The sequence below is a fragment of the Lissotriton vulgaris genome, chromosome 10, assembly GCF_964263255.1.
Source record: "Lissotriton vulgaris chromosome 10, aLisVul1.2, whole genome shotgun sequence".
Taxonomy (NCBI): Eukaryota; Metazoa; Chordata; class Amphibia; order Caudata; family Salamandridae; genus Lissotriton; species Lissotriton vulgaris.
This window is the reverse complement of record NC_141698.1, coordinates 609,983,248-610,227,040: the sequence shown is the minus strand read 5'-3', so window position 1 is coordinate 610,227,040 and position 243,793 is coordinate 609,983,248. Positions and strand designations below refer to the sequence as shown.

Genomic DNA, 243,793 nt, shown 5'->3' with positions numbered 1-243,793 from the left:
TTCCCTCGGCTCTTGTGTCCGTGTACAAGCAGTTGCACATGTGTTTTTGGGGACTGAAATAAATGTGGAAAAATACTTGCGGTAGCGTCGTCTTTTGCTTGTGGCAAAATAAATGCTGATAAATACAGAAAAAATGCCCCAAAAATAAATATGGATAAATACAGACGGAAATGACAAAAAAATAAATACCATAAAACCGGGAGCCCTAATCATGATCCGTATGGCGAATCGTACCCCAAATAAGTTGTGGAACAACATTCCCAAACAACATGTCTATGTCTGCTAAATTCATGATACACGAACCCACAGTCTGAGTGAGCTCTTTATAATATTCCCGCCAGTTTTTGCGCGGATCAGGCAAAGACTGCTTAATTGCCAAAACTTCAACACGCTTCCAAGGAACATGTACCCATACACGCTGGAAGTGCGCAAGAGTAGGTGGAACAGCATTAGGATCAGCAGGTCTCCAAACTGGAGGAACCTCACGCATCGTATATTGACGCGCCGTTCTCCAAATTGACGAATCAGGCTCAAACAATCGCTCAGAAGGAGTGTCACTACGAAACGACAAGATAGTCGCAAATGCTCTACCAACATAATGAGGACCCACAACGGTCCCTTTCGCAAATTCAGAACGTATTAGGTACAACTTATTAGGAGCTTTACCTACTTCTTCAACCCATTGTTCATGGAGGAACGCACACATCATATCAAAGACATACCGCTGCTTTGGTGCTTCCCATTGAAGGAAAACATCCATAACACCCTCAAGATCATACTGAGTAGCGTACGTTATCCATTTACGCGCCAAATGATCCAGAACTGTACGTTCATCTGTATCAGGCAACTGACTACGTGATTGTCTACGCTCACTAACAGGAGACATACCAAAGGATCCCAACAAAGGAGAAAGGAAACCAGAAACTGCAGCAGTCATTCTTTGTCTAGCAGAAGGAGAAGGTGAAAGAATTAGAGAAGACGGAACGATAGTAGAAGAGTCCAAAGGCGGAACAGAAGGAGTATTATAGATAGGTGTAGGAGTAGCAGACGAAGGGGGAGACAAAGTTGGCGGACCCTGAGGAGGCTGCGCCAAAGGAATAGTAGCCAACGGAAGAGGAGCTGGCTGTGGAGGAATCGCAGGTGGCACAACAACTGGAGGTTGCACAGCTACAACTGGTGGCGGTGGTGCCATAGCATTCTGTGCAAAAGGGGGTGGCAAACTCAATAGATGCGACATTAAAGGATCTTTCGCAAGATCTTTCTTTTCTTCCTGCTCTTTAAGCGGCAAAACTGGGTTGCATCTATCTACCGCTAACTTCCTAACCCTAAGCATCTGTTCGCTCTCTTGCTCTTCCTCATTATCCCTATACGCTATAGCAGCTAGCACCATTGACATACCTCGTTCTCGTTTATTCTTCTTCGCTAATTTAATTTCTTTCTGTTTGGCTTCTTTGCGCCATATGCGAAAAGAGTCAAACATTGCCAGCCGGGCTTTCTTTTGGAGCAGTTTAACTTCGAGGTTATCTAGAATCTCAGTCTCAAAACTACCATAACGGGGCCACTGTAGGACACCGTCTTTTCTCGTATATTTTACCCAGATATCATTATAACTAATAGGGCCCACACCATGTTTCACATAGAGTTCATATGTAGGATTTCCAATTGGAGGAACCGGACATGAATCCTCTAACCGGGAATCCTAGAACAACCACAACCAAATATCTTTCCAAGTCTGCTAAGACCAGGCATCTTCGCTCACTAGTCTAGCTTCAAACTACAAGGGAAATCTCAAAACGATAGTCTCGTGAATACACAAGTCCCTTGGCTTTGGGGCCTGCAGGTACCAAATCAAAGCGATCCACGAAGGGATACCAAAACAAACTAAGGACTGGGAGACGCTCCACTCATACTTAACTGAAATGTCGATGGCGTCACCAGAAGACCCGTCAATCGTCTCGCTCTACAAATCGTCTAAGGCTCCAAGACAGGGCGACAGTCAGGGCAGCAGTCCTTTGTAGCCGTCAGAAAGCGGGAAACCTCGCAGCAAAGACTTTCGGACCACGACGACATACAGGGGTCGATGAAGTGGCAGGCCTTCCTCCAGAATTTCCACACGAAGCTCTCCACGATCTTCGGGCTTGGACCGGTACAGCTGAAGTCGCCCCACATTGGGCGCCAACTGAAGGACCAGGTTTTAGAACCCAGCGGCGCCAGGGAAAACGCCTGATGCCTTCGAGTTCCCCTGCCTTGGCAAACAGAGACACGGGACGCTTCTTGATGACGTCAAAGACCAAAGTTTATTGGCTGCAACCAGGAACAGAGATCTATGAAGCACAACACGGGTGGTTCGCTAGAGACTGCACAAATTCAATGAGCGGAGCATGGTCTTTTATGCCAAAAATCACATTCCAAAGGTGGCATTCGATACATACAAACTAACCAATCAGCTTGTGACATTTCAAACAAAGCGCATGATGACAATCCCATTTTCCGTTGTCCAGCCCACCAGAAATGACCAAGCACATTCCATTTTCTTGTTCGATCAGGCCGTTACAAACCCATCATAAAACCTCAACCCAAATCAGTAATCATGTCGTAAAGGAAGGAGCAGAAACAGATTGGAGCAAGATAGAAAGGTGGGTGCAGTGTACTATAAACTCCGGCATGTCCTGCTCTTTGATCTTTATCTGACCAGCTGCTCAACAAGGAACTGGCTCAGCGAGGTCAGCCTCGGGCAAGGGAGTCAGTTCGGCCAGGTCATTCAGAAGTCAGCTAAGGTGTACGTGTCCCAAGGACTCGTTCGGCCGCACTCATCGGCCTATGTGAGGGCAACCACACAAAATGGCTGCCGTACACAAAATGGAACCCAAGGGTTTAAACGAAATCCCTAAATACGTAGTGTTCTCTTTGATCGATTAATGCGAAAACACTCGTACACACCACACTCGTGATTTGTGGTCCGCTGACACCAAAATCGTCTATTTCCGACGACCTTTACTGAACGGGTTCGGAACCACCGAACCTCAGACCCTCAAACTACGGAACTACAGTATGATAATAAAGCTCCCTAAATATAAAGTAAGTGTCTGTCTTCATTTCATGCAAGACATTACAGCTAGCGACGAGAGTGGGATGATGTGACCTGCCATCCCTGAATGAACAAGGAAAACGTCCTGTCCCGGGCAGCACGAAAAACGTGGTCGCCGTTGCGACATGTGTGCCCCCAAAGAGATCGCCGCCTAAAGACCCAGGCCAGGGGTAATTGTGTCAGCTCCGCGATTCACTGATCATGTGGAGCCCGGCCTGACGAGCCTGATCGAGCGCTGGAAGAATCGCAGCTGAGCGCTACTTCGCGCCAAAGTTGGGAGCTTACCCCAGATGCGTGCAACTCGGCACGGTGTCGGAAATGGCCCGCGAGGGAAGAAGTAAAGTCGGGAGCCCACCCCGATCCTATCTGGAAGGTCCAGCAAGTGAAGGTGTGTGGAGCGCTGCCACCGTTTTGCTGCCTGCAAGACCGGCGATCCGGTGAGTCCCGGTGACTGAATCGGCGTGAGGGGAATGAATGAAGCTGAAATCTCGCGGGAACTGAGATTTCTCTAGCGGCAGCCATCTTGGAACCAGGCAGCCAACAGGACAATCCCTCTGTGCAATTTGGAAGCGGCCATTTTGATGTCAGACAGTACAAGAAATAAGCAAATGAGCATTGGTAAATGCAAAAGAAGCACTGGTAAATGCAAAACAAGCATTGGTAAATGCAACACAAAGAATTGGTAAATGCAAAACAAGCATTAGCAAAAGCAAGAAGCAAGCAAACAAGCGGTGGCAAAGATCAAACAAAGATAAGAGGCAAGCAAACAAACAGTGATAAGTGCAGAACAAGCCTTAGCATATACGAGCAAACAAGCATTGATACATGCAAAACAAGCATTGGTAAATGCAAAGTAAGCATTGACGAAGACAAGAAGCAGGCAAACGAGCATTGGTAAATGCCAAACAAGCATTGACAAAAGCAAGAATCAAGCAAACAAGCAACAGTCAGTGAAAAGGTGTCGGCGACACAGTTGTCAAGAAATGTCGAATCCACCACAACAGAATGGAGACGGTGCAGCAGCTGCACCAACTGCGACTGGAGCTTCAAATCTGCGTCCCCCAGAACCGTTGACTCTGGTTGCTGGAGGAAGCATGGGGCCCAGATGGCAAGAGTGGTTTGAAGATTTTGAGTTAATTGCACTGCGCAATCTAGTGGGAGAGGAAGTTTGCAAAGTGATCAAAGACTTGCCAACGGACGATACAGGAACCTATGATAAAGTGCGAGACGCGTTAAACAAGAAGTTCTTACACAAAAGAAACGTGGATTATGAGCGATACATCTTCCACCAGGCCCGTCAAGAAAAGGAAGAGATGATGCGCACCTTCATATCTAGGCTACACCGACTGTCTTGATATTGCAGCTTCAACGCATTTTCAAAAGAGGATGCTATCCGATTGCGAGTCATTGATGGGTGTCACTCAGAAACACTTCGAAGGCGGTTGCTACGGAAAAGCCACAATCTCAGTGAGATTGAGGAGATGACCAGGGTGCATGACCAAGCGGAAGAGCATGCCAAAAGGATGGAAACAGGGCGTAGTGAAAGAAGAGATCAATCATATTGGGTGCAAGCCCACAGCACTCGCAGAAGATCAAAAGAACGACAGAGAAAGTCCTGATCAGTATTTCGTCATCAATACACAAGACGCAGATGGTATGAGTCTGGCCGGAGAGACAAGAAACCAGATCGCTCATGGAAATGCTATCGATGTGGGTACGACTTCCCGCATATAGATGCATGCCCAGCGATGGGTCAGCAATGCCGAAAGTGTGGACGGAAGAATCACTTTGAGGTGATGTGTGGAGTATACAGCAAAGAAAGAATGAGGGAAGCTACAAGATCGTCTCGCCCGGACACAAGGCGATATCATGCGCAAGCAGTACAGGAGCGAGCCAAGTCATCCTCTGGTTCGTCTCACTCCAGCAGGGAGTCTCACAGGTCCCAATGGATGAGAAGGTCACCGAGAAGATCACCATCGAGAGAATCGAGATCAGCATCTCTGGAATCAGAATACACAGATGAGTACGTCTGCATGGTAGCGGACCCGGATCAACTGAAGAAGTATCCCCCATTGGACATAAGTGTGGCAATGCATGCAACTAAATTTGTGTTGGACAGCAGGGCATCACTGAATTACATCCCCGTAACTGAGTAGAATTACATCCCCGTAACTGAGTATAATAAAATGAAGCAGTCACCCCCCTTGAGTCCGGCACATGTCAGAGTGTTCCCCTGGATGTCTAAAAAACCTCTTCCATGCCTGGGCAAGTTTGCAACGACACTCCGACACAAATCCACCTCTGTGCCGGCATACATTCACGTCATTGAAGGTCCAGAAGCTGATTGCCTCCTCAGTCTGCCTACTGCAGAGTGCCTACGGTTAGTGGAGATCTTATACCGAGTCAGTGATGATCCGAACATTATCCACAAGTTCCCCAAGTTGTTCACAGGGCTTGGGAAAATGAACAAATGTTTGATTCAACTACACATCAATGAGCAAGTGCGTCCTGTTTCACAACACCCTCGGCGAGTGCCTTTTCATCTTCAGCAAGCGGTGGAGGATGAAATTCAGGAGTTATTAAAAGCCGACATCATTGAAAGAACTGACAGCCCCACACCCTGGGTATCACCTGTCGTCATTGTGCCAAAGAAGGGCACCCCTGAGTTTATGCGTGGACATGAGGCTCCCCAACACCGCCAAGGAAAGAGAGCGTCACCCAGGTCCCCACTTGAGTGACATGATATCTGCTCTGAATGGAGCAAGAGTCTTCTCCAAACTTGATTTAAACAAGGGGTACCACCAGCTAGAATTACATGAAAAGTCGCGATACATAACAACGTTCGCCACCCATCTGGGTTTGTTTCGGTATAAACGGCTGAGTTTTGGTGTCTTCTCTGCGGCGGAAATATTTCAAGAAATCATTCGTCAGACCATCAGACACATACCCAATAGGCTGAACTACAGTGATGACATCTTGGTGTATGGGTCAAACACCCAGCAACATGACAAAGCATTAGATCGGGTATGCCATGCTCTCCTGGAAGCCAATTTTACTCTCAATAAGGACAAGTGTGAGTTCCATCAATCCACTCTCAAGTTCTTCGGACATGTGTTCTCTGGAGCCGGGATGAAGCCTGACCCAGAGAAAGTGACAGCACTCAACGACACCAAGAGCCCCCAGGATGTGAGTGACATCCGATCTTTTCTGGGCATGGCCAGCTATTGTGCCAGAAACATAAAAGATTATGCTACCATCAGCCACTCACTACGAGCCCTCACCAAGCAAGGACAACCGTTTGTTTGGACCCCACAGTGTGAGCGGGCATTTCAAGAGATTAAACAAGCTGTAGAATCAGCGGACAATTTGGCTTACTTTAGCTCCAAGAGGAAGACGGAGATAACGGTGGATGCCAATCCAGTGGGACTGGGTGCAATACTGGCTCAGTATGATAATGACACTGATCAACGACACATTGTGGCCTATGCCAGCCGCAGCCTATCAGACACTGAGAAGGCTTATTTCCAACCTGAAAAAGAAAGCCTTGCGGTTGTCTGGGCCTGCGAACATTTTCATGTATTTATCTATAGCAAACATTTTACTATGGTGACTGATCATCAGGTGCTCGTGACCACCTTTAGAAACCCCAGAGCCAAGATGCCACCTCGAATCGAACAGTGGGGTTTGCGCCTACAGGAATACACCTACGCAATAATACACAAACCGGGGAAGTCAGCGAATCCTGCGGATTACATGTCCTGACATCCTCAAACATCACAGGTCTCACCTCCCTCAATCGCGGAAGTGTATATACACTTTGTAGTGGGCATAGCCCGGCCACCGGTGGTTCCTCTAGAAGTGATACAGGAAGCCACTGCACAGGACAACATTCTTCAGAAGGTGGTGCGTCGACTGCGAACACACCGCTGGAGACATGACGTTGAAGAAGAAAGGAATGACCCTCAGGTTCGTCAAGAAATGCAAGCGTTCAGGCACATCAGCGAAGAGTTATCTGCCTCCTCAGAGGGGCTCCTACTGAGAGGTCTATACAAAAAATTATCGTGCTGTTCCTAATGAAAGAAAGAAGTTAATACAGTCAGTGATGCAGATGAATTATGGTAGGGTAGTCAGAAGGTCACCCTGGGAATCCATTTTGTTGGATTTAATGCCCTCACACACCCTTTCAGGTGTCATGCTTCATCATTTGGGCCTGCTCCTCGTTGGGTCGGCGGTGCAATACCCAACGGGCAACACCTCATAGAGGGGCTCTTTAGCGGAGATCTTTTTCCAACTGCTGTATGGATGAAGTGCGGGTATGGGGCCAGAACTAAGAGGTAGACGTGGATGTGGTGGGTTAAAATAAAGCTAGTGGTACCGGGAATACTTTATTCAGAAGGGCCACTGCCTTAGTTAAAAATGATTAACCTGGAGGAGAGTAGTGGAAAATAATGTTTCCAACTCTTATCCAGGAATTATTGTAGTCCGGTCAATATGTTTCTCGCTATAGTGAATTTGTCTAGCGATTCTTCAGGACCAAAAGTGACTAACTAGCAAGTATCTAATGGTGAAGGAAACTGTCTACACTAATTACCTAGAGTGTGGTGTGTGTATGCTCGTATGGCTACCACACTGATGGGTGGAGAGGATAACAATATTATATTACCCTTCTTCAAGTTGTGATTGTCAGTACCTAGCGTTAAAAACAATCAGACAACGACAGTGTCCAGAGGGTAAAGCTTCAGGGAGATCTTCCACCATAAGGTTGGTATTTCCTGAGCTTCGCTTTTAGCACCTACCCATCGCTGCTGGAACCGGGTGGATGAATATTGTTATCCCCTCCACCCATCAGTTTGGTAGCCATACAAGCATACACACACCACACTCTAGGTAATTAGTGTAGACAGTTTCCTTCACCATTAGATACTTGCTAGTTAGTCACTTTTGGTCCTGAAGAATCGCTAGACAAATTCACTATAGCGAGAAACATGTTGACCGGACTACAATAATTCCTGGAGAAGAGTTGGAAACATTATTTTCCACTACTCTCCTCCAGGTTAATCGTTTTTAACTAAGGCAGTGGCCCTTCTGAATAAAGTATTCCCGGTACGACTAGCTTTATTTTAACCCACCACATCCACGTCTACCTCTTAGTTCTGGCCCTATACCCGCACTTCATCCATACGGCAGTTGGAAAAAGATCTCCGCTAAAGAGCCCCTCTATGAGGTGTTGCCCGTTGGGTATTGCACCGCCGACCCAACGAGGAGCAGGCCCAAATGATGAAGCATGACACCTGAAAGGGTGTGTGAGGGCATTAAATCCAACAAAATGGATTCCCAGGGTGACCTTCTGACTACCCTACCATAATACATCTGCATCACTGACTGTATTAACTTCTTTCTTTCATTAGGAACAGCACGATAATTTTTTGTATAGACGTATCGGTAGGGCACGTCGTGACTGGACCTTCTGCTCTACCCAGAACAGTAATAGCCCTTCACTCCTCTTCTTTGATACCAAAAAACCAGCTCCTACTGAGAGATCATCAGATTGTCATCACGAGGCAGTTACGGCAAGGCGTTATCAACTTAGCCCACGAGGGCCACCGTGGAGTGGTCGCGACGAAAAGAGCTCTCTGAGAAAGGGTGTGGTTTCCTCTGCTGGATCAAATGGTGGAGCTCACCTTAAAGGACTGTCCTCAGTGTCAATTGGTCAGCCACGGAGATCCGCCTGCTCCTCTCCAAATGACTAAGCTGCCCAGTGGGGTATGGCAAGAGATTGCCATGGACTTTTATGGACCCCTTCAGTCAGGCAAATATGTCCTGGCAATAAGGGACGAATACTCGAGGTTTCCAATAGCACAGTTCGTATCTTCCACCAATGCCTCCAGCACGATTGCTATGCTAGATGAAGTATTCGCTGCCTGGGGTGTCCCCAAGGATCTCAAGACGGACAATGGTCCTCCATTCAACGGACATGACTTCAGTGAATTTGCGAAGCACCTCAACTTCAGGCATCGCAAGATCAAGCCCCTGTGGCCACAGGCCAATGGCACCATTGAAAGATTCATGGCGGCTTTGAAAAAGACCTTTCAACAAGCTACCATGGACAAAAGGGACTTACAGGTGCTCTCAATGATGTTTTGCGAGCGTATCGGACTACCCCACATGCCACCACAGGAAAGTGTCCTGCCATGCTCATGTTGGGGCGACCCATTCGAACGCGGATCCCGACATGGAAAGTAGCGCTGCGACCCGTGTCTCCAGCACGTGCCCATCAAGAGCTGGTACTGGCTGATCACGCTGGTAAGAGTAAAATGAAAGTTTATGCAGACACTCGGAGGAGGGCCAAATCTCCATCTCTTCATGAAGGAGACTGTGTGGTGGTTGAACAAGATCAACTAAAGAAAAAGGACTGCAAATTCAAAGATGAACCCTTGGTAATCACTCAGCAGAAAGGTACAATGATTACTGCAGAGTCAGAGAAAAGACAGATTACGCGAAATGTCTCGCATTTCCAAAAGTGTACACCTGCCATGAGAGAGGCTTTTGACTGAACACCAGACCAACGAGAATTAGAGGAACCTGGTCAAGTGGTTGCAGTACAGGGACCTGAAAGTCAGACTGAAGTTGCGGCTGGAGATCTTAGTGTGAATCTCCGTCCTAGAAGGAACATTCAAAAGCCCAAGAGGCTAATTGAAGAACTCTAATCAAGTCAGTTATTTCTTTTGTTAACAAAGGGGGAGATGTAATGATGTGAGCAGTCTAGTAGCTGGGTGTGGGTGGAGCTAAGGGGTTGGAGGAAGAGGAGGAGCGAGGACAGGAAAAGGGCAGTTAGAGTAGGGACAGGGACGAGTGAGGAGTATGATAATAAAGCTCCCTAAATATAAAGTAAGTGTCTGTCTTCATTTCATGCAAGACATTACACAGCGCATCCAGAACGCCTCCGCATGACTCGTCCTGGACATTCCCCGACGCAGCAACATCTCAACCCATCTGAGAGACCTACACTGGCTCCCCATCAGCAAGAGGGTCACGTTCAGGCTCCTCACCCACGCACACAAGGAACTCCATGACCTGGGCCCCAAGTACCTCAGCAACCGCCTGATCTCTACGCACCCACCCGCCAGTTACGATCGACCAGCCTCGCCCTCGCCACCGTACCACGCATCCGCAAAGCCACCGCCGGGGGAAGATCCTTCTCTTACCTGGCAGCCAAGACATGGAATTCCCTCCCAATCCACCTCCGGCTGACCCAGGATCATCTCTCCTTCAGGAAGCTCCTCAAACGGACCCCTCCCCCCAGCGCCTTGAAACCCTTCCGGGTGAGTAGCGCGCTATACAAATGCCCATGATTGATTGATTGATTGATTGATATGTGGACATAGTTACACTGAGAACTGATGGTGGTTCTAGTGCTACTCTGCAGTCCTTAGGGCGATGCAATGGTAGATGAGGCAGGAAAGGAAAAGCCAGAGCTGGAATGTTCTGACAACAGTGACGTAGCTAGACCTTGTGCTGTGTGCGTTTGTCACCCGCGGCAGCTGCATGGGGGGGTTGCTGACGATTCCTGTAATGGCTGCAGGTAAGAGATGGGGGGAAAGGCCGTTAACCGCCCGTGCCCGTTGCTATGCCACTGTCTGACAAATCTGATGTGGTTGCCAAAATATCATTTTTTAGTCATTAGTCAGTCACAGGCTTTTCACCATGGTGTTGTGAGTGAATAACTGAGTCGGTGCAATTGGCAGAGATTGAAGTAACAAACGGTCGGTGTTTGCTCAATGTGCACTGAAGGCAGCAATGCTCTGCATGATGCAGCCTCCAGTGGAACATCAAGAGTTCTTGGAAAGCTCTACCTTCTCCACAACTAACAGTCTGGAGTCCAACCTTAAAGGAGTACTAAAACCACTTTGCCCAATATGAGATAAGAGCTCCTTTAATTCAGGAAATAAATAAACCTATATAGTCCTTTTTTTGGCTCCTGCTACAAAATTGTTGAATATACAATCCTGCTGGGAAAGGCTTAACACTGGACACATATGTTCGGACCTACAATACAGTAGTTCCAATTGTTTCTCATCAACTAAAGCCAACAAGACAGGGTGAGATATTTTTTCATAATCTACAATCTAAGTGTTTAGCGGTGTCCTTCAAAGGTTTTCTTCTCAAAATGTACACACGCCCCTCTGCTCTGGAACATGGGCAGGACTAGGTAAGAGGTCACTAAACATATGCTGACAGCACAACAATACATTTCTGCTTTCAAAACTGCTCAGGGAATTCAATTAACATACCTTTGTGTTTGGACCATTGGATCCACTAGAGATGAAGAAGTGATTCCCATGAAGAATGGTGGCAAGACCAAGATTCTAACAATTAGAGACCGATAGTCCAACTCACCACCATTTAACTTGCACTTTGGCCTTAAAGCCCCTCGTTCCACCTCATCAAAAGTAGGAAATCTGGGAATCTTTTTTGTGCTGATCCCGTTGTTGCATGTGTGAACATGATAACTCTCACTCCTTCGAAAATTCATTTCACTTCTCCACAATTATTACACAGCCCTCTTTCGGGCACACATAAATTACTGTAAATTCATCTATTCTTATCTTCTCAATAAACTAAATCGACAGGCTCCAAATACTCAAGAACCAGGCTGACAAAATCATCTTTAACCTTCTCAAGCTGAATCACAAGAAACCGCCCTTAAAAACTCCATCGACTCTGAGTAGTGGCTACGATTACATATAAGGTCTTGTGAAGCGTCCATGAAGTAGTGGAGGCAAAGCCCTTGCATACCTGCAGCAAGTGACACCTCACACGTCTGAAACAGAGCCGATCTCTGCAATGTTTGCAAGTCTGATTAACCACTGATGAGACAAGGAGATGAACCTAGGTGTCATTTGTCTGATTGCATGAACCTAGACTCTGAAACTTGAGATCTGAATCCAGCTACTAGCATTTCAGAAAACCATTGAAAACTGAACTATTGTATCTAACCTTTAATTTATGTCAGAACAAAGAGTGATAGCAGAATATTGAACACGGTCACATACCTTCTCCACTTGGATTCTAACCTTCCTGCCTATCATCATGCTATATTGTTTATTCCTTCTGACCCTAAGCGCTTTACAAACTCCTTAACAAATAAATAAATGCAAACATCCTCTGGTGTACTATAAATACACCATAGAGACTCCTGGCTTCTAGGTGGCACATTTTAAAGCTAAGATTAAACAACATGACATAAACAATTTGAAATGTATGTTTTCACACTTGTACTCCCCAACTCAAGTGATCATTCAAGCTGTCCAGTTTCTTGCTCTCAATGTCTTTTATTGAATTTGTCCACACATGATCACAGAAGATCACTATTCACTTTAATCTATTTATCATAAAAGACAGAGAGTGAACAATTTCTTATTTATTTGTTGACAAAAGCTGTGTTCCTCAGGAGGTTTATTCTTCATACTATACACCATACACCCGAAAGATCTGAAAGAGAAAGAATAACAGAATTCAGTGCTGCACACGCGAATCAAATTTTGATGACCGCGAAGTAAAGTGCACACAGCAGGAAACAGTCTCGACTTGGGACCATTATCTGAATCTTGTGGTGTAATTAGTGCCCAGGCTTACGCTGTCATTTATTTAATGTGGTCCACATTGTAAAGTCAGCTGAGCCTCAGGACAACAGAAAAGGTTTTACCTCGGCAATTGAGCAATGTGTGGGTCACATCCAAAGAGTTGTTTTCAACCATAAGAGGGCTATCAACGGGGTCCACCAGAGCAGTGGCATTCCAAATTTCACTCTAGCCACTTGCTATTTTAATGATTCCTATTAATATAATTTGTACTTGAATTCATCTTGTGTGGCTATTTTGAAAGCAGATAAAATATATTATCTGGAATTTGTCAGTGGTCAACCTTAATTGACCGTGGTTTGATCATATTGTTAATGCAGACTTGATCATGGCCATGGACACATGTTGGGCACCATTAGTTAATACATTGACCACAGAGATGAACAGATTAGTTATTTCCATATATAGTGTATTTGTCCTAGTATACAAATGACAAGTTTTATAAAACACTGTTGGCCTGGTTACGATGAGACTCAGAAAGCCTCCGACCTCAGGAAGGAGGCTTTCCAAGTCTCATCTAGGTTTCAGTAGTGACCACCGCATTACATTCTGGCTGGATTGCGATGGGCTCAAGGAGCCAATTGGCCAGTCGGAGACCGGCAGACAATCCCTATGGATGGCGTTTCCGCTGTAGGGATTAAGATGTCGGGTTCCGATGGGCTTTCCATGCAGGGCTTCTGACATGGAAAGACTGCCGGATAGTGACTTTGTGTGCCCTGAGCAGGGCCCCTACTACCAGCGGCCTCCGGTTGGAGGCCGAGGGGGCAGCTAGGGTGCCCCCATGTGAATCCCTGCACTCTGTGGCAGGCACCGTGAGGTGCTTACCACAGGTTGCAGGGATAGACAAAAACTCCAATTTCTCTATGGGAGCTTGTGTTATGGTCGGTTTACGACCACCCCACAAGCTCCCATAGGGAGAAGGGAGTTTGCAACCACACCATGTAAGGTTGCATTGTAATTAGGTATGCGGAACCATGACCAATGGTCGGGCGGTTCCCATACCGACATGGTGTCAGGTGGACAAAGGTCCACCCAACATCACAATAGGGCCCTGTGTGTTAAAGTAAATAGAGACTTTGTGGCCCGGACATACGAGGAGTCTAAGTATCCCTGTCCCAAAATCAATCAGCCCCAGGCTTTATTTTCTCATTTGACTGTTTCATCTAAATAGCTGACCTTGTGTGCTGATGACAACTAAGGGCCTTACTTACAACAAAATGATACAGCCTGGTGCTGCAAGCCATTTTGCTGTGCCGAGCAGCACATTTTAAAAGCATAGGTATGCATCATATTTACAACAATATGGCGCATCCCTGTGCCTTCCCCTGCGTTGGTGCACAATTGACTGCCATGCACCAATGGAGGCACCCTTGCACCATGGTGCAAGGGGGGCTGCGTCTAAGGGATGATTGTTTTTGTGCCGAAAGGGACACCTTCCTGCACAAAAACAATCACAAGAGGCTTTTTCCTCTTTCAATGTGTGCTGCAGAATGTAACACCCATTGCACGCCCTTTTCATGCAAAGTGTTGTGTGAAAAGGGGCCATATTTACAAGGCCATGAAAAGCCACGAAGGGGCAGCAGACAGTGCCACCAGTGCGTCAAAAAAAGTGATGTACCTGCGGTGCAAGGGGCTTGTAAATAGGCCCCCAAAATGTTTAAATGTAACTGAAGGGTTAGTAGTGTTAGATCAAAGTTTTTATATCTGCTTAGGCCATCTAATAGAACTTTAAAAAAGTTCCAAGCTTTTCACCCTCTTTGTCTCCATTGCAGTTACTATTATGATGTCTGTAAAAGGTCATAAAGGTGAAATGTAGCAAAGCAGGCGGAATATCAGGCAATTTTGGGTAGCTTGCTTTCACATGCGTTTGGAGGCACGATGTTGTACTTTATTTTTGGACCTCGGAACCTAGGTTGAAACCCTGGCCTTAGCATTTCTAAATATCTGAAATGTGATTCAAAGATTTAAGTCTCCTCCTAATCTGCATTATCTTGTTTAAATATTTTGAACAGCCCCCTAAATGTGAAGCACTCTGTTGCTACCAGTGTGTAAAAGTCTGATCATTTCCAGAGGTATTTCATAAATGTATTATTTGGTACAGCCTTACAACATGAACAAGGCAGTAGCCATCACATTAGGAATAAACCCTCCTTGATCTTACCTCGTAAATCCAGTCGGTGAAGGCAGACACCCTGGTGAAAACCGTCGGCTTCTCATAAGTGTTGCAATAAGGCACTACTCCGTAGCTCACAACCCCGTGAACTTGCCACATACCGTTAACAAAGCAGCTCAGAGGTCCGCCTGAATCACCCTGAAGTAAGAAAAGAGAAACTGAAAGCTTATTTTTCTAGTTCAACAAATAAAGAATCAGGAATTCTCACTATGTGACAGGGGAGTGCCAGTAACTTATACGATCGATTCTACACTGAATTGACTGTGTCCACTGCAAGGGCCACAAGATAATACTAATCTCGGATGCCAAAAAGTTATTTGAGGGGTTAGAATACGACATGCACCTGCATAAATGCAGACTACTTTCTGGTGTTGCCCACAGAACCGCTGAGTTTGTGCATGCCACTTTCATGGTTGTCCCGCAATGTCCCCCTTTCCATCTTTTTCTTTGCTGAAAGTTGTCCATATGCTTTTTTGTTGATTGCACATGTGACCTGTAATTGCCTTTGTCCGGGAAACATGTCTGCCAAACCGCTCTAGGTTGCGGTGGCTTTCCAAAGTACCTGGGCCCTTATTTATGAGGCCTTGCGTCAGTTTTGCGCCGCCGGTGTGTCACTTTTTGTGACGCACTAGCGGCGTAAAATATGCGCCTTGTTGCACCATATTTAAAAAGTGACGCATCTAGGTAGATGCGTCACTTTTTAAACCCCTGCGCCACATTATACCTGCGTCAGGTGTAATGTATGCAGAGGGGGCGTTCCCCCGCAAAAAGCCTCGTAATAGTGACGCAGTGAAATCTATGAGATTTCACTGCGTCACTTTTAGGATGCTGTTGCGTCAAAATCTTGCGCCTGCCTTACAGCAGGCGTAAGACTGACGCAGGCCCTTTCACATGGGGCTTTCCCCATGTGAAAGGACGCATTGCTGGAGTTGCGTCACTTTTGTGACACACTCCAGCAATGCGTCACTTTTGCGCTTACAGATACGTCAGAAATACTGACGTATCTGTGAGTCCTTGCGATATGATGCGTCATACATTAAATATGACGCATCATTGGTGTCGCAAGGAGTGCGCAGTGAAAAGTGACGCATCGCTGTTTTCACGCAGCGATGCGTCACTTTTCATAAATGAGGCCCCAGAACTGACTGGTTTGCCCTGCCACTCCAACCACTGGAAACATGTTTGTTTTTGTGTGGTAGCAGTAAACCCTCGTTCTTCTAGCCACGATCCACTAAATTTTGTGTCTGATATCTACTTTTTTCCAATCTGTGTAGTTTGTGGATTGGTTTATCGTAAGGGATTAAAGCATATCTTGGGTGTGCAATGCATTATTCAGACTTCTGTTTTCTTTAATTTCGTGTGACAACTCTGTTAATTTAGTCTGCTGTAGAGTTCATTTTTTATAGTGGTTTTTCTTGCAACTCCGGTATTTGGGCTGGTTATTTCACTAATCCATATTAACATATTTTGCAGTTATTCTCTGTGTACAATTTTCAAGAGCACTTATTTAGTAAGGGGTTTGCGTCTGAGTAGTACAGCAATAAGTTCCTCTTATTCACTAATTTCTTCAGCCTTGCTGGTTATGGCATACCTCGCTGTCGGCAGCTTATCAGACCATTTGCAGAATTCAGAGGATCGGCTTACATACAGTAAAAAATTGCAAAAAAGGTTTATCTAGCCAAACACATCGAGGGCTTGAACCAAAGGAAGAAACTCTTCATCTTCCCAGAAATTTCCAACCATAAATTCTGACAAACACTTTCAGTACCACTGCGAAGACTAGTCTGACTTCTTCAAGGCTAAAATGTTATGTTATACTGATTTATACAGTGCATGGCTGCCCCGTAAGGGCTTCCTAGTGCTACCTGCTTCGCATCGAGGGACATAGATTAGCAGAGAGAAAGGCAAGACTCATGCTGCAATTTGTCTCAGGTTATATTGAGCTGCTATGTTTGTTCTAGTTGATACAATGCCCATTAGATTCCCAATGTTAGACTAATGTTCTGATTTGTTACTTTTGCCTCAAATTGTAAAGCGCTCTGATATCCTTCGGGATCAAGTTCGCGCTATATAAAACTTTATAAATAAATAAATAAATAAGTGTGCCAGCCTAATTCTGGGAACTAGATCTCCAGTGACGTCATACTTTAAATAAAAGCTCACCTGTTAATGCTGCACGTTTCATCCGAAGACCTTAAAGCATCAACACAGAAAAGATTCACACATTTAAATGCAAATTTTTTTTAAGTAAGATTCACCCAATCCTAAATAGGACTAGCCTCTCGCCAGATTTATGTAATTCAAAAATACAAACATTCAAAAAAATTAACACACACTTAGACGGACGAGTTTTTCGTCAGCCTTTATTATCCACTAGTCTGTTCAAGTGCCATTCATATGCCTTTGGCCGCTGGGTCAACCTACTTCAACTATTGGCTGCTTTGCATTCAGCCTTCTCTCATTTCCACATACACAGAAAAATGTCTGTGCTCCAGAACCAGAGCTGCTGGGCCAGGTGCTGCAAATGTTTATGTTTTATTTCTTTGTCTTTTAACACGTTTGCCAGCTTAAACTGCACCATTTATACTTGTATTTACTTCTTTAATTATTATTGCATAGGTCTACAAAGAACTGTGTATGTTATGTTATGTTATGTTATTTATTTTTTGTATAGCGCACGGATGCCGCAGCTAAGAGGCGTCCCGGCGCTTGGAGATCTGAATAACACAACACGTATGAGAAGGCGAAGGCAAGAAGACAAACTAAACTGTGGAAAAGAGGAAGGTCTTCAAGGCCTTCCTAAAAAGAAACAGGTCTGGGATTGAACGGAGTGGAGCTGGTAGAGAGTTCCAGAGGTCAGCCGCCAACACTGAGAACGAGCGTATGATTGCCAAGGCTTTTCCAGTGCTTTTTTTCACAGTGGGATTGTTTTCATAATTCTCAAGTCATTTTGTATCACAAGGCAGTGTTTTTTGGAAATAATGCCCTTTTGCTGTTTGTGTGACAGTGTGTCAGTTTTTACAATGTATTCTTTAAGACTGTCAAGAACTAGATACTCTACTTCCATGGTGATCATTGTGATGCATATTCTGTTTACCTGCAGATTCCTCACCTCTAGAGTCTCTCCCAAGTGCCAGACTGGATCCAGAAAATGTAAATAGCTCTGCTGCACCACCAGGCGATGCCATGGAGCTGACTGAACTCTGGAATCCTTCTGGGCCATGGCATGGTGCTGCCCCGGCAGGATGAGGACAATTTCTTGTTCTATTTTCCAGGCCCTAAGAGACGGAAACGTGGCTTACCAGACTGATAGAAAATGCAAGGGCATATTTACAAGCCCATATCGCCACCACAACGTCACTTTTAGTGATGTTGTGGTGGCGAGAGTAGCTTTGCCCTATTTACAAGGCAGTATTTTAACGAGGTTTAGCGCTGCCTTAAAGGCACCCTTTAACGCTGTATTTAGCGTGAAAGGGCAGGGCAATTGGTGTTCTGGTGGGCGTTCCACCGTAACACTCATTGATTTTGACATTGCACCCTATTTACAAGGGCAGCGTAAATAGGAGGCAGTGCCAAAATTAAGACGAGGGATAACCTGGCCTTACACAGGCGAAGCGAGGAGAAATGCTTAATTTCACCTTGGTTTTGCTGTTTACATGTGTGCTGTGTTATGCAGCACGCATAGAAACAGCAAAAGACCATTGATTTTTGATATGCAGCAAGGTGTCCCTTCCTGCACATAAACAATCCCCCAAAAATTACTTTTTGCAACTTCTATGTGTGCTGCATTAAGCAGCACACATAAAAGTTGCAAAACACCATTTAAATATTCTTTATGTGCAGGAAGGGAGACCTTCCTGCACATAAACAATCTACCCCTCAACGCAGACACCCTTGCACAATGGTGCAAGGGTACCTGCGTTGGGCCTAGGTTGCTAAGTTTAGCGCTTGCTCAGGTTGAAACACAGGGCTGCACCATATTTTAGTAAATATTTTTGTACATATGGTGCTGGCCTGCATTTCTGAAATGGCCAAGGAGGCTAACTCCGTACTCCTCCACTTTGTTATAATTGTGCCCACAGTGTCTAAAAACTAACTTGAGACCTTAATAAAAATCACAAGACTGCTCTTCGAAACAGGTAGGTGTGCAGGTTTCTGAGGAATCCCTCACAAGATAAAATGTCCCTCAAGACAGCCATTACTGAAGCTAGGCAAGTTGGTTTTCTAGTACATTCATTTAACTCCAGATTTCTCACCTCTTGAATCAATACTTGCAATACAGATCTGGCAAAAATGGGGATCACTGAGGGCTTCAAATTTCAGAAAGTAATGCCTGGCGAAGGTATGACCTGCAGCCCATGTTGCAGTTTGGCTGGTGTCCAATAAGGGATTACCAAGAGACAACGCCAAAGAAGCAGCCGTAACCCTGTTGAATTTGGCCCTGAGCGGCTCAGGGGGCTCCTTGTTGGCAAGAACCTAGCAGATCTTGATTCATAGAATGATCCAGAAGGAAAACGTCCCCTTCTGAATCACTTTGCTTTTCTTGGAGTAAGTGTATACAAAAATATTGTTGACTTTATCTGTATATCAAGCTTTTACTCATGGCTGTGGCTGTATCTGTCTATCAAGAATGAACTCATGAGACTTCAATCTCTTTGTTTTGGACAGAATAATTAGTTTTTTGTTTAGTAGTTTGCAAAGTGAAGTATTTCTGTGAATGTAATAGGTTGTTCTCAAGAATACAAAGGAGTTGTTTGAAGGAAGATTACACTTCGGAAAATCTTGTGTAATGAAGAAATTTGTAACTAGTAAAGCTGCATGAATTATCATATGCAGTAAGCATACTGTGGCTCCCCACTAATGTGTGTTTTGGATTTATGTAACTTATCAGTCAGTTGGGTTATTGACTCAATGGGTAGGAGCCAAGCACAGGGATGTACACATCTGTAACCCATAACATAAGACAATCCAAAAAAAGCTGATCATCATCCTGAAATTTGCCGGTCCTGTAGAAATCAAGAGCGCTGTGAGCATTCACACAGTCATGCCTGCCCTCCTCGGTGGATTGAGGAGGCAGATAGGATATCAGCAAATGATGGAATGGGCCACATGATATGGAGTGACCACTTTAAGAAGGAAGGAAGTTTTACTCCACAGGACCAGACTGTCTGGAGAAAACTAAGTGAAAGGAAGGCCCACAGATGATGCTTCAAGCTCACTAACAAACCAAACTGAAGGAATGTTATTCAGAAAAATTGGCTTCAGAGTAGTCAGCCTCAAGGGGCAACAGTGTATAGGCTCAATAGATGAGCTAATCAGAAATTAACAAACGATAGAGGTTCTAATGTGGCATGACAAACTGCAAGGGGGAAAACAAACATGTCAGTCCCTTACAAAGGAATACATTTCAGGATATCAGTAGAAGACTTAAGCAACAACATCTGATAAGGCAAACAAAAGCTCAATGGGACGACAAATCACTCTGAACTGTGATCACAGCAAAGCTTTGAAGTGCAAAGGATAACTTAAAGCTCAACATATTGGAAGTTCTGCACATGAAGCAATGCACCACATCCACAAGCAGACCTGCAAAACACTGAACAGAGGACAATAAGTGTTACCATGAGTGGTGAATAGGTGTGCCCCAGAAAGTGAATATAAACTAAACCATCCATGGTGGGTAATATTACTCTTGATCAGCATGATCATACCAACTGATATCGTCTGTCCAAATATTAAAAAAGTCAACCAGATAAAGTACAACCAGACAGGCATTGTGAGACCGTGCCCAAGACCACAGCTTTATGGCCATCAGACACAGCCCAAGTCAACCTGTTTGTTAATGTACCACGTCACTTTTGTATTTCCTTTCAGGACTGATGAACTACATGACAGGCCTGCCTTGAGGGCCAGCAGCTCACAGAAAATGTTAGCAGGTTAATAAGAAGCAACTGCTATGTGGAAGATCACAAGTCCCTGACCTCAAAGGCTTCAAGATGACCTTCCCAGCTGAGAGTGAAAGAGGTGGTCACCCCTATGACCACTGTCAGAAGGGCCTCCTGCATGTGAGACGTTCCGTTACTATCAAGCAATACAGGTCCTGTGCTGCCTTCGAGTTAATCCAAATGTTGCCTGACTGGCCATTCCAGTGCTGTACCCCCTAAAAATGGAGGCACCAGTGAATTACTCGCATGTGACCTCATGTGTGGGAGACCAGCAAGATACAAAAAGCAAGCACGGCTTTCAGGGTCATAAGTAGAGCTCCATTCTGAAACATCATGATTGTAGCCTCAATGTCCCAAACTCGCAGAGGAGACAGGTAGGGTTTGAGGGAGGACACGTCCACCTTCATTACAATAAAAGGGAGATGTTTAGTGGGCTAGAGGTGGGTCTTGGGTAGGTTAATGGAAATCCTAGGTTTAACAGCAGTAATGTCATGGCTTGAAGATGGTTGACCCAGCTGCAGCAAGCTCACCTTCACCAATCAGCCATCAGCCAAGGTATGGGTATGCAGAAATCCCTGACCTGTGAAGATTTGCAACAGTCACCAGAATTACACTCATGAAGCCACAAGGGAGAGATGCTATCCCAAATTAAAAGAATGTAAAATTGATAGTGGGCAGAGCCCACTATAATACACAGATAACTCTTGAGCAACTGCAGAATCGGTACATGGAGATACGCATGCCTTGAATATTTCCTTACAAAGGAAGGCGTTCAGGATACATAGATCCAGAATAGGACAAAGATCCCCATCTTTTTTTCAGAACAAGAAAATAATGGGTGCAATACCAATGTCAGATCTGGAACAAATTATATAACTCTTTTGCTCAACAGAGAGAGAACCTACTGCTGCAGAATGTCGGTATGGTCTGCAAAGGTAAGTAAGGGAAACAGATAAATGGGCAGAGGCATCCTTGAAAAAGGAGTGCATAACCTTATTGAACAATCTGGAGGACCCAACGATCCATAGAGATGAACTGCAAGCTTTCCCCACAAAAGGATTCCTGGCTCCCTACAGACTACTTGTGCACCACAGAGGGTGATGTAAAGGGGTTTGGTGTGAGGTGCAAAGGGGAAGGAAGAGGGCTGTTGCTGCTGCCCTCAGTGAATTTTAGACCCTCCATGCCTCCTGTGTCTCCCAAAAACTCATTCTACTTAATACATACTACTTCAGAATAATTCTCACGCAGGTGTTCAAAAAGATTTGAAGTCACCAATTGTATCATTGCCCACAGAGCATGGGAATAACAAGCCAGTAGGCACACTGCATTAATAGACCAAAGGGCCAGTATCCTGTAATTCAAGACCTTCTTCCCCATAGCATCAACCTGTTTCAGCTCTTTACAGAAAGGGGAGGAAGGAAAGAGCCTGCACCTTGGTTGAAGAAGGAAGAAGCCTGCAAAGTGGACACATTTTGGTTATTTAATCATGATCATATAATTGCAGGAATTTCTTGTTATGATTATTATGAGAAATGGGTGAGTCTATGCCATTATTCCACATTGCGTCATTGAGATTTCGTTTGGGTAAAAAAGCTCACAGCTGAGGCCCAAAATCACGTTCGCCCAATAACACCAGGGCCTAGGACAATTCCAAGCTGACAAGTACAGAAACGTCCCCCTTGCACAAGACATTGTGGAGGCCCCCGACCATTATTGCCCCAGCTCCTCTGAGCGGTACTGTATTTGGCTACCCCACCATCTTTGTGTGTGAGCTTGGAGGCCTCTCGTTAGTGGAGTGCTGAGCTTTGTGGATTATGGCCCACTGCTGTGAGAGGTATCTCAAGGAACCTCTTGCTTACCCCATTACAATAATGATCCAGGGGAACTGTGTCCCACTCTTCTCCTCCTTAAATTGGATTGGCAGGTCTTGCCTGCCCTGTGGAATAAGACAACCAAGGCCAGGTTGCTGCCCTCCCCTGAAGCTCCCTGGGACTCATGGTGTGTTGGCTCTGGAGCCAGTTGAAAGGGTGCTTTAACCAAGAAGTGTGCAGGGGTGGACATTGATCTGACTTCGACCCACATGGCTGTTTCTGGAGTCTCCTGAACCCCGATAGACATTGCTGGTCACCCCTCCCACCGTGGAATGATTTGGTGCTGCGGTGGATAACACTGATAGCACCTCCTCATCCAGACTAGTAGATTGCTTATCTGCACCAGAGACTCACCTGCGCTCAACCATCTGAGAGCTGCTGGGACTTGCAACAGCTTCTTGTTCCGGCTTGGTGGAGACGCAAGGTTCCCACCAGCGAGTGCCAGGCCAGCTGACCAGACATTGCGCAGTTCCAAGTCATCTGCTTTCCCTTCCCAGTGCCTTGTGCTTTCGCCTCCTGTTACCCACATGTGCAGAAAGTAAAGGTGTCTCTCACCAGACCGGAGACATGCTACGCTTACTGGACATTGACGACTTTATCCCAACACTCCTCTCTATTGGGACACCATCCACAAACCGAGAGGTGGAACCCAATAGAGCTGACTGAATTCTTATCGTCATAGGAAAAACTAGCACTGCACTAGATATTAAAATTGACACAATGGCTCTGGACCTGAACATACTACCTGAGGATCAATGAAAACTACGCAACATAGTGAAGGCACATAGGACAATCAAAAAACGCTTGACAGAGACCGCGGACATTATTAAAGCCAGGCGGGATCTCACTGAGAGAGTAGCGTTCCTTGAGGAGCAGGCTGAAGTTTCAGAAGGATGAGCCAGGCAAAACAATTTCAGAATATTGGGCCTCCTAGAAGACTCTGAAGGTTCAGACACCACACTTTGCATTGAGAAATGGCTCCAGTACAAGGTGTTCCCCCCGCGCCTATCTCCGATGTTTGCAGTTGAGAGTGTGCATCAAGTGCCTATTAGGTAGCCTCCGTCCGGAGTTCCCTTCAGACAGATAGTCGCCAGACTCCCCAACTATCAGGACTGCAACTTTATACTTCAGAGAACTTCTCACAGGTGAACAGGTTCTAGAACTTCTCTATCCTTTGGACAATCTTAAATCAACATCTTTCCAGATCCAACATCGAAGAGCCTCTTTTTAGGGAGTCATGAGGCACTGCAGGGACTGGCCTCAAATATGCTTTCCTCTTCCCAGCCAAACTGAAAATCATGGTTTCTGGTCACAACCATTCTTCACCAGCCCAGAGGATGCCTGGGATTGGATGGAGGAGTATCAAAGCTTGAGCAGCAGGGGCACCACAGCTAAACCTCCACAGAGCACCCAAAGATCCCACCAAAGGGTCACTCATGTGATCGCTTCTACTGATTTGATTCAGGATGGCAGATCTGAGTCATTGGAAATGGCAGCTGCTATTTGGAACCCAACACCACTTCCCCTTTTGGACTGGGGACCAGGGGGATTCAGCCTTGCTGTCGACTCAATGGGACTTCCTCTGGTGATGCATCAGGCAGATGCAGACAAACGTATTTACTGCAGCACAACAAACCTAGTTCTTGGCACTATAAGTGCAACAGCAACTGGTTAGTATACACCAGGGACCTGATAATACCTAGTTGTATTATCCTACTACATGCATGGGGGCTCGGTGCCTGACCTGCTTCTGGCCATGAAGAACGCGCTGCAGGGGGTATAGGTCACTCACCATAGCTCCTCTCCACACAATCCCACACTGATCCTTGGAACATGCTCTGGGCTGCATCCAGAGATGATAAGTTACACCTGGCAGCCTTGGGGTGATTTCCCCTGACTTTTTGCCTCTAATTTCTGCACGTATATCTGTGTGCTGGGTTCGTTTTTGCTGGCTTAGATGCTCTGGGCACTTTGCCACTGCTGATCACTGCCAAAGTGCAAGTGCAAGTGCTCCCTGGATAAATTGTGATTATGATTCGTTATCTATGATTGGCATATTTGATTTACTGCCATCTTGAGGATAACAACATCTTATCAATCAATCAATCAAGCATTTGTATAGTGCGCTACTCACCCGGAGGGTCTCAAGGCGCTTGGGGGGTCCGCTACTGCTCGAACAGCCAGGTCTTCAGTTGCTTCCTGAAGGAGAGGTGGTCTTGGGTCAGGTGGAGGTGGATGGGGAGGGAGTTCCACGTCTTGGCCGCCAGGTAGGAGAAGGATCTTCCTCCCGTTGTGGCTCTTCGGATGCGGGGAACGGCGGCGAGGTAGTGGCTGGTCGATCGTAGCTGGCGGGTGGGAGTGTAGAAGGTCAGGCGGTCGTTGAGATATCTGGGGCCTTGGTTGTGGAGAGCTTTGTGTGCGTGGGTGAGGAGTCGGAACGTGATTCTCTTGCTGATGGGGAGCCAGTGCAGGTCTCAGTTGTCCGGAGATGTGGCTGTGTCGGGATATGTCCAGGATGAGTCGTGCTGAGGCGTTCTGTATGCGCTGGAGTCTTTTCTGATGTTTGGCCGTGGTTCCGGCGTAGAGGGAGTTACCGTAGTGCAGTCGGCTGGTGACGAGTGCCTGGGTGACCGTCTTCCTGGTTTCGGTGGGGATCCACCGGAAGATCTTCCGTAGTATGGGTAGGATGTTGAAGCATGACAAGGAGACGGCGTTGACTTGTCTGGTCATCGAGAGGGAGGAGTCCAGGATGAAGCCCAGGTTGCGTGCGTGGTCCGTTGGTTTGGGAGCGCTGCCCAGGGCAGGGGGCCACCAGGAGTCATCCCGGGCGGAGGGTGATGATCCCAGAATGAGGACTTCCGTCTTATCTGAGTTCAGTTTCAGGCGGCTGTTCATCATCTACTCGGCTACGTCTTTCATCCCTTCGTGTAGGTTGGTTCTGGCGGTTGCGGGGTCGTTGGTGAGGGAGAGGATCAGCTGGGTGTCGTCGGCGTAGGAGATGTTGAACAGCGTGGGGCTGAGCGATGATCCTTGTGGTACGCCGCAGATGACTTTGGTGGCTTCTGATCTGAACGGGGGAGGTGGACTCTCTGGGTTCTTGCAGCGAGGAAGGAGATGATCCACTGGAGTGCCTTCTCCTGGATTCCAATGTTGCTGAGGCGCTGCACTAGGGTGCGGTGGCAGACCGTGTCGAACGCTGCGGAGAGGCCCAGGAGGATGAGTGCCGCTGTTTCCCCGTTGTCGAGCAGGGCTCGGATGTCGCCGGTGGCTGCGATGAGGGCGGTCTCGGTGCTGTGGTTGGCTCTGAAACCGGACTGCGAGTAGTCGAGGGATCCATTCGTCTCAAGGAAGGTGGCCAGCTGTCTGTTGACGGTCTTTTCGATGACTTTGGCAGGAAAAGGAAGGAGCGAGATGGGGCGGTAGTTTTTGAGGTCGGTGGGGTCCGCTGATGGTTTCTTCAGTAGGGCACTGATTTTGGCGTGCTTCCATCTCTCTGGGAAGGTGGCGGTGTTGAAGGAGGCGTTGATGATGTCCCGGAGATGGGGTGCGATGATGAAGTCGGCCTTGTTGAAGACGTGGTGAGGGCAGGGTTCGGTTGGTGATCCGGAGTGGATGGAGTTCATCGTGCGGATGGTGTCTTCGGTGTTGATCGGGGTCCAGGCGTGGAGGGTGGTGGTGGGGGCGTTGGTGTGGTCGTAGGGTGCATCGGCTGTGTGCTGAAACTGTTGTGTATATCTGTGATCTTGCTGTGGAAGAACGAGGCGAGTGAGTTGCAGATGTCTTGCGATGGGGTGATGTCATTTTTTCCGGCGCTAGGGTTCGAGAGCTCTTTGACAATGTTGAAGAGTTCCTTGCTGTTGTGGGCATTGTTGTCTAGTCGTTCCTTGAATGCGGTTTTCTTGGTGGTGTGGATTAGCAGGTGGTGTTTTCAGGTGGCGTGTTTGAGGGTGGTCATGTTGTCTGTTGTCGGGTCTCTGCGCCAGGCTTTCTCGAGGGCTCGGCAGTTCTTCTTAGAGCTCTTGAGTTTGTCTTAGACCCGTCCCAGTCCGGATTCAGAAGAAACTACAGCACCGAGACAGCCCTCATCGCCGCCACAGACGACATCAGGCGCCAACTAGACAACGGCGAAACATCAGCCCTCATCCTTCTGGACCTGTCAGTCGCCTTCGACAAGGTTTGCCACCACACACTAAAGACACGCCTCCAAGAAGCTGGAATCCAAGAGTCTTCAGAACCTTCGAACCTTCGAATAGCGCTGCGCTATTCGAACGTTCTGAAGATAGCATTCCCAGAACCTCCGTGTGAGAAAGAAACAATAAAAGTTCACCACAAGAGAAAGATACCAGGCAATTGTTTTGACGTCGGGGCATGCCACAGGCAATCCAAGCTATGAGGTCCTGATGAGAACTCCCCACTAAATAGGAGTTCGAAACGCGTAGAACGCTATTTCTGCACCATAAAATCTCCAAAACTCATATTACCATTCAAAAAGTTGTTTTGAACAGAAATATTGTTATCAATGGTGATGACTAAATGTACTAATGTAAATTTAATTGCATATAAAGTTTGATAGTTGGGTATGTGTGAGAGTGTGAGAATGTATACTGGATTGTTGATCAACAGAGGATGAAAGTAGAGTGTGAATTCGTGTCAGTTTTTATCACAAATGTATTCTTTTTGTGTGTATTGTTGCAGCTTATCAATGTCTAATTGGTTAAATCAGAACCAACAAATGAATTAAAAATGTATTAATAAAAGGTGATTTATTCAGACTGAACTATAAGTCTTGCTCGCACATTGAGTTTAATTCCAATGCCGAAAAAATAGAGATGATGTACTGAGGTTACAGTATTGGCAATTATTCACTTTTGTTGTTAAACAGAGTCTTGGCCTTACTGTGGGGAGCCCACACCCAGTGTTGTTTTCCACTGGAATCCAAGAGAAGGCCCTCAACTGGACCACGCCCTTTCTCACCGGCAGAACCCAGAGCATCCGCCTCCCACCTTTCCGTTCTGAAACCACTGACATCATCTGCGGCATACCCCAGGGCTCTTGCCTCAGCCCAACACTGTTTAATGTCTACATGGCCCCCCTCGCACAAGTGGCCCGCCAGCACGACCTCAACATCATCTCCTACGCCGACGACACCCAGCTCATCCTCTCCCTCACCAAAGACCCGCACACCGCCAAAACCAACCTTCACAAGGATATGAAGGCCGTCGCCGAATGGATGAGGAGCAGCCGACTGAAGCTGAACTCAGACAAGATGGAGATCCTCATCCTCGGACCAGCCCCATCAGCCTGGGATGACTCCTGGTGGCCAACCACACTAGGAGCAGCACCAACACCCACTGACCACGCATGCAATCTAGGAATCATCTCAACTCCTCCCACTCCATGTCAAAGCAGGTAAGTGCCGTCTCCTCCTCCTGCTACAACACCCTCTGCATGCTCCGCAGGATCTACAAGTGGATCCCCATCGAAACAAGAAGAACAGTGACACAGGCTGTAGTCAGTAGCAGACTAGACTACGGCAATGCACTCTACGCAGGAATCTCATCCAAACTCCTACGACAACTACAACGCATTCAAAACGCCTCCGCCCGTCTGATCTTCAACATCCCTCGCGGCAGCCACATCACCCCCCACCTGAGAGGCCTACACTGGCTCCACATCGACAAAAGGATCACCTTCAGACTCCTCATCCACGCACACAAAGCACTACACAACACCAGACCAACCTACTTTAACAGCAGACTCAGCTTCTACACCCCGCCCGCCAACTCCGCTGTGCCAGCCTCGCCATTGCCGCTGTTCCTCGCACCCAACGAGCGACCTCCGGCGGCAGATCCTTCTCCTTCCTCGCCTCCAAGACTTGGAACACCCTGCCCCCCCCCACCTGCGGCAGACCCAAGACCTACTCACCTTCAGAAGACTCCTCAAGACCTGGCTCTTTGAGAAGTAGCAGCACCCCCCTCCACCCCCTCCCAGAGCATTGAGAGCCTCACAGGTGAGTAGCCCACTCTACAAGTAGACTGATTGATTGATTGATTGATTGGTAAGTCCCTAGTAAATTGCAGTGTGCGTGCCCAGTACTTGTAAATCAAATGCTATTAGTGAACCTGCAGCACTGGTTGTGCCACCCACACAAGTAGCCTTTCAAATGTGTCTCAGACCTGCCATTGCAGTGTCTGTGCACACAGTTTTAGACTGCCATGTTGACCTGGCAAGTGAATCTACGCAACCTTCCCTTTGCAAATAGGAGTCAGAGCAACAGCTCTGTCAGTCAATCAGAAATCGCTGACCAATAACATGAAGCCCTGATGAGAGTTCCAGTACCAGAGGACTGGGTCTGAAACACGTCTGCACTTTTTTTCAACACAAAGGAATTTGAATAAACTTGTTGTGACTTGAGGGATTTACATTGAATCGTATGCCCCACACACACACACTCTAAATATTTTCCCATGTTTGGCACATGTTTGGCCGCAAAAACAAGATAGCGCTAAGAGTATTCTATTTTCTGATGTTATGATGCAAAGGTTCAATGTTGTATATAAATGTGTCTGTATATAAGTATTTCATGCACTGTCTATTGTGAATCATCATAAGTATTTTTCATGTTTTGTATGTTATTTAAAAAATGTGTGTCTCTTCACTTTTCCTACGACTAAATATAAACGATTGCAAAGAAAGGAATAGTTTAATAAAAATTCCATTCAAACCTAAAAAAAATAACAAAAGCATAACGTGAAACGGATCCAGGTTCCTCCTTTTGTATTTACTTTTAGAAAGTGGGCCTTTTCTTTCTCTAACCATCCTGTGTACCGCTGCCTGCTTGTGGGTTCACTGTCTGATTTTAGACTGACAGGGACTGTTTGTGCATTCACTCCAGACATTCACACTACAGGAGCTGAGGTGTGCTCTACATAATCTGATGGGCCATCATGGGCTAGAGTGGTGGGAGGAGTTGTCATTGCCAACTGAATAGGATGTGGCTGCTCTGTACAATGCTGTCTCCACCTCCTGCAGTGAAAATAGAACAGGGAGTGCCAACTGGTTTTACTGAGCAAGAGAGACTTTCTGAACAAAGACTTCAAATGGAAAAAGGGGATAAGTTTTAGACCCAAAAACCTGGAACTTTTGATTACTTCTGGATCAAGAGGACCCTCTGCCAAGGAGAAGGGCTGAAGAGCTGTGAGGAGGAGTAAAGTCACTTTGCTGTTTGTTGCTTTGCTCGGTTGGCGAGCAGTTGCCTGCTTCTACCTGAAAGAGGACAAAGACTCGACTTTGCTGTGAATCCTGCTTGAGAAGATCTCCATGGGCTTGTAGTAGAACTTCACTTGCAGCCCCCCCTGAACTCCACTGCTGGGTGTTCTGACCTGTCTTGTGGTGCCAATCCCAGTTCTGGGTCACTGGTGGTGTTTGCTGGGCTGCAAACCTCAAGAAAATGATTCCAGATGCTGCCTCAATGCCGCTGCCTGCACCGATGCCATGGTCACATTCACTAGGTAAGCGCAGCACCGACTGTGACGAAGCCAGCTGACGCAGTCTCCCCTGCCTGTGCTTGGGCCAAGGGCACCGTTCGTGGAGTGCATGACGCACTGCCCGATGCAGACCGATGCCAGCGCCTCCCGCACACCACCGCTGAGTCGATAACAACGTGGTTGACAGCCTGATGCTGTACTGTCATAGGGAACAGCCGCACAGCCGCTGATGCCACCTCAACTTCCCTGCACAACAAGGAACCAACTCCTCACCTTCCCTGCATAGCAGCAAAGAACCAACACCTCATCTCCCCTGTGGCAGTAAGGCACCAATGCCTCACCTCCCCTGTGGCAATAAGGAACCAATGCCACCCAGCACCAAGCACTGCATCACCTCCTCGACAATTTGCAACACCATGGCTCGGATCATCAGAAAGGGTACTGTTTTTCTGGTGGTCCGTTTTACTCCGTAGCTGGCCCGCGCCCCTCACGTTCGGCCCCATATTTTGGATTTGTACCTGTCACGATGTTGAGATAGACCCAGTTGGAGCTACTGTCCTCTGAGAGCTATATATTTGCAAGAAACCTTTTACAAGTGTTATCTTGATATCTGCATGTTGGCTTTGTGTCATTTTGGACTTGTTTGGTTTAGATAAAGACACTTTATTTTTCTAAACTGGTGTGGTAATCATTTGTGGTATTTTCACTGGGTTACTGTGTGTTATATACAAATTCTTTACACATTGCCTCTGTAGTTTAGCCTGACTGCTCTATGCCAAGACACCAGAGGGTAAACACAGCAAACTTAGGTGTGTACTTCACTCATGCGGACTAGAAGGAAGAGTCCCTACTCGGACAGGAGGTATACCACTGGCAACTAGAGACCCCTATTTCGAACATGATGGCACCCATGTTCAGGTGCTGACCAAGTATCCTTGACTGGGTAACTGCCTCAGCAAACTTTTCTCACAAGCTCGTGGTTTACAAGCTCAAGGGCTTTGCAGTGGATGGTCAATATGCCTGTTGGTACTTTATTGGAGTTTTTTCATTTTTTTTTTTTGTTAACACTCAGGAATTCATGGTCCCAGGCAGACTCGCAGCTCTATCATTTCACTTGGTGTTCTGCACTACAGCATGCCCATCCCTTCACGGCTCATCTTTTCCACTTTGAATGCCACAACATGGGGCCGTAAATCGGCCGGTCCGACTCGTACCGGGACCGAAGTCCGACTGACACCTGCATGCACCGTACGAGCCTTGCAGTACTATGTAAAGCCCGTGATTTACAACCGAGCCGTACGGAAACCTAGCTGTACGACCGAGGCTTACAAAATTCAGCCATCTAGCCGGAAAATGGACACGAGCCGCACCGACCGAACCGAACCCGGAATGAACCCGACCGATACGTATCCGCGACGTCCGAGCCACACAGCACGATGCCAAATGCATGAAATCCGACCAAATCGCATGAAGTCCAAGCCGCACGACCAACCCGGACCGAAAACGTACCTGAAGTGAGAGAGACCACGGCGATAGACTCGCATGCAACACAGAACACAATCAGCGTGAAAGACACGGAGCAGCCCGCACAAGCCAACGTGAGCATCCGACTTGGTCTGAAGAACGTCTCCTATATGCCCACCAAAAACAATGCCAAAAACACAAAAAAAGGACCAGTCAAGCTATGACAAAGTCAATAAACACACAAAAAAAACACAAAGACACACCCACAACTCCACCTATAAAAAGGCAAAACTACACTACCATGATCCTTTGCAAATACAACAGAGCCCCAAGCACAGAACAACTTGAGACACCAACCACAGACACACACACAACTCACCCATCACACAACCTACACACCATCAGCACCTCTCCAAAAGCTCTCACGCATACACCTACAGAAACAGACACCCGTACCACCCACACTTAATTGTACCCACACACCCACCCACCCACATCACTCCTCACCACCACCCATCACCATGCCCCCTAAGAAGAATCCACCGTTCACAAAGACAGAGTTAGAAATATTGGTAGATGAGATCCTCTGAGTGCAGCCACATTTGTTTGGCACATTGGTACAAAGGACCCCCTTGTCAAAGAAAACCAAGATGTGGGACAGGATCGTGGACAAGGTGAACGCACAAGCACCAGCGTATCGCATGAAGACCGACATCCAAATCAGTCTACTTCAGGTCCTGGGAGTAGAAGGTGCGGGACATCCTACCACCAGAGGGCATCCATGGTCTATCTGACATACCAGAGCCTGGTGAGTACACAACCAATATGCCCAATATCGTGTCACAATACACACACAGCACCGTTAAAGAGGACTGTGAAACTGTGCACTGATAGCAAAGGCATAGGAAACAAAAGTCAATCAGCCCAAGAAGTCTATGCTAGTCAGACAAATACAATAATGGCCACATCATAGTGAATTGTAACTGTGTCATGACATGTACAAACCTACCAAAAAATAGGGCAAGGCTGTGGCATTAATATGAGTTAATACTTTCAGACATCCCTGCGCCCACACCGAATATCTCACAGTGAGGCTGACTGACAGGATGGAATAGTGGGTATGCTTGTGAAGTGAGTGTATACCAGAGCATGATGGTGTTGTTGTCACAGATAATGCACCCCCTCACAATTGCACCATCAACACCTATCTGAACAACGTTCACCTCACAGGGGTTGGAAATGGGATGGCAAGTGCTCTGGGAGTGGGCTCTGTTGTGGGGAGAACAAGGCCCTGCTGGGAATTGGCCACCACCAAACAACAGAACTCCACTGTCAGCCATCTTGTCAGCACAGGCATACCCACTCACAGGGAAGCTGAGTCAGAAGGAGGGAAGTGAGGGCATGTTGGGAAGGGGGTGAAGCCAAAAGAGCATGCTGGGACTTGCAGTCACTCACAATACCCACCCACCCAAATGGCCCAGCAAGCTCACACTGAACCATGCTCTCCTCATGAATGTCTGACTAAATATCGAAATCAAAAATATCGACCTACAAAAATATCGGGACAAAAATATCGAAGTCAAAAATATCGGAATCCTATCCCTAACAAGGTAAGTACAAAAATATCGAAAAAATAATATCGTAGTACAAAAATATCGGAATTAAAAATATCGTTTTTTTAAATGTATTAATAATAATGTTAAAATAATTATAAAATACATATAATTTTACAAATATTAAATAAAAATATTAAAACATAATAAAAAAATTAAAACTAATACATATACATTTAAAATAAATTAAAAACGTAATAATTTAATGTAATTTTATATTTTATAATTTCATTTAATTGATTTAATTTAAATTTATTTAATTTTTACCCTGTACGACTGTACCCCAAAAACCCAAAACTGACCCAGAACCCTAAAAATACCCCTTAACCCAAATACTGAAAACTGACACTGAACCCTAAAAATACCCCTTTACCCATGAACTGAAAACTGACCCTGAACCCTAAAAATACCCCTTTACCCATGAACTGAAAACTGACCCTGAACCCTAAAAATACCCCTTTACCCACAAACTGAAAACTGACCCTGAACCCTAAAAATACCCCTTTACCCACAAACTGAAAACTGACCCTGAACCCTAAAAATACCCCTTTACCCATGAACTGAAAACTGACCCAGAACCCTAAAAATACCCCTTTACCCATGAACTGAAAACTGACCCTGAACCCTAAAAATACTCCTTTACCCATGAACTGAAAACTGACCCTGAACCCTAAAAATACCCCTGTACCCATGAACTGAAAACTGACCCTGAACCCTAAAAATAACCCTTTACCCAAAAACTGAAAACTGACCCTGAACCCTAAAAATACCCCTTTACCCATGAACTGAAAACTGACCCTGAACCCTAAAAATACCCCTTTACCCATGAACTGAAAACTGACCCTGAACCCTAAAAATACCCCTTTACCCATGAACTGAAAACTGACCCTGAACCCTAAAAATACCCCTTTACCCATGAACTGAAAACTGACCCTGAACCCTAAAAATACCCCTTTACCCATGAACTGAAAACTGACCCTGAACCCTAAAAATACCCCTGTACCCATGACCTGAAAACTGACCCTGAACCCTAAAAATACCCCTGTACCCACAATTAATTAATATTATTTAATTACCAATTAATTATTAATTAACAATAACAATAAAATAAATATATTAGCACATTTGCTGTAATTAATTTAATTTAATAATTAATATTATTTTGCACAATTAATTAATTAATAACAATAAATAATATATATAAAAATTACTTTAATTAATTTAATTAAATAATTAATAATAATTAATTACCAACTAATTAACAATTATAAATATGATAAAAAATTATAATAATTAAGTAACTAATTAATAGAAATTAATTACCAATTAATTATTTAAAATATGTACAAACATATATCAATTAATTAATTATTATTAAATTACTTCCCACCCTATTCCCCTATAAACCCATAACCCGCTACAGAACATATTTATCAATTAATAAATTAATTAAAATAATTTAAAATTAATTCTCAATTAATTAATTAATAATTCCTAATAATTAATAATTAATTTAACATAATTAAATTACTTCCCACCCTATTCCCCTATAAACCCACAACCCGCTACAGTAGTAAAACACAATATTTAATAAAATAACATTAAAAAAAATATTAAAACATAATTAATACAATATAATATACACTAAATTTATTTAAAAATAGATATTAGTAACATCAAAGTTATTAATTTCGATATTATTAACATCGATATTTACAACTTCGATATTACTGATATCATACCAATATCGATATTTAGACTGGTGATATTACTTACCTTCGATATTTCTGTATATCGATATTAAAACTTCGATATTTTTGCTTATCGATATTAAAAAATCGATATTTTGTCTGTGTACCCTCCTCATGGGGGTGGGGGGGAAGACTGACAAGAACTCTGGGACTGGGTACTGTTGTGGGGAGTACAAAGCTCCACTGGGAATCGGCACCAACAAATACCAGGACTCCACTCTCAGCCATCTTGTTAGCACAGGCACACCGTCTTACAGGGAAGCAGAGTCAGAAGGAGGGAAATGAGGGCAAGCTGGGAAGAGGATGTAGACAAGAGCATTCTGGGACTTGCAGTCACTCACAATACCCACCCACCCAAATGGCCCAGCAAGCTCACACTGAACCATGCTCACCTCACAGGGGTGGGCGAGGGCTGACAAGAACTCTGGGACTGGGCACTGTTGTGGGGAGTACAAAGCTCCACTTGGAATTGGCCACCATCAAACACCAGGACTTCAATGTCACCCATCTTGTCAGCATAGGCACATCCCCTCACAGGGAAGCAGAGTCAATTGTTAATAGGGATCACACTCCTGTATCAGCCACCTGATGGTCCTTGAGTAACAATGACCATGTACATGGAAATCCATACATGAGCTGGGTATGTGCACACATCAACATGCACTTTGAAAGGCTCCATGTTGGCAGGACAATGTGCTACCACAACATCAATCTCTGTCTGTGACAACTGAAGACAATGCAGTGTTCAGGCATGCATCCTGACGTCACGTTGCAAATGTCATGTATATCAAACATTGTTACAAAGATCAAGGAGGGGTGAATGGTCTACTCCTCTTGTGCAACCTGGTTCATAACTGATTGTGTTGCCTCCATTGAAAGCCACAAATATGTACACATGCGTCGTGCGTGACATCATGTTTTTCAGCATCAGTGTACTGTAGCAGCAGCATCATTGGCTCCCCCTTGTTGCAAATATGCTGGGCCTCCACCTGGAGGTAACTTGGCTGGTTCCCCAGTAGTTCCCAGAGGAGAAAACTGAGAGTGTGTGTTTGTGCTCAAGTGCTGTGAGTCAAAAACACACACAACACCCAAAGGCAAATAAAAAATGTTGAACATTGTGATGTATGAAGTTACAAACAAAGGTGTTGTGTTTGGATCCAGCTGCTGATCCACCGCACCAGGGTTGGTCACTGTTGGTCAACATGTAGCAGCCCCATGTGATCCTAGACCTAATATCTCCTCTGGACACTACTGGGAAAGCAGCCAGTCTACCTCCAGGTGGAAGCACATCATATTTGCAGTGAAGGTGAACCAAAGTAAATGCAGCTACAGTACACTGAGGCAGCAATCCAAGTAGCATGGCCCCATTCCTGAATACATATAGGAGGGAATTTACTAAGGAATGAAATCATGTACATATCATGGCTGCACAGGATGAGTGATCCACTGCCCCTCCTTCATTGTTAGTACTACCAATTGCAAGATGAATGTATCAGTACCTCTTCCCCCCTCCCTGTTGCAATATACATAGGTCAACCATTGATGTCTGTAGTAACATAACTGACAATGTCTTTCTCTTCCAAACACAGGTGCCACTGGGGATTCAGCAGCAAGTGAAGATGAGTCCCGGGCTTAGACTCTGGTGGAGGATGAGCTATCTGGTGTCGATCTGGCTCTGTCCCCTTTGGATGAAGACGATCAACCTGGCACCTCCGGTGTGAGTCATCAGACAGCCCCACCATCAGAAACACCTGCGCCGCCTGCAGCCATGTCAACACCATCTGTCCACAGACCTAACACCCCCGCCAACACGGACCGACCTAGGAGACCAAGTTCAAACAGCACAGGGGCCCCGGCCACCCAGGATGCTACCAACAATAACACTAGTGGCAACACCCAAGGGGGCCCGGGTCAACTGTGCCTGCCACCACAGGTACAGCCCGTGTGTCTAGTGGTGGTGGGAGTGGTGTTAGGCAGAGCTCACGGTCTGCAGAGGGGCCTGGACTGCCTGATGACCCCCAACTGGTACGCATCATTGATGCGCACTAGGATAGCACCGGAGGATTCAGCCAGGTAGTGGGGCTCCTCAAGGACATGCAACAGGAGCAGGCTGCACATCATGCCCGCATGGAGGCCAAGTGGGGCAAACTTACTGCGGTGCATATGGACATATTAACCTGTCTCCACCAGATCAGCACAAATATGTCCACACCTCCCTGTGTGCCCACAACATCTCTTGCAACAACATCTGCAAATGCCACAGGGAGGGAGGATGAATCTGGTGGAGAGTCTGATCCACCGTCTGCGCCTGCTCCTGAGGATCCCCCCCCCCCCCCCCCCCCCCCAGAAGAAGAGAAGGGGTCATCCGAAGAAGGACAAGTGAGCCACAGTTGTCCCTGCACATCCCCCAGGAACCCAGAACCTGTTTTGGATGTTGGTCTTTGTGTGCAAAGCGTTCACCTTGTTGCACATGACAGAAGTCCCCAACATGACATGGAGGGTCCATGTTGTACCAATGTAGAAGATGAATGTGGACTGCACTCTGGACATTTCATCTACCAATACTTCAAACTCATGTGTGAATTTGGATTCTAAACCTCAAGTACAGCATTATCTCCACACATGTATGTAAATAAAATCACTATTACACTATACTTGCCTATGTTGTGATTCCAACTTGGTATGTGTCATGGAGATGAAGGAATGCTGAAGCACACAGTGCATGCCAACTACTACAGCAATGTCATTACCGTTATGTGGCTCATGTTGATGTGAAACCTATGAGGGAGACACACCAATTGGGCTACACAACACATACTCACATTGGTCATGTGACACATTGCCTACAAAGAAGGTTGCCAGATATACAGTGGCATGCACAGACACACCTTTCCACAGTCACTACCAACAAGCCCTTAGGTGAGGTAACCAAATGTCAGTTAGATGTGTGAAGACAGACAACACACAAAACTAAGTGAAGCACAGGTTCATTACAAATCAGAAACAAGTTTATTACACAACAATATCAAGATGAATCCATATGACAGTGGGCACATGGTCACCAAGTGTCGTCAAAGGGCGCTTTAAGGGTGGATTCTGGATGTTGGTGTCAGACTTGCCCCAGCAACTGGCAAAGTACCTTGGGAAGGAGAGAAATGATACACAGTCAGAAGCACACCAGAACAGGATGGAAATGCAATAAACATGTCACAAGAAACCTACACACTATCAACTTAGCATGTCAACACCATTGTGGAATACAGACCATCTGACAGGACACATCATTGCACGCTTCGAGTCAAGTATCACAAGACAAACTCTAACAGCAACTGAGCTGCACAAACACATCACAGGCTCACTCAGGACATTGACATGACAACCCTGTGAACTCACATTCAGCTGAAGAAGTTGTTAATGAGCTGGGTGCGGACGTCACCCTCATCATCATCATCACTGGCCTCGTGGCGCAGGCCAGGATCCTCCACAAGTGGTGGATGTTGGTCGTCGTCGTCCTGGATGAGAGGCACCTCCTTCCGTACTGCCATGTTGTGGAGCATGCAGCAGACGATGATGGTTTTACACACCTTTGCATGCTCATATGGGAGGGCCCCTCCGGTCTTGTCCAGGCAGCGGAAGCAGCTTTTCAGGAGACCAAAGGTACGCTCGATGACTCGCTGGTTCTGCCATGTGCCTGATTGTAGCGCATCTGGGATGCTTTCACAGGGTTCCTCAGGGGTGTCAGCAACAATGGCATGTTGGGGTATCCAGAGTCACATACATACAAAGAATCACACATTATTTGAGTATTGTAAGGGGGTGGGAGACAACATTACAAGTCACACACAATGGTAAACAGTACACACCAACAAGCCAGGCACGCTGGTTTGGCATTTGTGACATCATCAACGTTATGCAACTCCTCCTCAAGATGTAGGCATTGTGGGACGAACCAGGGAAACGTACACACACATGTGTAATCACCATGTCCGCCAGGCATACCACAAGAGCATTGATTGAGTGGTAATGTTTGCAGTTGCGGTATGTCTGTTCCTGTGCCCGTGTGTGCCATCGATTAAGCCAATCATGTTTGGCATCCTCCCCAGTACATAGAAGGTATCCTTGATCTCTGCAAGTTCACCCGGTGTAGGAAACTTGATGTAAGAGTCCAGGTGAGTCAACATCCCCTCCAAGACATTTCGTAGCAAACGGCTGAACATAGTTTGTGACATACCACCAACAGTAGCCACAGCGTGTTGGAAGGTACCGGTGGCAAAGAAGTTCAGGGCTGCCATCACCTTCACCTTTGGTGTCAGTGCTGTTGGGTATGTGCGGCCAGGTACCAGATGCTGCGCCAACTGCTCCGCCAACTCATCGATCATGCTCCTGGTGAAGCGGTACTGACGGATGCTGTCGCGTTCCACCATGATCTCGAGGTCAGGGAACGGTCTATGGCCTGCTGGGGCCCTGCATTACAGAGATGAGCAAAGTAACATCATATATTCAGCTACCCATGTGGCACTCACCTTGCAAAAAATCACATTTTAGATCATAGCTATTCACAATTAACTAAGGTGTGTGCGGTTGGTTATGGACACATATGTCATCTTCATGCCCATCATCTCACATATAAATCACACATGTGTACATGAGTTCCTTGGGGTGCAATTGCAAATCATTGGGCTGTGGCACAGTACCCATGGACTGCTGTCACGTTCTAAACACACAACACAGTGACAATGGAGGACTGATGTTTCACAGGCTTCACAACTCCAAGTCAGGGAAATAGCCATCGTCCCTGTATTGCCACATGTGCACTGGAATGACATGTTGTATCATGGACATCACACAACCAATAATGAGTCACACAGTTAGTGGCCCCTGTGGTCCCTGCAGGCCATACATGGATGCCCCTTACACACACACACAGCATGAAATTGCATGCACAAGGCACATGGTGGACCCTGTCTCACATTGGGCACATCGAACCACAAACATCAGAGACACAACATGCCCAAAGACTGTGTGGGTAGATCATTATTGTAGCCATGGGTCTGGCTGTGACGTACATGACATTCAACCCTGTACTCATGGTATATGTGACAGGTCATACACATCTCCAAACTGGTACTGTGTCCATTACTCATGCCCATAAGCCAACACTTTGAAATTACATTTGTGAGGCGCACCACACCAAAACGAACCTGTCCCCATGAACTCCTGCCCAGCCTGGGAGTGGCTTGACCTAAGTGCCATTGAAGAATAGAAATGTTGCCCCCCCTTACACACACATGTGATACAGCCTTACATGCCATGGGATGCAGTGTGGGACATGCTGTGGTGTTGAACGTGTGGCCATGGCACTTAAATCTCTGTTTAAACCGTCTGCAAGTAACTAAGCATGGGCGCAAAATCCGTTCCGCTCGCGAATTTTGCGGATTTTCGGCAAATTCGCGATCCACGAATTCCCGTGAATTTGCCAAAAATCCGCAAATCCGCGAGCGGAACGGACCAGGGGGGCAAAAGTTCAAGCTTCAAGCTTGTCACTATTTTAGAACGGCGCCGGCAAGCTGCCAGCACCATTCTAAATTAGTTACTAAGTTAGCTTGAACAGGAAGCACTAATAGATAAAATGCAGGTGCTCGAGCACCTGCTTTATTTTATCTATTAGTGCTTCCTGATGAAGCTAACTTAGTAACTATTTTAGAATGGCGCTGGCAGCTTGCTGGCGCCATTCTAAAATAAAACAGGAGTGGGGCAGAGGGCAGAAGGTCACAGAGTGGGGCAGAGGGCAGAAGGGCACAGCAACGAGTGGGGCAGAGGGCAGAAGGACACAACAACGAATGGGAATGGGGCTGAGGGCAGAATGGCACAAAAACGAGTGGGGCAGAGGGCAGAAGGGCACAAAAACGAGTGGGGCAGAGGGCAGAAGGGCACAAAAAATGAGAGGGTGGCAGTGATGAACCAGAGGGCGCATCACGGTCTTGCACACAAACCCCCCCCGCGAACACGCCAAGCGCCCCGCGAACACGCCAAGCGCCCCGCGAACACGCAAAATTTAAAACATCTGCAAATTCGCACAAATTTGCAAATTTTGCAGATCGCGAATTCGCAAATCCACAAATTTGCTGATCGCGAATTTGCAAAATTCGCCCATGCTTACAAGTAACACTAATGTGATCTGACGCGGCTGACTTGTATGCAGGCGTGCCATACATGCATGGACCGAGTAGTGCTCACACCTTGTCCATTGACTGCATGATGCGTATGCATTACAGTCACCCGCATCTGATCACATTGATGCCAATGGGCAATGTGTGCGCACGGCTTGGTCCATGCATGTTGGACGCGTATGCAATCTGACCCAACTCGGGTGACTTGTAAGCAGATGCGTCGTACAGGCATGGACCGAGCTGTGCGCACGCATAGCCCATAGAATCGTATCCGGACGGATGCGCTTTGTTAAAAAAATACGCGCCGGATAGTCAGTTTACTGAGCCGTACGCACTCATTGGCAATGGGCTGTCATGGAGACGGACGCGAATTTAAAAAACGTTTGAGTCGTGCGCTGGAAATACAGTTGGATGCGTACAACAATGTTGCAATCCTAGGGCGTCCTGAAGGTGAGTGATTTGAACGATGCAGAAGACGTGTAGGAGTCTTACATTTCCATGGATTGGACAGATTCATAGAATGCAACTGTGTCTGGCCTATCAGTGAGGGGCCCGGGCAATGTCACAGAATCTGCCTCTGGTCTAGATACCATCATTCTCTTCCCGATTCTGAGGCAACTGCACTGGTTACCGGTTGCCCATAGATGCCTATTTAAATTAGGGTGTCTTATTTTTAATTCATTAGCGGGTTTAGCTCCCTCCTATGTAGCATCTAGGCTTATAACCTATACTCTATCTAGAAACCTACGTTCTTCCTCCAAGAACCTCCTGGTTGTTCCACGTTTTGTTAGGAAGAAACATGGGGGGGCTGAGCTTTTCCTTTCAGGCCCCTCAATTTTAGAACTCTCTTCCTGATTATCTTCGATCTTCCCAATCATACTTGGAGTTGCGTAAAGATCTGAAGACCTGGCTTTTCACTAGAGCTTTTGAGGTCTAATTATTGCCCTGTTCTGCTGCCGGTCTGGATTAGTGCCATGAAACCTTTGGGTGTACGTGCACTCTATAAATTCCTCCAACTTCAACTTCTGATTTAAGGCTGGCAGGCCCCCAGGGAGCTCACTTGCCCGCACTACATGCTACAGGACCACTTTCCCAAATCCATTTCTGCTGCTGTCTGCGCTTCCTCTAGATCCTGCAAAGGCACGTACTTTGGAGAGGGCACCAGCATTCACTGAGGAGGAGAACCAGGCCCTGCTGGAAGGGGTCCTCCCAGAGTACAGCAAGCTGTATGGGAAACTAGGGGAGCAGGTGAGTGTGCAGTCCACTGCCTATCATTTTATGCAAGTTGTATGACTAAAAGTAATAGAAGTGTGCACAGCTGTGTGAGGGATATGCACTGAGTACTTTCAGCTACCTTTTAAGTGGATACATATGATGAATACGTGTCCTGCTGCAGTAGTGCAGGAGTGCTAGCCATACATTTCTAGCCAGTGTTGCCATGTCAGACCTACTGCACACATGCACATTCATATGGGCCCACTACCTGTGTACCTCTCTTAGCTTTGTGATGACTGCATGTATACTCAACTGTATGCAGCACAATTATGTGGCATGTGTGGTAATGTCCTCTTCACTTTGTCATCCTCACAGGTTGATGCCCACCAGAAGCAAGAAATCTGGCTGCCCATCGCCCGGGCAGTGCGATCAGTGGGATCTACAAGCGCTGGATCCACAACTGCCAGAAGAGGTGGCAGGACCTATGTGGCTGGAGCCGGAGGATCGCGAGGATCCAGCTGAAGCTTTCGCCTTCTCGCCGTAGGGGCGGACACCAGACCCTGACCCCTCCACATGCTCAGGATCCTGGCGGTGGCCTTCCCGGACATGGATGGGCAACTGATGGCCAGACAGCAGCAGGAGGGGATAAGTCCATGCCTGATCTGTGAACATGTCTGACATGCCATTTTCAATCTTTTGGCCTGGTCATACTCCCACATTACATTGGTCTTGGAGTCCAGGACTCGTGTCCCTCAATTGTGTCAGTCACACTCCTCATCTGATCCACAGTTGTGGCCCCTACAGTCTGTGAGTTTTTTAACGCAGGCACTGTGTCCCTTCATTCAGCTATGCTGAGGGTCCTGCACAGCATATGTTACTGGGATTCTGATGTGTGCATTGTGGGTGGGTCTCTTCTTTGCACTATGCCTGGTCTCTGACATGTGTTCTGTGTGTGCCTTTCATATGTGTTCAAATTGCTGGTCTGGGTCACAACATGTGTGATGGGGTTCTTAAAACATGCACATGCATCAGGTGAGTCCATGTAATGTCTTCAGGAGTATGTTTAGGAAGTATGTCACACTTGCCCAGACACCTGCCTACTGTCCAGGCCAATACACTGTTTTAGGTTTACCTGGTCAGTCATGCCCACTCCACAGCATTGGGAGAGTCTGTACTCACACTCACGTGATTGTGCTTCCTGAAATGTGCCATCAGGTGTCTGATACAATGTCAGTGTGTTGTGGATTCCTTTTTGTGCATCTGGTGTGTTGAGGATTTTAGTGTCAGCAGAACATCTGAGTTGTGACAATGATGATCATACTGTGCAACATATAGGGGTGTGGTCAGTTGAATATGCACAATGCTGTTATGCAAGAGTCACTTTCACCTAGCTGTGTGTCATTGTCAGCAGACTGTGAGGTGATCATATTCATGTAGTTGTGTTTGCTGTCACTCATATGTAAGATTTGAGTGATGTAGGTTCACCATAGTCCAAGAACAGTGTGCGGCAGGGGACAGAGTGGTGCACTTGTCAGCTGCAGAGTTTGGTATGGGCCTGGCCTATGAATGTGACGCAGTGCAGACTGATGTTGTCCAGATGCATTGCCCCATGATAAGTGACAGTGTAGAATGACTTACCATGCATGTCAGTGCCAGGGCATTGACTTGAGAAGAGGGATCCTGCATTGGAGTTAGAGGTGCTCCATGCACCCCATTTTGTCATTAACTTTCAGGACGTAAGGACATCATTGTGTGTTGTGCTGCTAGGCATCACAAGATTGTGAAATGTGAGTCTGGGCATACATTCATTTACAGACCCCTGTACTGAGTGATTGGCATTTGATGAGATGTTTTTCAATAGTACTGTACTTTTACATGGTCATTTGCATGCTCAACAACTGTGTATGTGGTGCATGCGTGCACTTTCGGGTATCATCAGCCAGCATGCAACAGACATATGGGTCCAGGTCCAGGAGGGATTTGTGTGCCATTGTTGATGTTCTGACTGGCTATTGCCCTATGTACACATGTGTGTGCATTTTGAGCACATATCAGTTAAGGATGCCTGTGCATGGCCTGTGATGTGGTGTATTTACAGTGTTATGTGCAGTCAGTGGAGGCAACTAATGTGGTCGTTCTTTTCCTACTTATATGCAGATACATCCACAGGCACAGGAGACAGCGCCACAGAACAGGAGGAGCTGCAGAGCCAGTCTGGGCCAGCGACTGAGGAGTCTGAGAGACCCAGTGGCACAGAGGGTGAGGGGAGCCACACTGAGGAGTCCTCAGCACCATCCACCTCAGCTGAGGACCGCAGCAGCTCTGAGGATGACTTCCTTGTGAAGGCAGGTGTCAGCAGCCAGGAAACAACTGATAATGAGGATCTCCCACCACCGCCACCACCAACACCCTCCACTCGGCTCCCATCCCAGAGGTCCGTGGCAGCTCCTGTGTTCGGGAGCATGTCTCCTTCCTGCCAGGCACCACACCCCCTGCCCCTGTGTCCCCTGCTGCCCTGAGTGTGGAGTCTGTGGACCTACTTAAACAGATACATGTAGGGCGAACATCAATGCTGAGTGTCCTCCATGCACACACCGGTCTGTAGAGTTATAATCTTTTTGTGAAACCTTGATTCAAGGACATTTCTGGATCCTAGAGGACATCTCTCAGTGTTGAGAGTGCAGCCCTTATTTTCAGTACATTACGCCTCCAGGCAGAAGGCGATACTCTGGAGATCCATACAAACTTAAAAACTTATTTAAAAAAAAACGCTGTGCGCCCGGCAAAAAATCCTTCGTTTCACACCGGTCTGTTGACACAACTGGTGTCATTCATGGAGGGCATCTCATCTGGCATGTCTGCCCTACAGAGGACCAATCAGTCCATGGCCTCCTCACTGATGGCAGCATTATCCCTCCTACAGCAGTCCCTGACCCTTTCAGCCTCATCCCAAACAACTACTCCTAGCACCCTACATGTCCCCATCACACACACATCTGCACGGTCACCCAAACACCCAAACTTAAGTCTAAACGTGCACGCAAGCTAAGTCAGGGGACTGATACCACACACACAGGGGATGGGTCGCATACACACACACAGGCATCCACAACCACTCTACAGTCCTTAGATCCCTCTCCCTCTAAGAGACCTTTCCTTGCCTCACCCCTCAGCCCAAACAACTACTCCTAACACCCTACCTGTCCCCAGCACACACGCACCTGCACGGTCAACAAAACACACAGACACAGACAGCACACTTTCACCCAAACATAAGTCTAAACGTGCATGCAAGCTAAGTCAGCGGAGTGATACCACACACCTAGGGGATGGGTCGCATACACAAAATCAGCCATCCACAACTACTCCGCAGTCCTCAGATCCCTCTCCCTCCAAGAGCCCTTCCCTTGCCTCACCTGCAACCCCATCTCCTAAGAAGCTCTTCCTGTGTGACCTAGGCCTCTTCCCCTCAGATCCAGCAGATCCTGACTACAGGGGGAAGAGGAAGATCCCACTCACAGAGAAGAGTGCCCCTCACACCCGGACACCCTCTCACAAGCGCAGACAGACTGAGGCCCCCACGCGCAAGTCATTCCATACCCGGAAGAGCAAGACCCCACCCCCACCCCCCAGCTCCACTACACAGTCTCCTTCCTCCATCCCCCAGGTGAGCACACCACAGGTTCCCTCGACACTCCCTGTCCCAGGTTCCCCCACCCACAGATACATCATACCAAAAATGCTCAGGCCCTCCCCAACTCCCACTTGCTCTTCCACTGACACCACCACCAGTGTCTCTGTTGCTGCCACTTCTGTGGGGAGCGTGTCCCCCCCAGCTGTCCTGCCAACCTCACCTGCACCCCTTTCCACTCCCAGGGTGTTAGGCACTGCAGTGGAGTTCACGCCCACCCAGTCTGACATGGACACTGCAGTGGGGACCATGTCCACTACATCTTACCTGCCCATTGCAGTGGTTCCAGCACCCACCCCATCAGACTTGTGCCCCACAGTTGTGATGGCACAACCCATGTCAGACCCCTCCACTGTAGTTGCCACTGACTCTCCTGCACACAGCACCCCTTCACAACTTCCTTCTGCTTAGCTCTGATCCTGTCCCTGTGGTGCCTGGCCTGCCCCATGTATGCCCCTCAGAGTGGATTTTCCCAGTCCTTATTTATCAGTGCAGGCAAGCAATGGGTGACAGGTGTCACTCACACCATCAATGGACTTTGGATTTTCAAAGGGACATTGGACTACATTTCATTGTTGATTTTCCCTTCCAGATGGCAGATTGTTGATTGAAGCATTTTTTGTTCTCCTTGTGCATTTGATTGAGCTGTAGATTTTGTTCATGCTGTTTAGCCTGACCTTGGTGTGATGATGCAGGATTAACAAATGCCTGCTACTGAGGTGTTGATGTAGTGTACTCAATGTGGCCCATGAGATGTTTTTCATGTTCAGGTTGGTATCCATGTCATCCTATGCAGCTTAGTGGGTGTGTCATGATTAACTAATTTAGCACAGGGATGGTAAGATTTTATTGGCATGGCCACATCTGTAGCTTGCACCCATGCACATATGATGTGCTTCACAATGTCCAATTTGACAGTTTCCCTGACTGTTGTGCCATCTCCACTGGACATGCATGTGTGGGCATCATTGGTGTAAAGTCAATTGTGTCCTCTGTGCAACTTGGTAGACATATGTATTGTCTATGTGCAGATGACGTAAGGGGCAATACCGTACCCAGGCGTATGTAGTGCCTCCATCGGGTGGTAGATGAAGGTTGACTGTACAGGTGTTCTGCTGACAGGCCCAGGAATCATACCTACTGTTTGGCATGTGCTGCTATTTCCACGATGACACCAACCTTGTGGTCACTGTGATGATGGGTAAATTTCACCCTTTGCCACAATGCTCAACTTTAGCTGCAGTTTGTGTCCACACATTTTACATTGGATGTACACACTGATGGGGGTTTTTCACACATTGGCCCAGTGCTATTTCAAAGCTTGACTTGTGTAGCCCACACTCTGGTGTTGTTCACACATGTGATGGTAGTTACTTTGTGTGTCATGAATCAAAATCACTGCTGAGGGCATTTGTCAGGCACTACGCACTGTTGGCATGATTTGTTGTGAAATGTATTTGGCTGACATGCCTGTGGTTGATGTTTGATGATGTGTGTCGCATCATCTTCCCTATGGGTGGGGGTGTCAATATTGTCTTCCACACTGACCCCTATGGGTGGGTGAGCAGTATTGATAGGTATAATGCCCCTATGGGTGGGGGGGGGGCAGTGGGGGTGGGTAACATGCCCCAATGGGTGGGGTGGCAGTGGGGGTAGGTAACATGCCCCAATGGGTAGGGTGGCATCAGTGATAGGCAACATGACACATATGGGTGGGGTGGCCTCAGTGATAGGCAACATGACACATATGGGTGGGGTGGCATGAGTGATAGGCAACATGTCCCTATGGGTGGGGTGGCAGTGGGGGTGGGTAACATGCCCCTATGGGTGGGATGGCAGTGGGGGTGGGTAACATGCCCTGATGGGTGGGATGGCAGTGGGGGTGGGTAACATGCCCCTATGGGTGGGGTATAAAGTGAGGGTTGTACTGCGCAACAACATGACACATATGGGTGGGGTGGCAGTAGTGGTGGCCATGGGTTCCCTTAGGAGGCGTGGTACTGGTGGACAGGGTGTGGCCCCCTGGGTTTGTTTGTAGGGTGGGTGTCCAACTTACCGTCTGCGCCGTCCGTGTCTGTTCCTGATCCGGTCATATATGTACAAGACTGGTATGACCTGCGCGATTGGATTCATGCTCTGTCTCGAGCCGTTGCTGGCTGCTCTGGTTCGAATCTGTGGAATGGGTTAATGGAGCAAAACGGAGTTGATATGCTGCTCTTCCGGTTACTGAGACGTCCTGTACGCGGGGACCCGTCTGGAATGTAGGAACTGCGCATCGTACTTGACCGGCCGAAAGTAGCAGTGTTTATGTTGCCGTGTGGCGCGGATTGGGTGTTTCTGGGTCAGGCTCGGACGGAAATTGATGATGGAGTCGGAGCGTGCGGATCGGTCGGGAATTTGGCACTTTTCCGCATCGTACTTCCTCACCCGGACGGTCCCGCTCTTGGTACGGTTCGGCCGTAAGGTAAGGCTACTAAGACACCTCTGAAGGCTGACCGACCGAGATCGGAATGAATCCCTTAGTGTTGCAACCCAGAAGAAACTACCTTTTTTGCCACATGGAACTTCAAATCTTTGGGCTTACAACAGAAACCATATAAAATGTTGACCCAGCTCAGGTGGCGGGACACCCACTTCTAAGTCTGGCAAGAAAAACATTTGACAGAGTCAGAAAGTAACAAACTACAACACAAATGGAGGGGGTATATGTACAGCACTGCACACTCTGAATTTGTCAGAATCGTTGTTGCTTGATTAAAACCAGCCATACCCTTCGTAGCTGTAAAACACACAGATAGATCTCAATGGATGGTAAGTGCTGCTCAGGAAGTGGCCAGATGCCCATCCCTCCATAATCGTCAGGGTATACTTACCTAATGTCCACCAATATCTGATTCTAAAGGCTATGTCCCATGTTCATACAGACAGGGTGTCCTTCTACTGGATACACATCTTGCTCATTCTCATTTTCTGCTCCTCAGGACCCCTGCTCTGAGCCATATCAGAACCCTAGTTGCAGGGTTGCAGGACTGGGGATTGTGGATCCCTGAGAGGGAAAAGCCAAGGTGTGGTGGAATATTCAGTCTACTCCCCCCGCATTATCTCCATGCCAGGTTCGACCATATTATCTGCTCTGTGTCCCTGAAAGGTATACCACACACTGATTTTGGAAAAACCCTCTCAGATCATAACCTGCTGAATGCTTGGAGTGGACACGGATCCCTACCCCGATCCCAACCTGGAAATTCCAGACAGTTTGGCTGGAGGATCTGGCTACTAAAGAAGAACTTTGGCTGCATCATATCTACTTACTGAATTGAAGGCCTCAAGTGGTAGTCTGGTGTACTTCACTAATGTTACAATTGATGCTCCTTGAATGATAGTTAATTAGCTCAAAAAAGAGAAACATTCCTTAATTGACCTGCAACACAGCACTGGAAGCAATCCAGCAGGGTTAAGCAGGTTTTCTGAAGGACAATAGGCACATGTTGCCTTGTTGGAGCAACTTTCATGTCTCGACCGGACTGCCCATGCAGAAAAATTTCATGCTAAAAGGAATAAAGTAGGTACCTACTGCACCCCCCACCCCACACACAAAACCCCATCACGGCTATTAGAACTTGAGTTAGGACTATGATTCATATGCAGAGCCTTCCAGGAGTACAATGCCTTCTTATATTCTGTACTACCTGATTAGTCACCTACGCTCATAATCTCTTCGTCAATATTCCCATCCCCGAGTACCATGTGAAGTTGTGGAGGGCCTGGTGGCCCTTATATCAGAATAAGAAATCAGACAGGCTATTAGTTCCCTAGCTTAGACAAAATACCTGGTACAGATAGCCCACCACTAAGCTGCATAGGATGACATGGATACCAACCTCAACATGAAAAACATCTCATGGGCCACATTGAGTACACTACATCAACACCTCAGTAGCAGGCATTTGTTAATCCTGCATCATCACACCAAGGTCAGGCTAAACAGCATGAACAAAATCTACAGCTCAATAAAATGCACAAGGAGAACAACAAATGCTTCAATCAACAATCTGCCATCTGGAAGGGAAAATCAACAATGAAATGTAGTCCAATGTCCCTTTGAAAATCCAAAGTCCATTGATGGTGTGAATATTATGCAGTTTATGAAATGCTTTTAGTACCTTGGCAACTTAAGCTCTATAACACGACAAAGGTACTTGGGCAACTACCACCCAAAACTAATGAAGCAGTGGTCACTTCCATTCCTAAACCTGGACGAGACCATTTGAATCTATATTCCCTTTAGACAATTTCCAAACTGAACACTGATTACAAAATTCTCAGTTAAGTACTAATCCTCCCTTTGCTCCTGGTTCTTGTCCATGGGGATCAAAATAGTTCATGGCTATCATCAGGACCAGGTTACGGTTACGTATATTGCAGTGTCAAGACCAGAATTGCGATATAGGGCAAGGTCCAATGTGAATGAGAATAGGACCTGCAGATAAACTTAAATGGATGTCAGATGGGGTCCAAGATTTAGGTGCAAGGTATTGCTCCAAATGCGAAAACCAAGATGCTGTTACTTGAAACAGTCCGCAGAGGTGAGGCACATCAATGTGCCGGCAGAAGTCAGTTCAGATGATCTGAGCCTCACTTTGGACCTTGCCCTATATCCCAATTCTGAATCTTGACACTGCAATATAAGTAACCGTAACCTGGTCTTGATGATGGCCTAATACTTCTACAGGCCGAAACGCCGTTGACTTCCACAGCGTAACTCCTGTCACCCCCTTCTCGGATACCCCATCGATTATTTTTGTATTCTATACCATTAACTGTTAGGGTATCCTAAATATGTAAAGATTTGAATCCAACTTGTTTTGTGTTTCGCTGCACATACTACGTTACGTGTCACTTGTGCCATCACAATCCTTCACAAGCACTTGTGCACAGTATCTTATAGGCTAAATGTCATTCAATATAGCGCAGTGCTACCGTTCCATGTGCTTGTACATATGAAGTTTAATATGTCAAACATTACTTACTGAAATACAATTTATTTCACAAAAGAATGTCTCCCTGGTGTTCTCCCTATTCTTTTTCAGGCACACTCCTGGGACGGAATGTGGGGGGGAGGGACTACGGGGAAGAAGGGAAGATGTACAAAAAGCAACAGTTACTGTCGTTGTTCACAGCGCTTTTGAAACTGACGCTCTACTGTTGTACCTTGACACTATGTGGTTTCATGCGAGCCGTACGGGTGAATAAGAGCCCGACGGGCATGCATGGACCTATTTGAACATTAGTTTTACAAAATTCCTTGGCTTTGCTCAATGTATTAATTACACCACTCATCCAAGAATACATGATCAATAACTAAGGTGATCATGTGCTACATTTTTTTGTGACAATTTAGTTAGCTTGGGTTACCATCTGCCTTATTAGTTGGCTTTTACTTCTATGTGTGGCATCATTTATCTCCTGATCTAAAAGATATAACAATATAATTCACAATTAGTTTTTTAATTACTTCAATTTTGCACTAATTTCATGGTGGTTCCAACATAACCGCAAATTTTCGGGGTTGGATTGCTTTCTGGAATAGATGTTTTATTCTCAGTTCTTGGAATCTCAGTTAACTATTGTTTTGTCCTGATGATGACCCTATATTTCTACAATGGTCGAAATGTCATCAACACATATATGTGGCTGCAACTGAAGAAGGACGCATTGTTTTGCTTTGTGTTGTTTCAGTTTTGTCCTGAACTCCCCATGTCTATATAATTCCTTTCCCCAGCCACCTGTCATGTTACACACTGTATTGTTTATTCAATTTTGTTGTTTGTGTACTATTGTGAGCGTCATTGTCTTACATGTTTTAATACTTTAAAAACTTTGTAAATACATTTTTCATATTTTGTAATTATCTGTACCTGGGTCAATGTTATTGCTTTTCCCCTTTCCTTTCTTCTCCCCCTCCCCCTATTTTTTCTAGTTCCACAAATTTGAAAATTTACTGTCACGATTTAGGATTTGTTGTATCTAGTGTTACCTTGAACCTTTGTTAGGATTCCAGTATCTTGACACTATGTGGTGTATATGCTTTCTAATGTCAATTGCTGACTCTCACAGGTCTGCCATATGTTTGCATGCTATTAAAAATCAATAAACAAGTTAAAAAAAAGTAATTGTATCCAAAGTAGATGCAACTCTTGACTATTCACTAGTAGTAATGCTAATTGTATCTTTGTTAGCTGTACATACTCCCCCCGAAGAGCACAGGAGCATTGTAACGCAATTCTGTAGGTCTTTTAAAGTCTTGTAAATGCCATAAAACTACTTAAAGTTACTGAGCATTATTGTAAAGTATTATTATAAATAAAAGTCGTATGTCCTGTACTTAAAAGAATAACAGTGCTGATACAAGTCCATCCCACATCACTTTCCAAGAATAAGCCAAAATTGATGGACTTGACCACCCTCCAGAAGTCAAAGCGAAGATACTTGGCAATTCAGTGAATTTGCAATAGTACCAGGTTCTTGTGTTTCCATGGATAAGAGCATTACTTGTCAAATTGATTTCCTAACTGTCTATTTGCCCTGCAGGCCTAAGACGAGTGACCTAACACTGTACTGAAAAGCATTCAAGTGGACAGGTGGACTAATTGACTGGACTTCCTGGCAGGCCAGTGCCTCTACTAGGCTTGTAGGTTTATGTCAAGTACGCAGAACTCCGCAAAGTAAAAAAAAAACTCTGCCGCGATATGCAGAGTTTCACAAGGAGTGGAGTACATTATGTTGGATAATTCAAGTTGATTTTTAACGCTGGATGTTTGTCCCGAATGTCACCATGCAGAGTACAAAAAGTGCTGCTTCTTTCTGCCACTCGATTAGAAGTTCTACTGGAGCAGCAGTTTCCTCAACACAAATGGAAAGTTTCTCATCGCGAATGGTAGCAACCATCTGCGACCACCCGCGTTGAAAAATCTCTCTGGGAGCCGGTCTAGCTTTAGAGTTTCCAACTTAACGTTGGCGAATTAGGAAAAGACTCAAGCTGAGTTTTTCGGAATGCTGTGTGTCCGCGGAGGCCAGAAAACTCTGCAAACTCCACAAACAAACTCATAGCTTTATCGTCCTTTCAGATAGACATGCCTTTGGGAGATTGTCTTGATTTTCTTGTAGGCCAGTCGCCTGTGAAAAAACAAAAAACTTCACAATAGGCTAGACCCACTGAAGGTCATAAGGGATGACTGGGACAATCAGATGGGTTCTGCCCTAGTCCTGCTATCCGTTCAGAGGCTCTAGTCTATCAGGAAAGTTCCCTGTGCAGATTTCCCTCCTGGCATCTGGGTGGCAGTGGCACTCCATGCCGTGCCTACCCGCAGAAGCTGCAAGCTCAGTATAATCAAAGGGCTTGCGAGAGGCAGGTCGTGTTTGCATCACCAGTTGTAATATCAGTAGCTCTTACACTGCATCCAGACCTCACACCGTCTCCGCCGGCACACACCATGTTATCCTGGACACTCTGACCCCACCAGTTGGGCTGAGAGCAGATGGAATGTTCAACCACTGGAAGCAAGGCGTCTTGCAGCTTGTCAGGATAGTTGCCGTAGGCTGAAAGAGACAATTAACAGCGGCACTTGACACTTCTGGCCCAAACAAATAACGAGCAACTTCAATGATGCGGCAGGTAAAAGGTATAACTTTGTGTTCAAAGATAAAAGATTTTGTATGTCCAGCACAAATATGTGTAAGAGGGAAATGTGATAAAGGAATAATTTAGAAGAAACAGTGGGGCATATTACCAACAACTAGAAATAATTATCGCTATGTTGGTTTAGCAGCAATATTTTTATTGCGAGCTGGGGCGATTTTTATCGCTTAGGAACCTTGCTATTATCAAGGTTTATCTCCTAAGCGATAAAAATCGGCCGAAATGCATGAATATCGCTGAAAAGTCAGCGATATTCATGCATTACCGAGCTAATGCTCTTAGCCATATTATCCACCTACCATTGGATAACATGGCTAAGAATTGCTCAGGGGCAGGTGTTAGCTTTTGGAGATATTCGCGCTTAGCGCGAATATCTCCAAAAGTTGGTAATAGGAGATAGCGATGTTAGCGACTGTTTCCAATCGCTAACATCTTGGCACGCCCACTTTGCATGCCATTAGTGATAAATATCACTGACATGCAAAGCGGGGCCCAAGATGGTCGCTATCTCCTACTAGCTGTCGCTAACTGGTGTTAGCGACAGCTAGGTAATAGGGAGATCATTTTATCTCCACTTTCTTGGCTTTTAAAGCCCAAAAAGCAGAGATAAACCGCCTTGATAATATGCCACAGTGTTTATAAGAGCTTTGTCGGAACATAAGCCTATGTCTTGTTAAAAGTTGCGATGAGAGAGATACATATTATATAATTCTAATGAAGACAGCTTTTTTCAAAAATACTAAACTGTATTTCTGGTGTGACACAAAAGAGAAAGTGCCGAATGAGTCTTGAGTGGTAGTAGAAATTGTTGGAGCAAGTACTAAAGGGCTTATTTAGGGGTTTGTGGCTGGTCGGAAAGGTCAGGAGAGGGATTACTCTGCTGCCCTTGTGGAAGACTGACTGCCATATTTAGAGATCTCCACCTGTCCTTCTACCTGCATTCCTGGAAGGTACAGAGCCAAGATTGCAGATGGTGTGCAACCTGAATATTGAAAGTACAATATCAGTGAGATAGAATGATGAGGACAAAATATTTAAATAGAAATATTGCCAGCTAAGTATGTATTGCTTTTCTATACCTAACTCCACAGATATGCACCTGTTTGCTACATATTTCTTCAAGATACGTAGATCTGGAGTTAGGAACAGTAAATCTGTACTTCCCTGTGTGCACTTACCATTTGATATGTTGTCCCTCTATATTCTGTACTTGATATTCTCTTATCTCGATATTGTTGGTTTTGATATTTAGTAGTACAGCCATTACAGGGACCAGGAAACTCAGAGGATCACTCATCAGCCACATTTTCTGGGCCTACTGCCCACATGTCCAACTCTTGGGTTACCTCTGTGTCCTGATATTTCCCAGGGAGAGTGTTCCCAGAGATGGCCTTCAACAGGATGCACCCATGCATTGTAAAGCGCTTCAAGTACCAAAGAGGTACTCCTGGTCTCCTCACTCCACATCTGTGAGAATTACTCTCTGGGAACATTCTGGCCTAGGCAGATTTCAGGCATGCCCCTCACCCAGTTGACCCATCATGGGCTCTGTCTATGCTGACTGGCACCCAGGACCTACCAGAGCACTCTGCCAGCCTACCCTCTTAGTGCTAAAGCAGAGCTGTAGTTACTCTCCTCCAAAATGCGGAAATGTCACTATCACATCAAGGGATCCATGGGTGCATGCACAAAATCCCTACCCTCTTAATAGCGAAATTAATTCTTCAGGGACTATACTCATATTCCCATTACATCAATAAGAAGAGACAACTATTTTAGCTAATAACAGATGACAAACAAAAGAGTACAGTTTGGGATGCTGACAGAGAAGTGTGGCATTTGCATTACTGAGGTGCCTGTCACATGGTGCAGAGATGAACAGATTTTCCCATTTCTCTATGGGAGCTTGTGCTACGGCCAGTTTACTGCCACAGCACAAGCTCCCATAGACAAATGGGAGTATGCGACCGCACCATGTGCGGGCGCATTGTAATCGCTGACCGCAGACTTGGGGTTGGTCGTCTCGAGACCGCAATGGTCCACCAGACATTGTAGTTAGGCCCTAAATATTTTGCAGGATTGACAACATACAAGAATATTGTGGACAGCATATCGTGGGACAAACCATCAAAAGGTTAATGCATATAGGAAAGTATAGATTTACTTTTCCGAACTCCACATTTACGTACCTTAAAGATATATAGATCACCAAAATATATATACGTGGTGTTTGCTATACTTAATTACCTTTCAGTATTTGGGCTTTGATATGTTTCCCTATATATTTGCATGCCTTGATATTCTGGATTCAATATTCAGGGTGCACATTGTTTTGCTATCTCTTTGTCACCTCAACACCACCACCTTTTGCTACTAATTGGTCAGGAACTACAAAATCATTCAACCAACTCTGAAAAAAAACATTGAATGTACTGGCCTTCCATCTCTACTTTTTCCAACCCTTGCAGAAGTGTTTATCTTCACCATCAACACCGTATTAAGCTTTCCCAGGGTCACCTTTATTTACAAATAACAACTTCAAACACGCTAGTCCTCAATGGACAAAAGGCCTTTCTGTAAACTCCTTATAATAAAATTAAAGTTCATGAATAGAACTGCCACCTATTAATCTTGCGCAGACTAAAACCAACCCCATCCCTACCCACGCCCTTTACTTCAAACACAACAGAGCCATACAATTTCCATCTCCTCCTGTGCCAACTCACAGTTGAGAGAGTGGTCCTAGACCAATTGGGAATAATTTAGAATATATGAATAAAATTCTTTGACCAAATTAATTATGAAACACTATTGTTTATTCAAATAGTGTAGATACGTTTTTCACTGTATTCTTTCATTTTTAGGGTGTATATACATATAAATAAATAATTCACATCTTAGCAGTGCCCACTGTACAGGGAAGGGGGAGGGGGGTAGTGCAGTGTTGGGAAAGGTGTGGGTAGGTCAAGTGACAATCCAATCGTAAATTGCTTTCAACAATTGAAAATGGCTTCCCAGGGGAGCCTTGCCGGAATTAATCCAAAATCATGTATAACATTAGTATGGCATCATAAATGACAGGTGTACAAAGTCACACTCCGATCAAGTGCTGTGGCTGGTGGTTAACGTTTCAACCCTCGTTGTAGGGATACTACCCCTTCTTCAGGACAGTGAGAGGGGGTGTGTGGGCGGTTCCTATAAGGGAAAGGTATTTACAAACGATTACTAGGTGATCACTTAATGATGACTATTTACACAGGGGTACATTAGATTACATCATACATTGGTTAATCCAATGAATGGTCCAGCAGGACTATAGAATGGAATGACAGGCTAATTTCTGTCCGTGGGGGATCACCGATCAACGATTCGTCGCAGTTGTACATATATCAACACAAGGCTAGTGTGAGTAGTGCCTCGACAATAATTATTCAAAATTTGCGGCATGTAACTGGGAAGAGTCTTGGACACAAGCCACAGGTGACATAGCTTATAGTTCCAATTAAAATACTCACGGCATTATTGTTGAAGATGTGGGGTGTTTAAATCTAAAAATCGGCTGTTGTTACGTGAACAGAAGGCAAGGTTATGTAGAATTACCTTGTGTGCAGATCCTTTTATGTTCTGTAGTTAGGCGAGATACTTGATTGGCAAAACCATTCCTAAAAGGGTGGATAGGCAATTACAATTGCTTGAGATAGATTGTTATGCGGATAATTCCGCTAGAAGGGCTAAGGCACCTTATTATTAGAAATACCTGATTGATAGGCAGGGTGTCTTCAGTTGATAGATTTAGGATTCTTTTGTGGTGCGGATTCCCGATATAGGCACTCTGGAATTAACTATCTACTATCATATAGCAGAAGGTCCTCATTGGGTAGACACTCTAGAAAAGGATAGGATATAATGTGCCTTGTAAGATAAAATAATTGGGTATTCACAAATGAAGGAAAGGAATAATTTAGAAGCCACAGCCGTTACCTGTATCGTAGCGTACCGATCTAGGCACGGGTCCTAGTCCATTTCTGACCCGGTCGCTGTAAACGAAAGGAGGAGCTTGTCAGGCTGCATACGGTACAAAATGTACTAGTGGGCTCGATGGAATTAAAAGGGGGCATCAGTGGAGAAGTGTGGCTCAGGGGTTAGAGGCGGCAGACCTGGAGCTTGAGTTCGGCCCAGGATCAGGGTTCAATTCCCCGCCTCGGCGGATGTTGGGCTCAAAATTCCATTGACTTGTTAATTCTCGCTCCGGTGCCTTCTCGACTCTCGGGTTCACACTCTGCGACTCTGGGAAATAGCTTGCTTAATCTCCACAACGGCCCCTCGCAGTGGGATGCCTGGCTTTCACCTTGTGGATACCCTGCCAGGGTTATCTCACAGGGGAATACCAGGACGGGTTCCCTAAGCAAGCGCTGAGATGCCCCAGGGTAAGTCGTGCGCTATATAAGTCTCATTCATTTCATTCATTTCATTCATCTCTTACCTAAAAGAACGGGTCAGGCTTCTTCGTTCCCGGCATCCTGCACCTCCCGTAACAATTTGGAAGAGTGGCTTTCGAGTTCGACGGGGAGTGTAATGAAAGCGCTTCCGCACCACGTGCCCGCGAGGGCAATGGAAGAAAGCCTATGCTGGTTGTCGTGGTTACCGGGACGCGTTATACGATGTTGTAATTGCATAGAAACCGGCATTTGTAATGCATTAGTTGCACCATTTTAAGTAAAAATTCGATTATGTTGCCAGGGATCAAGGGAATAACTCGAATATAACCGAATATGCAGTAATTATTATTTTCACTGAGAATATGTGGGGTGGTAGATAAATTCCTGTATTACTAGTTAGCCGTGACTTAACCTGCCAGACTCACTACAATTATGCTTAGTAGTGCTTCTGTATACATTATGTTGCAAGCAACCTTAATGTGCAGGGAACATCATTGGGTCTAGTTTGTGACCACGTAATTACTATCACAGGGTATAGGGTGGGATACAGCATTTCCAATATTTTGTGTTGTAACGATAGAGGCATTTAAAAAAAACATTTTTTTTTAAAACCACAATATATAATTAGCCTGTCATTCCATTCTATGGTCCTGTTGGACCATTCATTGGATTAACCAATGTATGATGTAATCTAATGTACCCCTGTGTAAATAGTCATCATTAAGTGATCACCTAGTAATCCTTTGTAAATACCTTTCCCTTATAGGAACCGCCCACACACCCCCCTCTCACTGTCCTGAAGAAGACCCGCCATGTAAGGGGTAGTATCCCTACAACGAGGGTCGAAACGTCGACTACCAGCCACAGCACTTGATCGGAGTGTGACTTTGTACACCTGTCATTTATGATGCCATACTAATGTTATACATGATTTTGGATTAATTCCGGCAAGGCTCCCCTGGGAAGCCATTTTCAATTGTTGAAAGCAATTTACGATTGGATTGTCACTTGACCTACCTACACCTTTCCCATCACTGCACTACCCCCTTCCCCTTCCCTGTACAGTGGGCACTGCTAAGGTGTGAATGTTTTATTTATATGTATATACACCCTAAAAATGAAAAAAATACAGTGAAACATGTATCTACACTATTTGAAAAACAATAGTGTTCCATAATTAATTTGGTCAATGAATTTTATTCATATAATCTAAATTATTCCCAATTGGTCTGGGACCACTCTTTCTATAACACGTAACCACCCAGGTCCCTTTGACTACCGGGTTGACCCTCTTACTGTAATCCTAACTCACAGTTGAGGTCACCTTCCTCCTGGTTCCTCTCTAATGGGCTTCTTTCCCTCTTGAACAGAAATCCCTCCCACCTGAGCACTCTCAATATCCCCCTCAAAAACACATTCCCTTACTTGAGTGCCTCCCTATCACCAGTATGGTCGAAAAACAACTTAATATAGGTAACCTACAGCATGATCAATCAAAGGACTTCCACGAAACAGGTGTATTGTCTCATATTGTTTACTGTCCACTTGCCCCTTATTTTCTGATGTTTGCTACCAAACACTTCATTAATCAACGTATCATATTTGATGTAAACTCAGCAGAGTGTTTCATTTTGAGATACTCACCTACTCTGTGAAAGAGTAAATATTTTATGACACTTACGACTGGTCGCTCCCCATCCACTAACATAGCAGGGAAAACCATTGGGCAACTTGCTGTTCTCAGCCGGTAATCCAGCTAGTGCAACAAAGCCGTTACCATAAGCAGGAGAGCTCATATGCAGCAAGGCAATGTCATACCTGAAAAACAGAGCAGGGCAATCAACAAATTCATGTGGAATGCTGGCAGGTTGTCATCATAACTAGCCAAACATTGTCAAAGCCAATAGGTTAGGCGTTGGCTGCCAGCCTTCTGCCAATTCTTGTTTTGTTTTGTCATGGTTTTTGCAAAACTGTATTGTTTTAGTGTATGCCGGCACTCATCAATGTAAAACAAAAGAATTTGCAACAGGCAAAAAAATCTTTTGATCACAAAAAAACAAAACATTGCCATAATACTCCCTGGTACTGACAGGAACCATTTTGTTTTTGGCTGTGTTCCTTATGAATGCAATAACTCATAATGAAGTCAGCCAATGGCTGATGTGGGCTGATACACTGCCCTTTAATGCATTGTGTAGTGGGTGACATCAAACACAGACTAATGGAAGACATCTGGCTGAAAACCATGTAAGTAACTACATTATACACATACTTTTAGTAAAATCAAATGGTCTTGGCTAACATAGACCTAAAAAAGTCACTCAGCCTGCCATTAGCTGCAAGCCTCTAGAAATAAGGAAGAAAGAAGGAAAGAAAGGAAAGGAGGAAAGAAGGAAGTAAAGAAGAAAGGAAAGGAGGAAAGAAAGAAAGAAAGAAAGAAAGAAAGAAAGAAAGAAAGAAAGAAAGAAAGAAAGAAAGAAAGAAAGAAAGAAAGAAAGAAAGAAAGCTCATATGCTCAAGGAAATACCACACCTGAAAAACAGAGCAGTACAATCAACAAAATTCATTGTGGTATCCTGGCAGATTTTCACCATAACTAGACAAACTTGTCATAGTCAATAGGCCTGGCTTTGGTTGCCATCCTTTGAACATTCCTAATTTGTTTTGTCATGGTCCTTGAGAAAGGGAACACTGCCCCTTAATGCATACGAGAGAGGGTGATGTCAAACACAGATTAATGGATAACATCTGGCTGTCAACTCTGTAAGTACTCTGTAAGTAACTATGTTATATGTAACTATGTTATACACATAATCTTGGCCCAAAGGAAAAGGTCTTGGCTAACATAGACCTAAAAAAGTCAATCAGTCTGGCATTAACTGAAAGCCACTAGAAAAAAGAAGGAAGGAAAGAAAGAGGAAAGAAAGAAAGCGAGAAAGAAAAGAAGGAAAGAAAGAAAGAAAATGAAAGGAAAGAAAGAATAATGAAAGAAAGGGGGAAGAGAAGGAAAGGAAGAGATAGAAAAAAGTAAGAGAAAGAAAAAAGGAATGTTAGTAGGCAAGCATGAAAGAAGGCAAGAGAAAGAAAGAAGGAAAGAGAGAAGGAAAGTGAAGGATAGAAAGGAAGAACAAGAAGGAATCAGAAAAGAGAAAAGGAAAGAAGGAATGGAAGAAGGTAAGAAAGAAAGGAAGAAAGAAAGAAGGAAAGAAAGAACAAAGCAAAGCAGGAAGGAGAGAGGGAGGTACGGGAAAGAACAAAGGAAGAAACTAAGAAAGAAATCAAGTACAAAGGAAGGAGAAGAAAGAAAGACATGAAGGAAACAGGAGGAAAGACAGAAAAGGAAAGAAATAAAAAGAAAGGAAGAGAAGAGAAGAGAAGAGAAGGAAAGAGACAAATCAAGGCAAGAAGGAATGAAAGCAGGCATGTATGAAACAAGGCAAGAAAAATAAAAAAGGGAAAAAGAGGGATGAAGAGGGATAGACGGAAAGAAAGGAAGTAAGAGACGGAAAGAGAGAGAAGAGAGAAGGAGTGAAAGAAGGTAATAAAAAATGGAAGATGGAAAAATAAAATAATAAATGGTTGCATGAAAGAAAGAAAGATAAAGAAAGAAAAAGAATAAAAGAAACAACAAATCAAGTAAAGAAAGAAATGGAAAGAGAAATGAAAAAGTAAGAAAAAAGAAAGGAGAGAAAAGAGGATAATTTGATATAGAAAGCCACTATATGTAAGTGCATTATACATATTTTAGTGAAATGGAAAGGTTTTGGATAACGTCAGATCTTAATAAGGAAAAAGAATGCCAGTAGTAATCTCTGGTCTCTTGGAAAATGTATAACTGATAATAATAGATCAAAGGAACTTCTGATTCAATGATAAGTAGAGCATGGATTAACAAAGCAAATAGGCCTAGTAAATTCAAATTCAAAATTTAGCTTTATTCGATTTTTTGTGTTACAAAATCATAAAAGCAAATATAATAACATACAATTAAAATGTTAAAAACTTTAATAAAATTACAATCACTATTCATTTCATAGTTAAAAAGAATAATTCATATGCTACAACAAACGCTTTTTTGCCCACATATCGAGCTACCTGAAAATCAGATTTAGTGCAGTGGTGGAAGAGAAACAACCAAGACAGATACAAATCACTATTCATGGAATACCCAGATCACATAGTTTTCCTTAAAACAATGAGTATCCTAAGATAAGAGGAAACTGATTTTATCACATATTCCGTTTCCAATTGTTTCAACCTAGAAAAAGCTGCTCTACACCCTCTTATGCCCCATTTCCTTAAGATTGGCATCAAAAACCTTCTCCTGGGGGTAATATAAAATTTACAAAATAAGATGCAATGAATATTAGTTTGAAGGGATGATTTATCACATGGGCACCTCACTAAATATGTGGACCAATCGTTACAGGTCGGAAATGTCACCAAACGAAAGAAGGTATCCCCCCGAAACCTAGTCAGCAGCATTCTTGTGTAGGGCTAGAATCTAGCAATAAATAAGGTTGTATTCCTACATGGAAAATCAGTTCCTGGTTCACCATGGCAGATTGCTTCCCTTTTTCAGTGTGCCACCTTTTTTTATCTAGATGTTCCATGATAGATCTTTTAAGAGTACATTTTGGGATCTTTTCTAAACAGGTTGGGTTGTCAAAAAATTCTTTGTGCCCCAACTCCAATGACATATCCTTAATATAGTTGAGCCATTTGATCTTTACGGCTCCATCTAGCGATAGGCAATCTCGCACCACTTCTCTATTTAGCGAAGTTTCTGGCGTCACCCAGATTTTGTGCCATATGAGAAGTGGAGAAGATTAGATTATATCCTCAATAAACGGTAGCCCCACCTCGCCATGGCTAAAATAAATGGGCATCGGTTTGGGTGCAGCCAGTAGATAGCGAATAAAATTACTTTCGATACGTTGTATCTGCTCGGTTTTAACCATTCCCCAAAGGCCAGCCCCATAGGTACCAGTGGGAACGCACATAGCTTTATAAATCTGAATCAGTTCCCGCACTGGTCTCCCACCCAATTTTCTTGAAAAATTGATCAAAGCACCATTTGCCCTGCTAAGGGCCAATTTTCTTGTGCTCACTGCCTCTTTCCAACTCCCTCTGCTATCGAAGGTAACTCCTTAGTATGAGAAACTGCTGGTGTTTTCAATCTTGTTTGTTCCCAAATAGATAGCTATACTTGTTCTTTTCAGGGTACTACATGTCATGGTATACGTTTTTTAGACGTTTATTATCCACTTGGCTGCTAAGACTATATTTCTTCTTTTATGTAATTTCCATTGAAATCAATGGAAACTCCATGACGAGTTACCCTTGTCATTAGCGGCGAAGAGGTTAATAAACCACGGGCACCCATATAGTCAGAGAATTCAGCTACAGCCCTCTGTAGGCCGATGACAGTGTGTGACATAACGGCAGCGTCATCGGCGTACAAAAGGATGGGGATGGGCCTCCCTCCCACAGCAGGGTAGTCGAACTGAAACTCCTTGAGGTGTTGTCCCACAGTGTTGATGTAAAGCGTAAAGAGGAAAGGCGCTAAAATGCGGCCTTGCCTCACACCTCTTTTGATGTTGAATTTATCTGAGTACACCCCCCATCCCATAGCGTACTCTGGCTCCAGCAACCCAATACAGTTCCCTGATGAATGTTAAAATCTGTTGGTCAATGCCCATGTCATTTAACGTGTTCCACAGCATGGAATGGTCCACACAATCGAACGCAGAGCTTAAATCCACGAATGTAATAAATAAGCTTTCTTTCTTAGCCTCTGTATATTTAGCAGTTAACAGTGCTAGATTTAAGCCTTGTTCGATTGTACCCTTCCCGGTGCGGAAGCCATATTGTAAATGATTCATAAAGTCCTTTTCCTCTGCCCATTCCTGCAGCCTATTAAGAATTATCCTTCCCGCCACCTTCATTAGGGCGTCAAAGAGGGAAATTGGGCGATAACACACAGGGTTATTCCTATTCCCTTTTTAAAAATAGGTATTACCACTGCTTCTGACCAGGTTGTTATAAATCCAGAGCAGTTTGCACGGTTTAGGACATTTGTAAGCAACGGGGACTATAAAGATAATTCAAATTTATAAGGTCAATAGGGACACCATCCCAGTGCTTTCCCCGCAATACTATCCTCAATTGCCTTTATGACCTCCATGTGTTCGAAACAACCCCCAGGGGGAAGGTTTCTGCTCCATCTGTCTCTACCTATAACCCCGCCTGGTCATCAATAATATGGTTTGCCACGGGTATGCATGTGTTATTATATAAGTTAGAAAAGTGCTTGACCCAAATGTCACTAGGAATAGCCATATCAATGGAATCCGTTTCTTTATATTTTAGAAACGGAGCATTCACTGCTCTCCAAAAAGCTGTATTGTCGTTTCTTTGGCATGCCTCATGAAGGTTCTGCCATGTCTCCGCTTTCAACTCTTTTTTTCTTCTAGCTATGGCTGCCCGATAGGCTCTCCGATAAAGTCTTACAAGCTCCATGGATCTAGGATCTTCCTGTAAGGCAGGTTTCAATTTCTGGTGTGCCCTTCTGCAGTTTTTATCAAACCATCCCTTAGTTTTGTTTTTCTGAGTTTTATATTGCCTAGGAAGCTGTTTTATTTCATTTGTAATCTTTACAAAGGCATCTAATACTTGGCGGTTTCCTTCTGTTAAAGAAAGGCAAATTAGTAGTTGATCATACATTTTACTAACTCATTTATGCGTGAACAAGTTAGGATCCACTTTTGCCCATTTAATGGTATAAACCATTTGTGCTTGCTAGGCTAATTGGAGTATGGTATGTAACTTTATAAGTTACTTGAAGTCCCTCTGTTTCTAAAAAAACGAGATTGGATAATGATCGCTCAGGGCGGCATCGAGTGTCTCCCAAGATGCAACCAATGATCCATATCTGGATGATAGGAGAGTAAAGTCAATTGTTGAATTAACCCTTCTACCATTAAAGATCGGTTTGAACCGCTCCTCAGGTGAGCAACTTTCATTGATGAAACGCAGATCGAATTCATATAACAATGCGTTGAGCAAGTCTCCTGATTTAGAGTGGACAAAATGAGTCAATGGATGCTCCCTTTTCCCCATCAAGGGGCATATACCCGTGGCGTGGGAAATGCAGAGAGAGCAATTAAAATCTCCCACCCATAAGATTGGCAAATCCCCGTCCCTTGATTTTTCTAACTCCCTCAATACATTTCTTAGGCTTTTTATAGTTTCCTCCCACATAGAGGGGTGATCATTATTATAGAAGTTTACAATGGCCATACTACTCAGGCCTGGCCAGCTAACTAACAAGATCTGATAGCATTCTGCAGGTATAAATGTAAAAACTGTTAACTCTAAGGTGGTTGCAATATAAGTGCATAAACCCCCTTTGTTTCTTCCGTGCTGAGTTACAGTGGCCGGAGTATTAAAGGTTTGATATCCCATTAGATTGAACTCTTTAGCCATCCAGGTTTTTTGAAAGCACAGGATTTTATGTTGATTTACCATATCTTGCCATTCAGTGTTGTCCACTTTATCCTTTAGCCCGCTGTATTCCAAGAAAAAATCCGGTGGTCTAAATGAATATTAGTGTTATTAATGTCAGTCTCTCCCTTTTCCATCAAGAGGTCGGCTGAAGCTTCTCCCTCAATTATTGCTGAATTAGTACTGTGTATAGGTAGGACATGATCTTTCCCCATCTCTTTTGCCCCAGCTGGGAGTCAGTCAACTCCCTCCAGTCCCGTAAGAGGGTCATATCTATTAAAGGTTGTCACATTAAAGGTAGGGCCTTGCAAACACCGGTTGTTCTGGTAAGGTGGGCTGCAGTGTTATCCTATCAAGGATCGTGGGTAAAAATAACTTAGATCCCTGGTAGATATACCACTCCCATAGCCATCTGGGAACCAGTCTCTGATATGGTTAGTCGCCCTACGGTCCCTGAAGTTAATTATGATGGTAGGCCTAGTATTATGTGCTAATGTGTAAGGTGATGGAATGAAGTTTTCCTTATACGCGATACAAGAATACACATTCATTTCATTTAGGGACATGCAGTTTCTTGGAATTTGTTGAGGCAAATTTGAGGAGTAATGAAATGAACATTCCTTTTTACTTTATGGGCTTTCCATGGAGGATGAGGAGGAACCAGCAAGCTGTTTTTTTTTTATGGTGAATGTGTTCCAGTGTGGTCTCCGTTAGTTATTTCTAAAGGGTGTGGAAGAAGGATGATAGCGGCCAGGAGAGGCAGTTGAAGTATTTGGGGTTTATTTGCCAAGATAAAGGGGGGTGGGTGGGGGTACAACTTAGTAGATGGTTATCATGATATTGGCGGATGCCATAAACAGGACCAAACATGCTGTATCAGACACCTGGCGTTTTCCGGGTGGACCAGAGGGATGGAAGCCGAGTTTGTGCCCCTGGGAGCCGGTATTGTCAATGGGGGCCGGTTTTGCAGCAGTGCTGCAATATCGGCCTCCTATAACAAAAGCGGGAGCAGTGCTTCTCCCTAGCTAACCCCCAACCGCGGTCAGCAGTAGAAGTTCCTGCAGGGCGATGACGTGGGGAGCGGGAGGGGCAGGGTGGGGGGTAGTAATGTATGGATTACTGAGTTTAACAGGTAAGTAAACATATAAATAAATAAAACGAATTTCGTTGCGCGCACTGCATCACCAAATGCAACACAGTGCGCGCAACGAGATTCGTTTTATTTATTTATATGTTTACTTACCTGTTGAACTCCGTAATCCATACATTACTACCCTCCACACTGTCCCTCCCCACGCCACCCTCCTGCAGGAACTCCTACTGGCAACTGCGGCTGCTAACCCCCCACCCGCGGCCGTTCGAGCAGTAATCTGCCAAGGCTGGATGCTGTTCCCAGTCAGGACCTTGCAATAAACCTAGTATTCTTTTCATCAATTTCCAAGAGCTTTCCCACAAGTTCAACGATTTATTTTCAAATGGTCATCCTTGAAGACGCATTGCCAAAAACCAACACATATAACTCCACCAAGCAGCAACCTACACTCATACACCTTTCTCACTGACTCCTATTGCAATCAGAACAACCCGTAGGCCAGGGCCATGGAGAAATGTGTACTACCAGCTTGAAAAATAAGTTTATAGGATGGGGCTTTAAAATTTGTAGCCATAAAGTCCAGTCAAAATGTACAAAAGTTGCTTTGTGGGTCGCAAAAGTGTTTTTAACACACAAACTAGCCTTTGCCCCTCAGTGCAAATCTCAAACAGGAGGGGCACCCCCTTCCTTTTTGCGAGTCGACATGAAATGCATTATGAGATTGACGAGTCATTGATCAGGTATGACTGGCCCCTGAATTGGGCTGGTTACTGATTTACAACGAGAAGCTTGTCAGCATGAGACAGTTCCCCCCTCCCTGGAATTCAAGGGAAAGTGCCTCGGGGGAAGGAGACAATGGCATAGAGGACCACTTCTTGTTCAGCCAGATGCTATTCCTTCAAACAAATTTAATTTGGAAGGAATGTGAATGCAGGAATGTCTACCCTGCCCCGCCTAAACATGCCCACACTGACGAATTATACATGCAGTTGCCAACTCAACACAGATCATATTCGGTTTATAGCATATTCATTCTCATTGTACCAACCATATGGCAGAGCGTTTATAGCACATCTAAGAGTGCTTAACAAAAATTACCCCTCGACCAGTCCATAAACTCCTTCACTGGTGCAGAACACTAACATAAAAGTGCTGAAACTCCCTTTAATCTCAACCATAAATAGGCGATACCTCCAATCCCCAAAATAGAAAATTAAAAACATCATTCTAGAGTTTTACATACTCCTAATCTCCTGATCTAATCAGGATTGTGTTTCAAACCTTAAACAATGTTACTGCTCCTATATTTTCCCTTTTTTTTAGCAAAATGTTTATTGTTATGAATGCAAACAACCCAATGCTGGGCTCAACACAAGAAATTTTATTTCCACTCCTATATTTTCCCTTCATATTTTACAGTATCTCCCCCCCCCCCCCAAAAAAAATTGGTAATTTCACGAGATAAAACCAAAACACTATTGTGTAAATACAAAATGCATTTATAGTATTAATGTAAATAGGTAAAAGTACTTTTTACCAAACAACTAACACGTAAAATCCCAATAAATAGCAAATGAATATAATACAAGAAACCATAAATTTTACAGTTTTATCACACCAACACGTAATTACACCTCATATGCACACTAAGGTAGGACCTAAAACCTATTCCAGATGATTGACTCTCTATTAAAATTTCACATTATTCTATCCTAAAGGGTTAATATCGCATCCTGAAATCTTACCCAGACGAGAGATGTATTCACATATTTATGTGACGTTTGCATCATGCTTGCACCACGCAACCTGGTAGATGTGCGACACAAGCCTCTACAACAGATTTATGAAGCCACGCAAAGCCACTTTGCGTGGCTCTGAGTGGCTTCATAAATCTGCAGTGAGGTAAAGCAGCGTAAATCACTGCGTTGCCTTACACTGCCCTGGGTAGGCATTCCATGGGCATTGCAGTGGATGTCTCACTCAAACTCCCATGGATTTTCATGCATTCTCAGATACAAGGAATGCACCAAAATCTTATGTCATCCCAGGGCAGGCGTAAAAAGGGGAGCTATATTTTTTTCCTCTTTTATGTGCAGCACACAGTTCACTGACAGAATATTGAGGCCACTAACATCATCCTACAAAATTTTTATGGCAAGACCGGAGGCTCCTATTATGCTTTCTAATCTTGCATTTAATTGCACAGCAGCCAAGATAAGCAAAAAACTACAGTTCCCAGAGGGCCAGAGAACAAACTGGGCCATGGGAATGAGAAAAAACGAGAACAGAGTAACCAATCACAGAGGACCTATTAGATAAGACCCTAAACTGACTGCGCAGCTTCCTCTTTTCTTGCTGCTCGCAGTCAGATAAGTGCCTTTATCTATGCTCACAGTGTTATAATTAATGTTTACTGGTTTTTATGCCCGTTTTTTTTCATGTTATTGCTACATATTTAAACAGCGCGACCTCGCGCTAATCCTTTCACGCTCTTCGCGTGTTCTGTTGTGCTCCGGCGCTATTTGCCCTCGCTTCCCCCCCTCCCCTTTGTCAGCGCTTGGTTGCTCCCTTACGCGCGCTGCTTCGCGCGTCTTTTCCGACCTGCTCTCTCGTCAGGAAGCCTTTCCTGTCACCGGCTCCTCAGCGCAACGCTTCTGCTTGGTCTCAGCTTCCGCGTGTGAAGCCGGCTGCCTCTTGTTGCTCGGCCCGCCCCAGTACACGCCCCTGCTCTTTCTATTAACCCTCGCCTACCTCCTGCCTGTTTCTGTTGTTGTTACTGCCACAACCTGATGATGGAACTCGATAGTTCCTCTGAAGAGGTCCCTGCTCAGGACTCTCAGTCATTCAAGAAGGACTTGAGTAAATTTATCAATAATTCAGTTGAAACTGCTGTGGAAGTTTCCATGAAAAGAATGTCTAAGAATATGGAGAACTCCATGTTAAGCATCATGTCCAAAGTATTGGCCCAATCTGCGGGGGAAAGCAGAAAGAGAAAGGTGGACCACTCTGCTCAATTAACTCATGTCTCTAAAAAAGCGTTTGTGACTGGCGAGTCTTCCTCGCTCTTGACTGAGGACTCAGTTCCTCCCAGGCCTCCTACTAAGGAGGGGTTTGTTGGTTCCGAGGGCAAACGCAAACAAAAAGACAAACATGCAGAGTCTCCCAGGAGAAAGTTAGTGATTTCCACCATATTGGACACAGATGATGATGATGATGCTAATTTTGATGACGCTGATCAATTAATTGACCTTTTTGACACAACTGACCCTTCCACCCCCACTCCTAAATCGTCTCATTTGGATTCCTTTTCTTTTGACCCAGTTTTTGACTCCGAAGGTTTTCCCATGTTCGATCCTTCTACTATTCGTCACCCCAATTCTACCGAATGGCTCCCTTCTAACCATGTTGGGGAATACATCTCTTCCAGATTACGCCTTCCTCTGGAGGCCCCGGTAAGAGCCAGGCTCAATCTGAATGCCCTAAACCTGCTCTTCCCGACAAAATCACTTTGGTTCCTTCGATTGACCAACCTCTCCTCACCTTCTTTTCCAAGTTTGGCAAGGACCCCCGCAGAGGGGTAGACAAGGCCTGGTCCACTTGCCAGGACAAGTTGCTGGACATTGTGGGCCCTCTAGCCCGTATTTTTGATTTAGCGGAAACCTCCCGCTTGGATGGTACAGACCTTTCTGCTGAGGAAGTCTCCATGTGGGCCCAACGCGCCTTCTGTCTTTTGGGAAATGCGAATTCCGCAATTACACATGAACGTCGCAAGGGTCTCCTAATCAAGTTGGATCCCAAACTCTCAAATCTGGCACCCATGGATCCTGGCCCCAAGGCGAATGGTCTCCTGTTCGGTGAAAATTTGGTTCGTGACCTCAGTAGATTCGTTTCTACTTTTGCTTCTTTGGACAAAGCCCAGCACACAGTAAAAAAGGTTTTCGCCCCTCGGGTTTTTGGACGGGCTGGCAGAGGCAGGGGCCGCTCTTCCGGCCGTCCCTATAACCAAGGCTCCAGAGGTTCGTCCAGTAACAACCAGGACTACAAGCCTCAGTTTTACCCCCAACGTGGCCGTGGCTTCAGAGGGAAAGGTCAACGAAACTATCGTCAGAACTCCAACCAGCAAGGTAAGCCTTTCTTCTTCCCCTCCTGTGGGGGGTCGTTTAAAACTGTTCCTTCAAAAGTGGTGCACTCTCAGTTCAGACCCTTGGGTTTTAAACACGGTGCAAGGCTACCTAATCGAGTTTATTTCTTCTCCCGTTCAATCTACTCTTCCGCCCCCTCTCGTCTTTTCAACGCTCATGGCATCTCAGATCTCAACAGAAATCGAGGCTCTACTCCAAAAAAGAGCAATTCAGATTTTTCCCTTCGACTCCTCAGGCTTTCTAAGCTCCATTTTTCTTGTTCAAAAGAAAAACAAGAAGCTCCGCACCGTCATCAACTTGAAGTGGTTCAACCAGTTTGTGGTTTACCGCCATTTCAAAATGGAGACCATTTTGCATCTGAGAGACACTCTTCGCCCAAACGACTGGATGGTCCGTTTGGATCTTCAGGATGCTTACCTCACGGTTCCCATTCATCCCTCTCAATGGAAGTTTCTTCAGTTCCAGTGGGCAGGTGTCAACTACTGTTTCACCTCTCTTCCCTTTGGCTTATCATCCGCGCCCTGGTGCTTCACAAAACTCTTAAAACCAGTGGTCGCCTATCTTCGATCTCTTGGCATAAGACTAATTATTTACCTGGACGATATCCTCCTCATGAATTCCGACAAACAGTCTCTCCTCTCCGACCTTCTCTTGACCCAGTCGCTTCTTTTGGATCTGGGATTTCTCATCAATACGGACAAGTCATCTCTGATTCCGTCTCAGAACACGGAATTCTTGGGTTTTTGGGTGGACTCTGCTGCAGCGTCCCTTCGCCTTCCTCTCTCCAAAGTTTCCAAGATCAAAGGGGAAATTATGTCCGTTCTTCAGTCCTCTCTTTTGTCCCTCCGATCCCTAGCGAGGATTGCCGGTCTCCTCTCCTCCTCCATTCAGGCCATCTTCCCCGGCCCTCTCCATTATCGCGCTCTTCAGCGCCTAAAGATTCGACACCTTCGACAAGGCCTCGCTTATTCAGATCTCGTGGCACTAGATCCCGAATCCCGCACCGAGCTTCAATGGTGGATAGACCATTTAGATGCGTGGAACGGGCGCACTATCTTCGCCACTGCCCCAGATCTTGTCTTAGAATCCGATGCAAGCCTGTCGGGCTGGGGCGCCCGATGTGGACCAATCTCGACTGGAGGGTCATGGTCCGCCGAGGAGTCCAAGTTGCACATCAACTGTTTAGAGATGCTTGCAGGTTCCTTTGCGATCAAAAGCCTTTCAAAAAACAGGATTCACTGTTCTATCCTCCTTCGTATGGACAATGTTTCTGCGATCCGCTACATCAACCATCTCGGCGGAACAAGATCCAAACCCTTAGCGGACTTGGCAAAGAGTCTGTGGGAATTCTGTCTTGCCCATCACCTTTCTTTGACAGCAGAGTATCTTCCTGGAGATCTCAACAGCGTGGCGGATTGGCACTCGAGATTTCTTCGAGATTCCAGCGATTGGAAGCTCTGTCCATCCGTCTTCCTTTCACTTTCTCATCTTTGGGGCCCTTTCTCTATCGATCTTTTTGCATCCCGGCTCAATTCCCAATTGCCCCGTTTCTACAGTTGGCGCCCGGATCCTCTGGCCTTGGCGACAGACGCTTTCCTGCAGGATTGGTCTCGTCATCTGCATTATGCCTTCCCGCCTTTTCTGATGATCAACAGGGTTCTTTCTCAGGTTCGCCGCCAGTCTTCGTCTCTGGTTCTTGTAGCCCCTTTCTGGCAAACGCAGGTGTGGTTTACGACTCTTCTCGAGATGGCAGTGGACTTCCCTGTCCTTCTTCCCTCCTTCGGGGATCTTCTACTCAATCCCCAGGGCGAACAACACAGTCTCATTCTCGACTCCTCCCTGCAGCTCTCGGCCTGGAAAGTTTCCGGCCTTCCACTTCTGACGTCCTCATTTCACAAGAGGCTTCGATCTTTATCAGCCAGGCCTGGGCTCCTGGAACATCCAAAGCATACAAATCCGCCTGGTCTCTTTGGACAAGCTGGTGTTTGGAAAGGGACCTCGATCCCATTTCTGCCTCTCTGAATTTCATCATTAACTTCCTTGGTTCGCAAGCCAGTGCCGGTAAGGCTTATCGCACTATCAACCTCTATCGTTCAGCCATTTCTCTCTACCATTCCCAAATTGATGGTAAACCGGTTGGTGCTCACCCTCTGATCTGTCGTCTACTGAAAGGTGTTCGTTGTGCGAAACCACCGTTGGCTAAGTATACCTCTTTATGGGATGTTACTGTGGTTTTTAAATTGTTTACAAATTGGCCAGACAATGCTGTTCTTTCACTCAAAATGCTATCTGCTAAACTTACCATGTTACTGTGTCTGATTTCCATTAAGAGAGTTTCTGATGTTAATGCTCTAGATGTTTCTGCTCGCCAATTCTCTCCTACAGGTGTTCTATTTCAAATACGCAGACGTACTAAAACTCATCTGGATTCAGTGTTTTATCCTTATTTTCCAGCTCATCCCAAATTGTGTGTGGGACAATGTTTACAAGTGTACGAACAACGAACTGCTGATCTCAGAACGCCCTCTCATTCTCAACTCCTTATTTCCTTTCGCAAACCCCATCTTCCTGTCTCTTCTCCTACCCTGGCCCGTTGGGTCCGTTGGGTCATGTCTTTTGCCGGAATTGATGTTTCCGTTTTCGGGGCTCATTCGGCCATGGGAGCCATGGCTTCTACAGCCTTTTGGTCTGGCTCTCGTTTGGAAGACATTCTGAGATCAGCAGATTGGTCAAATGACAGTATATTTCGCATGTTCTATTGCAAACCTGTTCATACTGTGGCTTCTGATGTTGTTAATATGCTTTAAACAAGCATAATAGGAGCCTCCGGTCTTGCCATAAAATGTAGATTTTTCTAGTATTCATGACGGAAAATCTTAATTTTATTAAAGACACGGAGGCGAGTATTATCCCGCCGCAAATTTTTCTAACATTTGTTCTCCCTCCCTACAGCGAATCCAGCCCTGCCACCGGCTTCATCTTAGGAGATCTTCCCTTCAGCTGCTACGGTCCTCACCTCCAAGTTCTCCAACTCCGACGCTCCTGGATCCTCCTCCTGGACTACTGTTTGGTCTTCTTCCTTGGATTCCTCTGATACAAGACTTATGTTCCTGGACTTTGGCTATATCCTTAATTTTATTCATTTTCCCTCTGTTTAATGACTATTCATGATCTGCTCGCCAGCGAAAAGAGGAAGCTGCGCAGTCAGTTTAGGGTCTTATCTAATAGGTCCTCTGTTATTGGTTACTCTGTTCTCGTTTTTTCTCATTCCCATGGCCCAGTTTGTTCTCTGGCCCTCTGGGAACTGTAGTTTTTTGCTTATCTTGGCTGCTGTGCAATTAAATGCAAGATTAGAAAGCATAATACTCGCCTCCGTGTCTTTAATAAAATTAAGATTTTCCGTCATGAATACTAGAAAAATCTACATTATCAACACAAAAATATTGACATCCTATACTTATAATGTAAATGACAAAAATATTGAAACAAAAATATCAATGTCACTAATGTCGTTGTCAAACTTATAAAAAAAATCTATATATACAAATATAAATAATAAACTTTAAATGTATTTAGAAGCAACAGTAATATAATAAAAATACATGTATTTTATTAATTTAAGAATTATTCTAAAAAATGTAAACACATATAGTAATATATAAATGTATTTATATATATTTAATCTTTAAATATTATTAAACTAGTCATTTTTATTTATATGATGATTTAATATTTTATATATATATATATATATATATATATATATATATATATATATATATATATATATATACATATATATATATATATAAATATATATATATATATATATATATATATATATATATATATATATATATATATACACCAGGCACACCGACCGATTATAGCGGCTATCAATAGTGTTGGAGAAAATATTTCTCGCTATATTGATTTCTTTCTGCAGGACATTGTCAAAAACTTACCGAGTTACCTCAAAGATACTGGGGACTTTTTAAACAAACTGGACTCAATTCAATGGCAAAACAATTGGTGTCTGCTGACCCTTGATATAGAGCCGTTGTATACGTCAATAGACCACTCTAAGGGTTTGAATGCTATCAGACATTATCTTGGTTTACGATCATGTGAATACTATACCCACAACAAAATGTTATGTGAACTAGTGCATTGGTGCCTGCATAATAACTATTTCATGTTTGCTAAGGGTGTATGGAGACAGGTCCGGGGTGTGGCAATGGGATCGTGCTTCTCCCCCAGCTACGCGTGTCTACACGTGGGCTGTTGGGAGGAGCGCGGTCTCATTGAAACACCGGGATTTCAACATGTGCAATATTGGAAACGGTTTATTGATGACGTGTTCTGCATATGTGAGGGGGATGAGGAAAGTGCCCATTCCTTTGTTGATGCACTTAATAAGAATAATGAAAATCTTTTCTTTACTGCCAATATCAGCAAAGTGCAGGCAGACTTTTTAGACGTCCATGTAACCATTGAAAATAATGCTGTAACCACATCTTTATTTCGAAAACCAACTGCTGGAAACAGCATATTACATGCCAGCAGCAAACATCCGCAACATGTGATTACCAATATTCCATACGGTGAGTTGCTGCGTGTTAAAAGGATTAGCAGCACCCCTGAAATATTTGAACAGGAAGCCCAGAATACAATTAACAGACTCAAAGCAAGAGGATATAATGATGAAATTTTGAACAGCGCTCTGAGACGTAGCCGTGAAAAATCTAGGGAATCGCTACTTAGATGAGAAATACCAGAGCCAGAAACAGAAAATAATACTCCTCGCTTAATTCTGACCTACAGCAAACAAGAAAGACAAATTAGGTCTATTGTTAAGAAACATTGGTCCATTCTTATGACAGATGGTTTCTTTAGTGACACACTTTCAATCACTCCTACAATAACCTATAAAAAGGCCCAAAGCATGCATAATAGTTTGGTGAAAAATAGTCCAGAGCTGGGTAGTGGCAGTGCCTAGCTGAAACATAAGGGTTTCTTTAAATGCTCCTCATGTAGGGCGTGCAAATTTGGTGTAAATACCACTCATTACAATACACCTTTCAGTTCCATCAGAAAAGCTATCCGGGGTAATTACAATTGTCACAGTGAGTACGCGGTATATGTCCTGACATGCACCTGTGGCCTACGATATGTGGGCAGTACAAAACTACAGGTGCATGTCAGGATCTTGCAGCACTTACGTGCAATAGTAAACAATGACAACACATACCCGGTAGCACGCCATTTCAGGTCAACCCATAACAATGATTTGTCTAAGTTGACATACTTTGTCATAGATGTGGTGGCTCCCCTCAATCGAGGTGGTGACAGAGAAAGACTACTGAGGAAGAAAGAAACAGAATACATAATTGAGCTGGACAGCAAATATCCCAACGGTTTAAATACTACAGAAGATTTACATCATTTGTTGTGATATTTTACATGATCTTCACTCTCTTTGTGTGTATTGCAGAATACTTCTCAAGTTGATATAGAACGAACATTCATGTGGTTTTTTATATCTTATTTCTTTCAAGGTGTTTCAGAACTAAAGAAAATGTACAAATACAGAAAATTCTAACTGCATCGAGTTGCACCCTGGTTGAAACAATTGAGAAATTTGATCCTAACAGACTATGATAACTGATATAAAGCTTTGTAATTGTTAGACTCTCATCCGAACTTTTTGTATATATTGTTGATAGGTTATTTTTTGTTATCAACAAAAAGGTTTTTTGTTTCACTGTTTTAATCACTTAATTATTTTCATCGCAGCAATCACTTAGGGTTTGTTTTAATATTATGGGCACTGGGAGCACGTATTAACATATTCCATTAGAAAGTAAAATTCTCTCATATGAATTCTGAAAATCCAGTTTACATATTATTAGGTACTGGGATACCAAGTCATGAGATTCGAAAGTTGTAAATAGTGATGTATATAGATAGATTATATGTAAATTAGTGTATATGGGAAATTTGTATATATATATATATATATATATATATATATATATATATATATACTACATGTTTATACTTTCTTTCTATTTTTGGTTGGAGTATTGCTCCAATAACGTTATTTGTCATGACTTTAGAAATCTGGAGCCGAACATGTAATAGTAATGGTTTATGCATTCATGCAGTTATATTGTTTTCAGTGCCTTTCAAGTTTGATTTAAATTTTGGTGTGCACTTATTTAAAACATCAATAAGTATGTTTTTTATGTTTATACACCATGTGATTCACAATGAAGGTGGAGCATCACGTAGTAAAAAAAGTGTATAAAAATGTTTGCTGACCAGGTGTATGGTGTGTGATCAAGGGCACTAGTTGCTCGAAACGCGTCGCCTGAGAGGTTGAAATAAATCTCCCTTACTGCAGCCTTTTGGTCCGTGTCTTCATTGCAGGAGTGTGCTGATTGAAGATTTTAGTTTATATTTATATATATATATATATATATATATATATATATATATATATATATATATATATATATATATATATATATATATATATATATATATATATATATATATATATATATATATATATATATATATAGATATCCAAACAATCCTTTCGATAAGAAAGAAGACGGCACACCAGTATCACACCGAGGAGGTTCTAATGTGCAAGAAAAGAACAACGCGTTTCAGCCTGTCTGCCTTTGTTTGTTGATGAAGGCTGACAGGCTGAAATGCGTTGTTCTTTTTTTGCACATTAAAACCTCCTCGGTGTGATACTGGTGTGCCACCTTTTTCTTATCGAAAGGATTGTTTGGATTTTCGTTGATTTTTGCCACCACAGCAGGCACCGGCAGTTACAGGCAGCGTACAGAGCTGGGCAAAACTTTTCAAATAAATATATATATATATATATATCAACTAACATAAAACATTTAAAAATATACCAATTTAATTACAAGTAAACAATAAACAATATTAAAATGTAAATGTACAAACAAAACTACATATTAAAAACATAACTAATTAAAAATATTGTAATTTTGACTAGACAAAAACATAACAATAGAAATTAAATCAATAAAAACTGAACTATAAAAGTCTACAAATAATACTTATAGCATAGCCACTCAAACATTTCAAACAAAATTAAACTCAGGAAAAGGTACAAATGACTATTCCCACTACAATAAATACAACAGTAGGGAAAGTTTTGGATTGCTGAGAGGTAAAATTCACTATTCCACCTCCAGTCGGTGCAACAGTAGGGAAAGTATTGGATTGCGAAGCGGTTACATTTACTATTCCCACTCCAGTCAGTGCAACAGTAGGAAAAGTGTTGGATAGCGGAGGGGTAACATGTACTATTCACACTCCAGTCAGTGCAACAGTAGGGAAAGTGTTGGATTGCAGAAGAGTAAAATGCACTATTCCCACTCCAGTCAGTGCAACCGTAAGGAAAGTGTTGGATTGCGGAGGGGTAAAATGCACTATTCCAACTCCAGTCACTCTTTGCAACATTACAAACAGAACTACACAAAATTTTATTTTTAAAAACATTCAATAAAATAAAAAATGTAAATAGAAATATTATGTAAATAATTCTATTTAACAAATAAACAGATTACATATATATTACATTCTTATTTATTATTATTTATCTCATCTATAAAGTGCTCTATCACCTAACAGGCATACTGGAGCTAACATTAGAAAGTATACGTTAAGAGTAATGCTACACAAGAAACTAACAACAGATTATGCTTTGGGGAAGAGCCAGATTTTCAGTCTCTTCCTGAAAGGGAGAAGATCCATCAGTTGTCTCAGTTCTAGTGGGCGTTTATTCCATAATCTGGCGGCCGAGACACTGAAGGCTCTGCCACCTGATTTAATTTTGTTGAATCTTGGTATTTTAACCAATCTGGCCGAGGAGGAGCGAAGGCTTATCGCAGGTACATACCAGGCAAACTTCCTCTGCATAGATACTGGTCCAAACCCATGCAGGGTCTTAAACACTATGCAGAGGGATTTGAACTGAATTCTTTGTATTATCGGGAGCCAGTGCAGCTCAGCCAAGGCCGATGAGGTGGAGGAACCTCTGAACCTCCCCAGGGTTAACTTGGCTGCTGTTAACTGGATCCTCTGGAGCCTATCTATTAGATATCTCGGGGACTCCAACATCAGCGCATTACAATAATCCAATCTGCTTAATATACTGCTTTGTACTACCAACGCTCTCGCGTGAGTAGGCAGCAGAGGAAATATCTTCCGCAGAATTCTAATGATGGCGAAGCTGCTTCCCACAGTTTTGTTAACCTGTGACTCCAACGTCAGTTTATTATTAAACATAATGCCCAGATTTCGTACCTTCTCAACAGGCCTCAGTACAGTAGATGTAGCTAGGGGCCAAAAATGTACAGGCAACGCAAATGGAACCTTCCCCACTGAGCAATAGAGAACCTCGGTTTTACCGGTGTTAAATTGCAATGAATTCTCCCTCAACCACTGAGCTGTAGCACGCAGACAGTCATGATACACTTCCAGAAATGTTGACTGTTCTCCCTCTAAGGAGAGAATCAGTTGCGTTTCATCCGCATAATTTACGATGTTAATGTTATGCGCCCCTATGACCGCAATCAGGGGTTTCACGTAGATATTAAATAAGATCGGGCTGATTGCAGAGCCCTGAGGCACGCCATGTGTGGTGTTAGTAAAGTAAGACTGGTAAGTCTCCTCTCAGAAAGGGAGAATTGAAACCAGCTCAGGGCCAAGCCTGCCACTCCTACCTCCCTAAGCCCCCTCAGCAAGATAGCGTAATTGACCGTGTCGAACGCGGTAGACAGGTCAAGCAGAATAAGAACTGCTGCTTGACCTCTGTCTGCATGTATCCGAAGCTCTCCATCATGGTCACCAAAGCAATTTCAGTGCCATGAGCAGGCAGAAAACCAATTTGCACATCCTCTAAGATTCTTTAATACAAATCATAAATTAATACAGTAGTAGTAAGTAGTAAGTAAGCTTTATTCGATTTTTCAAATAAAATCATAAAAGCACTACAGAGAAAATTTATATATACAACAATTAAAATCTCATATACGTGATTGATACAAATAGGCGCTTACTTTAAACATTTAAAAACACAATCATTTTGAAAACAGAATAAAACACCATATTTGCAAAAGATTCAATATTAACAGTCAGCAGTGTGTCAAGGGCTGAAATATTTTACCACAAATAGATTGTCTGTACCTTATTACCAATTTTAAAAAACATGAGACGGCAAAAATAACATGGTCATCTTCTAGCTTTAACATTTTTTGGAAAGCTGGTCTGCATTTTCGTATCCCCCATCTTTTTAAAAACGGCTTCAGAAATTGTTGTCTGGGGTTTGTGTAAAATTTGCAGAAAAACATTATGTGTATATTTGATTGCACCGCTATGTTGTCACAAGGGCAGATCAATTTGTTAGATGACCAATCGTTGATGTTAGGTAAGGTAACCATGCGAAAGAAAGTCCCCGGGCGCAGGCGGGTCAAAAGCATTCGGGGTATGGGCTGGGTACCACAGCCAGGTAGGTTTGCAATCCTTCATTGGGGGTAATTGCCTGATAATCTGACAGACCGCACAAATCTGTTTCAGTAGGGGGGCAGATGGTGCAATTAAAGTCCCCCACCCAGACAATCTTTTTTGCCCCCACGAAGTCATCTGCAAATCGGGCCATATGGCTCAACATATTTGACATAGTGGGCTCCATTTCACTATTGGACATATTGTTGTAAAAATTCACTAGTAGAATATTCTCATTAAGTCCCCATTTGAATGATAGTAGTTGGAAATATTGACTAGAGAAAAATTTGTGTACCTTTACATCCGTGGTAGTTGAAACATAAATGCAGAGGCCACCCTTGTTATGTCCCTGTGCTGATGGTATAGCCGGGGAATGAAAGGTCTGATAGCCTAACAGATGTACTTCTTCAAGAAGCCACGTTTCTTGGAAGCAAAGTATACCATGTTTGTGTATGACATCTAACCAAGCGTTAATGGCAACTTTGCTTCCTAGACCCGCCACATTCCACGAGAGCAGAGAATGAAAGTGAGATACCCTACTAGAGTCCCCTTGTATACTACCAACATTCTCTACGGAATTCCGCGGAAGTGGAAGAGGTATAGTTGGTGTGGCCACTGTAGTCGTGGGAGTGACAGAACTACAGTCATTAAAGGTTATTTGGGAATGATAAGGGACAAAAATAGGGTCCGAAGCGTTTCTTGGTAAATTTTTCCCAGCTATCTTGTTATCCCGTTGCTCCTTTAGCGTGTTAGGTAAATCATTTTGGACGGTGGTACATCCACACATCAAATACCCAACTGGCAACTTTTCCCTTGTACCTGTCACATTAAGTCATTCATTCTCATCCATTCGGGAGAAAGGATGGAATAAATTAGACAACGGTATGTTCCAAGAATCCTTGGGATTATAGGTTTGGAAATGGTCCCAAGGATTATAGGCAAAAGGATTGTGATAATTAGGCAAAGGTTGGTTTGGGAACAAAGAAGGGAAACAAAAATCATTAGTTCTGTTGTGAAAGTCATGGACCATCGGGTTCATCACTGAATCTGGTCTATGTGATGCGTGAGGTCTATAGCTCTTAGGTTGGTGAGGAGTGGGCATTGATTGAAAAAAGGGTGAGTCATTTCCATTGTGATATCTTTGAGCTGGGTTCAAGGTTAGAGTGGGTCCATAAGGGCCTTCAGGTCTCCGGTTATTTATAAAGCGATGATTTCTCTTCCTCATTGGTAGGTTATTGGGGGGTGGGGGCTTCATGAGAGCTTCCGGGTAGAAATAGCTCAGGTTATGCGTGGCAATCCCTCCCTCGCCTTTCCCAGGAAACCAATCGCTGATGTATGTGACCAGCCTGTGGTCTTTAAAATTGACAATAATCACATCACCTTCAATATCCTTAGGTCTAGAACCCACCCACTTACATCGCCTAACCGAAACTATGTCACCATTTAGATGTGTTGGAATTGGTCTATTTTTCCGCAGCCAGTAGATAACCTTATTTTTGAGGCTAGAGTGATGTTCTGGGTTACCATCTGGCATAGGCGGAACGCCTGTAAGGACGATGACATAATTTAGGCAATCTGGGGGCAAATCAGCGACATTTCTTGTTCTTGTTTTAAATGCAAGGGTTGATCTACTTAAGGGATCTTTAATGGTGGGGGATCTTTTTTGTGTCCCTGTGTTGGATTGGGGCACTGCTTTATTGATATTGTCAGTGGCTGTGGAGGATTTGTTGAGAGATTTAATATCCAACACTGGTTTAGAACTCCCTGCTGCGGGCTTTATGGTTGATGTAGGAGTACCAGTAGGTTGCTTGGGTGGTTCAATATGTGGTTGTTTAGCAGACTGATTTATGTTTCTTCGTTCATCAGGTTTGTAACTTGATATTACCTTTTGCCCTTGCAGGATCTGGTCAATTTTTCCCCCAACCTTATGACCCTTTCAGTTAGTGGAAGTATCAATGCCTTGATAAGACAGTCGATATCATTTAATAGACCTTCGTAGCTAGGAACAGATATCGATTTAGCAATCAAGTGCCCTGTTGAGTCCGCTTTCCCTACTTCTTGGGGAATCGTGTGCGGGGTATACATGGGGTGGATGGGAGGTCTATTCCCCTTTTTAAGTGCTCCCATCCTTCTTCTCTTCCTCGGTGGAGAACCAGAGGCACTGTTGGAACCCTTATTGGTTTTCTTGGTAGGAGATTTTATAGACTTTCCATCAGGTAGACTTAGGGGATGTTGGTCAGGCCCCAAGGGTGTAAATATAGGGGAAGGTACGTTTATGTCATGGAGAGGGGCTAAGTCGTTATGGGGAGTGCTTAAGTCGATTATCTGATTATCAATAGACTCGGAGGGGGTAGAGTCAAGGATGATTATAGTATCATTTTGGGCAGGATAGTTGGTCTGGAATATGAGTGGGATATCCTCTGTACTAAAAGACTCACTATCAGGTTCTTTGGGTTTAGTTAACTCTATCAGAGTGCCTGTAGCTACATCCTGAGTCGGGAGTGGCCTTTGTTTTAGCAACCTTGATGAAAAGACGTCGCCCGGCTCGCTTCTCAGCGAGTGTAAGCTCCCTATCAACTTCACTCTTAATTTTAGCAAAAAATTTATCCAATGGGCCTAAAATGGGAGACCCAACCGTACCCGACAGGGAGTTCACTTCAAGTGATGACATTTTGGTGATACAAACAGTTCAAGATGCCAAGATAACAGATGCCTTAATCAATGGCAAACAGTGCTAAGGCTGGAGTGATACGAGGCGCGGAGGAAAAAAAGGAAACATAAAAAGTACTAGGCATATAAATCTATAGTCAAAGTCAGAAACACAAGGTATTGTCAGTACCGTAGAACCGTGTTCACGATGAAAGGGAGTAGGCCCAGCCCAGCCTTCTTCGGCCCCGGACGGCCACAGACGATCCCGCCCTTGTCCCAGGCTTCTCCCGGCGCATTCCCGCGCGCCCCTGTGCAGCGATGACGTGACCCACTTAAAAAATTATTCGGACAAATAGAAATGGGTCTTTCAATCACCCGGTGTTCAGGGGGGCGGGGCTAGCAGGGAGAGCGGGCCAGGTGTAGTCAATCGGCCGGCAGGGACTCCTGGAACATTGAGTCCCTGCACTTGCTCACAGCCCTGCTCGGCCCTTTCTGCGCCCTAGTTAGTCCTTGCCGCTTCTCAGAGTCTTTGGGGCGAGGTGTTGGTAAGAAAATCCGGGGTTTAAGGAGCAGAGCACCCGGAGCAATCCAACAGCAGCAAACAGCAAACAGCACGAAGAACAGAGGGTCCCGCTGTGCAGAGGATGAGGTGGGTCTTTAAATCACCCGGTGTTCAGGGGGGCGGGGCAAGCAGGGAGAGCGGGCCAGGTGTAGTCAATCGGCCGGCAGGGACTCCTGGAACATTGAGTCCCTGCACTTGCTCGCAGCCCTGCTTGGCCCTTTCTGCGCCCTAGTTAGTCCTTGCCGCTTCTCAGAGTCTTTGGGGCGAAGCGGGTCCCGCGAAGCGGGAACCGCGAGGTGTTGGTAAGAAAATCTGGGGTTTAAGGAGCAGAGCACCCGGAGCAATCCAACAGCAGCAAACAGCAAACAGCACGAAGAACAGAGGGTCCCGCTGTGCAGAGGATGAGGTGGGTCTTTTAATCACCCGGTGTTCAGGGGGGCGGGGCAAGCAGGGAGAGCGGGCCAGGTGTAGTCAATCGGCCGGCAGGGACTCCTGGAACATTGAGTCCCTGCACTTGCTCGCAGCCCTGCTTGGCCCTTTCTGCGCCCTAGTTAGTCCTTGCCGCTTCTCAGAGTCTTTAAGGCGAAGCGGGTCCCGCGAAGCGGGAACCGCGAGGTGTTGGTAAGAAAATCTGGGGTTTAAGGAGCAGAGCACCCGGAGCAATCCAACAGCAGCAAACAGCAAACAGCACGAAGAACAGAGGGTCCCGCTGTGCAGAGGATGAGGTGGGTCTTTTAATCACCCGGTGTTCAGGGGGGCGGGGCTAGCAGGGAGAGCGGGCCAGGTGTAGTCAATCGGCCGGCAGGGACTCCTGGAACATTGAGTCCCTGCACTTGCTCGCAGCCCTGCTCGGCCCTTTCTGCGCCCTAGTTAGTCCTTGCCGCTTCTCAGAGTCTTTGGGGCGAAGCGGGTCCCGCGAAGTGTTGGTAGGAAAATCCGGGGTTTAAGGAGCAGAGCACCCGGAGCAATCTAACAGCAGCAAACAGCAAACAGCACGAAGAACAGAGGGTCCCTATTAATACAAATATTATAATGATAATCACAATAACAAACTACATTTCCAAAATAATAACAACAAATAAATACAATATAAAAAAAAATCAAAAAGTACAACACAATTGACACATAACATAACAAAAACTCTCAAGTGTTTAAAATATTTAAATATTTGTAAATGTTTTATTACTTAAGTAACCTGCTACCCTATACTATGCAAACTACACAACACACACCTAAAATATATTTATTAAATTATAATATGTACACATATTAAATTATTAATTATCAATTAAAATATAAATAACTTACAGCAAATCAATTATATTTGGTTACCTTCCCACCATTTATCCTTAGAAAACAAACAACCCGCATCGTATATATATATATATATATGTTTACAAAAATGTTATTTTCCTAATTTACATCATTATCAATTAATAATAATTAAGTAACAAATTCTTTATATTCAATTAACTCATCACGTGTGACCCCTACAAATACAACTTACACCTAATATATAACACAAACAATATCTTAATTAGACAATTTACAAAATTATTTATCAATTACATAAAGTTTATATATTAACATTAATTAAATACTTTAGTTAATTTACTGCACATCATTTACCCTTATGAAAACAACAACTATACAAAAACAAATTTAGTGCACAATTTATATAATTATCATTGAAAAAATTAATTATAATAAAAATAATGTCATTATAATTAATTTACTTCCAACCCTATGGCCGTACAAAACCCACAGCCTGCGCCTAAAACATAAATGAACACATTTGTATTTATACAATTAAAATTAATAATTATCAATGAAATAATAATATTCATTAAAAATTAATTATAATGAATTGACTTCACACCCTATACCCCTACAAAACCCAAAAGCCCCACTTAAAACATGAATTAAAAAGCAAATGTAATCATAAAATTTAAATAAATAATTAACAAATAAATAGTTACTATTAATTAAAAATTATACTTAATGCAAAAGTACTAAAAATCCACAAACTGTATTAAAAACATAAAAAATATTTATATATACAATCCTGAACATATATAACTAAAATGTATAGTTAAATACATAAACATAATAAAAAATGTATATTATTAACAACAATATTTTTAAGATCCATATTAACAACTTAGATATTTTTGTAATCAATATTAACACTTTCTGTATTTCTAACATCAATGTTACTTACCTTAAAATCAATATTCTTGTCATCGATATTCTTGCTGATAATATTTCTTCCTGATGATATTTCCAACTCAACAATTCGGTAGGTCGATAACATTTTGGATATGTTGTCTGACTACCGCAGCATGCATAGAAAGAGGGAAAAAAGCCTATCAGGATTGTTTTTGTGCAGGAAGATGGCCCTTCATGCACAAAAACAAACCTGCCTACAACACAGGCACCCTTACACAATCCTGCAAGGGGGCCTCGTTGGCTCTAGGCTGTCAATACGGCACTAGTGCAAGGGGAAAGAACAGGAATACGCTGTATCTGATAAATACGGCATATTTCTGCCCTTTCCCAGTGAAGCGAGGCAGCACAGCAAGGTGACTTGGATATGGATATGGATATGCTCTTATATAGCGCATGGCTACCTGGGGGCATAACAGTGCTGCGGACGTGCGGTGAGGAACCGGTGGAGTTTTATGGGAAGAGCCATGTTGTCAGTTGTTTGCGGAATGAGAGGTGGTTGATTTCCTGGCGGATGGAGAGAAGCAGGGAGATCCAAAGTTTAGAGGCGTTGTAGGAGAAAAGACGTCCTCCGGTGCGAGACTTCCTGATTCTAGGGACCTCGGCCAGATGTAAATCATTGCTGCTCTGTTCTGCGCATCAAGGGTTATAAAAATGGTCCTGTGTCTAAAACCCATTTCAGGGTTGTCACATTAAAATGTAACAGTTCTGCCATGTGTTCCCAGGGTCCTCTGACTTCATTATGAAGCACTTATCCCCCATGGCAGAGGGACTAAACCCCATCAGATATGACATCAGTAATCAGAATATCATCTGACATACATTTTCTGTTGTAAATATCTTTTAGAAATAAAAGCCTTTTTAGAGTTCATAATAGAAAATCTACACCAAACGGAACTATATTTTGTAAACAATATTTAGAACACACTATATATTTCTTTATATTAACTTCTGACAAACAGCTTCTATCGTAGAGCACATTTCCCTAATACAGTGGGCATAATCATCAGGAGAACACTAACATGATCCCAAAGTACCGAAGTCTTATTCAAGAGTGCTGGAAATCCAACACAGATTATGACCTTGTTGTCTGAGGAGAGAGTCTGTGGAACATCACTAGGGTGGGCTTTGAGGGAATGCTCAACATGAGATTGGTGAAGTAAATGGATTTATCAGAGCCTGCACTTAATAGGAGGGCAGAAACGGTTGTTTATAAGTTGTTGGGAATTTTTAAGTCTGCCTCTGACAAAGACTTTTTGTTGTGAACATGAACAGAGAGGTGCTTGGGTCTGCCCTCAATGCCATTGGTTGCTTTGGGTGAGCCAGTGCTTAATTTGAGCCAGTGGTTTCTGGTGCTCGGCACCGGCACTTAATTGTCAACACAGCACTTAGACGTAGATTAGGATGGCGGACAGACTTGCGTCCGTCCGCCACCCAGAGGTGGAGGGACCGTCCGCAGGGGCAGCGGCGTTCCCTCCTTTGAAATTAGGATGTGACCGCCACCCTGGCTGTGACATCCTGTATATTTAACATTGCAGCGGGTGCTGCTTTAAGCAGCATCCGCTGCAAGGTTAAATATGCATGCTTTGCATTTGCATGCACAAAGCGGCAGGCATCGCGTGGTGCCTGCCGCTTTGTACATGCAAATGCAGGGGGGTACCATAGGTACCCCCCATGTGCAACCCCACCCCTGACACCCTGGGGGCCCGCAAGGGCCCCCCAGAAGCTATTGCCCACATGCTTTTCCACAGCGGTAAATCCGCTGCGGAAAAGCATGTTTTCAAACCCATAGTAATTTGGCTGGTGGTGTCTTGCAGACACCACCACCAAATTGCGGCCAACACCCCGCGGATCAGCGGTGGACGGACCTGCCGTCCGCCGCTGATCCCACCGCCATCATAATCTGGCGGTTGGTGTTTTGAAGGTCCGCAGCGGTGATTCCGCATCCTCCGGGCCGGCGGTGGCTTCCACCGGCCCGGAGGATGCGGAATCACCACAATCATAATCGACCCCATGGATCAGGCTGCCAAATGGTGGTGCTGCTCATCTAATTTAGAGAGAAGCAAAACAGTGGTTGTTTATGAATACAATATACATTAAAAATTGCTAATACCTGCCTTCCCAGCCATTCTTTTAGCTTTGGGGACCTGGAATAATCTGAACTGTCACACTCGCAGGCTAGAGAGATGGTCAGTAGCTGTTTTGGCAGTGATAATACGGGCAATGGATGCTGCAAGCCACAGTGGCCTCCTGGTCAGGGCCCTGGCACCTATTATTTTACAAATGAAGCACTGGGGTGAGAAACCTTCATCCATTCCTTATGTGAAATTTCTTTCACATTTCGAACGTCCCACAGTAGTATCGCACATGTTTACATTGTGTGATTGGGAAAGAAGTAGTCCAGCTCCAGAATCACAACTGATTCTTATCGCATGTTTCCAGCACCTGTGCAGCTGCTGGATATTTTTCTTTCCTCAATGGATGGCCTGGATGCCCCAAAAACTCCAAGTCCCATGACACAATGCCAGGAAAATACATCAATGCCCAGTTCCTCCAGAAGACCTCTTAGGAGCACAACTTATGCAGCAGGAAGTCCTGCATGTTCATTCTTTCCCCTTCTACCTCTAAAGCAACTCTACAAAAATGTGGACTCCAGGCTCCATGGCTCCAGGCTCCATGCATTCAGATGCCTGCCCACACAGAGACAAGCACACATGTGTGTGCTGTCTGTGTTGTGCATGATTATCTGTTGTATAGGGGCCTGTGAACCAGTTTCTGTTGTGTGTGCATATGTATGTGCCACTTGTATGATCTCTCTGCACGCATATCTGCCTACAACATTGTCATTCTGTAAATGCACTACAGATAAACAAGACAGTCTGGCTTTAGAAATGCATGTTTAAATTTGCAGAGGATTTTGAGCATCTGTGTCTTAAGTGACCAAAAACTGGAAGAAACGCAGGACTTGGTGGGGAATAGTGTGCCTAAGAGGTGCACTGTGTAAATGAAAGTTTTTGTGACACAATGGAACTTAGGATCAACATTAAGGAGGCTAGAATTTAATAGCAAGACATATAGAAAAGTGAACATCATGAAGGTGTCTTTATATGGCTTCGAATTGAATTAATGTTAAGAGAGTGTGGGCTGAAGAGTCATTGGAAAGTGGGAATGTGGAATGATAATAATGAGATAGATAATACCGTGACTGCTAGGTGAGCTTGGAGAAAGTCAGGTTGGCTTGCAGTTGGTGTGAGTGACTTGGCTGTGGGCACAAGTGAATTTATGGTCAAATGGGAGAGAATCAAATTGGAGTTTTTGAGCTTTGGTACCTTTGAGTAGGTTCAAGTTTCTTTTTGGTGGAATAGGTGTGTTGTGACATGGTGGAGAGATCACTAGGCAGTCTACCTCGTAAAAAAACCCTCACGGGGGGGCCTGGAGATGAAGTAGCATTCTTTCAAAGGAAATTGGGAATATATGGAGATCTAGGGAGGTTGCAGTTAATCAGGTGGGAGGGGCGTGCCCTATCTGCTACAATTAGTTCGAAGAATATACAAATATGCCAGTGTGGTTTTACAACCTACTAGAAGATGAAGCAAGCACACCTCTACGTCTCTTGCCTAAGCTTAAAGAGAAACATCTATTGGGAAAAGGACATCAGATACATGCTTACAAAGGTGACAGTGGCCCCACTGCCCATTTTTAGGCCACATCTCCAACATGTCTAGAAGATTCAACTGCAACATGTCTAGATGATACATCTACAACATGCCTAGAGGATGCATTTACAACATGTCTCGAGGATGCATCTACAACATGCCTAGAGGATGCACCTACAATATGTTTTGAGCATGCATTGGAGCATGCATCTATAATATGTCTAGAGCATGCATCTACATGTCTCGCGGATGCATCTACAACATGTCTGCGGGATGCATCTACAACATACCTAGAGTATGCATCTGCAACATGTCTAGAGGATGCATTTACAACACGTCTAGAGGATGCATCTACAACATGCCTAGAGGATGCATGTACAACATGCCTAGAGCATGCATTAGAGCATGAATCTACAACATGTCTAGCGGTTGCATCTACAACATGTCTGGGGGATGCATCCACAACATGTCTAGAGCATGCATCTATAACATGTCTAGTAGATGCAGTTGTGCCCCCATTGTAGAGAAGCCAAGAAAATGTGGGCATTTTTGGATTTGCCTTCTTGACACATTGCTTTTTTCTTCCTTGCACAACTTCTTTAAGTTCATCCAACCTCATGCGAAGGAATCTGGGCTTCCAGTGTGTAAAATGTTACTTAAAAGAGGTAGGTTTTATGACTCCATCATGAACCACACAAACTGCAAAATAAAATCTAGACATGGTGTCCATGTTTTGGTAATTTTTGAATTACGTTTTTGTTAATAAAAGCATTGGTCATACATTACCCATTTGCAAGGAAGTTGGGATTCCAGCGTGGATGAACAATTATGTTTTTAATTTTGATGAAATATTCTGTGCCATCATTTTGGGAAAGACTATGCTCGCCCAGTGCCACTCGATACATGACTCCTTGGCTGAAAGTGAATGAAGACATCTTTACAATTGTGTTTGACAAATGTGCCTTTAGGAAAATGTCATATGGTGACGTAACATTACCATCTATAATGGCTTTGTTAACATGTAACACGAAGAAACAATTCTTAGATAAATGCACATCATAATTTAAATTTAGATCGACTATAACATGTATTTTTACATTGTCAATTAACTATGGTTAGAGTGTTCTCATTAACTTGACCAGAGTCGGCGTAGGCCTTTGATGATCAGACTCCCTTTTAAATGAAATGTTGTATTTCCTTTTGTTGTGCCAAACCTTTCTGTTCTAGGCTCCAAGAGAGACTGTGATCTTGCTACCGGTGTTATGTTTGCCAGCTTACTGTGTGAAGGAAATTGCAATTGCAATTTATTGAGCTGGATAATGATCCTCAGCAGCTGCATGAAAAAGAAGATAGAGGCAGTGAATACTCCCTTGTGAGATATCGTGAAGGCGATGATGATGGAATGGTCTGACATGCAGTGCTTAATTTGAGCAGGTGGTTTCTGGTGCTCGCCACTGGCACTTAATTGTCAACACCGGTCTTTGCGAAAATCTGCCACAAGGAGGCGCTGTCTGGTTAATTTATAGATAACCACAACAACAGTTCATTATTAATTAAATATACATTATAAACGAGTATTAACTGCAGCCCAAGCCATTCTTTTAGCTTTGAGGGCCTGAAATAGTCTATACTGTTACACTTGCAGGAGTGTGACGGTTAGTAGTTGTGTTGCTACTATTAAGGGCAGCATGGCTGGGGCAAGCAGCAGTGGCCTCATAACGAGAGCCTTGGCTTTACAAATTAAGCACTGCACTAACCATGAGAAAGAGGCTGACACAGGCACATCATAAACTTTGATTTTTGATAGGTTCCTACCTCGGTGAAAACTGTGGGAGTTGAAACTGTCTTGTGAGTCTGATGGTTTAATTGTTTGCTCTGGTATTCGATCGTTAAGATTTGCCTTTTTCACTTTTGCAGGCAGACGTCCCTTTCCCTCTCTTGAGACTCAATGCTCCTTTTTTTCTCCTCATAGAGTTACTTTCTGGAGCATGCACGTTTCGCTTTTTCTTGATTGGATTTGGAACCTCCATCTGTTTCAATTGGAGATTCTATATTCACTGACACCCGGTCAACAAGAGAATCACCTTCCGTCTCCTCACCCACGCACACAAAGCCCTACACAACCAAGGCCCGAGATACCTCAACAGCCGCCTCAACTTCTACACTCCCACACGCCAGCTCCGATCGACCAGCCACGCCCTTGCCGCCGTCCCCAGCATCCGAAGAGCCACAACAGGAGGAAGGTCCTTCTCCTATCTGGCCGCCAAGACTTGCAACTCCCTCCCGACCCACCTCCGCCTGACCCAAGACCACCTCGCCTTCAGGAAGCAGCTCAAGACCTGGCTGTTCGAGCAGTAGCAGACCCCCCCCCCTCCCCAAGGGCCTTGAGACCCTACGGGTGAGTAGTGCGCTATACAAATGTTTTTGATTGATTGATTGATTGACACCTGCTGCTATGAACTCCCCGACTTTGCCCGCCACTATGGATGAGCGGTAGGGAGATTACATTCAGGGGCCCTGAATTTGTGTATGTCTTGTCTATTCTGCCACTAAATAAATTAACTTTGTATTTGCTGTTTGAGTTGCCTGGACTATATCCATCCATGCTGTAACCAGGTGAATATCGATGTATGACTGAATTGAATGATTTGAGTTTGTAAATTTACTAATGTTTTAATAAACCTACTTCTGTCTATTGTTACTGTGGAGCAAAATATACTTCACTGTTATTACAATGTTACTGAAGTATTGACTTTAAGCCTCTGTTCAAACTCAAGATCCATCAGAGTGAGCATAGCGGAGTTTCGAATTTGCATCAAGTTTGGCAGTGCATATGCCATTCTCATCATCTTGCTATCACATATTAATCTACATTTTGTATTCTATTCTAAAAAAACAAAATCAGTACAATGCCTGGAGCAGGAGGCTAAGGGCATGATTAGTGTGTCAGAAAACTCCGAGCTGTGCACAGGGGCCAAAGACCCAAGGGGCATAGTTGTAGGCAGGTTAATGTGATAAACTCCACAATACCTGATACATTTCAGAAGGTGAAACCTGAAGGAACGTAAAACGGGAAAAAGCCCGCTATTTACCAGGACGCTTGGGTGTTGATGCAACAAGCATCAGAAGCTGCATGCCATTCCCCATTTAATTGGAAAAGGCAGAAATTATACAAGCTGATAAATTCCCAACCCTTAGGTATCCAATTTTAATGGATGTGACACATGTCAGCTACCCCTCCAGGGTACTCGTACTCAGGCTCCTTACAGCAGAAATATTTAAGAGTTTTGTGCTCAAGAGGGGAAGAATGGATGTCAGTTCAGAAATTACATTCATGTAGTTTTTTTCTGAAAACGGTTTTATTCCTTGATTTTTCCCAACAAGGACACAATGTATTTTACTTTATTCATTTTATTATTTTGCTTATCAAAAATATACATCTATACATTCCCAATCTTGGTGCTGCATTCAATCTGTTATTACATGTGCTAACATAACGTTAGCAAATTGATATTGCAGCAAATCTGTTACATACAGGCTGAAAAGTGTGAGTGTCTAAAAGCCATGCTAGAACAAAGATAAACAGATGTAATGAAGATTACTGGTATGTAGTAGGGCATTTCCTTGCAAATGTAGCTGTTTAAGCACCTACATTCTTCTGTGTATAACTGTATGTCTCAATGCCCCCCTGCTGCGTCATATAAAAAGTGACTTTGGTGACTATTTGCCTCATAGTAAAGTTAAGAGAGCAGGAGTGTAATATGAAATTGCAAGACGTCACTGAGGAAGGGAGCCCATGACTGTGATGTAATGTCATGGAGCACACCACATGCACCACCGGATACTGCTATTGATACATTACTTTGTGATACCTTGCTGCCCTCTAATACACTAGTTCTTAATCGGGCGTTTGCAGGCCCGTGGGCGGTCAGCAACACCTACTTTGTGGGCCTGCGACTGTTTAGAACATGTAATATTATTAGATTAATACAAAACATATACATAATAAAGCAAAATGTAAAACTGAAAATGTTAAAATGCTCTGTAAATGTGAAATAATTGAAATTGGTGGCTATAAATTAAGGGCCTGAATATGAGTTTGGCGCAGCGGTTTCGGTGCAACGGCACATTCGCTGCACCAAAACTGTGCAAAACCGCCCATGGGCCGCTGACAACTCGTGATACGGTTGGCGGTTCTTTGCTATTCCCATGGCGGTGCCTGGAAAACAGGCACCGCAGTGGGAATGGCAAAAAAGTTGCAGTAAGGCATTGATGTGGACGTCTATGCCGTGCTGATACTTTGTTGGGGTATAGAAGGGAGGGACACATGTTGTGCCTCCCTGAAGGAAAACGACCTTTACATCGCGGTGATTACACTGCGATGCCATTACAACATGGTTGTTGCAACGACCACGTAGTTACCACGCAATGCCATTACTACGCAAGTCCTGACATCGACTTGCAGTAGATGGCGCGTTAACATTAGGAATAGTATAGTTGACTATTCCAACACCTTCCCTACTGTTGCGTAGGTTCTAGTTGGAATAGCAAATGATACATTTCTAATGTCAGAGCGCCATCTGTTGCTAGTCTATGTAATAACTTGCGTAGTAATGGCATTGCGTGGTAACAACGCGGTCGTTGTAACAACGTGTTGTAATGCCACGCGGTGTAATGACTCGTGTAGTAACGAGTTAAATTCCCCCTGAATGTATCCCCATGGCAGGGGCCATGGGGGCCCTGTAGGGCCCCCTTTGTTCCTGCACTGCTAGCCTTTTCATGGCAGGGCTCTGCCATGAAAAGGCTGGCTGTCCAACAACTCGTAATATGCTGAGCGGGACTTCACCAGTTCCCGCTCAGCATATTGTGGTGTGGCACACCTGTTCCCTGGTGCAGCCAATGATCCACCATAGCATCGACTTTAGAAGTCAGAATGCGGCAGATGGTGGACTGCCACTGCTGCACAACCGCAATTCTGGTGGTCAGAAGACCGCCAGACTTGTAATCAGGCCCTACATTGTGTGCAAGCAGCATGAGTCCATCAAACTGAAATTAGCATGGATGATTGTTGGTCTCAATTAAAGCACTGGTATACACCAACAACAAAATGAGCATACATTAGGAGCAAAAAAGGCAAAGTGGTATGCTAGAGTTTAGTATACATTGCTTCACCTTTAAGGAAGAAAACGTCCCATTAAGGCTACATTTGAGATGTTTGTATTTTCTTGTTCGTAATCAAATATTTAATAATTAGTATAATTGTATGGTTTATATTTGTTTGTGTATCTTTGTGTATTATTTTGCAGTTGAAATTGCTTAAGCTTGGGGTCCCGGCTTCCAGTTGAGAATTCAGTGGGCATTTACAGAAGTCAAAAGGTTGGGAACAACTGCTCTATACACTGCAGGGACCATGTGAAGAACAAATCAACTGGTTCAGCACAGAACCTGTTTTCATGCATTTTGTCTAAAGTGCATACCTATAACTCAGAATGTATTAGAATTAATGCATGGAATGCATATAGCACAAGTCGACCCAACGATCAAGGATTGTCCCCATCTGTTCCAGAACTGTGCTGTCTCCAGTTAATCCATTGTCTTAGAGAAAATCCAGGTTATATGAATGCACTTTAGACTTCACACAAGCAAATATGGAGGCATTCTGCTCTGAGACAGTGGAAAAGTTCATGGTGTGGCCACCCATCCCTTACCTTTACCATAGTCAAATATTGATAACTCTGACATAGTTTAGTTACGTGACAAGGATCATATTGCAAAATGTGCTTGATTGTCCGAACACTGCCACAGCCATATCACAGGAGCGTTGTTTGAAAGGTCTTTTCCCATTTTTCCCATTTATATGTACCGTCTGCAGTTATTCGAGAAATATAGAGGACACACTACCACCACCATGCATTGAAAGGATGCTAAAAGTAACTCAGGAGTTCATAACTATGAAGAGTAACAAGGCCAATGGCAGAGTTCCTTGTAGAGTCACAGAACATGGACGTGATTTGCACTAATCCTAAAATACATGGGGGACTGCAATCCCTGTGTAAATCCATCTCTAATTTGCTTATTAAAGGTGACTTGTGACATCTCTAGTTACTTGTAATATTGTAATGAGGTGGCTGCTCAACTGTAATACATTTTTTGAGATGATGTCTGACATCACAATTCTTGCTGCCAGAGCCAGCAGCAGGGCCAGACTGGGAACCAGAACCGGCCCTGGCTAAGTGCTCGGCCAGCCCGCCGGGGGAGGGTTGGGGATGCGGCCGAGCTGTTTGCCGGGGCCGGTGTCGGCCGATTTTGTTACAGGGACCGATATTTCAGCCGTGCTGTAAAAAATGGCCCCCCAGGGGCCCAAATCCGGCCCCACCCTGGCAGCCTACCGGGGAAATGCCTGGTGCACGCTACAGCCAGTCCGGCCTTTGCCAGCAACTAGGGTGAAAAGCAGGTCAGCTCATAAGGAATAAAATGCGGTCTGCCGTCATTACAGCAGCAGTTTAAACAAGTTAACTGGGAAATAAATGTCATTCTTCTGACATCTTTCTCCAAAATTAAATAGTGAACAGCAGAATAAAAAACTTATGGCAACATGTGTTTTTTTCCCATGCTATAGAATATTACAGGAAAGATTGAATCTCTGCATGTTTCCTCATATTCTGAGATGTGGTATTTTAAAAAATCTTACATTAAGCTGATTCATACATCTTTTTGAAAAAATTATTGACTCCTTGTTGGTGTGTTTTATTTCGCACTACAGATTCTGCTTTCATTTTTCTTGTCTGCAATGAACAGAAAAGAGCGAGACATGAGGCGCTAACGATTTACGGAGTTTGAGGGAAGGGAGGCAGAGTGACCATATGTCATGAGGAATAAAATGCCCTCTGCTTTACATTAAAAGGATATTGCAAGTCTTCTTACAATATACTTGTAATGTATGGCAAGTTGTAATATGTCCCATATAATATTCAGAAGATATAGGCAAGTCGTTCCTGCAATAAAAAAGTCCTATCACTGTACCTTACCCAACTAATTTTCATAAGTTTGGTCTCTTGCTCCCTCTGATACTTTTATTCTGCTACCTCTTTTACTATGGTTGCAGATATGTGTGTTGTGTGCTAATTTAATGAAGATGTAAATAAGAAGCTTGCAATTGATGGCAAAATCAATCGTAGAAGTTCAACACGTCACTTTCAAAAGAAAATGCTGTTCAAAAAATGTTTTGTGCAAGCATGTAGATCATGGTTTCGTGTAATGAATTTCAGCCTTGCAATAAATAAGCACACTGCCATATATGTTTCCTTATCATTTAATGACAGTTTGGTTTCAAGAAAAAAATTGCTCAGAAGAACGTGTGGCTATCCCTATATTGCTGTATATACAGATGCAATTCTGCTGGTGAAATTCAGCTCAGTGACCACCTTTTTACATCCACTTGGTCGAAGACCTGGACTTCTGTGCCCCAGCAAGGGAGAAAAAGCTGCTGCAGGGAGCCAGTGGAACCAGCGCCTGACACCATCCTCGGGCCCAAAACAAGCCTTTAAGCTTGGGACCTTGGACCCCATCCCTGGGCACCCCAATGGAGAGAGAAGAAAGAGGAGCACCGTTGTGGCCCCCTCAATGATGTTGGAGTCACCCCTACTTTCCGTGCCCATGGCTGGGGACCGACAATAGAGCAGGCTGGCTGAGGAGCCAGTTGGGGAGGTTGGGAGTGAGCTCCCGGTGTTACCCCCACAGGCACTTTCCTGGGATAAGTAGGGCACCCCGGGCACCCTGCCACTCAGTTAACTTTGCAGAAGAAGAGAAGACCAAAGAAGGATACCCATGCTGCCCTTGAACCATGCAAAAAAAGGCTGCACCATCAAGAGGACTGCATCTGCTGCACTTTTGGGCCAGTGAGACTGGGACTGTGCCTGAGGCTCCTGACCCCAGGAAAAGCTGATTTCCCAGCTTCACTAAGACCAGTGACTGGGGATTAGTCTGCTGATCTCCTGGGGATTAGTCTGCTGATCTCCTGCAACCAGTCCTAGGACAACAAGAGCTGAAAGAGCCCAACTAGACAGGTTGGTAGCCACCACAGATGTTTTGCCACTATCATTTGCTGGGCACAAGAAAGGACATATCCCGAAAAATCAAAACCTGCACCCGACTCTGGAAGACCAGGGAGTGCTGTCCAAGTTTGGATTAGTCATTCACAAGATACACCAACCTCCACCAAAAAGTTTTCATCCATAAGCCGTTCAGCGTGATCCCTAGTGCAGCATCGGCTGTCCGACTATTGCAGAGGTCTTCATGGGACCCCGATCTAAGTGGCCAAAGTTGACCCACATTACCTGTGGTACAATGAACCACCATCAAGACACCCCCATCGACATTGCGATAACCGGAGCATCCTTATAATCATCTTAGGGGCTGCATCTCTAAGCTTCAGGACCTCTCTATTGACTTCTATGGCGGTTGTCATGTAAAGTTTGGAACTTGCTTCAAAAACGCTCTGGTGGCCAGGTAACTGTCTAAAGTATCCTTTCAGACCCCCTAGATCGTATCCCTGCTGGACTGGGTCACCCAAGCAGTGCTGGAGTACTCACAGTAACTTTTTCAAACTTTTCAAAGGTTTTCAAACTCCACGTTTGCCAGTGCTTGTTTGCGGTTGCATTTAAAAGTGATAAAAAGCTTTAAAATTAGTACCTACGGACACTCTCTGGTAGATTTTAATAATGGAGGTCTCTAATAATTCATTAACATTTGCTCTATTTTTATAAATTGTTGTGTCTTTTTATTAATGTGTGATTTTCTTATTCTTTTGTTTGGTGATGTTAAATGCTACACACCTAGAGCCATATTATCCAGAAGGGTGATACATTATCGCCACTTTCCTCAGCAGGAAACTGCAGCTAAAGCAGCGATAATGGGCTTGATAATATGCCCTTGTGAATTCCCATAGAAGCCCAGATTAACACCAGAACCTGGGCTCCTATGGGAATTCATGAGGGCATATTATCAAGCCCATTATCGCCGCTTTAGCGGCAGTTTCCTGCCGATAAAAGCGGCGATAATGTATCGCCCTTTCTTGATAATATGGCCCCAAGTTTCTTTGCCAAGCCTTACTGCTCACAGCCAAAGCTACCCAGGCGTGAGCTAAGGTTAAGTAAGCGACACTAACTGGACTCAAGACAGTTTCCGCAAGTGTGTTCTACGATTAGGCCCCACAGCCCTATCTTAAAGTATACCCACACCCTCACACTTCTTATTCAATATGTCTTACTTTGCTAGCCTCTAATTCTACTGTTGTAAATGTATGTACTATAAAATAAGGTTTCCCCTAACATGACTAACTAGATCTTATAACTTCTCCCCATCGCCACATTTTGCCTCCAAGCACCCCTAAGATCAAGTTATCCAGGAGTAGGGAGAGGGTGGTTGCAGGCTTACCTCCATTTTGGAGAAAAAGCCAAAGAGACGTACTATTTCTCTCCCCTAAAGAAGGTTTGGAGGTTTGGAGGCTGGAGAACAGGTGCAATCGAAATCAGGCCCAATTACAAAAGGCACCTCATCAGATAAAGAGGGCCCAACTATGCATTTGGGGTCTCATATACTACAAAATGACACTGACGCTGAGAAGCGCAATTTTAAAAGTACAGGGATGTGTCGTATTAACAACAATACCAATCAATCAATCAAGAGTATTTGTAAATCGCGCTCCTCACCCGCTAGGGTCTCAAGGCGCTGGGGGGGGGGGCTGCTACTGCTCGAAAAGCCAGGACTTGAGTTGCTTCCTGAAGGAGAGATGGTCCTGTGTGAGTCGTAGGTGGGTGGGGAGGGTGTTCCAGGTCTTGGCCGCCAGGTAGGTGAAGGATCTTCCTCCGGTGGTGGTTCTGCGGATCCGTGGGGCGGTGGCGAGGCTGGCGAAGCGGAGCTGGCGGGTTGGCGTGTAGAACGTGAGGCGGTTGTTGAGGTATTCGGGGCCCAAGTCGTGGAGAGCCTTGTGTGCATGGGTGAGGAGTCTGAGCGTGATCCTTTTGCTGACGGGGAGCCAGTGCAGGTCCCTCAGGTGGGCGGAGATGTGGCTGAGTTGGGGGATGTCCAAGACAAGTCGTGCCGAGGCGTTCTGGATGCGCTGGACACATCCGTGTGCTTTCCTCTGCGCTGGCGCACAATTGACTGCCATGCCACAGCGCAGGCAACTTTGTGTCATGTTGAAAAAGTGCCTGCTTTGCTGGGATGATTTTTTTTGTGTAGTAAAGGACACTTTCTTGCACAAAAGCAATAATTGATGGCATTTTCCTCTTTTTATGCATGCTGCAGAATGCAGCATGCATAGAAAAAGGAAAGAACAAGGAGAAATAAAAGTATTTCTCCTCGTTGTGCAACTCCTACGCCTCTGGCGTAGGATTCTGACTCATTCAGAGGTTTACAAAACTTTGTAAATCTGGGAATGTGTCAGGTTCCATGGATGTTGCGTGCGAACACCCACAGCAACACCCATGCCCTTTTTTACATAGATTAATGCGTGAAAGAGGCCCATATTTATAAGGCCAAGAAAAGTCATGCAGGGTGACTTTAGATGGCCTTGTACATATGGGCAGTTCTTGTGAATGAGGCCCATTGTTTTTTAAGCTTCTTAAAGACAGCATAAGGAACAGAGGATACTAATCTACAACATTAAAAAGCCCATTAGTGATAGAATACATCTTTCAGAACTAAAACCGATCGTCTGGCTCAACCTTTACTAAAGAAAGCAGGAATCGGGTTAGGGAGAGCACAGCAATGTCCAATGATAAATCCAAAAATATTGCTAATGAGGGCACTGGGACAATAAATGGGTGCACTCCTACTGAGGATGAGAGGTGGCTGGAACGAAAGCTCGGGGTGCAGGAAGGTTCTGTGTGCACTCTCCTAGATTTTCTGGTTAGCTTTTAATCAAGCACTGGAGCTCTTCTCAAGAAAGTTCAAGGTACTCGGTGAAACATTGAAAACATGTCACTTGCTATATCCTATTTACTTCACTTCGAACCACATGATTATCCTTCAAGCTCTTCTAAAGATGGGTGTAGACACTGGGGTTAAGGTCAACATGGGATTCGAGTATTAGATGACTCTGCAAGCCTTGATGCGGATGAGGAGAGTTTTGGTGTAGCTGAGTTTGATGCAGTAAGTGGATAGATCAACAAGGTAAGTGGTGTTGCTTGAGTTAGCCACAGAGAAGGCTCAGAAGGAGATATGGGCAGATTATATCCAGATTTGATAAAAATGAGCAACATCAGAAAGAGATCCATGTGGCATATGTGTTCATAGACAAGTATCTGTATGATTTATAACTGAAGGCTCAAAATTTTGAGAAGTAAGCAACTAAGGCACAAACTGAAATGGAAGAGAATGGCCCTAGCAGTTGTAAAACTCCAAGACAATGAGTTGCTACTGATAGAAAGATGCAGGCGCATGGACAACCAGGCATGTCATTTGCACATAGATATGTTCCCTGTGCTTCAGAAGGACTGGATATAAAAACTTCTGTGCTAAAGGTGTTGACAAACTCAATCCCTAAGGACGAGTGTGCGGAATAATGACCAATGTGATTCAGAGAATAGAGACCCATTTATAGGACAGCAACAAACCATGGAAAGCTCTGAGTGTGTCTTTAACCTGGAGAGAGATTCCGGCAGAGGGGTTAAAATTCCTCAGTTTGGTTATGTGAGAAGCTGGCCTGGTATATGATGTCCACTAATGTAAGTGGGCACCTTGCACCAGTCCAGAGAACCCTTATGGTGAATTAAGAGGTCTTAGACAACCACAGAAAGCTCTCTAAGAGGTAGATGTGGACAGCAGCCTTCAGGCTTAGTCTTGAAGGAGTGTAAAGCAGCTTGTTTTACCAGAATGCAATCTTATAGTATAGATTAAATGAAAGAGAACCACACAAAGTATTTATAAAAATATGTATTTATTATATAAACCTATTTAGTACGTTACATTATCCACCACACAGACATAGACACAAAGCACACAATATTTTAGCAAAGAAATCACAGTAAATAGCACTAATATACAGTGGGCCCCAGGAGGGGGGCCAAACCATATACTAAGAAAGAGGTATAAGAACCACGACTCGAGTCATTACAATGTTGAGAGGTTGTAGAATCACTGGAGACCCAAGGAACCACCCAAGGTAGGTCGATGGGGACCCCACGGAGGACGCGTGCAGTGTGAGAACACGACCGTGGGCTCCATACAACTCTACGTGTAAGTCGCGGTTGGATTTTTAAAGGATAAGCATCCTTCCCAGTGGACCCAGAAGAAACCCAGTGAAAGACAGAAGGTTGGAGAGCCACCACACCCATGGATATCCTAGTACCTATGTTACCTACCCCAGGGAAGCCGGGTGCATATGGGTGAAATGGTGTCGGAATCCACCATCTAACCCAATTGATGACTTCAGGAATGTGCCGCTGCTGGAAGAGGAAAAAGGGTTAGTGGGAATCCAAATGTGGATTCTTGAAGAAGAGTACCTGAAAGCAGAGGTGACAGAGTATGGGTCACTTGGAAGTAACCAGAGGCTAGTTAGACGAATACCCACTGATGCCGGGTGCTTCAGGAAAGATGTTGATGTCCTTGACTCTGCAGCTGTGGAGACCAGGTGATGCTAAGGACAACCAGGAGCCAGATACAAGCTGTCCCACAAAGAATGTCAAGTGCTGAGGAGTTGGTGTCCGGGTGGGAGCACCAACAAGCCTTTGTAAACAGAACCTATGCAGGAAGTCAAGAAGTTGCAAGAGGGAGACCACCAAGGTCCAGGAGAGTCAGGGCAAGTCAGGAGTGAATAGGTTAGCCCAAAGAAGATGTAAATGACCCGCCACAGCACCTACAGCACCTACAGCACCTACAGGCCAGAGGAACTGGAGTCATAGGAGGACCTCGGCCAGCTTTACAAAACAGCAGGCCACGGAGCACACAATGCCAGAGGTTGGGTCTACTTGGAGCTCAATGCACTTGCTACAGAATTGCCAACAAGCATTTGCACTTGCAAAAGTACGCCATGCACAGAGGTTTGGGTATTGCAGCCCCCACAAGGGGTACTGGCCTCAAACTCGGTGAGAGGACAGCTCAGGCCTCGAGGGAAGTAGAAACCCACCTCCTGTATTGTTGAACCCTTCGGAGTCCAGTCAGCAGTGTTGCGGTGCCTGCAAATGCAGGGGAGTGACTCCTTCACTCCAAGGGAGATTACTTTGGTTGTCTTTGATGCTTCACCTGCCTTGGAATGTTTCAGTATGATGCACAGGCACAGACAAGGCAGCAGACTGGAAAGGAGACGAAGTCAGCCCAAATGAAGTCCAGCAAAGTCCAGAGTGCCCAGACAGTAGAAGTGCGGCAGTATCTGTTCTGAATCTTATCCAATGATGAATCTAGGGACCTACACTCAGGTAAGCCCTTACATACCCTAGGAAAAGTGTTGGGACGATTCAGGGGACCCTCCTAGGGGAGGGTATGGACAGGGGGGAGTTTACTTCCATGTCCTTTGTCCAGTTTCATGCCAGAGCGGGAGCCAACGGCTCCCAGGACTGGATTGAACTGGACTATGCACAGGGACGCCAAATGTGCCCGTAATGCAGACTTTCATGGCACTGGCAAGGCCACCCACCCAGCCCAAGTACACTAAATCCTATCTTGGAGGTGGTCACACCTCTCTGTGACAGGATGCCTATTGTTCCACTTTCCTCTGTTCGAGCTTGGCTCAGCAGCAGGAGGGCAGAAATGTACCTCTGGTCGGCAGCAATCATTTTGTGCTGTCCGGGTCAAGAAGGCTCGTACCGGGAACACTAAGAGCCTAACGGAGGGATCTTCCAGTGCTTTGAATTATACCTCCCACACTGGTTATAGTGTTGGGGGGTATGATTCCAACATGTTTGATACCAACCATGATAGGATTCTTTGCAGCCAGCTTTGAGATAGTAATCGCGTAATTACGGAGTGCCCCTCTATATTGTATGTGGCTGCTTCACTGACAACCCGGGAGAATGGACTCCGTAGGCTGTAGGGGTGTACTGCTCAGGAGGGGCACCCTCTCACTTAGAACCAAGCACCCTGCCCTCAGGATTGCAAAGTCCTGTTATAGGGGTGACTTATAAGTTTTAAGTGGAGTGACCCTTAGATATAGTAAACCTATATCTTTAGCAAGTGGTGCAAGCACCAACTTACACAGGCTGCAATGGCAGGCCTGTAGTTCCATTTCGAATGGTCCCTCATGGGCGGCATAATACATGCTCTGGGGTACCTATGCCCTGGGTACAGGGGTACCATACACTATGGGCTGACAATGGTACCCCATATCCAATCTGGTATGTACCTAGGGACTAAACACAACAGTTTTGGGAGAAAGCAGGTTGACTTGGGTCCTGGTTAACAGGATCACAATCAGACCAGTCAAAAACAGTGTCACATCAAGCAAAACGTGGGGGTAACTATAAGAAGAAGATCCTACTTTCCTACAGTTGAACCTTCCACATAGCCAAGAAGACAGGAGGTATACATTCAAATAGAGAACGGAGGCAGCAAGAACGCAAGTGGTCAAAATACAGCTGTGATTTATTGAGGTGTTGATGATGATGTGGAGGAAGATTAAAATGATTACAAAAGATGATGAGCTTGGAGTCAGTCAGTCAATGAATATCTGCGGGAGCAGATTTATTGATTTGTAGCACAAGGCAAAGTGGCAACCAAAGTTGCTGCACTTCATTTTGCAAGGGGAAGAAAGCAGCTCAGAGCTATATTTATTAGAAATGACCCAATGGTGCCATCATCTCCTGTACTGGTACTCTAACAGGCTGCCTACTGCTAAACACAGCATTAGCACAATGGTGCAGAGGTGTCTGCTAGATGTTTAACATAGGATTTGTACAGGAAGAGTATCCTTTGACTACCAAATCCTATGCTGAGACAGATTCTAATATCTGACAGGCATTGCATGCGTGCTGTACGGTTATCTAACATAATATCAAGCTGTAGACAGAATATGGTGTCAAAAATATCGAAGACCAAAATATTGAGAAGGTAAGTGCAAAGGGTATGTGCAAATTTACTATTCTTCATACCCCATGCATGTGCTTTGAAAATATATATATATATCACCAAGGAACATATATGTGGAGTTAAGTGGAGTAAAACTTTGCTCAAACATAGAAACTTACTTTCATAATATTTTATTCTCGGTATTCTTGACATGAAAATTTGCCCACAAGATATTTTTCTTCAGTGTTTTGTCCAGACACCCGGGACCTCATTTATGAGGACATCACGCTGCGGAGCACAGCAAGTCACCTTAACACACTGCACTGCGCGACAAAGAAAGGGCAGGAATGCACTGTAATTACAGCAATACAGCATATTCCTGTCCCTTCCCTTGTGCTGGAGCCCTTTTGGCAGGCTGGTGCCATTGCAGGCACCCTTGCACAATGGTGCATGGGTACCTGTGTCACATACAAGATTGTTTTTCTGCAGCAAGTGGCACCTTATTGCACTAAACAAATCCTGGGAGGCATATTAGAAAGAGGAAGAAAAGAGGAGAAATATAGATGTTTCTCTTTGTTACACTCCCCTGGGAAGGTTGAATTTTTTGTTGCATTCCCTGGTTTACAAGTTCTTGTAAATCTGGGGATGCGTCAAAATCCATAGTAGTTGTTTGGGAACACACATGCAATGTCCACGGAACGCCTGCAGAGGGCAGAGTAACACAACTTAACAATTTGCAATGCATTGCTTACTCCAGAGTTTTGAAGCCACTCAGAGCCACGCAAAGTGGCTTTGCGTGGCTTCAAAAATCTGACTTTGAGGTTGCTTAGTGAAAACGTGGTGCAAGCCTCTCATAAATGAGACCCACCCTGTCAGTGCAGCACACATGCAATGTGTGAAAGATCAGGAGGGAAAACAAAATCCAAATTAGTGCATGCTTTAATAAGGCCTAATTTTTTGATTCAAAGCCTGGTCTGATTCTGTTGGTAGATTGGACCTTGCATCAAAAACTAGGGTGTTTGTGGTGAACTGCCCATTTCAGAGCCATAGTGCCCATGCCGCCCTCCTCACCCCACCCGCTCCGACCCATAGTGAAGCAAAGCAGCACAGAGCACTATTGCGGTTGAAAATGGCACCTTTACAGCAAAAACATACCTTTTCCGATGGAAACACATCCATTTCTTAGTAACATAAATCAGCAGCAGCAAGCACAAAGAAAGTTTACTTACAAGCCAACACAGTGGGCAGCGGACAGGACCCAGCTTGCACTAATGAGTGATCCACCACACATGTGAGACCAGTAATCAGGATCACTATAGTGGGCTGTTTGGAGGGAGACCTGTATGCAAAGATAAAAACATGTTTTGGAACACAAAGCAATGTTGCACAGCAGCCACTTGTCAATTTGACAGAATAAATGAGCCCACATTGAAACAGAAAATAATATTTCATACGATCTGTTTACAATAACCTGTCCTACAGGGAACGTCTTGCTGCTTGTGTCACTGTGTGGAAACTTACTTTATAGAGCTTCAGTGTTCATTTAAATGTTCTCGCACTATCATACTGGGGAGGAGATGTAGCATAACGGACATGGCTGCTGAAACCGGTTCAAGGCCCAGCTCTGGCTCAACAGCCAATGATCCTGGGCAAATCATTTAATGTTCCAGTGCATAAAAAACAGAAACATGTAATGCAATCTGGTGCACATATAAAGTGCTCTGAGGCCCTTCTGCCAAATATGAGCTGCATAAAAAGACCCAATGAAGGAAGTAGTCTGCCTAGATCAGCGCATGATGGCCCTCCTCAGCCAAACTGGGCACACATTATGACATCCTGTTTAGATATTCCACGAGTGAACATCTGCCCACCCCTCTCATGCCTTCCATGTGTCTCAGGAATGGTGCCTGCCAACCAGATCTTGAGCAGCCGCAAACCAATGCCTAGAAGCCTTATCGCCAGAACTCATCAACCTTGTGCACCCGGAAGCAATAAAAATGTCCACCACCACACTTCCTTCAAAATACCTCCAGTGTGCTTACCTGCCATTTATAACTGTTCCTCGCGGCTTCATTTCCTCCAATCACACGGTCTGCTTGGATGTCATTGTGGATGTCATGGTTGAGTATGTGACCGGAAATAAGACCTGTTGTGAAGGAAAATACAGGAGATTAACATCTGTCTAGTTTTATTTAGAGAACCTGTCAGAAAACGTGTCTGACTTGTAGGTGGATATGGTAAATAAACATTGTCAGATAAATTATCCTTACCTAGAATTCTGTATGTATTTACTTTATGTTAAATAGCCAGGTTTTAGTTAGAATTTAGACAAATCAAGTAAACCCACTCAGCCATGTATTTACAGTTTACATATCTGGAATGAGCATATGGAGCAACCGAATGGGAGAGTTGAGCTGCTCGTGACCTCTGGGATATGACAAACACCGACAAAAAGATACCCACTGACGGCAGAGGGCCTCTGCACCCCTGACACCCCCTGGAAAATCTCTCTCTATAGCTACTGAGACTGTGATTGGCTGTCAATCCTCTCCCTTGCTTGTAAAGGCCCACATGAATATCTGTGCCTTACCCCCAGGACAGCCACTTTCTGAAGAAGAGAAGATTTGTGGTCAAAAGGGAGCAAGACCACGGATCTCGTGGAACAGCAGCTTGGACCAACGTTTTTAAATAATATTTGTATTCTTAGACTTTGAAATGGCTAGGCAGTAAAACAACACAGTTTACAGTTCAATCAATGAATCAGCAAATAAAGCTATGCTTTCTCAAAAACTCAGAGATGAGGACTCGGGTAGATTTTTTAGGTCTACATCACAGAAATCCATTCAGGTTGTCTTCTAACTTGGAGTCCATTTATATAACTAATGTTCACATTTTGTAAGCCAATAACCATTCACTCAAACCCATAAACCAAAAAAATCATACACAGAGCTTCTAGCCAGCACTCAATGGATTGCAGTACACATTTCGGCCAGTTAAAGATCTAGGGCTTTGACACACAATATGACATATATTTTTATACAGACGGGGGGAATACCAAGCACATACTGCTTAATGTCTAATCAGGCATACTGCCTATAAAACACTCTACTGCTGTTCTACCAGACATTACCAAAAAAGTCAACATTTTGCGCACGTTAAAAACTTAGGTACACAATTTCCTTCATCAGGTCCATATCTTAGGCAGCTTCCTGAGACAGCAGGGACGATGTTATGCAAGATGATGAGTGCGAGTTAAATCTTCTGGAGATATTTAAAGTGCATTTCATTATCTTAAATCATAATTTATCTGAGACTGGCTCACTGTAAGCTCCACCTCCTTTATGATTTAATGGCAAGTTCTCATCTTGGGCAATCTCCACACTGTGGGGCATATGTATCAAGCCCTTTTCCCAGTCGCAAACAGGCCGATTCTCAGAATCTGACCGTTTGCGAATGGGAAAAGGCCTTTTGGGATGTATCATCCCAAAAGGGCATTGCAAATTAGAAAATCGCAAAATTTGCGATTCCCTATTTTGTGATTGCATTTAAGGAATCCCAAAGCACAGAAAAAGTGCAATTTGGCCTTAAGAAATCGCAAATTACCACCAACTTCAAGTTGGTGGTAATTTGCGATTTCTTTGAAAAATGCACTTTTTGTGCCATGTGGCGCACATACATGCCATTAGGGCAGGTATATGTGTGCACACATGTCCATTTCAGGGGTGCAAACAGGCGTCCTTTTCCCACCCTGGCACCCTTGAAATTACATTCTCAATTTGCGATTCTCTAATTGAGAATCGCAAATTAAAAATTTCTTCCCATTCATTCCAAGGGCCTCTAGGCCCATAGGAATGAATGGGGAGGTATTCCTTAATTGTGAATCGCACTTTGCAATTCACAATTAAGGAATATGTAGGATTCGCAAAATTATTTGCAAATCCTACATAAATAGCGCTTTGCGATTCTCAAATAGCGATTCACTAAAAATCGCTATTTGAGAATCGCAAATGTATCCTTTGATACATTTGCCCCTGTGACCTGTAGAGAGATGTCACCGGGCGTCCACCTTAGGTAAAAGAAGGGGTTTCCAAAAGAGACCCAGATTCCAGAGATCTGTTGAGGAAGACCTCCCATGAGTCATGTGAGGCTCCCGACAGTCTGGCACGAAGCAAGAAGTGTTGTATGTGGACCCTCATCTACGGGCTAGCCTTGGACCAAATGTTTATCAGTAATTCCCTAATCCTTTGGAGTGGCTTGGTGAAACCCCGGGCCGAGAAGTATAGGGGGATGAGATGGTGCGATCTGTCATTATCCTTTAGAATGAAAACAAGGGTACATCTGCTCAGAAGAGGGCTTCCTGCTGGTAAATGAATGACCTAAAATGTGTTCATTTCTGTAGCAGAGGGAATGGTTAAAAGGATGTGGTGGCATGGGTTGCACTGACAAGATAAGAAAAATCTTGTTCATTATGGGGTGGAAATGGCATTGTTGTCATTGGATAGGACATGGACCCAGCAACATAGGAGAACTTGGACTGCCCTTGCAACCCGGGGGTCTAGAACTGCCATCCCTGTGAAGGGAGCTGGCTGTGGTGCAAACGAACAGAACAAGAGTGACCACAAACAATTCTAGAGACTGGATTACAGAGACAGTCTATACACCCAGAAGAAGCCTCACAGGAAGGACCAGCGTGCCCACAAATCAGCAGTGGTGCCAGCTGTGGTGTACAGAAGTCAACAAGGTGGGTGCATATAATGCATCCTTTGTGATATGTTTATGGAATCCAAGACAGACATGATAGACGCATCAGAACTGAGATCTGACGATGCCTGGGGGTGCTCCAATCCTGGCCAAGCACAGTCTGTGAAAGAATATAGTGATGCTGCTTTCAGAGATGTTATAATGTATTTGCATTCACATGCCCAGTTCTCTATATGTTCAGTCATGTGCAAAACAATACTAATATAGTGGAGTTCTGACTCTTTATGCATTACCAGCTGTGTGATAGTTAATATACCTTTATCTTTCATGGCATAAGAACGGGGGAAAGGGGCGGGGCTACCTTTTATTGATCACAATGGGCCCAATCAATACAAGTAATTGCAAACTCCAATTTAAATTAGTGTTGCAAATTTCATCAGTTATGATCAAATGTCCATAATCACAAATGTAAGAATAGTGTGGGTACCTGAGAGGTACTACCTTCAAAAGTAGACCAGCATCCACCAACTCCTAACGTTGTGGTCACCAAGTAGCTCTTATAACTAGTTTCCCATCCTGAAACATTTGCAACTTTACTGAAAATGCTTGCAGGTTGGGAACGAGGAAGAAGCATCCTCATATACAATGTGTAGCAGAAAGATTTTTGCCAAGGAGAAAATCTCTTTGCCTGTAGAGAAAAAAAACATTAAGGGGCATATTGTCAAGCAGGGAGATAGGCAATTATCTCTGCTTTATCAGCCGTTTTCGGCCGCCAAGCGGCTATAATTCTATCGCCCTATTAGCAAGCTGTCGCTAACTGATGTTAGCGACAGCTTTTAGGCGATAGCGAGCGGTTTGGGGCCCGCTTTACATGTCAGCGATGGTTATCGCTAATGACATGCAAAGTGGGCGTACCCAACCAGTTAGTGAGTGAAAGTAGTCGCTAACGTCGCTATCGCCTATTAGCAAGGCAGGCGTAGCAATGGAAATATTTGTGCTAAGCGCGAATATCTCCAAATACTAACACCTGCCCAGACCAGTTCTTAGCTATGTTATCCAATGGGAGGTGGATAACATGGCTAGGAGCATTTCGTCGCTAATACGTGAATATCGCTGTATTCTCAGCGATATTCACGCATTTCGCTGCTATCGCTGGATATTTTAGCACAATGGAGAAAAACGTTGCTACAGCATGTTTTCTCCGCTTACATATCCAGCGATAGGCAGTGATAAAAAAAGTGCGCTAAGCTCATTTTGCGATAAATATTGCTATTCCTTGGTAATATGCCCCTAAATACGATGCTGCACATTTGCATCACATTTTTTAAGGCAGAAATTTGTATTTGCAAATGGTATGTATGGAAATACTACCAGATATTTTTGACTTGCATTGATTTCCAGACATTTTTAATCTTTTGTGAATCCCTGAAAAGTCATACATTTGTCTTTGATCTATAAGTAATCTTACAGTTACAAATATTTGAGTTTTCCTGTCCTTTGTAAATCGAGCTTGGTGTGAATGACAACAGGTTAACAAAAGTAGGAGTGATGTAGAACAGCAGGAGAACGTCAGTGGTCAGTTTTACTTCAATGGAGCAGAAGAAAAGGGTCAATGATAGAACTGAGATTATGAAAGAGGTTGAAGAGTGGGGCTCGAACCAACTGCAGGTGGACAAGTGAATGGGTGAAAAGTGGCTGAGAAGAAGGGTGAGAAAATTGTGCATGATGTAACAACACAGCTAAAACATCACTAGACCTTTTCTGACTGAAGAGAAGGGGGTACAACATTCAAAAGTATTTTGTGCAAAATGTAAAAGCCATATATCAGTCTGTAGCTACTAAATCATAGGATTTGTGACTTCTATATGGCTTTTTTATGTACTAAACCCATTTTGTGAGGCAATAAGTGTCTATCAAATGTCAAAATTGGTTTTGAAATGTAAGTCAGTAAAATGTTATAGTATGTGCAATTATCAAGGCTTCTTGGCCCTGGTGTTCCTGAAACAAGATATAATACTCATTTAACTCCAAGGCAGTAAGTGGGAAAATTGACATTAGTTTACCAAGGGATTTTCAGTCCTGCTGTAGTAACTATGCCTAGATTATTGCCACCACAGTGCATAATCATGAGTTCTGGATGTTGGCAATCGACAATGCTTTCAACCAAAGGCAACCATTGATGATGCTTTAACCCTCTCTGGGCAACCCAAGTAATGTCTGCATTAGCTAAATCTAGGTCCATGTCAATGCCACTTTTTCGAGCACTCTCCCTGGCCTGAAATACAAAACTGTGGTCCACAATCCAGCCTTGGAATATTTTGGAGACAAGCATAGTAGCACACAGGAAAAGGCTGCAGCAGAATGAGGCAGTATTGAAGATGAAATGCAGCTTCAATGGAGGACAGCAAGTAAAATATAAAATAATATATTTAATTGGATGGTGGAGATGTGCAGTGAACTAAAATTAGGTATTGACTTTAAGAAAAAAGTAACTAACTACGTGATTGACTTTGGAAACATTTAAAATAAGTTGTGTTGTGTGGGATATGCTTGGAATTGCTAACATATTGTGTAAGCAAAATGTACAAATGTAAGCAATACACAGTACTGAAATGCGTAATGGCAGTAAATAGGGGTAAGGAGAACGTCTACACGAGAAGTAAGACCATATACAACATGATACTAGTATGTTCAGAATGTTTATATACATACATCTTCACAGTTATATTCAAAATAAGTGCGTAGTGTTCCCAAGTAAACATGGAACTCATAAAACAGTGCGTGCCATTTTGTGACATAGAAAAAAGGTTTCCATAATAACAAAGTCGACCATTAATTTAGTACCGGATAGATCCAGTCTTGTAATGTGTTAATAGAAACTGTTAAATGGTTTGCTTTCAGTTTTGTCGATGGTGTTTCAACCCGTTAGAAGTAGGGGGTCTCTCCAGGATCTATCAATGCAGGGACATCTGTAATAAGGCAGCCCAAGTTACATGGTGCACCCCAAAGGAAGTGAAGGTAAGGGAAGGGTACTCACATGGGACCCCAGCTGGGAACCCAGTGAGGGGAAGGGCAGGCTAGAAGTGTGCTAAGTATGATGACCAGCATCTGTTTTCATATAACACGGCAGGATTCCTAAGAGGAGACGGACTCGTGCAGCTCTCTTCCCTGATACGTAGCGGCTGCACGCATCCCTGGTGTAATCCTGAGGTCACTGTTGCTGCAACACGAAACACTGTAAAACGACACACACTGTTGTGTTCTCTCGTGTTCAAACAATTATCCAGTACACAAACTGCCGTGTTATATGGTTATATGGATTTTAAATATGTAAAGTCCCTTGTCTCCCATTACAGGGGACAACCCGAGTACCTCTGTTGTACCCAGTCAGTCTTGGAAAGGCAAAGTATTTGCTCCATTTGATACCTATCCCAACATACGTACCAAACACCTCTAGAATTCACAAGATTCTTTGAACTGATCTCCCCGGGTTTGCCAGGTATAGAAGTTTGTTGTCGGCATATAGCAAAATCACATCCTCCCAGTCCGGGTCCCATCTCAGGCCACGGATCAGTGCACCCCACCACATTATCCACGCCACCAGGTGGCTCTATGGGCAGAGAGAACAGCAAGGAAGAAAAGGGGCACCCCTGCCGTGTGCCCCTACACAGTCTGATTTCCTCAATATCGTGCCATTGACACTTGCTTGGGACAGTGGGTCTCTATATAGTAGAATAAAGTAGACCGACCCAGGCCAGATCAAGTTTCTTTTTCGGTTGAGCTCTGAATGGTTTACAAAAAAAGATACATAGGCTTATAAACCACTGTTAGAACTGGGGGTCTCTAGTTGGCAGAGGTAGGTACCACTGTCCAAATAGGGACCCTTGATTCTAGTCAGGGCAAGGAGGAAACCCTCTGAGATAACCCCTGCTCACCCTCTAGGTAGCTTGGCACGAGCAGTCTAGGCTAACCAGAGGCAATGTGTAAAGTATTTGTACCAACACTCACAGTAACACAGTGAAAGCACCACAAACTGATTCCACAATAGTTTAGGAAAATAAAGGTATTTATTCTAAACTACACAAGACCAAAACAACAAAAATCCAACATACACAGTTCAGGAATATGGTTTCAAAAGAGTTCTTAAGGTTGTAATCAAAGTTCTTTAGGTTGCGATAAAATAATCCACAGATGCGTGAAAAGTTCACAGGTGCGTCACGTTTACTCACAGTACCTTTTAGTTGCGACAAAATTATACAGGCAGAAGCTGGTGCGGTGGAAAACAAGCGATGCGTTGCTCCTGAGACCCTGGGGAGGCGATGCGACAGCCCCGCTGCAGCAGCGGGCGTGTTGCGACGAATCTGGTCTGTATGGGGAGGAAGGCCACGTGTATGGATTCTGGTGCGTAGGTTGAGTAGGAAGTTTGTTCTCGCAAAGGCACAATGCGACGATCTCGTAGGGGCTGCGACGGTCTCCGGGGTGACGATGCGTGGTCCAGCGGGGATCCACTCTCTCACAGCTCCTCGATGCGATGGTTCTGCGACGATGCTCGCAGCGACGTGATGCGGCGATCTCACCCAGCGACGACAGGCTCTGCGACGACACTCGCAGCGATGCTCGGCTTCCCGCACCGATCGGGTGCGTCCCGCAAACGAAGAATGCGACGGCTCTGGCAGCGGCGTCAGGCGCTGTGACGATCTCGACTTTCGTAGCGGCGGGAAACTTCTCGCACTGTCGGGGATGCGCTCCGCAAGCGAGCGATGCAACACTTTTCAATTGCAAAAGTCTCTCGAGCTTAGTTTCAGCTTCCCAGCACAGGTATAACTTCCAGAGACCCCACAACCCGGAAGCTTGTTTCCTTCCCAGTATAAGAATTGGCTTGGTAGTTTGGTTTGCCCTGTTCCCATCATGCACTGGGACAGGAACAGACTAATTTGCATGTAGCCAGGTTCTGAGCTGGGATGGTGCAGTGAGCTAAAAAACGGTGATGGATCAAGCCCTGATCTTTGGACTGGGTAAGAGTGGTCTGCTTAATTCAGACACTCTGTTCATCACCACCCCCTTTTCTGAATCGTTTTTGGCCACTATAGGTGTGGCAGGGTATACTCAGACATGAGTCCCTTGCTCACTGCACCATCAGGATTCAAGCAAGCCGGGCCGACGACGGCTGAAATGCCAGAAACCGGTCCCCGAAGCTTGTTTCCTTCCCAGTATAAGAATTGGCTTGGTAGTTTGGTTTGCCCTGTTCCCATCATGCACTGGGACAGGAACAGACTAATTTGCATGTAGCCAGGTTCTGAGCTGGGATGGTGCAGTGAGCTAAAAAACAGTGATGGATCAAGCCCTGATCTTTGGACTGGGTAAGAGTGGTCTGCTTAATTCAGACACTCTGTTCATCACCACCCCCTTTTCTGAATCGTTTTTGGCCACTATAGGTGTGGCAGGGTATACTCAGACATGAGTCCCTTGCTCACTGCACCATCAGGATTCAAGCAAGCCGGGCCGACAACGGCTGAAATGCCAGAAACCGGTCCCCAGAAGCTTGTTTCCTTCCCAGTATAAGAATTGGCTTGGTAGTTTGGTTTGCCCTGTTGCCATCATGCACTGGGACAGGAACAGACTAATTTGCATGTAGTCAGGTTCTGAGCTGGGATGGTGCAGTGAGCTAAAAAACGGTGATGGATCAAGCCCTGATCTTTGGACTGGGTAAGAGTGGTCTGCTTAATCCAGACACTCTGTTCATCACCACCCCCTTTTCTGAATCGTTTTTGGCCACTATAGGTGTGGCAGGGTATACTCAGACATGAGTCCCTTGCTCACTGCACCATCAGGATTCAAGCAAGCCGGGCCGACGATGGCTGAAATGCCAAAAACCGGTCCCCGGGAGCTTGTTTCCTTCCCAGTATAAGAATTGGCTTGGTAGTTTGGTTTGCCCTGTTCCCATCATGCACTGGGACAGGAACAGACTAATTTGCATGTAGCCAGGTTCTGAGCTGGGATGGTGCAGTGAGCTAAAAAACGGTGATGGATCAAGCCCTGATCTTTGGACTGGGTAAGAGTGGTCTGCTTAATTCAGACACTCTGTTCATCACCACCCCCTTTTCTGAATCGTTTTTGGCCACTATAGGTGTGGCAGGGTATACTCAGACATGAGTCCCTTGCTCACTGCACCATCAGGATTCAGGCAAGCCGGGCCGACGACGGCTGAAATGCCAGAAACCGGTCCCCGTAAGCTTGTTTCCTTCCCAGTATAAGAATTGGCTTGGTAGTTTGGCTTGCCCTGTTCCCATCATGCACTGGGACAGGAACAGACTAATTTGCATGTAGCCAGGTTCTGAGCTGGGATGGTGCAGTGAGCTAAAAAATGGTGATGGATCAAGCCCTGATCTTTGGACTGGGTAAGAGTGGTCTGCTTAATTCAGACACTCTGTTCATCACCACCCCCTTTTCTGAATTGTTTTTGGCCACTATAGGTGTGGCAGGGTATACTCAGACATGAGTCCCTTGCTCACTGCACCATCAGGATTCAAGCAAGCCGGGCCGACGACGGCTGAAATGCCAGAAACTGGTCCCCGGAAGCTTGTTTCCTTCCCAGTATAAGAATTGGCTTGGTAGTTTGGTTTGCCCTGCTCCCATCATGCACTGGGGCAGGAACAGACTAATTTGCATGTAGCCAGGTTCTGAGCTGGGATGGTGCAGTGAGCTAAAAAACGGTGATGGATCAAGCCCTGATCTTTGGACTGGGTAAGAGTGGTCTGCTTAATTCAAACACTCTGTTCATCACCACCCCCTTTTCTGAATCGTTTTTGGCCATTATAGGTGTGGCAGGGTATACTCAGACATGAGTCCCTTGCTCACTGCACCATCAGGATTCAAGCAAGCCGGGCGGACGACGGCTGAAATGCCAGAAACCGGTCCCCGGAAGCTTGTTTCCTTCCCAGTATAAGAATTGGCTTGGTAGTTTGGTTTGCCCTGTTCCCATCATGCACTGGGACAGGAGCAGACTAATTTGCATGTAGCCAGGTTCTGAGCTGGGATGGTGCAGTGAGCTAAAAAACGGTGATGGATCAAGCCCTGATCTTTGGACTGGGTAAGAGTGGTCTGCTTAATTCAGATACTCTGTTCATCACCATCCCCTTTTCTGAATCACCACAACTGGATCAAGCATTGTAGGAAGGACAGAACTCTCTCAGCAGAGTTCAGGGAAGCTGGGGGGTGAAGTCCTTTTGTTCCTGGGACTTCAGAACAGGGAGCCAGCTCTTCTCAGGCCCTTGGAGATTCCTTCAAGACAGGGGACACAGCACAACAGCAAAGTCCTTCCCCTCTCCTTTGCAGCAAAGCAACATGTCAGTCCTGCAGAGCAACAGCAGGGCAGTCTTCCTTCTTCAGATTCAGCTTTCTCCTTGGCAGAGGTTCCTTCTTGATTCCAGGATGATCTACTTTTTTGTTGTCAGGGGTCCTGTACTTATACTCCTAAAAGTCTTTTTTCTCTTTGTGCATGTGGGCCCTGAGGCCGGTCTGAACCAGTTCTGGGTGTCTCCTGAGTACTTTGTTTTCCTGTCTTCTTCTTTCCTTTCAGAGTGAGGGGCAGGGTCGTCAGCCGCCCAGCAGGAGGTGGAGCCAGCACTGTGGCAGGCAGGCACAGCCCTATTCAGGCATAGGTGCTAACTCCTCCCACCACTCAGGTTGCAAATGCAGTCATTCAGCCTAGGGCTGACTCACCCAGCCTCCCGGGGAATCCCCAGCTCCTGTCACTCTCAAACCAGACAGTCAATACACAAACAGGCCATGGCACACAGAAGGGTCAGACAAGAGAACAGCAACTTTCTAAAAGTGCTGTTCTGAAACACAGGATTTAAAAATAACCTTTCCTAAAAGATGTGTTATTAAATTCTGAGTTCAGGGATACTAGATACTTATGTCCTATCTTGTTCCTATAGGAAGAAATGCTGGAAGCCACTGTAGCCAGCATCCCCCATGTTAATCTATGGAGCAAGATAGCCTTACAATAGTGAAAAACGAAAATGGCTGTAATTCACTACCAGAGCATGTCACCTGCACCAGTACATGCTCTACCTTTCACATACACTGCACCCTGCCCAGGGGGGTACCCTGGGGCCTTCCATAGAGGTGACTGATGTGCACAAAAAGGGATGGGTTAGGCCTGGTCAGTGGGGACACTAACCAGGAGGACATGGCAGTTTCTAAACTGCCCATAGGCACTGCGGTGGCAGGCCTGAGTCACCATTTTAGAGCTGCTCCTGTAGGTGGCACAATCAGTGCTGCAGGCCCACTAGTAGCATTTGTCATCACCAGCCCTGGCACACCCAGTGCACTTTACTAGGGACTTCATGGTGATAAAAATATGCCAAACATGTATATCCAATCAGAATAGCAATTTACATAGGGAGCACTTACACTCTGACACTGGTCAGCCGTGGCAGAGTGTCCAAAGCATGTAAACCAGCAAAAACGAAATCCAGCACAGCATCAAAAATACAGCAGGTTTAGGCAAAAAGATAGGGAGAAATCATGCCAAAGATGCCAGGTCTAACAACCACCCATTGCATACCATTGGGTAACTTTCCTGTCACTCTCATTTGCCTGATTCTTAAGCGTATTTCATCTTGTCAATCTTGGCTTCGATACTTCCATTGCTTACTTTTCAAACACTACAATTTTTTTTTTGCTTAAACACTCCGCAAGAGTACATGTATTTTCCAGATCTCTACCTTGTTTATTTGTCTCACCTTGCACTCTGTGATGCTTCTTGTCTCTTGTGTGCATTTTTTTTTTAAGTGGGGCGATGCTAGTGGGGCGAACCTCCTGTGACTAACTGGCAGGGCAACAAAATTGCATTTAATCTTTAGCCCATCACAATATAAAGGGCCTCATTTAAAAGGAAGTAATGCAGCACGGTGCCGCAAGCCATTTGGCTTTGCTGCGTTAATTCCGCAGCACAGGGATGCGTCACATCTACAACAATATGACGGATTCCTTTGCTCTCTCTTGTGCTGGTGTGCAATTTACTGCCATGCGCCGACGCAGGCACCCTTGCACTTCAGTGCAAGGGTGCCTGCAGTGAGGGGAATGATTGTTTATGTGCAGGAAGGTGTCCCTTCCAAACATAAACATTCTGAAATGGCATTTTGAAACTTCTATGTGTCCTGCTTATTGCAGCACACATAGAAGTTGAACAATGTAATTTTTTTATGATTGTTTATGTGCAGGAAGGGAGACCTTCATGCACATGAACAATCACAAGAGGTGATTTCCTCGTTCTAAGTGTGCTGCAGAATGCAGACGCATAGAAAGAGGAAAAAACAAGGAGAAATGAAAGCCTTTCTCCTTGTTGCACCTCCCTACACCGCCCCTGGGAAGGCGTAACATTCTGACGCATTTCCAGGTTTACGATTTCTCGTAAATCTGGAAATTTGTCAGAAGCCATGGGTGTTGCATGGAAACGCCCACAGCAACACCCATGGCACACCCCTTTCACTCAAAGTGTTGCGTGTAAAGGAGCCATATTTACAAAGCCATGAAAAGCCATGCAGAGTGGCTTTAAATGTCCTTGTAAATATGGGGCAGCAGGTTGCACTGCCAGTGCGTCCCAAAAGGTGATGCCCCACCGGGCAAAGTGGCTTATAAATAAGCCCCAAATTGTTTATCACCTGTGAGCTCCTAGAACAGTTTGATATCACCACACTATAGATTGTTAGAATACATATGAGGATCCACAGACTTGTCACATGAATTATATATATATTTTAAGTAATGATCCAGTTCTGGGTGTGCATAAACCACTCAGCCAGTGTGCTTATGATTTTTAAGGCACTGCACTCCTTTCTGACTAGTAACACACTTATAGTAATTTCTTTTTAATCTTTTTTCATATTGCCTGAGAGTTTTGGCGTCAGAAAACGCTAAGAACATGGCGTGACTACTTGCTTGAAATCATCTATTGTATGTAAAAAGTGATGTCAGTGTGCCCTATCCGGCACAGATGGTCCCCTTCTTTCCTCGGAAACTGTGGAGGAAGTCAGTGGTGATGGAACAATTTTCAGAGTGGGGTGCTGCAATGAATGTTATGTTACTGACGTCATAAGGCTTGTGAAAAAGTCAAGCGTCATGCACAGAACAAGTGCAGCAAATGTGGCACATCCATTCATCACTAGAGTGGTAAGGGTGTGGTATGTAGCTGTTGATGTATTTTGGCACAATGGTGTGGTAGTTCACTATCAGTTTACAGACAGCACAGTTTCTGTTGCAATCAGCACTAACGTTGGAAAGACATAAACTTTTATTATTAAAATGATATAGCACACAAATGATAGCGGGTCTCGTTTACAATATTTTGGCACAGGCAGCGCAGCAAGCCTCCTGCTGCACTACTATGTATCAAATAAAAAAGGGCAGAAATCCATGGTATCTACAAAATACAGCACATTCCTGTTTTTTTCCCCTGCGCTTGTGCACAATTAGCCTTGCGCCAATGCAGGCACCTTTGCGCCATGGTGCGTTGTAGGGATGATTGTTTTTGTGCATGAAGGGACACCTTCCTGCACAAAAACAATCACAAGATTTGTTTCATCCTTCTCTGTGTGCTGCAGAATGCAGCACCCATGGAAAAAGGAAAAAAGAGTAGAAATAAAGGTATTTATTCTCGTTGTGCCTCACTAGTGAATTAGTGTGGCTCACTGGTTAGAGGCGGCAGACCCGAGAGCAGAGGACGGCCCGGGACCAGGGTTCGATTCCCGACGCGGCAGGTTTCTGGACCAGGGTCAGCGGACTCGATAATTCTCTCGCCTCGGTGCCCACTCTGATCAGCGATCACACTCGGCAACTCTGGGCATTAGCTTGCCTCATCTTCACTAACGGCCCCACCAGACCGCCGGGGATGCCTGGTCTCACCCTGGAGATACCCATTAAGGGACCATCTCTCAGGGAAACCAGGAAGGGTTTCGCAGCGGTCGAAGCGCGGATGTACCCCTTCGGGAGTGATTCCAGCGCTATATAAGCACACAATTAATTAATTAATTAATTATACCTCTCCTGGAGGGCGTAGGTACCCGCCCTCTTCCCAGGATTATAAAAACGTATAAATATGGGACGGCATGAGGTTCGATGGATGCTGCGTGGGAACACCCCTTTCGTGCAGAGTAATGCATGAAAGGGGACCCATTTACAAGACCATGAAAAGCCACAGAGGGTGGCTTTACATGGCCTTGTGAATATGGACAGGCACACTGCGCTGCTGGTGCATCAAAAAAAGTGATGCACTGGTGACGCAGTGGGCTTGCAATATGCTCCAATGTGTGCAAATCAGGTTTCTTCAAATATTTATGATTTGCACATCACCAAGTGAAGTGTCTTGATTTTTGTTGATCTTGCCAAAATCTTAATTTCCATCACACTTCATAATTACCAAAATTGTGTGTGATTTTGTACTTTACTAATCGCTGATATATTTTGAAATCTATATAGTTAATTTGCAGATATTTAATTTAGTTGCATGTTAGCAAAATATTACATCCTACAGCCTTTCCTTCACTCCTTGCCACCAATGTCATTTTGCAAAAGCTAATCTCTTTGCAGCCAGAAAAGTAAACACCAGTTTCTTTGTTAAAAGAATAAGCTGCATTTTTTGCCAAAAACACAGCCTGACATTTGACCTGTGTTTTTATAGCACCGCAAATGGGACAAGATAAACACCACATTTATTTAAAGGCATCTTTATTGCTCATTCATCTTTTGTAATCCTGCCTGGTTAACACCGCTCCCACCCATGCACCCCTACTTTTAGCGCCAATGGAAGAAGATGTGTGGCAGCCTGAACACACTCTCCTCGCCATAAGTATGAAAATCATGCACCTGTACCTGTTCCAATGCAGAGAGACAGCACTAGGCTGTCTTAGCACCTCCCACCCAGCACTAATTATGAAAGGAAGAGTGTGCTGCATCAGCTCTGTAACTATGGGGCATATTTGCAAAACTGTCACGCAGTGCACCTTGCTGCTCTGCACTGCGTGACAGGGAAAGGGCAGGAATGTGCTGCATTTAGGTGAATACAGCACATTCCTTCCTTTTCCCCTGTTCTGGCATCCTTTTGGCATCCTAGCGCTAATGCAGGCACCCTTGCACCTCTGTTGCACCTCTGTTGCATGCAGGACTGTTATTGAGCAGGAAGGCGCACTTTCCTGCACAAAAAGAATCCCCAGAGGCATCATTCTCCTTGTTACTCCTCCCCTGGCAAGGCATATGTTTTTGGCGCATTCCCAGGTTCACCAATTCTGGTACATCTGGGAATGCATCAAAATCATTTGAAGTTGCATGGGAACACCCAAGCAACACCCAAGGAACGCCCATGGATCGCCTTCTCAGGGCAGAGTAAGGCAATAAAGCGGTTTACTCCAGATTAATGGAGCTACTCAAGGCCACGTAAGGCACACAAAGTGGCCTTGCGGGCTTCATAAATCTCACTTAAGGTTTGCACTGCGCATGTACCATGTTGTGTGGTGCAAACGCGACACAAAACTGGGAATAAAAATGCCCCTATGTATTTCAATAAAGACGCACACCTGTCTTTCTTAGCAGAGATTGTCACATGACAGCCCCAACTCACATGGAGAGACACAAGCAGCAGAAAGTGGAGCTGAACTGCAGCAGCGACATCCCTGTCAATGGGAATGAGGCTTACTCTAAAAATAAACAAAAGAGCCGCAAAGACCCTGGTATTTTGGAATACGTTGTTTTAACACCTTAGGAGCGTCGAACGTTCAGCGCCCAGTGCTGAACGTTCGAATAACGGGTGCGGCCCCGTCGGCCAACGGTCGTGCGCAGCAATGGCAAGGTAGTGCTAGCGACGACCGTTGGCCGGCGGCAGCACTTAAAGGATTAAACAACCATCGATTCTTTTAACACTGAATGAGCACTTTACCCTGGCCAAGACTGATGTGTTCCCAGTTCTTCTCTAACTGCCAAGAGGCATTAAGTTATAAGCTGTATCTACAACCAGTTATGGCTTTTTGCCAACATTATGCTTTGTTCTGAGTCTTGCAATTAGGATTTTTAGATTGATGATTTGGATTTAAAAATTACAGCATCCCAGTGGTTTTGGTTAAAAAGTCAACCTCGCAAAACTATCCAACATGATGCATTCCCATTTGGTCACTACAGCAACCATAAAAGTTAAACAAAACGAGAAGCAAATGAGGCAACAGGACCATAAATAATAATAATTTAAATGATGTTAATCATATATCAAAATAATATTGCAAGTCACTTCAGAGTTGCTGGACTATATAAGAGCATTTAGACTCAAGACTCATGTCTCTAAATGGTCACTGAACACCTCAATACCCTTGTAATATACAGTTAGAGTTAGGTTATCAGATATACCACACGGGAGCCTGCAATACTTATTTAAAAAACCGCCTATAACTTCTTTATTGGAGAAACTTATGACATACCGAATCACCTGTAATAAGAAATGAGGTAGCTGCATACTTGTAATAACTTTCTTCAGTTGAGTTCTGACATCACAGTGCATGCTGCCAGAATTAGAAACCCAGGGGAAAGGTAGGCCACAGAGCATAATTATAGCTGCAATTTCAAAAACAAAAATGGAATGTAGCTTTTTGTTCTCCTGCTTCGTTTTTCTAGGTGGCCAGTGACAAAGATAAAGGAGATATTTAGCAACATGTTTAAGTGTCCACATTTTAGGTAATTATAGGAAAGATAGCTTCTCTCTACATGTTTCTACAAATTCTGAGCCACAGCATTTTGTTTACAAATCTGCCTTGTAGTAAACAGATTCTAATATCTTTCTGTAAAAAATTGGTGTAAAGAAGGGCCCATATAAATATGTATACAGGCAGGTACATTTGCATGAGCTGAAAACAGATATAGGCCTAAGGGCCAGCTGGCGACCGTTTTTAGCAGTCGCAAACGGAAAATTGGCCCGTTAAAAAGGTTGCAGTATGTACAAACCCTATTTTGGGAGTCAGTGAGGAGTTTGAGACTCGCTATTAGGAAGGGGCGTGCCAAGGGTGTCCCTTCCTAATAGCGAGTCGCAAGGGCATGCACAATTGTTTTGTGACCGCATTTGCGGTCGCAGAACACTAGCAGTTTACGACCTACTTAAAGTAGGTGGTAAGCCACTCGCAAACGAGAATGGGTTCCCAGGGGACCCCTTCCCTTTTGTGAATTGTTGTCAAAATATTTTTTAGATGCAGGCAGTGGTCCCACTCCCTGCCCTTAAAAAATGAAATGAGAATGTTACATTTTATTTTTTAAATGCATCCCATTTTCCTTTAAGGAAACGGTCTGCATTTGGAAAAAAAAAGTTGCTTTATTGAAAAAGCAAACTCAGACATGCGGTCTGCTGTATCAAGCAGGCCACCATCCCTGTGTTTGTAGGCCATTCACAATGGGTCGCAAATTTACACCTGCCTCATGAATATTAATGAGGCAGGGCCCTTGCGACCCATTTCAGAATTGTGAACAGTGTCTCAGACACTGTTGTACATTCCATTTTGCGAGTCACAAATTGCGAGTCACAAAACTTCGCAATTTGGGACTCGCAAAATGGAATGGTTGTACATCTGGCCCTAAGTACCACACACTACAACGACAAATCAAATAACAGTTGTAGGAAGCTGATTGTATATACTATACCAAAATGAGGTATAGTGTGCACAAAGTCCAGTGGAACCCCAAAGGTAGGCAGAGGTAAAAGTAGATAGCACCTTACTCTCGATTTGTGGTCGTGTGGGCGAGCAGTACTGCTTTATCAGAGGGTAGTGTTAAGCATTTGTTGTACACACTTAATCAGCAAATGATGTCACACCCTCAAAGACTGAACTCAAACCAATTTTGTTTGCATAAAAATATTGTTTCGTTATTTTATTTCTCGAACCAAGCCAAGCCTGGCAAAGGTAAGTTAAATAAATGCTTTGCTAAATATTCTGCAGTGTTTACAAGTGAATGCAAATTCAAATGCAGTTGTTCAAAATACAGGTAAATCAAGGTATTGAAATTACATTTTAGTTACTTGTTAGTTACTTTTTGGATTTCTTTTTGAGTTAATTTTTCTACTCAGTGTAATATGCCTAGATATCACACTGGGACATTTCCTAGAGAAAAGGTAAGTTAGATCAGTTTGGCACAATTGTTATTTTTCTGGTTATACAAATTAACTCCACACCTAGAACATTTTTCAGAGAAAAATAGTCAATAGGTTCCTACGGAGAGAAAGGAAGTTAACGGTTACCAGGTAAGTATCCATCTTTGGGGCTGAGTTTCTGAAGTTAGAACAAGGGTTACCCCAGGGTCGAATATACACTCTTGTTACACCCTCAGAGGCACTAGGGCGGCCGAGTGCAGAGTGCTGAGGCCCAGTGTTATCCAATGGGGGTTAGGGGGCCTCCGGTTGGTGGCTGCTTATGAGCAGGCCACTGGGTTGTGGGAACAAAGCTCCTAATGTTAGGGTCAGGACAGAGGGGATCTTGTTTAGCACAAAAAGCTCAGCCTCAGCGGCGTATGGGCGGCTGGCTGCAGGGTGTTGATTGGACATTGGTTGCCCTGTTGATTGCAATGGGGATTCTCCAGTTTCAACAAAGACTGCAGGCTTGGGACGAAAATCTTCTGGATGTGAACACCCGTTGGAGAGGTAAGTTGGAAAGCATGGAGATGCTGGGACTCCGTCGGTTGGGTCGGTTGGGTCACCCAAGGTCGTGGGGCTGGGGGTGACCGGTGCACAGAGAGTGGCCGACTCGCGGATTTTGCCGCAGCTGGAGTCTGTGGGTGAACAAATCCGTTGTTCACTGGATACAAAGTCATTTCTTTGGAAGCCAGACAGGTCCATGGGGTTTTTGAGGTTGCTGGCTGCAGGACACACTGTAACTTCGCTTCTGCAGGTTCGAGGTGGGGACAGGCTGGTAGGGCTGGGGCCAAGTAAGTGAGTGTCTCCTCTTCTTAGCTTCGGCACGGCTGATCGGTCCTTCTTCTTCTCTTCTTCGTGGTCTTGTCTGAGGAGGTAAGGTTCGGGGGTTCCCCTAAATACTAAATTTAAGGTAGTAACAGGTAAGGAAAAGATTGGGACCCATGGGTCCCTTCCTTGGGGTGGGTACACCCCTTATTATGCTACCCTCCAGTGGGAGGGGGGGAATATGCCTCACTCTGGTTGGCTGGGTCCCCCCATGTGCAAGATGGTGGGGACTGAGAGTTGTGCTTCACCTCGCCTACCCCACCTGAGGGGTGGGGTTGGCAAAGGTGGGCACACCTCTATTCCTCACTTGGTTTTCCCGCCGGTTCTCCCGCCCAAAGTGGGGGACAGAACTGGTGGGGACCAGTTGCTGGAAGCAGCAAAAGGTGTGGGTAAGCTCACAAAGGTGGCAAGCTTTTGAAGCTTCCCCTTCGTGGACCCTGCCCATCTTGGGGATAGAGGCTTGGCACCTTGTCCCAGGATGTGCATTGTTTAAAACCCCTGAGAGCAGCAGGCTCTCGACCCAGGGGTTCTGAAACATGTCTGGTGGTGGCAGCTGCGGAGCAGCCACTCAGCCTGGACACTGGTGTTCGGTCATTTTTCAGGGGCCATCTCTAAGATGCCCTCTGTGTGCATTTTTCATTAAATCTCACTCTGGCATCAGTGTGGGTTTAATGTGCTGAGAAGTTTGATACCAAACTTCCCAGTTTTCAGTAAAGCGATTATGGTACTGTGGCATTCGTAATTACAAACTCCCAGCATCATATACTCTTAATGGCATTACTACACTTACAATGTCTATGAATTGGCTTAGACACTGTAGGGGCACAGAGCTCATGCACTTGTATCCTAACCACTGGTATAGTGCACCCAGCTAGAGGGGTGGATGGTCTATGCCAGGGCAGTGGGTTGTAGGCATGGCACACAGGGGTGTATGCCATTTCAACTCTTCACTTTGTTCTGCACCAACACACACAGCCTGCAAAGACAGTGTGTGTGTGTAAAGGTACATGATCTCTAAGTGTGGCACAATAAGTGATGCAGCCCTTAGAGACTTTCTCTGGCCACAGTGCCCTGGGTACCTGTGGTACAATTTAACAATGGGCTGACCTGTGGCCAGAGAGTGCCAATTGGGTTTTGTTTTCAACACAGTATTAGGGAAAGAACATAGCCCCTGGGTACCTGATTGGGAGAAGCCAAGGACACACTCAGTCAAAGCACATCAGCAGTTCACCAAAAAGTGGGGGCAACCATCCATGCAAAAAGAGGGCAATTTCTTACAACAGTCTGTTGTTTAATTTTTCGCTAGAGTTTCTAATTGTATTCTTCAGGTTTACATACATCCTATCTCTTTCGTATGAAAGAGTAACACATTAAGGGTGTAAGCATTTTGTGGGAAGGGTGATGGTGTGAACTGTACTATAAGGAAAAAAGTTCATGCTTTGGCTTCATTCCTCTATATGGTCACAGAATTCCTCAGTTACGTGCTTGCCTTATAATGTGTAGCAGGGGATATTGTGTCACATTCATTCTAAAGATGGGTACACGAATTCACCCAACAAATTAATTTCCATCATTCACAGGAATGGCATAATTCTCATAAATGAAGGCTTTCAAACAATAAACAGAACCAGTGAGTAGACAAGAAAACATTTGTTTCCCATACTGAATCATTGGCCACCAGAAAGGGCTAGGCTGATTTTGTGTAATGTCGCCCCCAAATGGAGGGAACTCATAACAGGGCTGTTCAACTGCCAAAGACACTAACAATGGATCTGTTGTTTTTGGTGGATTGCACATATTCGCCCTTTTGTAAAACAGCCTCCAAGTATGACAGTGCCTTTGATTAAGCAAAAGACAAAAAAACACACTCAATCAATGCCCTTTCCTACAACAGAATTCACGCTATGAAAGTCAAACAACAACCTAAACATTTCATGGTTCAATTGGGTGTTCATTGTTGGCTGAACAGTGGATAGAGGAGCTGCAAAAACCTTCACATCTGAAGATAAAATATGCTTCTAAAATCATAAAACATTTATAGGACAACATCACTGATTGACTAACGTAAATAACGTAAATAATTTGTTATTCCTTTTATTACAGACAACCTGCTGTACTTATAATAGTTGAATGGTTGGCTTGACTATGATCTACTTGGTTGTTATACAGTATAGTCTTAGGCCATCTCTTATTTAATCGTACAATACAAATTCTCTAATTCTTGAAAGTATGACCACTGTGTGCATTTGACCTCCAAGCGGTTCCTCTGTTCTACAACTACAACAGGTTAATCATTCAGAAACGGAAGCTTAGCAACTCACCAACGAAGCCCAAAAGAAACAGGCACGGCAACATTTTTGCAAAGGTAGAACTGAGAGTTTGTCAGAAGAGCTTTTATACAGAGGTACTTGATAAGGGTGTCTAACTATAACGGACTAAAAATAAAACTAATCAGCTGATATCAAGGTTAGCCACCCCACTGTTATCAGGATTTTAAAAAAAATACTGTGTGGTAAAGCTGCTGGCACTGCAACTCTCTCATTTTTTACACCTGCTTCTTTCTCATGGGAAGTATGGAACAGACCCTTTATCAAGTATCTGAAAGCAAACAGAACACATAAGACAACACTGTAAAGCCACATAAATGTATATTTTCATTGCTTATTATTGGTTGTGAGGTGCAGCTACTGTCTATCAAGGCAGACACACATTTTATGTTGAATTGCAGTCAGTTAAGGGCAATAGGGAATTGAATATTGTTTTGGGTAGTGTACTGTAATTGATTTGAAAGACTGCATTCTGAATTGACACTGCAACAGTAAATAATATTGGTCGCCTCTTTTGGTATTTTTCTCACTCCGCCGACAATGAAAATTAGTAGGTGTCTAAGTCTTTCGTCCAATGGAAACCGCTCATCCGATGGTGTTGTCAACATCTGTTGCTTCTCCTCCTGATTTCCACGGTAAACATTCACAGCGGTGCATAGTAAAACAGTGTTACAACTATTAGAAACATGGAGGAAAGTTGTCATGGGAACTTTCTTGCCTAAGCTAAGAGCTGTGTTGAATGTCCCTTTGTAAAAACATAAGACTAGTCAGATTCTCTGAAACAAATATATCAATATTATCCTAGTTAAGCATACATAAAATATGGTATAGAGACAAAATATCGACTCCAAAATATCGACTGGACATAATATCGAGTTTTAAATATAGACTGGACAAAATATCGACTGGACATAATATCGACTACAAAAATATCGTTTTTCAGGTAAGTGAAGTAATATCGACTGTATAAAATATAGATAGCAAAAATATCGATTTTTTAATAATATATAATATTTTATAGTGTATTTTTATGTAATAATATGTGTGAATAGTGTGTATTAATGTTATAAAATATTTTATTAAATGAATTTTGTTTTTATAATAATTGCGTAATGTAATTCTGTAGCGGGTTGTGGGTTTATAGGGGAATAGGGTGGGAAGTAATTTAATAATAAATAATTAATTAATATATGTTTGTTAATATTTTCAATTAATAATTAATTGATAATTAATTAATATTAATTAGTTAATTAATTAATATAATTTTGAACATATTTTGTATTAGTAAATAATTGTTAATTAATTAATTGTAATTAAATAATATTGATAAATTTTGGGTAAAGGGGTATTTTTAGGGTTCAGGGTCAGTTTTCAGTTCATGGGTAAAGGGGTATTTTTAGGGTTCAGGGTCAGTTTTCAGTTCATGGGTAAAGGGGTATTTTTAGGGTTCAGGGTCAGTTTTCAGTTCATGGGTAAAGGGGTATTTTTAGGGTTCAGGGTCAGTTTTCAGTTCATGGGTAAAGGGGTATTTTTAGGGTTCAGGGTCAGTTTTCAGTTCATGGGTAAAGGGGTATTTTTAGGGTTCAGGGTCAGTTTTCAGTTCATGGGTAAAGGGGTATTTTTAGGGTTCAGGGTCAGTTTTCAGTTTTTGGGTAAAGGGGCATTTTTAGGGTTCAGGGTCAGTTTTCAGTTTTTGGGTAAAGGGGTATTTTTAGGGTTCAGGGTCAGTTTTGGGTTTTTGGGTAAAGGGGTATTTTTAGAGTTCAGGGTCAGTTTTGGGTTTTTGGGTAAAGGGGTATTTTTAGGGTTCAGGGTCAACAAATAAGATTTAAAAAAAATATTTTTATTATTTTCATTTATTATTTAATTATTATAATTTAATTTAAGTCGTTTTAAGTATATTTTAGTAATTAAAATTTAATATTAATTTAATTTAACACTGTTTTTAATAAAGTCGATATTTTTTACATCTATATTTTTGTTAACGATATTTTGTACTCGATATTTTTGTACTTACCTGTTTGTAGATACAAACTCGATATTTTGACTGTCGATATTTTGTCCACGATATTTTGGCAAGTCGATATTTTGTCAGTCGATATTATTTCAGTGATCCATAAAATATATATAATCATTATTCATTCTTGTAGTCTATTCCTTATGAATTCACAGCAAGGGTCATTGTTATGTTAACAGTGACCTAATATGGTGTGATGAAGCAAAAGAAAATAATCTTGAAGTCAGCCCATTCTTTAGTAACATGCTGGTGCTAGGCAAATTGTCCTAAATAAACATCTATTTAGCTAAAATCAGGAGTCAAAAGAAAAGGATTAGGTCTAGTTTCATTGTTGAATACATTCTTCACACTATTTTCCATATATGATTACATTTTCCTTATGTGTGATTTACTTATGTATTCTTTAAGCAGAATTAAAATGCATTCTAATGGATTCCTACACATTGTAAAACAAGCAAATGTTTCCTATGTGTTATTTTTCTGTGTGAAAACATTTCTGCATGGTTTATACGCATTCTGAAGTGCAATTCTAAAATGGACTGTAAGTCAACATTTGTTTTGAAAATGCATTCCTTACAATAGCCTTATAGCTCTTCTGCCTCGGGCCTGCAGCTTATGCCTATAACTCAGCCTATTTAACAGCCAGTATAGCCCTCTGAAGCGGGCTATAAGGCTATCTAAGAGGTCCACTGGTTCTAGCCTTCCTAGGAGGTTGCCATGACACTAACGGCTCACGGTACCATAGAGTATAAGAACCTTCCAACCGCTCCGCTGGTTCACTTCCTTGAGGAGGAGAAGGATCTGGGGATGGTCTCTTCCACACAACATTTCGGATCTCAGGCTACCAGCTGTGTTCCCAAGAGGCTGTGCGTGCGCGCGCGCACGCAGACTTGCTTCCTACGGTATCCAAACACTCTGTAGGAGCGCGCTCTGCCCTGGAGGAGCAGAATACATAACAAAAGGGCATCGTGACCCAGGCCCAGCACAGCAATTATATGACAACGAGGCTGCTAACAGTTTTTCAAGAGGCCCCTAGCAGGCAGTGTGAAACTAATTATATGTGAATGTGTTGCACACTGCAACGAGAGGGTGTGGATGTGCCATTATGGCCAATGCTGCTGACATTGGAACTGGGGGAACATTGCAGGGCAAGTATATTAAAGTTTAAAAATCACCTGCTGCCTCGTTCCTAGTCACAATAAAAAAGCTAAATATCTCCAGTGATTAATGTTCTTCCTGGGTGAGATCGTAGTTTTGACTCATTGTAAGGTAGTGCATGGGGTTAATATGCCTGATGCAAAGGACGTGTACCATGCGCATCACAGACCTGTATTTATGAAGATAGCTCGATGGGTTACTGCTTTTGATAGAGGGTTCCTTTAGTTACTTGCAGTTTATAAGTTAAAATCCTAAAATAGAACAGCGAGCTATCAACTGTAATCAAAGAGCTGTATGTAAACTGCAAGGTATATATAAGAGTGTTATGGTATTTCTCCCCAGTCTTTCATTTTGTTAGTGTTGCAAAAAAGAATTCTTTGGGTAGAAAACAATTGTTATTCTTGCAGAGAACCCCCAACCATGGTGATATATTTGAAATCCCGTTAAAGGGTGGTAGTAAGGGAATCTGTGGCGGAAGTGGTCATTAGGGGGCGCTAACAAACAGTGTCACACTGGGCACCACCACCGCTAAAGCCTGCCCTGGAAACAGGTTCCAGTCTAAATGCTCAAGTAAAGAGCTCCAATACTTTCCAGTCGAGGTTGCTCAAAAAATACATTAAACATTCATCTTTAAATATAGGCAAATACTTTTAAACCTCTCATCCTTTTTATTTATCATCACAAAGAATACAGCTTCAAATACAGGAATTCAGGCCTTTGCTCTGGACAAAACCCCTGAATTGCATTTTAGTTCACTAATAGCATTGTCTTTTGGGTGGAGGTGGTGGGAAGCTGCAACTATTCTCAGTTCATGTTTGATAAATACTTTGCACATAATCTGATGTACTAAAATGAGGTGCTTCTAACATAATCTGTGCTGCATGATTGACACAACACATGTTTTCAAGGCTTGGCTTGTGTATGGGTTCTTAAGAGCCAGAGCAGACCCTTGACTCGGCTACCCCTGTTAATTTGCTGTCTTGCCCACCTTTGACTTTTGCCACAGTCAGGGTCACTGGAATTATGCGTCAGCAGAAGACGAAATTATGCAGCAGGGTTGAATTTTGCGGCAAGAAATGGCAAGTTATGCAGCGTAATGCTGCATATTATATGATAGTATTACTTTATTATTTCGATATTTTACACATGCTAACACTAACTGGGCAAATGTTCCAGATTAGGACGCCAGAGTAGCGAGAGCGACGCACCCGCATTATTTGAAATTTGCACGCACCCGTGCTTCACCGGATACCCTACTGGTCTCCTTTCTGATACCTCGCTACATAATACGTGAGGCACAGGCAAAATATGTTCACCTGTTCTCGTATGATTCTTGCAATCTGGCATACCGTTTGACTATAGATGATACTGCCTACAGGTTTTTTTTAATTGGGTCTCTACCTATCCTTCATTACCTACCGTTGATACTAAACGTGGTCACCCTTCCGGGTTGGAAGTATCACCGGAACTGGGCCTTTCTTATCTTGGATCCAGCCACTGAGCCCTGAGGAGTTGTAGAAATTGTTTATGTCTACAACGAAACATGTGTCGGCTGGATGTGTATTACCTCTACCTGATGACCTATTAAAAAAGGAGAACACCAACTCCAGAACCGACGTGGGATGTTTTTCTTCATTGCCATAACTTTTACTTAACACATTGTTGTTTTTCTTGTCTTGAGTGCGCAGGACTTTGGCTCGCTAACTGGGCAAATTTTTCACCTCATTAGTACCATTTAACACCCAAATACAACTATAAGCAACGGAAAGGTGACCAGTCAACCTTTGTGAAAAGTCTTCCACTTGACAGCAATACGAGCAGACCCAGTTTTAGTAACATTTTATTTATTCCATCCAGCAACTTTTTGGGGATTAAAATCTGCATATTATACAACAGATGATGAATTATGTGCCACATGTGGCATCATGCACGGATGCAAAATCTTATAGTTCCAGTGCCTGACCCTAGAACAGGGATGTGAGCATTCTGTCAAGCATAGGTTTTTTTACTGGAATGGAAACCTTCCATTACAAAAAATATTCATTAGACATCTCTCACTGTATGTGTACGGTAAAGTGCATCATATTTGCAAAGTTTGAAAAATATGGAGACTTAAAAATTACTCCACTGTCACACCTGCCGTGAGGGGACATCATTTTTTGGCTCAATTTCCCATCTATAAATGTTATTAGATAGGGATTTGCCTCAAAACCCATGGGTGGTTGCTTGGGAATGCCCATGTATCACCTATGGTATGCCCCTCGATGCAAAGTACCACAATTTAGTGCATAGTACTACTTTGTGTTACTGTGGGCAACTTACTTACACAAATCATGATGTGCGTTGGAAAGTAAATCCAACCACAACTCTAGGTGCTGGGTTTGTGTCACTTTTGTTAATAAATCTAGATCATAATCTCTAAACAGGTACTTGTCAATATTATGAGGACGATTTGTGTTCTTACTGCAAGCTAATATAAGGTTACCAAATGACTAATGCAGAGCAAATGTTGCTTTACTTCGCATAACGAGAAGGCAATGAAGATGCCACAGAGAAGGGGCCACTGAAGCATGAGAGAAAAATGATTTGCATTTGGCACTGAGCATGCCAAATGCCTGTAGACAGGTTTCAGATTGAAAGAGAACAGGGATTGGAAAGTAAGAAAAGGTACTGGATAGGAAATTAGAAAAGTATGAAGGACAGAAATAATAGACAGTGGAGAGGAAGGACGATTTAGAAGTGTGAGGAAGAGGGGAGATTTGAGTGTAGAGAGAAAAGGTATCATGTATGGAGAGGATGAGATATGGAAGTGAGATAGCAAGCAAGAAAGGCAGAGGAAAAGAAAGAAAGGGAGTGAAACATAGAAAGTAAAGGGAAAAGGTAGGGAAAGAAAGAAGGAAAGGATGATAAAACAAACTAAAGGGAATAGGTGGACCAAGAGGTGGCATAGAAGGAGGGCGGAGCCAAGGAGAGGAACAAGATGAGAGAGAAGCATAATCAAAATGGAGTTGACAGAGTAAGGGTAGAATGAGTGATAACAGGGAGATTAGAGAGACTTTGTGGGAGAGAGAAGAGTAGGACATAGATTGAAGAGAGGAGACAGAATGAGGGAAAAATGTAGCAGAGCAGAAATAGAGAAGGAAAAGGGGGATAGTAAGGAAGAGCAAGGAGAGAAAAAAAGCTAAAAAAAAAAAAAGGGAGGAGCGTGATGCGGATAATCTAGAAGATCAAGTGGAAGTGGACAGAAATAAGAAAAGGTGCAAGGAGGAGATTATTGTGGCATGGAGATAGCAAATAGAGAGGAATTATAGGTAAAATGATTAGGACACAAGATGCAGTGGCACCTATGCCCAGGTGTGCAAGGTGCCCTCTGCGCTCCATTAATGGGTGACTTTTAATACCAACTCAGAGGAGTGTGTAAGTGTTTGAGGGTGTTCTTTTTTTACTGGTTTGCATTAGGGCCTATGGCACCCTTACTATGACACTGAATTCGGTAGCTTGCATGCCACACAGTTTTGTATATTACTTTTTAGCTTATCTTCAGTGCACACATCCTTGGCTTCAGTGCACGAAGCACGTTTATTGCCACACATAGAGAAAAAAAAATTAGAGGGAACATTGGATACCAGCCCAGTAGAAGTTTCATATTCATTGAGGACACGGTCTCCACAGATTCACCCATGGGTGGTTTTCCCACCCTCACAAGATGGTAATGACTACCAGCAAGACAGCGGATCATTTCCTGACCAGTGAGAACATCTCAGCCTGGTTCCAGCGACTTCTGCACCTTCAACAATACTGCACAGGGGCAATACCCCATGCCAATTCACACTTGAACTTCTTTCAACTCCATCTGGCAAAGAATTGGGACCAGCTGTGAAAGCTTTTTTACAGAAAACCATCTTTGCATCCAGTCTCTGGGTAGGATGATGTCACTTCTTGCCACACGTGTAACTTGCCATCACCACCAGGTCATCAGACTATGGGTGGGGAGCACACTGCAGGGATTAGCTATCAGTGCCTTGTGGAGACAAGTTAGATATGTCCCTGCACATTAATCTGTTGGAATCCAAAGTAGCACTCTTGACATCCAAGTCCTTCAAAGCCAAGAATATTGCCTTTTAGTCAGTGTTCATTTACAGGGTAGTGATAGTCCACACAGACAATTTCACACAGCAATCCCATAAATCAAGTACTCACTACCCACAGCTCTGCTGGCAGACTGTAGCTCTGTGGGAAAGGGCACTACAAGAAGGCATATTCCTGCTAGCCCCTGTCTTTGCAAGGATAGACAACACCAGAGCAGACAGTCTGAGTAGGCATCTGTACTGTTCAGGCTTAAGGGAGATCCTTCAAAACATTGTCTGCCCCGTCTTTGAAACTGCCTTGCTCAATATTTCGGATGACATTCCAAGAAATGGAGATGAAGGTGTTGCTTGCCTCCTAATCCTACTTGGCTTGTCAGCAGCAATCGATACAGTACATCACTGAGCTTTACTTGAAACTCTCAGAAACCACACAGGAGTCAATGGCACAGTCCTGAAATAGTTTATGTCCTATTTGCATCATCACTGTGAGCAAATAAAAATCCATAGCTGCCTCTCCAAACTTGCTCCGGTGATGCAAGGTTACCTCAAGGCTCTATCTTCTCCACAGCCCTTTTTAATGTCTTCATGGAACCCCTGACCTCCATTTTGAACCAAGCAGGCGTCAACCTTCACATATATGCCGACAACATACAACTTTACGTCAAAATCAAATCACCCTGTGACTTCCAACAACTGAATACCACATTTAATAAGATACAATCATGGTTCAAAACCAACGATCTTAAACTTAAACCCCAAAAAGACAGAACTACTTATCTTCTCCCTCAGGAACAATCCTTTACCTATCCAAGAATGGATCAAGAATCTGGACACTCTTTACTGCTTGTACTCTCTTTCTAATTCCATTAAGTCTCTGGGCATCACCAAGGACAAAAACATGTCCATGGAGGAACACATCAACAATTCTGCCAAAGGACCATGCTACATACTCAGGCATCTCGAGAAAGTAAAGCCAATTATTCCCCCAGATGATCTTAAGATGGTAGTACAATGTCTTGTCATCTCAAAACTTGACTACTGCAACTCCCTCCTTACAGAAACTCCAAAATGTCTTGTGGTGCCCCTTAAAGCTGTTCTCAATGCAGCTCCCATACTCCTCACAGGCACCCTTATTTTAGTCACATTTCTTCTGCCCTAAACAGTCTTGAATGGCTTCCCATCGAAGGAAGATGCATCTTTAAGTCAGCCTGCATGACCCACAAAGTGCTTCAGGCAAAAAAAACACGAAATTAGAAGTTCCAGCGCTCTTCTTCTCATTCCTCCCAATGTCAAGAAGAAGAAACAATCTCAGGCTCGCTCGTTCTCAGGTAATACTCCAATGATCTGGAACTCACTACCCAAAGATCTCCGCTGCAACTCCCATTTTCCCTCCTTCAAATGCGACCTCAAATCCATACTCCTCAACAACTACCCCAACATGCGCACAAACCGTTCTACAATTCCCTCGTTAGCTAATGCCTTCTAGATGGCCACATGACTTGTCCAATCACCTTTTTGTCCCGGATGCTGTTCTCCTCCATGTGAGCTGCATTCTACCTTATGACTTTATTTTTTTTGTCAAATCTGTTTTTATTGTTATTTAAAAGTCACTCATTACATTGCAGACTTCACTCATAGAAATTTGATGGCAGATATACAACTTTCGTAGGTACATTAGCACATGACATAGTATGGAACAAGTATACCAGCTTTGTACTGAGTGATACAGCAGATGTTCGTCCAAAGTAGTCTGAACTATTGCTTGCCTGCCTGTGTGTAGACTCCTAGGCCATCCAAGGACCGTAATGTTGGCCACTCAATGGTCCGTACAGTTTAGGGCTGGCCTTTCATCTTGAGCTTGGAAACAGATGTTATATATATGAAACAGTAAACATTAACTTTTGCAGCATAAACTTTGCAAGGACTCTAACTTTCTTTCTTTCCCCCCCTTTCCCACTTCCCTAGCCCCGACCCTCTGCCCCCGCCCATTTACTGTGAACGCTCCCCAACTATGGCTACCCTGGTGTGCCTATCTTTATGTCTCAGAGGAGCAGGAGTTGAACACATCGGACTATCCCATTAGGAGATCGGCTTGTAGCATGCACCCGCTCTCACGTGTGTTTTCCATCCTTCCCATATCTCTCGTGCTCCCCTCCCTGTCTGTTTGTTGCAATGTACCAAGCATTCGCTCCCAATGTGCCGCTATGGGTTCCTTCCTTAGCCCCATTGTTTCCTCTCTGCGTATGGCAGTCCACTCTGCCCTGGCCCACGCCTGAAATGAGGAAGTCCATGCCCGTGCACATTGCGGGTCATGCGCTTTCCACCTCCTTGTGAGGAGGTGCTTTGCCACCACCAGCCCCAGATCTAGAAAGCGGGATGTCACCTTATCTTTGGGGGATCTATTGAAGTGGTGTAGGATATACTTGGGCCAGTCAAAGGGTATGGTTCGACCCGTGCAGTTTTGTAACAGCTCGCTAACTGTTCGCCAATAGGTACCCAGCCCCGGACAGCTCCAAAACATGTGTAGGAAACCTGCCCCCTGCTCATTACACCTGGGACAGAGTGCGTCTGCATGACAGAAGTACTTGCTGATCAACTCGGGCATGAGGTAGGCCCTATGGACAATGAAGAGCTGAATCTGGTGAAATCACATGTTTCCGGGTATTCGGACCAGGCTTTTAAGCACCTTTTCCCATTCCTTATCTGTTAGTGACCGCCCCAGGTCCAGCTCCCACTTGCCCCTATGGGGTCCAAACTAATTGCCACGTGCTCCCGTAGTGACGCCGCAAACCAGCGGACCAAATGTCTGCCCCTCCCCATGAGGTGGAGGTACTGCATTGATAAATGTTGCCGGGGCTCCGTAGCCACATCACCCCATCTGGCCGTCAGCTGCGCTATCAGAGATCTGTGCATCAAGAACCCCCCCAGGGGGAAACCCTTCCTCGGACACCAACTTCTCATATGCCGTGAGCGCCCCTTTCCTATATAAGTCACCGAGTGTGTGAATGTCAGCCTCCGACCTCCGCGAGCATGGAGGACGTGAGCACCCCCTCATCGCTAGGCGAGCCCTCCAAGGGTATTGGGGGCGCATAAGGGACCGTGCCGTGGGTGAGGTATAAGACTTTACGATAGCACTTGTATGCCACCTCCAAGAAGAGCGGGCCCTGATGTTCGACCTTTGCCATGGGATGGAAGAGTTTGGTGATACTCTCTAGGGAGTATGGCGGCATTGTCGTGGCTGTGTCATCTTTACCTCTATCTGCCAGGCAACGAGCAACCCATGCAGCTGCGCGGCTAGATAGTAGTGCTCAAAACAAGGGGCAGCCAAACCCCCCGATCCGTCGGCAAGAACAACTTTGCCAGCACCAGTCTATGCCTAGAGGCGCCCCAAATGAAGTCCCGCAGTTACTTATTGAGCATGGCAAAGAAGGAAGGCAGAACAAATAACGGTAAGTTGACAAAGTAGTACAGGAGGCGGGGAAGTATGACCATTTTAGCAAGTGCCAGTCTGCCCTTGGTGGTCAGCGGGAGTGTGCTCCAGAAGCGTATCTGCGATCTAATGGCCGCAACCGCCCTCCCAAGGTTCCCTCCGAACAAATCGGCCAGGCTATGATATATCTGTATCCCCAAATAACGGAAGGTGTCCTCTTTCCATTGGACTCTTGTACCCCCAAGGTGGTATCCCGAGTCTCCAGGTCCTTCCCTGAAAGCATAAAGGCAGGATTTAACCGAGTTTATCCGGAGCCCCGAGATGGCAGCATATGTGTGTAGTAGCTGTGCCAGCTGCGTGGGTAAGCGTCTCACATCCCGCACAAACACCAACAGGTCGTCAGCGTAGAGTGATACTTGATGGGTTACGTCTCCCATTGGGATACCATCGCCTAGGGACTCACGTATAGCTATAGCCAGGGGCTCGATCGCTAGAGTGAACAGTAGCGGGGACAGAGGGCACCCCTTCCGGGTGCCACGGCCCACCGCCACCGGATCTGAAATGTAGGGACCCAATTGCACCCGAACCACAGGGTTCCTGTATAATAAGCCAACCATGTGCAGGAATCCCACATCCAGGCCCTATCTTGCTAACACCGCCGATAAGTAGCTCCATTCTAGGCATTCAAACGCCTTCTCGAGGTCTAGCATGAGGCAACCTGCCCTAGGCCACTCCTGCCCAGCCTAAACCACCACTCTAAAGTATCTCCGGAGGTTCAATGACGTGGATCTCGCTGGGACAAACCCGTTCTGGTCTGTGTGAATGAAGTGTGGGACCACCTGTGCCAGCCTTTCTGCTAGCACCTTAGCAAAGACATTATAGTCCACGTTGAGCATCGCCAGAGGCCTATATGAACCCAGGGCCGTGGGGTCCCTGTCCGGCTTAGGCAGGGAAACCAGGAACACCTCTAGCATGGAGGCCGGCAGTGACCCTTCCTCCACCGCTGTGGGGAATAACTTATGCAGCAGTGGCGTCAGAGTTTCCCGGTACGCTTTATAATATTCGTCGGGCAGGCCATCCAGCCCCAGGGTCTTCCCAGATGCCATGGACTGGATTGCTTCCCCAACTTCCTCCAGCGAGAAAGGCGCTTTGAGCGTCTTCTTCTGCTCCTCCGAGGCCGTGGGCAGTTGGACAGAGTCCAAGAACCCCTCCAAGATGTGCCTGGGGCCAATACCCTGGGCCCTGTAAAGCTACGCGTAGAGGTCTGTAAGGGCACGATGGATTTTACGCTGTGTATACACCATCTCCCCCCTGCTGTGCGGAGAGGTCCTATTGGGGCATCTCGCCCTTCTTGCTTTATTAACCAGGCCAACAATCGGCCCGCTCTGTCTGCCTTGGCGTTCGTTCTGGCCGTGTGCGCAGCATAGTTGTGGCACCTCAGCTTCTCTAGAAGCTCCGCTTGCCGAGTGCAGAGATCTCCTAGCTTTTGTGCGTGCCTACCCCCATTCCCCTTCCCAGTAGTATTGCAGAAGTTCAGCCTCCAGGCGCGTCAGGGAGGCAGAAAGCGTCTTGCGTATGTCCCATGTGGCTCCCATGCAGTGCCCCCAGACAGCCACTTTGTGTGCATCCCATTCTACCATGGCTTTGCTAGCTGTCCCTTCATTGACATCACAATACGCGAGCATGGCCGTGATCAGAGACAGCCGAAACTCTGAATCCTCTAGTGCGGTAGGCTGTAACCTCCACGTAGGGATAGGGGGTGCTGCACCTCCCAGCTGATTTGGATCCACAGGGGATTATGATCGGAGTGTGTTCTCCCCAAGTACTCCGATTGCGCAATGAGTGGGAGCAGGGATTGGGAACCCACTATCTTATCTAACCGGACATGTAAGTCATGGACTGCGGAGTAATAAGAGTAGAGTCTGTCTTCTGGGTGTAGTGTGCACCACAGGTCCTGCAACGCCCAGTGTGAAAGCCAGTCCCTGAACGCCTGCGCATTAGACGCAACCGATGCAGCGCGGAGGGGGGGGAATGACCTGTCCAGGTGCACGTCTAATACCATGTTGTAGTTCCCCAAAAGAAGCCAAGGGAGCCCGACATAGGGGTGAAGGACCTGGGGCATCTGCGCTAGGAAGGATTGCTGATCTACATTCGGGGCATAAAGGGATCCTAGTAATACCTCCTGACCATTCAGTTTCCCCCGCACTAGGGAGTACCTACCCTCTCGATCCACCTTTGCTTCTTCACATATGAAAGGGATGCCCGCCCTCACCCAGACCAGGGTTCCTCGCGCATGTGCTGAGAAGACTGTGCCATAAATGCGCCCCCTCCAGCTGATGCGGAGTTTGTCAAGCTCTGTCTGTGTCATGTGGGTCTCTTGCAGAAGGGCGATCCCCACAGCGTGGCTCTGCAGGTAGTAGAAGACAGAGTAGCGTTTCGATGGTGTGTGCATGCCACGAATGTTCCAAGTCACGGCATTAGTGTGTGTCATGTGGCTGGGTAAGTCATCGCAGCGCAAAACAATGTGGTCGCTTCAGGTGGGCCGGAGTTGTGGTTCAGGGGGATCGTGTCAGTGTGCTGCAACTAAAACATAGGAACAACCTCAAATAATGCAACTAAGAGGATGAATCCCCGAAAGGGCATACGTCCAAACTTCAAGCGGAACATTTATGATAAAGAGCTATTCCAGTGGAGTGGCTAGTTGGGTGTGTGGTATGTCAGCATTTAGTCTGCTCTACGCCCCTGTCTCAAGCCTCCTGTACTCGTAAGAGGTGTGTGATGAGTCATAGGTTGGTCAATCTGGTTGGTCAATCTTGCAGGAACGGTGTAGGACACTGCGATATAGACCGGCAACCGCAACCCCCGCGCAGGGTGTCCCATCCCCTGACTAGCAAGGCATCTCGCATACGCGCACATAAATTTCATTAGATGACAAAAGCGCCGCTAGCACATAGCACATTTCAATAGCATGCATGCGAACATGTAAGGAGAGAGGGGGGGTTGATGAGAGGAAGGGAGAACAGTGTGCGATATACTCATGCTTGTGAGTCATGGAGAAGTACAACTCAGCATCGTTTAGTCACATGATCTCGTCAGCCGTATGAGGCGTCACCAATTGCGTACTCAGGTCTTCAGAGAACACAGTGGATGGGAATGATGATCCACTGGTTCCCGGGTCACTACGTCCATGAGTCTCCATGCGGCCATGGGTGCTCTCTGTCCCAAGGGTCGCCACCGCCTCCAGAGCCTCCTGACGCTCCAGTCTTATCTTCTCCTGGCTGGGTGCAACTGGTCCTGGCCCGACGGGCCCCTCTCCACCTGCGCCTTCTCTCCTGCCAGCCACCATCCTCTGGGCTGGAGGGCCTTGGCCCTTTCCACTGCCCGTCTCTTCTAGCCAGTCCCAGAAGTCTGTTGGGGCATCGAAGAAGCGGGTCCCCTCCTTCGAGACCACCCTGAGGTGAGACGGGAACAACAGGGAGTAAGGCATCTCCAGCTGAAGCTTCACTGCCATGTAGGTGCTCCTCCATTTCTGAACTGCTGTGTGTAGTCTGGGAAGAACATCACCTGACCATTTCCCACAGTGAGGTCACCCAGCTTCCTGGTTTCGCGGAGTACCACGTCCCTGTCTCGATAGTTAAGGAGCTTGAAAAGGAACAGACGGGGTCGAGCTCCTGGCTTGGGCTTCTGCGCCGGCACTCTGTGAACCCTCTCAACCACAAACTGCGGTGATGGCAACCCAAGAGGTCACGCAACCAGGTCTCAACATATTGCTATGGATTTCTGCCCTCCTCGTCCTCCGGGAGGCCTACTACGCAGACATTGTTGCATCGAGAGCGTCCTTCCGCATCCTCTATCCGGTCTTCCAGCTCATGGACTTGGTCGATCATATCTTGGAGCTCTATGGTGTGGTTTAGCACCACAGGTTGAATCTCCTGGAGTGTCTGGTTTTGCAGGGCAAACTACTCCGCTAACTTTCCTTGACTCTAAGGATTCCTTTGTTTGTTCCAGCGTGGTGCCAATCTGTTCCACCGCTGCCAGCACAGTGTCCATTTTGGCCGCAAGAGTCGCCGCTTGGGGCTCCATGCTTCCACTCTGGCGCCCCAGCGAAGGTCCCAAACTGTCAGCCCTTGGCTGCCTATTTTGTGCTTTGTCCCGCAGCCTGCCCATGACTAGTTGCTTCGCCGTTGGCATCCGCAGGCGGTCGTTGATTCGGGCAAGCTTGTTCAGCTGCAAGCCACCAGAGCTCAGGCCCCTCCTTATCTTCCGTGCCGAGACGAAGGTCTATCGCAGCTATCCCGCGGCAGCACCGTCAGCAAAGGGGAACCCCCTCCTGGATGATTGCCGTCTCTGTCAGGGAGCCAACCACATCGCATTGCTCTCTGGCTCTGAGGCCTGTTCAGCCTGCAGCAGCACACCTTCCCTGCACAGCACTAAGGTATGCCTCAGTCTATTATGCCAGGTGCCGAACTGTCATTCTCGCCTCTCCGCCAAACACAACTCGACTCCACCAGGCACCTTCGGCCAATAACCGTTGCAGCACCGCTTCAGAGGAGGCGCAGCACTCCTACGACGCTCCTGGCCACTCAGGCCTCCCCCTGCGCTCATGCAACTCCAGCTCCGGGAGCACGCCACCACCGCCTCAGTTCCGTCCAAAATGGCGCCGCTCCCAAAATGGCGCCCAGATCCCAGCGCTGCCGGCTGTAGCCTCACAGTCCCTGACAGTGGACTTTCTCCCAGCGCCTCCAGATGTTTGCAGTCACAATAGGTACAAAAGCCCCTCACCAGGGGCCCGCACCCCAGTTGTACCCTCAGGGGCAGTGTGATTCCCCAACTACTCACAGACAGATGGGGCCTCTTCTTGTGCCATGCTCCTCACCACTCTCGCGCAGCATGTGGGCCTTCACTTTGTGGGAATGTCACAGCCCGATCTCCTGCCGGGCCTCGCACGGCGGGCGCCGCCACACTGCCTGCCAAGTGAGTCAGCTCCACGGGTCCCAGGACCGCAGTGGCTTCAGGGGCCCATTTCCTTGCATAGTCCCTCCTAGGACACAACTCCGCGGCTGGCTGGCTGGTTCAGGGCCCGGGCTCAGGCCCTACCTGGGTGTGCTGGCCTTGTGGTCCCTGATCACATTGCTTGGCCCTTAAGTCACTTCAGCACAGGACACAGGTTGGGCCGCCTCCCACAATTCCTCGGTGCTGTCGCTGCCTCCCGTCAGCCCCAGGCCTCACTCCTCACCTTGGCGGGTAGACAGTCTGTTGTAACCTTACTCTTCTCCCACTCCCCGTTCTCCCCCTCCTCTTGCTGCCCACTTGGTATGGTCCGCGCTACCTCCGGGAGCGCAGGTTAGAACGTTGGTGAAGAGTTTATGCCGCCAAGCCGGGAGCACCTGTTGAACAATACTGAATAAAAGTACTTTCATGGAAACCTCATTTGGAGTAGTGAGTTATTACTACATTTTGGCGACGAGGACCGGGGGCTGAGCTGGGGTCAGTGAGGTGCTTTCCCTCCCCGGGATGAACTTGATGCTTGTGCGGACATTGCGGATCGAGTGAACTGAGGATTTCCCAGCACTAGAAGTAATCAACCGAAGAGCGTCTTTGCTGGACGTTAGGCTCTCGCTTCTAAAAAGTTGGAAGTGGTCTTAGCCTGGGAGTCGGTGAGCTGGTGCTGAGGGGAGGAGTGGAAGCTTGCCTCCTCGTTTGAAGTCATAGGCTTTGGTGGAGCCGGTGTTTACAGTCCCGTTGGTGTGACCGGAGGCGGGGAAAGGGACATACGAAGAAGCAGCGGTATGCTGAGCGGAAGCTGCCAGGCACAACGTGTTATTTAATGAAACGTCCTGAAGAGGTGTAAGGAACCGGCTGCTGGGCACATCGAGTATTTGGTGAGTGGTCCTGAAGAGGTGCACGCATCTGTAATCAAGCAGTGACCGGTTGATCTGAGGCTGCCGGGCACAACGCGTGATTTGGAGAGTGGTTTTGAAGAGGTGCACGGACCTGTAATTAAGCAGCGGCATGTTGATCTGAGGCCGTCGGGCACAACGCGTAATGGTAGAGTGTGAACCGGAAGAGGTGCTAGGATCTGCCATTAAAGTGAGTGAAGACGTCGAGGGGCAGTGCGTGTGGAGGAAAAATTGCTGCTGACTTAAGCAAGGAATCGAACTCAACTGTCGGAGCTGAGTTGAGGAGCGTCGTCATTCTTTGGCGCTCATTAAGTAGAAGACAGGACCTCCGTTGTAGTCCCCTCTGAGGAACGGAAGGCTGTCCTGCTGTCTGTGATAGCAGGGAATTCAAGTGGGCAACAAGACGGAGCTGGTCTTGCCCATAAGCGCCGCTGAGTCGTTGACAGGAAGTTCCTGTCCTGCCATTGGGAGTGAGAAGTAGAATTTATAAGCACATTCGCATCTTACGCGAGAGTGTGCAAGTCGAGTGTCACGCCGGGCACAGGAGGCGAAGAGGTGGAGCGAGAAGGCAAGGACGGCGTCAGTGAGGTGAATTTAACCCTCTCCTGTCGCAACGGTTCAGGAGGTAGAAACCTCCAGGAGAAAGTGACGCGCAGCAATCAGCACACAGTGATACCGGAGCCAGCGGCGCAAAAGAGTCTGAGGAAATGAAGTAAGGCATTGGGCTCCATTGGTCAATGAACTGCACAAATCTATGGTGTGAGACTTTTAAGCAGCGTGAGGTGAAGTGAGTGGAGCGTGTATTCCAGGCGCTCCTGTAGCAACGTGAAAGGAACTGTTTTGAGATGAGCGAGAAATGAAGGGAGCGGATCGTGCATTAAGGTCGCATTTGAAGCAACGTGAAAGGAACTGATTTGAGGTGAGCGACAACCATTTGAGGCATGAGTGAATGACAGCGTGGGAAAGACGCCTTTCCCTGACTCCCAGAAGTATAGGAGGCGTGTAACGGAAAGTCTCGGAGAATCAACAATCTTCCGGAAGGAAAGGGTAATATTAGCAGGAGAAGTTCGGAATCCAAGGGAGAAATAGACTGTGGGCAAGTTCTGACAAAAGGGAGCCAAGGGAAAAAAAAAAGGTTATGATTCATAAACCTGTGTTTTACCCAGGACAGGATGCCTAAAGTACATACTCGTGAATCCCTTAATTGTACTGCCCACATCACAGAGGTGCACATCCATGGTGCACCAGACATTCACAAGTGTCACTTGCGTTGGTTGATTTCAAGGGTGAAAAGGATGTGATACTAACACCTGTGATCTACCCATGTCAAGACGCCTAAGCACGTAACCGTGCATCCATTGAATTGTACAGCCCATATTTTAACTGGGCACACCCTTGTGGCACCAGAATGTTACAGTTGTTTATGCGTTGGTTGATTTTATCTCATAACTTTAATTGCTGCAACCTGAATTCTTAAGAGTTTTGTCCTGTTTTCTGCAGACAAATATTTGGACATGAGCGTCTCATGCTATCCCATCTGTATATGCCAGGGGATCAATAAAGTACATCCCCAGTCACGTCAAGTAAAACAAACCCTTCATATCTCATGTACCATAGTCAACAGTAGTCTCATGTGTTTTTTCCATTTAGACTTTGGCATGGGGTCCCCTGTTCCCGACCCTTTTGTTATGTGCCTTACATATCTCTCTCTCTCTCTCTCTCTCTCTCTCACTCTCTCTCTCTATCTCTCTCTCTCTCCCTATCTTTCCAGCACCCATTTCTGCTGGGAGTTCCTACGCATCCCCTCCCTCCATTTTCCTTAGGGAGGAAGGTGTGTTGTAACCTTACTCTTCTCCCACTCCCCGTTCTCCCCCTCCTCTTGCTGCCCACTTGGTATGGTCCGCGCTACCTCCGGGAGCGCAGGTTAGAACGTTGGTGAAGAGTTTATGCCGCCAAGCCGGGAGCACCTGTTGAACAATACTGAATAAAAGTACTTTCATGGAAACCTCATTTGGAGTAGTGAGTTATTACTACACAGTCACAATGACCAGCGAGGCGGGCCCGCGCGGGCCTTATCGTCCTCCGTGCTCAGGCGGCACAGGGCCCGGTCCGCAACAACTCCTCTGCCAACCCCAGGGTCGGCCGCCCCCCGCAGGCACCAGGCCAACCACTCCGGTTTAGGTCCCGCCTCACCGGTCTCCGCTGCTCCGCCGCCCTCCGGCTCTCGGGTCTCCCAGTGCCGTCTGTGAGCCACAGGTCAGGGTCTCTTGTGCCCGTCTCCTATCTCGGGCCGCGCTCCTCCTCACGGGCGGCCGGTGGATGTGAGGTCGGACAATCCTCGCGTGCGCCCCACCCAGCCAGTCCCACCGGAGGCAGTATAGGGGCAGATCGTGGCGTCTCTAGTGATGCCCCAGTGCCGCCGCAGGCCTCGCCAACGGCCGTTAGGTCCCGGGCACTTTCGTGCCTTCCACCACCGGCGCCGTTTTGCTCTAGCCGGACCGCTGCCTCCTTGTCTGCGCCTTCCAGGCGATAACCACCAGGCTCCACATGCTCCCCGCAGCTTTCCCCCACCGCTCCCGCTGGTTTCAAACACGGGAGGCCCCTTGATAGGATAAACAGCAGGATAATTAAGGGTCGTATGACGGAGCGTTATCAGATCGTGTCCGCCATATTAGCTGGCTGGCCACGCCCCCTTCTACCATATGACTTTATAACCACTGAGTGCTGTACTGTCTTGTGTCTTGGATATTATGAATACCCTCCTTTACCTCTTGTAATCGTATTTACGTATTCACATAAAGCGTAAGTGCTCTGATACTCTCGGGTCCAGCTAGTGCTATGTAAAACTAAGAAATAAATAAATAAATCTCTTGTAGATACATGTTTGACCTATATCTGTTTACAGTGTGATCAAAATATTTCTTGGATGAGCAGAGAACCTAAGTCCCTGTATAAAGCTTATGATAGTTTTGATGTGAGGCCTGTTTGAAAGCTATATGATGATCCTTCTAATACCAAAGGTTCTCAAGAAGACCAGGGATCCTTCAGAGCTTGCGGGAAGTCTTGTTTGTCCATTCAAGAAAACTACACATCAGTGTTTTTTGCAGTTATTTCTTTTTTATCTCTGTGTTAGCCTGGCATTTCAAGGGTCTACACTACAGCACATCACCTCAATTTCTCAGTCTAGTGGTTAGCTTTCTAGTGCAGCCAGGAAGAGGCCATGTGCAGAGGAAGACACAGCCTCATTCATCACCTTCAGCATGGCTGCAGTCAAACCATTAATTCCTGTCACCAGTTATACTGTTTGTCTCCTGCACAGGTTGAGCTGAGGTGCAGTATTGTTTCATTTCCTAGCCATCCTTTTTTATATTTCTGTTGCTGTCCCTTTTTCTAATAATCACTGTGTTAGCATGGTACATAGATGGTCTTCATTAGAGCCTGTCAGTGCTATTTATCTTATCCAGCAGTTAGCATTGTGTTATAATATCCTGCCTTATTGACTTGTTTATGGGGCGCTTGATGGACCCTGTTATAGTCTCTTCCTCTTTCCCTGCCCCCTCCCAACTTCCACCCCTTGGAACATTCATTCTGTTGAGCCAACGGCTGCCTTTGAATGTTGACAAGAGCAGCCTGACTGGCAAGGTTCGCTGGTTGCTGTGCCCTTGCTCTACGCGCCGAGGTGGCAGAGTGGAGGCCGTAATAAAGAGATTCTTTCTTCACTTACCTGTTCCAGTCATCTTTGTAACTCATTGTATCATGCCTAGGGCGCAGTCATGTACAAAGCAAAGCACGGGACAGCCAAACTAACTAATCAGCCAAAACAGGCTCTTTGCAACGCTAACGTGCGAAACGCAAACTCATCTGCACCAGTCTGTGTTGAGGCCATTGTAGTTGGTGGGACAGGCTGTTTGTTTTCCCACTGAATTACAGCAGCTAGGTGGCATGTATCTTCAATGCTACACGGTCAGACACCTGCAACTCTAGTGAGACCATTCCTTTATGTAAAAGGAAGCACCTAGAAACGAGCTTAACAAGCTCCATCTTTGCACAAACCGTTCAACTTCTGTTAAATTGATTGATTGAGGATTTCAATTGTCCAACCACGCCTGAACCTCTCTTAGTAAACCTGCTTACCACTAGGGAAGTGTTGTGCATAATTTCTACATGTAACTGGGGTGTGATATTCCTGACTTAAACTTGGTGCCATCCCCACTCTCACCCTGACCTTTAAAGCCACCCTATTTGTATACAAGGTTCTGCCCAGGGAGAGAAAAAGGGTCAGGGAAGTGGAACAGTAATCATTTATTAAGAATTTCCTTATCTATACCTGTGAAATGTATTGGAATTCTCACAGTCCTGTATTATTAGTCTGACGATGCATGACCTTTCCAGAAACCACTCTAATCTTTGCCATGATTAATTGGCCCTTACGAGACGGGGCAAGGGATAAGGCCATGTGACACATCGGCTTTAGTCAGCTAAGGTCTTTATTGTTGGTAGTCATCCAACATGTTACTTCACATTATATCTCCTGGGCGGAGGATCCTATCAATACACTTCAGTCTTTGAACTTATTTCATCAGTTTTCAGAGCAACAAACTTAAAAGGTCACACATAAAATGTGAAGCAAGAACCATAAAAGACATTTTACCACAAACACGAGAGATCACCACCCAATCTACGTCCACGTCAAGATTTCACATACCAGAACCTCCACCCTGAATTAACTACTAGTTCTACTAAAATCTGGTTTACAATGAACACAATGAAAGTGTCCGCCTTCATTCACTATGCCCTAGCTCAACCCGACATATGCTGAAGAAGCACTACCACCATCCAGTCTTTTTTCAACATTGTAGTTTCAACGAAACCTACCCAAATAGGAACCAATAAGGTTAAACATGCATGGTTCAAAGAAAACCTAAAAGCAGAACTGAAAAACCATAGAATGGAAAAAGAACAGGCACAGCTCTTCTTCAGAATCAGTTATCCACATGTATAAATTGCAACTGCAAGAATACAAAAAGGCTGGTAAAGATCAAATCCACTTACCTTCACACAAAAATCTTGGAAGCTAGTATTCATACCATCAGGTCTCACATCATAATTAAACTGGGTGATAAAAGTGAAAAATCTGGGTTGACAAAATGGGTGGAATCAGTTTAGCTACAAATAAGAATACATTTATATCAGTAATCAATAAAGTCAAGTGAGAATAGATTTTTCTTTTTCTCATAGGTTACTGCATAAATAAGTACCTTTTAACATAACTATTTATCTGCAATTGCTTCACTATTTAGTTAATAAAAGGAAACAATATAAAACAAGTACATTAGCTAAAGTAAAGCAACACTTGAAAGTCTGAGTTTATTAAATACAACTTAAATCTAAATATATTACCTTCCTTATGCATATATACCTTCCTTGTACTTATGTATCTTTATATGTATTACTTTACTCCTAATTCAGCATTTCCACTACCCTATATTTCACCCAATACCTCTGTCAAAATATTCTCTGCCTCCATTTTCTGACTCATCCCAAACCCCATTCTACTGCTATGATTCCCAAAATTGATAGCCATTTCTAGACTCATCTCTCCTCTACTGCTCATTGTATCATCTCAAACCTCTTTTACTATTCAAATTTCGCAAAAAAAAACTTTCTCTAAACCTTTCCCCTATGTAACCCTCCTTGACTCATCCGATACCTCATCATACTCCCTAATCTACTCCTAGAGACTCTCCCCCCATCTTTCCTTTACTCGTCCCAAATCTCCTCTTACTGCTATGCTCTCCAAATAAACACGTTCTAGAAACTCTCCTCTTCTATCCCTCCATTATCCTTTTCAGTGCAACTAACAGACTTGCATGTCCACCGCTCAAATGTATTTCATATTTCCCTATATTAATTCATCTCTAATCCTTTTTGGGATTCGGAGTAGCGTGCTACTCACCGAAAAGCGCTCTGACGCCTCATCCGGGGTAGTAAGCGTTATATAAATGCAATTACAAATACAATAATTCCATTGCTTTTTTTATTTTATTGTAGTTCTAGACACAGAACACTTATGCAAGAGTGCAATTAGATTGTCTCTGGTTACTTCAATACTAAATTGTCTGTAAACACTGCTGATAATGGGGGTCTGCTCTCTTGTTACATAGCTAACCACAGCAATTGCAGCTACACAAGCTATGTAGCTACAAAGTCACTCATGACCTAGTGAAAGCACTTGAATCTGCTGATTGTGAGATTGATTAGAGTTTACCCTCAATCCTAGCACACCAGCACTTTCTGAAGTGGTTATGTTGAATAATTACTCATTTTGCGTTAAAATTGATGCTTCTTTATTAGCAGCACGATGTACATCTTGTTACAGCAGTGTCCAGAATAAACTGTCCTCCAACTGCAAAGCATAACAATTCCCCAGACATGTGGAATATGGAACACAATTAAAGAACAACATGTCACATACAATGGCATGTGACCATTACACATATTTCTTAAAGAGACAAAGCTATACATGAGAATGTAACACATCTCCCTTATTTACAAAACAAAACTAAAACAACAATAAAAACTATATATAAAATGCAATGTAAAATGTAGTATGAAATAAACACTCTAAACATAATCAGCATATCTTTTAGGTAAACTGATGGTACGTTTTGCATCCTTGACTCTGTAAGCAACAGAGCCATTTTTGTCAACATGTCTCTTCCTGTCAGAAATACCACTGTCAGCATTAATAAACCTGGAACATTTGGCCAATCTTTTAACATTCCAAATCTTACCATCTTGAGTCATGACACTGTTTGTAAACACTTTTTTAATCTCAATGGGATCACTAAATTTGTCAGAACCCTTGGCTAATAAACCTGGTGTTAGAATCCTAACCCATTCTCACACCTGAGAAGATTGTGTTTTTGCATTCCATTTTTTATCATGCCACCTTTTTGTTTTTAATTGCTTGTTTTCCACACATTCAGCAATGTCAACAATCTTTTCTTTATCACCCAACAATGCATTATTACATTTCTCCTTTAACCACCATGTTAAAACGTTGGATGCAGGGTTGCGACCTTTGAAAAGTTTAAAAGGACTCACCTCCATAGTGGAATGAAGCGTAATACGATAAGCCCATAAACGTTCTCTTAACGCACTCACCCAATTTGCTCCACCTTTGACAGATTCTACAACGAAATTCTTCAGCACACGATTAAATCTCTCCACCTGACCATTCTCATGTGGGTCATATAAAGAAGTTAACCTGTGGGCAATATTACATTCTTTAAGAAAAGCAGCCATTTCGACAGATGTTAATTGAACTCCATTATCAGTGACCATTATCGATGGACAACCTTCCCTAGTGAAAATCTCATTGAAAAAACCAATAACTGCCCCAGTGGTAGCTTTGGGAACAAACTTTACTTCCGGCCACTTGGAATGATAATCTACAATAACTAATGCATAACGTGAAGACTCTGGTAACATGTGTAAAGGCCCAGAAATATCAAATGCGATTTTCTCCCAAGGTTCAGATGGCCACTTGACAATTTTGAGCGGTGGTGTAAATACCTTCAACATTCTCTTGCTTGATACACATTACTGACACTCTCATGGAAGATATACCAGGATGAGTTTTATGTGCAATTTGAAATATGATCTCTTGCATACCCTCCGGGGGAATACATTTTCCTGACTTAAAGATAAAACCACTTTCCAACTCCAATTCCTCTACTAAATTATAAAATGGCAACAATTCTGACTTGATCTTATCTTTGCTTGGCCATCCGTTTTTAACATAACTCACAAGTTCTTTCCTCTTGGAATCCTTCCGTACACATTCCATCCACTGCGATTCAGAAATACCATGGAATTTCCCTTGTAAAACATCCTGGATAGTCAACACAAAATCACATTCATTTATCACACTAACTTCATTCTGACTGCAGGGAAGACGTGACAAACATTTTTTTTCCAGGAACACAAACAGTGACAAAATGATATTCCTGTAGTCTTGAAGTAAGTCTGGCAATCCTAGCTGTAGAATTCCATCCACCACCCACAGACAAAATATTAATTAAGGGTTATTGATCTGTCCTGAGGGTAAATTTTGAACCCCACACGTATAATCTAAAATGTTCAATTGCCTAAACACAAGCAAGCAGTTCTCTTTCTATCACCGCATACTTCCGTTCACACTCATTGAGGGTCCTAGATGCAAATGCTACATTCCATTCATCATTTCCTTGTTTCTGTGAAAGTACACTACCTAGACCATATAAACTTGCATCAACTGTAATTATGCATTCCTTGTTGATGTAAAAAGGTTTAAGTGTAGGTAAATGTACAATTTCATCTTTAATTACCTCAAAAGCCTGTTGTTGTAAATCAGTCAATAAATGCTCTACCCCATGCCTTAATAATTTCCTTAAAGGTTCTATTTTGGTGGCAAAATGTATCACAAATTTCCTGTAGTAATCACACATACCAGCAAAAGAAAGGAGCTGATCTTTATTTGTCGGAGTGGGAGCTTTAATGATAGCCTCTACGTTCGATTTTTTGGGGATCACTCCATCACCCGACAGTGTGTGACCCAAATATTCCACTGATTCTTGGAAAAGTTTACATTTGTGTGCCTTCATTGTTAAACCACTACTTTCTAATCACTTGCACACTTCTTGTAAATGTCTCTCAAGTTCAACAGAATCTTTTGAAAACACCAAAATATCGTCCTGAAAGTGTTTAAAATACGTGTCAAGGTCTCTGAAAATATGAAACATTGTTCTCTGAAACACCGACGCCGCTGACGTTAAACCAAACGGCATGCGTATGTACTGAAATAAACCTTGTGGTGTTATAAACGCTGTGAGTTTCCTAGATACTTCTGTCAATTCAATTTGATGGTAAGCTGATCTGAGATCTAATGTTGAAAAAATCTTTGCCCCATCTAACTGTGAAACTAACTCATTGATGTTTGGCAATGGGTGACAATCGATAACAATATTAGCATTCAAAGCTCTGAAATCTACACATAACCTCAATTTTTGGTTCGGTTTTCTAACTAAAACTATGGGAGACACCCATTTCGATGATTCTATCGGCTCAATGATGCCCTCATCAAGTAACTCCTTCAACATACCTTACAGTTCCTCTCTGATATTATTTGGGACGCCTCTAAGTTTTTGTACAACTGGGTATGATTTTTTTTAGTACAATGTTATGTGAGAAATTTTTAAGTTTACCCAACTTTTCACTAAACACAGAGCTGAAACATTTAACAAGATTATGTCCTTTATCGCCATCCAATGAGATTTTTGCAAATGGATGAATCAATCACCGAAACTGTACCCATTAAACTATCATCGCAAAGTGATACATGATCTTTAGAACGAGGATTTAACTGGATCCCCAATTTCCATTGATCAAACCATCCTAACACATTAACTCCTTTGGGAGATATATACAGCTTAATATTAGCTTTTCTGATTTTAAAACGAATTTCCACCTGAAAAAAACGAATGATATCAATTCTCGTGCCTCAAAAAACTTTTAGCAACAATATCAGAATCCTTCATATTGTTTAACATTTTGGAACTAGCTAAAGTATTACCGAAATATTCCTGAGATATAATGGTCCATGGAGAACCAGAATCTACCATAAGAGATAACTCAAACTCACACACCCTGAAGATGCAAGTTGGTGACTTGAAATGTAACATAGCTTGATCATCTACAGTGGATACCATAGCTTGATCATCTACAATGGATACCACAAAACCTTTTCCCCCAGAGCATTCAACATTCTTATTAGCATTTACATTTCCTTCGGATAAAAAGGAAACAGCAACCTTATTGCGTAACTGAGGGCGTCTGTCTCTACACATGTTGCTAAAATGACCAATCCTTTTGCAGAAATTACATTCTCTTTTCAATGCTGGATAACCTGAAAATGAAGCATAATGGGACCTATTCCCACATCTGTAACACATCCCCTGTAAATTAAAGGTATCATTAGTTTTTTGTGAAGGAAATTGTTTAGGTCTATAGGAATTGTATCTCGCTGCTGATTGAACAGACTCATGTTTAACATCTTGTTTGTGTTTGACAACCCAAATTGTTCCACTGGATGGCGGTCTGAACTCTAAAAGACCGTCCACCCCTTCGCACTCTTTTGAACTTAGGCACCTGAACCTGCCCTGTGCCACCAGATCTTAACTGGCGAGTGGGCTTGTAACGTTTGAGGAGACTATGCAGGTACTTAGGGCCTTTTCCATGGAGGATGCGATGCCCTACACAGAGGGCCTTGAACGTCACCCGTTCTCTGACCGGCAGCCAGTGTAGGGTTCTCAATGCTTTTTTTGCTGACGCTTTTCTAGGTAGTTGTAGGATCAAACGGGCCACCGCATTTTGTATGCGCTGTAATCGTTGCAAGCATTTTTCACTGGCACCTAAGTATAAGACATTTCCGTAGTCCAGCCTGGACGTTATTAAAGCATGGACCACGGATTGTCTTGTCGGCACAGGCAGAAGGTCCAGTGTTTTACTTAAGACCCGTAGCATACCAAAACAAGTGCCCGCCACTTGTTTTGTCTGGTGATCAAAGGATATTTTGTTGTCTACCCAGATTCCTAAGTTCTTGACTGGATTGCTGGGTTCGGGTAGAGCTCCCAGCTCATCCGGCCACCAGGCTGAGGTCCAAACTGATGGTGACTTGCCCACAATCAGCACCTCCGTCTTGTTTCCGTTTAATTGGAGGCAATTGTTGGCCATCCATTTGGCGAGCTCCTGCATGCATAGCGAGAAATTTGCTGCACATTGCTCCTTTGACTGTGTCAGGTTCACGATCAGTTGTGTGTCATCGGCGTATGACACTATCTCAACCCCAAATCTGTCTGTGATGCTTCCCACGGGTGCCACATATAGATTAAATAGGGTGGGGCTGAGACTGGAGTCTTGTGGCACTCCCTGTTTCAATTTTATTTCTTTAGACCGGAAAGGTCCCTGAGCGACCTGGAAGCTACGGTCGGTAAGGAATGATTCCAGCCATTCCCAAGCTGTACCCACCACTCCTCTCTTTTTCAGACACTGTAGCAGAGTGTGATGAGCTACAGTGTCGAAAGTGGCGCTAAGGTCAAGAAGAATCAGCGCCGCTGTCTGTCCCTTGTCCGCATGTCTACGTAGAATTTCTGTGGAGGATAACAGAGCTGACTCCGTAGAGTGAAGAGCCCGGAAGCCCGATTGTGAGGGGTGGAGGAGTCCATTGGACTCAATGTGAGCAGAGAGTTGTTTATTAACGGCTTTCTCCATGATCTTAGCGAAGTATGGGAGTAGCGAGATCGGTCTTAGGTTCTCGAGCTTATCCCTACTGATGTTGGGTTTCTTCCTCAGAGGAAGGACCACTGCTTTCTTCCATGTCATAGGTACCTGCCCAGATTCAAAGGATAGCGCGAGTAGGTGTCTCATGTAAGGCTCCAAAGTGTCTATGCTGCCATGAAGTATTTTTGGGGTGGCAGGGTCGGTAGGAGAGCCTGAATTAATACTTCCTGCGATATGGCATAGGATTTCCCACGAGGGCACCTGAAATTTCGTGATACAGTTTTCGTCCAGCGTGGTTGTGGGGTTTCCAACCTCCCCTCCCCGCCCCTTGCTGACTCCGGGAAAGCCGAATAGATTCTTTCTACTTTACCAGCAAAAAATTCTGCTACCTTGTTGCATGAAGTAACAGAACCAGTCATAGGGGTAGCTGTTTGGGCAAGATCGGACAATTCCCTGTACACTGGGAACATTTCCTTCATAGAGTTTTCAGCATCGCTAATTCTATTGCAGTAGTAGCCTTTGCGGGTTTTCCGTATCAGGGCGTGGTATTCCCTCAAACCTTTCTTGTATTCACCTCTCTCTATCTCAGAGAAGCATTTCCGCCATTTCCTCTCCAAGCGTTTACATTCTGCTTTTTTCTCCCGCAGGTCCTTATTAAACCATGGGGCGGTCTTGGATTTCCTTGCCGGCAGGTTCCGCGTCCAAGGCGTTGTGTGGTCTAGTGTCTTTTGGATACGCAAATCCATTGCCTCGCAAGCAGATTAAATTTCCCTGCCCTCGAGGGGGCCTCCCATCATTGTCTCTTTATTAAATGTCTCTGCGGAGAACTTAGCCCATTTCCTACGTTTATTAGAGGTATTGGAAATGTTGGTTCCAGTCTGTACTCCATTTTCAGGGACCGTAACCCTGAGAGTGACTAAAAAGTGATCTGACCATATCACGGGGGTTGGAGATGCTACCATCAGCGCATCCCAGTTAGCAAAGATGGGATCTAGAAGATGGCCGTGGCAGTGGGTGGGCATTTCTGACTTTAATAACAGCTGCATGCCTTCCAGTTCCTGTCTAATCTCTTGGGCTTCTGTATTCAGGGGATCGTCAAAGTGAAAGCTCAAGTCACCTAGCAAAAGAAACCTCTTGTGTATTAACGCTGATTGAGTGATATTCTCCATCAGCTGGGTTGCAAACCTGGCTTCCGGCCCGGGGGGGCGGTAAGCCAGGATTCCCTTGAGGCTGTAACATGTGAGGCTGAGATAGCGAAAAACCCAGTCTCGCTGTCCGCAATGTTCGCCTCCTCTAGGGTGCAGATCAGGCCGTGCTTATGTAATATAGCAATTCCTCCCCCTTTCCCCTTCATTCTGTCTATTCTCTGAATATCATAGCCCGGTGGAAGGGCCGCCAGCACATCCGGTGCTGATGCGGCATTAAGCCATGTCTCAGTGAGGAAAAGGGCATCCACCTGGCTGTCCGACAGGTAATCGTGGACTTCCATCCTGTGTTTCCCTAAGGAGCGACAATTGATCAGGGCAAGATTTAGTATCCTATTCCTACACCTTGATCTGATTTGGCGTATAGCAGTGAAAGAGCAGTGCACGCATTTTCTGTCCCCGTTGTTCATATTCATGCTATGTTGACACACCTTGGCGATAGGTGGGCAGAGATTCCTAAGCTCCATAGAGCTGTATAGCTTCCGGGGGGTCATTTCAACAGGGGTAACTGCCCCTGGTCCCGGTCGGTCACGGACGGTCAGAGACGGGCTTGCCTTTGGCGCGCTGGCGACGCGCCCGATGCGCTCCCGTTTGGTCATTTGCTTAAAAGGGGTCTTGGGCAGAAAGACTAGGTCGCTAACCCCAATCCTGCTCAAGATGGCGGCGAATCCCGCGAGGGAAGCGGGAGTTAAGTAATGTGCAAATGCGCAGATTAAAAACACCTTATTCGTATTCTAAAATGTCACAGATGCCTCAGGGGAATTTCTAGAGGATTACAGGTTGTGCAAATGTGCTAAGGGCCCGATGTAGGTAGGCCGTTACCGATCGGAAACGGCCGAAAATACCGATTTTTGGCCCTTACCGATCGGTAAACAGCCATCGAGATGTAGGGAAAAAAAAAATCATAATCGGAGTGAAAACCGATTCGGAATGAGTACCGAATGGGAAAGAATCCGATACGTACATACCGAAAATCGGATATGTAACGAATCGGTAACACACCGAATCGGATGCAAACACCGATTCGGTCAATGTACCGATTCAGTAGTGACACCGAATCGGAAAATAACCGATTCGGTCCATGTACCGAATCGGTAGTGACACCGAATCGGAAAATAACCGATTCGGTCCATGTACCGAATCGGTAGTGACACCGAATCGGAAAATAACCGATTCGGCCCATGTACCGATTCGGTAGACACACCGAATCGGAATGAAGCCGATTCGGTCCATGTACCGAATCGGTAGATAGACCGAATCGGACATGAGCCGAATCGGAGAACATACCGATTCGTATGAATCACCGATCGGGAAATTCCCCGATTCCGACAGATGGGGAGATGTAGGGAGGCACAGAAACACCGAAATCGGCTCAGAATCGGTAGAATTCACTCGGTATTTACCATGGATTACAATCAGGTGGTAACCAACTCCAACCCATATAAACAGCCCCAAAATGCATTGCAACTTGCAGGATGGCAGCTTTTTGTGTCATTGCGAGGCGGCTACGGCTACAGCAGGAAGGACAGAGGGAATGGCTAAGAAATGAACAGGTCTACAGACAGAGGATAACCCTGTTCATGCTCACAGAGGCAGAGATCCTACAGAGATACAGGCTGGACTCTGACACCATACTTGAGCTCATCAGGGATCTCAAACCATTCTTGGACCACCACACCCCAAGGGCACGCGCCATCCCAGCACACGTCCAGGTGCTATGCAGCCTACATCTGCTAGCGTCTGGCAGCTATCAAAGTGGAGTTGCAGCGGCAGGGGGTGAGCCAGAGCAGCCTGTCAAGGTTCTTCCACACATTCCTTGACGCCATGATACACAGGATGGACCAATACATCTCTTTCCCTGCAACCCACGCAGAACTGCTACAAACTAAAGCTGACTTCTACCAGATGGCACAATTTCCCCAAATCATTGGTTGCATAGATGGCACGCACATTCCGATTTGCCCACCAGCGGACAGAGAATACATATACCGCAATCGGAAGTCTACACACACCATCATCGTGCAGGTGATCTGCAATGCGAAGTGCACCATCACAGACCTGGTAGCAAAATTTCCAGGAAGTACCCATGACTCCTATATTTTCCAACAGAGCGGCATCTATGCACGGCTGATGGCTGGCGAATTTGGTGAAGGATACCTCCTAGGTGAGACACATCATCAGACCCCCATAACACACAGTAGCTAGGTGGAATACATGTATGCATGTGTGTAATGTTACCCCTTTCTCTTCCAGGCGACAGTGCATATGCCCTCCGCTCATTCATACTCACCCCCTACCTCAACCCCTCCACACCCAGCCAAAGGAGGTATAACCGGGCCCACATACGCACAAGGAATGTTGTCGAACGGACCTTTGGCATCTGGAAAAGTAGATTCAGATGCCTGCACAAGAGTGGAGGTGCAAGGCAGTATACCCCCATCACCTGCTGCAAGATCATAGCTGTATGTGCAATGTTACACAACCTTGCGGTGAAGAAGGGCACTGAGGTGGAGTTGTCTGACTACGAGGACCATGACGACGACGAAGCTGTGCCACTGACACAGCCAGCTGGGGTGTGTACGCCAAGTGATGGCAGATACAGACGTGAGGAGATTACAGAAAACTATTTCTGAGTGAGTACAGATGCAAAGACAGCTAAATGGTTGTTGTGAAAAAACAATTTTTAATACTGTTGCAACACAGTTACTGCACTGATGTGCAACAAAAACAAGGTGTAATGGCAAAGAAAACAAAAGTCCAAGGTCCAGGTTGCCTCACCCGCCCTTGCAAGGCTATTTCTTTGACCGCTTGGCAGCCCCACTGGGGTGTCCCTCAGCCCCCTCAGAATGACCAGCGGCATCTGCGGAGCGCCTGGTCCTCCTGCGTGGCTCTGACGCAGCGCTGGCCGGGCTGCTGCGGCTGCTGCTGTCCCCAGCATCCCCCAGGTCCAGGGCAGGATTTGCGGCAGTGTTAGAGATGATCATGGCCTCCATTGCAGTCGTGATGCGGGCCATTCCCCTTGTTATCTCTGCCGTATTTTGTGTGAGGCTAGACTCCATGTTGGCACTGCGCTGGCAGAGTTGTGCCGTTGCCTGAGCAAGGCGGCTCATGGAGCGGTTCTGCACCCGGGCATCCCGCCTGCGCACCAGCTCATGCTCCTCCTGTCTGCCACATAATTGGGTTATGGCAGTGGTTAGCCTGCCTAAACCTGCTGCTACCTCCTTGTTTGAATCCACGATGGCCTGAAATCCTTTTACCATTTCCCCCATCTGCAGGTTGTGCTGCAGGAGCTGGCGTTGGCAGGCCATCATGGATTTCGCCTGCAGCCTTTGTATCTTTACCATCTTTCTTTCGAGGCCCAGGAAGACACTGCCCTCCGGTGCTGGTGCTGCAGTGGCGGGGATGGCACGGCGCCGGGTACTGCTGCTGCCGGCCTGCTGAGTGGGCTGGGGTGCCACTGGTGGGGGTGTGGTGCTGGCCGGGGCCTGAGCCCCTGCTCCCAGGACAGGTTGTACTGGTGCCACAGCCATGGTCGTGGCAGGAGCTGGTGTAGGTGGAAGGAGGTCCCTTGTCGGGGAGTTCTCTGGGGAGAACTGCAAGGGGGGTGTGCTCAGCATTTGTGGGGAGTGCAGTGCTTCAAAGTCTATCACCAGGTCTCCCTCCATACCAAGCCCTATGGTGTTTTCGTCCTCCTCCTCCTCGGCAGCCTGGCTGGTGCTCGGCCCTGCGAGTGCAGTGTCAGATGGTGCTGCTGCCTCTGTTGACATTGTTTGTCCACCTGATGGTGCCCCTAGGTACAAAGAAGCATTTGTAAATTGAGTGCCGATGTATTACAGTCAGTACAATTAAAGCATTCCACATGTCCTTGCATCTCCTTAGAATGTGTTCCACTGTTTCCTGTCTTGTGATTCTGCACTGCCATAGTTTGCTAACTTCTGCTGACTACATGTACCATGATGCTTGTCTCTTGTATGTTGGTTACAGTACTGTGCTGGGGTTTGCCTATGCATTGTGTCTAATGGGGAGGTGTCTGGTAGGGTGTGTCATGATGCGCATGCTTCTTACCTGTAGCTGTAGCTCTGGCTGAGCTGTCCAGGGTCCCAATTCCGGTTACACTCTCCCTCTCAATGGTGGTGGAGACCATTTTCTCGAGGTCTGTGAGGGGTGGCGCTGGGTTCCTGCCTCCACCAGTGCCTCCAGCCTGCCTCTGAATCTCTGCCATCTTCCGTTTTGTGAGGCTGCGGATGTCATAGAATCGCTTCTTCAGCTCATCCAGGGACCTGGGTGTGACACCCACAGCATTCACCTTTTGGGCGATTTCGCTCCAGATCCTCCTCTTGGTGCTGTCTGGCACATTGAGGGACAGCTTTCCAAATAGCTGCCGGTGCACCCTCACCACCTCCTCAACCAACACCTGCAGCTCGGTGGTGCTGAACTTAGGCTTCCTCTTCTGGGAGGACTTCTGGCTCTCGCTCTGGTTTGCCATCTTGTTCAGTACAGTTCACAGCCTCCTACTCCCACTGCTGCTAACTGTGAGTGTTCAGCTCAGGCTGGCTCTCCAGAAAGTTCTTAATTAGCTGCACCTGCCAGGGTTGCCACTCCCTGTTTGGGTGGGGGAGGGGGAGCCACCTCATTGGCTGAATCGGCTTTTGCCGATTCGGCTTTTACCGATTCGGATATTACCGTATCGGTAAAATCCGATTCGGTATTATCCGAATCGGATTTTACCGATTCGGTTTCTTCAATGCATTCCTATGGGCTTTTTAGCCATGGGTGTGTTTTCATAGCTACGATTCGTTAATTGCCGAATCGGATTTTACCGACTCGGCTATTTCCGAATCGTTGGTAGCCGATTCGGCTATTTACGATTCGGTGGTAGCCGATTCGGTACTTTCCGATTCGGTCCGTGCCGATTCGGAACGTACCGATTCACATTACCGATGCCGACCGAATCGGTATTATTTCGCGGTTTGTTTGCTATATCTCGTTTTCCGATTTCAGAATACCGATTCGGCCCGCCTCGGTATTTTGAAATCGGAAAATCCCTTTTACCTACATCGGGCCCTAAGTATTTAAAAATCCTGATCGATCTTTAAAATGACACACATGCCATAATCAAGTTTTAAAAAGCATTCACAGTAGGCAAAGATTTTAAAACCATGCGAAGCGCTCGTCTCTCCCGGCAGAGCCTCAGGAGGACCTTAACTGAGCGTTCGTTTGAAAATCCCTGTTTATGTAGGGCCTCGGGCAGAAAGACTAAGCCGCTAACCCCAATCCTGCTCAAGACGGCGGCGAATCCCGCGAGGGAAGCGGGAGTTAAGTAATGTGCAAATGCGCAGATTAAAAACACCTTATTCGTATTCTAAAATGTCACAGATGCCTCAGGGGAATTTCTAGAGGATTACAGGTTGTGCAAATGCGCTAAGTATTTAAAAATCCTGATCGATCTTTAAAATGACACACATGCAATAATCAAGTTTTAAAAAACATTCACAGTAGGCAAAGATTTTAAAACCATGCGAAGCGCTCGTCTCTCCCGGCAGAGCCTCAGGAGGACCTTAACTGAGCGTTCGTTTGAAAATCCCCGTTTATGTAGGGCCTCGGGCAGAAAGACTAGGCCGCTAACCTCAATCCTGCTCAAGATGGCGGCGAATCCCGCGAGGGAAGCAGGAGTTAAGTAATGTGCAAATGCGCAGATTAAAAACACCTTATTCGTATTCTAAAATGTCACAGATGCCTCAGGGGAATTTCTAGAGGATTACAGGTTGTGCAAATGCGCTAAGTATTAAAAAATCCTGATCGATCTTTAAAATGACACACATGCAATAATCAAATTTTAAAAAGCATTCACAGTAGGCAAAGATTTTAAAACCATGCGAAGCGCTCGTCTCTCCCGGCAGAGCCTCAGGAGGACCTTAACTGAGCGTTCGTTTGAAAATCCCCGTTTATGTAGGGCCTCGGGCAGAAAGACTAGGCCGCTAACCCCAATCCTGCTCAAGATGGCGGCGAATCCCGCGAGGGAAGCGGGAGTTAAGTAATGTGCAAATGCGCAGATTAAAAACACCTTATTCGTATTCTAAAATGTCACAGATGCCTCAGGGGAATTTCTAGAGGATTACAGGTTGTGCAAATGCGCTAAGTATTTAAAAATCCTGATCGATCTTTAAAATGACACACATGCAGTGATCAAGTTTTAAAAAGCATTCACAGTAGGCAACGATTTTAAAACAATGCGAAGCGCTCGTCTCTCCCGGCAGAGCCTCAGGAGGACCTTAAGATTCATCCTCCTTTTGTTTCCTAGTATAGAATATGAAACGGTTGAGGGCAAAGCTTACATTTGGCTTAAATCTCTTTTCTTGTCTCGCTAAAGCCTCTGTATACACATTCAAGGAATCCCCTCCTTTATTTTGAGAAATTATTTGGGGTAAGGATCTGAAAATAACTTGACCCTCAGAGCCAAGACAATGTAAAAGAATACTTTTCTTCCTTTCAGAGCCCGTCCTTTCACCATCGATGGCCTTCATATAAGTCATAAATTCTTCCTTTCACCTTGTCCATGGCATAGGTGGATCACCCTTGACTTGAAGGAACTTGGCAGGCGAGTCAAATTGCATTGAAAAATGTTGGTATTAATTTACAATAACAATGAAATGAAGAAGACGTAGATAAGGTTAGTTAAATAATGAACAATGAAACGAAGAAGACATAGATAAGGTTTGTTAAATAATGAACACAATAACATAAGTTTGTATTTGAATATGAATAAAACTTCCTAGAATGACCTTGTAAATTCTGAATAAAAATTGTGAAAATATGAAATTTCTATAAAGTTGTGAAATCTTTTAGACGATTTTCCTTCATACAATGTAATAAAAATACTTGAAAATGGCAAAACATGCAAGTAAGAGCAACTTGTACTTTTTAATGTCATGTAATTCCACAGTAAAATTAACTCTTCTGGGATTGACAAAACGTTGAAAAAAATAAATAAACAGAACCTACTTCTTGCTTCTTTTTCCAAAAATCACATCCCAGAAATAAAATAAATCAATCTTGAATCGCTGAGTTTCAAAGATTACAGCCCAGAAATAAAGCAACTCGATCCTGAAATCACAGAAAACTCACTTGTTTCGTAACCATGGAAACGGAAAAGCTTCCAAATCCAAAATGGCCGTTGTGTGTGTGACGTAGAGAACGTGATGATCAACTAACTTTTATACGTCACTGCGCAGGCAAGGCTCTCAGTAGAATACTGCTCGGCGAAGCTCCGAAAAGAACGTTGCTCGTTGCTTAGGACACAGGTATTTTATTTTAAATATCGCGCTACACAAATATCGCGCTTCACAAATACTTGCCGCTTTTTCCCAAAATTGTATAAAAATTTATAGAAACAGGAAGGATGGAGAAGCTCACTCAAAACTCTTAATCCAACATAAATATTCTTCTTTCAAGTGCAAATGGTTTCAAATACTTCAAATACTTCCCAGAAAATAGGTGAAAAAGTTCAAACACAGCCGCAGGTACAATCAGGGCACTATTAAAATCTCTCTCACCCGCAGGTACAATCAGGGTACATATAAAATGACAAGTTTTACATACCAGTAGAAATTCAATGAAAACGAAGTAAAAGGTTGGGTCCAACACCACTAAATCTTATGCTGCACAGTGGTGATTTCCCTCGTCGCCAAAATTGTTGAATAATTACTCATTTTGAGTTAAAATTGATGCTTCTTTATTAGCAGCACAATGTACATCTTGTTACAGCAGAGTCCAGCATAAACTGACCTCCACTGCAAAGCATAACAATTCCCCAGACATGTGGAATATGGAACACAATTAAAGAACAACATGTCGCATGCAGTGGCATGTGACCATTACACATATTTCTTAAAGAGACACAGCTATACATGAGAATGTAACAGGTTAGTTGTGAGTTTATTCTCAGTTCTTTTGCGAGAGTGAATAATCTTGTCAAATCTGCCCTACTTAAGCCAGCAAGAACATCAAACAATATTCATCAATGGTTTGATTCAGCATGCTCTCTTCCTACTAGGCAGTTATGCAATGCTCTAATGGCTACACCCAGTGATCCTAATAAGGTGGCCATGTCTTGCTCATTTAATTAGTTATCAAAAGAAGGCAAATGGGGCTAAACGCCAAAACTTGGGGGCACCTTTTATCAGCTACTAACAGAAGGGTTCATACGGTGTTTTGATCTATGGTTAACAACATTAAGATGAGCAATGACTTTCCTTCTGCGTTGAGCTGTGACATTGCTGGCGAATAGCGGGTGAGACATTTTTTGGCTACTTGCTGCCTGCCTACCAGGTGCTCTCCCTAGCTTGATTTGCCAGTTTATTTTAAATCAGGCACTACATTATTTTCACATTAGATGGGATATTTAAAGATATTCACCGGAGCCCTGCAGGTAAAGCCCCTAGCCCCGATGGGATGCAAATCGATTTGTTAAAGTGCAATATCGAATTTTGGGCTCCATTATTGACTATGTTTCCAACAGCCTTGATAGTGAGCACTTACCAAGCTCTTGGCTCATTTCAATCATCATCTCCCTATTTGAAAAGGGTAATTTCTCTAAGCAGAGATGCTACAGGCCTATTTCACTTTGCCTATATAACAGAATACGGAAATAGGTTAACAACAACGATATATCACATCCATCTCAATTTGGATTGGCAGCTAGGTCCAGTGATGCAGTGCCTAAATTTTAATCTTATAATAGGTAAATACACAATAGCTAAAAATGTGTCCAATGTATCTAGCAATAATGGATTTGTCATCCTTGTTTGACAAGGTCAAAGGGGGCTCCTTGAGGAGGCTCCTGAGGCAGAAGCCGGGACCCCACTACTGCGCGATTTTTAAAACTTATAATTTCCTTTATAAATCAGAATAAATCAGAATACTTGATTTTAAAACTGGGAAATTGTACTTTGTGCCCGTTTTTACTTTTGGATACTAAATAACCTACCTGCACTGTAAATTGCCATCTGGTATCCCCGATCCTCCCGTTCCTCCGATTCAGCTGAGTTTGGGGCTGTGGGGAGACTGGGAAGGACCAGGCAAGAGGGAAACGCCATCTTGGGAGGGTGCAGGTGTCGTGTTCATATCTAGGACCCTAATTCGATATTCCTGATTTATGCCCTTGTGGGGTTATAATCAATAATATCCTGACAAAGGCATACGAATCAGATCCATATTCAGTAATAGCCCATGCAGTCCAAAGCACAGCGCGGCTACTCCCATCGACTCCTAGAAAGCACAACGCATTCTTTATACAAACCAAGCCTCCAGCAGCCCGGGAAAACCCCCCAGCTTTTGTTTTGATTTGAACAAGAACTCCTGAAGTCCAGCAAGAACTGTTAGTTCTTGGTGACGTCTTATGTCCAACCTTACGTCAAACCTGGCACCTTTCAGGTATAAAATACCAACAGTTGCCTTAAGCAGACACATGGTGGTTTGGAGCAGAGCGGCCATCTACTTGCCCGAGAGCCCAGCTGATGCGAGTGCCCACGGAAGCCGCACCTCCTATTTGACGCACTGAGAGAGACGCTGTCTTTTTCTTCAGCCGAGAAAATCCAGCTCCTGTGTTTCCAACCTACCCTTGCGGGTTGCTGGGATATCGAGTTCTGAGGAAAGAGATACCAGACCTCCCACATTCTATTACCAAGGTACGGAGCTGACTAAACCCTTAAGAGAATTCTTGATGCAGATTCTTGGCAAAATTATCTTAACCAACTTAACTTAAACTGCTACTTACTCATCCCTTCCCACGTATTAGGCTTAGGTCAGGTACACCGGGGTAGGCTTAGTTAGAAGCACCAGTTGAGTACGTTAGTTAATGTTTTTATGTATGTATATATTTTATCCATTTTAAAGTATCATATGGCTAAGAAACCATATCAATGCTTTTACAGTATTATTTCATAATACTACTTTTACTGTACGCACTTTACTTTACTTTAAGTATTGCAATTGTGGCAATTCATTTCTCTTGCATGAGAAGGAAGACTTCTCAATAAATAACAGTGATGGATTAAACCCAGATCTTTTGACTGGGTGTGAGTGTTTGATTGATTCAGATGCTTCCTCCATCACCACCCCCTTTTGTACCGCTTTTGGTCGCCATAAGTGTGGCAGGGTATGCTCAGACGTGAGTCCCTTGCTCACTTTGCCACTGGATTCAAGCAAGCCGGGCTGAAGACGGCTGGAATGCCAGAAACCGGTCCTCGGAAGCTTGTTTCCGGTCCAGGTAAGACATGGCTTGGCAGTTCGGGCTGGACTGTTCCCATGAGGCACAGGGTCAGGCTGATTTGCATATAGCCATGTCTGAACTGGGGTGGCAGAGTGGGCTAAAGAACGGTGATGGATTAAACCCAGATCTTTTGACTGGGTGTGAGTGTTTGATTGATTCAGATGCTCCGTCCATCACCACCCCCTTTTGTACCGCTTTTGGCCGCCATAAGTGTGGCAGGGTATGCTCAGACGTTATTCCCTTGCTCACTTTGCCACTGGATTCAAGCAAGCCGGGCTGAAGACGGCTGGAATGCCAGAAACCGGTCCTCGGAAGCTTGTTTCCGGTCCAGGGAAGACATGGCTTGGCAGTTCGGGCTGGACTGTTCCCATGAGGCACAGGGTCAGGCTGATTTGCATATAGCCATGTCTCAACTGGGGTGGCAGAGTGGGCTAAAGAACGGTGATGGATTAAACCCAGATCTTTTGACTGGGTGTGAGTGTTTGATTGATTCAGATGCTCCGTCCATCACCACCCCCTTTTGTACGGCATTCGTTGAGACTTCACCACTACGAGTAGGTGGCGGTGAAGTACGAGAGGAAAGCAGCACCAAACAGGTACAGCCTTCTGTGAGCATTGCTGATCCAACCATCGATGTTAGCAATCACGCAGAAAACTGCACAGTTGCAGTATTTTCGAACTTGGTCGAACTTTCACCTGATGTGGTAGACCAATTTTTTGCGGGTCTGTCTGAAATAATGTTCTCTCCAATCAACGAGAATAACTAATAAATAAAAACAATGAGCACACAGCGTTCCCTGAACTCTGAATTCGGCCTTCAGTTTTTGATAAACAAAGCTACAGAAAATATTTGGAACTTTCCCCTGAAAGTGAAATTATTTTTGCCCATATTTTTCAAAATATTTACCTTTTTTTTCGGCACATGGTACTCTGCTTAAAGTAGAACTATTCTTAGAGAACAGAGCTTCTATTTTAGGATACTAGAGACAATATTTTACCTCAGCCTCTAGCACATATACAGCAATTTATATAAATATGTGATGAAATGGTCTCGACCTTCTTTTCTGTATTTAGAGCCATTTCATGTGTAATTTTCGCAATTCATTCAGCTGATATATATATGCATTTATCTGAATGATGACACTGCTTGAAAAGCGTACAGTACAAACACTCATTTTTCGTGTATTTACCATATACCATTTCAAATGCGAAATGTGTATTTTGGGGTGGGTCGGAAAACACACATGCATCATTGAATGTTTACTATTGCTTAGTTTTTTAGTAATGATGGACATCAATCCGTGGAGTGGGCGTCATGTTCATATCTAGGACCCTAATTCGATATTCCCGATTTATGCCCTTGTGGGGTTATAATCAATAATATCCTGACAAAGGCATACGAATCAGATCCATATTCGGTAATAGCCCATGCAGTCCAAAGCACAGCGCGGCTACTCCCATCGACTCCTAGAAAGCACAACGCGTTCTTTAAACAAACCAAGCCTCCAGCAGCCCGGAAAAACCACCCTGCTTTTGTTTTGATTTGAACAAGAACTCCTGAAGTCCAGCAAGAACTGTTAGTTCTTGGTGACGTCTTATGTCCAACCTTACGTCAAACCCGGCACCTTTCAGGTATAAAATACCAACAGTTGCCTTAAGCAGACACACAGTGGTTTGAAGCAGAGCGGCCATCTACTTGCCCGAGAGCCCAGCTGATGCGAGTGCCCACGGAAGCCGCCCCTCCTGTTTGACGCACTGAGAGAGACGCTGTCTTTTTCTCCAGCCGAGAAAATCCAGCTCCGGTGTTTCCAGCCTACCCTTGCGGGTTGCTGGGATATCGAGTCCTGAGGAAAGAGATACCAGACCTCCCACATTCTATTACCAAGGCACGGAGCTGACTAAACCCTTAAGAGAATTCTTGATGCAGATTCTTGGCAAAATTATCTTAACCAACTTAACTTAAACTGCTACTTACTCATCTCTTCCCACGTATTAGGCTCAGGTCAGGTACGCCGGGGTAGGCTTAGTTAGAAGCACCAGTTGAGTACGTTAGTTAATGTTTTTATGTATGTATATATTTTATCCATTTTAAAGTATCATATGGCTAAGAAACCATATCAATGCTTTTACAGTATTATTTCATAATACTACTTTTACTGTACGCACTGTACTTTACTTTAAGTATTGCAATTGTGGCAATTCATTTCTCTTGCATGAGAAGGAAGACTGCTCAATAAATAACACCTTTTTATTGAAAACGCCCGTCTCTCTATTTCTCTGCATTCCGGTGAAACTAAGTATGCACTGCTGACTGAGTGAAATAGCTGTCTATTGCTTTCCCACGACTCTAGAGATATACTCTTATTCTGAGGGAGCAAAGTTGTCATGTGAGGTAATATGAATTTTTATGGTCAATTGTGTCCCCTAACGTAGACCCCAACGGCTCCATGTATGTGCTTCAAGTACATGTATGTTCCCTCCTCAACCAGCTATGAAGACGCAAATACATTTGCGTCCAACGTTAACATGTCCTCTTTCAGATGCACCATGAATGGATCGATAATTCAGTTCCTAAGTATGCCTTGCCACCGTCTTTACATGGTGCACCTTCACGTTTTCCTGGCTCTGGCAAGCTAGGCCCTGATTCCTGCCATCGAGTCCTTGCTGCCTTCTGCCTCTGAAAGCTGCAGCCTGCCGCTTCCATGACCCTTGCCTTACTCCCTGTGCGGCGAGCGGTGCCCGGCTCGGCCTGCTTGCCTGCCAAGACTGTATTCAGCCTTCAAGTTATCTGCTCCGCTCTTCGAAAATACATTCCTGTCTAGTGATTTAGGAAAACATCTTCCCAGCTGCAGAGCAAAGGGCCCGGCCTTTCTGTCTCCGTGCAAGTAATTAATTGTTCCTGTTACCATGGTAGGCCCATGGCCCCTTTGCCCTACACGCAGACACGTAGGCGCATATACACGCATTAGCATTCAGTATAGAATAGCCTCTGCCCGAGAGACCTTTCCTTCTAGATAATACAGTTCCTCAAACACAAGATATTAGATATGATTTGGGTTTAGATTGTCCTGACACGCCAGACTTCTGTCGCCTTATGTAGAGCTAAATGTCAAGTCCCCTTCACCCTCCAGTTACACGTCATTCACACGTCATGCTGCTGCGCGCGCATCTCTGCCATATATTTCTGCTGACACTGCGGGATTCTTCTATGGATCCGCCCACCTGTGACACTTTCATGTGACGTTGTCTAGTACACACCTCCGTGTACGCCCTCGTGCACGCCTTCTGTTACGTACATGTGTTCTTATCTCTTTTCTCTCAGCTGTTACGCCTTCTGTATCCATCACCATTATGTGCATTTACTATATATATTGTATTCTGTTAATAAAGCATTGTCTATCCCTTCCTGAACCTTCGTGGTGATGGAACATGATACCTGGTTCGAACCAATTCCATTTTATGGAATAAAACCCTTATAAACTCAAATGCCACGGACTCTGCCTCTCATTTTTGATTGAGTTATTTTATTGAACTTTACCGCATAGAAATTCCGTATAGGTAATTTTTATTTACCACATAATTGGCGCCCGAATAGGGACCCCTCCCCCACCTTACGCGCCGGCGGTGCGTTGCAGGCCTGGTCCCCTGCCACAGCCGTGACGGACAACTACGCGTACCCGCAGGATTTCCTGTACCTCCCTCAGGCCAACGGAGGTGACTGAGGCTGCGATCGACACCCAGACGAGGCGGTGAGGAGTGCGGAGGATCCCGACCAGAGCCCAGCCGAGAGAGCAAGGTCCGAGGTGTTCAGAGGCCCACCAGTTCCGAAGTTCCGAAGTACCTACGTCACGAGTCGAGTCGAGTCCAGTCCGGTCCAGTCCAGTGTCGAGTTTCCGAGGCCTTCCGTTCCGTGCTTCCCGGTGAGTACCGTTGCTGGGGACGCATCTAGACGGGTGCATTAATTTGTGTCCGGTCAAGACGGGTTTGGGTACGCAGACCCGGTCTGCACTGTTTAGCAGTGTATCTGTACTGTTTAGCAGTATATCAAGTATTCAGCTATCAAGTCATTGTTTAAGTCTGAAATGTTTTAATGTGTTTTAATGTCGTGGTATGAATGATTGTTTGAATTTCATTGCTGTGTTTATTGTATTAGTCGTGTCCAAGTCCGAGTAAGTATCAAGTGTCAAGTATGACGGCTCAAAATGCCACTGTTTTCTAAACTGAAACAGATAGGAACTAGAAAAGGGATACTCGAGGAAGCTGTTCCCATCCCACCCAGGGACACTCCCGGATATTTTATGTACCACAAGCACGGCTTAGACGCTGTATTATACCTCGATTTATGGGTGGATTACACCAAGGATTTAGCAGAGAATCAGAGATGGCCCGCGACTGGGACATGGGATGCCGAGTGCATCATGAGAGTAGAGGAAGCATTATGGAAAAAGAAAGCCAGACAATCACAGAAAGAAGTTATTGAATTATGGCGTAAAGAATCACATAGACGAACAGAGAAAGCACTCAGAAAAGCGGAGAAAAGTAGAGAGGATTCTGAAAAAGCCAAAGAAAAAGAACTACTAGAAGAAGGAGAACGAGTTAGAATGGAACAACACGATAGACGGAGTAATGCCATTATGACAGGACTGTATCCAGTCCTGGCCGAGGGCCTGCCCAAGGCGACCCCGGAAATACCGAAGGATCTGCCCCCTCCATTGGTTCCGACTAAATTACGTCACAAGACCGCAGCAGACATTTTCCTTTCTTCCTATTTAGATGATGTAGCTCCCGAATATACTAATGTTCCACCTGCACCTATTCCACCCACTGATCGCCTTACCCAACGGCAGACTTCTCCACCACTTCCTGCACCCCCTAATAATCCGCTTAATCCTTTTGGAATTCCGTTACCGCCGCCACCGACAGACCATGCCCAAGCCTCCGCTTCAGGAGGTGCATCAGGAGGTTACCATACCCCGCCACCAGTACATCGATTAACTACTAGAGAACTAGCAATGCAACGTACTCCGAAACCGATCACAAGTGACAAGCTTAAAGAACTTATCCTAGACTGTAGATATGACCCCATACCAGGCAAAGATGGTTGCATGTTATTAGCCTCAATACGTATAAGACGTGCTGCAAACTTTTTAGTTCTGTTTCCAGGAATGATAGATTTTCTAGACAGGATATATCATTTTGTTCAGACGGGGGAGGGTCAGGAATGTATTCCCGAGGCCATGGCGCATCAGAAAGTAGACATTCAAAGCCTACTATTAAGATTCCTCATAAACTGTTTCATAAGAGAACGAGACCGGCCTGGTGTAAATAAAAAAGAGATGGAGGTACTAACTACATGGAGTCAGAATATTGCAGACGGAAAACATGATAGACAAAAATGTATAGAGACCATGTACAGAAAAATCCGTAAAGAAATAGTAGTATTCCATGCAAAAGAGAAAGCTGAAAGGGAAGCAGAATCAGACGCAAATAAATCCTCAGAGGAGGAGGAGCTAGAAGAACATACAGAAACGATAGCATATGTAGGAAAGGGTAGATTCTTTAATAAAAACGGTACGCCCAGAAAGCAAGAGATTTTTCCACTCTGCTATGTCAAATCCGAAGACTCCTGAACATCTATTTCAGGCTACCGATAAAATACTTCAAGAACGAATGGGGTACCATGTACTCAATTCCATGGATGAACAAGAACTAGCCAGGTCAGCAGTACAATGGGCTGACAATTCTGATAAATATAATGATGACGCAGTAGCACAAACATTTTTGAATCTTTCCCCAGACGAACAGCGACTAGCTGGTATGTACATGATACAGCATCTCCTTATTCTGTATAAAACCCAACATTCTGATCCAGGTCCCTTACCTGATGTACTAGTAGAGTTACTCATGAATAAATGGAGAGGCCTGGGTACCGATTTAATTAAAGTAATTCTAGAACATCGACACAAATATAGTGCCTTCCTGAATCCACAGTTTGTTCCAGCTCCACCCCCAGAAAGAAAAATGTATTACATAGACAGACAGAACCCCTTACGAGAAGTGCACCCAGTCAGGAATGATGATAATACCCTTAGACGTGTATTTGTGTACACTCCCATAACTAAAATGGAATTATTAGAAATGAAGAAAATAGTGCCTAGTCATGATAAAGACCCAGCAGGTTTTCACCGTGAAATTAAAGACATGTTACTCATGGGAGATTACACCTATCCCGACATTATGAAAATTTTGAAAGTTTTATTGCCTGCCGGTATTTACGAAAAACTTAAAGAAAAAGAATGGGAGGTGGGAGACAAAAAGATAGATTGGGCTGCATTAGAAAATGAAGAAGAGACTCGAACCCCAGGTTTAGGTCTTGGGGATAAAACTAAAGCATTACCAGGATTGTTAGTACAAGTATTGCCAAGGTTGTTAGTAACTAAAAAGGAGGACTGGGATGCAATATCAGCCTGCAAACAGAAACCCGATGAAGACACCAGTGATTTTTATTCCCGATTTGAGAAATGTTTTATTATTAATAGTGTCCTGAAAGCAAGTAGCGAATCATATCCACACCTTTTTGTATCTAAACTAGTCGAAAATTCTCTGCCCCAAGTTAAGAATCGTGTACTGAAAGTCGAGAGCACATGGCAGGCTAACACACCTTCACAAATGTTACAAATGTTACAGTATCACCAGAACAGAATTAGAGAAGAACATGATCACGAACAAAGACGTATGAAAGACACGAAAATGAAAATGCTAGTTGCTCAGTCAGTTCCAACTGACGGTAATAAAAAGGGTATGACACAGTCCAGTAATTCGGCAGTTCCTGTTAAAGGGACATGCAACTATTGTAAACAGCCAGGTCACTATATAAACGATTGTGCAGTTTTGAAACACAATATCTCCACAGGTAAAACTAAAGAAAGACAGCGTCAACCTAGACAAGATCAGGCCCAACAACACGTACCACAGAATGTACAGCCTATGCATGCTCCACAACAGACAGTACAGACCGTAGCGGTACCACCGCCACAACCGCTTGCCGCAACACAACATGCAACACAGCAAATGTACCAGTATGCACAAACTGATTATCCCGATTACCAGCGATACACATGAAACAGCCTAGAGAGGGAGGTTGGCTTGCCTCTTATTGAGGTTCCTGTAGATCAAGAGGGTCCTTATGTACATAGTCCGGTATTAGGGAAAGATAGAAAGTTTTTGATTGATACATGGGCAAGCAGGACAACTATCAGTCACGACGAGGTTCCAGGGGCACCCCTCTCAGGCTCACAGAATGTTTCCCTTGGGTTTTCAGGCAAACCTATTGTTAATGAAGTATCTAAACCACTTCCCCTTGCAGTTGGTCCATTGACACGTACTACAGATCTATTGCTCACAAAATCATGTCCAGAAAACTTGTTAGGTATCAAGACTCTGAAAGCTCTAGGAGCTGTCATTTGCTGTTCTCCGGAAGGAGTAAGATTATTTTTGCGTGACTTTAAGGGTCACTATGTGTTGAGAGATATGGATCCCAGGTTACAGAATGTTCCTGCACATTTATGGGCACAAGGCCCCACTGGTGTAGGTTGTATGCACATCACACCATACCGTGTCACACTCAAGCCAGAAGTAGTATTACCACGAATCCGACAATACAAGTTACCCGCAGATGCTGTAGTGGCTTTACTGAAAATAATTGAGGAACTCATTGCACAAGGAGTGGTTTTAGAAACCGACTCAAATCTCTGTAATTCCCCCATCATTCCAATTCTTAAACGTACTGATCCAAAGGCACCTCCAGTTTATCGATTAGTGATCGATTTACGAGAATTGAACAAATGCATTGTCCCACAGTACCCTCTGGTTCCAGACATCTCTTCATTATTGACAGCTATTGATTCAGAGGCAACGTTCTTTACTGTGATTGATTTGAAGAACGCCTTCTTTAGTGTCCCCATTGATCTGGAAAGCCAATATCTCTTCGGGTTCTGTTTAAATGGCCGAAGCTTCAAATTTGCACGCGCACCTCAAGGATTCACAGAAAGCCCCAGCATCTATAGCCAAGCATTGAAGAGACAACTTGACAGTATTCACATGCCTTACGACACTGCCCTACTGCAGTATGTCGATGATCTACTGATCACCGCCCGTAGCGAACCTGAATGTGAACGAGCATCACTGACGGTTTTGCATTTCCTGGCTGACAAGGGACACAAGGTGTCTCCTTCGAAGCTGCAATTCTGTGTTCAGCAAGTGGTGTACCTTGGGCACTTGCTGTCCAAAGGGGGGAGACAGCTAACACCTGACCGTATCCAGTTAATTGTAAACATGTCACAGCTCAAGACACAAAAGGAGGTACGAGCCTTTATAGGCCTCACTTCTTACTGTAGACAATGGATTCCCCAGTACGCATTTCTAGCCAAGCCACTCATACAGTTGACAACCCAGGAGGCAGCGACATCGACTGTCCTCCCTTGGACTCAGGAACATACACAAGCTTTTGAAGACTTAAAGAAAGCCTTATTCCAAGCACCTGTTTTAGCGACACCATGTTACAGCAAGCCTTTTACACTTTTTGTCACAGAACGTGAAGGTACTGCATTGTCAGTACTCACCCAGGATCAAGCAGGTTCACACAAACCGTGTGCTTATTTTTCTAGTACATTGGATCCAGTAGCCCAGGCTTTGCCTGCGTGCTTGAAATCTGTAGCAGCAACAGCTCTAGCGATCAGACAAAGTGATTCCATAGTGTTAGGACACCAATTGACAGTACAAGTTCCACATTCCGTGGAAGTTCTTTTAAACAGGACACAAACTCAGCACTTGACTATAGCACGACTGACAGGTTATGAATTGACATTGTTTCAACCACACATAGAAATCAGACGCTGTAATACACTGAATCCTGCTACACTTTTGCCATTAAGTGAGACAGACCCTTTGGCACATGATTGTGTTGAAGTCATTACCATTACGACGAAACCCAGACAAGACTTGACAGATACTGCATTACCAGATCCAGACCTGACACTTTATGTGGATGGTTCATGTATGAGAACAAGTACAGGAGAGTTAGTGGCCGCCTACGCAGTCACGACCGAAACTGAAGTCATAGAAACGAATCGTTTTGATACACTGTCAGCCCAAGCAGCAGAGCTCATCGCTCTGACTCAAGCCTGTATTCGAGCTAAGAACAAGAGAGTTAACATATACACAGATTCACGTTATGCTTTCGGAGTCGTACACGACTTCGGTGTACTCTGGCGAGAGAGAGGTTTCTTGACCTCTCACGGAGCCAAAATCCAGCACGGTCCCCTCATTCAAGCTCTGTTAGACGCAATACATTTGCCTACAGCGATATCCATCTTGAAATGCAAAGCACATACGAAAGTTACAGATACCATTTCCCAGGGTAACGACCTGGCAGATCGTACAGCCAAACATACAGCTCAGACTCAGACTCACGCAACTGATCTGACAAAGAAAATAGTCCAGACACCGACACATTGTATGACAGTTAGAGATCCTGCCCTAGATGTAATTGACATACAGACACATGCTACACCAGACGAAATCAAGAAATGGATTGAACTAGGAGGGACCCAGACAGAACAGGGATGGATGACGAAGGGGAAAGCCACATGGTTTCTCCCCGACTCTATGGTTCAGGTTATCATTAACACCGTACATAGTCCTGCTCATTTAGGAGAAAAAGCCATGTTAGACAGTATTCAAAACCTCTGGTTCAATAAACATTTACGAGCAGCAGCAAAACAGAAAGTACGTACTTGCATGATCTGTTGTCAGTTCAACCCAGGTAAAGGCATTCCCGTAGAGCAAGGTGGATTTCATCCTCCCGATCACCCTTTTGAAGTCCTCCAGATGGATTATATCCAGATGGAACGTTGTCGAGGATTCAAATATGTCCTCGTAGTCGTATGTGCACTCTCCCGTTGGACAGAAGCATATCCAGTCCCAGATTACACTGCTCCGACCACTGCCAAGCAGCTGGTACGTGAATTTTTCCCCAGGTATGGTTTGCCCCGTATCGTGTACTCAGATAATGGACAGCCATTCTCATCCGAGCTCATGAAGCAGGTATCACTCCTGCTAGGTTATCAGTGGAAGTTCCACTGTGTCCGACATCCCGAGGCAGCAGGTCTCGTGGAACGTCATAATCAGACCCTGAAAATACGTCTTGCCAAGATCTGCAGAGAGAAAGGCGTTGACTGGATAGTAGCTTTACCAGTTGCACTCTTTTACATGAGAATGATAGCGCATTCAAGAACAGGGCTATCCCCGTATGAGGTGGTCTTTGGTAGGCCACCAAATATGTGGGGGACGCCTTTGCCGCGTAAAATTACAGATGTTGACTGTACTATGCTGACAGATTACCTTGCCTCCTTGATGTCTGCACTACAATCATGTCGTTCACGGGTAGCTGCAGCCTTTCCCGACAACACCGAGGTGAAGCCACACGAGATTGTTCCGGGGGACCTGGTGCTCGTGAGGAACTTTGACAGGAGGAGTCCGCTGGAGCCCCGTTGGCAGACGCCGAAGCTCGTGTTATTAACAACAAGGACAGCAGTGAAAGTGGAGGGCCGCAAAGGCTGGCTTCACTCGAGTCATGTAAAGAGACATTATGGACTGCCTCCGAAACTAGACTCCCAGCCCTGCCCCCTTCCAGAGACTGATACAAAGCTCCCACTGGTAGAGAAAACTCCCTCCCAGGAATTTCGCATGAAGTTGAGGTCTAGAAAGTCAGACAGTTTAATTGTTTAAGTCCTCCCCTAGGTGAATCGGTTAGACGAGTTTCTGACATGTACCCCCTAGACCCGAATAGAGAGAGAGATAGACAGAAACAGATCAAGAAACATGAATATTGTAAATCTCGCCGTAGTCACTGCATTGTGACATTATTGATTATGTTTTTTCTGAGTCTTATGATTATTGCTGCAAGTATACTGTTACACTGGTATTTTCCTATTTTCAAACGTGCACATTCTTCTTCAAATGACACTGCCGAGCATACTTTCAGTGAACTGCCCCCGCACGAGTTATCTTACAGACTTGCGCTGCGCAACAATACATTCATCAGCATGTTACATCATTCCCATCAGACCAGCAATGCTACAATTGTTGGATATGTGGCCGACTCCCTCCCTATCAGAAATACAAGGGAGTTCTGGCCCTTTTTCCGTACCCGTTCACACACAATGGTTCCTGTGGTGCATGGTTTAGTCTAATGAATTCTTTGGATTCTGATTCCGTAGTGTACCAGGGCAATTGGGTATGGGGAAATCTGAATACAGTTCTGCATAAAGTATGTTTCCCTGACAAGGAGGGTCTTCCTCAAAGGACAGGAACTGATCTAGAAAATGAAGTATATGGATTAGGTAATTTTACACTTAACCTCATGATTCTGAATGTCCAGTCCGAAGCCGAACCAGTCTTGCCCGCTATGTCAGTATTACCAGTCAAAGGTGAATTATGTGTCAGAAAGAGTGGTTCAGTACACCTGGGTCATAGTAAATGTACCACTGTGATCGAATTCAGTGATAAAGGCAAGTCTACATTTAAAGCTTCCCGTCATTCCTATTTCATTTGTGGTCATACAGCATATATACGTTTACCTCTAGATTGGGATGGTACCTGTTACATTGCCTTCCTTCTGCCACCTGTTTTCCTAGCCCCTCCTGATTATCATAGGGACTCCCATCTAGTACACATTAGACCCAAGAGAGATCTCCCGATTGTCGACTATACTGAAACGGCATGGGAGCAGTTGTTGCCTATGTTTACAATGTGGGCCAGCGATTTGCGGCTTGTGCGCCACATCATGTATTTCCCATTCCAATCCACGTTCAAAATCCCGCCAGAAGAAGGAAGAGCAAATGATGTTATATGAACAAATTGACAGACTAATGAAGATCGATATATCATGAAGGGTACGTAGGGGACAAGGAGGGAATGAGGTAATATGAATTTTTATGGTCAATTGTGTCCCCTAACGTAGACCCCAACAGCTCCATGTATGTGCTTCAAGTACATGTATGTTCCCTCCTCAACCAGCTATGAAGACGCAAATACATTTGCGTCCAACGTTAACATGTCCTCTTTCAGATGCACCATGAATGGATCGATAATTCAGTTCCTAAGTATGCCTTGCCACCGTCTTTACATGGTGCACCTTCACGTTTTCCTGGCTCTGGCAAGCTAGGCCCTGATTCCTGCCATCGAGTCCTTGCTGCCTTCTGCCTCTGAAAGCTGCAGCCTGCCGCTTCCATGACCCTTGCCTTACTCCCTGTGCGGCGAGCGGTGCCCGGCTCGGCCTGCTTGCCTGCCAAGACTGTATTCAGCCTTCAAGTTATCTGCTCCGCTCTTCGAAAATACATTCCTGTCTAGTGATTTAGGAAAACATCTTCCCAGCTGCAGAGCAAAGGGCCCGGCCTTTCTGTCTCCGTGCAAGTAATTCATTGTTCCTGTTACCATGGTAGGCCCATGGCCCCTTTGCCCTACACGCAGACACGTAGGCGCATATACAGGCATTAGCATTCAGTATAGAATAGCCTCTGCCCGAGAGACCTTTCCTTCTAGATAATACAGTTCCTCAAACACAAGATATTAGATATGATTTGGGTTTAGATTGTCCTGACACGCCAGACTTCTGTCGCCTTATGTAGAGCTAAATGTCAAGTCCCCTTCACCCTCCAGTTACACGTCATTCACACGTCATGCTGCTGCGCGCGCATCTCTGCCATATATTTCTGCTGACACTGCGGGATTCTTCTATGGATCCGCCCACCTGTGACACTTTCATGTGACGTTGTCTAGTACACACCTCCGTGTACGCCCTCGTGCACGCCTTCTGTTACGTACATGTGTTCTTATCTCTTTTCTCTCAGCTGTTACGCCTTCTGTATCCATCACCATTATGTGCATTTACTATATATATTGTATTCTGTTAATAAAGCATTGTCTATCCCTTCCTGAACCTTCGTGGTGATGGAACATGATACCTGGTTCGAACCAATTCCATTTTATGGAATAAAACCCTTATAAACTCAGATGCCACGGACTCTGCCTCTCATTTTTGAATGAGTTATTTTATTGAACTTTACCGCATAGAAATTCCGTATAGGTAATTTTTATTTACCACACATGTTTATGCGGTTGTCGGAAACTGAATCCCTTCTTGTCTGAGCCAGGGGAGCTTGTCCCTCCCTATTCATTCAAGAAAGTATCCAGTGACCTCTGAGCTAGCTGGCGCAAACCTAAATTAAGTTTAACATAGTCAGTATAGACCTAGATGACCTCAGTCCTACGTCTACACTGCTGTTTATGTTATTCCATTGCGCAGAGCCTATTGGGAAAATAGGAACTACAGTAGCTGCCGGGAGCCCACCTGGCAGATAATTATAAATTGCCAGCTTTAGCTCTCGCCAGCACCTTTGAGGGGGCTCCTAAGGCGGAACTTATAATTTACTTTATAAATCAGAATACTTGATTTTAAAACTGGGAAATTGTACTTTGTGCTTGTTTTTACTTTTGGATACAAAATAACCTACCTGCACTGTAAATTGCCACCTGGTATCCCCCATCCTCCCGTTCCTCCGATTCAGCCGAGTTTGGGGCTGTGGGGAGACTGGGAAGGACCGGGCAAGGGGGAGACACCACCTTGGGAGTGTGCAGGGTCGGCGGACTAGCTGCCGGGAACCCACCTGACCTATTCACCCCATAAAAGGATGACACCTGCCCAGACGCGCAGCGGGAGCACCCGCGGCGTGCCGAAGGCGCGCCAAAGGCAAGCCCGTCTGCGCCAGATCGCGACAGGAGGCGGGAGATGCTGTCCGACCCCCCACTCCCATACTGAGGGACCAAACACTTAGGCCCCACTCGTATTCAAGAGCAGCCCTCCGGACAATAGGTCTAAATATGCGTAAAAAAACTAGTGGGGAGGGGAATTGTTGCCGCACCTTCCCAAACACGTTGGAAGGACCCCTATCTTGTAGCGAATGCCGATTCCAAAGCATGCTAGGGTGAATTGCCCACAAGAAATTCACCACAGGTAGATCCACTCAATCGCCTATTGAATCTTACCCATGTTTTATGCAATGTTCGACCCCTCGTAAAGCACTCGATAGAGATTTGGGACATGATCTCTACGCTTTCCCCAGATCTATGTTTTTTCACAGAAACATGGCTTAACTCAACCAACATACCAGCCATCAACATAGCCATACCAACAGACTACAAATTCATTCAACTTGACAGAAAGGGAAAGACAGGAGGTGGCATAGGAATCGCCTTCAAAAAGAACCTCAAAGTCCAATGGATATCGTTCACTAACAACGATACAATGGAATTAGGCATTTTTAAAGTGCTAGTGCCCCTGACAATCTCCTGGGATGGGGCTCTACTTTACCGGCCACCAGGTCCCAAATCTGAATCTAATTTTTCCACGACCTTGACAGAAATTATTGCCATGCAGGCCGTGACTTCCAGCAATTTTATCTTGCTGGGGGATTTTAATTTTCATGGTGAGCTAGAAGACAACCCAGAGGTGAAGACGCTCTTCTAGAACCTAAGCAACATTGGCCTCAGTCAGAGGGTGTCAGGTCCCACACATACGGCAGGCCACACCCTGGATCTTATTTTTGCTAATTCAGAACAGCTGAAAGTACAGCAGCCACTTCCGCTGGTCTGGTCAGACCACTATCTGGTTCAATTCTCCCTTCAACTCCAATCAGGGCCAAAATATAGGGTAAGTCCATCATATAAAAATGGGAAATATAAAAGACCTTGGCACAAGTTGACTATGGACAACTTTAACAAGCCGTTCATCAAACGATCCATAAATATTGAGTTAACAGATCAAGATCCATCAGCCATTTTAGCCAGTTTTAACTTAGCCCTAACGGAAACACTGGACACAGTGATCCCCCCAAAAAAGGCGAACATGTCCTCAAGGGGACCCTCAGCTCCCTGGTACTCAGATGAACTTAAATCTTTAAAAGCCACATGCAAAGTACTGGAGAGGAAGTGGAGGAAGAAAAAATTATCGGAAGATAGGAAAACATATAAAATAGCGCTATCCCACTACCATCACGAAATAAAAAATGCTCGATGTTACTATATACAAATTTAAATTGAAAAGTCAAAAAACTCGACCAAAGCTCTGTTTGACATCGTCAAAGACTTCTCCTCCCCTTTAGTATGCAAACAATCACCACCAGAATCTCAGGAATTATGTGATTCCATCGCATACTACTTCCATGACAAAATGGCGAAAATCTATGCACACTTTCCAGTCACAGATATTAATAAGACCCATTCAAATAATAAATTGGACAATCCCCCCATACCAACTAGAGCTGCGCTTAATCAATTTAAACTTATCTCACTGACGGACACAAGTAAGCTGCTACTAACAGCTAAATCCGGGTCTCCACAGGATCCATGCCCACCTAGCACGATGGCTCTAGTGTCTTCTATATGTACCCCAATGGTCCAACGAATTTTCAATGCTTCAATCGAGACAGGTCTCATCCCGAGGGCTTGGAAAGAGGCCTCTGTGCGGCCTATTCTGAAGAAGCTATCCGCAGACCCCCAGGAGCTAAGTAACTACAGGCCAATATCCCTACTACCCTTACTGGGGAAACTACTGGAATCTAAAATAAACTCCCAACTTAGTCAGTACTTGGAAGCTAATGACATGCTTGACCCTTCCCATTCCCCTTTTGTCCCAGATTCAGCACAGAAACAGCAACGCTGGCAGTCACTGATTCATTGAGACGCATCCTCGATGCCGGAGGCTCTTCAATCCTGATCCTCTTAGATCTCTCCGCGGCTTTTGATACAATATCTCATCAGAAGCTAGCGGAGAGACTAAGTGAGTGTGGCATCGGAGGCACTGCCTTACAGTGGCTGAGAAACATCTTAAGGGATAGATGGCAAACCATTACCCTCGGTCTATTTGTCTCCAAAAAATTCCTGTTGGATAAGGGAGTGCCACAGGGCTCTTGTCTTAGCCCCACCCTCTTTAATATTTATCTGGCTCCCCTGGCTAAGCTTATCCAATCCTTCGGCTTCGAGATCATTTCATACGCCGACGATACGCAGCTACTGTTCACAATAGGTAATAACATCATTGATGAGAAACAGCGCTTTATGGACGGTATGCTGGCAATCGCAAATTGGATGAGAGACCAGTGTTTACAGCTAAACCCAGGAAAGACAGAGCTAATGCTCTTAGGGAAGTCCACTCACTTTTGGACGCCGGACTGGTGGCCCCCCCAATTGGGTGAGGCACCAAAGCCATCTACCTCAGTAAAAAGCCTGGGAATTCAATTGGATGTCAAGCTTGACATGAAGGACAATGTGAAAAACATCGCAGGATCATGCTATTACAATATGAGTCTACTGCGTAGAATTATTCCCTACCTACCACGAGAGCACCGCAGAAAGGTAGTGCAGGCTATGGTAGGAGTAGGCTTGATTATGGCAACGCCCTATTGGCAGAGGTAGGAGTCACTACTCTGTCAAAGTTACAAGTGATACAGAACACCGCAGCCAGAATGGTTCTGAACTGCCCCCCTGGAACTCCATCCCTCCCTTTGCTCAGACAACTACACTGGCTGCCGATTCAAAAACGTTCCTTGTTTAAAATCTGCTGCCATTCCTTCAAAGCTCTTAGAGATGAGGGCCCATCCTATCTCAGGGACAAACTCTTTAAACATTCGAGTGAATGTAATCTGAGCTCAAACACCTTAGCCCTCCTGAATATTCCCCAGATTCGGCTAACCCGCACAGGCGGCAGAGCTTTCTAGTTTGTAGCACCTAAATACTGGAACTCACTTCCTGTGACGCTGCGAAAATCTACCTCCTATCTGTCCTTTAGGAAACAATTAAAAACCTGGCTGTTCTGAAAGGTCTAGACACAACCTCATCTACCCGGTATCCTCTGACCGCAGCACCCTCTCTGGTAAGCGCTGAGATGCCCCCGGGTGAGTCATGCGCTATATAAAAGCCACTAACATAACATAACATAACAAGGTCAATCACGCTAAGTTGTAGTTGATCCTTCTTGAGCTGGGTTGGTAGGTAGCATTGATGCACTTCCTATCAGTGCTACATGACACTTTGTCAGTTACCCTTAGGTTTGGCCCAAGCGGAGAGCTATCAGACCCTCTTTATCTAATGCTAGGACTGCAACAGGGCTGTGCTCTCTATTTTTCTTATTCTTTATATTAATAAATAGAATCCTGTTTTAACCTCCGCCTGCTTAGTTGTCCCAAGATAAATTGTCTCCCTATTTCAGTATTATTATAGATGGACGATGCAGTCCTGATGGCCCACACGGCTACACCCCTACAATGTTCTGTTAATTCCTGTACTTGGTTCATGGTGGATCTAGATCTGGTCACAATTATCCCAAATCAAACATTATGCAAGCATTATGCAAGTGGCCCCCAAACGGCTGAGCATCCATAGCATTTGGTAATACCAGGCTAGATAGAGTAAATAGTGTTTCCTATCTTGGGGTCAATTTGGATTCCTCTGGGGTATCGGATACTAATATCTCAAAATGGCATGCGATGCTCAGGTGATTGGTGGGCATGCCTTTTATTTTGCCCCCTTAATTTTATTAAGCTCCTTTACTATGTGATCAAGCGCTCCACGTCTTCTAAACAGCTGATTTCTCCAACTTTTAACTCCCACATTTCTAACTTCAACATTCCTCATTCTACTGATGACATTACTTCCATTAAATCACCTCTACACATCTTCCCCCTTTTTAAACACAAATAAAAACCGTTATATACATTACATTGGAAAAGTACAATCATTGCATTGATACATTTTAAATAGTGAAATTCACCATATAGTCTACAGGTAAAAAGAAACAGGTATGTAATCTATCTTAATTGATTAATCTCAAAGATAATCAGCTAACTTCACGGGATGATTAAGTAATCTCTTTGGTCTTCTAATCAACTTGTTAGTTTCTTGTCCCAGGTTTTTTTCAATACCCCTTGACTAGTCTTCTACTTGTCTACCCCTCTGTGTTATTTTATTTTTCATGACACTCTCTTGGCGCCCTGTAGATGCAACATGATTTTTCCAGATTGTGTGTCCTACCATTTTGTTTCTCTGGCATTTCTACTTTACATTGTTCACAACACACAACTAGTCTCATTAATTTCCACACCTTACCATCTGGCTACATTATTTAATTTTTAATTCTAACCCATTGTCCAACCTTTAACTTGCTGTATTTAACCCCATGTTTCCTGTAGTAGTATTTTTTGTATTCTTCTCGTTTATTAATTTTCTCTGATCTTTCCCAAAGACCAAGTCACACTAGTATGAGTGGGTAACCTTCCTGAGTTAAAATGTGATCTATGTTTTCTTCCTCTCATTAATTCAAGTAGGGAAAGCCCTGTGCATGCTGTGGATGTATATGACCAGAGCTTTTTATACACTTGCGCTACCCAACTAGAATTTTCTTTCTTTAAATAAATCTTTTAATTGCAATTAAGATGAAAACAGCAACATCATATAGTGCAGTATTAAGGCACCACGCATTGTTGCTTGTCTTTCCACGATTCCCAATAGCCCCCCACCCCACCACTGACCAAGCAGACAAGGTACTAAACAATAGCAGCGTTTGTGTGTTCCTGGCATCAAACATCAACTCCCACAATTCCATCTGAAGTTCACAATTCCCCCTGATGATCGTTCCATTTCCCCCAAATTTTGGTCCATTTGCCCATAGTGCCCCTGCTCTCATAGACTGCCTTCTCCACAAGCATGCACTAGTCTATATCTAATTTCCAATCACTCAGTTGCGACGGTTGTTCCGCTCTCCAAACACGAGCAATGCTGCATTTCACCACCGTTATTCCCAAAGCCATCCAGATCATGTCCATGCAGGTGAGGTCAACCTCTTCCCATATGTTTAACAGAGACCATTTTGGGGGGATTTCTACTAACATTATTTAAACAAGTCACCACTGATCCCCAATACCCCTGAATAGCCAGGCAACTCCATATAAAGTGATATAAAGTGCCGATTTGCCCACAATTCCTGAGACACATTGTTGTGTTTGCTCTGCCCATCTTTGCTATGCTAGTACATGCATAATAACACCTATGTAGTATTTTCAATTGCACCAGACAGAATCTAGATGGTATGGCCACCTCCGTATGGATTCCAGGGCCTCTGACCACTTGTTATCCTCCTAGGCCCTGTTAATTAGTTTGCAATAAACGAGGACAATTTGGGCATATAGTCAGTCACTAATCTATCCTCGAGTGGAGATGATTCCAGGAGTTCCTCTCCTTTTGGCAATCCCTTGTGAAGTGCGTGGCAGATTTGAAGGTAGTGGTAAGCCCCAGTGGCAGTAGCATAACAAAACTTCAGGCCCCCGCAAAATACATGGAGGGGGGCCCCCATGCTTTGAACCCAGTCTGGAGCTCTCAGGCCCGTGACCCACTGCTGTGCACAGCAGGGACGGATTGGGAACCCAAAGCAGCCCTGGCTTTTGTTAGACCAGCTCCAATATGGTACTCAGCTTGCAAGTGCAGTGAAAGGGCCTGACCACTGCAAGGGGAACTCTGGGGCTGCTCCCCAAGACAAATTGGGATAAAAAATCCCAAAATGTGTTCACTCTACAACACATTTTTCATTATATATTCAAATGTATTAACTTTGAAAGAAACAAATTATGACCTTACAGTGCACCTTAGTATCCAGTTCTACCGACAGACTTTGTTACGGAGAACACAAAAAATAAGACATACCAGTCCCTATATGGTGCGTTCCAAGCGAGCGCAGCAAGTGCTCCTGACTGCTACAAGAGGGTTTATGGGGTCCCCCCCCCCCCAAGATATATTTTTTTTAATGTGTGGAAATGCAGCATTTTACAACACTTTTTTCATTAAATATTCAAAATGTAATACTATCAAAGCTAAGTAAATGAATGCCTTGAAGTTCACCAGGGTACCAAGTCATACTCAAAAACATTCTTAAGAAGAACACAAAAAACAAGAGATATCAAGCATGGAACATGAATTTAAATAGTCTGATGACAGGTGATAATGTATGCCATTGTAAGCCAATAAATATAATGATTTATTAGCACGTATCTACTGTAACAAGAGTCTCAAAACAATATTAGTATGTCATTCATATATGGCAGGGCACAAAAGACCTTTAAGGCACATATTAACAATGTAGAAACCACAGTTTATAATTATACTAATGTATTTATTGACGTGTGAAGGAAAAATGATTGTACTAGCCCCATTAACTTGAATTAAGTGATGAAGTAAAAGCCCTTTGCTTTCCTGACCTGTAGCGTCATGCAGAAATACCTTACAGTTGCACAACTCTCAGCTTACTTAATATGATTCGAATTTCAAAACAAAAGCTTCCTAACTAAACTACTTAAGGTGAGCAGAGGCGGACACTAGAGGACCTCTGAACGCGATACTGGGCGGCAGCATTGTATTATGCAGCGCAGAGTTTGATCTGTCTCACTTGAATGCCCTGGAGGCTGAAATTGAGTGGTGGTGGTGGCGGCCATTGGCCAGGCAGCATGCCTGCTTTGAAATCGGTCCCCATTCTGTCAAAAAATTGCCCCGTCACAAAATAAGCTCCTCACCCTTCCAGCCTCCTGGGGAAATGCCTGGTTCTTGGTACTGCCAGTCCAGTACTGGATGTGATGCTGAAGCGAGTGCTCAGTCAGTGACACAACTCACATACTTTTTTTGCCGAAGCATAGAGCCACTTGCACACCTACTCAGACAGCGACAGAGGAACTTCCACATTCACTCACACAGTACTTATGTATCCAGCAGTAACAGAGCTAGTTGCACACAGAGTTACAAACCCCAACACTCACTAACACAGCCAGTAAGCTATCCGTACAGCCACTTGCATACAAATTTATACACCCATAGAATTACTAAGAGAGCCACTGATATACCAATACAATTACTTACACATACAGTCATATACCCAAAGAGGGACTGGAAAACTCACAGATATGTAATCAAGTACTGACACTCCAATTCACCCATCCAGACATGTAGTCCTTTAAACATGTGTTGGGCCTGTTACTGCACAGCCTATGTGTGCAATTTTACTGCCCGGTTATCTTGGCTTTTCAAATCCCTTGCCAAACCTTACATTTTCTTTCTACTACATATACTCACCCCTAAGGTAGGCTGTAGGTAGGTCATATGGCAGGGTGATGTGCTTAAAAGGTAAGACATATACTTTGAAGTTTCAGTGAGTTACATTTGCACTTACAGTCCCATTCAACCAGTTATACAGCCAGTCTCCCACCAATACTTCTACTTTTATATATATTTTGAAAAGCATAGTCACTCACCTAGCCAGTCAAAGAGAGACAGAAGCACTTTGACATTCACTCACTCACTCACACAGCACATATGTATCTAGCAATAACACAACCAGTTGCACATACAGTTATAAAACCCAACACTCACCAACACAGCCAGTAAGCTATCCATACAGTTACATGCATACACCTGTAGGGTTACTAAGGGAGCCACTCATATACCAATATAGTTACTTACACATACAGTGACACACCCAAAGAGGGACTGAAACATTCACTCAGATATGTAGGCACGTACTGATACTCCCACCCATACTGCAACTCACATACCTATTTAAAAAATTATAGAGCACACCCAGTCAGACAGCAACAGAGGCACTTTGACATTCACTCACACAGCACTTATGTATCCAGCAGCAACAGAGCTAGTTGCACACACAGTTACATTCCTCAACACTCACTAACATAGCCAGTAAGCTATCCATGCATCCACTTGCATACAGATGTATACACTCATGGAGTTACTAAGAGAGCCACTCATATACCAATATAGTTATTTAGACATAGAGTGGCACACCCAAAGAGGGACTGAAGCACTCACTCATATATGTAGTCAAGTACTGACACTCCTCTTCACCCATCCAGACAAGTAGTCCTTTGAACATGTGTTAGGCCTCCTACTGCACAGCCTGTGTGTGCAGTTTTACTGCCAGGCCAACTTGGCATTTTAAACCCCTTTGTCAAGCTTTAAACTCCCTTTTACTACATATAAGTCACCACTAAGGTAAGCTATAGGTAGGTCATAGGGGAGGGTAATATGTGCTTAAAAGGTAAGACATTTACTTTGAAGTTTCAGTGAGTTACATATGACTTACAGACCCATATGCCCAGTTATACATCAAGTCGCCTGACTGAAACACTCACTCAGATATGTAGTGAAGTAGTGACATTCCCACCCATACTGCAAATCACATACCTATTCACAAAAGCATAGAGCCACTTGCACATCCAGTCAGGCAGCGATAGAGGAATTCGACATTCACGCACACAGCACTTATGTATCCAGCAGTAACAGAGCAAGTTGCAACCACAGTTGCATACTCTAACATTCACTAACACAGCCAGTAAGCTATTCATACGTGCACTTGCATACAGATTTATACACCCATAGAGCTACTAAAAGAGCCACTCATATACCAATATAGTTACTTACACACATCCAGTCACACATAAAAAGAGGGACTGAAAAATTCATAGATATGTAGTCAAGTACTGACAATCCTAGCCACTCCTAGTCCTTTAAACATGTGTTGGGCCTGTTACTGCGCACCTCACAATAAACAACAGAAGAGTGACAGAACCGGTGCAAAGTACTTCAAGGACACATATCGTGGACCGTGAAAAGTTTAATTCAAAGTATCAGGTGAATGAACTACAGATTAGAAGAGAACCCTCATGCACCAGACAAGCTGGCAGCTGGCTTCATCATCTGGTTCATTTTCGAGGGCTTGTGAATTTGTGCCCAAAAGTGTGTTAGTGAAGATTAAAAGAGGACATAGCTATACCCTATAAATATTTTAATAGAGGGATAACCCGCCCACAATAAAAACAAAGTGAAAGTGGACACCTGTAGGTTAAGCAAGTTTGAACCAGTGTGTCCTAAAAGGTCAAAATGGTCAACATGTTTCTGCTATACAGAGCCCCTTTGGCTCAGCTTTCATCAGGACCAAAAATCATACCCAATTGGGCCTCGCACGCTAAGGCGTGACCTCTCAATAGGGAAATGTACTGTATGTAACAACTCACGGAATTCCCGTGTAGACTCTCCTTGTGTTGTCAAGGGTCTGCAATTGTTTTATGATAGTGAACTTTCACCTTAGGCGCGTGGTGGGGGAAACCTTCACCCCTGAATTTCGGCTTTCAGACGACTCCCCGCTCTGGACATTCCGTAATCTACACCACTGCTCGGAAACTGTTACTGCGCAGCCTGTGTGTGTAGTTTTACCGCCAGGTTGACATGGCATTTCAAATTCTTTGCTAAGCCTTAAATTTTCTTTCTACTAAAATTAAGTCACACCTAAGGTATTCTGCAGGTAGGCCATAGGACAGGGTGGTATGTAAGAAAGACATGTACTTTGTCAGGCAGTAGAGCTGTTACGTTGTATAGCTCGAGAATGGTATGAAACACTGATATAATGAATTATGTAGTTGCTTGAAAGATGAAACATAAAATGAATACTGCATTTTGTTTTCAGATATCTACTTGTGTAAAAAGAGAAGAATGTAAGATGACAAAAAAGGAAGTGATGAGCAAAGCACAAAAGAAACAGTACTAAAGGCAAAAACTGAGCACAAAAAAGAAAATAACGGACAGAACGTAGTGGGGAAAACATCTGCTTTTAAGAGAACTAAGGAGTTTCTTACAACAGTATTAAGAAATAGTTTAAATGTGTAAAATGATGTGAATAAAAAGTAAGTTTTACTAAGAACTAAGAAACGACAAGCAGTAACTCATGTTCAAAGTTCTAAAAAACTCATCTGACTGTAAAGCAGAAACACTGCGAAAACATAAGAAGAAAAATGTTTAGAATTAAGGTAATACAAAATGTGGAGAAAAAAAATAAAATAGTATAAGAACTCATAGAAAGAATGAGCAAAAAGAACTCATAGAAAGTGTAGAAGATAAAGCATTTGCACTTAAGCGTAAACTATTAATCTTAATAGTAAAGAGAAAGAGAACACTAGATAAAACAGTGTTCTGTAGGAAGAGGAAAAGCCAGAAAAAAACACTTGTTAATAAAACTCATTTTTGTAAAATATTCAGTGGTGAATGGAAGCATACTTCCAGTACTGAGCCTTTCTTTCATGGGCAAAGGCACCTTCAAGAGAACACATTAGTGCACGCAGTTGAAACAACTGGTCGATTGTTATGAGGTGAAGGATGGCACTCCCATTCCAAAAGAGGAGATGATTTCTGGGAATTTTGAAGAAGTGATAGCTGAATAGATACAAGGAAGACATCGACAGGCCGCTGTGTACAAATGGAACTGTAGCAGTATTTGCAGTGTTCAGCAGGAATCAACTGATATATTGAGAGCTTTCCTACTGATCCAGGGGGATACCAATCTGTGGACAACTAACAGCCTCATCAGGGCCCATCTAACACACACAAACACACCCTACACCCAGAATCATTATTGATAATCACCGCTGGGAATTAATTTTATAGAGCTATGACCAATTTTATATCCTTTACCTGATTAGCCCTATTTATGACTCATGGATCGATTTTAGTTAAATAGTTGTGGCAATTATATAACAGTTTTCTTTAATTTATCATTTATATTGAATGACCACAAACTCAATTATAGTATAAATGTTTATAAAGTTATTCTTTTAGAACAAGCAAAATACAGTGTTAACTCCGTACCTACAAGGAAAGATTCATTAAAGCATTTCCGTTTCATTAAAGTTTTATTTATTTATTTTATTTTATTTATTTATTTGAGAAGTTTTATATAGCGCTGGCTAGAGGTATCAGAGCGCTTTACATAAGGATTTGCGAGGTTACATGGTTACAAACAGTTACTGGAGCATGCCAATACATACTCAAAAAGACAAACAAACAGCAATGTTACATAGGTACTTGATACAAGACGAATGTGGCATGGGAGGAAGAGGGGTGAGGTAAGGGATCAGAGGTAGGGGTAGAGATGAGTAGAACTATGTCCAAGGTCCGGCTGGGTAGGTGACGGCCAAGGGTGTGACCCAGAGTCGATCTCCTCTATAGCTGTCTAGGCAGCTCCACTGGACATCGGCCATGTTGATCGGCCTCTTTGCACTTGGGAGTTCGTGTAAAATTTTGTTCGTAGGGGAGGCTCAGGATCACTTTTTTCTTGCCTTCTCTGCTGCTGTGATTGGGTAGTGAGTTGATTATTTAAAGATCGCCACGGGCACTTAGCTGATCCCCATATTCTTGTATGCATTCGGCAGGGAGGTAGGCCGCCATTTTAGGGTCAGGCATCATCCTTCCTGGACCCGGTGTGCTGCTGCTTTTGGGCCTTAGCCTAGCTGGCTGGTGACTGCCGCACTCCAGAGGCCCTTTGGCCATGTCAGATAACCTCAAGGCATCCCCGCCTTGCCCGTTGAGAGAGGGTCATAACCTGCTTTCGGCGGGGGGGTGAGTTGCCATTTTAGGGTCAAGGTATGATCCTTCCTGGACCAGCGTACTGCTGCTTTCGAGTCTAAAACTAGGGATAGCTCTAAGTGTCAGATGTCCCCACTGGCGGCCATCTTAGGGTCAGGCATTGGATACAGTTCTATACTCTCCTCGTGCCTGCTCTTCACTCTGCTCCTCTGGGGTCCTAGATGCCTCTGGCTTGTGACCTCCCACTGAAGTGGTGCCTCCTGTGCCTCTCTGACAGGGGTATGTCCGCCTTTGTGCTGCGGCCGCCATGTTGGGATCAGGCACGCAAAGAGGGAATCTACTTCCAGTCTGATTATGCCTCTTACCTGTGGCAGAGTCTCACTGGCCTTGGAGAGCACAGGTAAGTGTGCTCCAGCTGAAGCGCTGTGTACACAACTCCTCCGGCTCTCTCAGTGCCCCTCCATCTACGGCAACCAAGAGCCCTGGGTTACTCAATTCACTGGACCCAGCCCACGACCGCAATGACGTGTGTGCTGGTAGCTACTTCTGCTGGTGGTCTCTATAAAGCCCTGTGCCCCTCTGATGGTGCCACTGCTCCGTTCTCAGCAGCGCCCTGTCCGTCTCATCAGTCGGAGATAGGACCTCTGAGGTTCAGCGCCATCTTGGTGGTTCGTGCCGCACCAGCAAATCCGGCGATAACAATCGTTTTCTTGAGGGCCAAACCCCTCTGGCCAAGAGTTTATGGGTCCTATGGAAAGATTCAGGTATCGAAAGCTACAGGGTAGATTCAGACAGATTTCAGGACAGGTTCAGGACAGATCATTTCCTCTGGATCGAACGCCTGCGTCTTACCCCTCTTTGACACTAGAAAAATAAAAAAACCCTCCTTGAGGACTACGCAAATTCTATTCCCTAATTTCTTACCTCCTCGATTCTTTACACATCCAGGCCTAAGTCTTATCTCCTCGTGGATTCTTCCTGCAAAAGCAACACTACGACTACACTGCAAATAAACTCACTAATACATAACTTCTAACTTGCCCTTCTCTAAATCAATCAGCATTCGGACAGCATCTCTGCTCCTCAGCATTCCGTCTGCAGCATCCAGCACTCGGTCAGCAGTTCTCTTGTTCATAGAAGCCTTGAGCCAGATAATCTAATTAGTCAGGCCAATTATACCTTTCTTTGGGTATATACCACCTCCAAATATTTCAGTTGTATGGCATTTCTTTATTCTGATTGTTCGGGGCAGAGGGGATGATCATCACACCACATTTTAATTGCAATACTTTCTTTAAGTCTATTGTTTTTATTACCCACCCATCAATATGGTTTCCTAAGCTTTATTTCCCACCCAATGTTCAGAGCAATAAAATACATTGTATATAAATTTGCATGATTTGTCCATTGAGTCTTCAGGATGTTCCTGTCTTCCCAGGCCACAGTAAGGTCTCGGCCTTGGACAGGTCCCAATACTTGAGGCCATCTTGTTCATAGTTCCTCCCGGTTGGTCATGTAACTTGGTCACATGTTTAAGACTCCACTTTGATTCTAGGCCCATTTACGAACTATTTAGGAAAGTCAAAGAAAACAACTATTAATTTCAAAATAAAATGATTTCACTGTATACCACTCCTTTCTACACTACTTCCATTTATATATGTTAACTATAACTGCATTAGCCTTTAGTATATAACTCATGTTAGTTCTAGCAAAGCAGACGTGATTTTCTGAGCGTCCATATTTATTACCACTGCGCAAAAGCAAGCTTTTCCCTCCAAAGCGTTATGTCATCATGCGGCGTGCGCATGCGCAATTGATTTCCTGTGTTTTTAGCAGCCATCTTAGTTTATCCAGTTATTCGGTACACAGACAAAATATCGAGTTTTAAATTTCGATATCCAATTATATCGAAGTTTAAATATCGAAGGGACATAATATAGAAGGTAAGTAATATCGACACTCTTAATATCGATATTAGTAATATCGAAGTTTTAAATATCGATGTCAGTAATATCGAAGTGAATAATTTCGATGTTACTAATATCGATTTTTAAATAAATGTTGTGTATATTATATTGTATTTATTATGTTTTCTCATTTTTTTTATGTAATTTAATTAAATGTAGTATTTTAGTACTGTAGTGGGTTGTGGGTTTATAGGGGAATAGGGTGGGAAGTAATTTAATTATGTTAAATACATTATTAATTAGTAGGAATTATTAATTAATTTAATTAATTGGTATTTATTTGTAATTAATTTTAATTAATTGATTAATTGAAAAATATGTTCTGTAGCGGGTTATGCGTTTATAGGGGAATAGGGTGGGAAGTAATTTAATAATGTTGAATTAATTATTAATTAGTAGGAATCATACATTAATTTTAATTAATTGGTAATTACATTTAATTAATTTGGTAATTAAGTTTAATTTCATTGATTAATTGATAAATATGTTCTGTAGCGGGTTGTGGGTTTATAGGGGAATAGGGTGGGAAGTAATTTAATTATGTTGAATTAATTATTAATTAGTAGGAATTATTAATTCATTTAATTAATTGAGAATTATTTTTAATTATTTTTAATTAATTGATTAATTGATAAATATGTTCTGTAGCGGGTTATGCGTTTATAGGGGAATAGGGTGGGAAGTAATTTAATTATGTAGAATGAATTATTAATTAGTAGGAAGCATACATTAATTTTAATTAATTGGTGATTAATTTTAATTAATTGGTAATTAATTTTAAATAATTGGTAATTAATTTTAATTAATTGGTAATTCATTTTAAATAATTCATTAATTGATAAATGTGTTCTGTTGTGGGTTGTGTGTTTATAGGGGAATATGGTGGGAACTAATTTAAATGTAATTAAGTAATAATGATTTAAAAATCATTGTTAAGTAAATTTTATAATAGTTAAATATTTATCAATTGGTAATTAAATATTATAAAATGGTATTTTTTAATGATTAATTTTGGTTACTTATATTTTGCTAATCATGATTTTAATAATTATGTATATGTATTGTAAATGGTTTATATTTATTTTATAGTTCATATTTGTATTATTAAAAAAAAAAGCATTTTTTATAAGTATGTCATTTTAACCCCTACGCTATCCAACACTTTCCCTACTGTTGCACTCTCTGGAGTGGGAATAGTAATTATTACCCCTGTGCTATCCAAGACTTTCCCTACTGTTGCATTCTCTGGAGTGGGAATAGTCATTTTTACCCCTACGCTATCCAACACTTTCCCTACTGTTGCACTCTCTGGAGTGGGAATAGTAATTTTTATCCCTACGCTATCCAACACTTTCCCTACTGTTGCACTCTCTGGAGTGGGAATAGTAATTTTTACCCTTACGCTATCCAATACTTTCCCTACTGTTGCACTCTCTGGAGTGGGAATAGTAATTGTTACCCCTACGCTATCCAACACTTTCCCTACTGTTGCTCTCTCTAGAGTGGGAATAGTAATTTTTATCCCTACGCTATCCAACACTTTCCCTACTGTTGCACTCTCTGGAGTTGGAATAGTAATTTTTACCCCTACGCTATCCAACACTTTCCCTACTGTTGCACTCTCTGGAGTTGGAATAGTAATTTTTACCCCTACGCTATCCAACACTTTCCCTACTGTTGCACTCTCTGGAGTTGGAATAGTTATTGTTACCCCTACGCTATCCAACACTTTCCCCACTGTTGCACTCTCTGGAGTGGGAATAGTAATTGTTACCCCTACGCTATCCAACACTTTCCCTACTGTTGCACTCTCTGGAGTGGGAATGGTAATTTTTATCCCTACGCTATCCAACACTTTCCCTACTGTTGCACTCTCTGGAGTTGGAATAGTAATTTTTACCCCTACGCTATCCAACACTTTCCCTTCTGTTGCACTCTCTGGAGTTGGAATATTAATTGTTACCCCTACGCTATTCAACACTTTCCCCACTGTTGCACTCTCTGGAGTTGGAATAGTAATTTTTACCCCTACGCTATCCAACACTTTCCATACTGTTGCACTCTCTGGAGTTGGAATAGTAATTGTTACCCCTACGCTATCCAACACTTTCCCTACTGTTGCACTCTCTGGAGTAGGAGTAGTAATTTTTAACCCTACGCTATCCAACACTTTCCCTACTGTTGCACTCTCTGGAGTGGGAATAGTAATTGTTACCCCTACGCTATCCAACACTTTCCCTACTGTCGCACTCTCTGGAGTGGGAATAGTAATTTTTACTCATACGCTATCTAAAATGTATTTAGCTTTTTTACTAGTTTTATGTTGTTATTTTTTGTTATTTATATTATTATTTTATGTATATAAATGTATTAGTAATGTATTATATTTTTATTTGTTTATAAGTTATGAAAATAAATAATTTAGAGTTATTATTAATGAAAAATATAGTATGTATTATATATTTATTAATATTAATTTGTATTACATTATGTATTAATTTAAAATATTATAGTATATTTTTAAATATGTTTATTACATTTATAAGTATTATTTTGTTAATATTCGATGTTTATTTTATCAAAATTAAACGATATTTTACAAAAAACAATATTTTTGTCATTCTATATATTTTTTTCGATATATTTGTACTTACCTTGTTAGGGATAGGATTCCGATATTTTTGCCATCGATATTTTTGTTGCGATAATTTTGTATCTCGATAATTGTGTATTCGATATTTTGTCAGACATTAGAGTTATTCGTTAGTAATACACATAGGCAAGCTTTCCTCTACCTAATAATATGTCTGTTTCGATGTAAGATTAGTATGACAAACAAATTTTATTACTTAATATTAACGATTTACTTGAGAAGATTGCTCCGAGCAAGTTTCATTAGGAATCCTTTCTCCATCACTACGTCAGTTTCCATGCAACAGTCTGAAACTGAAAATTGTGATTTTTCAAGGATTAGATCCATGCAAATTTAAGAGGTATACTAATTTACAGGGACATTCACTAGCATGTCTATCAAAGAATGTGTGCCAAGGCACCTTCATCACTTCAGAATGTTTGCTGTTCATCATTGTATAATGCAAATTTGGTTAGAAGGCTTTACTATGTGAAAAGTCCTGCCCTATGTTTAGTAGAAATATTAGATCTCTATTGCATGACACAGTAGCAGAGATAGACAAAGATTGTGAAGATGTTCAGTTTTGTATTTTTGGTCCTGATCAGCAGTCTAGAAAAATGAAGAGTTAGTTACTGGAGGTGTAGAGGAGCATGACACAGGTAATAGTATTGACAACTTTACAGAAGAGATTGCAAAGGTTAAAACAGTTTCTTCAGAGAAACCACATTGTGTTCGTATTTTTTGTTGACGCACTCACTACAAAAGTCAAACTCACAATGTTGCTCTCCACTCAAAAACTGAACAAGAGAACAAGAGCTAAGTGGAAACAACTTGTTGTATATTTACTTGTAGAGGATTGCTTTGATTTGTCCACACATCAAATTATATGTAAGGTATTGCTAAGTTAGAGGATGACAAAATGGCAGCCAGAGAAATACATAACAAACTGGAATTTATATTAATTTCGGAAGAACTACGAGAATTAAATATTAATCAATCAATTCTCATACAATATACACATACATTTCAGGCAATAGTTTTTATGTAAATAAAGACAGTGAAGCTGCCACCAACTGAGTTACAAAAAGGCCTAAAGGAAGAGTTGTTGACTTGCCTTTAAATTTTAAACTGAATACTGAAACTGTAGGGGGGGATAGAGACATTGATTCTAGTAAATGGTGTACTTAACGAAGAACAAAAAACTCTGCCAAGAGTTAGTGGATGTTAGTAAAGTTAAAAAAAAGTAGTATTGCACGTGGTAAAAAATAATATTTGGTATAAAAATGTTGATGTTGTTCGAGATATAACATATATGGAGGATGTAACATAACCATCAAGTGGACAGATTGAAAATGTGGATTGATCCAGATCAGAAGAAATTTATGAACACTACAGCATTCATTCCATGCATTCTAAAGAGGTTATGAGTGTGTGGGAGAAACGTTTAGAAGCTCTCTGTTTTCCACAACTATTTCCCACTGAAGCAGGTGGCCACTATGATTACCATACAGATACCAGCAGCTAATACCAGTCAACCAGATTATATTCAGAGAATCCTAGATTTCGCCAGAGTATTCCATACATATTCCATCTTCTGTTTGAGAGTGACTGGGTGGACTTTCATATGATGTAAACCACATACTGAAGACAGCAGTTAATCTTCGAAATCTACCTGCAATGCAAGGAACTACTTAGGAATATGTGTCAAGCACCTGACATGGAATACGGAAATATTCTGAAAGAGATTAGATTAGGAGTTCTGACTAAGAAGGGGAAACGTTCCTTAGAAAGTCATCTTATCAACACACTATTTTCCTTTTCCTTTAACACCACAGCAGCAAAGCTAATGCTCAATTTCCTTGAAGAAGGAAAATGCACACTTCAGGAGTGCACCAGTTTTAACAAAGAATTAGTAAAACTGGAGAAAGAACAAAATTTGGAAATTACAGCAATCGACAAAATGGAACACCAGGGGATGACAGTGCTGCTAAGTGGAAAACTACAAGCAAAATTAAATTCTTTGGATAAATCGGTATCCAGGAATGCAAGATTAGAAAAGTTTCCCCATGAATGCAAAATGTGCAGGGTAATTTTGCAGCTTAATTTAAATGTTGAGGAAGGATTAGTAAATGGTGCATAGTGATGGATTTCATTAATTTTCCAAACAGGGATAAGGTCGAATAATTAGCCATAAAATTTGATCCCATTGATGATGTGAAGCTAATTGGCCAATGTATTGTGCGTTTTTTCTTGTAAAGGACTTATTTGTCCAGCGTCAGAAGTTCCCACTCTCTCTAGCGTATGCTGTAACTATCAAGAAATCACAAGGTTTACGTGTAGACACAGCTTTTATTATTGTTGGTATTACTGTATTTAAAGAAGGGATGTCATATGTAGCGCCGTCTCAAGTTTGAACATTGTCCAGTTTGCTTTAGGTTGATTTTGATGACAAGAAAGTTAGTGCTGATAGAAGTTGTGTTGTTAAGAAGTGTATACGTCCCTTATGTTGGACAGTATACCATTTATTAAAAATGGATAATCTATCCAAATCTGAAGCTCAACAAAGAATCAACGGATATTGCTGCAAAGAAGGTAAAGAAGGAGGACAAGGAAGGTTATGAAGAAAAACTAGAGAATGAGGGAGCTATTGTTGGTTACCAGTTGTCAAACACTTGTGGTGTCAACTGCTATGCAAAGGTTGTTCTCAATGTACTGGTTCTTTTACCAAAATCCTATAAATGCAATTGAACAGAAATCACAGAAGGGATTATGTTATGCACTGTATGGTTTGCTGCAACATTTACATAGGGATAGGACTGTAATACATTGTGATACGGGCATTCGAGATCTAGTAGATATATATAGTGGATCAGTACTATATACTCAGAACACTCAACAAGATGTACAGGAATTTATAATGGCCATTCTTGGAGTTTTAAAAGAAGAAGAAATAAACATAGATGACTTATTTGGGCTAAGTTACACATGAAACCATGACTCTGAAGATTTCTCTTTTACATCTACCACTAAATTAAATTCTGAAAGTTTTTGTACTTAACACTTCCAAATTCCAAAACTCTATCTTTTGATAGATTGATCAAAAAGGCTAACCAAAATATGACTTGTCAAAATTGTAGATCAGTTGTTATGTCTACATTGCTTATATGAAAAAGTGGAAAATATCTTATACCAATGCGACAACTACGCAGAGCAGATTTATCTAAATTGGAAACCAAAATTACAAACTTCAAAGCTTGACAACTATCAGTTTCTGAAAGAACCTATACTAATTTAGCTATCATCTTTCACTAAGGACTTAATGTAACATCTGGACATGATACTATCTGTTTAAATAGTGAAACCAGATAGACAGAATGCAATGACACAAACCTTAAATTCAAACAAAAACTGCCTCTCAACTTCCAAATTCTTGCCTCTTCTTCCTTCAACCAAAGTTCTAAGGAGGATTTTTGATTTTGAAAAATAGTAATGTACAGAGATGACAGATGCTTCATATGTTTGCTTGTGGTTAATGGATTAATGAGTTTATTCTAATAGGCTGCATGCTGGTACTTGGTTTTTGGAACAACATGGTGCCTTTCCTGTGACCCTTTTATTCTTGCCCTATCTGGGCACTGCTTCACTTCTATGCATCTTGAATTCACATCAGCCAATGTCTGCTTGAAAAGACCCTTTGATGTGTTGGCTCATTGGCCTTGCGTCGAGTCTCGCAACAAAACAAGTTTTCACTCAGTGTGGCTTAAGGCTCAACAATATGTATTCTGTCACAAAGAAGTCTCACCATTTTAGGTCGAGCCTGAGCCAGCGTGCAAGCGCTGCTCTAGGGAAGATCTGGGGTAGTTCATATGGTAGAGAAGCCCAGCCCTCTACCCTGCCCATACTTTTCATTGGCTTGTGTGTTTGTCCTTCCTAAATGCTGGCCTCAGATTCATTATGAGGCGTGCTAGTCCCTCCTTAGTGCGACCATGTCGTCATTTGCATCCTCCCATGGCTACTGGCCCCTTTACTTGGTTGTTGCAGGTATGTGTATTATTTATTTATTGAGTTTTTTCGAGTTAGGCAGGCCGTGCTTTGCTTACATTTGCCGGGCCGTTCCCGCTTCCACTTTCAAAGCAGGATGCAGCCCGGACAATCACGGCCATGGCATGGCAGGGCACAGGCCTGCTAGGAGCCTCCTGGGGAGCTATACGCTCCCTGCATTTATGACCGCAGGAGCACCATAAAAGCGGCAAGCCCCCAAGCAGCCAGGGGGACACTGGATGAGGAGATAAGCTACGTGTCCCAAAATACACAAAAGAAAAACTCTACCTATATCAATTTAAAGTATGCTAAATGTCATATGTTTTCATTGACAACTCCTGCTAGACCATCAATATAAATATTAACGTCATTCAGAAAAGTGTAGCCATTGCTTAATTTATTATTTTTAGACTTTTCAATACACATATTTTAATACATTCAAGAATATATATAGTAACTAAAAAATGTTTTTATGAAAAATCAGATCCTATTGCACAACTTTCACTCAGCAGCGTGCAGTCACCTTCATACCCAAACATCCTCACACGACACCACAAATACATACATCACATATTTACCAAGAAAGCATAATATGCACCAAGTCCCCTCACAGTATATACCAGTGTACACTAAGGATTTTCTCTCAACTGGAGAATACAATAACTCACAGATTTGTTTTACAATTAATTTGATATTGTTACAAAAGAGCCTTCAGAATGAATGTAATCAGACAGAAATATTTTTACATCAATAGAGAACTTTTCAACATGATAAATCAGTTTTCAGAACAAGTAAACCAAGTGCGTTCATGGTGGGAACTAATTCACAGCACCAGACGTGTCCCAGCCTTCCCCCATGGCAGTGCCCACTACAGGTACTTCCACTGCGCAAAATGATCACACGTTTTTACCAAGTGTTGAAAGTCTGTATTAGAACCCTAGCTCATTGTCTCTCTTTAAAATTAAGAAGAAGTTCTGGGGACATGCAGGATTGTGTCCATCATCTCATTTGAATTAGACAATCGCACCTAATATGCGGAGCTTCTTTACATTAACCATTTAGACATGCAGAGCTGAAGGGATTCAACACAAATCACGTTGTTTTAGCTCAAGTGCGGAGCAGAGATTGAAGAAGTCCTAACTCAAGAAGCTCTAGCCATTAGACCAGGTCACCGCCCCGACACTCTCTGCATCCACGTTAGTCTCAAGCTGTACAGCCCACGATCCATACTGAGGTATCCATGCTGACGCAGTCTTACCTCAAATCTGTTGGAGTACACACGAAGGTCACAATTGAAAGGTTGTCACTTCTAAGCAGGGGACATCTGAGTGAAATTGAGGGTTCGTCCCTCCACATGCGAGACTGTTCAGCTGTATGGTTTCGGATGTCAATGACGTCCATGATGGACCCCTGGCCTTTTACCCAGCATGATAGCTCAGGGGGTCCCTGCTGAGGTAGATCTCTAATCCTCGGGTCACACGTTCAATGATAGCAACACAGCTGAAGTAGTTAGAATGTATATGTAACCCTCGGGCCTCAAGTTCCAATCACTGGAAGATAGCATAATGGGCTTCAGTGCCTACGACTGAGATGTATGTATATGTACATGTAACTCTCAAGTTAACGGTTCCTGACACAGGAAGGTAGCTCAAACGGTCAGTGTGCCTGCTCCTGACATATTATGTATCTAACCCTCCGGTCACAATTTTGAAGCACTTGTAAAGCGCTCAATAGGCTAGTGTCCTGGTCATAAAGATATTTGTACAACATACCTATCCCAAGAGCATTTCCAAAAAGCAGTATACAGTGCGTTTTTATGAGGAGGGGGGAATAAAGTCAAATAATTTATTTGAAATAAACTACCCAGCAACTTTCAGAGCCCCGGGGGGCGCTAGAGGGCGCACTGCGGGATGGCTGGCATCTGAGTCAGCTCCGCCGGACGGGTGCAGGAAAAACGATCCCTACATCCCCAAACCCGCTCCAAAAGGCGAGACAAACATTGTCCGGCTGCAGTTTCAGCTCAGTGGAGAAGATCACGGTAGAAGAAATCGGCGAATACACCGGTGCGGGTGAGAGACAATCCAAAATGGCGGCGACCGAACCACGTAGCTGCAGGGCACAACTGAGCTAAAAACACCCCCAGACGCTTGGACAACTGCGGAAAAAACACCCCACTCAAGCGGAGCCACAACACCAGCGAGGCCGGAGGACTGGGCGCTCGCTATCAACGACATTTGAACTGCGGAGAGGTTGCGTTCCAGGACCGACAAAATGGCGGCGGCGGTGGAACGCACGGAAGGCGAAACCGCGACAGGTACTGCCACTACCCCGATGCCTTCAGGCTGCACCAGAACGAGCGTCAGCGGTAAGCGGGCAGGCAAAGCGGCCGAGCGGAGGAGGCGGGGAGAGTGGCACAACTGGTAGGGGAGCAGATTGTGGAGCGCTCGGATGGGGACGCCACCTCACGCCATTGAGAGGTGAGCGGTGGACGGCACAAACGTGGCTCAACGGCCGCATGCAATCGGCGTGAGCGATGATCCACGTGCAGCTGGCAGCGAGGGGGACAAAACGAGAGACCTAAAGAAATGTGGCATTACCGGCGCATGTTAACATACGCAAGACTAGCTCCGAGAAGGACAGTGCGTTGCCCCGCGGTGCTGAACTACCACGCACCGCTGAGAGAGACAAAGCTCGGGCGCCTATTCAGACTGGGCCCTGCTGGTGCGCGCCAACAAGACACTGGCATGGCATTACCGGACAAACGTGAGGCAACAACGCACACATTAGCGTGTTACCACAGCAGTGACAGGCTCGGCACTGGGCGATTATGTTGAAGGGTGGATGGTCAAATGCATAGGCCCACAGCTCCGAGGGCGATAAGCACTCTACAGCGACGTAAACGAACAGCAGCAGCGCCCACGGCCTCGACAAGCCCAGGAACGCGTCTTAGTAGCCCAACTGCGTCTTCCAGCGGGATGGAGGAACCCGATAAGCAGCAGTGGAAACTGCCCTTCGAAACCAGGAAGCAGACGACCAAAACTGGGCCTGCTTTGGAAGCAGACGGGGAGCAAGAACTAGGAGACGGCGCCAACATGGAATCGGTACTAAGGGCCATCCAGCAAAACCTGCAGGAAATGAACAATAAGATGGATAATGTCATGTTGAGGGTGGATACTATGACAGCGAAATTGGAAAACCACGAGGAGCGGCTGGTGGAAGCAGATCAAAGGATCTCCACGGTCGAAGATCAGTCTAGGGACACAACGAAAACGTGCAGTAACATCGAAAAGACCCTGGAGACCCTGAGAGCGAAGGTGGAGGACCAAGAAGCGAGGTCCTGCCGCAATAACGTGCGCGTCTCGGGTCTGCCGGAGTCCACAAACACTGGCAAGATGGAGACTTATGTGGAGGCAATGCTGAAGGACATATTTGGGGCCGGGAGCTTCTCGGAAGTGTTCTTGGTCGAGCGTGCACACCGCTCCCTAGCCCCCACCCCGAAACCAGGAGCCACCCCTCGGATGATTATCGCCCGCGTGCTAAACTATAGAGATAGGGACACTATACTCAGACTCGCTAGGGAAAAAGGCACAATCACCTACCAGGGAAACACCTTGGAGTTCTATCCTGACCACACCATGGCGGTGCAAATGGCGCGGAAAGAGTTTGCTGCAGTCAAAAAGAAACTCCGGGAAATGGAAGTTGGATATGCGATGCTCTACCCAGCGAAACTCAAAATTATAACAGAGGGCAAACCGGTGATTCTCACGACAGTGCAAGCTGCACAGGACTACGTCAAAAAACTTGGAAAACGCCGAAAAGACCGGGAGAGAGAGGGCAGAATGAGCGATAACGACTAAAAACATTAAAGGCGGATTCGCATGGGCCAGTAGGTTACTACTGCACAGACAGCTGGGGCCTGAGGACGTTATCGTAGGTACTGCGCTGCAGATTGAACTCCATTGCGGAACAAGGGTAACTAACCAATGTCATTACGAGGATGACAACCATGGCTGTTGCACAGTGAGTACATTTAGCGATCATCAGTGCTGGGCAACTGTACATGACCCACGGGGTGACTAACTCAGGGTGAATGGGCAGCTAACTGTGGGACATGAGCCACCACACCCTTGAACTGAGATGGTATCTGTAAAGGTGGGCCAACATGGGAACGAGGAGGCGCACAGCCTGCAATTGCCTGCATTGAGGAAAGGTCGTGCGGGGGTGGGGGGGTCTACTTAACTGCATAAGACAAGAGGGGATGGAAGGGAAGAACTTGACATTAGTATTGATGTAGTACGCACCCGTCCACATCCACCATGTGGATGGAGATGTGTGCACCTGGCGACACCCCCAGGCGGGTGTACCCCAATTTCAGTTCTGACAGTGGTTTGAAGTTACGAGGGGAATGGCTTTGGCAAAGTTTGGGCGCTGAAGTGGGAGGAGGAGGGAAGGGGGAGTTGGGAATTGTTCAAATGAATGCACTCTGTCTGAGAGGCATTGGGACCTCTTTCATTGCCTGTAATGATGCTGTTATGATTGCACTCCTTATCAGAGGACCACAGCACACACATGACCTAGGGCTGTCAGCCTGCAGACTGGCTGCAATAGGCGGCACTGCCGCAGAGAAGCTACCACCAGGCATACTGTAATGGCACGTCCTGACACACTAAACTTTCTAACGTGGAACGTACAGGGCCTAGGCACTCCAAAAAAGATAAGGCAAATGTTTGCGTATTTTGACAGACTCAAAGTAGATGTGGCCTTTCTACAAGAAACACACCTGGCGCCCAATAGCGCATCAAAGCTGGGCAATAAGTGATCAGAGTCAACCACTAGCTCGAACTACTCGACATACTCAAGGGGTGTAAGTATTCTGAAAAAGAAAGGGACCCACTTTCAGATTTCGGAAACGCACAAAGACACTGAGGGCAGGTACGTAGTGGTGGTGGGTAAGGTGAGACAGCAGCAGGTGGCTCTAGTAAATGTATATGGCCTGAACGTAGACGACTCCTCATTCTATGAAATTTTATGGCACAAACTAGCGGATATACGGGCGGAAAATATCATCTGGGGAGGGGACTTCAACGTCACGCTACAAGACGAGCACGATAGAGCACTACACACACTGGAACCACATGTAAAAGCAAGAGCGATGCTACTAGATGCGATGACTGACCTACACCTGGGCGACATGTGGAGGATATCACACCTTGGGGAACAAGTAGCGACACACGTTAACGCGGCCAATAGGAGTTGGTCCAGGTTGGACTTCTGGTTAGGCACGCAGGATATCATAGCATGGGTAGAGACTATCATACACCTCAACAGGACACTCTCGGATCGCGGCCCGGGGCTCTTAAAGTTACACATCCCACACTATGTCTCGCCACCGTACGTGTGGCGGTTTAATTCACAAGCCTTGCGTGATCTGCTGTATGTTGACACCATCCTAAAAGCGATCACGGACTATTTCGAGCTGAATTCTCCCACGACGGAGGACCCGTGCCTCCTGTGGGAAGCCTTCAAAGCAACAATACGAGGCGTATGCATCAGCTCAACCTCTGGCATTTTAAAGGACATACGCCAGCAGTTACAGAGGCGGGAGGAGGCAATACACGAGCTGGAACAGCGATACACACAGACTGGTGATACTGCACTGTTGAGTGACATTCGGGCTATATTGTCAGAATATCATAAATTTGCAGAGGATGAACTAAAATACATATTTAAAAGGACAACTGCCAGGAGGTACGGAGAGGGGGGTAGGCCTGGTAGGGCCCTGGCCAAAAAGATATGTTCAGGCAGAGCACCACAACACGTCACAGCAATAAAAACTAAGGCAGGTGCACGCACACATAATATCAAGAATATAATGGGAGAGTTCATGGGCACATATGGGGCACTATATGAGGCACGACCACTAATACCGCAAGAAGAATTGTTGGCCTACATGGCTGATGTGGAGCTAGCATGGTTGGCAGACGGTCACAGAGACTACTTGGCGTGACCTATTACACCGCAGGAGGTCGTAGATACCATTAGACGACTCCCTAATGGCAAAGCTCCTGGGCCAGATGGCTTCGTGATAGAATTTTACAAAGCGTCCGCAGACATACTGGCACCACATCTAGTAAGGCTCTATGAGACCGCCCATGAAGCACAAACACTGCCACCATCAATGAGAGAGGCGCTAATCATTGCATTACTAAAACCAGGCAAGGACGAAGAACAATGCGATTCTTATTGCCCTCTCTCGCTGATCAACGTAGACACTAAAATACTAGCGAGCATACTGGCTGACAGACTGAAACCGCTCATGCCGCTGCTGATTAGGCCTGACCAAGCCGGTTTCATACCAGACAGATCGACCATGCACAACACCCGCACTCTGTTTGCCCTGGCGCACTACTTGGCCCCGGACATAAAGGCGGTAGCTGTCGTACTAGACACGGCCAAAGCGTTCGACACGATCGACTGGCCCTTTCTCCACGCAGTCCTGGTACGAATGGGATTCCCGCCATTATACATAGGTTGTATAACGATGCTGTACACGGACTTGACGGCACGCATCAGGATAAATAAACATCTTTCGGACCCGATAGCAATCAGACGCAGCACCAGGCAGGGGTGCCCATTATCGCCAATGCTGTTTGCCCTCATACTTGAGCCATTGGCGTGTAAAATCAGGCAACACCATCACTACTCAGCCATTCAGCTCCCAATACGACCCATACACATAGCATTATACGCTGATGACATGGTCCTTTATGTTAAAAATCCAGAACAACATCTTAACCCGCTGCTGCGGGAATATCTTAAATTTGGCCAATACTCAGGACTACAGATTAATTGGACCAAATCCCTTGTACTGCCATTGACGGACGGTACCCAGCCTACTGCGCTGGACTACCCTCTGGAATGGCAGGATGAGCCGACAAGATACTTGGGAATATGGTTCCACAGGGACCCGGAACTGGTCATCCGCACCAACTATGGCAGAGCTATATCCACATTAGAGGATAAGATCAAGAGGTGGGTTGGGTTGCCACTGTCCCTGGCTGATAGACTCGCCATTGTGAAAATGGTGCTGCTACCTAAATTCCTATATTTGTTCAACAACATTCCTATCAAGCCCCCAGCAGAGGTGTTCCGCAACATAAAATCCCTTATGTTGTCCTTGATCTGGGCGGGAAAACAAGCCAGGTTAGATTTACAGACAATGACGCTACCGTACGCTAAAGGAGGCTTTAAGGTCCCAGATATCTACCTCTATTATCTATGTGCCCAGGCGCAATTTGCGCATTACTGGTACCACAAGATACCTTTTCTAACACATGTAGCAGTGGAAAAAGGTGATGTAGATCCAATCCCACTGACGAGTATATTGCCACATAAGCGACCCAGATTGCATGACCATGACATCAACCCGGTAAACACCACGATCGAAGCATGGAGGCTATTGAGCAAGATGGCACAAAGCACACCACTTTATGCACCAGCACTCCCACTAGCTCACCACCCGGCTCTATCCGTCACACAAGAACAGTTTGGAATGGACCTCCTAAAACACGCTGGCATAGATAAACTAGGCGATCTATACAGAGACGGAAAATTCATAACGCTAGACAAACTGGACTACATCCGGAATCCAACATTGCTGTTTAGTTTCAACTACTACAGATTGCAAAGGGCAATGAGAGAACACTTTCCGACATTCCCGGACGAACCACAGACGCTAGCCCCTTTACAACTGGTACTTACCACACCCTCGGCATCTCACTTGGTGTCCAGATTATACAACAGCGCACAAACAAACATGGGGGGAAACACTGCAAGGGCCAGGGAGAAATGGTGCGCAGCGCTGGATGATACCCTCACAGATGAGGAATGAGAGACTTCATGTATACTAACGGGGATGCTGACACCGAATGGTAATCTCAGGCTCATCCACTATAAATACTTGCATCACATGTATCACACACCTCACAGACTGCACAGGTTTGGCTTAAGGGATAACTCCAACTGCACAAGATGCGGGCAGGAAAATGCAGACTTTATGCATTTGGCATGGCATTGTAATGCGGTGGCACAGTATTGGGAACGAGTGATACAGACCATTAACGTCATATTGGGGGCAAATTTACAATGCACTGCCAAAATCTGCTTGTTGGGAATAGTGCCGCAACTGAAAGCACAAAGGCGAAAACTGTGTGTGATTGCCCTGCTAATGGCGAAAAGGAGAGTATCCTTGCACTGGAGTAGTAAATTGAAGCCCAGGGTGAAAAACTGGCTGGAGGACTTGACATATTGTAGAGATACATTGGCCACATACGAGGAGGACCTGCCTGCAGGTTCACATCCCAGAGACTACTGGGCACCCTTTAGACAGTATCTGCTAACGGTTGCTTCGGACAATGATACGTCAATGGTACAGAATTGAACCTGGTCTCATGCAGATAATTGTGGTTAATTAAAGTGTGATGGAGGGGGGAGAATGCTGTGACACAGTGCTTTGAGTTTTAGGGGTTTTGTTAAATTGTTCCTCTAGGTTGCTGAGGTTACATCTGTAATAAATAAAAAGTAAGACCGAGAGCGCGACTATACCTACATGTAACATTGTCAAATAATACACATGATACTCACGTCACGAACACGCCGCCGGACCTACGGTTGTCGGCTGATGGGTTTTGTATGAACAGAATCACAATTGGAGATACCAACATGTCCAGCCGGCCTCATCAGGTTGTAGGCGATATGAATGTATTTTAACTCTGTGGCAATGTGAAATAAATGTCTTACACCAACAAAAAAACAAAAAAAACTTTCAGAGCCCCAAACATGATGGCAGCGTTACCTGCCTCTGAGTGCTTCTCAGAGGGAATCTGGCCCGGCCACCTTCTGCAGGAGCTCTTAGCAGAGAGGCCTGTTTGCCGGGCGCTAAGCTACAGGTAGAGGAGGGGGCAGCCTCTGGTAGTCTCACGAAGGAGCAGCCACCAGAGGACGAAGAGGCACATGTGAGAGACTGCAGCCTCAGTGCCTGTGTGAGCCAGAGCTGCGCTGGAGGAGACACGTGAGGGAGGGGTTTGATAGGATGCACGCGGGAGCCGAGCAGTGAGGTCGCTCCTATGATCCACTTTCCAGTGCTCCCTCAGTTTTTAGGTCGAGCCTAGCGCGAATGCGCTGCTCTATGGGAGGCTTCTTGTGAGCACTCCAAAGTCTCCATGTGGGTGTGACTCCTTGGATTGGCCTTTGCGTGTGTCTTTCAATAATGAAAGCACAAAATGGCCAAAGGCGGGTGCATGTCCCACCTCCTTTCCAATGTGTCATTCCCACGGTGTTTTGCTCTCGGGAGCGAGCAGCAGAGCGCAGGGTGGCAGCATTCCTCGTGGGTCAGGTTACCCGTAGACATTCTTTCAGAGAGCACCAAAAATAGACAAGTAGTGAATCAGAGAGAACAAAGTAAAAGTGAGACCAGCGACCACATGGTATGTAGCGAGCAAGCGCAGTGAGCAACCACTACTAGGGGGAGTTTGGGGGGTTTGTCCCCCCAAGAAAATGCCAAAGGCCAAAATAAAGCATTTTTCAACACATTTTTCATTACATATTAGATTGTACTAACTTTTAAAGCATAGTAAATGATTACCTTATAGAGCACCAGGATACCCAGTCATAAGTCACAGATATTCCTACAGAGAACACTAAAAAATGAAATTAAATGTCGAGCACAAAACATGAATACAACCAATTTATTCTTCATATAAAATAGCATAAAGAAATTAAAAATGCACTTAAATTCAAACAATTGTGCAAAGGTTCAGAGTAAAAAGTGTACAAGACAATGTGCAAACATTAAATGATTTTTATATCCTGAGTTTTGTAAACAGTGCTAAAATAAAGCATCTTATGTAAAGTTCAACAGTGCACAACATTATGATTGAGGGCATTTTGACATTGTAAACAGTTAACATGACCTGCCTGCAGCAAATCCTTAATATAAAATACTGTAAAAACATAATAACGCACTTCTTCTCAAACAAGTGTTATATTCAATTGCACTTTGAATTAATTTGTGTCAGGAGGGTGTTTAACGGATGAGATGTGGGAGCAAGTCCCCAAGCAACCACCCATGGGTTTTGATGTAAAGCCCTACCTACTAACCTACTAACAAGGTAGACCTAGATTTACAACAAAAGCGTACGCCTTCTTGAGGTTTTCAAAGAATGCATGTATGCTCTACAGTACAGCATAAATACAGTACAGTAAACATTTTAAAGTTTGCCTAAGCATAAGATTATGTAGTGGATGGATATTACTTGTTGTTTTAGTGCAAAACCTATGCTAGACATAATGCTCACAGCCTTTCACTATGGTACAAAGATGTGTGCATGGTGCAAAGCTGGCTCAAAGAGAGCCGACGCAAGGAGGTCAACTCTGGTTATTGCACTGCGTTGTTTGATATTTATAAGTGACCCTCAAAATGTTGACTGTAACGTGCAAAAGTCAAATGCTTTTGATGTCCAGATTACAACCGTCAAAGAAAATATTCTATTTGAAGTGCTCACCTTAGAAATTTGGTAACTTAAGCTCACATTTTAAAGTGTTAACATCCCTTGTGTCAATTTGCTTTTGGAGGCAAAAAGATCAATGATTTTCTCATTGCTTATTCGCATTGAAGAATCATTTTCCACAGACATAAGCATAAAGGCTTCCAAACATGACTGAGAGAGAGAATTACGCAGCCTATTCAAGATGTACTTGAGCTTAGAAAAAGATCTTTCACAAGCCACCTGAGAGGAGGAGTCAATGCCAACTTATAGGCATTAAAGAGAGAAGTGTAGGCTTTACTGTACAGGTTATAAAGCAATAATAAGCTATAGCAGCAAGCAATACAGTCCTTGCGAGTCTTACACTTATACTTTTTTTGCCTAACATTAGCGTACTGTACTATCTTATCCTCAAAGTTTAGATAATGGGGTTCTAAGTCTTGCTCATCTTCAACTTCTTGGATGATACTGTACTCTTCGTCAATACTGAGCTTTAGTCTGCTCCACTTAAATGCAAAATCAAGCAACTCATGCTGCAGTTTTTCAACAGATGCTTCCGGATTAAATCTAGTTAACAAGTCACTTAGTCGTTGAAGAGCATTTTGGGGAAAGTTCTGTAGGATGTCTCTAAAGTTTCTGGGGTCCAGGCATGCCAAATCTGCAAACAACTGGCCATGAGTTGTGAATCGACTTTGCAGGCTGGTAACTACTTTGTCCATTGCAGCATTATAAACTTCTATCCTGTATTTTTCAGTAGCTGACCTGATGGGTTCATCAGTCGCAGCTCCGCCAGGCATCATCTTCTTCCTGCCTACTCGAACCCCTGGGAAGTCAACTTGAATCAACATTTTTCTTTTGCCCAATTGATGAATGTATTTGTAGCATCCATTATGCTGCTAAAATCCCGACCCTGTTGCTGTAGGGAGTCAATGATTTTAGTTACCATTTTATATGCCTGCAGTACGTCAAGACCTTGAGTTTGCAAGTACAGAGATAAAGGAGTGGTATTTTGAAAAATGAACAGATACATCTGTGCAGTCAAAATGGTGTCAAAGGTAACTAGTGACTTTAGAAATGATATAGCTTTGTATCTGATCTTCTCATTGAAGTTATCTGATGTGCATATCTCTTCCCTAGTTTGAAGAACCTCAATGTACACAGATTTGCTTGGGTCATTGTATAGACCAAATATTTTTTTGAGTGCTTTATCTTTGGCCCACCATCTTGTTTCTCCAATTATAGAGATGGATTGAAACTGTGCTTCAATACTTTTATCTCGCCACACGTTCATTCGAAGGTATGACTCTCTGAGAAATACGGCACACGACTTTAACAGCCCAAACAGCGATACTGCATTTTCTAAACCTCCCCCATCCCTTTTACTCACATTCTCTCCTTTCATCTCTCTCATTACCCCTCCCTATGCCTTCTCAGTTGCCCTGTTGTCACCCGTCCTTTCCTAAGTCCCCTCTTTATTCTGTTGCTCTCTCATTTTGCTCTCACTGCACAGTTTCTCCTTTTCTTCTCTTTCTTCATGAACCATGTTTTAATCTGTTGGTCGTCTTTTCTCTCCCTCTACCACTTTTCTCCCTTTCTCCAGATCCTGTCCTAGCCCATGCTTAGTCTGACTCTCCCTTTCTCTTTGTCCTATTCTAGCTGTCATTTTGTAAGGTTCATCCTTGGCACTCGGGATGATTTATGTGTAGGTGTTTGTACATACAGGTATTTGTGATTCCGGCTGCAGAATTGTCTGAGTTTACGTAAATTGTGTTGATGTGGCTGTCTGTGTGAAGTGTGCTTGCATGTTGCTGTGTGAGTTTGGGTGTTTCCAATTTGTTTACACAGATTTCCATTTTCCTGGAAGTATGGTGGTGTCCATGTTTCTCTTGGTGTGTGTGTGTGTAGTTGGTTGTGGCAATATCTGCATTTGTCAGCATTTATTTGCTGCCTATAGCGTTGGTGTGTGTGTTCTGCTGTCTATTTGTTGGTTTTTGTGGGTGTGCGAATTGCATGTTTGATGTATTAGTGTGTTTGAGTTAGTGTATATGTGTATCCCTGTTTGTTGCTACGCATCTACATGTGGCAGTGTTTGAATACTTTTCTATGCTGGTCTGTACTTTTGTAACTGTTTGTATTTCTTCCTGTTTGTGGCCATCTGTCCATGTGTGTGTGTGAAACATGAAGTTGCCGTGGGTCTACTTATGTGCGCTAGCCTGTGTATCTGGCTGTGCTTAAGTGATTGAGAGAGAGTGAGCAACTGTTGTGTGTATGTGTTCTTCTGTTTGTTGCTGTTTCTACATTTGTTATTTGCGATTCACTGGTTTTCTGATTGTGTTTGTTTTCCTCCCTATTTTTTGCTGTGTGTGTCTATTTGTTGCCTTTGTGTGTCTGCTTTGCTGAAAGTGTTCACATGTATGTATGCGTAGAGCTGCGTGTTTTGCTGAGAGTTTGTATATTGTGGTTGGGTTGTTTGTTCACCCTGCTTTATGAGTTTATTTTTGTGAGGGGTGTGCTTGGCCTCCTATTATATAAGTTGTCATCATGGCTGGACTGGGAACTGAAAGCAGCCCAGGCAAAATTTTGCCAGACCAGCCCCCGTCCGACGCGTAGCGAGCGAGAGCAGTGAGCGAGCCCGACAGCTATTTGGGGGATTTGGGAGTAAATTTTGGAAAAAGACAGACCAAAATGGTGAATTTTACAGCACATTTTTCATTACATATTCAATTGTATTAACTTTCAAAGCACAGTAAATAGTAGATGATGACCTTAAAGAGTACCAGGTTACCCACCCAGTCGTATGTACCCGTAGACATTCTTTCAGAGAGCATCAAAAACAGACAAGTAGTGAATCAGAGAGAACAAAGTAAAAGTGAGACCAGCGACCACATGGTATGTAGCGAGCAAGCGTAGTGAGCAACCACTACTAGGGGGAGTTTGGGGGGGTTGTTCCCCCAAGAAAATGCCAAAGGCCAAAACAAAGCATTTTTCAACACATTTTTCATTACATATTAGATTGTACTAACTTTTAAAGCATAGTAAATGATTACCTTATAGAGCACCAGGATACCCAATCATCAATCACAGATATTCCTACAGAGAACACTAAAAAATGAAATGAAATGTCGAGCACAAAACATGAAAACAACCAATTTATTCTTCATATAAAATAGCATAAAGGCATTAAAAAAATGCACTTAACTTCAAACAATTGTGCAAATGTTCACCGTAAAAAGTGTACAAGACAATGTGCAAACATTAAATGATTTTTATATCCTGAGTTTTGTAAACAATGCTAAAATAAAGCATCTTATGTAAAGTTCAACAGTGCACAACATTATGATTGAGGGCATTTTGACATTGTAAACAGTTAACATGACCTGCCTGCAGCAAATCCTTAATATGAAATACTGTAAAAACATAACAACGTACTTCTTCTTAAACAAGTGTTATATTCAATTGCACTTTGAATTAATTTGTGTCAGGAGGGTGTTTAACCCCTTGCGTGCGGGGCGTTTTCCCCGCCTGTGCTGACTCCGCCCAGCACGGGCGGAGTCATGACGGAACGGTTCCGTCATCAGCACAGGTCACCCGACGCTGATGACGGAACCGTTCTGTCATCAGCACGCAAGGGGTTAATGGATGAGATGTGGGAGCCAGTCCCCAAGCAACCACCCATGAGTTTTGATGTAAAGCCCTACCTACTAACCTACTAACAAAGGTAGACCTAGATTTACAACAAAAGCGGACGCCTTCTTGAGGTTTTCAAAGAATGCATGTATGCTCTACAGTACAGCATAAATACAGCATAGTAAACATTTTAAAGTTTGCCTAAGCATAGGATTATGTAGTGGATGGATATTACTTGTTGTTTTAGTGCAAAACCTATGCGAGACATAATGCTCACAGCCTTTCACTATGGTACAAAGGTGTGTGCATGGTGCAAAGCAGGCTCAAAGAGAGCCAACGCAAGGAAGTCATTTCTGGTTATTGCACTGCGTTGTTTGATATTTATAAATGGCCCTCAAAATGTTGACTGTAACGTGCAAAAGTCAAATGCTTTTCATGTCCAGATTACAACCGTCAAAGAAAATATTTTATTTGAAGTGCTCACCTTAGAAATGGGGTAACTTATGCTCACATTTTAAAGTGTTAACATCCCTTGCATCAATTTGCTTTTGGAGGCAAAAAGATCAATGATTTTCTCACTGCTTATTCGCATTGAAGAATCATTTGCCACAGACATAAGCATAAAGGCTTCCAAACATGACTGAGAGAGAGAATTACGCAGCCTATTCAAGATGTACTTGAGCTTAGAAAAAGATCTTTCACAAGCCACCTGAGAGGAGGAGTCAATGCCAACGTATAGGCATTAAAGAGAGAAGTGTAGGCTTTACTGTACAGGTTATAACGCAATAATAAGCTATAGCAGCAAGCAATACAGTCCTTGCGAGTCTTACACTTATACTTTTTTTGCCCAACATTAGCGTACTGTACTATCTCATCCTCAAATTTGAGATAATGGGGTTCTAAGTCTTGCTCATCTTCAACTTCTTGGATGATACTGTACTCTTCGTCAATACTGAGCTTTAGTCTGCTCCACTTAAATGCCAAATCAAGCAACTCATGCTGCAGTTTTTCAACAGATGCTTCCGGATTAAATTTAGTTAACAAGTCACTTAGTTGTTGAAGAGCATTTTGGGGAAAGTTCTGGAGGATGTCTCTAAAGTTTCTGGGGTCCAGGCATGCCAAATCTGCAAACAACTGGCCATGAGTTGTGAATCGACTTTGCAGGCTGGTAACTACTTTGTCCATTGCAGCATTATAAACTTCTATCCTGTATTTTTCAGTAGCTGACCTGATGGGTTTATCAGTCGCAGCTCCGCCAGGCATCATCTTCTTCCTGCCTACTCGAACCTCTGGGAAGTCAACTTGAATCAACATTTTTCTTTTGCCCAATTGATGAATGTATTTGTAGCATCCATTATGCTGCTAAAATCCCGACCGTGTTGGTGTAGGGAGTCGATGATTTTAGTTACCATTTGATATGCCCACAGTACGTCAAGACCTTGAGTTTGCAAGTACAGAGCTAAATTAGTGGTATTTTGAAAAATGAACAGATACATCTGTGCAGTCAAAATGGTGTCGAAGGTAACTAGTGACTTTAGAAATGATATAGCTTTGTATCTGATCTCCTCATTGAAGTTATCTGATGTGCACATCTCTTCCCTAGTTTGAAGAACCTCAATGTACACAGATTTGCTTGGGTCATTGTATAGAACAAAGATTTTTTTGAGTGCTATATCTTTGGCCCACCATCTTGTTTCTCCAATTATAGAGATGGACCGAAACTGTGCTTCAATACTTTTATCTCGCCACACGTTCATTCGAAGGTATGAATCTCTGAGAAATACGGCACACGACTTCAACAGACCCAAACAGCGATACTGCAGATACAGAGGTTTTAGTGACATCAGTTATAACAAGGTTAAGTACATGCGTGTAGCACCACACATGAATCTGATCAGGTGCTTTTTTACTCAGCCATGCTATGAACCCATTACACTGTCCTTGCATATTGCAGGCTCCATCTGTTGAGTTACCAACACAATTTGCCATGCTAATGTTCATGGATTCAAGAGCAGTGCAAGCTAGCTCACACAATGCCTATCCAGTTGTCATTGTGCAATTAACAAGAGACACAAGACGTTCGTGGACAACATCATGAAATTGCATACATTGCTGCCTTTCGGGCCACTCTTATCTTTTCAGCAAAAAGTGCTATGCATTTTAGGCTTTTTTTCTTTAAGACTGTTTCAACGTCATAACTTTACAGCCTACTGATATTCTTTTATGTATTTTCAATAAATTGTGACGCATGTTGTCACACATTAAGCACTGACATGTGATGTCACACATGAGCACACAGGTCACAGAGGCCAGAAACTGTGGAAATGTCACACATAAGCACCTAGGCACTGACCCAGGCCTGGTCACACCAGGCTAGAAAGCTTGGCAACGTCACACATAAGCACCCAGGCCAGTAAGCATGGAAATGTCACACATGAGCCTCCAGGTCACTGAGGCCAGAAACTATGGAAATAGCACACATAAGCACAGAGGCCATGAAGCATGGAAATGTCTCACAGGGCACCCTAGCCAGAAAACATGAAAAATTCACACATAGGCACCCAGGGCGGTGGCACTGGAATAATTTTTAGAGTGTGGGTGCCACCATCAATGTTGCTTGTACATCACTGAAGTCATAGCATTGTGAAAAATTTAAGAATCGCACAAAGAACAAGGGTAGCAATTCAGCTCCACCTATAGCAGGACATATAAAACTTAAAAGCATATGCCAAACCATTTGAATACACTGCACTCTGCATATTGCACCCTGCCTTATGGAAAGGGCTTGCACTGGTGGTGACATCCTGCTGAGATATGTAGTAAAAGGGAATATTTTTAGGCCTGGCAAAAGATTTCTTTTGCCAGGTCAAAATGGCAGTTTTACAACTGCACAGGCAGACTGCAATGACAGGCCGTGGCCTTGACACACGTTAAAATAGGCTACTAACGTGGGTGGCACAATAAGTGTTGCAGGTCCACTAGCAGCATTTAATTTACAGACTCTGGGTACATGTAGAACCACATTTCTAGGGACTTACAAGTAAATTACATTTGCCAATTCGGTGTAAGACAATTTTACCATGTTTAAAGGAAAGAGCGCAACCACTTTAGCACTGGTTAGCGGTGGTAAAGTGCACTGAGCCCTAAGAGCCAACAAAAATGGCTTTTTATGTAATAAAGAAGATCGAACCTGAACTTAATTTCACAAGGGAGGCCTGTGGATGACTAGTGCTACAGCTCACCATCTTTGAAGAGCATCTCCCCATGAAGTCCCAGTATCATTTTGAATGGACTCAATGTGGTACAAGTCAAAAGCGCGGAGATACTCCCTTGGGAGTCGATGCCAGCGCTATACAAGCCTGTAAAATAAAATAAAGTAAAATGTTTAACACAGGAGAGAGTTTACGGATGCTTATTCTTTAAAGTTCTTTTAAAGTATTCTGAGTGTTATGTGAATCAGATTAGCATATATGTATGTCAATTTACTTTGAGGAGTTAATAATTGGCATATCTCACTGCCATTGTATCAGCAGCAAATAGTTACAGACCCCATCAACCATTTAGCCCAACCGTGAACATGAAGCATAGGTTGTCCTCAAAGACACTTATGTGACAATTCACTTGCATGACAACTTGTAGAACACTTTATGACAGGCATGTGCTTTACATGTGCATCGCATGTGCACAGCCTTTTGAATCTCAAAAGAACCTGAAGGGAAGTACGGAGAGTAATCCCATTTAAATTGATGGATATATGGATGGATGGATGGATGAATGAATTGATAGATGGATGGATGAGCTTTGATGAGAGGACAAAGATGTGTACGAAAGACATTGGAAGAGTTTGGCGCAACAGCTTTATCTCAGTATATCTAAGTTAAATCCCTCGCAGGTTCAAAATACAAACAGTGCACCATGTTTCAGTGCACCATTGTTTCATATCCACAGTGTGCGTTCCCCCTCTCGTAACAACACTAACTCACGCGCCCCCAATTCCATCAACTGGAAAAAAGTCCAAGAAAGCTTGACTCTTAAACCCATGGATCAATCCCATACCCCTACTCTGTCCGGAGATGTAGAAATCGACGCCGACCTCTTTTACAATTGGCTCACACAGGAAATGACAACCAGAAACCCCCCCAAACGTCAAGGCACTTCTCATAAAAAATTCAAAAGCAATGCCCCCTGGTTCACTCCCGAACTGGCCACCTCTCACCTACTCTGTAGGAAAGCAGAGCGAAAATGGCGTAAGTCCTATGACATTGACGATCGTCTCTTATACACTCAAACAAGAAAATCTTATCTTTCGAGTATTAAATCAGCCAAGAAGTCCTACTATGTGAACGCCATCAAAGAATCCCACCAAAAACAAAAGACCCTGTTTTCCATAGTAAAGTCATTCACCCATCCCAAAACTTTGCAACCTGAAATACCTCCATCACAGGACTTATGCGATAAAATTTCCGACTATTTTGAAGAGAAAATTGTCTCCATTCAAAGCAATTTTTCTCCTTTCTGTACCTCCCCACTCCCCCCTCCCTCGGACTCCCTTCCCGGAAACTTGAGCAGTTTCTCCCCTGTAACTCTTGCGCAAACTAGAGAAGTCATCCTGGCCTGTAAATCAGGCTCCCCCTCCGATCCCTGTCCCCCCAAAATCCTTCACCAAATCATCGACGTGATCAACCCAGTAATTAACGACATAGTCAATTCGTCGCTTAACACAGGAATTGTCCCCCCCCGGTGGAAGAAAGGAATTGTCAAGCCTCTGATGAAAAAGGCCAATAAACCACCGTCTGACTTGACCAATCTTCGCCCGATTTCACTACTCCCAGCTTTAGGAAAAATAACCGAGCAATTGGTCTACAGAGAACTCAGACACTACCTGGAAGTAAATAATATACTCCATCCGCAGCAGTCTGGTTTCCGGCCCAAACATTCGACGGAAACAGCACTGATAGAACTATCAGACACGATCAAACTGCTACAAGATCAGCGAAAAAATTCAATCCTCATCCTTCTTGACCTGACCGCGGCGTTCGACACCATTTCCCATTCCATCCTCATCAGTAGACTGAGGAACATAGGGATCTCAGATCAGGCTCTAGCCTGGTTAAAATCATTCCTGGCTGACCGATCTCAGACTGTCGCTCTGGGCCCTTTTCACTCAAAAGAGAAAACGATTTTCTCAGGTGTCCCGCAGGGTTCGATCCTAAGTCCCCTCCTTTTCAACATCTACCTCATTCCCCTCCTGTCCCTGATTGAATCCTTTGGAATTCCTGTAACCTCCTACGCCGATGACACCCAGCTCATCGTGCCTCTGGATGGTAGTTCCACCAGCGCAGAACTCAACCTTAAGAACTGCCTAACGAAAGTCTTCCACTGGATGAATGCAAATCATTTGAAGTGTAACTCAAATAAAACGGAGATTCTCCCTATCGGCAAGAATACCCCCTTCTGCCCAGCCCTCTTGTGGCCTGACGACTCAATCGCCCCCCCCCAAACTGTAACCACAGCCAGGAATCTAGGCGTCATTTTCGACTCAGATCTCTCATTTGACCACCATGCTAAGACTGTAGCCGGCAAATGCTTCGGGACAATAAGATCCCTAAAAAAGTTCTTTAACTTCCTCCCATGCGACTGATTGTTTATTATTAATAACCTGTGTAAACAGAATGGGCAGGAAGGGGCACTAGTGGCAACACCAGAGTTCACCGATCCACGTCACACTGCATGTACATCAGTCTGCTTCTGCTGGGACGTCATTCACACCCTGCACTGCACTTCATCACTATCAGCAATAAAAATCCTGGATGTGCGCTGCTTTACAAGTGTTCTGTGGTGGAGTTTAGTGCTGCTGTCACTCAATGGTGCGGGTGCCTCAGTGTTCACTGTGGAAATCTGACTATGAAGCAAATATCTGGCGGCGCCCCCCTGAATAGCAGCTTTCAGCAGAGCTACTACAAGGAGAGAGACAGATGCTCGGAGGGATAGTACATGTGCAGGTTACACGACTGAGGCACCAAAGATGCTCGGCTCCCAGATAAATGGGAGGTCACGAATGATTTACCATAGACATGAAATAAGACAGAAATGAAAGTATGACTGTCTGGCTTTGAACAAGGCTCTGACGAGCAGAGCAATGTGCGGAGAAGAGAAGACAGCTTTCTATTAAAATCGTTTCTCAATAGAATCAAGGCCATTCTTGAGCTGAGTGAGAATAAAGCATTTGTTGGACTTGTCTGTTCCGATCACTCTGCATATGTAATGGGTCCCTGAGCCCAGAGCCTGCCCCACCTGTTACAGCAGGTATACAAGGCACAGAGGGGGTGGAGGCTCTTTAGAGAAAACCTTCCCTAACCAGCCTCATCGCTCATATCAGGATTTATCTTCTGTGAGGAAAATACCAATATATTAGCAGACATATATGATACACAAGGTGATCCGAGCAACCTAATGACATAATACATTATCCTTAATGAAGTCAATATCTTGTCTTTTAGCTATGTTGCTATGTTACTGGGTACTTATAAAGCGTACAGCTACTCCCAGGAGTGTCCCAGCGCTAGGAAAAGAGAACCAGTGACAGAGCCGAGCAGGCTACCCCTAGGGCCACTAACCTATTGTGAAAAGAGTCAAGTTTTTAACCCGCCTCTAAAGCTGAGGAAGTCTTGCACCTGACTTAAGGCTGGCGGCAGGTTGTGCCAGAGCCGAGAAGCTACCACCTGAAAGGAACGCCCACCCAAACGAGAGCGGAAGAATGCAGCTGATTTGAAGACCTCAGACTTCTGATGGTACATAGTGCTAGCATCTGTTTCTCAGATATAAGGACCCAATATTGTGAAAGGCCTTATAAGCCAGCACCAAGGCTTTGAAATGTGCCCTCTTTCGTGCTGAAAGCCAGTGCAAGTACTTCAGGTGAGGAGTCATGTGTGTCCTGAGGTCAACCATAAGTATGGCTCTAGCCGCAGCATTTTGCACCACCTGTAGAAGGCCTAGAAGATAATCAGGAAGGCTGACATAAAGAACATTTACATAATGAAGGCGGGACAAAATCAGAGCTTGTACTACTGTTTTCCTGTGGGAAACCATGAGTAGTGGGAGGAAGTTTCTCAAAATTTTTAGTAGCCAAAACATGTGCCAGCCACAGCCTGGACCTGGGATTTCATGGACATGTCTGTGTCCATTTTTACCCCGAGATTCTTAACAGTTGTGACTGAGGTAGCAGGAGGGGACATATTCTATGGCCATCATTCACGCCACTCATCCCCCGGATTGTGACCAAAAAAGATAATTTCTGATTTTTCAGAAATGCACAGTAGTTTATCTTGTTTAAACCACTCAAATACTGCTGACAGGCAGGTGTTTATCTCATTCCCATTTAGGGCCTCGTCCTTACCACACGTGAACAGCAGTTGTGTGTCATCGGCATAAGATAGAACTTTGGTACAATATTGTTCTGCCAACAGCGCCAAGGGGGCCATAAACACATTAAACAGAGTAGGACTTAAAATAGATCCCTGTGGAACACCTACATTAAGTGGCAGATTTAAGGGCCACAAAAGGGGGAGACCCGACTGTTTGCTGATGATTTTCCAGGTAAGATGTGAACCACTGCAGAGCTGTGCCCTCTATACCACATCCTTGGAGTCTACCCAAAAGGAGGGAATGGAGCACGGTATTGAACGCTGCGGAGAGGTCCAACAGTATCAAAACAGCCTTCCCTCCTTTATTAAGTGTGGTTTTAATAGATTCAGAGATTTCCAGAAGGGCTGTTTCAGTCCTGAAATTAGCTCGGAACCCTGATTGGCTAGGATGTAATACACAATTGGTCTTGACAAAATCCGCAACAACCTTATTTTCGTATTTCTCCAGGACCTTTGAGAAAAAAGGCAGCAGCGAAATTGGCCTGTAATTGTTGGCTACCGAAAGGTTGACTGAAGGTTTTTTTAGAAGGGGGAGGATTTTCCCATGCTTCCAGCTATCCGGCATCACTCCTTCAGTCAGAGAGAGGTTCAGAACCGTGTTGACAGACAGGTTTTTTTACCTCTGCAACAGATGCCTGTATTTTCGCGGGACAGGGATCCAAGGGTAAGCCTGATTTTAGTGATTTCATTATTTTCAGTGAGTCATCCAACGTGATTCTAGGAAAGTGCAATAGGGATCCACCAGCATTGGGTAAAGCGAGGGGGAGCTTACCAATAGTGGCTGCCTTATCAGTGAGTGTTTCACCAATCATAGCTTGAATAGTAGTCATTTTTGTATAACAATAATGTGCAATGCTGCTAGTCCATTCATTTTTGGGAGTAAAAAGATTGTTTGTAGCGCACGGGGAGGAGACATTTTTAATAATTTTGAACGATTCCTTACTTTTGTTGCTTGCTTTCTCTATTTTTAAGGACAGGAAGTTCTTTTTTTCCTTTTTTTCCTTTTTTTTCACATTGCAGAAAAGGTTTTAAACAAAAAAATAAATAAATAAATAAAAATTAACTTTGCACATCCATATAAATGATCAGATGATAAGTACTAAAGTGGCGATTTTAAAACATACAAAATCGATATCGACAAGGGAATAATAAACAATATTCCTAAAGGAAGAAGATACACAACAATCAATACCCAGTAACTCAATAGATCTTTAGCCAACCCATTCAGCCACCGGTGCCCAGATTCTGGTTGCCAATAACCGGCTCCTCCCCCCTTTGCCCGAAAACACAGAAAATTCTAGCCGATGGAGGGCTAACAGTCTTGCTCGCCATTGTGCAAGCGTCGGGGCTTCAGCAGATAACCACTGAGAGGTGATACATAAACGTGCCTGGGACATAGCAATGAATAGCAGAGCTAATTTATAGAATGAATGTGTACCAGCTAGGCTATTGCCCACATCAACCCCGAATATTACTAATGCAGGAGTCACTGAGCAGTTTATCTTAAGTATGGAATTGATAAAATGCTCAATATTATCAAAAAACCCTACAAGTACTGGGCAGGCATAGAACATATGTATTATGTCTGCGGTCGACGAATGGCAGCGAGCACAAGTGATGCCCTTACTAGCACCCCATTTTGCGATTTTCATTGGTGTATAGTACAGGTCTAACATGGCCATATAACTTTGTGTCTTTAATGAACCTGATGCGATGACCTTACTAGCAAGTTCCAATACCAGGGCTAAGTCAATACCTGTCAGACCTAATTTAGCTTCCCACTTGGCACTTTGTACTAATAAGTCATCCGGAAAAGTTGACACTATATATTGATAAAGTGCCCCTATTCTACTTCTTTTCAGAATCATCTCAATAATTGGTAACTTATCAAGAATAACTGATGAGGTCTTCAGTTGTTTATGCACAAAGCTTTGTATTTGTAAATATTTAAAGAAATCGCGCGGGGTAGTTTATATTTATTCCTAATATCACTGTATACTAAGATTAGCCCATCTTCTACCAGGTCGCCCAGCATATAGACACCCTTCCTTCGCCAGCCAAGCATTACATGGTCTTGAAATATGCTAGGAAACACTCTACTACTTTTAAATGGCGTATAGAAATTCAAATTCGGAATATCTAATTTCTTCCTAATCTTCCGCCAAATAGAGCACGCAGCAATCAATACTTTGAAGCGTGTCCTTTTGTAGTAGCTAGGCTCCAAAATTTCCAACAGTATACCCTTAGCAGCTTCACCTAGCCCTATCTCGTATATAGTAGGTTGGTTGGATATAGATACATGCGCCCTATCGCCACATATCAACACTCCCATAGTTTGTAACATAGCTGCCCAATAATATATAACTAGGCTGGGAACTGCCCAGCCCCCCTATCTCGAGGAAGATACATCCACTTAGCTGCTCGTCGTGGTCGTCTATATCCCCACAAAAACCTACTACAAACCCTCTCTGCCTTAACCAAGCTGTTTTGAGAAAATAACAAGGGAACGGTTCTAAACAAATATAAAAATTTCGGGAGGACTATCATTTTCAGGACACTACAGCGGCCATATAAAGATAAATGTAGGTTGTCAAGTCTCTCCAGTTTGGTGTTAACTGCTTCTATCATTGGGAGAATATTTAGTTCCGGAATCCTATCAACTATAGAGCTTATCTGCACCCCCAAGTACACAGCTTCAGAAACCACTGGGGCATCGGATATAGGCATATCGGGAGTCTGAACCACCTGCGTTTTTGAAACATTGAGCTTATAGCCCGACACTGCTCCAAACTGATTGGCTAATTCCTTCAATGCCAGAAATGCAGATTGGACATCAGATGTTATCACAACTATGTTGTCTGCATAAGCTAACAGGTTATAAGAGGTGTCACCAGCCCTAATTGGGACTATAGCCTGATTAGCCAGGATCTTAGAGAGAAACGGATCTATATATAGGGCGAACAACAGGGGTGAACAAGGACACCCCTGCCCTGTGCCCCTAGTGATAGAAAAAAAGCTAGTCTGTTGCCCTGAGATGCGAAGTTGGGCCCTTGGGGAAAGATACATAGCAGAAACTGCATGTATAAATCCATCTGGAAACCCCTTCCATCTAAGTACTGCCCATAAAAACCTCCAGGAGACCCTGTCGAACGCCTTCTCGGCGTCCAACAGGATCAACCCGAGGGGCGATTTTGTAACATGAGCCCAATCTAACAATGCAATAGAACGCCTAACATGGCCCGCTGTGTCTCTGCCTGGAATAAATCCATGCTGATATATGGAGACCAATGGAGTGATCACTTGTGCCAGTCGACGAGCCATGATTTTAGAATAGACTTTCGAATCTCCATTGATTAATGATATCGGCCTAAATGATGCCGGGAGCAGCTCTGATTTCCCTTTTTTCTTGAACAGAACTATAGTTGTATTTTGCCATGATTCCGGCACTATGCCCTTCTGCGCTGCTCTAAGGACCTCAAGAAAAAACAGTTTAATATCATCAAAATAAATTTTGTAAAATTCCAATGGGACAGCATCTGGGCCACAGGCCTTACCATTAGCTAAAGATTTAACTGCTAACTCCAATTCTTCCATTTGGATAGGAGAACCCAAAACTTCCGCCTGTTCTTGAGAAATTTTAACTGTCTCAACACCTTTGAAGAACTCCTCCATAGCCCTCTCAACATCCAACCCAGGGATATCCTCCCTATCTTCCGTATACAGGGAGGAGTAAAAATCCAGGAAAACTCTATTAACTTCCTCTTGGGTATCATATATTATTCCATGTTGATCCTGGATTTTTACTACTTGACTCTGTATAGTACGCTGGCGGAGTCTCTTGGCTAAGACCTTACCAGAATTCTCCCCAAACTCAAACATCTCTGTACGATATTGTAAGTACTTCAAAGCTAGATCTTTTCCAAATGACTCTAATACTTGGGCTTTCGAAATTGCTACTTTTTGTTGACTCAACTGGGTTTCATAACCATTCTTGATATTCAGAGTTAGTTGAATCTCTGCCTCTCTTAACTCCTCGACACGCCTACGCATCTGCTCTTGCTCAGACTTCCATCTATATGAGGTGAAACTTTTAGTCTCCCCCCGTAGTCCAGCCTTCAATGTGTCCCATACTATTTGGTCAGATGCCGACCCAATATTTATCTCTAGAAACTGTGCTATCCACTTTTTAATATGGCCCCGATATTCATAATCATAAAACAACTTTCTTTCGAACGTCCACTCCCTAGGGGTTTCCTAGTTCGAGGCCATCCGCACTCTGCTATTAAAGGGTTATGATCAGATATGAGTCGTGGGAAACAGGAAATATTAGAAGCAATTGCCATCTGCTCTGAAAGAAAAACATAGTCTAACCTAACATTTTTGTTATGGGGAATGGAATGATATGTGAACCCATCTTGCGCTCTATTATGCAAGTACCATAGGTCCACCAAACCATGCTCCTGGAGGAAGGACTGAAGCGCTTTGAACACTTTTGGCTTTCTACCCACATAATTTGAATCTGTAGCTAAATCGAAGTCACTTGGAGCATTAATGTTCATATCCCCACATACTAAGAGTGGAGTAGGCCAAGCTGCCAATTCCACATCTAGCAGTTACATCACCTCCGGATCGTCTAAATTCAACCCATATACATTGCAAATCGTTAATAGTTTACCAGATATACAGACTTCAGCTATCGTCCACCTACCCATTCTGTCCCCCAATGTTCTTTTACAGAAACCTAATCCCCGTTTCATGAATATAGCGACCCCTCTAATCATAGAAGTCTGTTTGGAGCAAATAAGGAGCTCGTAGCCAGCCAATCTGAGAAGATCCCGCTTCCCCCATGGTACATGCGTTTCCTGTATACACAGAATATCTGTCCGCATCAACTGAACAATTTTAGCAAAGAGAGCTCGCTTTTTCCTATCATTGAGGCCACATACATTCCATGTACAAACTACTAATTTATCCTGCCCCTTCAGAATAAAAAAGAATCAGAAGCCAAAACACAATGTGCTTATACTCAAACTGTAATACCATTTCTGCAATGCAAACAAACGCTTTTTTTGTTTTTTCCCCCAGTCCCCTCCCTCCCTGGAACCCTCCTTCCCCCCCACCCTCATTTCTTCCCCCCGCCACATCCCCACCACCCAATGTGAGGCTTAAGGACCAAGTCCTCAGTGATGTTGAGATGCTATGACCGTGCCCCCCCCCCTGTCAGCCTCCCTACCAACACCTGTGCCATTCCTTTTACCCCTCTACTCCTTACACCATATTTCCTTCTCTAACAATTCACAAATGGTTATAGGTACCACACAACAAAAAAAAAAAGAAAATGGGTTTTCCAGAATCAGGAACAAGAGAAAACCCACCACACAGTTATAGGCTATTAACCTTCATAGCCTGCATAGCCTGATCATTGCAATCAACCTCTATGTCCAACCTAGTATCTTAGTCGTAGAGATGAAAGTTCCGAGGTACCCCATGACATCAAAGCTAAGCATTTGAATAGCAAAATTTAGAAGCAGAGTTCGCTGACAAAAAAAGATAGGCACTTATAAACATATGCTAAAGGAAAAAAAAAAACAAACGGTGAGCTACTCAGCTGGCAAATCAGGCCCACTCAACAGAGAAGATTCCCTCTGGGCAAGGTGATCACTATATAAATAAATATCTATCTTTTAGTATGCTCAGCCATCTCCTTTAAGTAATCCTGTGCTAAGTTGCATGAAGTAAAGAACCTCGCTTTCCCTTTTACAATAACTTTAAGCTTAGAAGGATTGAGCAGGAAAACCTGCGCTCCTGCTTCTTGAAAAGGAGCAATTAATTTTCGCATTTGCCAGCGTTCTTTGACAGTCATTGGGCAAAAGTCTGGGCGAACGAAAAACTCACAACCCATAGCGGCTCTTTTCTTCTCCGGCCTTGCTAAATCATATATGGCCTCACGTAGCAAGTAATTATTCAGGCAAATTAGAATAGCCCTTGGGTAGAGATTCTGATTACTTTGACCTTCCTTGCCCCGATTTCTCAACACAAAAGGGAATCTATGAGCACGGATTATTTCAACATCCCAGTTCCAGGCGGTTAATTCGGGGAAAGCTTGCTTGAATAGCTGTACAACAAATTTGCGTGGGTCTGCTCCCTCCTTCGATTCTTCAATTCCTAGCACCCGCAGGTTATTACGGCGTGCCCTATTCTCGAGGTCTGTAAGCTTCCATTCGACGTCGGACTCAGATCTTTGTAGAGACTCCACGACCCTCTGTTGCTTCACTAGTGTATCTTCGACGGATGAGACTCTCTCCTCAACTTCAACCACCCTTGTGGTTACTTCAGCGCAAGTTTTGACCAACCGTCTCACGGTGATCTGTAATTTCCTTACTGCACCTTGAGTGCGTAAGCCTTCCGCTTTTGTCTCGGTTCGATGAGCCATGATAGTCTTATAGATTAAGCCGAGGGTGATTGAGCCCTCTTCCAGCTCCTCTTCCAATTCCTCTTCCAATTCCTCCTCCAGGTTCAACTGCGAAACCTGCTGTATTTGATCCTGCTGTACTCCCTCCATAGAGTCAGTTATTTTCTTCACTGTAGTCGGTAAGGCGGACCGGTCAAGTTGGTCAAGCTCTTCTCCTTCAAAGTCATCTGGAAAATCCCCCCAATCCCCCAGATTACTGGAGCTATCTAACTCATGCTCCTTATCTGACAAGTTCGTTAAATCTGACATAGAATAGAATTTTCCATCAGATTCAAGTTCGACAGTTTTGCAAGCTGAATCTAGCATCGTTTCTGATTCCTTCTGAGGAGGATCGTTTGTTTTGTTTGGTGGCGTTGCTGCAACCACTGTGGTCTCTTTGGTCTTCACCGTTCGCCTTTTATCAAATATAGCTGCAACAGTCTTCTGCTTAACAGGTATCTCTTGAGCCAGAGGCTGGTGTGCTGCTGAATCGCGATATTGACTTTGGATGTCTCCTAGGGCACCTTGCACCGCCAATGGTTGGTTACTTGAGGCTAGAACCGTATCTTCAGGCGCTGTACTCTCCACTTGCTTACTGGTAGCCCCTCCAGCCTTAGACTTTGTAGCACTCCCCTTAGCCTTAGGATCAGTGCTAGTAGCACTTGTAACACTTGTGGAGCTTGTAGACACCAAATTTAGTTCTCCAGACGCTAATCCCCCAACTGGCAATTCAACTGCTACCACTCCCTTGCTCCTGGCAGAACCCCTGCCCTTTGGCGCCATCTTATAGGCTAGGCGTTAAATCAAAGCTGAGTGTTCCTTCCTTAAAGTTCGTTGCCAAGTCTATAATATGCCACTTCCTTATGCAACATCTATTGACAGAAATGAAACTCTTAAATGAAAAAAACTACTGGTCCCAGAATGCACCAGACTAGCTTATTTGTTTTCGCTATTTTCGCTGACTTTCAGCTTTGCCTGTTGTAGAGCTGTATTGTATCCCTTAGGGAAGTCTGCGGAATTTTGAGAGGGCAAGCAGTAAAGTACGTTTAAACTCAAGGTCGAAAACGTAGAGCTTCAACGCCGGCAGGTTAGAGAGACAGTAAAGTATTGTAAGAAAATAAGGCTCTTATAATTCCTCTCGAACCCGTTTGATAGCGCTTGCAACACTCACAGAAAGAAGCCGTTGGATGCTCCTCTGTGTAGCTGTGTAGCGTCTATGGCGTTTGTATCGACAGCTGCAGTAATGCACTCCGGGTCAGCGCAGGAGCACAGGAGCCGCGTCCGGCTCACTTCACCTTCACCTCCGGGGTTTCGGGCAAAACAGCGCCTATGGACTTCAAACAACCGCCCGACAAACCATGGAGCGCGGAATCCGACGCGGTCAAAGAAGAAACCAGCGTGTCAGCGTGTGAGCGTGTGAGCACCTCAGGTAGGAAGGCTGTACGGAGCACAGGAATAGCACCTCACTCGGCCACAGTTGCAGCCGCCATCTTGCCTCGGAAGTTCTTTTTTTCCAAGCGGACTTTAGTGTAGTGGGATTTTAATGCCACTTTATATGCTAACTTATCCCCGGAGCTAAAATTCTTCCTCCAGACTCTCTCCAGACGTTTGCAGATACTTCTGCTTTTCCTGAGAGTCTCAGTGAACCATGGGACTGAGGCTCTGCCACCATTAGCTGCATGGGATTTAGAAGGGGCGAGCTCATTCGCATGAGATTCCAACCAACTTTCTAGTGAGCCTACGTTGTTCATTAAGTTTTCACTAGAACAGATAGGATGAGTTTTAAGTGCACTAACTAGTACAGCCGCAGTCATCTTATTAAAAGGTCTACAACTCCTGCTGCGTAACGTACATTGCATTTGAGGCTGATGCGCTTTTTTGCTTACTTTAAACGTAAGTAGGCAATGGTCTGACCAAAGAATAGGGCACGGCGGGTCCATTTCAATCTTGTCCATTAAAAAAACCTGATCAAGGATATGGCCCCTTTCATGCGTGTCTGTCTATTGGGGCGATTAATTGCAGTGTCATTAAAGTTAGATCTCTTTTCATTGTTCTTGACAAGTCAGATAAAACTAATGGTCTTAGTTATCAGCCAGTGGAATGGGAAGAAGGGAACGCTGGATGGCAGGGGGAGCTCCCACGGCCGACCGTGAGCTCTCTTTTCAGTGACATTAGAGTCGAGGCCGGCAGTCTTAAAGCCTCTTCTGGGTTTAATTGTAAGCCATCTGAGCACGAAAGACAGTAGGATGTCTTGTGAACAAGCCTTTTCTGTTAGGAGTGGAGATGATGCTCTTTTAACCCAGATTCTAGGGTAAATCTAGACAATACACACAGTTTCTCAATAACTAGAACAGACTGTCAAGAAATCGGAAAAATACTTCTGCAGAATCAAGTCTATACAGATGATCAAATAATTTAGAAAATGTCGCTTGTGGAATCTAGATTATACATATTTACATAATCTGGAATATACAGATATAGGTGACATATGCTGTACATAGACAGACTGGCTGAATTTAGATTACACAAATTATCATAGGATAGAGAATCACACAAAATGTAGAATATACAAAGGTGAATAATCTGGAAAGTACAGACTATTGGAAGTCATAGTTAACCTAGAGAGGCAGAGACTTTCTGTGGGTTGAAGAAAGTACAAAAAAGAATGCACAGACTTGACTGACATCCAGCATCAATACTGTTAGGGAATACAGGGAGTTAGAACAAACCCAGTATCACAGAATGCAATTAAGTAGACTTCCTTTCATCACAGTTTGGCATCTTGAGGAAGTCCTCTTGGGAAGAAGACTCTGCCTTCCAGACGTTTGCAGATACTTCTGCTTTTCCTGAGAGTCTCAGTGAACCATGGGACTGAGGCTCTGCCACCATTAGCTCCATGGGATTTAGAAGGGGCGAGCTCATTCGCATGAGATTCCAACCAACTTTCTAGTGAGCCTACGTTGTTCATTAAGTTGCCACTAGAACAGATAGGATGAGTTTTAAGTGCACTAACTAGTACAGCCGCAGTCATCTTATTAAAAGGTCTACAACTCCTGCTGCGTAACGTACATTGCATTTGAGGCTGATGCGCTTTTTTGCTTACTTTGAACGTAAGTAGGCAATGGTCTGACCAAAGAATAGGGCACGGCGGGTCCATTTCAATCTTGTCCATTAAAAAAACCTGATCAAGGATATGGCCCCTTTCATGCGTGTCTGTCTATTGGGGCAATTAATTGCAGTGTCATTAAAGTTAGATCTCTTTTCATTTGTTCTTGACAAGTCACATAAAACTAATGGTCTTAGTTATCAGCCAGTGGAATGGGAAGAAGGGAACGCTGGATGGCAGGGGGAGCTCCCACGGCCGACCGTGAGCTCTCTTTTCAGTGACATTAGAGTCGAGGCCGGCAGTCTTAAAGCCTCTTCTGGGTTTAATTGTAAACCATCTGAGCACGAAAGACAGTAGGATGTCTTGTGAACAAGCCTTTTCTGTTAGGAGTGGAGATGATGCTCTTTTAACCCAGATTCTAGGGTAAATCTAGACAATACACACAGTTTCTCAATAACTAGAACAGACTGTCAAGAAATCGGAAAAATACTTCTGCAGAATCAAGTCTATACAGATGATCAAATAATTTAGAAAATGTCGCTTGTGGAATCTAGATTATACATATTTACATAATCTGGAATATACAGATATAGGTGACATATGCTGTACATAGACAGACTGGCTGAATTTAGATTACACAAATTATCATAGGATAGAGAATGACACAAAATGTAGAATATACAAAGGTGAATAATCTGGAAAGTACAGACTATTGGAAGTCGTAGTTAACCTAGAGAGGCAGAGACTTTCTGTGGGTTGAAGAAAGTACAAAAAAGAATGCACAGACTTGACTGACATCCAGCATCAATACTGTTAGGGAATACAGGGAGTCAGAACAAACCCAGTATCACAGAATGCAATTAAGTAGACTTCCTTTCATCACAGTTTGGCATCTTGAGGAAGTCCTCTTGGGCAGAAGACTCTGCCTTAGTTCTGCAGTCCAAAGCAAAAAACTCTTTGTCTATTCAAAACTAGCCAAAGCACTTTGAGCTCAGTGCAGTAATGACATAGACCCATTCGAGGGAGCAGAGGGCACATTACAAAGCTAAGACCACAGTGCCCTCTATAGGCTCTGCTCCTTGTTCTGATTGAACGAGCCATGGCGTTCAAATAATTTCATAATATACACCATAACTGCACCTATTTGCTCAGAATGCCCAACTCTCCCGCCTTCTAGGCGCATTGGGCTTTATTTTGGAAGGTCTTTCACAAAATCTGGCCGATGTTTCTCAAATAATGAGACAAAAAGTCCCCAGGTTTTGCATTAACTCGTTAATTTTTTTGACTTTTGTTAAATCTGAGTGTTATAGCGGGCCAGGTGTTTGCATGGCCACAGCGCAGTGATTGGTGTCAGTAGCAAAAGATGATGGGGAACCCCTGCAGGATGTGGTGAGGGGTCTTTGACTCTCCCGCACTTCACAGATATTTATAGACCTGAGGGCTGAATGGGAGCCCTGTGATGGGTGGGCCACTGGGTGGGCCCCTGGGTGGGTGCCTCCCTGCACTGTGCAGGCCTGTGCTACACCCTTGTGTGGTAGCACAACAGAGTACTGTTGCACGCCTTGCTATGTGAAGTGCACAGTCGCAGGCCAATCTGCAATGCTCCACTTTCGAGTCTCCTGAAACAAACATAGTTTAGTTGAGCCTAGCGATGTGGGAGCCCTGAACCACCAATGATCAGCTTTTATATCATTGTCTTTTGAAGGATTCCTGATGGATTGGGTCAGAGGAGCTGGATTTGTGGCCTGTGTTGACTGTGATCTAAAATGTAAGACAAAAGCACAGGTGCACCACATGCACAGAATGTAAAGCTGAATCACAGACTTATTACAAAAATAACAGGAAATAGTGTCTAATCTTTTAGAAAACTTCTTTTTTATTGTTTCAATATGTAAGAAAGAACAGCCGACGTGTTTCATCCCAGATGGGACTTCTTCAGGGCAAGGTGATGTAAAACTTCTTGGGTGGTTCGGCAGCTCGTGAGGGAGCAGGCGGCGTAGTAGTGGATGCTGATATGCACCTTAATGTCTTTTCGAGGCGGGGATGTATATGGTAAGAATGAACGTGATCCCTCATTCAAGTATTCTCTTTGGACGATGATTGAGTCCCTGATCAGGATGCGGAGGAGACTAGGCACCAACTTGGGTACAGGCAGTCCCAGTCAGTCCCACAGCTTACAGTTCCTTTGTGTGTTGAGGAAAGCGCAGTCGTCTATATTATGCCTCTTGGTCCTAATCTAAACACTTGTGGCTCATATCGGCATTCTGCGTGTGATCGTATTCCTCTCCTGTCTGTGCTATTCGTACTGGAGGGAGTGGAGATGGATATCGTAGGAGACAGATCGGGCCGGAAAAATTATTTTCTCCGCGAGTCGGCCACGGACAGGAGAGGAATACGATCACACGCAGAATGCCGATATGAGCCACGAGTGTTTAGATTAGGACCAAAAGGCATACTATAGACGACTGCGTTTTCCTCAACACACAAAGGAACTGTAAGCTGTGGGACTGACTGGGACTGCCTGTACCCAAGTTGGTGCCTAGTCTCCTCCGCATCCTGATCAGGGACTCAATATTCGTCCAAAGAGAATACTTGAATGAGGGATTACGTTAATTCTTACCATATACATCCCCACCTTGCAAGGACGTTAAGGTGCATATCAGCATCCACTACTATGCCGCCTGCTCCCGCACGAGCTGCCGAACCACCCAAGAAGTTTTACATCACCTTGCCCTGAAGAAGTCCCATCTGGGACGAAACGCGTCGGCTGTTCTTTCTTACATATTGGAACAATAAAAAAGAAGTTTTCTAAAAGATTGGACACTATTTCCTGTTATTTTTGTAATAAGTCTGTGATTCAGCTTTATATTCTGTGCATGTGGTGCACCTGTGCTTTTGTCTTAAATTACGTTGAGTTCTGTATGGAACTGGCACTGTGATGGTGGGTGCTCATAGGTGTGCACACAAGTCCCTATTTTTAACTTAAAGGGAAAATTACTGTTTGGTTATTTTGGTTAGGTGCATTTGTAATGAAGGTTCCACTATCAGTCTTGTTCTGTGATCTAAAATGTCTTGGCACACATCTCGATCGAGGATTTCTTTCTGACTGATGTAGTTCTGAAAAGGGACTCCTGTCCTTTGGGCAGTTCTAGTACTTCTCAGCTAATTTTACTAAAGTATTTATTCATATTATCATTTCTTTTATTTATTCTTGATTTTCCACTTCAACCCTTGTGGTACCAACACTTTTGCAAAGAGCTGCTACTCTTTAGTGCAACCAGAAATAACACTTCTAAAGAGGACTGATTTCCTTTCTTTTTTTTTCTTTTTTTTTTAAAACCTTTATTTCGATGAAAAAGACACATTTGCAGGCCTACAACCACAGGGGCCGGCCACTGCTAAAGCAAGACGGAAACTCAAAATTGCACAGTTACACAGCTCTTCAGCCAACAGCCTGGGGGCCCGGCAGCGATTCAACATATTATTCTTAAGAGGCCTGTGGTGGTAAGCAGGATGATTTCGAGGTTTCACATTTTAATATATATAAATAAACAATGAAAATTAAACCAAGAAAAAACAAACGAGGCAAAGAGACTATACAGTGAGTGTCCGTCCCAGGGGGGGAAAACCGTATCAGAGGATGATATATGCAATGTAGGTAGACAAGAGCCTGGGAAGGGAGGAGACCGGGAGCGAGTGAACACAACATCAACAAGAATATACACCAAACAAGGAATGCTCAGCTACGGGGACAGCGGAATTTCCGGGACTTCTACAAGAGGAGGAGTACAGACCTCCCCGTGGTATAGATTCCATTGATTCCATATTCTCCCACACTTCTTAGGTCTACCCCGTGCAACATATACGGTTTTCTCCCTGAACATGCACCCGTCCATGTTTTCTTTCCAAGCTGAAATTGTAGGCGCTCTCTGGGACCCCCATAGTTGAGCTATGTCTCTTTTAGCTACCATGTTCCCAAGGGTAGCCCATTGCGTCTGCGCAACATTATAATCATTTGGTTCCCATACATTCAGCAAACAGCGTCGGGCCTCCGGCAACAATGAAACTCCTGTTACCTCCTCCATGACAACATGCACACGATTCCAAAAAGCCACCACATCGGGGCACTCCCATATGATATGGAGGAAGGTAGCAATCAAACCACACCCACGCTTGTATAACCCGTCCACAGAATAACCCATACGCAGCATCCGGAGACCTGTTATATAAATACGATGTAGGATTTTTAATTGCACAAGCCGGAGATGGGCCGGAATCGCGACCTCTTTAGGAGATGATATCGCAGCTTGCCAATCTTCATTGTCCAACTCCAGGCCATCGCCAGTCCAAGCACCCCGAAGCTGCAAAAGCAAATCCGATCGATCGTTAATGAGTTTTTTGTATATAAGGGAAATAATGCTATCCGGGACGTGTCCGTCAAGCACTCTGTCTTCAAGAGGGGAAGATTCCGGGACAACGGTCCCGGCCGGGAAAATCGAACTAAGCGCGTGGCGGATCTGCATATACCGGAAATGCTCTGTATCACTAAGCGCATATTCCGATTTAAGCTCCTCAAATGTCTTAACCCTGTCCTTGACCTAGAGATCCCCAACCCTACTAATACCGATGAGGTCCCACTTCACTAAGCCCTTCGTAGTCCAAAGACTACCCAATCTTTCCGCAGCGTAAAGCGGGGTCGCTCTAGTCAATCTGTTCGACCACCCCATGGCTGCGTTTGCGCTACACCACACCCTCACCGCGACCCCGGTGGGTCCAGTCAGTTTCCTGCCGGACAATTTAGAATACAACGCCCTGTTATAGTTCCCTCCCGACAGCTGCCATTTATCCATTTCGAATGCAGGATTTGGAGCAGAACCGTACATGGCATGATTAATTGCACTCAATTGGGATGCCCAGTAATAACGTTTAATGTCTGGCAGCGCGATGCCTCCATCGTACCAGGGCAAAGTCAACTTCGCTAGGGCAATGCGGGGATGCCCGCCCCATATCAACTTCCTCTGTAGGCTCTCTATCTCGCGAAAGTAACTAGCCGGTACAAGATCAAGCGTATTCTGGAGGGCATATAGAAAGCGGGGTAGGGACATCATCCTGAAAAGAGCTGCCCTCCCCACCGGGGACAGCGGCAGGCCGCACCAAGCCGTCACGTCGGATTTGAGCCGAAGAGGCGGAGGAAGCAGGATCCGTTCGTACCGAACCACGGGGTCTAGCGATATAAAGATCCCCAGATATTTAAAACCGACCTGGGAGATCGGGCAGATACGCGGTAAGGGGGGCACCTCCCCGGTAAGTGAATAAATGCTAGATTTGGCCCAATTAATGACGAGACCAGAGTTTTTCCCGAACGAACTAAGCACATCAAACAGCACCCCCAGTGACTTTCGAGGGGAAGTAAGATATAACAGAATGTCGTCTGCGTATAACGATATGCGGTCTACAAAGTCAGGGGACCACCTAATGCCTTTAAGCGACGGTTCCTACCGCAGCCAAGCAGCAAGGGGTTCCAAAGCAAGCGCAAAAAGTAACGGAGATAAAGGGCACCCCTGTCGCGTACCCCTCCCAAGAACAAAGGCTTCCGAGACCCTGCCGTTAACCACCACCTGAGCAAGCGGTTCCTCGTACAGGAGTTTAACCCAACCGATGAACCCGGGGCCAAAACCAAATTTTGCCAGGGCCGCCCACAAATATGACCATTCCACAGTATCAAAGGCCATCCTGGCATCCAAGAAGACCAAGATGGCCGGCTCACGCAACGACTCCGCTCTCGCCAGGACGCCATGAAGATGACGCAGGTTAAGCGCGGTGTTGCGGTGGGGAATAAACCCGGACTGGTCCGGGTGTATCAGGCCGCTGATCACCTTTATTAGCCGGTTTGCCAGGAGTTTTGCCAAAATCTTAGGTTCAGCATTCAAGAGTGTTATCGGTCTATAAGACGCACATAGGTCCCGGGGTTTCCCTTCTTTATGAATAACGGGGAAGGGACCCGACATCTCGCGATTCTAGAAACATGTGACGGAGGTACGGTGCCATTTTGTCAGGACACAGCTTATACAATTCAATGGGGATGCCATTTGGGCCGTGGCTCTTCCCGTGCGGATGGAGCGGATAGCAAGCGCTATTTCATCATTAGAAAATTCCGCCTCCATAAGCTCTTTGTCAGAATCAGACAAGCAGGGCAATGTGATATCTCTGAGCAACAAGTGCGAGTCCTCCTCCGGCCTGTCTGAGACTGGCGCATACACCCCCTGGAGATGATGTGCGAAACCCTCCACTATCTCACCAGGATCTACAACTCGCACTCCATCCGCACTCTCAATAACAGGCACAACACGATTCAATCTTTCCTTTTTATCCAACCAGGTAATCAGTTTTCCCGCTTTATCTCCGACATCATACAGTCGCCACTGTTGCTCGGGACTCATAGCCTTGGCCGCATCAGTCACCAAGGCTCTGTAATCAAACTGTTTAAGGGACAAGGCATGTAGTTTATCCTGCGTGGCACCAGATCGCAGCTCCGCTTCCAAGTCGGTAATTTCAGTCGAAAGTCGTACAACTTCCTCATTCTTACTTTTCTTTGCGCAAGCAATCGACGACAGAGTTTGGCCACGGATTACCGTCTTAAACGCCTCCCATAATGAAACAGAGGAAGACACCAACCCCACATTTTCAACGAAATAGTGATCAATAGACTGAACCACACCCGCCCTGGTTCTAGGATTACGAAGATGCCAGGGATTAATCGGAGCCACTCGACCCTCCGCTCCCAGCTGTATATCAATAGAGAGCCACAGCGGGGAGTGGTCCGAAATACCCCGGGCTAAATGTCTGACTTCTCTCACCGAGACGGCCTGCACCGCCGGCACAAGAACGTAATCAAGCCTAGCAAGGCTCCTGTGTGCTCCTGAGTGAAAGGTGTATTGTGGCTGTCCGGGGTGCATCAGCCTCCAACAATCCACTAAACCCAGTGTCTCTAGGAAGTTACCCAGCCAAGACCGCGATCCCGCAAGATCCCTGGGGGGGCTGCGGTCCTCTCTGCCACAAACAACAGAGTTAAAGTCTCCACCCACTACCAAAATCCCTTCTGGGAACCCCAACACCGCCTTTCCCAAATCAGAAAACGTCGTAGTTTGTAAACCTGGCGGGACATACACAGAGAGTATGGAGATCGTCTTCCCCTCCCACCTGCCGATGATAGCAGCATACCGTCCCCTATCGTCTAGTATAGTCTCATCCACTTCCAGGGGGAGGGAGTTCCTGACAAAGACGCCAGCCCCCCTCGACCCAGTAGTGAATCCCGAGTGCGCTACCAGATGATAACCTCGCCTATTCATTGCATGGCATGTGTTCCCTATCAAATGTGTTTCCTGTAGCAACACTACATCAGGGGAAAGACGCTTCAAAAACTGCAATACTATCCCCCGTTTTATTCTGTCCCCAAGACCGTTAACATTCCAACTCAGTATCCTCAGCCCCCTACCCCCCATCCCAAGGATGAAGACAGATTCCCTCCCACAATGAAACGGACACCGGAGTCAAAATATGCAACAATACGTAGCCTCGAAACAAACCAATACAAAACAAAGTTCCCCCCACCACCCCCAAGGAAAGTCCCCGAACACCCCCCCACCCTGCACCCCTGTGTTAGACCAAAAAGCCATCCCAACTTGCAGTGTGCCTGTCGCCCTAACATGAAACTAGTCTACAAAAAGAGAGAAAAAAACCCCTGAAGGAGGAAGAGTCCCGGTTCCCCTACCGCCCCAGGGTATCTACGAATATATGTACAGACTCGAAAAGTCATCAAACCACTGCTGCGAAGTCCATATGGCGCGCATGCCGGTCATCATTCACTCCTCTTGTTCCAATGGGCCACCGTCAGCGTCCCCCGAATGCTCCGGGCGGTCTCGGTGCGTTGGTAAAGTATCTAGCCAGTCACTGACGACCTCAGGCCGGTCAAAAAAGAGCGCTCGTTCATTGTATTCGATGCGTAGTCGAGCAGGGAAGAGCATAGCGTATTTCAAACCCATGTCTCTAAGTCTCCATTTCACCCCCATGAAGCCCATCCTTTGCTTTTGTACAGACTGCGTAAAGTCAGGGTAGAAACCAATAGTCACATTCTCAAATTTCGTGGGGCCATTGGCCCGCGACGTCTGCAGGATAGCGTCCCTGTCCCTAAAGTTGAAAATTCGGGCTATTATGGGCTGTGGTGGGGCGCCCGTTTTATGCTTCCCACCCGGGACTCTGTGAGCACGCTCGACTGCGAAAAAGTTACTGAGGTCCTTAGGGGCCAGGTGGTTCAATATCAAGTCCTCCACAAAAAGATCCATGGATAGTTCAGTGGACTTCTCCGGAACCCCGATGATACGCACATTGCTGCGCCTAGCTCGACTTTCGAAGTCATCCAGCAGACGGGCAAACAAATCATTAGAGGACCACAGATTACGGACTTCTGTTTGAAGATCGGACATGTCGGTCGTGAGACTGGCAGTCTTGATATTCAAAGACTTGACCCGTTCATTGGTCTTCACCAGATCAGTCCTGATTAAATTGACATCGATAGCCACCGTGTCAAGCTTTAAAGACAATGTTTCGTATTGCTGGCCCATGGATGCCTTCATGCTGGCAATGGCGCCCATGACGTCTCTCAGGGTCAATTCTTCCGTCGTTAAGGAGCCATCTCCGGCCCCTTCCAAAGCTTTGCCAACACCACTGGGGGATCCTTTTGGACGAGTGTAGCGATCCATGATATTGGTTTGGGTGGCACCCCCTCGGTGCGTACCCTTGGCGGTCCGTTTCTCGCTTTCCGACTTGCTCGCCATATTGAGTGAGGCGCCCCGGAGGGGCCTTTGGGACCGAGTTAGAATGGCTCCTCACGGATCTGACTTGTAAAGTCTAGAGACGAGGCGCAGCGGGCAAGCACTCACCCAAAGTTAAGCCATGGGCCAACAGAGTCAAATGGTGGTTAGTTGCAAGCGGCAGGTCGCAACAGAAGAGGACCAAAAACGAAACCGAAAGTACTTCAGGGGCCTCAGACGACTGCCACAGGCTGTTGTTGTTCAATTACCACCTGGGTTTCTCGGGGACTCGAGTCCCGGACTGCTCCTCGATGTAGGCCACAACTTTCGGAGTGGAGGAAGTCCGGTTCCCGGCAGCCAAATCGATTTCTGAAAAGAGCTTCTAGGTCAGCAGGGTCATATCCATAAGAACCCATCGTCTATTTCAGGATCAGTGACAGGATAGATGCGGGAGGCAGCGAGGGTCTCGGGAGCCCTTTGCTCACGCGACCATCTTGGATGCACGCTAAGCTCCTCCTCCCTGATTCCTTTCTTGGTGCTGCACGTCACTCCCAGGGTGTAATAACTGAGATAGGTCAGTGACTGCACTTCTGAGGAGAACGCAGCAATATGGGACACTGAGCACCCACTTTATTTATTTTAAACATTTGCTAACCCATTTGCAGCAATGCTGTGGGTGGGCTGAGGAATTTTTTGTTTGCTTTTCATACAGAATGACTGATCTTTGTAGCGGTCTGGTGCAACTGCAAGATTTGGGTGCCCTTTGGGGTGAGCTGTTCTGCCATAAGGGTGAACTGAATAGTTCTTGGAAAGGGAAGTGTCTGAATTTCTCAGTTCATTGAGGAAAAAAGGCGCATAAGAATATTTTTTTTAAGTAGCAGAAGACCAGTTAGGTTTCACCTGAGTGAGGCAATGTACGTTTTGCAAATTAGTTTTGCTGTTCGAAAACTTTCATTTTCTAATGATTACTGGAAAAGGCCAGAGTGATGCTTTAGCCGAAATATAGTGAAGGCTCTCCGCCTCCTCCTCCTCACACCTCACCACATGCCCTCGAGGTCCTCCTGGATTCCAGGTTGATGCTGTAGCATGTTTCGACCTCGGAGGGGTGATAGCTCATGGCTGGCTAAGTTACATGGAGGATCGGGTCACGGCCGGGGTCCGGGATAACCTCTCCTTGAGTTGTCAATCAGACTCAGAGCCTGCCTTGCCTAGACTAGAGCCAGGGTGAGCCTGAGGCCAGCCACCACCTCGCTCGCTCGCTCGCTCCGTCCCTGCTCACAACAAACAAAAGCCACTGCGCTGCGGAACCGGGCAGTGGCCTAGCCCTGCTGCCCCTTGCCCCTGGTTAGCAGGACTTTCTGGAGAGAAGCCCTCACACACCCAGCAGAATATGTGCCTCCGGAATCATAAATGCAAATAGTGTATCTCAAACAAATGCTTCTGTAGACACATAAATGAAAACAAAGGAAGACGGGAAGCATTGTATTGCGCATTATCTGGTTAGGCAAATAAAGAGGTCTCAAAGACACGTTCTAAAAAAAAATCTATTTCCACTTTGCCTTGCATATCCGAATGTGAGCATCTGTTCTACGGCTCACAATTTGCTAACTTGCTTTTTGCCAGCAAGGCACTTGACGAGGAAGAGAAATGTCATCTGCAAAGCTAATTGGTCTGGTTTGCAAATTCAATCTCATCTGAATTAATTTTTTAAAAACCTTCTACTTTGAAAAATAGTACATCTATTGTTCTTTCTGTAATCAGTGCATCTATAAGATAAATAATTTAATGTCATGATTCAGTGTACTATTCAGATGTGAAATATAACCTTATGCGTTGCAATGCAACTTAGGCTGCTTTTAATTCTGGCCTGGGTGGCCGCGATGCCCCCAGACAGTGCCATCACCCATGAATCAGATCAGGCCAGGAGCAGGGGGATCAGGATTGCATGCAATTTAAACGACTGGCGTCCAGTCATAAATAGACTCACCTGCGGGCGGCAGACAGAGAAATTAAATTATGTGGGGCCTCTCTTTCGCAGTCCTGTCTCTGGCCTCCTCGACCTCGCCTCAGAGTCATGCGCACTTTTTATTGCGTGAGCCCCAACGCGCATGTCATGAGCATTACCAAGCAGCAGATCCAACCCTAAGGTAAAACTAACTGTAAAACACCGGTGAGCAGATGCAGAGGCGGAGACATCTGTACGCTGCGCGCATCTATGACTCTACGCCATCATGGTCAGGTCAGGTGGTTTTTAGTAAATTATAATAGGTGAGTCACTCAGGCCCTGCCTGCTGCCTAAATGAAATTGAAATTGGCGGTCACTGGCACTGTTCACATCACCGACACAGACGGAGCACCGCACCAGCATTAAGCAGAGAGATTGAGAGTCGTTGTGCTGAAGCCTGGGCTTGGTTGTGCTTAATGTAATGTGTGTGGTGAGGCCACTGTCTCTGACTCACGCAGGGGTCGGTCCGACACAGCCAAATCAGCCCCAGCAACAGAACCGGCCCACTGTCCCAACACCGGCCCCCACCCCATCCAGCCTACGGGGGGATTGCCCGGTGCCCGGACTTACCAGTCCGGCCCTGGTTGTCATCTACAGACCCAAAAATTGGACGC

The 243,793-nt window shown here is 44.5% G+C and overlaps 1 protein-coding gene across 2 annotated transcripts; it reads right to left on the bottom strand.

Annotated features, from left to right (window-relative positions):
• Nucleotides 1-12,400: 12,400 nt before the first annotated feature.
• On the bottom strand, nucleotides 12,401-127,764 carry LOC147688588 (elastase-1-like). 2 transcript variants are annotated; one of them, XM_086941447.1, is made up of 8 exons: nucleotides 127,650-127,764; nucleotides 106,682-106,785; nucleotides 105,869-105,978; nucleotides 90,423-90,551; nucleotides 59,929-60,065; nucleotides 53,563-53,708; nucleotides 14,891-15,040; nucleotides 12,401-12,580 (listed from the first exon to the last, which is right to left on the bottom strand). In XM_086941447.1, exons 1-8 carry the CDS (start codon nucleotides 127,681-127,683, stop codon nucleotides 12,557-12,559), a joined length of 834 nt encoding a protein of 277 aa, XP_086797573.1. In that variant the 5' UTR covers nucleotides 127,684-127,764; the 3' UTR covers nucleotides 12,401-12,556. The 2 variants fall into 2 exon arrangements, with proteins under 2 accessions (XP_086797573.1, XP_086797574.1); XM_086941448.1 differs by lacking the exon at nucleotides 90,423-90,551 and having other exon boundaries at nucleotides 127,650-127,733.
• Between the last annotated feature and the right edge of the window lie 116,029 nt (nucleotides 127,765-243,793).

Excerpts from the sequence above, each read along its gene's own strand:
- LOC147688588 (XM_086941447.1), bottom strand. The coding sequence starts at position 127,683 with ATGTTGCCGTGCCTGTTTCTTTTGGGCTTCGTTG. Across the intron at positions 105,979-106,681 it reads GGAACAGTTATAAATGGCAG|GTCTCCCTCCAAACAGCCCA; the intron begins GTAAGCACACTG and ends CTTTGCATACAG. Across the intron at positions 60,066-90,422 it reads CCCAACTTCCTTGCAAATGG|GTATGACATTGCCTTGCTGC; the intron begins GTAATGTATGAC and ends TCTGTTTTTCAG.